The sequence below is a fragment of the Artemia sp. Qi Xiang Cuo genome, chromosome 3 (genome assembly GCF_049724085.1).
Source record: "Artemia sp. Qi Xiang Cuo chromosome 3, ASM4972408v1, whole genome shotgun sequence".
In the NCBI taxonomy this organism is placed as follows: domain Eukaryota; kingdom Metazoa; phylum Arthropoda; class Branchiopoda; order Anostraca; family Artemiidae; genus Artemia; species Artemia sp. Qi Xiang Cuo.
The window spans coordinates 47,926,323-48,214,680 of record NC_142796.1 but is presented as its reverse complement, the minus strand read 5'-3'; the positions used below and the strand labels follow the sequence as shown (position 1 = coordinate 48,214,680).

At 35.6% G+C, this 288,358-nt stretch overlaps 3 protein-coding genes and 1 non-coding gene across 6 annotated transcripts in view; 2 read left to right on the top strand and 2 right to left on the bottom strand.

Annotated features, from left to right (window-relative positions):
* Nucleotides 1–20,666, top strand: part of LOC148954204 (serine/threonine-protein phosphatase 2A regulatory subunit B'' subunit gamma-like) — a 251,242-nt gene extending 230,576 nt beyond the window's left edge. For all 3 annotated transcript variants that reach the window (XM_089086036.1, XM_089086038.1, XM_089086037.1), the window contains exons 7-8: nucleotides 12,043–12,170; nucleotides 19,437–20,666. In XM_089086036.1, coding sequence (XP_088942162.1) covers nucleotides 12,043–12,170; nucleotides 19,437–19,545 — 237 coding nt within the window. In that variant the 3' untranslated portion in view covers nucleotides 19,546–20,666. The remainder of the gene's footprint in view (nucleotides 1–12,042; nucleotides 12,171–19,436) is intronic.
* Nucleotides 6,460–6,533, bottom strand: TRNAI-AAU (transfer RNA isoleucine (anticodon AAU)). The gene has a single exon. It is a non-coding gene; the product is annotated as a tRNA-Ile (tRNA).
* A 4,538-nt stretch (nucleotides 20,667–25,204) lies between the features above and the next one.
* On the bottom strand, nucleotides 25,205–57,981 carry ND-42 (NADH dehydrogenase (ubiquinone) subunit ND-42). The gene is made up of 7 exons (XM_089086027.1): nucleotides 57,929–57,981; nucleotides 44,903–45,474; nucleotides 41,211–41,297; nucleotides 38,997–39,198; nucleotides 34,619–34,789; nucleotides 30,349–30,463; nucleotides 25,205–25,370 (listed from the first exon to the last, which is right to left on the bottom strand). The coding sequence occupies exons 2-7, from the start codon at nucleotides 45,423–45,425 to the stop codon at nucleotides 25,305–25,307; spliced, it is 1,164 nt and encodes a 387-aa protein (XP_088942153.1). The 5' UTR covers nucleotides 45,426–45,474; nucleotides 57,929–57,981; the 3' UTR covers nucleotides 25,205–25,304.
* An 11,732-nt stretch (nucleotides 57,982–69,713) lies between these two features.
* On the top strand, nucleotides 69,714–267,098 carry gukh (NHS actin remodeling regulator GUK-holder). Its single transcript, XM_089086026.1, has 8 exons — nucleotides 69,714–69,988; nucleotides 116,309–116,589; nucleotides 126,763–126,887; nucleotides 186,373–186,654; nucleotides 205,009–205,427; nucleotides 230,566–232,446; nucleotides 240,207–240,449; nucleotides 265,939–267,098. The coding sequence occupies exons 1-8, from the start codon at nucleotides 69,721–69,723 to the stop codon at nucleotides 266,925–266,927; spliced, it is 4,488 nt and encodes a 1,495-aa protein (XP_088942152.1). The 5' UTR covers nucleotides 69,714–69,720; the 3' UTR covers nucleotides 266,928–267,098.
* The last annotated feature ends 21,260 nt before the right edge of the window (nucleotides 267,099–288,358 follow it).

Genomic DNA, 288,358 nt, shown 5'->3' with positions numbered 1-288,358 from the left:
CTGGAGCATATAGAAAATAAAGATGTATTTGTAGAAATATTGCAAGCAGACTTAGTAAAGACTTTCGACGAATCAAGCCATCCAGATATTCTTCAGTCAATGACAGATTTTAGAGCTTTTTTAGTTCAGATAGTTTATAGTTTTTTACACGGACGGCAACAGTGTGATATTGCTGATGGGGTATAGTCGGATTTTCTTGAGCTTTACTGTGGAATACCCCAAGGTACGAAAATGGGACCTGTTTTATTTTTAATACTGTGTAACAAAATTGTGACTTGGCATGAAAAACAGAGCGAAGTTTGCAGATGATTTATCATTGCTGACACTTCATAAGCTAGGATCCATGATTATTACGGATGGCATAATTCGGCGTTTGGAGGCTGACTGTGAAGAAAAACGGCTTTCAATTAATAGGAAAAAGTCAGCACTTATGAGAGTCTCGTTTAAAAAAAAAAAAAGTTCCTAGTCAAAGTTATATAAATGTGCCAATTGAAAATAATATGACAATTTTAGGTTTGACTTTTAACGCAAAAATGTCATGGATGGATCATGTAAATGATTGTACTAAGAAGGCGAATATAGCGTTGCGTAATCTAGTTACAATTCGGCGATTCGTTTTTAGTCGTTTTTCACTGTTAAATCTCTGTAAACTTTACAGTCAGAGTATTTTAGGGTATGCTTTTGCTGTGTGGCAATCAGGGCTAAATAAAAAGCAAAGAAACCACCATGAAAATGTGCATGAACGAGCTACCCGTGTGATATTAGGTCCGGAATCCACGAATTATGATGATAGCCTTAATATCCTAGGCCTAGATGGACTTGATGCCAGGCGACACCAGCTTACAATGACCTTTGAACAAAAGCCTTTGGAAGCAAGAAGGCATCGAGATTTTTTCCCTGAACCGAGAAGAACAGGCTGTCATGGAAAGCACCAAAGTAAACTCGAGTCTTGTAAGCCCATGGCTACCAATCGATACAGATTGTCTTGTCGACAGTATTTTGTGTCTTATTTTAATAAGTAAGTGACAAGGAAGAGTGATTATTTGAGATGAGATATGAGATGAGATATACATTTATTAAAAAAGAAAACAAACACTATTCGCCTTTCGCCTGCCAAGAAAGGCAATAAGCTTGAAAGGGCAAGCGAGGTTATCACTCTCAGCTAATTAAAATAACATTCATACCTTGCTACTCAACACACAAGAAAATTATCTGATGAAGGAATAAAGGAAAAAAGAGAGAAAGAGGAAAAGACAAGAAGTAGATAGAAAAAAAAAAGAAAAAAGAAAAAAAGCAAACTAAATCGGGGAAATACCTTAAATAGAATGACAACCTGGAGTGGGCATAACACCAAATTCACTCACGAGATAAAAGAAACTTCTTTGCCCGTGACTTGAAAGTCGGAAGACTAGGTGCATTTTTCACACACTCGGGCAATATATTCCAAACATGGGGACCATAATGGCGAATCACAAAAGATGCCCGAGTGGTGCTCCTAAACTCATGAGTTAAGTTATCAGCTTTTCTTGTATTATGATCATGACGGTCTCTATTAAAAGTAAAAAGATTTTCAAAAGTAGGGGTGAGCAGCTGATTCAAATATTTATACGAGAAAATTGCGACTTGGTAATCTTGAATTTGGGATATATCCATTAACTTGTTCTTTTTAAAATGCTCATAAGCAGGAACCTCATCAGAATCATCAAATTCAGATAATAATTTTACAGCTCTATTCTGAAGTTTTTGTACTCTTTTAAAACATGTAACAAAATTACTTGCCCATATAGAGCATCCGTAGCTAATATATGGGTAAAATATAGAAAAATAAATCATTTTCAGGATTTTTTTGGGGACTAGATTTTTAATTCTTCGCATCACCCCAAGGCCTATGCTTAATTTTTCAGCTATTGCACTTGAATGGTTTTTCCACGACAGGTTTTCATCAATTAAAAATCCCAAATACTTCGTTGTTGCTACTCTCTTTATCACATTTTCTTGAACCGTGATATGGTCATTTCCAGCACTAGAAGAAATTATATTGTGTCTCATTTAATTCTTGTTATTTGACAAAATAAATTCGCATCGTATCCTATCGTAAAACTTACATTTTGGGGGACTTGGGGTACAAAAGACATTCCGAGGGGTGCTTAGGGACGAGTAGAGACTTAGCAATTGGATTGAGATTTCCGACTTATGTTCTAATGTATTCTGTCACCCGCCACCTGTTTTTCACTGAGCGTACGCTAATTGTCTCAGACAGATGACAGATACAGAGGGATGAAAAACCGGTTCTAGGTTTGTTCTCGAGTTTTACACAGCGTAATTCTTGAGTAGGGTCGCTATAACAGAAAAGTACTACTTATTTTTTGAGGAGCTTTTATTTGTGGGTTAATGATGACTAAAGTTTACTAGCTACAAGCTTGAATGTCCATGGGTCTTGCTGTTTGGTTCTACTGTTTGTATTAGGTATTTGCAGGGCCGGATTGACTAGGTGCGGGACCCGACTGCAATTTTTTTGTGGAGCCCCAATATATATATATATATTAAATTTTTAAGTAAAATTCAAATCTAGCATTAAATGTATATATATATATATATATATATATATATATATATATATATATATATATATATATATATATATATATATATATATATATATATATATGTATATATATATACATATATATATATATATATATATATATATATATATATATATATATATATATATATATATATATATATATATATATATATATATATATATATATATATATATATATATATTTATATATACATCAAGGCGTGAAAGGTATTCTTTAACATCTCCATTGGGGTATAAAAAGCATATTTGGCCATATGAAACCACCTATGGTTCAAAATCACCTTCATTAGGTCTGTGATTTGTCAAGCTATTTTGAAGCTGAAAATTTTACGATGATTTATGGTTCGATAACCGCTTACGTTGAATGAAGCTAAACGAAAACATATGCTCCAGTTTCGTTTTTGTTTGTGGACCTCCTTAGAGAGCAAGTGATGACCTATAACAGGCCAAACAAATTAATTTGGAAATTGTTGATGTAGGAATGCAATTCGACCAAGCAGGCAACAGTCCCCAATTAAATCATCTTTGTTGGCTACTTTTCCTGTGGGATAATGGACGACTCTACAGTGAATCATAGGCAATGCGATAACGCTGCCTAAGTAAAGAACGATGTACGCACATTGTTTTTTTTTTTTCAGCCGAGCACTTCTTATCGAAGGAGTGGTCGTAGAAACATCGAAAAGGGCTCATTCGATTGAAAATTGGAGTGGCTAGTGCCCTTTTTAATAGTCAAAAGTGATTGGAGGGCAATTACCCAACGCCAATCATTCCCCCAAACACATCCAATCAAAATTTTCAGATAGCCATTTTGTTCAGCGTAGTTGATTTTCAGATAGAAAATATGTTTTTGAGGAGGACACGCCCCCACAACCCACAGTGCTAGAGTTGTAAATTATGTCCTGGGGGTATATAAAATGTTGAGTGGAAGTTTTGTCATAAAAACTACAAGAGATTTTCATTCGAAAGGAAATTCAAAGGGCTAGTGTTCTTTTTAATAGGTAAACTTGTTTGGTGTGCAGATAGCCCCCCCCCCCACGTCCCTCATTCTTCCAATTACATCTAATCAACATTCTTAGATAGCCATTCTGTTCAGTGTTGTTAATTACAACATGATAAAAATGTTTTTAAGGGAGAAGCTCCCTCACATAAGTTAGGCCCTGGGGGCATATAAGGTAGAAAGTTGTTGTATAAATCATAGGCAGCACGATCGCGCTGCCTAAGTACAGAACGGGGACACTTGAGAACGAGACAAGAAACGGGGACTAAGTAAAGAGGAGGACACTCCCCCACAACCCTCAGGGCAAGAGTTTTAAGTTATGCCCTTGGGGCTTATAAGAACGATTTTGGCACAATGTATTATTTATTTTTTTTTTCCTTTATATCAGGGCACGTCGTATCAAAGAAGTGGTCGTAGAAGATTCAAACAGCGCTAATTCAACTGGAAATTGGAGTGGTTTGTCCCCTTTTTAATAGTCTAAAGTGATTGGAAGGCAACTAACACCCCTTTCACGCCCCAAATTCCTGATTTCCCCAAACACATCCAATCAAAATTTTGAGATAGCCTGTTTAACGTAGTTGGAAGTACTGGAAATTCGGTCTTAGACGATGACAACCACCCTAACAGACCTTAGAGTAAGGGTTGTAATTTATACCCTGGGGGCATATAAGGTGTTTATAGAAAGCGCTGTCGTTTCCAAAAGGGCTTATTCGATAGGAAATCGAAAGGCCTAGTGCCCTTTCTAATTGTCGAAAGTGATTGGAAGGCTTGATATTTTTGTAGTAAAGATCGAAGTGGGTATAGTGTATTATTTTTTGTTGTTGTTGTTGTTTAGACTAGGGCATTTTGTATCGAAGGAGTTGTCATGGGAACTTCGAAAAGGGCACATAAAATTGAGAATGGAAAGGGCTGATGCCCTTTTTAATAGTCGAAAGTGATTTCAGGGCAACTAACCCCCCCCCCCTCCACTCCCACCCTCCCACGCCAACCCTCCCATTTCTGCTCTTAAAATTTAACCAAATCAAAATAGCGTAAGTGCATCCAAGCCATCAAAGAAAGCAAACAGATTTTTTTGCGAATGGTATCAAATTTTCCATTTCAGGTCAACTAAAGGAGGTATGAAACTAAACTAAACAGTACTATTTGTGTCCAGATTTTTAAAAGGGTGTATTTTGTTAAAAATTGCTGAAAATTTTTCTTCAGCATACAAATAGCAGGCCAAACTATAAAGTCTTAAAAAACGATATTATTTAAAGTGTTATTTTCTTTTTCCTGAAAAGACTAAGTCAATATAAAACGAACATAAATTAATTTAAAAAACTTTTTCCGCAAAATAAGTTTTTCAAAGAAAAGTAAAGAACTCCATTAAACAAAAAATGAGCAAAAATAAAATAAAATAATCTACCAAGCGTGAAACTAACATAAATCAGCATCGATAAATAAATGAAACCCAAAACGAACAGAAATTACTATAATTAACCGAGTCAAACTCAAAACGAGCAGAAATTAACATAAGTTGGGTGCAAAACCCCTATGCCTTCCCAAGGCCAGAACAAAATTTGCACTATTGAAAAAATACAAATGAATGTGCATTGTCAGTTTAATATGCATATACGATATTTAGTAATCAAAATGTTAATATTATTTGATTTATTAAGGTTATAAAGTTAAAACATTTATATTTTTTTCAGTAAAGTGCAAATTTTGTTCTGGCCTTGGGAAGGCATAGGGGTTTTGAGCCCAACTTATGTTAATTTCTGCTCGTTTTGAGTTTGACTCGGTTAATTATAGTAATTTCTGTTCGTTTTGGGTTTCATTTATTTATCGATGCTGATTTGTGGTAGTTTCACGCTTGGTAGATTATTTGATTTTATTTTTGCTCATTTTTTGTTTAATGTAGTTCTTTACTCTTCTTTGAAAAACTTATTTTGTGGAAATTTTTTTTTAAAATTAATACATACAGAGTTGAGGGGTCCCAATGACTTGTAAATAGCACTTGCGTAGTTTACGTCATCTTTGTAGGTTTTTACTGGGTTTTACGCCACAGTCTGTTGGCATCGCAGATTGCGATGGTGTTTTTTTTCTTTTAACATGATATTTATTTTCTTCTGCACTTTCATTTTGACTCGTTCTGATTCTCCCTGTCTTTGAACAGCACAGTTCGTTGATTGATGTGTGGGTAAGGTCAAAACCTCGTTTAAGTGCTTATTTATTCAAATTACTAAAAGTAGAAAAACAGTTTTTTTTTATCTTTTCTTTCCCACCGAATCGTTGCCGATCATTACTTTTAATTAAAAAAAAAAAAAAAAAAATGAAAACTAGTAAGAACAGCAAAAAACCCGAATCCTTATTTTATATACTTATTGATTATAGCAGAGCTAAAGTTAAAGTTACCGGGATTTACTCTAAATCTGCAATTTTTTAATATGAAAGATGTTCGATTAGTGTTCCAAGAAAGCAATATCATGGATTTATTCTTTGTCAACCTGGCTTAAAAATATGGGAAGGCGTCATAACATCAACCGTCAGAACATCCACAAAATCCGTCATAAAATTTACAAAAAATCCGTCAGAACCAGCAACCGTCACAACATCCAAAATTTTAAAACTTTAGTTTTTGGGGTTTAGGGGGGGAAAGGTACATAGGTTAGGTTACGTATTTAATATATGCTATGCTTTACCCCCACCCCCCTGATGTGCAATTATTTAGCCAAAATTTGTTTCTAAACTATTATATACTTATTACCATTATTTAAACTTAATAATTTGTTTGTCGATATCCTGACATTTGGATATGCTGACGATTGGATGTTTTTGCTTGTGACGGTTTACGAAATGGTAGCACACAAAAATATGGCTCGTGTGGGGATCGAACCCACGACCTTCGCGTTATTAGCACGACGCTCTAACCAACTGAGCTAACAAGCCTTAATATTACAAATTATTGCCACACTTTGTCATGAATATCTTTTGCTATTCTTCGCAGCGCCGTGCTCAACACAAATAGGATAGGCTATTTAAAGAACAGAGACAGACAGAGAAATGGGATTGTGAAAAAACAGTTTGGAAGAAGAGGAGAATTTTTGGTAAATTTTTACTAAATCATATTATTGAATTACGAATAAAGTGAATACACCACTCGATGCCTTTTTTTTATGCTCTTTCCAAATATAATAATCATTTTTGCCGGAAATGAATTTTACCCCACCCCTACATATACCAATTCAGGGTATATATTTGCACATTAGGGGGGGGATGGGGGTAAATTTTATTTCTGATGCAAATGGGAGGTAAGTTTAAACTTTACTCCCACCCCCCTAATGTGCAAATATAAACCCTGAATTGGTATTTAGGGGTGGGGGTAAAATTTTCGACAAAAATGATTATTATATTTGGAAAGAGCATAAAAAAAGGCATCAAGTGGTATATTCACTTTATTCGTAAGTCAATAATATGATTTGGTAAAAATTTACCGAATTTTTTGGTACTTATGTATTATCCAGAATGCACTCGAGAAGTTTGATCTTCATTTGTTTGATCAGAGTAAACCAGTTTTCTCTCGCATTCGGTTATAATCAGCGGCACTTGTGTATTATACGCCACTTTCTCAAGTTTGCGCTATGTAAAACTCGAGAACAAACTGGTTTGTTCGTTAGTTTCTTTTAGCTTAGCGTGAGACAAGGCAAAGACAAGTGACAGGTGAAAGAATAGGTGAAAAATATATAATTTGCCTATATATTTGCACATTAAGGAGGGGGGGTAAAGTATTTGGACAGTTTGAAGTTAGAAAACAATTCTTACTTCGTAATATGCAGAATAACTGTACCTAAAACATTTGCATGCAGATCCGCTATACTTTACCACCCCTCCCCCTAATGTGCAGAAATATAGCCCAAATTTGTCTCTAAAGTAACGAAGAAACCGGTTTTTTCTCGAGTTCTGAACAGCATAAACTTGAGTGAGTGGCGCATAATAGACAAGTACCTAATTAGCTTATTCTTTCGTGAAATAAACTACGATACAGGTATATTTTAATTGAATATTTAATATATAGAGGTGGTTAGGTTAGCTTAGATTGGGTATTTAATATAATGGGTTCTGGGCGGCCCGCTTTCCAGAATTATTTGCTGTAGTTCGAATAATTTTGTTACTAATATATTATATTTTTATCACATTTTGGTATATTTCATTAGGATAAACCTAACTTCACTTCTAGATTTTATTCTGGATAATACATAAGTACCTTTTAATTATCTCATTTGTAAGAAAATTTTCCATCTTACGACATGATAAGGTAAATAATTAGTTCTTCAACTTTACATAAGCAGAGGGAGAAACTATAAAATTCTGGAAACTACTCCAAAACATTCCCAAATACTCACTTATATCCTTCCCAAAAGCGGATTGCTTTACTTTACCCCCCCCCCCCTCTCCACCCTCCTAATGGACAAATTTACAACCTAAGTTAAATATACTCTTTCTATTTTCAATAGCACGATTATTTTCTTCTCGCCGCTTATTTCCTGTTGTCTGTTGAATTAATAAGAACAGAAGAGTCGGTCTAGTGAAAATTCGTTGAGCAGATATAATCCTGGCTGTATCCAGGTACTTGCCTAATTTCGTCAAATCCTGGGAGGTAAAGTTGGAGCCAATTTTCCCAAGTCAAGTAAAAATGACTGTGAAAAATGAGCCATGCCATAAGACCATAAAGGCAAAGATATACTTAAGAAAACTGGCCCGTTTCTGAGGATGCTTGAATTATGCAGACCTATCTTAGTTTTGACATGATTTTTGAAGAAACTAAATTTCAGCTCGGGTGAGGGGAAAACTGGGTACAGTTGCCCTCCTGCCCCGTAGCAAATTATGGTCCTGTATCCAGGTATTGGAGTGAGCAGGATGGGGTTACTCGGATGCAATTAAACAAAAAGTGATTTTGAGGTTTCAGTAAAATTGCGTACTATATATATATATATATATATATATATATATATATATATAAAAATATATATATATATATATATATATATATATATATATATATATATATATATATATATATATATATATATATATATATATATATATATATATATATATATATATATATATATATATATATATATATATATATATATATATATATATATATATATATATATATATATATATATATATATATATATATATATATATATATATATATATATATATATATATATATATATATATATATATATATATATATATATATATATATATATAAGGCTTTCCAAATTATACTTTATAATACTTTATATACTTTATAAAATATATATAAATAAGGCTTTCCAAATTTGAGTTTTATTTTTTTAATTTCTGTAGGGGGACGGAATTTCGGTACTTATGTATTATGCGCCACTCACTCAAGTTTTCTCTGTGTAAAATTCGAGAACACATCGGTTTTTTCGTTAGTTTCTTCGTTACTTTAGAAATAAATTTGGGCTATAGATTTGCACTTTAGGGAGGGGGGGGAAGCATAGCGGGTCTGCATGCAAAATGTGTTTGGTACAATTATTCTGCATATTAGATAGATAGACAGATAAGTATATACACGGCCAAATACACGGCCATGAACACAGTAAAATAAAATAAATGAAAGGCATAAATAACATAAACTTTGATCAGCGATCAAACAGTTGGTTGTAACGAACTGTAAGTAAGGAGCGACTCGGCTCAATAGGAGCCGAAACTCTAAAAAACGAAATTTTTATACCAGTATATAAATACATGGAGTTGGGTTCGTGTATAGCCTTCGAACATATGAGTTTCATCAAGCATAGTTGAACCCTTCAAAATCTAAATGCCTGAAAAAATTTGCCGCGTAATTGAAAAAAGAAAAAGTTACCCCTAAAAGTGACGAGATCTTAACGTAAGATAAACCATAACATTAAGTTACGAGCCTGAAAAAATTTGCCTTATTTTAGAAAAAAGGGAGAAACATCTCCCTAAAAGCGATAGAATCTTAATGAAAATCAAACCACAAGATTAAGTTACGAGCCTGAACAAATTTCCCTCACTTTTGAAAAAAGGGAGAAACACCCCCTAAAAGTGATAGAATATTAATGAAAATCAAACCACAAGATTAAGTTACGAGCCTGAAAAAATTTGCCTTATTTTAGAAAAAAGGGAGAAACTCTCCCTAAAAGCGATAGAATCTTAATGAAAATCAAACCACAAGATTCAGCGTAACAGAAAACCCTACTGTAGTAGTTTCAAGCTCCTATCTGCGAAAATGTGGAATTTTGTATTTTTTGCCAGAAGAAAGATCACGGATGCTTGTTTATTTATTTTTTTTTTTTTTTTTTTTTATTTATTTTTTTTTTTTTTTCTGGGGTGATCGTATCGATCCAGTAGTCCTAGAATATCGTGAGAGGGCTCATTCGAACGGAAATTAAAAGTTCCAGTGCCCTTTCTAAGGGACCAAAAAAATTGGGGGGCAACTTGGCCCCCTCCTACGATAATATTTTCCCGAAGTCACCCAGTCAAAATTTTGAGATTGCCATTTTGTTCAGCTTAGTCGAAGATCTAATAAACATGTCTTTGAGGATGACTTAATCCCCCACAAGTCCTGGGGGAAGGGCTGCAAGTTATGAACTTTGCCCATTGTTTAAATATAGTATTGATTATTGCGAAGTATACGGACGTTTTCAGGAGGGATTTTTTCTGGTGGGGGGGGGGGTTCGGAGGAGGGGTTTAAGTGGTAGGATATTTCCATGGATGATCTTGGGGGAAGGGACATTTCTATGAAGGGGCGCCGGATTTCTCAGCATTATTTAAAAACGATCAGAAATTAAATAAAAAACAAGTTTTTTCAACTGAAAGTAAGGAGCTACATTAAAGCTTAAAACGAATAGAAATTATTACGTATATGAGGGGGTTTGCCCCCAAGTCAATACCTCGCTCTTTACGCTTAAGTTTTTCTTAGTACTTTCAAAGAGCTATCTAGTCTAATTAAACAGCCTTTGTGATTCAGAGATTTGTGATTCGAACAAAATTTGAACTTTAGCGTAAAAAGCGAGGTATTGACTAGGGAGCGAACCCCTTCATATACATAACAACTGAGGGGCCGGGGGGCCATGCCCCCCCCCCCCCTGGAAATTTGTGACTATAAAGTAATTATAAGGAAACCAGCGGGAAAAAAAATAAAACAGAATAGGGAAAAAACACGAAAAAAATGTGTTTTAGCCCATTTTCATAAACAATTGAGTCTAAAGGCATTAAATATTTATGTGTTTGATAACAAAGTTCAAAACTGTTGATACTGTTAAAAAGTATCCGTCCAACACTTCGGCATTGCCCAGCAGAACGGGTTTTACGGAGTTTATATCTTAGTTCTTTTAAGTAGGTTATTGTTTTCCGTATATTTTTGCAATTAATTACTTTTTTTCATTTTTGTATACTTTTGTTTTAGCTGGCATATTGTCTCCATTACCTTTAAAAAAATGTTTGTCTCTAAGCTTCATTAAAAAAAAAGTTTTTTCAAATAAAAGTAAGGAGCAACATTATACACGATTGAGAAGGCAACCAGCTAAATTAATTGGAAGGCAACCAGCTCTAAGGTGAATTTAGAACATGAAATATCTAGCTTGCACTATAACAATAATAATAATCTATTATTAATAGATTATTATAATAATTATTATTGATTCTGTAAAAGCCCTAATTGGGTTGTAATAATAATTGTTATTGCTTCAAAAGCCTCAGGGCCTACCTTCCACCTGCATCCTGCGTTAGAACCCGCCATACAACCTGCCTTTACCTCCCCCATCTTCTCCCTATACCTTTCATTACTATTATACTTATTATTATGCATCTGGTGTTTGGCGGCATAAGGCAAAATCTGTGCAGTTAATATAATTGGCCAAATTAGTGTAGTAAGAATTGTCTTATCTCATCTTTCTAAAGAAACACGATTACAAAGTTTGGAGAAAATACCAAGGAGTGCGAAACGCTAGATGACGTTGGCGACTTTTTTTGCTGCCACCTTCTAATCTTATAAGTTACCCATACGTTGCCTGCGTTTTTGTCGTACTGGCTGGACAAACGACAGCAAAAGCAGTGATAGACTTGCTATTCAGGTGACACTCATGGAAATTTACATCATCCCTTCCCTGCCCCATCCTTAAATCCTTCAATTCTATATAATAGCACATCAAGTGCCCTAAATCCTCATTATTTACCTAATTTTCTTGTTGTTTGGTCTTTTTAAACCTTTTTAGAGGTGAAAGGGAAATTTCCTTGGTTGTTTACACGGATTTATTTGCTCTTTCTCCTTCATATGCTCCCTCCCTCCGTGCCCAGGCATTTGGAAAGGATATGGTTTGTGTTTTTTTTTTTTTTTTTTTTAATAAATGAAATTGACAAAAAATACTATTAACTTGTTTTTGCAATTTTTTAGGGCATACGGAACCAAATGATTGAGCACAACCAAGAGCCGGTTAATTTTGATGACGTGTGTGACGAAACATTTGATATGGTTCATCCTAAAGACCCTACTCGAATTACTTATGATGATCTCTTGAAGTGGTAAGTGGAGCTTTGTTAAAAAAAAATCATTAAAAATATAGCAATTGCAAGAAAGCAATATTTATAATTTTAAAAAAACATTGTTTTTGTTATTAATTGAATATGATTTATTAATGTTGTCACCGCTCCAGACGCTCAGTTTCGATCTTTATTAGGATAACACACAGGAAAAAGGGTCTTTTTCTTAGCCGAGTCTAACAAAACAAAGAACAAATCCAGTGGAATCAGGCAACGGAGTCCCTCAAATATAACATCATATCCAACATGATATTATCTTGTATATGAAGATGCAGTTTTTGTCGAACATTATATCTTAATATTTTGTTTTTAATACTTACAAAAAGCAATTGATCTAGGGTAATTTCTTAAACCACATTGGCCTACCCTTATATAAAGAAAGAAAAACGAGCAAAAATGGGGTTTTTAAAGGCCAAATGAAAATACTGACAAAACAAAACAAAGCGAATATTTCGAGCGGACAAACGCCTCTCTTCTTCAGCGCGAAAAACGTCAACAACCCCTTAAGTCTCAAAGAGTGACTGCAAGGAATGCAATTATTAAAATCAGGAATCAGATGACATAGCTCTCCAACTCATTCAATTGCTGGTTTGTTTTGAGTGAATGAATGTTTTTCTTTTATTTCTCAGTTATTCGCTAATCCGTCGATGGCGGTTCAAATTTTTTGATTTTTTGTAAATCGTGGATATTGGTGAATGACTCACTTTCACGGTTGTTAGGTATTTGGTTTTAATTCTTATAATTTTTGGCTTTTATTGAATTATTCATCTCTCATTTTTTTGGTTTTTCATTATTGTTTTTTTCGCATTCACATTGACTTTCGGCATTTTATTTTGTTGGTTTTTTCTTCGGCACTCTCATTGATTGTATTTTTTCTGCTCGCGCTGAAGATAAGAGGCGTTTGTCCCCTCGAAATATTCGCTTTGTTGTGTTTTGTCAGTATTTTCATTTGGCCTTTAAAAACCCTATTTTTGCTCGTTTTTCTTTCTGTATGCAATTGATCTAACAGTTTAATTTTAAATGATCCCTTAAACAGCTCTCTATGATGTTACAGTGCCCTACTAGAAGTGAAGAAAACACAAACCAAAAATGAAGAAAGAGGACAGATCAATGCTACCTATGCAAAAAGTCATTCTCCTTTTAAATTATCCCTTAAACAGCTCTCTATGATGTTACAGTGCCCTACTAGAAGTGAAGAAAACACAAACCAAAAATGAAGAAAGAGGACAGATCAATGCTACCTATGCAAAAAGTCATTCTCCTTTTAAATGATCCCTTAAAAAGCTCTCTATGATGTTACAGTGCCCTACTAGAAGTGAAGAAAACACAAACCAAAAATGAAGAAAGAGGACAGATCAATGCTACCTATGCAAAAAAGTCATTCTCCTTTTAAATGATCCCTTAAACAGCTCTCTATGATGTTACAGTGCCCTACTAGAAGTGAATAAAACACAAACCAAAAATGAAGAAAGAGGACAGATAAATGCTACCTATGCAAAAAGTCATTCTCCTTTTAAATGATCCCTTAAACAGCACTCTATTATGTTACAGTGCCCTACTAGAAGTGAAGAAAACACAAACCAAAAATGAAGAAAGAGGACAGATCAATGCTACCTATGCAAAAAGTCATTCTCCTTTTTGTTTAAAATGGATGGCTGTAACTAGCTTCTATGGAGCTTTCGACAATAGAGGTTCCATCCAATCGCTTTTAAGGAATCCGATCCCATACCGTTTTAAGGGTTTTCCGGCTATCTTTCTAAATTCCCATCAAGCTGTTTTGGTGTTTGGCTGTTTTGGGGTGGGATTCGTTCTTTACTGGGTTCCACCTATCGCTGGGCTCTCTTGTTACAAGAAAATTTTGTTGGTAACTTCTGTGTTGGTGAAAACAAAAGCCTTTTTATTATTACCGACAATTGTTCTAGTAAGCCCAGCACCATTTGCTGCAACTCCTGCGTAAAATATTTTGGCATTGGCTATTAAACAGTTTGATTTCAAATAAAGTACATTATAGTGTTATCTCATATTTACGCTAGAACAGAAAAATTACAAAAAAAAAATTTGTTTATCAATTTATTATACTATAATGAATATCACTAACTTTCTTTTATTATAAAGGGTATAAATTTATGGAATAATTTGGATAATGATATGAAGAAGATACAATTTTTAGTGATTTTAAAGGAAAATTGAAAGAAAAATTATTAAGTAAGTGTAAATTCTAGTTTTGTTGGCTTTGGAGGAGACTTGATTTAATTTAAATTAAGTTGTAATTGTTTGTTGGTTTGTGAGTGTGACCCCATGGTTTGTGAGTGTGACCCCACAGCATGAATATGGTATTTAGTTGCTGTCCCTGTAGTATTATTATTATTTTTTATTTATTTTTTTTCTTTCTTTTCTTTTCCCTCTTTTTTCTTTCTTTCTTATTATAGTGAATTTAAAAGACGTTCTATGTATGTATTTTTTTTGCCTGTTTCACCCCACGTCAACCGTTTGGTTTTGGGTGAATCATATCGATTTTTGTATGTAATTTCTTTTTAAAGTTAATTAAATATATCAATATCAAATATATCAATATAAACTGCAAAGTGTTTGCAAAAGCATGACCGGCCAACTGTGGCTACTCTGTGGTATTTTTATTTGGCTATCCAATCATATTTGGAGAGGCTCTCTGAACTTGCAATTTTGAGGTTTGACCCGTTTCATCGTCTTTCACCAAGTTTTCAGTTAGTTTACTAATTTTTTTTTTTTGTCTTTTATAGATCTGTGCTCCACTTTTACTTCTATATCACAGAGGGCTTTAAATAAATCCGTCCTAACCGAGTGGTTAGCACGTTAGACTTGAAATCTTGTGTCCATGAGGACAGGGATTCAAGGTGTCGCTGGTTGTTTGGTTTGGGACGGGGTCAGTGACAAGACTCTGTGGGTTCAGCCAGAGTTGACCCAGCTCTAAATGGGTACTCGGAGAAATATGGGGAAGGTAAACAGGAAGGGTGTGTAAAAGTACAGCATAGCTAGCCCCCAAACCCCCATTTTCCTGGCTGAAAGGCCATGAAAAGGAGATCAGCACCGCCGGTAGGGACTGTAAAGTCCAATGCCGTATCCTTACTTTTCTTTAATAAATGTACCATTAAAAAACTCGTAAAACGGGGTTTTTTTTAAGCAAAGAGTCCGCAAAGTAATAATATTGTAATCATTAAGATGGGTATAAACCTTAAGCTCGACCTCAAGACCTTAGTGAGTGCAACTTTTGAAAGCTTTGGATCAGAGGCAACCAGGGTCGTTACTAGCAAAAATGTTTGGGGGGGAGCAAAATTTTTCAAACTGACTGGTCATTTTACCGACTGTTTTTTTATCAATAATTAGCACAACGCCCGTTATGAATACAATACGTAAAATCACTACAAGAGTAGGTAACACCGCTGCATTTACCGACCGAAATTGAGATTTTGGTATGTTTCATGTTACTATTTTCATGCTCTTTATTTAACCAAATGGAAAATTGTGGTGCCATGTGTAAAACCGCAGTAGGAGTCGGTGAAACTTCTGCCTTTACCGACCCAGTTCGAGATTTCTGTAGATGACATGTCTGTATTTTCGTGGTTTTTATTTAACCGAACAAAAATTTTTGGCGGAGTCGGAAAAATCGTGGGGCTTTGCGTCACGATTTTGCCGACTCATTTTCTTTACCGAGTGCCCCAAGAAATTGGGATAGGGGCCCTCCATACGTGGCCTCCCTGGAGGTAACAACAAAAAGCTGCTTTTGGGAAAGACGACCCATCAGCCACCTCCGTTAAGTGCATCTATGGTCATTATTATTTTATTTCGTCTTTTTACACAATGATTAGATGAACAACGACGCTGATCGGAGTTATATCCAGGGGGAGGAGGTACGGAGTTTGACCCCCCCCCAAAAAAAAATCGTCCGACTCTTAAAGAAGTAACAAAAATGCATATAAACAACTTTTTGATCCGTTATTTGAAGTTTTTTGTACCCCCCCAAAAAATGCCCTCCCCCTCCGAAAAAAAATCCTGGATGCGCTCTTTGTCCTGACAGATGACAAATTAGTTTGAATTTCTTTCTAGATTGCCTCACTAGTCACTACCCCCCTCACAAATTGAATGTTGTCTGTAAAAAATTTTGAATTTTACAGTAAATAATGACAAAAATCCTTAAAAATATAAAATTACTATTGGTTACATATTATTTAACCATTTAATAAAGTAAAAGTGCAAAATAAGCACTATTAGTATCTAAAATTATATTAAATAAGGATCATTTTCTGGAGTTTTACTAGTAAAGTCTAATAAAATCTAAAAATTAAAATAAAAATTCTTTTAAAAGTTATTTAACCAGTAATTACTGTAATGAAAAGGGAGGACAAAGGGGGTGCCATAACTGGTACAAACATTAAATAATTATTTATTGAATATTTTTAGATTGCTATTGATTACTGGATTAAAAATTTCAGATAATTATTGTTGAAATGTTTAAAACTATTAAAAATTATCAGTTTCCAGAATTTCAAAAGTTAAAGGAATGTTTAGTTTTATGCACCAATTACTACTACTACTACTAACTCATAATAACAAGTCCCTGCAGTATCAAACCGCCTGAGGCCAGCACAGCTACGCATGCTCTTCCTCAATCCCAATCTATCCAGAGCCTCTCTCTTTTACCCTCTCAAGAAGCTTCCATTTCTCTTAAATCTTTCCTTGGGACATTCTCCCACCTCATTGGGGGGCGACCAGCTTTTCGTTTGGCCCTAGACGGTTGCCCAACAAGAACGATCTTGGGTCGTCCTTGCTTCATCCATCCTGCTTCGTCCGCTGAGCGTGTCCTAGTCATGTAGTTTAGGTCAAATTTATTTGTGCTATATATTGTCCAAACGTATTAGGCTAATATTTCTCAAATAATACTAAAAACACAAACAAAAAAAAACAACAAGAAGAACAATAGGGAATTCTTTTCGCAAGAGAGTGAAGATAATTTGAATGAATATTTCGGTCCTATGTCCAAGGGCCGTCCTCAGCAAGACAGCTAACCTCAAAGGTCTTTTTATGACCGGTTCTGTGTTAATGTCTATTGGTTTTTTAAAATATTTTGTAAGATCATTTTTAATTAAATTTGTGTATAGAGCATTTAGTGTATATTCCCCCAAAGTCCCTATTTAGGGAAATATTATTATTATTAATCTTATTAATCTCAAGATATTCTTCCAAAAAGGCTGGATTAGCAATAAGAACGTGTTTTTGAATCAATTTTTTTTCATCTCAATGAATCGCCTTGTTTTACCTTACTTTTTATTAGTTCTGGTTGAACTTCGCTGAAGTAAGTATGCTAGGACTGTTTTGAAAAATCATGCTTATTAAGCTTAGTTCTGACTGAGCGCGAAAAAAAAATTCGCTCTGCGATATTTCGCATCGCGCCGCTTTGCGGAATTCGCCATGTAGTTCTCACAGTCCGCGAATTTCGTTACTATTGAGAAAATCCAGTTCAAAAGTAAAAGAAAAAAGAGACTCATCAGTGCTGTTGCAGCTTGCTTGCTCGCCCAGTCAGTTTTGAACTTGAGAAAAAAGCCAAAAAAAGTGTGGGTGAGGCCTATTTACAGAATTTCTGGAGCGATAGCGATGCGAATTTTTTCAACTTGAGCTTGAAGCGTTGCGAAGCGAAGATTTCGATGAACGAAGCGTATTTTTTCCGCGGGGCGACGCGAAATTCGCTAGGCGGTACGAAATTCGCGCTCTGTCAGAACTAAGCTTTAGTTTTATTGGTCGCATATTGTTGTTCTTTTATATATTTTCTTTTCTATGTTTTTTTTTCTTTTATATATTTTTGTCTCACTGAGGACAACCCTTGGACATAGGGCCGAAATATTAATTCAAATCATTTTAACTGTCGCATGAATGGAAATCGCTGTTGTTTTTGTCGCATATGATGTTTGTGATGGAAAGGCATTGTGGTCTTCGTCGCTATTTTTATTAAAAACACGTAAGAAAATATTGAAAACAGCAAACGGTTCTATGTCCAATATTAAGAAGAAGGAGAATAATTCCGTGAATATTTCACCCCTATCAAACAATGTGTCCTCAGCGTGGAGAAGAAGAGAACTAAGAAAAAAACTACGTAGTTTAAGGAGTAAAATCTTGAATCAAAGAAGAATTAAAGGAAAGCAATTATAGAGAAGTGACAGTGTAAATCAATCACCCTCTCCTCTGAACAACAAACAACGGAGAAATCTTCTTTTTTTGCAATCTGGGGATGTAATGTTGCATACGGGTGAAATATTCGTGTAATTATTCTCTTTTTTCTTCCTATTGACCATAGAGCCATTTGTTGTTTTCAAGATTTTCTTCTTTGTTTTGTCATGCTAAGCTGGTTTGGCTTTAGGTCTGTTTCTAAATATTCTTAAAACATTATTAAAATGATCAAAACTGATTAATTTCTGAAGTTTTACAAGTAAAATGTATGACTGGCTAATGAACTAAAAATACAAGTTATTTCGCCCCAGTAAAGATACCAATGAAAAGGTAAGACAGTAGGGGAAGCCAACAATGGGAAAAACATTAAATCATCATTTATTAAATATTTTTAAATTACTGATTATTATTATTTATTTGAAATTTTAAACAATTATTGCTGGAATGCTAAAAATGTTATATACGTCGGTTTCAAAATTTTTACAATTGAAATTTGTGTTGAGTTATATGCACCAATAAACGCACTTGTGTCACAAGTTACATAGTGATTACCTAAAGGGGGGCCACTTTTCCCTAAAATATTAAATAGTTAGGTATAAAATTTCTTTAAAATATTAATTTATTATTGTTAAGAAATTAAAAATGATTGTTCTTTAATGTTTTATAAGTACATAAGAGCTATTTCAACAGTGTTGATGGTGATGTATAATGACGTCGATGGCTTAAACGGAGGGGGGAAGGAGCCAGTTATGGTAAAAATATTAAATCGTTATTTATGTAGTTACTATTAAAACATTAAATTGCTATAGTTAAAATATAAAATGATCAGTTTCTGAAGCATTACCTGTAAATTGTATGCTTGGTTTATGGACTTAGAATAAAAGATGTCACGAATGATGATTGTGATGAAAAAGGCCGATAAGAAGTAATCCGCATGGTTGCACTGAACTGGAATATGTTGGTTGTTCAAGGACTTTTAATGAAGCATCGTTTCGTCTTCTTAAAATATTATGTTATTGTTTTGTATACATATTCATTATTATTTTGCAGTGGCCATGGAGAAACAGTGGTGAGCATTTTAATTGACCTGAATGGCTTTTGGACATATGAGAACCGAGAAGCACTTGTTGTGGCATCAGAAAAACAGCCATCGGTTTAACGTCACTCTAGTGAGCAGTCCTGTGAAGCGTTTTTTTTTTATAATTGAAGTCGAGTTTTGCCTCTGGCATTGGGATTTTGCAACTTTTAGTGAAAAAAAATGTCATGGATTGGCTTCTGTTTCATACCATATTAAAAAAAAAAAAACACACACACACACAAAAAGCTCAAGTCTCTGGCCATCATAATCTGGTTTAAAATCACAACTTCATACAATTAGCTTCCTGCTCATACATTATTAGAAATACACAACTGATGGTTGTTTTAAATAGATATAAAATCTAAGACTAAGCAGTTTTTTCATAAATAAATTAGGAATCATACATATATATTTCAAACAGTTTTCGTAATCTCTGCTAAAAATCAAGAACTGGCGCTTGGTTTTATACTTCCAGTCCGAGGGCATTTTATTAAAGGGACTAGTAAAAATAGCACAAATAAATTGTTAAACAGGTTAGTTCTGCAAGGTAATATTTTTTTCTTCTTCCTGGTGTCAACTATTAAGTTGGTTGTAGAAGATGTCAGTACCTGGGGCTAGCAAGGGGAAATTGTCCAAAACGAACTATAGCATTGCCATCTAATTGCCTTTTTGAGAGTCATAACATCCATAGTGATTAGATAGATGGCGCTTCTATCCGTCGAAAACAAACTAAGAACACTAGCACTAACATGCGAAACTTGTCCTGTGTTGGGACAGTGGGTTAGACCTCAGCTTGGTATTACGGGACCCAGATCGGCTGGAATAATGTACAGACACCTTTAGCTCGTTTTTGTTTGACAGAATTTACCGTCTTCCGACAGAACTTGTACCAAAACAGAAACTAAGCAAATATTTATCCATGACTTCTTTTGTCGGTCAGCGATAAAATTCGCTGCAGAGGCGAAATTTGACTCCCATTGAATTCTACGTCGAAGTTCGACACCCGAGTGATTGTATTTTTAAGTAATAACAGCAACACTAACCGAAACCAAACGATGTTTGTTCGGTTTTTATTTATTTCAGATTCGCATATTTTGAATCATTTTAATATTAAACATTTTTTCATACAAGTCTACTTGCTTTAATTCTATTGTTGCCTTTGGTGTTATGGTTTATTGCTAAGGATCAGAAGCCCTAATCTACGAGAATGTAGTTGCGGAGGGGGTGTGGGTGTGGCAAGGATCTTTTTTATTTTAGAAAAATCAGGATACATAAGATATTATTTAAAATCTACGGGGGGGGGGGGCACTTGGTAATTTTCTGATTTTTCAAAACAAATACCGAAAGAAAGTAATTTACAAATCTAGGAGACAACCCCTTCGTCCTCCCCTGCACTTAACACCCCTTGCTAAGCAAAAAAAAAAAAAAAAAAGGCTAATACACACTGGCTAATAGAAGACAAAAGACGAATATTTTGTCACTCTTGACCTCAGTAATATTATCTTAATAAAAGAAATTGAGGACCTGATTGGGATCATGCTAGAATACTTAATGCTTTCTAGTCCTGGTACGAACAAGGTCTTATTTGCCAAGGCATGCAAGTAGAAATTATTCCGATGAGTGAAATCCGAAATAAATAGGAATTATATTTCCATTATCACCAGGCTACGTTTTACGGATGAAGTACGTCATATTACAGATGAAAAACATCATGTTACAGATGAAGAACGTCATATTACTAAAGATTGGGCTTTTTGCCCATTCTTCTCCACAACAACCTTAAAGTTTCAGCTTCGCTCATTAATTCCGTAAGAAAAACTTTATAACAATTCTTACTAAAACCACAACACAATAAAGCGTTTCAGAAATGCGCCGCACCAAAAGTGGTAGTGACAGCAGTAGTGTGTAAAAGTGGCAGTAATAAACAACAGTGACAGTAGCTTTTAATTCCTGTTAAATCAAACTAAAGCGTATTACTGATGCATCGGTCTAATTGTAGCAGTAACGGTATTACTATGTAGAAGAGAAAGTAGTAAACTACAGTTACAAAAGCTTTTAAAATCAAACTATAGGATTTCATTAATGCGCTTTAGTAACGGTTGCAGACACCGTTGAGCTATGTGGAAGGGACAGTAGCAAACTATAATTACAGAAGGTTTTTAAGTCCAAACTAAAGCACTTCACTAATGTGCTCCACTAAAAGTGGCCATCACTCCTGTATAATTTATTAGTGACAATAGTAAACTATAGTTACAGAAACTTTTAAGACCAAACTATAGCGCTTTACTAATACGCTATATTAACAGTGGCAGTCACTATTGTACTATGTAGTTGTAACAGTAGTAAACTGAGGTTCCATAATCTTCTAATCAGGGGCAGCGCAATAGCGCTGCCTAAATAAAAAACGATGTTGGCACAATATATTATTTTTGGTTCTTTAGACCAGGGCACTTCGTATCGAAGGAGTTGTCGTACAAACTTCGAAAAGGGTTCATTCGATTGGAAATTGGAAGGGTTTGTGTCCTCTTTAATAATTGAAAGTGACTGGAGGGCAGCTAACACCCCTCCCACGCCCATCATTTCCCCAAATATTTCCGATCAATATTTTGATATAGCCGTTTTTTTTCAACGTAGTTGAAAGGTCTGGAAATTATGCCTTTGAGGATGACAACCAAAAAATTTTTTTAAATGTTTTCACTTTTATAACTTTAAGATATCAAAAATTAATTAAAATTTTAAGGAATAAATATCAGCATATGTATATTCAACTGACAATACAAAATCATATGAATTTTTTCAACAAAGTACAAATTATATTCTTGCACTTAGAAAGCATAGGTGTGTTGAACCTTACTCATTTTAGTTCCTGCTCATTCCGAGTTTGGCTCTGTTATTTATTTTAATGCGTGTTCGTTTTGGGTTTCATTTATTTATTGATACTGATTTGTGGTAGTTACATGCTTGGTAGATTATTTGATTCTATTTTTGTTCATTTTTGGTGTAATGGAGTTCTTTACTTTTTTTTTGAAAAACTTATTTTGTGGAAAAATTTTTTTTTTAATTGATACCATACTAAAACGTTTCACTAACGCACCGCACTAACAGTGGCAGTGACAGCAGTACAATGAAGAAGCGGCAGCAATAAACTACAATGACAGTAGTCGTAAATTCATGTTAAACCAATTCACTAAAACGTTTTGCTGGTCGATCAGTTTCCCATACTCATTACGTTGGCAATCAGTTCTATATCATAACTAATTACTACTCTCATGCTTGAAGCATCTGCTGCAACCTAGTAAAAAATGAACTACAGCCCATAGTAACCGGAAATTTCAAATACGTTTAAAAAAAAGGTCGGGAGAATCGCCATTTGATGTCAATTCAGGATTGGTAACTATAAATTTGATCAAACTTGACGGTAAAACTTTATTGCGAAAAAAAAATTATGAGAGTCTCGAAAAATAGCATGAGACCCCATAAAATGGTGTAGAATCGAAATGAAAGATGCACCATTCGAATCACCATAAATGAAAAACCCTGTCTAGGAGAATTTAAGTTCCCCATCTTGGGCAATAACTAAAATCATTTTTTCGCATGGGAAGAAGTGATTGCCATCTTTTTTTCATCACCAGTGAAACCTCATAGAGAGATAGCTAAAGGCTAATTGGAAAGGAAACGGCTGGCGCCTTTTGCAATTAACAAAAGATATTTCTAAAAGGATTATCTCCTATAGTGTCAATTGGTTGTTTTGTGCATTTTTCTTTTGTTGTTTAATCTTTCTTTATTTATATTACAAAACTAGTAACGGATTTTTTTTTAGAGGGAAATAAAATTCATTCGTTCATTCAACTTTAGAAAAACAAACATTTTATTGTTAAACTAGTATATACCTGCGCATCAGTAGGATGAGGGGGTGTTATAATCACGCCAACTGGAAATGGCAGCCCCTTTGAATGAAATACGATCTAAGATTGTCCTTTTCAATCCTTTTTAACGCCCTCCCTGGAAAAATCCCAACCTCTACACTTACCCTAAGCGCTGTGTGGCCCATATGAAACCAATTGAAAATTAAAAAAATCAACTTTCAGTTGTATTATGCGTTATGATAGTCCAGTGATCTGTTGACATATTTATAAGTAAAAAAATTAATTTTTTATAGTCAAACGTCTTTATAGATAGAGTTTCACGATAATAAAGTGAAATATTAAAAAAAAAAAAAAAAAAAAAAAGTAACCCTCAATTTACAATATTACACCCTCAAAGAATTTAGACAAAAAAAAATCTATGGTTTCAATAAGGCGTTATTTATCCACCTTTTGACTAAATTCCAGATAAAACGCACTTGTCCTGAAGTGGAATATTTTTACATTCAGATACTTGAAATCTATTTCGTGCCAAGATCTTTCACATTGGGACGTTTTTATGACTTATCCCTCAATTTACAATATTACTCAAAATTCATGTATTGTTTTGTATTTTCAAATTTGGCTTCCCTGAAGAAATAGGCTCATGCGTTGTGCGACCGTGCCAATAGTCAAAATGGTAAAATCTGACTGAGATTAAAATTAAATTTCAATGGCACCAAGTACATTCATTGTTTAAAACTTTTTAATTTTAGAATTTATTTTCGGCAATTGCCAAGATCTTTTATATGTGAAATCTTTTCCACGATTTCGTTTTCGTGAAATCCTCCTGTTTTCACATCTTTTCAAATTTGGATCCCTACCGAAATATATCTAAGCATTACATGACCCTGTCTACAGCTGAAATGGTAACAAATCCATGCAAATGAAAATAAAACTTTAATAATACAAAGGATATTCATTGTTTCCGACATTTTATTTCAGGATTCAATTTGAGTAATTCCCAAGTTTTGTATATGGGAACATCTGTGCGATCCCACAATTTCCTATATTTTCCTGATTTTTCACCTGTTTTGCGTCACCACTGCCAAAAAAGTTCCTGCAAACGCCACCTTACCAACCGTCGAAATGGTAACAAATTTATGTTAACTAAAAATATAACTTAAAACAAAGGATATTAATTGTTTCAAACTTTTTTTCCACGATTTATTTTGGATAATTACCAGGATCCTTCATAAGAGAAAATCTGTACAAACCCAAGTTTCTCGATATTGTTCACGTTTTTCACCTGTTTCTGCGTCTTTTCAAATTTGGCTCCCTGCCAAAATAAGTTCCTGCGAATGCACCTATACCAACCGACGAAATGCTAACAAATCTGTGTAAACTAAAGGTAGAGCTTTGAAACAAAGGACAGTTATTGTCATCTTTTTTTCACGATTTAATAATCCCTAAGAACTTTCATCTATTGAAATCTCCACGACCGGACAAATGTTTCAAATGTTTTCTACATATTTCAGCCTTTTCTGCGTCTTTTCAAATTTAGCTCCCCTGCCAAAATAAGCTCATGGGCATGCAACAGTATCAACTGTCTTAATGGTAACAAATCTATGTAAACTAAGATATAACTTTAAGCAAGACTTTTTCTTATTGTTGCAGACTAATTCACGATTTATTTTGGCTAATTTCCAAGATCTTTCATATAGGAAAATCTGTACGAACCAAAAATTTCTAATACATTTTTCGCGGAATTTGACCGTTTTCTGCGTCTTTTTACATTTGACTCCCCGGCCAAAATAAGTTCATGTGTACATGACCGTACCTACAGCTGAAATAGTAAAAAATATGTGCAAACTAAAGACGAAACTTTAATAATACCGTTGATATTCATATTTTATTAAACTCTTCATTTCAGGATTTATTTTGGATCACTGCCAGGATCTATAACACCAAATTGTGATAAAACATAGGAATTACACTCTAAATTTTAAATAATACGCTATCGCCTGCTTTTGGATTGAAGCCTGTAGCATATATGCCTTGAATCTGAAAAATAAATACACAAGATTAAAGACTTTCCGAAAAACGTATAGCACTTCACCAGTACAACATACTACCAAAGGGAAATGCAAAAACATGTTTCTTAATTGGGAAGCTTTTTAACAACCTTTTAATTAACTTTTAAGAAAAATCTTTTTAAAAATGACGTGAAAGGAGAAAAAAACAACAATTTTTAAAAATTAAAACTTAAAAAATTCAAAACTAGGCTCGCACAGAAATGGGGAGAGGAGGCTTTAATTAAACAGGTTATTCAAATAAAGGCCCGTTAGTTTCGTCTTAAGGAAAGAATGAAATATATTCATGTTAAAACACTTATGTTCCTCATTCATGTACAGCGTATAGGCACGTACGAAAATGAAATTTCAGTTCATTTGTGAGGCATGATGATGAGTTTCTGATTACAGTCGATTGGGTGTTATGAGACTAATTGACGCCTGAAGGAATTCATTTGGGTTTAGTGACTACTGCAGTATAACAAGCATTGGTATAACCATGGCCATATCCTAGGGAGGGGGGGGGGGTACCAAGTTGTCCCCCCCTCCATGAAATGTTTGTCCGACTCGTACAAAAGTAACAAAATACATGTAAACAAATTTTTCATACAGAACCTTGATAATCAATTATCCCTTTTTGTAAACCACCCTCTGATTTTTTTTAGTTTTTTGTACAACACCCCCCGAACAAAATCCTGGACATGACCTGGGTATAAAATAGGTAAATACCTTGTGTAGTAGGTATAAGAGTTAAATTGTTTCATGATGTCACTATATTATCTTCTTTGATTATTTTATAACCTTTGGATATAGGGTAGTATTAGGGTACATACACATGTTACATTTTCACCTTCTTGGTGGTACGGGGTGCTTCTTGATTTGAATTAATTATATTTTTGCGAAGACCGATTTTTGGATACATCGTCGTGACTTGAATATAGACACATAATGAATATAAAATATAGACACGGAAAACATCGTTTGGAATGCGGTGTTAAATTTTTCTTCGAGAGCAATGCTAGCCGGAATAAAACATCAATTGATTATTAATCGCGCTGTGGAGTTTTTCTCCAGAGATAATATACTGAGTGCGAAAGAATTGATCCTACAGAAATCTGGCCTACCGGACCCCTTCCGTAAATCAGTTAAGGATGAAGAAAATGCCTTGGATATTGTAAAATCCTTTGACAAATATGCTAAAGAAAAGTGTCAACTACCTAAATTTGTCATTTTGAGTCTACCGAGGTCCCTGCATGCAGAGAAGAGATAAGTGCATGCGTAATAACTAAAGTAAAAATGATGTGTCGTCGTTTGAATGCTTCATGGAACGACTGAATAAAGGTGACTTATATTTTTTTTTTACTCAAACCAGTTTCCCTACGCAACCAAACGCCCCCACAAAGCTGTCTTACTCTGTAGTTGTTACAAACCCCCCGACACTGAAAACCCCATCGGAGCAGAAAGCGTTTATAGAATCTGCGTTTGATGAAGCCCTTGATACTTCTAAGGTTGAGCGCAGACTAGGAAAGAATGGATGGCAGCTAGCCGTTGCGCAAAAGGCTACTGCGGAGAAACTGGCACTTGCGATTAACAATCAAAAGCTGGGTTCCGATGCAAAAATAAAAACTCCCTCACATATCTGTATAGTTAGAGAGATTCCCGAGTCTCTTGGTGCAGAGGATATGCAAAGTTTAATAGCCGGTTGTGAGAAAGCTGAAAAATGTGGGAAATCACCCGCCATCAAGCTCTATTTTCCAAGCAAAGATACCCTTGTTACTGCCACGAAAATGTCTATTAAAATTGACTTTGAAATCTCCAGGACCCCATAATTTATTTACCCCCTGAAAAGTTGCTTCATTTGTCAAGAAATCGGCCATATATCAACACAGTGTAAAAATGCCAAGAAATGTGGCCACTGCACTCAAAATTACCACGGTGTGACCAAAGAAAGTCAGTATCAGAACCCGATCGACTGTTTGAGCTGTCAAAGCACAGAACACACGTGCTACCATGCTAACTGCCCGTCGAACAAGACTTTGAAGCCAAAAAGCTAATCCATTCGAAATGATTGAGCCCTATACTAAAAGGCGCGTCGTGTCATGGAACCTAAATGGTAATCTCAGTGCAAAAATCGCCGTGGTAGAACAACTTCGCCTTACTAAAGAAATCATATGCATACAGGAACATTTTCTCTCTGCTTACAATATGAAACTACTCAATATAGTGCCATCACATGTGCTCCACTTAGTATCCGCGAAGAGGCCCGCAAAACAAGGGCGCCCCTCTGGTGGACTTGCTACAATAATACATAGACATACTAACTCTGAAATGTTTTCAAAATTTGACCATTTTTTTTCAATGAAAGTGGTTGATACTGTCATTGTGAATGCATACCTGCCGATAGACTATAGAGACGAAAATTCTGAAAGAAGTTTGCTCTAGCATGAAGAAAATTGGGAAAATGTTTGAGTAAAATTAGAGCCTTGCACCTCCATTGGGTCCTGTTGGGGGACTTTAATTGTGACTTGGTGAAAAGAGATAATCTAAGTACGGCTCTGCTTCTTAGCCTGATTCCAAATGAAAGTGCTCTTCTACCCAAATCTGCTGATTTCACATATATACATTCCTCAAGATCAGTGTCCAAACTTGATCACGTGCTTGTTTTTTAGTATTGTGGCTCCATTTAATCGTGCAAGAGTAATCCAAGAATCTAAGTGGCATACTGTAGTAGAATGGAATAAGGTTGATATACTCCAGTACCAGTATTACATTGATAATCTTCTCGCAAAGATAGTGAAAAATACCATTGAGCTTCTCCAGAATTCAGCTCCGTCTTGAACTAAATGAAACTCGTCTCAAATTAAATATATATGCGTCACTTATTTCACATGCCTTACTGCAAGCAGAAAAGCAGTTTGTCCCTCGCAATGAAGTACGAGTTGGATTCCGAGCGAAGGGCTGGTCCCAGAATCCTTTACTTGTTGAAGCTTGAAATAAGGCCAAATGTTGGCTAAGTATCTAGATAGATTGCGGCCGCCCCAGAACTGGTGTTGTAAATCAGATCCGTTTATCCACCAAACGCCGTTTTTCAAAAGAGCTGGAGAAGCATAGAGCTACTATTCGTTCCATTTTTTCTGAAAATATTACTAATAGCACAGGACTTGGGTGTAAAAATGTAACACATAAACAAAAACAAAAGCCCAGCCAATTATCTAATATCCCTCCCAAACTATGGGAACAACATTTCTCGATATTGAACTCGATGATCGATATTATAAGTGGACCTAAAAGGAAAAGCTATTTTAGTTGATAATTCCTATTGAGAGCCTTTACACCTTAAAGGCTCTTCGCATTTTTAGTGTGTATATAATATGGGAAGAGTAAGCAGTGAATGCTGTTTTCTGTTACTCATAACTTTTTGTTCAATGAGGTAAGTTGATGCGTAATATGAGGCGGTAGGTAAGCTGCAGGAGCCAGTAGCATTAATTCATGAAAATGTAGGAAGGGGCATGAATTTAATTTTCAATTTTTATAGTAAAGTAGCATAAAATGAGTATATACAAATAGTAGCCTATATAGTGAGAAATAGTATATAGTAGAAAGATACTTACTTTATACTATACTGTTATATTCACTTAAAGCAAACTGGGGACATTTTCAGAAACCAAATTTATAAGGCGATGTTGAACGAAAAGCTATTTGAGTTGATAATTCCTATTGAAAAATAATTAAAATTATAACCTAAGCATTGAGTGAGCAGGACTACAACTGAATTACTTTGCGATGATCCCGAGGTAAAAAGGGCAATTAAAAACCATTGTTTTACGTTTATGATGTGTTTTCGTAACATTTTCTCATGCAGATACCAATCCTCCACGTAGTTGTTAATGTTTCATCGGTATATTAGTGCAGGAACTGATCTCCTGATTCTCTGCCTCTGCCCCGGAATGCCATACGCAGATAGGGGCAAATCATCTGACGCTCCCGGTGTTTTTCCTCCAGATTTTTCCAGGCTCACATTTGGAGCTGGATCGACTCTGGCTTAGCTTACAGTCACATGGCTGACCCCCGTTTTAAATAAAATAGTTAGCATTACCAGGGCTCGAACCCCTGCCCTTACGGACATAGAATTGCAATTCCAACGCCCTAACCGATTATAGTAGGGATCAAACAAAGTTTTCGTATCCCTTAATGGTAAGGCAGAAAAGGAATCGAATAACCCTGCCCTTTTAAAACATGATTGGTCCTCCTATATGAAAATTTAAGTCAGGTAGAAGAACGAAAAGCTTTTGAGTCGCGAGATAATTTAAAAGCAATCTCTCTATTTCTCTGTGGCTAGAATATCATATTATGATCTCCATATTATAATTTTGAAGCCTAAAGCGGCTTTTACACTACGTACGGGATTTTCTATGCTATGTGGTTGTATACGGCAAATATAACCCTTCACAGTTAAAAAATTCATGTCAAACTAGGCTGATGTAAAAATCCATAAATCCATCATAATCATCGTCTTAAATCATCACAATCATCATGAGCAAACTATACAAAATTTATAACGCAGAATGAAGTTCCGAGATATTATCAAGCGCAAAACACTTTGTAGGAATCTATTAATTGTTATTTTTGAATAATCTGTTAACCTTTATTTTTTCATTTTACTTAATCTGTTAATTTTAGTTTAAAAGAATCTGTTGATTCCTGATTTTTGTTGTACTGGCTATGTTACGAACAAAATTTGCTCCATAAAATACATAATAAAACTGTAAAGTTGTAAGTTATGTTAGTGTGAACTGTTCTACGGTTTAATGCGAATGAGCCATAATAAACACTTTATATTAATTTTTTTGGCACATAGGTTTTGACTATACTTAATCCTGTACCCCCCTATCGTCGTGAGGGACGGAATCCTCTATTTTTGCCCTGGCGTGCTGGCGTTTTCAAAAATTAGTTAATTGAATAGAAATTACCTTGTCTTGAACAAGGTATAAGGCTTCTGCTTCGTCTCCTGGCACAAATAGTTCTGGCACCCGATGGGTAGGTATCTTAAATAGAGTTTCAAGTCTGTTCTTGCATGTTCCTAATCTGAAATCAAAATTAATCAATTAATTAAAAATTCAAAAAGTAATTCATGAAAAAACTGATATAATTCTATTTTTCAGTAGTAACAGAGATGTAAAAAAAAGAAGAAAAACCATTTAAAAAAAATCTGTCAGTGATTTTAGCCCACTTAAAAATCCATAAGTTAAAAAGGAACTCGAGATAAAATAAAAAGAAAAGGGCAAATAAAATAAATAAACTAATAATTAAGTCCGTTTTTAAGGAGCAGTGCTGACATCCTTCTCGCAGTGCCTCTGAGAGGAGTAGGCACAAAATGACACATACTGCTGCTAATTGCCTAGTGTCTGATCATTAGCCAGGGAAATTGTAGAGTGCGCTGCTGAAATTGGATGGAATGAAGCCAGCAATGCCTGCCAAAATCGTGCCACGGAAAGGGGGTCAATCTCCCTGATCATAAAAAGATCCCTTGCCCAAGAAAAGATCTTTTGAGGAGAAGTCTGAGGCGGAAGAAAAGTTTTTCTTACTAGTGCCAGCGTCATGTTAGAAACAGTGGGATGTTCCTAATCTGAAATAAAAATCAATCATTTAATTATAAAATACAAAAAGCAATTCAGGAAAATATTGATATAATTCTATTTTTCAGAGATGGTAGAAATGTATAAAACAAGAAAAAAAAAGAAAAAAAAGAAAAAATCTTTCAATGTAAAAAGCAAAAAGTTAAAAAGGAACTCGAGATATAATTAGAAGAAATAGAGATAAATACAAAAAATTAACTGGTAATGTAAGTCACTTTTTAAAATTAGCTCCGTCATTTTTTTGCTTGAGAACACAAGATGACCTTTTTTCATGTTGAATTTGTCTGAATCCATTCAAAAATTTGAATGGATTAATTTTTTTTTTACGTTTTTTCAAAATTTGAAAGTTTTTTTTCATCTCAAATTTGTCTGAATCCATTCAAAATCAATTCGAAAATTTGAAGTTCTACGGTTCAATTCACTCAAGCGGGAAACGATTATAAAATAGCGACGAAGACCACACTGCCTTTCCATAACAAACAATAAAAGCACGAAAAACAATAGGGAAATCTTTTTGCAAGACAGTGGAGATAATTTTAATGGATGTTTTTTTTTTTTATCAGTCCTGGTTGAACTTCGCTGAAGTAAGGATGCTAGGACTGCTTTGAAAACATTTTAATTTTTGGTTTTATTGATCGCATGTTGTTGTGAGTCTTTTTTCTTTTATATATTTTTGTCTTGCTGAGGACGGCCCTTGGACATAGGGTCGAAATATTCATTCAAATTATCTCCACTGTCTTGTAAAAAGATTTCCCTATTGTTCTTCGTACTTTTGTTGTTTGAAACGATTATCCCAGATGTGCCGCACCCTGCTGTCTTCTCTACAACAATACTAAGCGTAAGATTTACAAGGTTATTTAAGCTGCATGTTGATAGTATTATACGCAAAGGTCACTACTCGCCAAGGACAAAAGTACGCTTGGGATATTCCCGTATAAAACCTATTTCAGGCTTTTTCAGCAGTCCTAAGCAATTTGTCTTAATGTATTCAAGATCGTTCCAAAATAGCCTATCCTTGTGATGTCCGCTATACTGGACGTTGAGAAAATCAATTTTTGATAAATAATTGTTTAAACAAATGAATATTAAGTAGTAAATAACATATAATTAATCATAACATTGTAAATACTAGATACAATAAATAAATAATAAATAACAATAAATAATTTATTCTTAAAATTACAGGTCGGTCGGTTAGAGCATAGGGTGCAGTTGATATTACCCATCAAACAACCTGCAAATCTTAATTTTCTGATTGTATACGCCTCGAGTATTGCTGCCGCGTTTGGGGCAACCAAGCTCAGAACTCTGCTTATCTGTCAGCAGAATCAGAAGATGTTCAAGAAGATGCTACTAAGATAATGCTGAGACCCCGCTACAGCAGCTACGAAAGTGCCGATTAGTTCTTTTGTCCACTTTGTTCGATCAAAGACATGATCTAATAATGAAATTTGAAGTGATATTAGCAGACGAGAAGCGGCAGCCTATTCTTCCACATGGATCAGCAGACATACCAGGCATCACAACGCACAAAAATCCGTCAAGTACCGGACGACCAGATTTGCAAACGAATTCGTCCCCTATTTCATTGGTGCATTTACAAATGGACCCTTGGTTTATTTAATTTATTTCTACTTAATTATTTTTTTACTATTAATTTATATTATTATTTATTTATTTAACTGTTTTCTATTAATTTATTTATGAATTATTTCTTTTCGCTTTTCTATATATTTTATCAATTTTCTGAGACACTGCTCGTTGCTCATACTTTCTTGCTCATAAATCTTCTCAGAAAAAGTGTAAGTATAAAACTCAACGATTGCAAACTTCTTTTGCGTCTTCAAAGAGGATATAAAAATATGAAACAGCTGATGATACCACATCACGTATCATTAACTTGAATTTTTCGTGATTTTGAAAAACGCAAATATAACAAACAAACAAGCGATTATTAAGAAAAGTATGAGATTTTCTTGGGAACATACCATAATCTAAGATAAAAAAGAAACAAGAAGAAAAGTACTCAAACGCTGAATTACCTTAGGACAGGACGGTACACATTTTTTTTTATCGGGGGGGGGGGATTAATTTTTTTGATAAGTTGAATAAGAAGTGCATAGAAATTCAATGAAATTTAGGATTTCAGGGAGGAGCGGGCCCTGAGACCCTTTCTTTTTTAATGACCTTGAAATTAGTTCTAATACTTATTTCGGTACTATTTATAATAAAATTTTGAGCTACCAAGGGCACCAAAGCAGAAACTCCCCCCCCCCACACCTGGACCCCATCCTATTGTCGATTCATGCACGAAAATCCCAACTTCTTTCCTATTTAAGTCCCTGCCTTAGGAAAACACACGGTGATGATCCTTATGTAACATGTACACCTATATTCAAGGATTTGTTATTGATTTACGGGATTTATAATATTATTTTCTTTATAATATTATTAGATTTATAATATTATTATATAATATAAATAATAAATAAGTTGATAGCTATTTGATAAAGCATCTTAGAGGAAAAAAGCTTTTGAACTATATGGACTCTTAAAAGCTGTAGAATAAAAATAAAGAAAACATGTGAAATCACAGAATTACGGGAAAGTCGTAAATTTTTGGAGAGGACATGATCCGAGCCCTTCCCAAGCGTAAATGCCTTTTTGGGTGTCTTTCCTAACTAGTAATTATATCAATTTATTTATTATTTTATTTATTTATTTTATGATTAAGTCATTTACTTACTGATTTATTCATAGTTTTCAATTATATTAATTTAAAGACTTGCATTGAATTTCAACTGATCTGTACTTGGTAAAGCATCTTTAGGAAAAAATCTTTTAATTTATATGGACCTGTTATATGGGACAAATGGAAAATTTTTTTTAAAATGGGCAAATTAATAAAAACAACAGAATGACATTAAATGTCATGAATTTTTGGAGAGGAGACATGATCCAAAGCCTTTTCCATTCGTATGTGCCTTATTTAATGTGTTTTCTAAATAGCGATTCTATCAATTTCTTTATTATTTCATTTACTCATTTTACCATTTAGTTATTAATTAATTTATTATTTTCAATCATTTTATATTATATTTAATGATATTTAGGGAGAAAAGCTTTTAAATTATATTGACTCATACAAATGAAAAAAATCACGACAATGAATGGATGAACGAAAACAACCGAATGAAAAGCATAAGTTGAATTTGAGGAGGAGGAAGTCCAAAGCCCCTCCCATACGTACACACATTTTCTAATGTCATTCTGAAATATTAACTACATTAGTTTATTTATTATTTCATTTAGCTATCAACTTATTTATTATTTACGATTGTTTTATATTCATCTAAGGATTTGAAAATCCAAATTGAATTGAATTTGAAGGGATCTGTACTTGATTAAGCCTCTTTAACGAGAAAAGCTTTTGAATGATACGAGCTCAAACGAATGAAAAAATCACAAAAGTAGGCAGATCAATAAAAACAGGAAAATTAAGGGGTAGATCATGAATTTGGGTTATATCATTTTTATGAAGAAAGGACTCATGGACATGCTTCATGGTCCATATACACGGACATAGACATGCTTATGGACTCACCTGTAACGTATATCATTCCATTGATGTCTGAATTCAAGTTTACGCCAGTCTTTAAATAATTGATTGTCTGGATCCAGTTGGCGATCAAAGTTGATTCGTTCAATATCTTCCACTACAACTTCTTCGTCTCCCATTTCCGTCCAATCATATACAAGCATCTCACTGTGCTGGCTAAATTGAAGAATATTTTAAGTCATTTGGCAAAAAAAAAGAAGAAAAAAAGAAGAAAAGAAACTGCCTTCCTTTCTCTTTGAGGTAGAAGCTGACCAGGACATGCCTGCCAATGAGGGGCTACTTTGGGGGTCGTGAAAATGATATAATGCCTATACCTAGGACTTGGAAGAGAAGAGGAGGCGGTGCAAGTTGAATATAGAGATTTCTAGCTAGAAAATAGCTAGAATATAGAGAATATAGCTAGAAATCTCTGCAACTTATACCAGTACTTGGCAACGGAGAAGAACAAGACTGTACCACGAGTGAATATTAGCATTGTATAGAGTTTATTTGTTAAATAGAGTAGTTTTAGCAACATCTTCAGTAGATACAAATTCTGCCTACCACGCTACCCAAGGTCTTATCCTCGTGGAGACTTGAACACCCCCTACTAAAACCGATAAGAAAGTATAAAGTGTGGTGTATTTCTATCAGGAATGACCGTCTTATCAGTCCCCTGTGGGTGGTGATCAAGCCTTTACGAGGACAACACATTGGTTAGCGTGGTAGGGTGTTCATATCTACTGAAGATGTAGCTAAAACTACTTTAATTAACAAATAAACTACTTTATTTAACAAATACAATACTAATATTCACTCATGGTACAGTCTTGTTTTTCTCCGTTGTCAAGTACTGGTATAAGTTCCAGAGAGTTCGAGCTATACTCAACTTGCACCAGGCTGGCACAGTTGATTTGAAGGTGGCTGCTACACTCTCTAAGCTCACCGTCTATGGTTGGCTAGCGGAGGTTACTAGAGCTCTCTAACGGCAGTTGATGTGGAGGTTATTGCTAAAGACTCCCAGCTCACCGTTTATGATTGGATAGTGGAGGGTGCTAGAACTCTCCGACGGCGATCCTCTAACAACTTGTTGTCACTGCTGGTTCTAAAGCTGAACTATCCACAAGTTGAATGTTTTGCCTCCTCTTCTCTTCCAAGTCCTAGGTATAGGCATTATACCGGTTCCACGACCCCCAAAGTAGCCCCTCATTGGCAGGCAGGTTGCGACACGGTCATTTTCTACCTGGAAGAGAAAGGAAGGCCGAAAAACCCAAAATACAACCTTAAAGTACTAAAACACTACATATCAAGAATACACTGATATCTAACTTGTCTAGGCCAAGCAACAGTCTTTACATCTGGGAGAATTTTCGATTCATTTCTGTTTTGTATTAAACAGAGGACGATAAAATTTTTGAACAGTAACACTCAATTGACAAGTATATCTTCTTCTTCTTCTTGTTTGAATTGTTATGGAAACGCTTTTGCATAATCTCATAATTAGAATCAAATTCCGGGCCTTTCAGTGGGTTAATGCATCTGAGTTCGAACTCTGGTTCCCGTATTACCAAGGCATCGGTATGTGGAATCCGGATGGCATGCCTCATTGACAGCAGAAATCTTTGAATTCTTCCAAGAGATGTTTCATTTTCAAACAAGTACGAATTTTATTTTGAACAAATATCTAAAATCAAGCATCGATAACAATTTTTATTGGCACATAAATAGGAAGTCTTTACTTATTATAAAGGTAATTTTTCCAGTATGAGAAACTAATTTTTTAACTTTGATTCGAAACAAAAGCAAACCGAATATTCGTAAGCAAAAAGACATTTTTTTACCGGGCTGTGTGAAACGCGAATTCTCCGATTGGCGAAATTCGATTCGAAATAAATAAAACTTTGATTTGATTTTGATATAACAGCCATAATTCAAATAGTGGCGTTACTTGCTCGTTTCGCTGGAAAGAAACTACCATCTTTCGTCAGAAGTAGGCTTTAAACCTAACTGTCAGACTCGTTCAAAATTGCAGGAAAACTTAGAAGGAAAGAAGAAAAATATCTCTCTCATAAAACTAATGATCATCCATATATCTTTGTGCATTTTAAAAGTTAACAGTCTTCGACAAACTTCTTCCCATTCTAGGATAAACAATTTTCAGAGACAACTTGAAACCAGTTTAATGGTCTATTACAAAAACAAAAAATAGTTGCGTAAAGGTGTTTCTAAATTATTGGCCAGTAAAACGGGCAACGTGAAAATGATCAAAACAAAAAGGTTAAAAACAGGAAATGAAAAACTCTCTAATTGTTAAGTCTATCTTAGTGTAACAAGATAAGAAGATAACGTTATCAATGTATTAGTGTGGGCATTAATGAGTAATATTGGAGAAAGGGAACATAATATAGACAGAAGAATTTTGGAGAAAAAAAAATGTCTTTTTGCTGGATCTTTGTAATTTTGGTGCCACTGAGGAAGGTATGGAAAAGAAGGTAGACAAGCCCCCTGTAAAACGACTAAGCAGGTACAGTTTGGTTTCAGAACCAGAATTAAATCTATTACAGTTTTAAGGGCAGGGAGAATGACCTGGTTGTTTGAACGGGTTAAGTGTAAACTTACAGAGACATATATATATCTTAAAAAAAATAGGGAAAAAGTGGAATTCAATTTTCAACTGAAAGATTTTCATATGCAGTTTTTGTAGTGTTTGGCACCAAATAAAAAAAAACGTAGTTGAAAAGTCAGCCAGAAATAAACAAAAAAAAAAAAAAAAAACAAACGGCACCAAACTAGTTGAGAAAATGTACCCCCCCCCCCCTTTGAAAGTGTAGTTGTTTTTGGGAACCAATAGATTATTAATATTTAGATTTTTTATTTAGAAAAATTATCTGGTTATGATAAATTACCGCTCTGTCAATTAAAAACTGGCATCTGATTACTCGTTGAAAATCTGAAAATGATTATTACCTCAAATCAACAAGTGGTAAAGATTTTAAGAAAACCAAATATTTAATATCTCAAAATCTTCTATTAATAAAGCTTAACTTAAGACGTAATTAAGATTATTTTATTAATGTGCAATAATACAAATTAATACAGTTTTGGATTCTTTGATTTTTTTTTTAGATTTAGAAAAAAACGTAGGTGAAAAGTCAGCCAGAAATAAACAAAAAATTCAAGCGGCGCCAAACTACTTGAGAAAATACAGCCCCCTTTGATAGTGTAGTTATTTTTGGGAATCATATATTATGAATATTTAGATTTTTTGGATAAAAAGTAAAATACAATCTAACTATTAGTTTTGCAATACTGCAAATGTGATTCTGCCCTAAAAACGACATAATTTTGAAACAACTAAATACATTTTTTTAAGAAAATCAGTATTTTTTAGGTGTGATTAGAGCTAGATAGGTCCAGGGACCAAAATATTTTTATTCTTATGTTTTTGGTACTCAAAGTGTTAACTAGGGAAATTTAATCTTTTTATTAATAAAGTGTATTTTTTTTTGTTTGCAAGTGTAGGTGGTAGATGAATGAAGTTATTAGTTTTAGAAAGCAAAGATGTTAGTACCATTGAGAAGAGACGGGATTTGAAGACATAAAAAGAGGTCTTGTATAATTATGATACTATGAGAGAAACTAAAACCCCAATTAAAAAACCCAAAGATATTGAACTTGAGGTTACAGATTGGACACATGTTATAAAATGAAGTTTATTGGTAACAGATTTTAAGATATTAAATACTAGTTTTCTAAATGTTTATAACACTTTTTCATCTAAAGTAAGGAACATTTCAAATTTTACCAGAGGCTGTTACCACATTAATAAAATGGCCTTAATTACGTCTTAAGTTAAGGTTTATTAATAGAGGATTTTGAGATATTAAATATTTGGTTTTCTTAAAATCTTTACCACTTGTTGGTTTCAGGTAATAATCATTTTCAGATTTTTAACGAGTAATCAGATGCCCGTTTTTTATTGACACAGCGGTAATTTATCATTGCCAGATATGTACGGGGAAGTGGGAGCTTCCCATTTTTAGATTTTTAACCAGTAACCAGACGGCAGTTTTTGATTGACAGTGGTAATTTATCATAACCAGATACGTACGGGGAAGTGGGAGCTTGGGGTCTGGGCTTCCACAAAATATCAAAACTTGTACGATTTTTCAAGTAATTTATCTGTTTTGCATTTTACTGTGAATTTATCACCACCTGGAATGAACCATCGTCTGCATGATTTATGGCCAAATTTAATTTAAATAATTTTCAAAAATTATTTTAAAAAATAAAACAATTTCTTCTGGAATTTTTAGATCTTTAGATTCAGAATGCAAAAAAAGGTAGCGTTACAACAAAAGGCTCAGATTTATAAAAAACCCACCTGATCTCTGGCAGATAGCCATACTTGTATCTATTGTTCAAGGTTTCCAAAAATTTAGTATCCAGAGCGGGTGGTATTTGACCATATTTTTTCTTTACTCGCTTCTCTGTTTCGTTGACTGGTAAATCCAAATAAACAATCAAATGAGGGTGGAGAATTTCACAGTGAGTGCTCAAAATCATAATCTTATACCATTCCTCGACTGTAAAAGACAACTAAAAATGAAATTTATTCATGCGATTGGAGCCCAGATCATAACATTGAACTGAAAAACTTGGTTGATTGGATGGAGTACTGTCAAACCAGCTGTGACAGTCATTTGGATGATGTTGAGATTCATTCTTTAATAAAAATATTCAATCTCTCTAATAAACCCATAATCTTGAAAAATATTTATTAGTTTTTTTACAGCAGAATCAAATTAAAAAATTTAAATGGCGGTCCATCCATTTTACGAACCTTTAACTGAAAACCTGAATTAAAAATAAAATTTTATTTATTCTTGGGCCATTCGCAGTGGAGCAGTTTTGTTACATTCGCCCTCCAATTCATGAATTTTGCTAAAAAGCTTAACTCTATTCGATTCCTCGACTGAAAAAGAGAATTAAAGATGAAATATTTTTTATTCTTTGGCCACTTGTACATGATTGCCTACTTTATGATTGCCCTTCACTTTATAGCCCTTTAAATCATGGGCTATAAATCAATTTATAGCCCTCAAAAACTTAATTTCATATTGGGCCATTCGTACAAGATCATTAACTTTAAGGTTGCCCTCTGAGCTTGCTGATGTAACCACGAGCGCATTTCGGGAGTCGTGGAGCTAGAGCCCGATCACAGACTCCACACAAATTCAGGCAGAATATACATCTATTTATTTTCCCCAACATACAGGGGTATAAAAGATATGAAAATGGAGCAAAAATACTCCAACAAATCAAACATAGCAACAATTTACAGGAGGGAAAAATAGATACAAATAACATAGTCTTCAATAATAACTAGTTTCGCCTGTTACTTGTTTGTTTTGTTTGCTCTTATAATTTTTTTATATAATTTTATTATATAAAATTTTATTATACATAATTACATAATTTTTGTTATATTTTGTTGGTTTTATCATTTGTTAGTTTTACTTAGATTGGTTTATTTCATTTATCCGATGCTTTGAGTTTTGACCATCTTGATAAGTTCGAACCTCACTGCATTTTTAGAACATGCAGCCACAGGGAAACAGGTAATAATTGCTAAATATCTTGCGGTTCAAAATTGTCATTATTTTCACTGATTTGTTTTAAAACCAGTCAGATTTTAGAAAGGCATTCTGATTTTTCCCTCTAGAAATACGGAATAATATCACTGGCTAACAAAAACAAGATGCAGATGCAAACTAATGAAATTAGAACACTATTTTATCGAGAAGGCGCCCACTTTTAAAGCTGATCCACATGGTTAGGTTAAAGCGGATCCGTCCCTTCCAAAAACTTTGGTCAGCTGGTAAAGTCAAAAACTGTTTGTGAAATTACGGCACTAAACTTCACATTTTTTTCGATTCTACCAAAATCCACGATCTTGGGCGGCAAAAAGACCTGAGAGTCATTAAAATCTACCCCTGTTTCATAGAATTTTCGACAGCATTACCCCATTCCTCACTTACAATTATACAAGCAACATCAATGAATCATTTTTTGTTAGATCCTTTACTTTGGTACAAAAATTCTAAGAACGATCAATCATCATTATTGACATACATTCGAGACAACACCCTAAATGTTGCCCTCATTATAAATATATATATATATATATATATATATATATATATATATATATATATATATATATATATATATATATATATATATATATATATATATATATATATATATATATATATATATATATATATATATATATATATATATATATATATATATATATATGTGTGTGTGTGTCATAGAGGAATTTATAGACAATTGAATTCCAGTGTGCAAAAAAGATCCAGGATTCAAAAAAACATTCTGAAAGACAAAATAAATAAGAAATGCGAAAAATGGAAAGAAACATAATACATGAAAGGTAATTAAACAAACAAAGTCATTATGCATTTTCTATATAGTATGATGAATAGAAAAACCCGATCTTGCAGTAGATTTATTCTATACAGGGGCATCAATTGGAGGAAGGGGAGATTTGCCTCTTATAACCTTTACTCACCTTGTTTGCTGATATACCCACATTCAATCATAGCTTCTGCAAATGCCACATCACTGTAAGGATTCTGTTCCAATATCACTCCTTGACCTGAAATTTCACAGACATAAAATTCAAAATAGAATAAATAGACAAAAATAGTAAACAAAAGTAAGCTATACAATAGATTTAAAAGGATAACAGACACGAGCAATTTCACAGAAAAGCAAAAATGAAAACTATTCAAAAAATCTTTTGCCCCTGACCCCCGACTCAAAATTTAACGCCATCCTTACTCCGCCATCCACAAAAAAACTTTTCCTGAAAAGGTCAATATCTTCCAGCCAAAAACGTTCAATCATTTTCGTGCAAATTTTTAACTTTTTTTGTCAAATCTCTTTAGATTTCGCAATCACTTTTTATTTACAATCAACGTTGGCAGCGTTAATTCAAAAGACTTTAAGCAACAAAATATCGATTTTGGACGAAAAAAACAAAAAACTGAATTTTTTTCTTTTGAGACTAAAAGGGGAATAAAAACTAAAATTTAACGAAAAAAAAATTTATGACGATCCTCTAGGGACATCTTTATTTAGAAAAAAAAGAAGAGAAATCGCTGACCCTTCCCATATTTTCGTGATTGGTACCACTGCAACCAGCTCTAGCTCAGAGACAATGAAGACATTTCCGCCGATGTTGCCAGCTAGTAGGTATCGCATGTAGAATCCAATGTTACACAGGAGCTGGAAAGACTTTTCTTTAAGAAAATTTTGAACTTCAGTCCCAGTGCCATTTGACCCAAAAGAGTCTTAGCCTTCTTTTTCAAGTCTTTCAATATTTCATCTCAGTCTCAATATTATATTAAAAAAAACTAGCTTTTTGGATTAAACTATATCGAAACGTAGAAGAGATTTTTCTCTATTATTTCTGTCTTGCTATGATTTGATTCAAAAAGTTAGTTTTTTTGTTTCATATTTGATTTTCTTTTCCCTTTCCTATCTTTTTTTTTTTTTTGAGCACTGAGGACGGCTTGATGGAGATCTTTGCCGTCTGGCTTTGCCTTTTCGTTTGTTTTTTTCCGCTGGCTGGAAATCACACTTGTTCTTGGTTTCTTATTTAACTATACATTGTTTCGTTTTTTTTTGTCAAACGTAATATATTGTGACATGCAGGCATATATTCGTTTTAGAAAGCATACTGACAAAAGGTGATTGACATAAGATGGCATTTTCACTGAAAGACTCTTTATAGAGTGACCATTACTTCCCCCTGAAATATTATATGACTTATACAAAAATTGACCATTTCCAAAGCAGATAATCGAGCCCTAGAGCCTCGCCATGGATTCTCAAACTATGAAGTACATCAACTCTGACATAATGATAACTTAATAACGTTAACATGTCCACCTCTCTGTTTTAAGTATATTAGCAAATGTTGAGTGTGAGCGTGATGGACCAATCCTTGAGTGATCCTTTTATGATCCTGAATCAAGATAGGCGAGACACTTCCTCATGCATAAGGCCATGTCGCATCCTACAACGCCAAATCGGGTCGAAAAACACACATTTTCAAAACAGATAATTTATGGCACTTCTTCCCACGTTACCTTCTTTTATTTAACTTCAGGCAAACTTCGATTAGGGAACTTTTAGTAAATAAAACAAGCACAACATTCAAAAGCTATAGTGGCCTTAAACAATTAAATTGATGGCCCGGTAATGGGTATTTGTGATAATCTTCTTTCATTTCATTCTTTTTTTAACAGCAAAATAGATCTTTCATTTCATTCTTTTTTCATTTGGGCGAGCATTCTCTTCCCATGCGCAGCGCAGTTTTAAGATGCACCAAATAGATTAATATTCAAAATTAAATTGACAGAGCCAATATAAATTAGCAGCGCCAAATTCAACAATAGACCTATACTATGATAATATTAAAGCAGCAAAAATGTGAATAATTTAAAATTATAAGCAGTTTCAAGCAGTTTATAATTTTGTTGATATTTTAAATCACCCTGGATTAAACTTCTGACCCCCCCCCCCGAAAAAAAAAATAGACAATTTTTTTTAATTTACTTAGCTGACCTATTCATCAATATACCTCTTCAAATTATATCTTTACATTTAAAGTATTCAGCTAAACTACCTATACTTTTCTTTAAAAGCAAAAATCAGTCAAAACTATTATTCAGATACTTTGATATATCTGAGGAAAAATAGGAAGCATCATTCCATTTACTCACATCCTTATACATTTATCCCTATACAGGTAAATTAACGATGGAAAATGAAAAACTGTGATCCCACCTTCTTATTCAATCCAATAAACTATGCCCCCTTATCTTCTTGACCTTGTCATGCCAGAGAGGGCCACATATGATATAAGCCCTGTAATAAAGTACAATGTACTAATATAATATATTTCATGGATTAACCATTTACTTTTCTTTTCCATCCCCCCCCCCCCCAGAAAAACCCTATGATCTCTCCTAAAACATGGAAAACTTCTTTTAGGTAATTTTTTTCTGAATTCTTGGAAGGTGCACCTGGACCTATTTTGACCCCCGCCCCTTCTTGTATTCAAGTATCCCTCTAAAGAATGCATCTAATGTTTGATACTGGCCTGTTTTTAATAGATAAGTTACAGCACTAGCCCAGAGTACAAAGCATGGCTTAACAATGTACTTTTCTTTCCCTTTTTAACCCCACAGGAAAAAAAAACCCTCTGACCCCCCCCCCCTAAGAAAAAACATGGAAAACTCGTTTTTTTTAACAATTGCCAGAGAGGGTTTAATGAAATACAATACACGTATATGTTGCATGGCTTGACAGTGTCAATTTCTTTTCAATTGACCCCCCAAAAAACCCTCTGATCCCAAAAAAATTGAAAACTTCTTTTAAGTAAATATTTTACCTGTGCTGTGCTTAATAGATGAGTTACAGCATTGCATACAGCATAAACCATATGTACTAATATATTGCAGGGCTTAACAATGTACTTTTCTTTTCGATTTCCCCTACACCCCTCCCCCCCACACACACACAGAAAAAACTCTTCTATCCCAAAAATCACGGAACAGTTCTTTTAGGTAAAATTTTTCTGAATTCTTTGGAGGAATATCAAAACTATCTTGTAGGCATGCCCCCCCCCCACACACACACATAATCCCCCTGCATCCAAGTATCCCTCTAGCCATTTACTTTTATCCCACTATCCTGCATCCCAGTAGCACAAACCATGGCTTACCAATGCATTTTTCTTTCATTTTAGCCCCCCCCTCAATTCGGAAAAAAACTTTGATTTCATCAAAAAGACATGGGAGACTTCTTTTTAGGCCAATTTGTTCACATTCCTGGGACGAACATCAGGACCTACCTTATGGTCACCCCCACCTCATTTATCCATGTATTACTTTAAAAGATTTCATCAATCATTTGATACTGGTATGTGCTTAGTTTTCCTTTTATTACTTTATTACAATACCGCATAATCCATGGCTTAACAATATAATTTTATAACTTTATTATTTTTACTATAGCTTTGTTATTTACTTATTTTTATATTTTTTTTTTTATTTTAACCCTCCACTACTCCCTACCACTTTTTCCCAGGCAGTTCGCACCAATTCCTGAGAGGAACATCAGGACCTATCTTATGCCCCCCCTTATTATCCAAGTACCCTTTAAAAAAAACCTTAATTGTTTAATATTTACCTGTGCTTAACAGATGAGTCACAGCATTTGCATACTGCATAAACCGCAGCTTATAAATTTCAACTTGCAACCTTCCATTATGTTTATTCTTTGGGTCCTTCAGAAAATCGTTTACATCCCAAGGGTAGACATTTCCAGGCAAAACGTCCCTATAATTTCGAATGTCATCTCCATTGGGCTGCTTATAGATTTCATCCATTGACACTGCAGGGTAATACTTCATATCAAGTTCCTCAGCAAGGCCAGCAGCCAGTTTAGATTTACCAGCATGGGGCATCCCTTCAATGCAAATAATAGCTGAATTTTCATCAAATCTGTCACGGCAGTCATCATAAAGACCATGGATGTAGGGGTAGAAATTTTTCTTTTCGTAAGGAAAGGGTGCTGGTTTGTCAACTTTTTCTCTTAGGGTTTTCCCACATATTCCTCTGCTGGAAATGTAAATTCCAATAGTGTGGCAATTAGCGTCAATTGCAAGCTCAGGAAGGCGGAGGAGTCCTAAAGCTCTTCTAAAGACATTCATTTTAGCAATTTAGAAGAAACTAACAGGCTTCTATTTCTAAGCCTCAGCCCTGTAAAAAAAGAAGCTGAAATATTATTGAGACAATTAAATCAAACTGAAACTCAATTTGATGGGACGAAGGAAAGGAAAACAAGGAGAGGTAGAAAGGAGATTAAAAAGAATAAAATAATATGCAAATTGATTCTCTGAAAGAAAAAAAATTCACCAGAACTACCAGTGTTGATTTTAATTTTTTTAATAGCAAACAAATTTTTAAATAATAAAACGTTTTATAGACTTATTTTACGGCTAATCTGTACCTAAAATAAACTTGAAGAAGTCACCACACAGAAAATTCAACTAGGTAAGTCTCAATGAACACATATCCAGCCCAATCCCTAAAAACTTGATCCAAAAAATTCAACCCTTGAAAACTCGGTTCTATACGTTTACCCCCCCCCCCCCGTGGAAAATAAGGCGTTCTCAAATTGTGAGTGTTTTTTGAGTGTTTTTTCCTTAGGGGGAAGGAATTTTGGTACTTGTGTATTATGCGCCACTCACTCAAGTTTACGCTGCGTAAAATTCGAGAACTCACCGAATTTTTCGTTTGTTTCTTTGTTACTTTATGAATAAATTTGGGCTATAGATTTGCACATTAGGGGGGGGGTTAAGTATAGCGGGTCTGCGTGCAAAATGTGTTTGGTACAATTATTCTGCATATTAGGTAGATAGATATACCTAATATATCTTATGCATTTATATCTTATGTATTTTAAAGCCAAATATACGGCCATGGTTTTTCCTAACGCCGCCTTGGTTTTTGCTATAACTAATCCAAACAATTATATAGAATAAAAAACTGGAGCCTTTTATACGCTACTTCCGTCTCGACCCCTTCTCAAAAATATTCTTTGCTCTTTTCTGCCAAAAGGATTAGGTCTATGTTCATCCATGAACAAAGATATAATCAATCCACTCAAAATTCAACTAGGCATAACTATGTTAGGCTCAACAAAAGCAAAATACTTAAACGAAACTCAGCCCAGCAAAAACCTATGTACAAAAATTTGCCCAAACAAAACTCAACTTTTAAGCATTAAAATTGACCTTGTTTCCTGGAGGTATAATTCTTGGGTTCAAATTTAATTAAGGTTTCATTTTTTATTCTCACGAGTTGCATTTAACTGGGACTCAACGTTGATGACGATAATATTTGGTGATGATGATGACTTAGTCCAAACTTCCTTGGACTGAACTTGAGCCAACACAGGCTGAGTCCATTCTTTCATCTACTAGGTTCAGCAAGTATAAGCTGGGTATTCAATCAGCCATTAGAGCATTCAAAGTCAAAGAAGGGGTTCTAAGACATTTCAATTTTGTTGATAAAATTAATGTCAAGTTCAAATCCTTTCTTCCACAGCATAGATCCCCTTACTGAAACTATAAAAACAACCAAGTGTTTCCGAGGGAAGGTAAAGAGCAACATCAAAACTTAAAACAAACAAAAATATGCTGCATATGAGGATGGATGCCCCTCCTCAATCCCCCACTCTTTATGCTATAGTTTCCAAGTCCTTTAAAAATGCTTCCCATTTTAATCCAACAGCTTTTACGTTTAAGCAGTTGTTTTTAAGGAATAAAATAACCAAAGTTGGCAAAAAGTCTAACTTCATCATAAAGAACAGGGAGTTGAGGAGGGGGCAGCCATCCTCACATACATAATAATTTTTGTTTGCTTTAAGTTTTAGTGTTGCTCTTTACTTTCATTTGGAAAAAACCTTGTTTTTTTTTATTCACTTTCCATTTGTTTTAATATCATACCAAGGATTGCTTTTAATGCAAGGAGAGCTACTAGTCTCTCAAACACAACTATTTAAATCAAACAGCAAGTTCTGCACAGCAATGCTTTGAGAAAATAGCTCATTAGGCTCATTTACTTCATTCAATTTTTGAAACAAAGTGCTATTAAACAAAATAAACTACCATATATATATATATATATATATATATATATATATATATATATATATATATATATATATATATATATATATATATATATATATATATATATATATATATATATATATATATATATATATATATATATATATATATATATATATATATATATATATATATATATATATATATATATATATATATATTTGCTGAACATCCATTTTTATAGGATCTGATTTCTCCTGGGACCCATTGTGATTATCACTGTTGTTCTCTTTTTTTTTTACCACAGATTGTTTTTACAATTTGTTGTGATCATCCCTGTTGCATTCCTTCTAACCACAGATTTCTTTGTGCATTATATTCATTAGAAAATTGCAATTTTACTTTGACTTCTAACAGAAGATTTCTTTGTGCAATATATTTATTTACTATTCAATGTGATTTTTACTGTTTCTTGTTCCCTGCCTTGATTTTACTTTGTCTCATCTAACATCAGATTTCCTTGTGCAATGTTTTCCTTAGCAGTTCAATGTGATTTTTGCTGTCTCTTGTTCCATGTCTTTTTCTTTAACTGTTCAGTCATTTGTCATCTTGTGTAATTTTGCTTGCCCCATAGTCTATGGTTTTTGTGTCATAGTCAGGTCATAGATACTAAGAACAATATAATGACTCTGGGGGGGGGGGGGGAATTGATGTAACTTAAGCTTCTGAAATGTATGTAAATATGACATTATTTGCATGATTTTTCTTTTCATTACTAAGGCCCTAACAAATTTTCTCAAACTAATAACCTATCTAGATCAATTTTTAAGACCAGAAAATCCCAGGGTGCCAATTTTCCAAAAAAAATATGGAGCCAATTTCAAGAAAAAAAAACATAAATAAATATATAAATACATACACAGTTGCTTGTCTAAAGAGAGTAGATATACAGAACCGTTCATAGGAGGAGGGACAGGGGTACCATAGCTGGGGGTTTATATATTTGTTAGTACATATATTATAATCATAACTTTGTTTTGGAGTTTGGGTTCCTATTGATAAGGGTTGTTCTTTACTTATGGCTTGTTAAAATGAAGTGTTTTATTAAGGGCTCTTCTAAATGTAAAGGAGGCTATTACTGCCTCCTTCAACTCCCCTACCCCCTGAAAAATTTTCTGACAGTGCTTCTAATACCCCTACCCTACTTCTTGTCTTGGTAATCATCCAGAGACTATCTTATATGTTCCACAGAAAAAAATTGTCTAGAATAAGAGGAGTGCTATCACATTGCAGCACCCTTACTACAAGCATAGTCTGAAAATCCTGTGAATCAAGGGAGATTATTAATTGATCTTTATCCCCCCCCCCAAAAAAAACTCCTTTTATATTCGTATGAAGGCTCACAGAGAGGTAGGAATTTTGGGCATAAAAATACTCTTGTTGAGTTTCAAGCACAATCCTCCCACCAATGCAATGACACACCAGCCCTCTTTTATAAGGACTGATGTGTAATTATAAACTACAATACATAGGTTTACTAAATCTCATATGAATCAATTTAATCAAATGAAGCTTTAAAATAAATGTATGTATAAACCATTGATTTTATGTAAACTTTGCATATCATTAGGGATGAATGCACCCCCATGCAGCATTACTGACTCTGAAAGCTCAATATATAGTTTGTTTTGTTGATAATTTTAAATGTGTTGGTTATATTAATATTATCACTTGATGGCTTTTTGGAACTCTTTAGGCCAAAATTGTTGTTTGGACTCACAAAATGGTGCAAAAAAACAATTTGCTGTGGGATGTTTTTTTTGCTACTTAGAGCAATAGATCTTTTAATTTGTTTTTGAATAAGCCTTTCCCCAATTTTCTAGAATCATTGGTTTACCATGGTCACCCCTGGAAAAAAAAAAAAATAAATAAAGAAACATCTATGATCTTTCTTCTTAGAAAAAATCCAAATTCCACATTTTTTTTTATAGGTGCTTGAAAACTATGCAATAGGGTTCTCTGATATGCTGAATTTAATGGTGCAATCTCCATTAAGATCACTTTGACTTTTGCAAGTGTTTTCCCCTTATTCAAAAATAGAGCATTTTTTTTAGATTTGAGTAACTTTCTACATATTTGATTGACAGCGATTTTAGAGCAACAACTCAGAAATGGAGCAAATTTTGGTAGCTAACTGAATGCGCCAATGATTTTAGGATATTCCGAATCAGGATAGTCTGATTCTTTTGACATATATATTGTTATCAAAATTCTGTCATTTAGTATTTGATTATTATTAGCCTGTGTTGCTTCTTACTTACAGTTTGATACCATGAACTGTTTGATAAAATCACTTAAAAATGTGTGAATACAAAGCATTCATAAACAATTGTTTAAAAACTGTATTCCTTAATTGGAATCTTTGCTAAAACAAATATTTTTTCCCAGTATCTTTTTCCCAGTTTCATTTGCTTTAAGTTTCAAAATCTTTTTGTTTTTCATTTCGATAGTAACACAGGGCCCAGTTGGTCTAGTCACCCTTTATCTGACTCTGAATAGGGGGGGGGGGATTAAATTTGCAAGTGAATTGATTATTACATTGAAAAGAACACAACAATGGAATCAAGTAGTGTGTTCACCCTGTCTCTATGTCAGATATGGAATTTTGCATATGTAAACCAAATTTATGGTTCTTTTTCTTGCTATTTGTTGCTGTTGTCATTACTTGTTTGCCATTAAATTAATATAGAGAAAAAAATCTACCAACAAAAAAATCATTGAGTGTATAAAATTTGGAATATGTACAAACAAGTCCATCAGGAGGTAGGGGGAGTAAATTTTATTTGTATGCATTAAGAAATAATTTCACATTATTTCCTTCTGGAGGGTGGGAATACTAAACTTATACGCTACCTGCATCTTCTTTGAAATGATTCAACAAAGTGAATAACAATGGAAAGAAACAGGATAATCTGATTAATAGCCACATCCACATTGGCCTATTATTAGGGAATAATTTCATTGTTTTAGTGTTTTCTTTTAAGTTTCTAAGATATTCCTAGGGCTACATATGGGACCATTAAGGGTGTATGTGCATTATCAGAAAGTGACCATGATATTTGGGAGTAGCATAAAACAAGGAATCTAACATTAACTATTTTTATCTGTTTAGTATGTTGGTAAATATGCAGTTTCCAACGTAATTTAGCTAGGATAAAACTGAATATATCACTTAATGTCCTTTTTTATGCTCTTTCATAATTCAATAGTTGCTTCTGAGGAAAATTACACTTTGAAGCCTTAGAGGACTAAAAGGACTGAAAACAACCCATAGTAACCAAAAGTTTAAAACATGTTTCTAAAAAAAAACTGTCTAGTGAGAAAAAATTGTCATTTGTAGCTGATTCAGGAATAGTAATTATTTTTTTCCTAGTCTTAATAGTAAAATGTTGTTTTGAAAAAAATTTTTTAAAAAGAACTAGATACCCCTAAAAAATAATCTCAGTTTTGCTGTTTTTATGAGTTCAGTTAAATGCTTTTAATTTGTATAAAGTACAAAAACACCAGTACAAAATACTCCACTCAAATTGTTCCTTTTGCCAAAATATGACAAAATTAAGGATGACATTTTCGTTTATCCTGCTCTGTATCAGCTCAACCTCTGGCTGCCTTCTTTTTCGCGCATCTTCCAGCTCAAAGCCTCAATCATACTTTGTGCAAGACTTATTTCTACAAAGTCTATGGCATCTATGGCTTTTTTCAGCTTCTCATTAGTTTCTTGAAGAAGCCTTTCTGATACTTGTCTCTTCTCTGTTTCAACTGACTTCTTCTCAATCAAATCTTTTTTCAGGTGTTCAATTGTCTTCTTCTCAGATAACATCCTTGTTTTCCTCTTCTTCTTCTTTTCTTTTGGACTTCTCTTCAGCCTGTCTAGATTGCTTAGCTTCCAGGTACAGTTTATAGCTCTAGCATGCATTTTGCTCCAAATTCAACAGCTCTCTGGTAATAGGGACTAACTTGGGCCTGTTCTCAAACTTCTTCAGAGCATCAGACACTATCAGTCTAGCATTGAGCATTTTCAATTTCATCAATGATTTTTCCTCAGTCATGATCTGTCCTCACTGGGAAAAATAATATTCAACATCAGCATTCCCATGTGACATCCAGAGAGCTGCTTTTACTATTTTTGAAACAAAGGGATATTTTGTCTGTCATGCTGGTTTTTCAGACTACAAACCAAGTTCCATAGAACATCAATCCTCCATGAAGCCATGTTCTTAGGCAAACTCGGTTCCAGCAGGAGTAAGTTCCATTTGCCACTGACAGCTTCAGAATTCACACAGAAAGGCATAAATCCAACAATCTTCAGAAAGTTGCTTGTTCTTGTCTCAGGATTTGAATCATCCAGCTGCAGGCACCAGAAATGCTGAAGGGCACTTTGACCTAGTGATTTTTCTTCAATATTGTGGCAAGCAGCCAGGTAAACAGTTTTGGCACTACTCCTGAAGTTCAGAGCATCAACTTTTTGTGCCTTCAACAGGCATTCTTCTACACCATCACCACATGCAACTTTATTGGATGGAAGAAAATCCCTGCTTTAATGGGAGAGCTCAGAAAAAGGTTTTTCTTTCCCCTTCTGAATTGACAAAACAGCTGTTTTGTCTGCTTGACAAAACAGCTGGCAGTCATCATTACTAGTCAACACATTTTGTCATACAGAATGTGACTTCCTAAAGGGCTCATTTGATTAGAATTGAAAGTTTTAATTCACTTTTTAAGAGTCAAAAGTGATTAGAGGGCACCTTGCATCCCCCCACACTCCATTTATTTTTTCCCAGAGGTACTTCATATAGAAGGGCTTGTTGTATAAACTTCAAAGGGGGCTCATTTGATTGAAAATTGAGAGTTCTAGTGCACTTTTTAAGAGTTGAAAGTGGTCAGGGAGCAACTGCCCCCCCCAAGCCCTTTTCCTCCAAATACATCTAATAACAAATTTGAGGTAGCCATTTTGTTAAAAATAGTTCAAAGGTCAGATAATAAAAACTCCTGTGTCGACTCAACCCCCCTCCCCCCAGGGCCCAGGGCAGGCGTTGTAAGTATTGCTTTGGGGGCATATATGGTTCTTATGGAAGGTATGCTTGTATAAACTTTGGAGGGCTGATATGATTGGAAATTGAAAGTTCTCATTCAATTTTTAAGAGTCCAAAGAGATCAGAGGGCAACTAGCCCCCTCTCCATGCCCTATTTTCCTCTAACCCATCTGATAAGAACTTTGAGAGAGCCATTTTTTCAAAATATTTCAAAGGTCAGATAACAAAAACTCTGGGGACAACACAACCCCCCATGACCCAGGGGCAGGTATTGCAAGCTACTGGGGCCGTATATGGTTTTTATGATAGAGATGGTCATATAAACTCCAGAGAGGGTTCATTTGATTGGAAATCAAAAGTTGTAGTTCATTTTCTCAGAGTGAAAAAAGATTGGTACAAGTGAGTTTAGTACAAGTAGTAGCCTAGTAGTAGCAGTATTCTAAACTGAAGACTGGCAGGATAATACAAGATACTAGGGCATGATACTCTTGGGGTAGTTATGATACTCTAGGGTAGATACTCTTGTAGGATCAATACAAGATACTAAGGCCTCTATCTAAAATTGTTCCTTTTTTCAAATTGGCTCTATTTGTTGCTATGAGCCCACTGATGATGAGAAGCAACCACATAAGATAATGGAAAGCCTACAAAATCAGCATAAGTTTGTATATAGATTAGGGCTATATCTGATCCTATTAGGAGGGGGCTAGGATCTAACTGTAGTAGCAGTGATTATTATAGGCTAGGCTATTGATAAATATTTACCAAATCATATTATTGACTTACAAATAAAGTGAATGTAAATATTTACCAAATCATATTATTGAGTTACAACTAGAGTGAATATACCACTTGATGCCCTTTTTTATGCTCTTTCCAAATATAATAATCATTTTTGTCGGAAATGAATTTTACCCCCACCCCTATATATATCAATTCAGGGTATATATTTGCACATTAGGGGGGGGGTGGCAAATTTTATTTATGATGTAAATAGGAGATAAGTTTAAACTTTACCCGCACCCCCCGTATGTGCAAATATATACCCTGAATTGGTAGGCTATATAGCCTAAGGGTGGGGGTAAAATTCATTTCTGACAAAAATGATTATTATATTTGTAAAGAGCATAAAAAAGGCATCAAGTGGTATCTTCACTTTAGTTGTAACTCAATAATATGATTTGGTAAATATTTACCAAAGTGAATATACCACTCAATGCCTTTTTTTATGATCTTTCCAAATATAATAATCATTTTTGTTGGAAATGAAGGTAAAATTCTACTTTAGCTACTTTTGACTATCTTGGAAAGGGGTTAGGTTAACAAAATGAAACTTTCAGGGATGGGTCTACAGGCTAAAGTATGTCCTGGGAAGCTATTTTGAAGTACCCACCTCCACTCCTTCTCCCTCTAGAGGGCCCTGACCTTTGATGACCTTTAAAAATATGTGTGTTATAAAAGTTAAACCTTGAAAAATAGATCTTCTGCTTAAATGAAGTACAACAAAATTGTTTTCAGCTTCAAAACTTTGCTCAATACCAATTTATAAGGTTTTAAAGATATGCAAATACATTTCCTAAATTTTGAAAATAAGACATTGATATGGCTTAAAATTCTACTCAAATAACTAAAATTTTATTTTCAAAACTAAAGCCAGAGAAAAAGAATCTGATAACTGAAAATTAAGGTAAAATGTTGTTTTGTCAAAATTTCAATGGGTAATGGGTATTTCAAAAACATCTTCCAATGACATAAAAAACATCTTCCCATAACATAAATTGTCCTCTAAAGTTGATTCTGATGTTTGTAGCGCTCTATGTCTTAGCGCTTTAGAAATATTTAAAAAGCTCCTAAGGTAGAATTTTAGAAAATTTTGAGTTTGGGGGAAGGGGGATTTTAAAATCCTCTTCCCGTGATATAACGTGTCCTCTGAAGTCGATTGTGATGTTTTTAGCACTGTATCTCTTAGTACTTTAGAAATATTTAAAAAGCTTCTAAATTATAATTTTTTAAAATTTTGAGTTTGGGTGGAGGGGGGATTTTAAAAACCTCTTCCCGTGATATATCGTGTCCTCTGAATTCGATTCTTATGTTTTTAGCCCTCTATCTATTAGTGCTTTAGAAATATTTTAAAAGCTTCTAAAGTAGATTTTTGGAAAATTTTGAGTTTGGGGGGAAGGGGGATTTTAAAAACATCTTCCCGTGAAATAAGGTGTCCTCTGTAGTATATTCTGATGTTTTTAGCACTCTATCTATTATAGCTAGAGAAATATTTAGAAAGCTACTAAAGTAGAATTTTTTAAAGTTTTGAGTTAGGGAGGCCGGGGGATTCAAAAAACCTCTTGCTCTAACATAATTTGTCCTCTTAAGTTGAGTCTGAGTTTTTTAGAACTCTATGTCTGAGTGGTTTAGAAATATTTAAAAATCTACTAAAGAAGAATTTTAGAAAATTTTTAGATTGGGGGGAAGGGGGATTTTAAAAACCACTTCCCGTGATATAACTTGTCCTCTGAAGTTGATTCTGATGTTTTTAGCACTCTATGTCTTAGAGATTTAGAAATATTTAAAAATCTACTAAAGTATAATATTTAAAAATTTTGAGTTTGGGAGGAAGGGGGATTTTCAAAACAACTTCCCGTTATATAAAGTGTCCTCTGAAGTCGATTTTGATGTTTTTAGCACTCTATGTCTTAGCGCTTTAGAACTATTGAAAAAAGCTTCGAAAGTAAATTTTTTGAAAATTTTGAGTTTGGGGGAAGGGGGATTTCAAAAACATCGTCACGTGATATAAGGTGTCCTCTGAAGTTGAGTCTGATGTTTTTAGCACTCTATCTATTAAAGCTTTAGAAATATTTATAAAGCTTCTAAAGTAGAATTTTGGAAAATTTTGAGTTAGGGGGGAAGGGAGATTACAAAAACATCTTCCCGTAAAATAATTTGTCCTCTGAAGTCAATTCTGATCTTTGTAGTGCTCTATCTCTTAGTGCTTTAGAAATATTTAAAAAAGCTTCTAAAGTAAAATTTTGGAAATTTTTGAGTTTGGGGGGAAGGGGGATTCTAAAAACATCTTCCCGTGATATAACGTGTCCTCTGAAGTCGAGTCTCATGTTTTTAGCACTCAATGTCTTAGAGCTTTAGAAATATTTAAAAATCTACTAAAGCATAATTTTTGAAAATTTTGAGTTTGGGGGAAAGGGGGATTTTAAAAACATCTTCCCGTGATATAACGTTTCCTCTGAAGTCGATTCTGATGTTTGTAGCACTTTGTGTCTTAGCGCTTTAGAACTATTTAAAAAAGCTTTTAAAGTAAATTTTTGGAAAATTTTGAGTTTGGGGGAAGGGGGATTTCAAAAACATCTTCCCATAACATAATTTTTCCTCTGAAGTCGATTCCGATATTTCTAGCGCTCTATGTCTTAGCGCTTAAGAAATATTTAAAACACCTTCTAAAGTAGAATTTTGGAAAATTTTGAGTTTGGGGGGAAGGAGGATTTTCAAAACCTCTTCCCGTAGAGTGCTTTGAAAATCCTCCTTTAAGGAGGATTTTCAAAACCTCTTCCCATACCACTATATGTTTTAGCGCTGCAGAAATATTTAAAAAGCTCCTACAGTAGAATTTTAGAAAATTTTGAGTTTTGGGCGAAGGGGGATTTTAAAAACCTCTTCCCGTGATATAACGTGTCCTCTGAAGTTGATTCTGATGGTTTTAGTACTCTATGTCTTAGCGCTTTAGAAATATTTAAAAAAGCTTGTACAGTATAATTTTTGAAAATTTTGAGTTTGGGTTGAAGGGGGTTTTTAAAAACCTCTTCCCGTGATATAACGTGTCCTCTGAAGTCGATTCTGAAACTTGTAGCGCTCTATCTATTAGTGCTTTAGAAATATATAAAAAAGCTTCTAAAGTAGAATTTTGGAAAATTTTGAGTTTGGGGGGAAGGGGGATTTCAAAAACCTCTTCCTGTGATATAACGTGTCCTCTGAAGTTGATTCTGATGTTTTTAGCACTCTATGTTTTAGCGCTTTAGAAATATTTAAAAAGCTTCTAAAGTAGAATTTTGGAAAATTTTGAGTTTGGGTGGAAGGGGGATTTTCAAAACCACTTCCCGTGATATAATGTGTCCTTTGAAGTCGATTCTGATGTTTTTAGCACTCTATCTATTAGTGCTTTAGAAATATTTAAAAAGCTTTTAAAATAAAATTTTGGAAAATTTTGAGTTAGGGGGGAAGGGGGATTTTAAAACCCTCTTCCCGTGATATAACGTGTCCTCTGAAGTCAATTCTGAAACTTGTAGCGCTCTATCTATTAGTGCTTTATAAATATTTAAAAGCTTCTAAAGTAAAATTTTGTAAATTTTGAGTTTGGGGGGAAGGGGGATTTTAAAAACCTCTTTCCGTGATATAACGTGTCCTCTGAAGTCGATTCTGATGTTTTTAGCACTTTATCTATTAATGCTTCCTAAACATCTTCCTATGACATAATTTGTCCTCTAAAAAGGATTAGGTTATTTTTACTGATCTCTCTTGTGAAATCCTTTCCCTAATTAATACAGTTTAAATGGTCTTATCAACAGAGTTGTTTGGCATGTGCCTGCTACCCTTAAGGGTAAGGGTGTCTGATAAGGCAAGTATGACATCACAACTAACAGTCAGCATGGGTTGAAAATTAAATGGCTTAGGATTTAAATAGGATTTTGGAATATATTTTAATGAACAAGGTTAAAAGCAGAAGTTGTGTAAGGTAAGCAGTGATTTATATTTATGATAGTAATATAGGATGAAATATGAGTTAAAAACAACTAGTAATGTGCAGTAATTTACCATTATATAGAGGGGGGATGAGTGGAGGGAGGTACTTCAAAGTACCTGCCCGGGACAAACCTTAGCATGTACATCCATCCCTGAAAGTTTCATTTTCCTAACCTAACCCCTTTCTAAGATAGCCAAAAGTAACTAAAGTAGAATTTTACCGGCTATTATATTTGGACAGAGCATAAAAAAAGGCATTGAGTGGTATATTCACTTTATTTGTAAGTCAATAATATGATTTGGTAAACATTTACTGCATTTCTGTACTAGGTGACCCCGCATACCTCAGCACCTCTAAAGGGGAAATGTTGTACTACTTAATTGCTCCAAGCCAATAAATTAAATTTAATACAGCTTTTATGGAACAAGTATAATCACCTATGGAACTTGAAAAATTTAGGTGCCAGGTTTGCATAGGTATGGAATCATCTCCAGAGACGCGGACAAAGGGTCACTTTTTTTGTGTGGAGAGGATAGGTTTTGTCAGTACTTTTTGTATGTGTTTATACTTTGATGAATACATATGCTAGCCTACTCATTGGGCCTATGAGAACCAGTGAGTTAAAAGCCTTATTGAAAATTTATCTAACCATGATAGGAAATAAAGTAGACCAAAATTTTGAATAGTTTTTAATAAAACTTATCAGGAGCGAGTGCAGACTCTCGTCACTGAAAACATACCAGTATTAAAATATTTTTCATGAAAATAAGTGCATCTGCTATTTCTTCTCTAAAAATGTCAGTATATAAATTTGATATTCAAATTCAATTAGCAAAATAATTTTCGTACTACTCGGGTTCGAGTTTGACCAATAAAAAGTAAAATTGCGCTTATTTTTCTTGCGCAAAACAGTAACGCACAAAGAATACACAAAAATACAACATCTTTTATATTCAATTGGTCAATTCCTTTTGGTAAAATCTAAGCCATAAAACTAAAAACATGAAGTCGGGTAGAAAGTTTAGTTTTTATAGATATATTTCTGAATTTCATCAGCTCTGCAGAAATACGTTCATATCAACGCAATCATAGAACTGTCATGACAAAGGAACTTCCAGCACAAAGAAGTTGAGGTTTCACAAGTAGTGCAGAAATGACCAATCGTGTACATCACACAAACAAACTAATGAACACACAATAACACAAAATGATTGAGAGTGGGTCTCCAAAATTTTTCCCAGAGGCACTTCATATGGAAGAGGTGATCGGGAAAACTTCGGAGCGGGCGTATTCTATTGGAAATGGAAAGTTCTATTGCCCTTTTTAAGAGTAAAAAGTGATCAGGCAACGTCTCCTTTTCCCCAAATATATCCGATCAAAATTTGAGTTAGCCATTTTGTTTAAAATAGTCCAAAGATCAAATAACAAAGACTCCGGGGTTGACATAACCCCTAAAAGCTCAGAGACATGGGTCGTAATTTAATCCTCGGGGGCGTATAAGGTTTTATGGAAGTTCTAGTTCCCGTTTTAGCAGTCCAAAGTAATCGAAGGGCAACTACCCCCCCTCCAAGCCGAAGCCCTCTTTCCCCCAAATACATCCAATCGAAATGGGGATGGGTGATGGAGACAATCCTAAGCTTAGGGCCAGAAATGGCGGAGAGCAACGGAGCGAATCCTAAGCCTAGAGCCTGAAATGGCGGAGGGTGACAGAGAGGTGGAGGGTGGAGATATGAGTAGCGTGGGAGATAGTATGCGTTTTGAGTGAAAGTCTTGCCTCGCTCTTTACGCTAAAGTTTTCAGTACTTTTAAAATAACTTCTTATTGTTCTAATTAAAAGACCTTTGTGTTTCAGGAGTTGTTCTTAAGAATTGGGGCAAAACTCAAGCTTTAGTGTAAAGAACGGGGTGTTCAGGAGGGGGCCACCCCCTTCACATACGTAATAATTTTTGGTAGTTTTAAGTTTTAATGTTGCTCCTCACTTTCAGTTGAAAAAACTTGCTTTATTTTTTATTTAATCTCTGATCGTTTTTTTAAATAATGCCGGGAAATCTGGCTGTGCCTACAAAGTTAAATACACCCCCTTCGACGGAATTATCTTCTAGACAATTCAATCCCGGTGAAAATTTACTTCGCACAATTATCCTTAACATCTCCACGCATAAACGCAAGACGGAAAAGAAAAAGCAAGACATACAAACAATTTTGTGTAGGGTGGGGAGGCCGAACCCCATTATTGGTCCTCCCCCCTCCAACCACATACAGAGCATAGTTTTTGGGGTTTGGACAAGGCCACACCCGTATCCAGAATTTTTTTGAGGGAGTTTTACAAAAGGATATTTTTCGGAGGGGGGGGGGGGTTACACAAGAAAAACTCAACAAATGTATGGAAAAATTTTCTATGTTAATTTTTGTTATGTTTTTACGAGTCGGAAAACATGTTTTGGGGGGTCAGACCCCCCCCCCTCCTAGATACGGCCTTGCGTGTAGAGGCAATGGGTCTTGACGGCCTGAGCTTTGACCCCCTGATAGTGAGTCTATTCCTCCTAACAATAAAAATTACTATAATACCCCCCCCCCCGCCAAGTCTGGGGGTAAGAATTATAAATTGTGGCCCGGGATATATAAGGTTTTATGGAAAGGTTGGTCGCATAAAATTCGGAAGAAGCTGATTTGATTGAAAGATCATATAACAATGCCTCCGGGGTTGAAACAACCCCCCAAAGCCCGGGAGCTAGGGTTATAAATTATGCCACAGGGGCGTAAAAGGCTTTTGAGGAAGGCGTGGTCATACAAACTTTGGGAGGAAGCTGATTTGATTAGAAATTTCAAGCTCTACTTCCTTTTTTAAAAGTCAAAAGTAATCGGAGGGCAACTATACCCTCATGCCCTTTTTCCCCCAAATGCATACGAACGAAATTTTGAGATAATCATTTTGTTCAAAATAGTCCAAGTATCGTATAATATCCCATAGCCCGGGGGCAATGGTTGTAAGTTATTCATGTTGTCAATTGTTAACATATATTGTTTTTATGGAAGGGGTGGTCGTATAAACGTTGGAGAGGGCTAATCTGATTGGAAATGGAAATTCTTAGTTTTTTTTAAGATTTAAAAGCGATCGAAAGGCAAATCACCCCACCCCCTTACGCCCTTTTCCTCCAAACGGGTCCGATCAAAATCTTAAGATAACAATTTTATTCAAAATAGTCCAGAAGGCAAAATAGCTATTCCTCCGGGTTTGAACCCCTCCCCAGAGCCCCGAGGAAAAGACTATAGTGAGTGCTAGTTTTCCATTCATGACACATGAGATTCGTATGGAAAAAGTGTTCGTGTAAACTTTGGTGCCCCGAGATATATCAAGTTTTTATGGAAGGGGCGGTCTTATAGAATTTGGAGGAGGCTTATTTGGTTGGAAATTGAAATTTCTAGTTAGCTTTTTAAGAGTAAAAAATGATAGGAGGGCAACTAGCCCTCTGTCCATGCCCTTTTTTCCCCAAATGCATCCTATCGAAATTTTGAGGTAGCCATTTTGTCCAAAAATACTCCGAAGATCATATAACAGTACCTTCAGGGTTGACACAACTCCTTAGAGTACAGGGGCAACTGTTTTAAGCTATGCCCCGGGCATATCTATTGGGGAAGAAGCAAAAGTGATTGGCGGACAAACCACTCCCCCCCCCCCCTTGAAGCCTTTTCTCCCAAATGGATTCGATCAAAATTTGGGAATGCCATTATGTTCAAAATAGCATATAGTTAAAATAACTCTGCCTAAAGGATCGACAACCCCCCTAGCCCTTGGGACAAGGAATATATGTTATGCTAATTGTCTATTGTCAATACGTAAGGTTTTCTATGGAAATGATTGTTGCATAAGAATTGGAAGAGGGTCATCCGATTGGAAATTGAAAGCTCTAGCTCCCTTTTTAGAGGCAAAGCTAATCGGTGGGTAACCATCCTCCTCTCTCGCGTCTTCTTAGCTGAAATGCACTTGATCAGAACTTTAGATTGCTATTTTGTTCAAACATTTGTAATAAAATTCCTTTTCAGTAAAGCGCCAATGACGCAGTAGGCTTGAGACTTTTACAGTTAGGGAAGGGACAGTAGCCGAAAATTTGTTTGTGGGGATTTTTGTTCGTTTTAAGCTTGATTATCTTATTCAGTTTAGGTTTTACTCGTTATAAGATGTAGTCATTCATTTATATTAGTACCTCTTGTATGTTAGTTTGCAATGATTGTTTGTTTAATTTCTGTTCATTTTGGGTAACATTTATTCTTTAATAGTAATTTCTGGTCGTTTTGAGTTTAAATTATTGCAGGGTTTTTATTCTGCTGGTTTTAGTTTAATATGGCCTTTACTTTTTTTGAAAAACTTCTTTTCGAAAGATTTTTTAACTAATAATAATAGTAATCACACTTAAAACAAGCAGAAAGTACTGTGAATAAATAAATGAAATATAAAATAACAGGAATGCATATAAATAATCAATTGAAACTTTAAAAAACATTAAGTATTTGAAACAAGATTTGGCTACTGTACTTTTCAAACCCTAAGACGTAAGTATGACTATCAGCTAACATTTCAAAGTTTTCTTTTGGTCAAACTCATTTTTGCGTGGGCCGATTGAAAGTATTCCAAGCTGTATAGCTCTTTTTACTTTTGGCGAATTGGAAACATTCCAATTCTAGCAACTCTTTTTGGTCCGGGCAAATTGAAATATTCCTAGCCCAGTAACTCCTTCTTGTGCGGAATGATCGAAATATTTAAAGTTTGTACATTCTTTTTGCTCTGGGCTGATTAAAAATGCTCCAAGTTCCGAAATTCCTTTTGATCTGGGCTGTTATTCTCCTATTTTTAAGCTTCAAGCCAATTTAGCATACAAAATTTACTATCTATCTACGCTTTTTCGCCAATCTACTGCCCGAGGCCAATTTTCCTAATCAAGTAAATCTTTTGGGTGACAGGAAACCATTAGCTCCTACTTGTAGCCACCTACGTTAGGAATGCAAAGGAAGGTGTCGATACTACCAGATCAAAAACCCTTGTATGAAAATCACTCAAACAGGCTACAACACATCCGTTATTTTTGGTAACTCCTAACCATGGGCACCCATAGGCTGAATTTTAGGGGGGGGCTTACCTGGTCTAATCGGCACTTCTAGTGCTGTATAGTTGAAATCCTAAGACAAAAAATATCATAGGCAGTGCGATAGCGCTGCCTAAGTAAAGAGCGATGCGGGTACAATATATTGTTTTGTTTTAGACCAGGGCAATTCTTATAGAAAGAAATGTCATAGGAACTTCAAAAGAGCTCATGGAGGGCAACCAGCTCCCACTCCCCCACGTCAATCACTTCCCCAAACACATCCGATCAAAATTTTGAGAAAGCCATTTTGTTCAGTGTTGTTTTAAGGTCTAGAAATTATGATTTTGAGAATGACACCCCCCCCCCACAATCCTCAGAGCAAGGGTTGTAAGTAATGCCCTGCGGGGATATAAGGTTTTTGATAGAAAGGGTGGTTGTATAAGCCTCAGAAGGGGCTCATTTGATGTCAATCAAAAGTTCTACTGGCCTTTTTAACAATCAAATGGGATTGGGGGGTCCCCCCCCCCGTACACCGATCATTTACCCAAACACATTCAATCGTAAGTTTTGAGATAGCCATTTTGTTAAGTGTGGTTGAAAGGTCCATGAAAAATACCCCCCCCCCCATTTCCATATAGCCCTCAGGTCAAGGATTGTAAGTTACCCCTTGGGGGCATATCGAGGTTTTTATAGAAATGGTGGTCGTATAAACTTCAAAGAGGACTCATTGAGTTGGTAATAAGAAGTTATATTGCTTTTTTTAAGTGTCAAAGTGATCAGAAGGCAAATGGAGGGCAACCATTCCCCCACGCCCATCATTTTCCCAAACACTTCTAGTCAAAATTTCGAGTTATTTATTTTGTTTGACGTAGTTTAGAAGTCCAGAAATTTTGTCTTTGAGGATGAGAACCCCTATATAATCATCCAAGCGTAAAACTGCAATAAATCACTATGAATAAATAAATGAAATTCAAAATGAACAGAAAATATAATAAATAGCCGAGTCAGACTCGAAAACGAGCAACAATTAACATTAGTAGGGCTGATAACCCATATGCATTCTGAAGACCAGAACATAATTTGCGTTTACTGAAAACAAAATATGTTTAAATGTTTTGTTTTCTTTTAATTAAATAAGTAAAAAACTTTTTTTTCCTCACTTTTTTTACCCATTTTTTATTTCAAGGAAAAAATATGAGCATAGGTACATTAAACTGACAATCCACGGTAATTTTTTTTTTAAGTAATGCCTAAGTTATGTTCTGGTCTTGAGAAGGCATGGGGGTTGTCAGCAATAATAATGTTAATTTTTGCTCGTTTTGAGTTTGACTCGGCTATTTATTATAATTTATGTTTGTTTTGAATTTCATTTAATTGTTGATAGTGATTTGCGGTAGTTTCACGCTTAGAAGGTTATTTGAGTTTATTTCAGCCCATTTTTGGCTTAATAGAGGTCTTTACTTTTCTTTGAAAACTTATTCTGTGGAAAGTCTTTTAAACTAATACCAATATATGACACCGTCATTCAGCCTGGGGGAGGAGGGCTGGCACCCCCTTGCCCCCCTTATTGGCGACCATGCTCCTAACAACAAAAATTAGACCATTTCCTTAATTTAGGAGCCATTAGTTCCTCGGGCTGCATAAGGCATACTCATTGGACATTTAGACTATTCTAAGTAGAAAGTCTATTGTAGTATTTTGTAGTATTTGTAAAGCATTGCATGTATTAAATACGTAACCTAACCTAACCTAGGTACCTCCCCTCCCCCCGAAACCCCAAAAAACAACAGTTTAAATATCGTATGCGCAATGAAAACCACGTTATGCATTCCATTACTATATAGCGGTGTCTTGAATCAACCCGTCAAAAACGGGTTGTTCGTGACTGATTTCTTTGCCACTGCCCATATAATGCCAAAGTACCGTTTTAATTTCAAGCCAAGACCAAAACTGCTGACCTTTTAAGTTTGGAGCATATTCCTTCCTGAGCTGAGGAATAAGGCAAACTCGAAATTATGTTCGTACAACAGAGTTGATCTAAAATTACAAGAAAAAAAGACAAAATTTTAAGTCGTGGGGCATGGGACAAGATATTTTTAAAGGAAGAGTTTAAAAGTATTTCTTAGAAAAATGTGCATGTCAATCCTTTTAATTTTTAATTAATATATATTTTATTTGGTTCAGATGTGTGTCCCTTTTCTACGCACACTTTTTGACCATTGTGCCTGTCCTGGTTAAAAAAAATAAAATTTTTGCCGTTATAGGCAGAGCTTGTTTATTGATGCAAATCACAGTATAAAGGTATAATGGTATAATAAATAATTTATATACTGTGATGCAAATAGACTGTTTTAGTAAAACCCCGTTCTGTATATTAGAGACAAATCAATGAAAACAAAGCACACATTTTATTACAGAGCTACAAGAACATTATCTCACTTCTTCACTTTGGTTAACTGTAAAAAAAGAAAAACGGATAGAGGTGAGATTCTCACTAAATATCACCATTTATTTCGCCCTTCCATGCTGGATCCAATATAGCGTGATTTTATTTAAACGACGAAACATGAATGCGAATTTATTCAGAATAATGTGTTTATTTTTTGTTCTATCTCTCTGAATTGAACAAGGTAGGGTATGCAAAACTTAAAAGAGTGAAACCTGGCACTTGTTTTGGGAAAACTACCGGCAACATGCAGCGGTGGAGTAATCTTTTCCTCTTCAAATACGCTCCAAGCCACCACTTACTTGTCTTTTCAGCTACTTTAAAATTAGGAAAGGGTAAAGAAAGTAGAACCTGTTGTAGCTCAGTGGATTGATGCTCTGCTTGGCAATACGGAGCCCAGGGTTCGGGACCCACCAATAGACCTACCACCTTAAAGTCAACTTACCCACTTTTTTTTACCAAGATCTCCTGAAGTAACTTGGATCTAATTTGTACACACTGTATTTTAACTAAAATGATTTTTGGAAAACAAAAATATTGATAATAATTCCTTACAAAGAAGTTTCAGCTTTAATGGAACTAACTATAGATTAATTACGCCACCTCTTCAATGTCTTTAATCATTTTGTGTTATAATGGAGTCACAAGTTGCTAAACTGTCAAAGATATTAGCAGTCTTAATTTGTTTTTCCTTGTTAAATCACTTGAGATTTAACTTCTATAACTTTGTTGTTGTTTGGGGTTGGACGCGTTCGACCAATAGGTCATATGTGTTCGTATCACTCGATTTTTCTGTGTCTTCTGTAATTACGTGCTTGCTCGGATATCACTTCAGTCAATATTCACTAAATATGATCATGTATCACTTATCTTGCTATTGGTAGGGGGTTATTCACCTCCTATAAAATTGGTTCGAGTTTACCGTATTCAGGCTTTTTTAGATACGGTGCTGGTGTCATCTATTTTAAAACAAAATTAGGTAGCGCCTACCATACTGAGCTCTTATTCAAATTGTTGTACCTGGATTTTTATTTCATTTAGTCGGATTTCGAATTCCATGTAGTGAAGATGAGAAGTCATGCCGTTCTTTGTTCGAAATGTAGAACCGGTGAATATATGTAGGAATAAAGTTGAAAATCAAGATAATGTTCTAGAAAATGTGTCAAATAGTGCAATTTGTCAAGTTTTACGACAACTTGCTTCTCTTGTCTGCTTGGCTAACGATGTTTTTGGTGAAATTTATAAGGAGTTCCATGATGTAAATAAAAGGAGTGATCTCTTAAAGGAACGGATTACTAATTTGGATACTTTAGTAGGGAATTTTAATCCGAAGTTGGTGCAAGTTCGTAAGTATAATTCAGAGCAAAAATGTATATTAGGTGTATTCTAGGCTACTTGTAAGGCTTGAACTATCAGGGCTGCTCCTAGGGTTGGTGGCACACAGGAGTGGATGTCATATGTCAGGGGTCAAAGGTACACATGCCTCCTCAGAAAGTAAAAAGTCATTCCTCCGGAATGGCTAAAACTCCTTCGGGTTTTAGCCATGGTGCTCAGGGAAGCTTAACCCCCCCCCCCCTTTGAACAGCCCCAGAGGTAATAGTCTAGTTAAGGCCAAGGTTAATTGTAGAAAAAAAATCCAATAGGAAAAAAAATTATAATATGGTGCTTTCAAAGTACCGTATTATAATCACAGTTGTTACGTCCCAGCTCCCCCCAGGGGCGTCGTTTGGGGGTTGCAAGGGGGGGGAGGGGGCAGTTGCCCCCCAATAATGTGAAAAAAAATTACTATACATCCCATGCCCTTTCACTATCCAGATATGGGTAATTTCTACCAAATCATATTATTGAGTTAGGAATAAAGTGAATACACCATTCGATGCCTTTTTTATGCTGATTAGGAATATAATAATCATTTCTATCGGAAATGAATTTCAGCCCCTCCCCTCTCTATAGGCCTATAGGCCAATTCAGGGTTAGTTTTGGATTCACAACCATAGCCACCGAGCGGACATATATAGGGGGGGGGGCTGAAACACATTTCCAATAGAAAATGTTATTTTATTCGTAATCAGAATAAAAAAGGCACTAAGTAGCGTGTTCAATTTTTTCATATTTCAATAATATGATCTGGTAAATCTCTACCCATTTTTGTCGGAAATGAATTTTACCCCCACCCCTATATATACTAATTTATGGTATATATTTGCACATTGGGGGGGGGGGTTAAGTTTATTTCTGATGTAAATAGGAGCTAAGTTTAAACTTTGAAGATTAGAAGATTGCATACATGACAGGTCTATACTGATCTGAATTCTGACAAATAAACGTTATACCTGAGTTTCGAATTTTCAATCTATGTTTCATTGTCTAGTTTTTGAAAAGGCAATTCGTGTTATTTCAGTAGAACTGTTAGCCATATCAAGGCCGTATCCAGGGGGGGGTTACCCGGTTTGAACCCCCCCGGTTTTCAATAAATAGCCGAGTCAGACTCGAAAACGAGCAACAATTAACATTAGTAGGGCTGATAACCCATATGCATTCTGAAGACCAGAACATAATTTGCGTTTACTGAAAACAAAATATGTTTAAATGTTTTGTTTTCTTTTAATTAAATAAGTAAAAAACTTTTTTTTCCTCACTTTTTTTACCCATTTTTTATTTCAAGGAAAAAATATGAGCATAGGTACATTAAACTGACAATCCACGGTAATTTTTTTTTTCAGTAATGCCTAAGTTATGTTCTGGTCTTGAGAAGGCATGGGGGTTGTCAGCAATAATAATGTTAATTTTTGCTCGTTTTGAGTTTGACTCGGCTATTTATTATAATTTATGTTCGTTTTAAATTTCATTTAATTGTTGATAGTGATTTCTGGTAGTTTTACGCTTGGAAGATTATTTGAATTTATTTCAGACCATTTTTGGCTTAATAGAGGTCTTTACTTTTCTTTGAAAACTTATTCTGTGGAAAGTCTTTTAAACTAATACCAATATATGACACCGTCATTCAGCCAGGGGGAGGAGGGCTGGCACCCCCTTGCCCCCCTTATTGGCGACCATGCTCCTAACAACAAAAATTAGACCATTTCCTTAATTTAGGAGCCATTAGTTCCTCGGGCTGCATAAGGCATACTCATTGGACATTTAGACTATTCTAAGTAGAAAGTCTATTGTAGTATTTTGTAGTATTTGTAAAGCATTGCATGTATTAAATACGTAACCTAACCTAACCTAGGTACCTCCCCTCCCCCCGAAACCCCAAAAAACAACAGGTTAAATATCGTATGCGCAATGAAAACCACGTTATGCATTCCATTACTATATAGCGGTGTCTTGAATCAACCCGTCAAAAACGGGTTGTTCGTGACTGATTTCCTTGCCACTGCCCATATAATGCCAAAGTACCGTTTTAATTTCAAGCCAAGACCAAAACTGCTGACCTTTTAAGTTTGGAGCATATTCCTTCCTGAGCTGAGGAATAAGGCAAACTCGAAATTATGTTCGTACAACAGAGTTGATCTAAAATTACAAGAAAAAAAGACAAAATTTTAAGTCGTGGGGCATGGGACAAGATATTTTTAAAGGAAGAGTTTAAAAGTATTTCTTAGAAAAATGTGCATGTCAATCCTTTTAATTTTTAATTAATATATATTTTATTTGGTTCAGATGTGTGTCCCTTTTCTACGCACACTTTTTGACCATTGTGCCTGTCCTGGTTAAAAAAAATAAAATTTTTGCCGTTATAGGCAGAGCTTGTTTATTGATGCAAATCACAGTATAAAGGTATAATGGTATAATAAATAATTTATATACTGTGATGCAAATAGACTGTTTTAGTAAAACCCCGTTCTGTATATTAGAGACAAATCAATGAAAACAAAGCACACATTTTATTACAGAGCTACAAGAACATTATCTCACTTCTTCACTTTGGTTAACTGTAAAAAAAGAAAAACGGATAGAGGTGAGATTCTCACTAAATATCACCATTTATTTCGCCCTTCCATGCTGGATCCAATATAGCGTGATTTTATTTAAACGACGAAACATGAATGCGAATTTATTCAGAATAATGTGTTTATTTTTTGTTCTATCTCTCTGAATTGAACAAGGTAGGGTATGCAAAACTTAAAAGAGTGAAACCTGGCACTTGTTTTGGGAAAACTACCGGCAACATGCAGCGGTGGAGTAATCTTTTCCTCTTCAAATACGCTCCAAGCCACCACTTACTTGTCTTTTCAGCTACTTTAAAATTAGGAAAGGGTAAAGAAAGTAGAACCTGTTGTAGCTCAGTGGATTGATGCTCTGCTTGGCAATACGGAGCCCAGGGTTCGGGACCCACCAATAGACCTACCACCTTAAAGTCAACTTACCCACTTTTTTTTTACCAAGATCTCCTGAAGTAACTTGGATCTAATTTGTACACACTGTATTTTAACTAAAATGATTTTTGGAAAACAAAAATATTGATAATAATTCCTTACAAAGAAGTTTCAGCTTTAATGGAACTAACTATAGATTAATTACGCCACCTGTTCAATGTCTTTAATCATTTTGTGTTATAATGGAGTCACAAGTTGCTAAACTGTCAAAGATATTAGCAGTCTTAATTTGTTTTTCCTTGTTAAATCACTTGAGATTTAACTTCTATAACTTTGTTGTTGTTTGGGGTTGGACGCGTTCGACCAATAGGTCATATGTGTTCGTATCACTCGATTTTTCTGTGTCTTCTGTAATTACTTGCTTGCTCGGATATCACTTCAGTCAATATTCACTAAATATGATCATGTATCACTTATCTTGCTATTGGTAGGGGGTTATTCACCTCCTATAAAATTGGTTCGAGTTTACCGTATTCAGGCTTTTTTTAGATACGGTGCTAGTGTCATCTATTTTAAAACAAAATTAGGTAGCGCCTACCATACTGAGCTCTTATTCAAATTGTTGTACCTGGATTTTTATTTCATTTAGTCGGATTTCGAATTCCATGTAGTGAAGATGAGAAGTCATGCCGTTCTTTGTTCGAAATGTAGAACCGGTGAATATATGTAGGAATAAAGTTGAAAATCAAGATAATGTTCTAGAAAATGTGTCAAATAGTGCAATTTGTCAAGTTTTACGACAACTTGCTTCTCTTGTCTGCTTGGCTAACGATGTTTTTGGTGAAATTTATAAGGAGTTCCATGATGTAAATAAAAGGAGTGATCTCTTAAAGGAACGGATTACTAATTTGGATACTTTAGTAGGGAATTTTAATCCGAAGTTGGTGCAAGTTCGTAAGTATAATTCAGAGCAAAAATGTATATTAGGTGTATTCTAGGCTACTTGTAAGGCTTGAACTATCAGGGCTGCTCCTAGGGTTGGTGGCACACAGGAGTGGATGTCATATGTCAGGGGTCAAAGGTACACATGCCTCCTCAGAAAGTAAAAAGTCATTCCTCCGGAATGGCTAAAACTCCTTCGGGTTTTAGCCATGGTGCTCAGGGAAGCTTAACCCCCCCCCCTTTGAACAGCCCCAGAGGTAATAGTCTAGTTAAGGCCAAGGTTAATTGTAGAAAAAACATCCAATAGGAAAAAAAATTATAATATGGTGCTTTCAAAGTACCGTATTATAATCACAGTTGTTACGTCCCAGCTCCCCCCAGGGGCGTCGTCTGGGGGTTGCAGGGGGGGGCCGTTGCCCCCCAATAATGTGAAAAAAAATTACTATACATCCCATGCCCTTTCACTATCCAGATATGGGTAAATTTATACCAAATCATATTATTGAGTTAGGAATAAAGTGAATACACCATTCGATGCCTTTTTTATGTTGATTACGAATATAATAATCATTTCTATCGGAAATGAATTTAAGCCCCCCCCCCCCTATATAGGCCTATGCCAATTCAGGGTTAGGTTAGGATGTAGAAATATATCCCCTTATTGGGAATATAAAGGGGGGGGGGCTGAAATTAATTTCCAATAGAAAATATTAACAAATTAGTAATAAGCATAAAAAAGGCATCAAGTGGTATATTCACTTTAAGTGTAATTCAATAATATGATTTGGTAGAAATTTACCCTCATTTTTGTCGGAAATGAATTTTACCCCCACCCCTATATATACCAATTCATGGTATATATTTGCACATTGGGGGGGGGGGGTTAATTTTATTTCTGATGTAAATAGGAGGTAAGTTTAAACTTAGAAGATTAGAAGATTGCATACATGACAGGTCTATACTGATCTGAATTCTGACAAATAAACGTTATACCTGAGTTTCGAATTTTCAATCTATGTTTCATTGTCTAGTTTTTGAAAAGGCAAGTCGTGTTATTTCAGTAGAACTGTTAGCCATATCAAGGCCGTATCCAGGGGGGGGGGGTTACCCGGTTTGAACCCCCCCCCCCGAAATTTTTGACCGACTCGAAAATAAGTCGAAAATTAGTAAAACCTAGGTAAAAATCAGTAAAATTAGTCGAAAACTGAGTCAAAAATTAGTAACCCCCCCCCCCAAAAAAAAGTCAAAAATTAGTAAAACCCCCCTGAACAAAAATCCTGGATACGGCCCTGAGCCATATAAAGTTTTTTTTTCTAAATTTAAGAAATAAAAATTACAGGTCTTCAAAACCTCTGAAATCTGGATTGAGCAAAGGTATGAGGCTAAATATGGATCTCTTGTTCCTCATTTCGACACTAGATCTGTTTTGAAAGTTTTCAATTTTATAACACTTAGATTTAATGTCATCTAAGGTCAGTGCCCTATGCAGTGGGGATGATTAGAGATAGATAAGTTCCCATTTCCCTTAAATCTTTCTTTAAAACACCCTCCCACTCCAACTGCGGACGACCTGCTTTCCGTTTAGCCCTAGATGGTTGGCCGAGTAGGACAATTTTCGGCTGTCTGTCACCCTTCTTCCGCAGGACGTGTCCTAGCCATCTCAACCTTTCTCTCCTTATAGCCCTAGAAAGCGACTGAATACATTCATATTTTTATTTGCCTAACTCAACTACTTTCCAATATAGCATAAGGCCCGTAAACTAGAATTCTACCGAAAAATGACCAATTTTCAGGTTGTGTTTTAACGGCAGAGAGGAAGGGGCTCTTTTATCTTAACGGGTTCTCTTGCCAATTATTTCTTTGAAATTGAATATTTTGCGAAATCTTAGAACTGTACTGTATTTGAAATTATCTTGTTATCAGAAGACATTATTGACATGCAAAACAAGTGCCAGACATTGCTATGGTTTATGAATATGAATTATGAATGTAAATGATTGACTCCAGGTTTGCATATTTTATCTCAACTAATTGAAAGCTTTTCTTCTGAAGCTTGACAAAGTTAGCATGATAAATTCATGTACTTTTCTCAGTTTATCTCATGGGGTTCAAAAATCGCACCCGGAAGTTTCTGCAGGGTCAAAATTTAACTTTTCCCTCATCTATTGAAATCTGATCTATTTGTTGGAACATAATAGTTCGCCCTTATTAGAGTAGTCTTTATCTCTTTTGCCAATCACTGGAAAAGTTGATACGTTTTCATAAATTTTGGAGGTGCTCTGACGCGACCTCCTTTATCTTGAAAAAAAAAAAATCAAAATCCCCGCCTAGATTTTGATTATGTTTTTATCTTCATCAGAGGCAACGCTGTAGCATAGCCTATAGTAAAGGCCATACGGCTCCAATGTTTTATTATTTATTTTTTTTTTTTTTTCCCAGAGGCACTTCATATGGAAGGGGTCGTCGAAAAATCTTCAAAGGGGGTTTATCGATTGCAAATCGAGAGTTCTAGTACCCTTTTTGGTAGTCAAAAATGATTGGAGGGCAACTAGCCCCCCTCCCACGCCCATCATTCCCCCAAACACGTCCAATCAAAACTTTGAGATAGGCATTTTGTTCAGCGCAGTTGATTTGCAGATAGAAAATATATTTTTGAGGGGGACACTCCCCCACAACCCTCAGGGCAAGGGTTTTAAGTTATGCCCTAGGGGCATATAAGGTTTTTATAGAAGGCGTTGTCGTAGAAACTTCAAAACAGGCTCATTCGATTGGAAATTAAAGAGCTAGTGCCCTTTAAATAGTCTAAAGGCATTAGAATCTAACTAGCCCCCCTCCCCCCCCCACGCCCATCATTCCCCCACACAAAATCGATCAAAATTTTCAGATAGCCAATTTGTTCAGCGGAGTTGATGTGCAGATATACACTATATTTTTGAGTAGGACACTCCCCCACTACCCTCAGTGCACGGGTTTTAAGTTATGCCCTGGGGGCATATAAGGTTTTTATAGAAGGCGTTGTCGTAGAAACTTAAAAACAGGCTCATTCGATTGGAAATTAAAGGGCTAGTGCCCTTTTTAATACTCGAAAGTATTTGGAGGGCAACTAGCCCCCCCCCCACGCCCATCATTTCCCCAAACACATCCACTCAAAATTTTGAGATAGCCATTTTGTTCGGCGTAGTTGCTTTCCAGATAGAAAATATGTTTTTGAGGAGGAGACTCCCCCAGAACCTTCAGGGCAAGGGTTTTAAGATATGCCCTAGGGGCATATAAGGTTTTTATAGAAGGCGTTGTCGTAGAAACTTCAAAAAAGGCTCATTCGATTGGAAATTCAAAGGGATAGTGCCCTTTTTAATAGTCGAAAGTGATTGGAGGGCAACTAGCCCCCACCACGCCCATCATTCCTCCAAACACATCCAATCAAAATTTTGAGATAGCCATTTTGTTCAGCGTAGTTGATTTTCAGATAGAAAACATGTTTTTGAGGAGGATAATCCCCAACAACCCTCAGGGCAAGGGTTTTAAGTTATGCCCTGGGGGTATGTAGGGTTTTTATGGAAGGAGTTGTCGAAGAAAGTTCAGAAAACGCTCATTCGATTGGGAATTCAATCGGATAGGGCCCTTTTTATTTGTTGAAAGTGATTGGAGGGCAACTAACCCCCCCACGCCCATCATTCCCCCAAACACATCCAATCAAAATTTTGAGATAGCCATTTTGGTTCAGCGTAGTTGATTTCAAGATTGAAAATATATTTTTGAGAAGGACACTCCCCCACAACCCTCAGGGCAAGGGTTTTAAGTTTTGCCCAGGGGGCATGTAAGGTTCTTATAGAAGGCGTTGTGGTAGAAACTTCAAAACAGGCTCATTCGATTGGGAAATTAAAGGGCTAGTGCCCTTTTTAATAGTCGAAAGTGATTGGAGGGCAACTCGCCCCCCCCCCCACGCCCATCATTTCCCCAAACACTTCCAATCAAACTTTTCAGATAGCCATTTTGTTCAGTGTAGTTGATTTCCAGATAGAAAATAAGTTTTGAGGTGAACCCTCAGGGCAAGATTTTTAAGTTATGCCCTGGGGGCATATAAGGTTTTTATAGAAGGCGTTGTCGTAGAAACTTTAAAACAGGCACATTCAATTGGAAATTCAAAGGGCTAGTGCCCTTTTAATAGTCGGAACTGATTGGAGGACAACTAGCCCCCCCCCCCCCAAGTCCATCATTCCCCCAAACACATCCAATCAAAATTTTCTGATAGCCATTTTGTTCAGCGTAGTTGATTTCCAGATAGAAAATATGTTTTTGAGGAGGACAATCCCCCACAACCCTCAGGGCAAGGCTTTAAAGTTACGCCCTGGGGGCAAATAAGGTTTTTATAGAAGGCGGTGTTGTAGAAACTTCAAAAAAGGCTTATTCGATTGGAAATTCCAAGGGCTAGTGCCCTTTCTAATAGTCGAAAGTGATTTGAGGGCAACTAACCCCCTCTCACGCCCACCTTTTCCCAAAACACATCCAATCAAAATTTTAAGAAAATCAATTTATTAAATGTAGTTTTAAGTTCTGGAAATTAGGTCTTTGAGGATTGAAACTCTACCAAAGCCCTCAGGGCAAGGATTGTATTATTCTCCAAATTCTTCGTATTATTTCATATAGAAGGATGCTCGTGTAAACTTTAGAGAGGAATCATTTGATTGGAAATTGAAAGTTCTTGTTCACTTTTTAAGAGTCAAAAGAGATTGAAGGGCAACTAGCCCCTCTCCCTCCTCCACGCCCTTAAATGCATCAGATAAAAATTTTGAGATAGACGTTTTGTTAAAATAGTTCAAAGTTCTGATAACAAAAACTCCGGTGTCGACACAGCCCACCAGGGCCCAGGGGTAGGCGTTGTAAGTTATGCCCTGGGGCATAACTTATTAAGGGGGGTTTATAACTTATGGGAAGGGGTCTTGTATGGGAAGAACACATAGGAAATCTATTATAATTATCCAATTATAAGGTTAAAATACATACTCTGTGATGGATGCAAAATTGCTTTGGCACACAAATTCCTATCAAGGTCAATTCCAAACAGTCGTGATCCCTTTGTGTCAGCAAGTGAAATGGTCTAAACCCCCTTATTTGAGCTATTTTTTCAATCCATTCATTTTTGTCCATCGCTGTCCACAAGTTATGCAAGCTGTCTATTGTTCATATATAAGGTTCTTATCAAAGAGGTACTCGAATGAGGCCTCATTCGAGTACCTCTTTGATAAGAACCTTATATAAGAACTTGTGAGACAGCTTGCATAACTTGTGGACAGCGATGGACAAAAATGAATGGATTGAAAAAATAGCTCAAATAAGGGGGTTTAGACTCATTTCACTGTTGCTGACACAAAGGATCACGACTGTTTGGAATTGACCTTGATAGGAACTTGTGTGCCAAAGCAATTTTGCATCCATCACAGAGTATGTATTTTTAACTCATAATTCGTATAATTATAATGGAATTTTCCTATGTGTTCTTCCCATACAAGACCCCTTCCCCATAAGTTATAAACCCCCTTACATAGGTTATGCCCCAGTGGCATAACACAAGCACTGCCTACCCCTGGTCCCTGGTGGGCTGTGTCGACACCGGAGTTTTTTGTTATCAGAACTTTGAACTATTTTAACAAAACGTCTATCTCAAAATTTTTATCTGATGCATTTGAAGGGCGTGGAGGAGGAGAGGAGGCTGGTTGCCCTTCAATCTCTTTTGACTCTTAAAAAGTGAACAAGAACTTTCAATTTCAATCAAATGAGTCCTCTCTAAAGTTTATACGAGCATCCCTTCCATAAGAAATAATATGAAGGGATTCGGAGAATCCTTAAATTACAATGCTGCCACTGAGGGCTTTGGGGGAGTTGTAATCCTCAAAGACCTAATTTCCAGAACTTAAAACTACGTTTAATAGAAATGGCTGTCTTAAAATTTTGATTGGATGTGTTTTGGGAAAAGGTGGGCGTGAGAGGGTTAGTTGCCCTCAAATCACTTTCGACTATTGGAAAGGGCACTAGCCCTCGGAATTTCAATCGAATAAGCCTTTTTGAAGTTTCTACAACACCGCCTTCCATAAAAACCTTATATGCCCCAGGGCATAGCTTTAAAGCCCTTGCCCTGAGGGTTGTGGGGATTGTCCTCCTCAAAAACATATTTTCTATCTGGAAATCAACTACGCTGGAACAGCTGCTAACTGTCAGAAAAATTTTGATTGGATGGTACAGGGGAAATTGATGGCGTGGAGGCTAGTTGCCCTCCAATGCCCTCTGACTACTAAAGGGCACTAGCCATTTGAATTTCCAAATTGAATGTGCCTGTTTTGGAAGTTTCTACCCGACAACGCCTTCTATAAAAACCTTATATGCCCCCCAGGGCCTTGCTTAAAAATCTTGCCCTGAGGGTTCACCTCAAAACTTTATTTTCTATTCTGAAATCAACTACACTGAACAAAATGGCCATCTGAAAAGCTTGATTGGATGTGTTTGGGGAAATGATGGGCGTGGGGGGGGGGGGGCTAGGCTGCCCTCCAATCACTTTCGACTACGGGAGAAAGGGCACTAGCCCTTTAATTTCCAATCGAGATGAGGGCTATTTTGAAGTTTCTACGTAACAACGCCTTCTCATAAAGACCTTATATTCCCCCAGGGGCATAACCCAAAACCCTTGCTCCTGAGGGTCAGTGGGGAGTGTCCTCTGGGGGCATATAAGGTTTTTATAGAAGGTGTTGTTGTAGAAACTTCAAAACCGGCACATTCGATTGGAAATTTGAATGGCTAGTGCCCTTTTCAATAATCGGAAGTGATTGGAGGGCAACTTGCCCCCCCCCCCCACGCCATCATTCCCCCAAGCACATCCAATCAAAATTTTCTGATAGCCATATTGTTCAGCGTAGTTGATTTCCAGATAGAAAATATGTTTTTGAGGAGGACAATCCCCCACAACCCTCAGGGCAAGGCTTTAAAGTTACGCCCTGGGGGCAAATAAGGTTTTTATAGAAGGCGGTGTTGTAGAAACTTCAAAAAAGGCTTATTCGATTGGAAATTCCAAGGGCTAGTGCCCTTTCCAATAGTCGAAAGCGATATGAAGGCAACGAACCCCCCTCTCACGCCCACCTTTTCCCAAAACACATCCAATCAAAATTTTAAGACAGCTATTTTATTAAACGTAGTTTTAAGTTCTGAAAATTAGGTCTTTGAGGATTACAACTCCACCAAAGCCCTCAGGGCAAGGTTTGTAATTTAAGGATTCTCCGAATCCTTTATATTATTTGTTATGGAAGGGATGCTCGTATAAAGTTTAGAGAGGAATCATTTGATTGGAAATTGAAAGTTCTTGTTCACTTTTTAAGAGTCAAAAGAGATTGAAGGGCAACTAGCCCCTCTCCCTCCTCCACGCCCTAAATGCATCAGATAAAAATTTTGAGATAGATATTTTGTTAAAATAGTGCAAAGTTCTGATAACAAAATACTCCGGTGTTGACTCAGCCCACCACGGCGCAGGGGTAGGCGTTGGAAGTTATGCCCTGGGGCATAACTTATTAAGGGGGGCTTATAACTTATGGGAAGGGGTTTTGTATGGGAAGAACACATAGGAAAACTATTATAATTATCCAATTATAAGGTTAAAATACATACTCTGTGATGGATGCAAAATTGCTTTGGCACACAAATTCCTATCAAGGTCAATTCCAAACAGTCGTGATCCCTTTGTGTCAGCAAGTGAAATGGTCTAAACCCCCTTATTTGAGCTATTTTTTCAATCCATTCATTTTTGTCCATCGCTGTCCACAAGTTATGCAAGCTGTCTATTGTTCATATATAAGGTTCTTATCAAAGAGGTAATTGTATAGACTTTGATAAAAGCCTCATTCGATTTAAATTGAAAGTTCTAGATCCGTTTTTTAAAGTCAAGAATAATCGGACAGTAAGCAACCTCCCCCCCCATGCCATAAAAATTTGGAACTCTTTGCAATCAAAAACCAACAAAATTTAATTTAAAAAAAGTTGCTGAAAAGAGATGTCTTTTAATAAAAATCAAGGCCGTATTAATGTTCTAATTTACATATACAGATACAATTTAAAGTTAACATTATAAACGACCGGAATAACATACTAAAGAATGCTTGAAATCTGCAACGAGCAAAAATCCAATAGAAAATCACAGAAAAAAACAAACCACAAACATAATTATAAATGATTAAATAGATCTTAAAGCGAGTAAGGCTTCGATTGAATATGAAAATCAAGCTTAAAACGAAAACAAATATATTGCTATTAAAGTATAAATGAAACTTAAAACGAACAAAATTAGATACACAATCAATGCGAAAAAACATACAATATATATTAATGTAAATGAATAAATAAATCTTAAAACGAGTGAAACTTAAACTGAATATTCAAATCAAGTTTGAATCGAATAAAAATAACTACAAACAAGAGTTTGGGTATCGGTTCACTGCAGGAGCCTAAAACCTACTGCATCATTGGCGCTTTACTGAAAACGAATTATATTACAAATGTTTTCTTTTGTACTTAATATTGAAAATAAAAATTTAAAATTACATTAAAATTTTGAACTGATGAGCTTTTAGCAATTAATATCATTATGCATCAAATATTCAGTTTAATTTATTAGTTCTTTTCAAGATTGGTCAAGACAAATATAGTTTCACTACAAGCAAAATTTGGATACTGCCCTCTTGTTTAACTGTAAAAACCTAAAGCCTTCTGCGTAATTGGTGCTTCACTGAAAACGAATTACTCGTATATTACAAATTTATTATTTTCCAGTTCTTACAGCATTGAAAATGAAAATAAAAATTACAGTGAAAAAAAAATCTTGAACTGATGGATCTTTCAAAAATTAATATCATTATATATCTACTATTCAATTTGATTTTGTTTATACTTTCCAAGACTGTTCAAGACTCATATAGTTTTGCCATTTTTTTTAACTCTGCCATTTTTTGTAGCTAATCGTGTTAGTTTGTTATGAAAACCTTCTATGGCTTCTAGGCATTCCTATTTGAGCGGAAAACTGCACCTCAAACTTTGTGGAACATGCATTTTCTTGCATGAAACACCAAAATATAATAAAATGTCAAGTTTCGGAGTGTTCCACCACTCGCAAGCAAGTGCCACTGGTATTTTTGAATCCGCATGGTCAATCTAGGGGGTGGAGGGTAGGCTAATTCTCGTAGCAGCCCCATTCCGTCGTGGTATGATTCATATGTTCAACATCTGGCGTCCGGACTATCATATAATCTACCAAGCAGACAATTACCCCAAATCAGTATTAATCAATAAATGAAACCCAAAACGAACAAGAATTAAAATAAGTATTAGAGTCAAACTCAAAACAAGCATAAATTAATATGAGTAGGGTTCAAAACCCCTATGCTTTCTAAAATACAGAATAGAATTTGTACTTTACTGAAAAAAAATTCAAATAAGTTTACTGAAAAAAAATGTGAATTTTCAATTTAATATAAATATTCTGATATTTATTAACTAAAATCTTAATTAATTTTTGATGTCTTAAAGTTACAAAAGTGAAAATATTTCAAAGAATGGTTTTCATTAAAGCGCCAATGACGCAGTAAGTTTTAGGCTTCTGCAGTGAGACGATACCCAAACTCTTGTTTGTAGCTATTTTTATTTCATTCAAACTTGATTTGCATATTCATTTTAAGTTTCACCTGTTTTAAAATTTATTCATTCATTTTCCTTAATATATATTGTGTGTTTGTTTGCATTGATTGTTTAACTAATTTCTGCTCCTTTTATGTTTCATTTATAATTTAATAGCAAAAAGTTTCTTTTCGTTTTAAGCTTGATTTTCATATTAAATCCAAGCATTACTCGCTTTAAGATCTATTTATTCATTTATATTATTACTTGTTGTATGTTTTTTGCTATGATTGTTTCTTTAATTTCTGTTTGTTTTGGGTTTCATTTATTCTTTAGTAGTAATTTCGGGTCGTTTTGAGTTTGAATTTAAACATGTATTTTTATCTCCTGAGCTTAAGTTTAAAATGGCCTTTACTTTTCTTTGAAAAACTTATTTTTCTGAAAGTTTTTTTTTAAATTAATTAAATAAAAGAAAGGTCATAACTCACACAGATGCTGGTAGGGTGTTGTCACTGCCACAAAAATTCCGAGTCATAGGGAGGGGGATATACGATGAATTAACGGGTGGGAGGTTCTAAAACGAAAAAGTAGCCTAATTTTAGGTTTTAGCTTTCAAAGCTTTGCCGAGCTCTTAGGAACAGTCTCAGGAGGAATCTTCCTCCTCAAGATTGGCTAGAATGGCCTCATTCCTTCTCTAAAAATATCAATCTGTAAATAAACTTTTCCCATCTCCCCCCCCCCTCCAAAGAGTCGGACATAGGTGAATTTACGGCTGCAGATATAGGTGCACAGAGGTGCGAACCGTAGAGAGGAGGGGTCCAGGAGCTTATATATATATATATATATATATATATATATATATATATATATATATATATATATATATGTGTGTGTGTGTGTGTGTGTGTGTGTGTGTGTGTGTGTGTGTGTGTGTGTGTGTGTGTGTGTGTGTGTGTGTGTGTGTGTGTGTGTGTGTGTGTGTGTGTGTGTGTGTGTGTGTGTGTGTGTGTGTGTGTGTGTGTGTGTGTGTGTGTGATGATGATGATGATGTGTGTGTGTGTGTGATGTGTGTGTGTGTGTGTGTGTGTGTGTGTGTGTATATATATATATATATATATATATATATATATATATATATATATGCTCACCTTATGAGAATTGCCACTGAGTGGGGGATCAAGGAAAAGGTTGCTGCTGTAGTAACTGATAATTGAGCAAATGTAGTTCGGGCTGTAAAGGATGCTGCATTCCAAGTAGGTACAGGATGGACACATATTTCGTGCTTCACACATACTCTTAATTTGACGTGGGGGTGCTATTAATGAAACTGCTGAACTGTTGCCTCTTGTCCAAAAGGCTAGAAATATTTTCAGACTTTCCTGGCCTAGTGTCTTTGCCACCAACAAGCTGTGCCAGTTCCAAATGTATTGCAACGTTTGCTTCAAAAAATTGAAATCTCATGTGACCATTAAATGGAACTCCCTTCTCATTATGTTACGTAGTCCATAAGATTTGAAAGAGTCTGTAACAAGCTTGCTTGCGCTTTTCGGTAAAGTGGACTTCATACTCACTGATAGTGAATGGGGTGTAATTTCAAACGTGATTGCGGTGCTTACATCTTTTGGAGAGGTAACTATTGAGCTCTCTTCTGAAAGTTTTCACTCCATTTCGAAAGTCCTGCCTTTGTCTAAGATTTTGAGACGTTACCTTGTTCAGGTAGATTTTGGTGGATTCTCGAATGTGGCTGATGAGCTTCGAAAGGCTTTGCTGAATAAAATGCAGTGTAGGTTTATAAGAATTGGTCAATTCACACCCGTCACAATTGCCACATATCTTGACGTTTCAAGAAAATGTTTATTTCACCTGACAATCTTCTACAAGTTGAGAGCAAAATTGCAAACGAGATTTGGCCTTGCTGGCTGCTGAATATCGATCAGAAGATAAAAGTACCATCGCAGTCCTTTCAATGCAGTCATATCAGAATCAAGCCAGTTTGTGGGGTTCATACGATGAAGTCCTTATAGTCAATGCAGGACATTTTTCGACAGCAGCCAAACATATCATGGCTCTGCAAACTTTCAATAGGGAGCCAATAGTTTCAAGAGACACTTGTCCGCTCAAGTAGTGGAAGTCTCGTGCTATGGAGTCTCAAAAATACCTGTACGAAGTTGAAATGAAATTCATGTTTGTACCCGCTACCAGTGTCCCTTCTCATAGTGTTTTCCAAGGCCGGTCAGATAATCACTGAATGGCGGAACCAATTTTCAGGGAAAAATATTGAAATGCTGCTGTTTTTGAATAGCCAGCAGTTCATTGTTTTCTTTTCCTGGGCCTGAATAATTTCAAATCTGGGTTTTTATTTTATTCATTTATGTAATCGAAGTTTGTTTTTATTGTTTGTTTTTATATTATTTGGATTTTGAAAAAAAAGTTATACAAAATACCCTTTATTTGCCATTTGCGTTACTGAACTTCGGCAAATCCATGAGATTGCAAAAAAACTGATCCGAAATATCGATATATCGAATATCGAGAGTAAAAATATCGATATATCGATTAATCAAAATATCGCCTAACACTATGCGTGACAACACGAATTTCATACGTTGGACATTCGGGAAACATGAATGCAGAGGGAATTAACCCTCCTTCTCATGAGGATATATGGCTATGGACATGACCATTGATCTGAATGGGACATTGAAATATGGGGATCCGGTGTCCCCCCCCCCCCACACACACACAGAAAATTCCCCCACACGCAAAATTTAGCAGCCACAGAGAAAATACAGAATAGGTACCTCAAAATGTCAGATGTCCTAAGGGGTAAAAGGATCAGATTTCAAAAGCAGTTTTAGGACAGGGGCGGTTGATCTCCAATCACTTTGATTTATAAAAAAGGGGATACCACCAGACGGCTAATTTGACAGTGTATATATATACAAATCTTTAAATTACCCAACCAGTATTATATGTCTAGAAGCCCAGCTGAACATAAAGAAACATGCTTAGAATACTATTCTTACTTCATAACATGCAGAATAATCATAGTTAACACATTTTGCAGGGGGAGAACCTTTATCTTCACTTCTTTCCTTTGGTTTTGCAGTTTTTCTAAGAAACTCATGAATTCCTTAGAACCTATATATTTACAGGGTATATACCCCCCCCCCCCTAATGTGCAAATATATACCTAGAATTGCATTCTGAATCTAAATATAACATTCATTTGCATCACAAATAAAATTTACCCCCGCATTAGCCATATGGTTGATGTCCAAAAAAAAGACGAACTCTCAATTCTGATCGAATGAGCATCCTCCGAAGTTTCTACGACCGCAAGGGGGAGCTGAGGATGAGGATGGGGCAGTCCACTCCTATACGGAATAACTTCTGCTGTTTTTGGGGTTTAAGGTTACTCTTTACTTTCATAAGAACAGCCTAGACCCGAAATATGTATCATAAGAGACTTTTCGTTTTAAATGGCGTATTTTTAGAACAATGTAAAGTCAAATATAATTCTTTTGTCCAACAAAGCAGGGGAAGTAGTAGCTTATTAGACAACAAATGTTTGTCCTGTGTTATGCAATTGTAAGCGTCGTTTCCGTTGGAAGATCGTCTTTTGTCCAAGCGGCATACAAAAGAAATCCTTCTGGAACAGGATTTCAATACGACGATCTTGTAAATAACATGTGTCAAGTGAATTTCGGCTATCATAAATAGTGTATAGCAAAACTTGACAGTTAACCCGTAGCGGAAGCAGTGCTGCCTGGTATAAGATAATGCAGCCATAAAAGCGAAAATATGCTGGAGCAAAAAACTGCCAAAGTTACAGTTTGAAAAAAATGTGCTACTTTGAAGAATTCTCCGTGCAACTAACAAAAAAATCGCTCAAATGACGCAAATGGCTTTCTTCTGGCAACACTGAGTAAACGAGTTCGACTATGTAGTCTTTACAAGTTGAGCTTAGAACAGATCCTGAAAGGGCATGCTCGTTAGTTCCTTCTTAAAATTATAATGTATTATAATTTTACTTACTCCACCAAGAGTAGGCTGAAGAAGCTCCCTAAAAAAATTATCCAATACCCTCTTCCCATGAAAATAAAAACCCATTGGCTTATTATCATACTTACACCCACGGTATGTAGAGGCAAATTAATTGGTCAAGTGGGGGAGGGGGCATCGATACTGGAAAGATCTTTATCCTTGGACCTCAAATGGGCCCCTGGGAAGGGCTTACTTCTTTAAAAAGTTTCCAAATACCATTCCTTCGGCACTTGTCTTGAATCCGATAAACACGCGATAAACCGCATAGAGAATTTTAAAGATACCATTTGAAAAACAGGTTTCCGCTAGCGAGTGAGTTGTTGTTCATCATCTGACAAAGATTTAAACTTTAGTTTTTTGGGGTTGAAGGGGAATAAAAGGTACTTAGGTTATGTTACATATTTTATATATGCTATGCTTCCCCCCCCCCTAATGGGCAAATATATAGCCCAAATTTGTTTCTAAACTATTATATTTTAATCCTATTTTGTTATATTTCATTAACATTAACGAAACTTTCCTTATCGCGTGTTTATCGGATTCAAGACAAGTACCATTCCTTCCTCCAACTCGAACATCTTCAGAAATGCATGTCGTAGTAAGATTGTGAACTCAGTTATTTGATCAAATACTTACATTTGTATAACACACACACGGTTCACAACCTTTTGGAAAGTTGTTAACCTAGGTAAAGAATACTGTCAGGAAGGAATTTAGAGTATAAGCTAGGTTTAATCTAACCCATATAAAGAATAATCGGTACTTGTCAATTAGCTGGAACACACGCGAGAAGTCAAGTTTGGTTAATGCTCATGAAATAAAACAAAATGTGAAGAAAATATAATAGTTTAGAAACAAATTTGAGCTATATATTTGCACATTAGGGGTGGGTGGGGGGGGGTGGTAAAGCATAGAATATATTAAATACGTAACCTAGGTACCTTTCCCCCCCCCCCTTAACCTAAAAAAACTGAAGTTTAAATATTGTAAACACAATTACAAGCCATGGTTTGCAATTCAATTCTCTATTCAAAGAAACCCGTTTGACTAGTTTCTTCCCTATACTATGTATCGCGTGGGTTCCAGCTAATTGACAAGTACCAAATAATCTATTTTTTATTCTGGTTTTAAATGATGCAAATTCGTTAATTTTGAATCGACCCAACAAAAGTTATGTTTACATTTCTAAAGATCATTCTTGTTTGTTTTGGGCTCCATTAGAAATTATGATTGAAGTCTACTACTGTTAAAAACCGTTGCTGCACCAAGCCGCCTGAGATCAACTCAGCTGCGTAGGCGTCTGCTCTATTCCAATATGTTCAAAGCTTCACTCTTTACTCCTTCCTTGAAGTTCGTATTCCGTAGGTCCGAATTGAATAGCTTTTTGTCATCTTTATTGGGACCTTAGACCTTGGAACCACCTCTGCCTCCACACAGGGCTGGGGAGAGCCAAAATTGGGTTCTACTTTCTATTCTTCTTCTTTTACCAATGCAGTACTGCCTAAATACACATAGCTTGGGCGCCAGACCTCTATAATGTGACAACTAGGTGATCAAAAAGACACAGTCAGTTTGACAATAGTTTCCGACTATATCGACCACGCTGAATCTGAATGTGGGTGGTGGCAAAGCTGGAGGTGACGGCTTGACCTTCTAAAATCCAAAAAACACCCTTTTTTGGCCTATAAAATGTGTACATACTGTTTATTTTTTTTTAAGTTTGTACCACTCCAATTTAGTTGCATGACATCTCATATTATTCCTAATATGGTCGTCTCTTAGAAAATGTTTGTTTTTTTTCGATACCTTGTATAGTCCCGGAGCTATAGGCTAATATTTAATAATTTTCCCTGAAAATCTCAAAATTCAAATGTTTATTTCAAGGTAAAGCACGTATCTCGTAACTTAATATATTTTTAGGATTTTTCATCTTTTACCAGAATTTATCTTGAATATTGAGCTTCACATTGCCGAACATTTCCAAGCTCCAGCTGTTTGTTGAAGCTGCACAGAATTTTTTTTTAAGTATAAGCCAAAATTGTATGCGAAAATGTATCTTTGCCAAATAGTCATATGACACAATATTGTACGCTAGAATTTAGCGTAGATTCCAAATATCAACGTTAATTTTCAACCCAATATTAAGTTAGTTTGTTATAGGCTAATTACTTATTTGTAGGCCTTTTTTTTTTTAAATGGTACAGCGAGACATGTTTATATGCTAAATTTTGACGCCATGTTGACTTGGTCATCGTGTTTCAACTTTAGTTGCTATATACTATTTAATTTGCTATAAGCTCTGATTTTCTTGAAGTACTGTACATCTATATAAAAATACTTGTATTTTTATTAAAATACTTGTATAAAAATACTATTGGGTTGAAATTAATTGAGTAAAAATACAAGTAAAGCCTGTCAAAATACAGTTCCCGCGCATCCCAACGGTTTTCCCCCAACGTACGAAAAAAATCCCGCTAATCCTCGTCTGAATCGTCGCTGTCGGCACCACATCGCCCACCACACGCGCAAAGAATGTCGCATGGCTTTATCCCCAAACAAGGACACTTTTTACTGCATACAGTTTTACAGTAACAAAAGGTCGAAGCCTTGTTGACAGTTAGAGGCCAGGGGGTCAGCGCTGAAGTCACTGGACTGACTCCTAAAATGACGTGATGGGTCCAGCCAAACTCAAGTGGGTTGAAGACATAGGGCTTAGGAATCACAGCCTGAAGAATAATGCTCCACTGAAGTATAGCTCTCTTGACGTGATATACGAAAGAACCATCTGTTGGGGGCAAGCTGTTCAAGTTCTTTTTTCTGGGAAATAAATTAATTTGGAGGTCATTGAGAGAATCAAATTCGGACTGTTCTTTGCTATATACCGATACAGCCAATTTCGTACAGATACGCATGATTTCGGGCTCGTACATAATGATGTTTCGGATATCACTCCTCACTTTCAGTGTAAGGTCAGCAATTTCTTGAATGAGCTGTGATTTAACAGCAGATGTAGCAAATGTTTTTTTGCCCTTCGAGAAGAAAAAACTGACCGTATCACATCCACTAACGCAATGTAGCAGCCCTATTGACTCTAAAACAGCACACGATGTTCTGTTCACAATTGCATGGATCGGAAAGACTTTTTACACGGAACTGAACGTAGAGCTCGGGTTTATAGCCCGGGTCACACCTGCAGAGGAATATTTCGCGATAGTTCTGTAATAGAATGACCACAATGTCTGTATCATTCGCTTCAACAATTACTTGGGAGCATCCATTTCTGTAGCATTCGGCAACATGGAGAGCCACACGCGTGTCGGCTTCTTCATGTGTGCTGCACAAGGTAGCTTCGTAGTCCGGGTTTGGATCTAATGTCGTTTTGGATGGGACCATTTTTAGGACCTTCATTCTGTCACTGAATCCGCCAGAGAGGTAAATGGTAAATCTTAATTCAGAAAGACAGACATGGCTCCACAACTCAAAAATACATTCGATAAGTCTTGCCTTACTCTCTGACTGCATAAGCAAGATATCCCAGTTTTCTAGCACCATGCTCTTCGTAACGATAAAAATCTTCGTCACTGTATTTCCTCTCCGCTCATGACATCCACTACTGTCTTTTAGAACAATAGGATGCCCGGACAAGTTTGCAAGGCCAAACACTCCGTCATACCGATCAGCTACAATATGCAGCTCAGTTGTAAATTTTGGGAGTCGAGTTAATTGCCTTGCAAGGATTCGTTTCTAAAATGCCTTAACGGTTTCGGTTTTGTCTGGCACTTGCGACCGGTTTAACGGCATGAAATCTACCACCACACCAGTTCTCGTGACCGTGTTAATCGGTACTTCACTAGGCCAACTTTCTAAACTTGCAGAGGTACGAATGAACTCGAGAAAACTTGACTTCGTACCCGATCGAAGTTTAATACGTTCACCAGCTCCTGCTTCAAATATTGCTAGGGCGTAGGGCAAAAGTTCATGCGGCATGATCTTACTTAGCATGTCAAGCGTAGATTCTTGACTAGTGCCAACAGTAACCAAAATCCTTTTAACAGCTTCCAATTCAGCATGAACGCTGCTACCGGTCTTGGTTGTCGAGCGTTTGGCCTGTTTTGTTTCGCAATCCATAGTCTTTACTTTAACCTTGGAAAAGGGGTTGGGTTTTCCATCGAAGTATGCTTCCAATGCTTTTAAACCACTAGCACGTGCACCCAAGAGGCTCTTTGCCACTGCCTCATCAGCAACTTGATTTGAAATGATAGTCACCAATGATTCCTCATCACATGTAAACGGATCAATATGGTCTTCGACAACAGAGACCACACTACTGACAAGGTTTTCTTGGCGCTTCTCAAAGGCACCATTTTTTCTTCCTTCACCGTCAAATTCACTCATGCTCTCAATTCCGGCACGTCGACAAAGGGCAGAGGAAACCTCAGCACAGAATGGTATGGTGGTAGTCCACTTGGCAACTGCCATTGAGCTCAGTGTGATTCCCTTTATTCGTCCCTTTTGTTTTGATTCAAGGTTGAGTGTGGATTCCAGTGCATGATCTGGGGAAACACAATTCATCTTGCAATTTTTCCACTTAACGTTAAATAGTCCTTTGAAAAGATATCATGCAAGCTAGGTGGCAAGGTTTTCATGTCACTCAAATACTGGAGTAGGCATGCAGTGTACTTATAATGCCCTGCGGCTGTCACATACGGCAACATGAGGGTTGCACCCATCATATGACCTTCCCAGTCTACCCCACGCTCTGCCATCAGGAACTGGAGAAGAATCAGCACAAGATTCATATACTCCATCTACAACTTCGTTGTAAGGTTTTGGTCACGCGACTTGTTGAACTGGTTCATCAAAGGCTTCAGAGATTCCAAGTGTTTGTCTAGGTCGTCGAATGAGCCTCCGCAATTCATGAACGCAGACATCAAATCTGACAGCTCATCAAAAGTACTTGTTTCTTCGTCTGATTCAATGTAATACTGTTCAAGAGCATTCCAATATACTCTGTACAAGGCCTCTACTACGATGATGTGAGCCTGCATACACCTGTAATAGGGTTTTCCAGTCATAGCTTTTTTCGCAGTTCCAGGGAGTGAAATGCCAGCCTTACTAAAGATTTCCTCAAGCCCCGAGCCTTTCATGAGGTACCCAATCACATTCAGTTTCCCAATCACATGAGGTACCAATAATACTCAGTTTCTGTTTACTCATTTCCAGCAATCTGAAAGTTATTTGGCCTACCTGTCCATGACATTACACAGTTACATAAGGCAGGCATTAGGCGTCGTTCAGTTCCTATTCTTAGCTCTAACCACTAACAGTACAGCTTCTCAATCACACTACCAACCTCAAGTTTAATCAGCAACAGCGTTCACAAATTGTTTCTTTCACGAAAGCTATTTTTATCATTTTCGTCTTCTGCTTCCTACAAAATGCGTACCTGGGAAATTTGATCTCAAGGTGAAGTTGAAAAACAATTAGCCTATAACAACTGAAGTTGATATTTGGTTGAAAAGTAAAGTTCATATTCAGATTTGGTGTTAAATTCTAGCATAAAAGATGTGTCATATCATCATTTTGGAAAAATGTATTTTTGCATATACATTTTGACGTATACTTTTTCAAAAAATTCTAGACGGCTTCACCGAACAGTTGAAGCTTTGAACTTTACGGCAATGTTAAGCTAAATACTCAAAGTAAATTCTGGAAAAGAATGAAATATACAAAAATTATAGAAAGGTCCAAGATACGTGGTTTAGCGGAAATGAACCTTTGAATTTTGAGATTTTCGGGGAAAATAAATAAATATTAGCCTATAGCTCCTGGGCTATACGAGATATCGGAAAAAATCGAACATATTCTATGAGAAGACTATGTCAGGAACAAAATGAAATGTCACGCCCCTACATCGGAGTGGTACAACCTTAGAAAAAAAATAAACAGTCTGTACACGTTTTATAGGCCTAAAAAGAGCCTTTTTTTGATTTTACAAGGTCAAGCCGTGATCTCCAGCTTTGGCACCACCCATATTCAGATTCAGCGTGGTCGATATAGTCGGAAACTGTTGTCAAACTGACTGTGTTTTTCTGATCACCTCAACTCAGAAATAAGCGAGATACGCTTTAGTGGCGCCCGGACTAACATGGGAGACAGGCTAGAACAGTGATACTAGGTGTTGAAAGTGAAGAATTGCGAGCACTTTCCCTGACCTTTTCTGTAACGTCTTTTTTCAATATTTGCAATTTATTTTCTGCAAATATTTTGGGTCGTAGCCTATGCTAGTTTTTGAAATTAGCGTAGTTTCTAAAATTATTTGTTGACAGGCTGGTCTCTTTTATCTTTCCGTTCAGTAGAATTAGACATCATGAAATTACAGAGTTTTGAATACATTTAGAATGATCTGTATTATACGGCTTTAATTAAGAACAAAACAGTATTTTTATTTGGCCCTTTTGAGGCCCAGGACCAAGCATTTTGTATTTTATCAAAGGCTGGTTTATCATCAAACTACAAAAGGGTTTTTGAAAACTTCGGAATCCGTAAAAAATTAATCTTAATATCCTGCTGAGACCCTACCTGTAGATTATTTCCAGTTTGACTGGTCACTTTAGTGTACGTGGGGCGGGCTAGATGATTTCTTGAGGGGATACAATTGTTAAGTTGTGTTAGATGTATTCCAAAAGAAATGCCCAAGGATAGATTTAGGTATTTGTTTACTACTACTACTGACAACTGGCCACAGCACCAAGCCGCCTGTGGCCAACACAGCTACCCACGCTCCTTCTCCATCCTAATCTATTTAAAATCTCCCTCTTTAACCCCTCCCTGGAGGTTCTTATTTCCCTTAAATCTTTCTTTTTGACATCCTTGGCTGACCGTATATCAAATAAGAGGCAGTACGAAAATGTGGTTCGATCTCAACTTCTAGGGCTCTTTTGGTCATAGAAAGATTGGTTAAGAAATTGAAAGGGAATTCAAGCTTAAGAATTAGAAAATTTAAAGAAATGTTTCTCTATTGAAAAATTTCTTGAAACGCTTTTTGGCAATCCATCTGGGACCCAAACGGGGTGAAAAGAGATCATAAAAAGTATTAAAAGGTTAATTTGAAGTTTATGGGAAAGGGTAAAGAGCAAAGCTTTGTACAGACTGGGTTGGAGGACCTGTGTGCACAATATTGTTAACCTTAGGCGGCTTTTGTGATGCAGAAGGAAACTTGATGCTTGAAAACGAGCGCGTTTAAATGTCAAATGTTAGTTGTGTTTATTGTGTTTTCCTTAAATTTAACGAGTGTGCTCTAGGGACGATACTGATATATAATTCTTCTTCTCTATTAGCTATACGATATATCAATGCAACAATGCAACCACCCTTATTGTTAGTAATTGTTCCAAAGCATGGATATTAATAACAAGAGATGGAATTTTTGTAACGAAAGTATTATGTTTTGCTGGGCCTGAATCCAAATTATGCTTCGTTCTACTAAGAAAGCAACTCATGGTTTTACTGAAAGAAAATAATCTTCCGGAAAGTGTTATACAAGAAGTGCCATTAAGTAATGTTTACAGAGGCTCTTAAAAAGCGTATGGTTGATTTTAACATAAATATGCTAGTCGACTGTTTACTAGATATACACACGCAGGAATTTATGTTAGAACTGGTGTGGCCTTTCTAGGGCTGGAGTGGGGTAATATTGCTCGTCAAATTTTGGTAAGTAAATATTCAGATTACTAAATGTATTTCTCTGGAAACTATGCAAAAGAAAATAAATTGCCTTACATTTTTGTATATGATGATTTTTACTTCTTTTTGACATAGAAGTTTGTCGCAAGGCACAATCCAATTCATGAAAAAAACATCCCTTGTTTATTATTTTGATTTGAAGTATAAGCAATATCCTATGTTTTTTAGAGTATATAGTTGGAATTAGTTTAAATGCAGGCAAAGTGTTTAGATGACTCTATCTTTGGGTGGCAACTATTATGCCAGAAGGTTATCTCACAGCAGCGTTGGCACTCAACATCCTTTAGACTTCGATCTAAAAATGCAATTTTAAGGAGACTCGATACCTTAAAGGAATGCTATATCCCGTAAATTATAAACTTTTTTGGTTTGTATGGCCAAACTATTTAGAATTGATTGGGCGGTCTTGTCATAACTATTACTAATCATTTAACTTCTCCTGTTTTGCAACGGAGATAGAAATATTCATGTTTAATGAAACTTATATTATTAAAAAGTGTGAATTTTGTTTTTTCGATTGCACAGAGCATAATTTTCTTTTTAAAATTCAGGAAAGGGCAGTCCATAAAACATCCTAGCATACCTGCTTTAAAACATCAAAAATCAGCTCAAAGCAAGTAATGTTTGAGTGATTTGACAGCTTTGGGAGTTCCCTGTTGTGCCACCCGCCTTGTTTTAAAACCTTGCCGACACAGAATGCATATTATTTATGCTGAATATTCAATTTCAAATGGTATTTTTTGGAATTCTCTCCAAATATAGCAAAATGTTATGCTGGCTTTTCCCGTCGTCTGGTGGCAACCTTGATATCAGATGGTTCTTTTAACCACCAGCATCGCTCAATATCCTTCAGTTACGATCATATCATGAAAAATAAAAGCACCAATTCTATGTTCTAAGAAAATTCAGTTGGACATTTTCCTAAATATAGCCGAATTATTTTGTCGTATCTGTACATTATCTGGTGGCAACCTTGATGTCAAAAGGTTATGTCTCAGAGCTCAGGCATGGGTGCATCCAGGGTTTTGTTCGGGAAATTGTCTTTTTCGGGAGAGGCAGCTACAAAAAGACTTTACAAAACGCATCAAAATTTGTTTATATGCATTTCGTTGCTTTTTTATGAGTCGGACAAAAATTTAGGGGGGGGGGGGTCAAACCAGCCCCCCCCCCGAATATGACCTAGGTCTCCCCTATCGATCTACTTTTAGATCAATGTAGAAAGAAATTTCTTCGAAGTTCCTCAAGCTAATTAAAACTGAATTGCTACTAGAAAAGCCACTTGAAATTTAGAAGTTTCAAGTATCCTTTGTTAAGTTGATTGATTTATTATCCATCCTGACACACGTGATGTTTTTCTTCAAGCCTAGAACACATGAAATAGCTGACAACTTAACAACCAGAGACGATAGATAGAGTAAGAATATTCTAATCTTGATGGATTCTTTCAGTTTCAGTTCTATTTTAAAGGCTTTGTTTGTAGTACAGCCGTCGTTTTGTGTAATGATGGAACGACAACACAGTCTTTCTTGTTCAAAGTGCAATATCTTCATTGAATATCCGTATCTTATTGATATGGTCTGTACTACATCAAGATGTGTTGCCCCACTTTAATAGGGCTATTTGATGAAGAGGCTAAGCCCCGAACTGGTAAAGTATCCGATTTTCTGCTGAAAGTAGGCTAGTCACTACAAACTGCATAAAGAATTGCACCTTCAGTTGAGTCTCTAAGACTCTAACATCGCTGGAGTAACTTCCATCTCAGCATCCCAGGGAAGAAGAAAGGGGCAAATGAAAGATTTATCATTAATGAAGAAGAATTAAATTAAGTGCTAACTACGATGTCTAGGACATGGGAAGAAAATGAAACCTGATCATCAATCTGACATACTTCGTAAGGCTCCTGTAGAAGGCGCCATTGAATAAACTTGACCGCGTCGAAGACCAAGGACGAGATAAGCTTCCCAAGACTTTCCAACACCACTAGCGGTGTTTGATCCCACCATCTAGGCATAGTCAACGACATATTAAGACGACGGATTAAGACGGTATGCATTCTACAGATGTTAGATTTTCAGAAGCGTACAATTTGGAAATGCAGCTTGGGCCAAGTCAATAGCTGGACGTCCTCCAAGGGACAGAAAAAGTTTGTAGGAAAAGACTAGAAACGAAACGTACTTTTTCGTAAGAGGGAGTCAAACAGGAAGCTCTGTCCAAAGTGGGATGGAGGTGCCGGGTGTAACTCTGTTGGCCTAAGACAGCATGTTACTGTGATGAGTAGAAAGTTGTAGCAGCATTGTATGTCCATCTGTGCTATTACTTGCAAGGCCGTATCTAGGGGGTGACTCGTAAAAACGTAATTGAAATGCATATAAAAAAAAATTTGATGGGTTTTTTAAAGTTTTTGGTACACCCCCTCCCTCCCAAACAGAAATCCTGGATACGCCCTTGGCTACTTGATCCGTTAACGTATAGATTATGCAGAATAGCTTGTATTTTTGCAAACTGTTTGGTAGTTTGGAAAATTTAGAACACTTTTTTTAGTGTATAGGTTTACGGGAATTAACAGCAGAATTATTTAGAATAGACATAAGTGGAAGGGATTGGATAATAAAGGCCCTGGGGAGGAATTGCCACATCGACATCAGCAATTGTTAGTAGCCTAAGTTTATAAGGATTGGTATGTGTAATTGAGAGAACTTCTTCAGTACTGGGTAAAGGTATTTTGTGTTAAAATGCATAAATTTACAAAACTAAAAAACAACTCATTCAACAGATGTAGTTAAGAATTCTGATTTTTTTTTTCTGCTGGGGTTTATGAAAAACAAAACAAGGAAAATTACTCAGCACAATAATTTTTTTTTATATCGTGATTGAAAGGGGCGCTGGCAGAAACGATAAATATCCCAGAGTTTGCGTCACCCAAAGCAAAACATATGCTGTCAGGGGGTTGGGGCTGGACATCGGCGCACGGGCATCTTCCGAATTAATAAAGTTCCTTTTATTTCTAGGCAGTTCTTATTCAAATAATGAAATAAGGTTGTTTATCGCGCCCTCTCATTGGAAATATTCCTACATACGTGCCTGTCAAGGCTGTATCCAGGGGGGGTAGGAGATTTGAACCCCCTACCCCTCCCCCTCACGAAATTTTTATCTGATTCATGAAAACGTAACAAAAATGAATATAAAAAAATTTTTGATGCGCTTTTTAATATTTTTTGTACCCCCCCCCCATCCCAGAAATAATCCCCTGAAAAAAGAAGTTTTTTCGGTACTTTCGCATTATATGGACCTCTCTAAAGAAGTCCAACAAGAGATGCTACAGTCAAACGACAGAGACGCTTTGAAAAAACCCGTTTCTACAAGATGATTCAAGACACCGCCGAGAGAAATATTTTGTCTAGCGTGGTTTTAAGATATTTAGAGTGTTGTTTTTTGGAGTTTAGATGGGGAAAAGGTACCTAGGTTAGGTTACGTATTTAATATATGCAATGCTTTGCCCCCCCCCCCCTAATGTGTAAATACATAGCCAAAATGTGTTTCTAAACTATTATATAGTCATCCTATTTTATTTCATTAGCATTAACCAAACTTGACTTTTTAGAAAGGCCCATATAATGCGAAAGTGCCGTTTTTTCTTTTGATTTTTCCTTGAAAGTTCCATTAAGTTAAGCCAACGTATCATTAATTGCCTAATTAGTCTGGCTTTTCGTCACCTTAATAAATGCGCTGTCACATTCCCATTGCATTTGGCATATATTCAGTTCTCTTTTTTTTGCACGTCTGTTGCCGTAAAAACCATAATTTTCATTTTGCATATGTAATTGAATACTTTAGATGACTTTGGAACCAAAAAGCGGAAAAGGGAGCTTATGAACCGATGAGCAAATGTTGCATGTTGTACTCCTTAAAGTGGAAGCCTGCACAGACATGTATGTCTGAAAAATTTTGGAAAATCCGGAAATTCAATTTTTAAAGAAAAAGACCGTTGTGTGCCGTTCTGCAGTTTTCGGTACTTGCCGATGGTAATGTAAAGTATTTAACATCAATTCGAGAAGTTTTTCCGGGTGTCTCATTTCTTAGTTATTTGGGCATTTATGTGTCAACGAGAGCGGTCCAGGGGGGGGGGGGGCTCTTGGGCCTAAAGCGAGTCGTGGGAAAGGGCTCGTTCCCAGGCCTGGAACTTCCGTTCCAGGAAAGTTATATTCTTGGTTCATTTCTAAAGGCAGTCCATCTTTCGCCTTCGTCGTAGTTAGTTGTTCTTGTGCTACCTTATTTTCTCTGTGTATATTCGCACGTCATTTAATAAAGACCATGTACCAACGTTTATTGCCTATCTTTGGAATTTACGCAAACCATTACATCTGCCAATATAAAAGGCATACAAAACAAAGAACTGAAATAGGTTTGCAGTAAATTAAAAAAGATACAACTCAGGAACACCCCATTTCACTCAAGGGCGGAGTCAGCAAGAAATAAATAACGGCTTAAGAAGGTGTCAGCGTCCGGGCTTAAGAAGGGCATCGTCACCCTTCAATTGTCAAAGAAAAAGACTTTATGCAGTTATGCAGTTTTCGGTACTAGCGGGCGGAAAATTGAAAAATAAAAATATTCAGCAATACCCCATATCCCCAAGGGTAAAAATCAGCAACAAATAAGCAAAAACATATGGTACCGAACGGCTTAAGATGGTGTAGCCTTTTTTATGAAGGGATAGTTGTCGTTCGGATCAAAAAATTGTTAATGTTTGAAATTTTACGGAGGAAAAGTATTGTCAAATTGAAAAAAAAGCTAGTTTTGCTTATTTATTTTTACGATGCAACGTGAAAACACTGACGAAAATGTGATACTGCACTAAAATCTTCATAATTTCAAACAACAAAACATTTACAACTTAAAAAGGTTAGGAAATTCACTTAGGATAGGAATTTAACTGATTGATTAGTTAGGAATTTTAACTAATAAGCTTTCTTATTTATTTTCACGGTTCAACATAGTAACGCTGATCAAAATGTGGCATTCCGTAAAATACCACTTGCCTCTGAAAATGCCTCTGATTAGTTGAAAGTGAGTAGTATGTACATATTGAATTTGCTTCAAGCTATAGCAATTTCTATGTTATTTGCTTGAAGCTCTACACCTTTTCAAAGAAAGTGACTATCCCCATGCACATAGGTAATACTTCTACAAGACATTACACCTTTTCAAAGAGAGTGAGTATAACTTGATTGATGATTGGGATTTAAATAATAGGAATAGTTTTCTTTACAGCTCATAATAGTATGAGAATTAAATTCAAAGAGAATAATTTATTTTAGAAGATACTAGTTGAGAAAAATTAGTGGTGCATTTACATTATTGGAGATAAGTGATTGAGCTGACAATAGCAGCAATGATACATGACTACCTAATTTAATTGTGGAAAAAACCACTGGTTGTATACTATGTCTTGAATGAGACGCTATGTATGCTAGATACGTGATATCATTAAGCAAATTTAAGCAGGAGGAGAAGCTATGTTCTGCTGGAAAAGTGTATATTCTCCATATAAATAAACTTCGGTCAGCATTAGATGACCTATCGAAATATATTGATGAGAACAAAATGCATCAGTGATTATTATTCTAATTATGTTCAATAAAATTGTTTCTAAATCAAAGGTATTTTTTTTCTTTCTATAGTAGACTAGCGTATATTTTTTAGAGTAGAAAACAATTCTGGTTAGGCTGAAGTTGGTTGTGAGAGAGTTAGGACTCTAAAAAAAAATGGATAGATTCGAGAAAGATCGAATCATGGGGAATCTAGTTCTTATGGAAAAACGTTTGATTCTAGATGACGATTTTCTAGAGTTGTCTATTCAAAGGAAGATATTTTCTCGGAGAATGCTTGTTGATATAATGGAAACTGATTCTCTATCATTAGACTATTTTATGACGCATCTACGTCGTGGTCCCAATGCATATACTAAATTTATCGATCTATTGATCATAACACGGCAAAAGGATATTGTGGATATGCTTTCAAACATTAGTTTAGAAATTTAGGACTTTTTTTGCATGAGAAAGATGGTGCTCAAGGATGATTTAATCCTCTCTCTCTCTCTCTCAGACAATTTTTGTTGTTGCTAGCTCAGTTTCATTGTGGCAGTGAGAGTGTCAACACATGACAAAATGTTCCATACATGTCCGTTATGTATGTACACACTGGGCAGCTGGTCATCATGTGAGAATTACACAATGATTGATGAGTATGATGAGAAGTGCAGATTTTATGTAACCCGTATAAATTGCATAGAGGATATGCTGTACAAATTGAAGGTTGTAATTTCTATCTTAAAAAAATATGTGACTCTCACTCTATAGGATACTTATGCCCCAATTTTCACTATTGTAAATTTAATCAGTGGAAGAGTAAATATACAGGCATGATTGGAAAGAATCCTGGCCAAAATTTAAACGTACTACTACGAGATCGGTACTTTCGTGGTTTTAGATTGTTCTAAGAGGAGGCGCCGGGTCAGTGATTCAACTTCTGGAATAACAAAAGAATATGGATTCTACGTCATCTTTGTGAAGACAATGGGTGTTATGATTATAAGCCCACTGATTTTTATTTGGCTGTGACGGAATGTGATTCGACACTTGAGGACACTGTTTATGAAATTGTTTCAAATAAGCAAATTGAAACATGTGAATTCTATAGAATGAATGAGAATAGTATCATTGACTATACAAAGAGATACGACAAGAGTGAAGTCACGCTCTACTGTACAAAATGTGACCCTGACATTGCAGTACATGAGGATCAATACACTGTGAATTCAGATAATCTACCTGCACTAGTTCTTATCGGCAAATACCTAGTAGTTGATGAAATCTAAAGAGTAGAAAAGTCGTTTTATCATGTATATAATTTTTTTTTTATTAATAAACAATTTCCCATACATTTTTAGTACTTTTTATTTCTAGGACACTAAAATCAATACTAACTACGATTTTGGTGATTGTCTCCACTAGAAGGCCATTCAATTTAGGTAAGTAAACGTATAAGCCAAGGAAATGCTTGCAAGCGTAGACGCGGCATTTGGGCTTGAGATGCCATAGTGCATGCAGGCCCCATTTCATTGTCACACTTTCTTGCGCTCGTTGTTAATATTGTGTGCTAGTTTTCCCACAGCTTTCAATAAAGTGTGTTATGCATTGTGTATAGAATTTAACCAATAGGTCAAAAGGATCAAAAAATTCAATATTCTTCGCTGTTTGAAAGATGCATAGCCAATGACCGGTCTTCAAAGTCGATGGACTGCTATTAACAATGATCAGGGTATTGTTAACACTTGGAATGTTTTCAACGAAGTCCGAAGGTGTGCAATAGGACTTGTACTGGGAAATGTATGGATTCTTACTAAATACGATGATTATTCGGTTTGTGTTCATGGTGCTAGGTCTAGTAGAACACTGCCGTCGGGTGTGATTTCCCAATAGGTTTCAAATTGACTCAGTGATATTAGCGTGATACTCTCAGTCAGAGCATCGGCAAATGTACACTCTAAACGTACATTCCCTGTTCGTACTATACTCATATCCTGAGTCCCCGACAAGTCCAAAACAATAACCCCATGATTTTTTGAAAACATTGAATCGGTTATTCCATTTTCAAATAGTTGAGAGTCATGATCTAGGGATTGCATGGTCAACTCGTACAGAGTTCTATAGGATTTTTGTCAAATGATAGAGCGTACAATTCACTTTGCACGCAAGGCTAGATAGACCGAAAAAATGAAAATCATGGGGGGATTCAGTCTAGCATCCAATGGCACTGCCGCTCTCTGCAAAGGTCGAAACCAATTTTCATGGAATTTCTGTATTGATAAATGATGAATCGCTATAGCTACGAGAGCCGTTGGCAATGTGACGTTGATTGGTGATGGTCTGGGGGACAAGAAGTTTAATGTTGTTGCCATTGGCTCTTAGATTTTCCACTGCCAATGCAACAGAGCTCATAACCTTTTTTTTTCGGAAGTGGAGAATTGCCGATGTGATGATGACATTTGCATCAGGTGCTGCAGGAAGTGTTTTTCTCAAAATGAAATTCGATGGGGCCGTCTGTTACTTTATGTCAATCTTGACATTGGGGGGTAGCCATTGGAATATATTGAATATATCATGATTTAATTTTCCAGCCAGATGATACTCCTGGGTCACTGCAGTAGTCAACTCACCGTCAGTATCAACACCTGATCGAGATTAATAGCCTAATGATTGTCCTCTTAACTCCGTGTATGCCTTCGGCGTCATCATAATAAATTTTATATAGCTTGCACTTTTTGATAAATTATGGCTAATGCTCACCAAATTACCATTAATAAATACATTAATTTGCTTGAATAGGTTGTGTAGAAAACAGTTTTCATTGGAGAGACCATCGCCGGCAGTTGGAGTTGTATTATCTAACTTTTTCTTCACCACAACATTTAAATCAATAAATATTGATGACAAATCAATGAAATAGTCTTCATTGAAAAAGATTTGAAAACGCATTTTCTCCAAAAGGGGCGGCTTGGAGTAAAGTTATTCGTAGTAACTATATTTGACATTAATATCCATGTGTTCGGTATAGACTAGGTTCGGTGAATAACTAATCAACCAGCGTGCTTCCCTGTGATGGGATAAGTCGTTTAAAGAGAAAAACGCATTATTCAATCTCAAAATATTTTTCTTTTTCTTCTTCTGCTTATTGGCATTCGTTGTTTTATTCCTCAAAATCCTTGTTGATGTCCTTTGCTTCCCGCCTGGGTGAAGACTGATGAGTGAATGACGTGCAAGCATCCTTTTCAATCCCTCCCCATTTTGTCGAGATTTTAGTTGCTCACCAACGGCTCTTGCTGATGATCTAATATTTTCATTAACACTCTCCTTAAAATTCTTGCCCGACCCCCAGTCCTGTAGTGTGGAGGCAGCAAAATTTGATGCAGCAGGTACAAGATATTTTCTGGCAAGGGGTAGTGCAAAACGAAATAGCCTAGCAAACCAGCTACCAAGACCATAGCCAGACATTGTAGTACGCCACATGTAGTAGTCCAATCCATTGCCTATTTGACGTGGACTCAAAGCACCTACATAACAATCAATATCGGGGCAGACAAATGGAATTCTCCTATTGTTCATTTTAGGTGATTGTGCTGTCGTTGACAATGGGTCGAAAATGACCTGTAATCACTGCTAAGCCTTTTATTATTGCTAGAAGATCGCCCAATTTACTTCTTAGTGTTAACTGTCAGAGTTCCAAATACGAAGTTTTTAAACGAACATACTGAAGATGCTTTATATTATAGCGATGAACAAGTTCAAGAGTTGTTTTTCGTTCAAGAACACGTAGGAGGGGTACATTTTAATTACAGACTCTCGATGATTCCAAAAATGTAGCATAGATAAATGTTCAATAGTACGAGGCGAAAACAGGTGGATAATCAGCAAAAATAACTTGATCCATCCCGTAAACGGTGCCAGCATTTTTCCCATTGATCATATTCTGTTTAAAGCCAAGAACATCTCTCAGATTATCATTGAGAATAATTATTTCAGTGTCAACAGGTGAGCTAATGTAAATCCTATCATGTTCCAATGAATAATTGAAATGGAATGTACCATTCCTACGATATGAGATTTTTCTATTGATTGTACGACACCAATATCCCATATTATCATATTCAATGTATTTCAATTTGGCATGTGGATATTCACTATATTTAAGTGCTTCCACCCATTTATAGTCAACAGAGTCTAACCCATTCATAATCCCATCGAGTGGTATAAGTTTCATTTCATGAACTCGATCCTTTTTCAGGATGTCATAGGTATTTTTGGGAATAAAGTCAAAAGGAACCACTTCATACCAACCGTCAAATTTGATGGCGGGGGAGAGTTTTTTCTAAAAATCACTTGTCGTATTCAAGTCATTGTAGAGAAGATCAGAAAAAATGGAAATGAAAGTCACATGGAAATCATTGGGCATCGTCAATATTTTCAACACCGATCCAAGAATCAAAATCAGAGTTGTATCATAGCCACCGAACAAGTAACTGTTTCTTACCCCTGCGAGTATGTGTTTTTAATATCTTTTCACTTTTATAGATTTCACTAGGATTTTTAGCTTTTCGTAATTCATAGTCATAAAAGCCACCGAGAATCTCTTCATGTTTGTTATAAATCAGACGATAAGTAATGGGTTTAGTGTCTAGGATTTTTGCCACTTTAAAAAGTTCTGTGGACCACAAGTAGTTCCCCTCTTCAAAAACATTTGTTGTTCTATTTATTCGAACAGTATCACCAACATTGAATTTATTTTTCTTCTTGACAACTGATTCATTGGAATACTGTTTAAGAAAGGTGTCAATTGTATCATGATCAGACTTAAGATCTTCCTTTGGCGTAGAGTTTGACAATGATCGATGAGGTCATTGATTATAAATCAACATGATTTTACCTAGATCATAAATAAAAGCCGAAGTATTTTTTAATGTACAGCATCTTGAAATTAAAAGTTGAGTAGTACTTATCAATCGGCCGGCTAATGCAGCCTTTATAGAACTGTGACCATGATAGAGCAGTGTAATATATTTCTCTAGTACTTTTTCAATATGACGATTAAAAAAGTCACTACCATAATCCGTTTGAAATTGTTATATGAATCCTGTTCGAGAACAATTTCATAAGCCAGGGAAGCTTCAACATCTCTCTTTGATTACAATGGGAATACATATGCATAACGACTATAAACACTGATGGCAAGTAGAAAGTACTTGTACGGTGTATTGTGACGTATTTGAAGCTCATCTAGAGTCAGGAGATATGCTTGCATTATATGCAATGGGTAAAAGGCTTTAGTTTTTCTATATTGATTGGCATGAAGTCTATGATTTCTATGCAGAGTGTAATTTGGTTCATTTTGTAGATAGTCTTGTACACTTTTAGTGTGAACACCAGTGACTTTGGAAAGAGTGGTGGGGGAACTTAAACTCCCTGCTTTAACATTATTTTCATAAGCACCATTCAGAACATCAACCATTTTGAACATAAACACGCTGTGCAACGTCCGCTACCCTTTCGTGGACTGGCTGTTGGTGGTGGTGGTGGTGGTGGTAATGATGACGTTGACTTGATACGTCTTCGCTTCTGTCTAGCTATCAGTGGTGTGCTAGTATTTTCCAAAATTGATTTAAAATCTTCTTCTTCTTCAAGTTCATATTTTAATGGTGTCAATGTTGTTGATGTTGATGATGAGTATGCACGTTCATTTAATTTTTTTAGAATTTGTCTATTGCCAATAAGACTTTTGGGGAAGTGTAATATATTTAGAAAATTGTATAGATGAGCGTCAAATGATAATAGTCCTTTACGATTTGTAGCCATGTCATAGATTAAATCAAGTAGATTATAGCTCTTTCCCTGAATTTTAATCCCTTCCCCATTGCTCTCAACTTGAATATGATCTTGACCACTTTCCAAGAGATAGGTTAGGAGTCGTTTACTTTTTTCACCATATGATCGGGGCAATAGATTTCCAATTTTCAATACAAATGAATCCAAATACGCCTTCTTTAATTTTGTTCCAGCAGCAGCAGACTCTTGAGGAGATGATTCTTTTTTGTTATCAATACCAGCAGCAGCAGATCCTCGGGTGTATTTTGATTAAGATCCAATAGGATATAACCGTAGGGTTTATTAGTTGCATGATTGTATGCTGAGAGCAGAAATTTGCTGAGGGGCACCTGGATAGATTTGTTTATTGAGGGTTATTAGCGAGCTAGAATCACGAACAACTCTGTAGATGATATAGTAGGTGCAGTTCAATGCAAGTGTTCGCATACATTTGCTCTGATGAAAGAGATTGTGTAGAACCAGAGTAACGGAAATCTGTTCATGATGAGATCGAAAAGTGAACAATTGCAGCATATCCTGGGACCATTATTTAATAGATTCAGCCAGATCGTCAATGATCAGCCTAGAGTTTGGTTCAATAATGTTGAAAACATCAAGTCCCTGTATGAATTGTATCTGCACCAAACCGATAGTGGCTCCAATTGCTTGTACTTTATCGTATGACTCTCGCCAAATACTGTAACAATAGTTGATTTTTTTTTGTTTTTCCAAAGACATTTCATCGCAATTTTTAATTATTTTAGTTAAGAGTGTTGTTTTGCCCGACATTGAGGGCTCACACAGAAGCGATCTGAATGGTGTTTTTTATTTATAAATGTTCCTTTCAACAGTTCAACTAGACAATTAACTGTAGACTATAGCGATCTAATGATTAAATAATTTCCCTACTACTACTACTACTCTGTTCAAGAATAATAATAAGAAGAAGAAGACGAATAAAGAATCATATTTTCTTTTATTATATGCATAAAAAAAAGTAACAATACATTGAAAAAAGCACATTAAACATGAAAAAAATACACTTGTTTTTTAAATTTATTTATAATAAAAAATACAACATTTACATAGGCACAGAGAGAAAAAACACTTAAATACTTTTTTTTGTTTATTTATAGAAAAAAATACAACATTAGATTAAAGCACTTGAAAAAATATCACTTTTTTTTTGAATGAAACATTTACAAAAAAAAATCTGCTCTAAGTAAAAAAAAAAGATAACTTTGATAGTGGCGCACCGCCCCCCGCTGGCGGCCGCTCCCCCCCCCTTAAAGGTTTTAGGAAATAATTTACAGGACTTTATTCAAACCGAGACTCCCTATGGATAACACATTCGGCCCGGTCTGAAGTTAAATAGTGTCCAAGGGGGAGGGTGGTCACACCGTCTTGACAAACATAGACCTTGTCGGAGATGGTACTCATGGCAATTTTCTCTACATTTACAGTAAAGTTTTTGTTGTTGAGAGAACGAATTGCCACCAATTTGGCTCGTGGAAATGTATTTTGAACAATACAATTCTTATAAATGTCCATGTCGAAATTCTTATCCACATAGCGCGTGGGCACTCCTTTGCAACGTTTCTTGATTTCCTCGTCGTATGTCTGTATAAAGTACACCTTCGGACTTACAAACATACCACGGGAAATCATGTCGCTTCCCGTTTCTGATTTAAAAAATAAAAGCTGATTTGGTGCCCGACGTTTCACTAGCTCTGGGTAAAGACCACCCCAATTAGTATAATCCATCCGTGAGCTGATATTTTTACCGTGCTTCAAATCATCAATTAGATTTGTGATTTTTTCTTTTAACAGTAGAGAATCCATGTCCCCGTAGCAGACTTCTACTTGCCCCTTTTTCGACCATTGTACCCTAGCCACACTGTACTAGAATTCCAAAATGAGCTTTTTACAGATCTCCAAGATGGCACTGCCTACAACAATATTTTTACTTAAGAAAATGTGCCTTTTTTTCCTATGAAACAGTACCATATCGGGGCCAATGATTGTGGAATAAGTGTAATTTGGATCAGCAATAATTAGAGCACAATGTTTGGGGTCGTTCAAGACATCACAACGATTCCTATTGTGAATGCTCTCGCACATTCTGCCGAAGACCAAATTCAAAATGAGCTTATAAATTTCTTTTTTGGCTGTCGTCTGCGCTGCAGAACGTTTGTTGACAAAAGTGTCAACAAACGTTTTCAGATATGGTTTTTGACTAAACCGGAGTGCTCTGTGAACCTTGTGACGTTGAAACCGTTGTTGCACATCCATTTTAAAGCTACATGATGTACCAATAACTTTTCCATGCTACCCTCCTCATCCATAGCCAAAAAAAACTCTTCCAACTGCATTTTATTGTTGGAATCGCGACGGGCGTGCGCATAGGAACACGCAACCATTGTTTTTTCCTTGAATATATTTGGCCTTGATGGGTCTTATACCTTCACCAGACTTGATTCACAATCTAAAGACACTTTATCAACTTTTAGCAGGGAATTTTGGAAATTTTTAAATTGTAAAGTATCTTTACCTTCTGCCGGCATTTCAGTTCTTTGATTGCCATTAATTTTGTAATGTCTCATATGATCTGAGAATATTCGCTCAGATGTGAATGGGGAAAGGCACATGGGGCAATAGAGACATTCTCCTTTGTTCTTGCCTTGAGATAGGACTAGACTTACCGCAGTAACGGGGAAAAAATGACCATAAGAATTTACATCTTTGGGAGGCTCGTAAATAACCCAATCAAAATTTTTAACATTATCTACTGACGGTGTCCTCACAGAATACAAAACTTCTTTCTTATTTGTTTTTTTCTCCCATCTACAAATTCCGTGTCATACTTGAGAACAGCCACCCCCACCCCAAGGTTCGAGTGTGGATTGTCAAATATGCTTATCTCCTTCCAGGCCACCAGATATTTACGCTCTAAACAGTAAAACTTAAACTGAGAGAATTGGTCTACCACATTATGAGCATGTCTGTCGAGATTTTTTACTTATGACTCTTCTTACAATTTTTTATAGGATGCAGCACAATACAAGTATTTAAAACATTGTAGCCCTGTTTCGAAATTGAAACCCTGAACCCCTCCCGTAGCCGACAAATCTGGGTGGCATTTTATTTGTCGAGCAGCCGCTGCCCCCCTTAAAATAAAGTTTTTTTTTAAATCTACTGAGATTTAGATCCATACGTTCAATGTATTAAATGGTGGAACCACTACCCCTCTCGTTAAATGTGTCCAAAATTGATATTAATTTATTTACCCAGCTGAAAAAGTTCTTCTCAAATTCGTTTAGACCTGGGTAAAAAGTCTGGTTACCAGTTGAAAAATGAAAATGAAAAATATCCCCGGATGTTGCCTTTTTTAAATAAACTTGTTGATTCACAGATGCTTTAGCTCCCCCTGGACCCCCCCCCCCCATTTCTGAATCTGAATCTCAATTTGCGCTCGAATTCTGTCGATGTAGCTATGGAGAACATTCACAGGGTCAGTTAAAATAATACTCCCGTCAACCACGTTTTCCTCGGGAGGGTTAAAATCTACCCTATATGTTTGTATGTGACTTAGAGCAGACTCTAACAAATAAAATTCACGTAATTCCGAGGACATAGCACTATTTTCATTTCCTGCACCTATTTGTACAGGACTCAATTCACTAATAGTAAAGTTGTCATAAAAAATGTCCCCGGAAGAATTAGGTCCAACAATTTGCATTGTTGTTGCTGTATCATTAAGCGAAATGGTGGGGGGTGACATAGAATTGTCAATACCCCCGGTCTGTGCAACTGCAGTGGTTGGAGATGGCGTGAGGTCCCCTAGTACATATTCCAAGGTGTTTGGGGACAATTGATCAAGCCAGCCTGTATTGTCCTGCGACGTAATTTCTTTACGAGGACCCGGTTCACTTGCACTAGTAACATCGCCTAAATGTTCATGCATAAATCTATCTACCCAGTCTGAATCCTCTATCATATCAATATCACAAGTTAAATCGTCTAGGCTAGCTATATCCCCCAAAAAAACATCGTTAAGGAAACCCCCTTGCCATTCCATATTATCTACAACTAATGTAGGTTCGTCTCTGAATTCCATTAGCAGTGATAGTATTGTTCCTGTAAATTCCGATGTTTCATAATTCAATAGCGGCGCTATTTCAATAATCTGTAGAAAAAAAAGGTTTTATTTTTTATGTGAAATAACCATTATTTTTATAAAGTTAATAAACTATGTCAATTTTTCATAGTCATTGTCCCACCACCTGAACAATTTTTCATAGTCATTGTCCCACCACCTGAAAAATTAAAAGAAGAAAAAAAAAAGTTACATTGCCATATGTCTTTCATAATGACAACTGAACATGTTAAAAATATATATTGTTTTAGTCAGGAAAATGAAGTCTTATTCTTAGAGGATAAGTTAGAACAAGAGAATGATATATAAAACTAATGGTTTTATTCAAAAAAAAATTCAGAATAAAAATGCAAAATAGGGATCCAACTCTAGTGCTTGTCCCTCTTGATTGTAATTTTTAATAAATCTCGACCATCGTTCAACTATGGCAGTATATTCTATGAAACATTGATCTTCAGCCTTAGTTAATGGGCATGCACCCCAAATATTGGTTACTGGTGTTTGTGCAACTTTCTAAACAATCCATGGTTTCCACTGTCGTTTGGTGACGGATTTGATTAAAGTGCTGGACGTGGTTAACCTGTACTAAATAAATCATTCTAAGCGAAGAACTTTTTTTCTCCTTCCATATCATCAATTAGAGTACAATTAAAATGCTGGATGATCCTTTTTAGAACTCCGGGGAGGACTTTTTGGAATCTGGAGTTTCTTTTAGGGTTAGTGGATCGAAGCCCTTTCAACTTGGTGTCGAGGACTTCACAACACTGTTCAAATAGAACTTGTGTATTATAACGACCCTAGAGTTTCAGCCTCAAATTCTTTTCGAAAACATATTCTAAAATCATCTTTTAAAATGTCTCTAACTGTTTCGCCGAAATAATTGCCTAAAATGTCCAAAACGGTTTCGCCAAAATAATGTTTTTGATAAAACTACGTTGTCACATTTTAAATTATTAAAAATCCTTTTTTCCTGTGTTAATATCTCTCTCTTCATCTAAGATAAAAACATCCGGTTATTTGAAACCCACTTTGTAACGAGCGATTAACATTCATTTTATACCTGTCAGATTAAAATTCAAATTTTACGATGGGTTATTTTGATAAAGGATTAAATACGCACAAAAGCTAACTGCAAAACATATCTTAGTTTAAGAGAGTTTGTTCAATCGTCAACTGTGAAATAGTGATTTTTTTATATATAGAGTTTGTTTAATGAAATAATTGGATTTTTGCATTAGAAAACATCTTGCTTAAAAGAGAAATTAGAGGTAAGGTTTATAAATCTATAGAAAAATATGATAAGCTATTTGCTATTTCTGTGTTATAACCACTCTTTTATATACTGCTAATTTGGTTGATGGTAATGAAAGAAAAAGAAATAGGATTATTATAGAATAGTTTAGAAACAAATTTAAGTTTTACTCATCAAAAGCTACGCGCTTGAGAAAATGTGCCTTATTTTTGAAAATACGGAAAAAAAATATATATACAATTACAAAGTCTGACTGCACTTGTACATCTGAAGTCCCTGGCAAAGCATAAAGAGGAGTGTCCTCCCGATCTTGACTAGATGAGACTGATGCATTATGAGAATCTATCCATTCTCTCTTGAATTTTCTGCCAGGTTGCATAGAGGTTTGTGTAGAGCTGACACTGGCTTGAGAGGCTCCTGGCTGGTCCATCGAACTTGTATTGGAGCTAGCATATCTGATGACTGATGGTCTTGCAGCTTGCATCGATGTGATATCATCCCATCTTGGTCTCTTTTCGGAGGGAGGGTAATTGCATGAATCCACCTCAACATCCTTAAAAAAGAAGAAAAATTTAGTAAGGAAATAATAACTCCTCTTTTACAGATAAATTGCCCTCTAAAGTTTATTCTGATGTGTGTGTAGCTCTCTGTCTTAGCGCTTTCGAAGTATTTAAAAAGAAAAGCTTTTAAAGTAAATTTTGGAAAATTTTGAGTTTGGAGGGAAGGGGGGCTAAGTCCCCCTGAAATTTGAATTTACTAATAAAACGATTTTTTTTTTATATGTAAAGCTTTTAAAACTTATATACTAAAATTGCGAATATCACGGTACTAAACCTCCAAAATTTGAAAAAAAATGACACACAATATTAATGGAGGGCATTGGACCTTCAATTCCATAGTATCAAACACAAAAAGTTGACAATTATAGATTTTTTTTATATGCAAAGGTTTTAAAACTTATAAATTACGAAATACTTAAAATCACAGAAAAAGGAAGAAAAAGACTCCTGGACATAGCCTAAACTAAAATTTATTGAGTACATAAATGGTTCGTCCTCTAGCCTATATCTCACCCTATATGCTTAAGTTGTTTTTTTTTAGCATTTTTAAAAGAGATATCTATTCTACCCCTCTATTTTGAATATTTAATAAAATTGAAATACATGGACTGTTTAATATTTAAAAGAATGAAGCTTTTTAAAAGAGATAACAGCACGTTGAAAAAAAAGCGTAAGTAAGGAAATTCTTCCTTAACTTAATGACAAGACAAAAAAAAATAGATTTCTTTTTATTATAGTAATGAAAAAATTTTACTCACCAGAAGTTGCTTAGAATATTCCATATCTATGTAAATGATTGCAAAAATATTGATACTGCTAGAATGAATGAACTATTCAAACTGTAGAAAATCCTAATCTGAAACTTGAATATATACGAAAAAAAAAATAATAGAATATATTGGCAGCTAAACAAGACACTCCGGTTTTCTGACATGGATTTACCCTAAAAGATATGTATATCATGAAGTAGAAATATAGTCTAAGTAAATTATGTCATAAAAACTTGTCCTTCATTAAATATTATGCAAGGTCCTAACTAGCACAAGATGGAACATAGTATAATGCCATGTGAGGGAGCTCTGAATCTCTTTGAAAAGGTGTAGAGCTTCAAGCAAATAACATAGAAATTGCTATAGCTTCAAGCAAATTCAATATGTACATACTACTAAAGTGATGTCAGGCCATCACTTTCATCTAATATAAGGCCATTTTACGATCATTCTGGTTCGAATTTGACACTTATGGTACAGTTCCTAATGCATGCGCATGTGCATTGACAGTACACAAGCGCACTGGTCCAAAATAGTGACCCTTGTGTGCTCCATTTTTAAATGTAAAAACTAAAAAAAATCATCTTTTTTACTTGGTTAAAATTTTATGTACATAAAACAATTGATTTTTTTTTGTTCTTTTTACTGACACAAAATTTGACGTAAAAACAACAGGTAAATACAACAACGGGTTAAAAGGTGGGGTTATCTGGCTTGCCTTTCTAAGATAAGCTTAAGGAATAATGGGATTGGCTTGTAAAAATAACTCACAAAAATCAGCCAATGGAATAAAAACACACTTTAACACGGAGTTATAGGGCAGTAATATAAATAGCGACAAAGAACACACTGCCTTTCCATTATAAACACAAACAACAGGTAGAAAAATAGGGATTTTTTTTTCGAGACAGTGGAACTTAAGCCGCAAATGAACATTTTGACCCTATATCCAAGGGCCGTCCTCAGCAAAACACGAATAAATATATGTAAAAGAAACTTAAATTAAAATACGGCCTTTAAAGCTAAATTTTTTTCTAAAACAGTCCCAGAATCCTTACTCCAACGAAGTTCAACCATGACTCAGCTTCGAAGGTTCTGGTTGAACTTAGTTGAAGTGAGGATTCTGGGACTGTTCAAAAAAAAAACTATTAGTTTTAAAGGCTGTAATTTAATCTAAGTTTTTGTTTATGTATTCATTTGGGTTTTGCTGAGGACAGCCCTTGGAAACAGGGCCGAAATGTTCATATTGAAGCTTGAGTTCCACTGTCTTACAAAAACAAAATCTCATTTTTCTACCTGTTGTTTGTGTTTGTAGTACAGTAACATCTCTTTTCCTCTTCGGGCAAAAGCTGAAAACTTTTTGGATTTTTCTTCCGTGTTACCACATGTTCCTGTCATTTGGTTTCAGGGCTAGTAGTCTTCGACAAGGGGTTAAGACACCCCGTCGAGACTTGGTTTGTATTTGATGTTCTGACCCTGTAAAAGCAAATATTTGTAAAATAGTGGACTGACTCTTTCCACCGTTCATGTTTAATGGTGACAAACACTTCAATAGCAGATAAATTATGGAACATTTTTAGACTGAGTTTAGTGCAGCTACAGTGTTTGTTTAACATTACAAAGTATACATATATTAGGATGTTTAAATATATAGATCATCTATGCTGAAATACCCAAGTTTCAGCTTATTCCCTTTACAAAAGAAATTAAGAGGAGCTTTTAAAAAAGTCTACTTCCTCACTCTGCGTTTTCTGGTGGCAGGGTATAATAATTATAATTTATTTTTGACAAACTAATATTGTAATAAAGTGGAGCATCAAAAGAGAAACAAAGAAACCCCATACAAAAAAAGTATTAAATATGGAAAACAACACTGCAAATCAAAATAATCGCACAAGAGAATAGAAAGTACCTAACCGTAGGCAATCCTCTTCTTTTAGCCTGGCATTCAAATTATTATAAGATGTCAGTATATCAGTAGTACTAAACATTCGAATAATCTTTCAGTTCCTACACCAACGAGGGAGATAAAAAGGAACTTACAGTAACGGATTTACAACGCTCCAATGTCCTGCATATCACAAGTATTTCAAAATGGGAGCCGAACTGACAGAAAATGCGGGGAACTTCGATGAAAAATGTGATGGGGCAGAATCGGACGAGGTTGGTCATTGTGTTCCCTGCACGTCTGATTCTACACCGAATTGCTTTCGGATTACTTATCTTTAACAAGTACATCCGCAGGCCTTTTTTAAAGACGAGAGACAATTTAGGGGGAATGGGGCCTTTTAGCCTGGGGCCTTTTAGCCTGGCATTCAAATTATTATAAGATGTCAGTATATCAGTAGTACTAAACATTCGAATAATCTTTCAGTTCCTACACCAACGAGGGAGATAAAAAGGAACTTACAGTAACGGATTTACAACGCTCCAATGTCCTGCATATCACAAGTATTTCAAAATGGGAGCCGAACTGACAGAAAATGCGGGGAACTTCGATGAAAAATGTGATGGGGCAGAATCGGACGAGGTTGGTCATTGTGTTCCCTGCACGTCTGATTCTACACCGAATTGCTTTCGGATTACTTATCTTTAACAAGTACATCCGCAGGCCTTTTTTAAAGACGAGAGACAATTTAGGGGGAATGGGGTACAACATCGAGAAAATTGCCCAAATTAAGCAAATTGTTTGGATAAATAAGAGATATTAGAGAAAACCCTGATATTTCAGGTGGACTGAAGTGGAGCCAAAAGACCCCATTTTCTGAACATTGCCTTTACCACTACATCCACTACTACTACCAACAACTCACCGCAGCACGAAGCCAACTGCGGCCAAAACAGCTACGAATGCTCCTTCTCCATCTCAGCCTATTCAAAGCCTCCCTCTTTACACCCTTCCAGGGAGTTCCAATTTCCCTTAAATATTTCCTTGCGATATCCTTCCACCCCAACCGAGCACGACCTGATTTCCGTTTAGCACTTGACGATTGGCCAAAAATGACAATTTTTGGCAATCTGTTATCCTTCATCCGCAGAACGTGCCCTAGCCATCTCAACCTTTCTCTCATTATAGCCTTAGAAAGCAAGATTGAACCACACTTTTCGTACAGCCTACTGTTTGAAATACGGTCAGTCAGCAGGTTACCCAGAACAATCCATAGGTAATTTCTCTGGAAAACATTTAGCAAATCTTCCACAGTTTTTCAGAGTGCACATGCTTCAGAATTATACATGACATCTGTCATCATTGCAGCTTCCAGTACTTTAATTTTGGTTCGTAGACTTATCTTCCTATTTTTCCAAAAATTTTTGAACTGTGAAAAAATATACCCTGGACCTTGGTTGTTCTACTTTTAACATCTTCACTGCACCCATCGTCTTTACTAATAATACTACATAATCACTTATTCCTAGTTTTAGCGACTTTTTCTTCTCAATATTTATTTTCAAACCTATTCTAGCACTCTTGAACTCGCAAAACCTCTAAAAGTTCATTTATGTTGCTCACACTTTCATCTAGGATGCTTAAATCATCTGCATAATCTAAGCCCAGGACAGTTTTACTTCTCCATTTGATTCTGTGTCCTCCATTGCCTTTCCTGTAATTCTTAAGACAAAGTCCATCAAAATGATCCATATAATTGGGGATATCAAGGATCGGACCTTCACTAAATCCCTTCTATCAGCTGAATAAAACGCTTGCTCATAATCTATAATACTGAGGACTAAAGGTGTTTGATGACTTAGGCACATCTCAGCTATTAACCTAAGAGTGAAAATTCAGTCGATACATCCTCCTCCCCTCTTGAGACCGGGATGTTCTTCTTCTCTTAAAATTTTGTCTAAAGTATCTTTAAGTCTAAAAAGTATCATCATACTAAGTAATTTGCTACCTACAGAAACCAGGCTAATGCTTCTATAATGACCATGCTTCCTCTTATCACCTTTCTTATACAGGCGTTTAATTAGGGTTTTTCTAAGATCGCTAAATCTTATTCATAGTCTTCAGTAATTTATTTTTAACCTCATAACCACCATATTTAAGAAACCCATTTACCACACTATCAGCATCTAGGGCCTTGTTATTTTTTAATCCTTTTAGTGCTGTCACTAATTCTTCCTCACAAAATAAATGTTCCTTCCCATTCAAGGTGGTAGCGATGTTACCACTACATCCCTACCACTATAGTAGTCAACATTTGAAACCTCCAATGTGGCCGAAACATCTGAACATATTAGAGTTGAATGCAAACCAAATATCGAGTAGCCATCCTTTTTGTCACTTGTGTCAATTTTCGCAACATTAGCAACAGTACGATGCGGTTCCAATTATTTCCGGAATGCATGTAGTCCGAGATGCAAGTGTTCACCATTATGAAAAGAAGTGATTCGATCCAAGTTAGTGGTCCTAGTCTAGCATAATGGTTTGACGCGGTTAGCACTCTACGCCACCTGTTGTGCATCTCTGGATACCACTTATTCCTCGTTGTCTCTATAGTTGCCTAACTGTCCCTATACACACTATGTATGACACATTTCTACTACACATGGTGCGGGTCACTTAATATACACCCTATTGAAAACGGGTAGCACCTTGGTGGCAGCTTTGGTATCCCTTGAGGATAGAAAACAATGAACATAAAAAAAGGGGGGGAGGGGTAAGGACGTCTGGATTTCCAGGGTATCCCTCATGCCTATAGACATGGCTTTGGCTAGCTGATCTTTCAGAGTGTGGAACTATTCTGTAGAGCCAGCTTATCAGAAGTCCTGTATTTGCGCATACGATCACGTTATTATTCTTTTTTTTTGTATGAACAGAAAATTACTCTTTCGAAGATCAGTTGCTACTATCTTTAACAATATTCAAGTTTCAACCCTACATAACGTTAGCAGCTAGTTCAGACAGGATTACATTGTCATTGTTTTGTTTTTCTGCTTTTTGGTGTTGACTATGGAATGTCTTCCCTTAAGGCTTTCAGAAAAAAAAAATTAACTGACCTCTAGAAGATCTAGGATCATAAATCATAACTGTTCTTTTGTATTTTAGTGCAACAAGACACCTTTTAGATAGCTCCTATTATAGTTACTTTCGGAAAGACCAACCTTGAAAAGGGGAGTAAAGAACCTTTAGACATGAACATATACTAAATGTGTAGGCCTAACTGATGCAAATTCATTTTTCTAGGATGCAAATTCATCATTTTATAGGAGGAATAAGTTTGTCCAGTTTGTTAACTCTTGTTTTTAATGAATATTTAAAAAAAAAAAAAAATGGAAAACAAATCTCCATTCTGTCAGTGGAAAGAGTATCCTGTGCTTCAATATTATTTGGCCAAACTTTGAGAGAGGGGTTAAGGTCCTTGGGTTTGAACTCGAATTAAATGTGCTACTGATGCAAATCACATATTTTTTGGGTGTTACAAATCTCCACACTATGTTAATTTTTATATTTGATAGGACCCCCCCACAAAAAAAAATCCCCATCCCAATTAATGGAAAAAGTATCTAGCGTTTGAGATATTATTTGGTAAGACTTGCAGAGAAGTAAAAAAAATAGGCTTATGTATATACATTCAACGTATATGTACGTTCATATAAAATACGTTCAAGCCTACGTATTTCAAAGATACGTATTTTATATGAACGTACATATACGTTGAATGTATATACATCGATGATTCAAATTCCACATTTTTATAATGTTTTGCTGTGACAAACATTGTGCGTGTTTAATTTCGCTTGCACCCTCGCAGTCGATTCTAAAGTGGGTGCAAGTTCGTTTATTTAGAATCAAATCGGAGTTTATTATGAAAGATATTGAGAAACCACGCTCTTTGGGATATATATTCACTGATGACATTGCTAAGAATTAGATATTGTTTTCTCTATAGCATTTTGTAGAAACTGGCCATGATTTGAGCACATAATGTTTAGGTACTAATGCATCATGTAATATTGCATTGCTATATTAGTATTAAAATAAACTATAATATAATAATAAAACAAAATGATAATAAAAAAGTAGAATAATGATAGAATGATTAAATATTATAAGCATTAAAATTAGCATGTTTAAATACGAAAAACTGAAATTAAACAATGTAATAACATAGTAATGTAGTATGTTATATTAAAAATATAATAATTTTATGTACCAAATATAATGAAATGAGACATCATCCATCTAAACGCTTATATTTTAGTTTCTTCTCGTTGATGACATTTGTAAGAATCATTAGGCCTACCGTTTTCATGTTTTCGTTATTTATAAGGTAGGCCTACGAAATACATCGCAAAAATAAACCAATGGAAATAAAGCACACTTTTTAACAGGGGAGTAAAAGCCTATCCAGTTTGTTATTTTTCATTACAAATTTAGTAAAAGGAAGAAAACTAAAAAGGAAAAAAATTGCCGTCTCTTCACATCCTGCGTTTCAAATATTATTTCAGTCCGTTGATTTTTTTCTATTTTCATTTTTACGAATTTTAGTTGCGAAACATGTGAACGTGTTAAAAGAGTGTGGCCAACGACATAAAAGTATCACGGTTACTGCACAACAGTGCAAATATTGTATAAATAATGTGTTTAAATTACGCTTTTTAACACAGAATGGCTACATACTAATCTCTTTTTTTTCAGTTCCTCTATAATAAAAAGTTTTGTTTTGGGATATTTATGTTGTAGCTATGTATATTTTGTTTCATTTTTTGAAAGCTATATCTTTCTTTGCAGCTGAAGGAGATCTAGAGACTTTCAGTGAAAACCATAAAAAGTGTAATTTTTCGTCGAAACGCAATGTACCTGAAAATAGTGGCGGTGTCCTTAAGTTAGATTTATTTTCCAAAGAAACGCGTCCAGAAGCTTTACAGCTACTGTATGCGTCGTCATGTGCCCCTGTTGTCGTTCCAGAAGACTGGCAGCATTTTACTCAAGATGAAGAAGAAAATTTCTGCCTTAGCGCTGTTGCCAGACGTTTGAGAAGACGAAAAAATTTAGATATTGAAATAAGAAGGGTAAGCTATTTCGTTATGTTATTAAGGGATACAGCTACTAGGGATCTAATTATTTTAGGCGGTGTTGCCAACATCACCAACTTTTAGGCAATGTTGCCAGCATTACCAATTGAGTCCCAGCCAAACTAAATGAAAATTTTATAAATGCTGGAAAGTCCGAGCTTTAGGTGGGGGAGGAGTGAAAGTGTACACAGGGCTCGACCTCACTGGGTATCAGATGATTTATCCTGAAAAGGAGAGGGGCAAATAACAAATAAGTGCATTTTAGATGAGTATTTTAAACCTTCTTGGAGAAAAGCGGCCCTTATTAGCATCAGTATGCAAGTATGAGGAATATCATAAGATAATATGGGTGGGTGGAGAAGGAGGAATTACAGTAAAAACTAAGTATTAGGCTAAAATTGAAAGGAAACTATTCGTGGTTTGAGATGATTTAGTCGTGATTGTAGAGGACACAGGAGAGAGAGGGGTAGAAGGAGAGGAGGAGGTTTGGCGTATGAATAAAAGAAGAAGTTGCATGATCTGTCGGATTATTTTTAAACGAAAAATAGGAGATTGCATGCTCGTAGAGGGCAAAGGAGAAAATCAAACGTTGCATTTCGGCTATCTCGTTTTTCTCTCCTTATTTTTAAGGGCTTTAGCCTGATTTTAATGGTGTTTTTCCAGTAGTTTGCACTTGCGAGGCTTCCATTCTTTGAGATGCTGTTTTAAACGAAGCCTGTAAGTGTTAGTATTACTTTTTTTGATACAGTAAATTTTAATTACTGCATAAATAGGTTTAGTACATTAAGCCCCATTTAGCGTTCTATGACATTTTTTTTCTTTGTTGGAATTTGATCAAAATCAGAAACATACAGTAAAATAAGAGAATTTATTTTATCTGCCCACGTCCGGTCCAATTTTCCGGCCCAAAGTCAATTGTCTGGCCCTAATATTGAGCACATCCTAATAGTTTCTGGTGTTTCTTTTCAACAACAAGCTGCGTGGCTGAAAAAAAACTCTTACGATAGTTTCAACCCCTTTTGATTGAGATTCCAGAGAGATGAGCAAAATTTTATTCATGCCTTTCTTGCTTTTCCCTTTAGTGTAAGGTCCAAGTTCATTTAAGGGTCAAGGCCGTATCCACTGGGGGGGATAGTGAGGTTTGATCCCCCCTTGAAATTTTTATCCGACCAGTAAAAAAGTAACAAAATGTATATTTACAGATTATGCTTTTGTAAAGTTTTTTTTTTAAATATCCTTCCCCGAACAAAAAGCTAGATACGCCCGAACAAAAAGTGAGATTAGGTCATCTCCTTAGTTTTGACTTCCGCTTGGTTTCACCTCCCTATATTTGCCTTGCTCTTAATACTTACACACTTAGAGTAAGCTCTAATACCAAGAAAAATTTTGAAAAAAAATTATTCTGTTTTGCACAAGTCAGATGTTCCTAACAAATCTTAAAGTACCAAGGACAGCGAAAAAGAAAATGATTGTTTGAATTTTGAATCGAGAATTCAGTTTTTAACGAAGAATACCTCCATATGCAGTTGGCATTCCCAATTTTTGGTTGTAGCAGGTACCGAATTAAAAAAAAAGGATTTAAAAATCAGCAAAAAATAAGCTAAAAACAAATGGGTGCCTAACAGCAGGGGCGTAATTTCGTCAAATCTGGGAGGAGGGGCGAAGGTGGATCAAATTTTCCTAAATCAAGTGAAAATGGCAATAAAAAATGAGCCTTTTTGAAAGCTATTTTTTTCCACTTATTGAGATGCTCATAGTCGGTGGGAGACTTATAGCCACTTGTAAGATTGTTTCCAAAAGAGGTCCACGTTTGACCTCCCCCCCCCCCGAAATCTTTGTCTGACTCGTAAAAAAGGTAAAAAAAAAATGCAAGCAAACAAATTTTTCATGCGTTTTCGTAAACTTTTTTGTAAGCGATGCAGAAAATGTGATACAGCCCTAAAAATTTATGATTTTAAAGCAACCAAAAGAAAAATCTCGATTTTTAAGTATGAACAAACCTAAGATTAGACACGGGGGGGGGGACAAATATTGCTGTTTTAATATACTTGGTGCTTTAAAAATATAGTTGCGTATTAAGAATCACTATGTTTTATGAAGTATAATTAGTTTTTCAATGGTTTTAAACCGCCTATTCTATATTACTCGACTGTTTTATATTAACTTCAATATCTATTATTTTTTTTTAATCTGTTTCTTCTTATAGTGATAAATAAATTCAAGCTTATTTTACAAGTAACTGTTCATTACAACTAGTTACACGATAGTATGCTACTACTACTACTAATAACTCACCGCAGCACCAAGCCGCCTGAGGCCAACACAGCTACGCACGCTCCTCCACCCCAATCTATTGAAAGCCTCCCTCTTTACACCCTCCCAGGAAGTTTCCATGCAAGACAGTATCTTTAACCTATGTAGTATAGTATTTAACTTATAGAGCATAGTATGATTATAGTATAGTTATAGTAGTTTATAGTATACAAGTATACAACTTGTATAGAATGAAATTTAAATCTTCGCCAGTCTAACGCTGGAAAATAGGGATTAAAACTGCCAGTGCCACTAACAGTGCGGCGTTTGGCAACTTCATTAAATACTATGAAAATTTAAATTTATAATTGGTATAATTCCTGACCCATCATCACCTGCAGATGGAATATCTTCTTGAAACCAAAAGGGAGACCGAAGTGGACTCCGAAAGACTTGACATTTCAAGAAGAAGAAGCAGATAATTAATCTATAGTATCATATAATTAAGTTTGATTTTTCTGCAATTGATTATCAATCAACTTTTTTGTTTTGAAGAGTTATTTTAAGCCAGCATCTATTTTGCACGAAGTATGCATAGGTTAGCTTGGTAGGATCTTGGTAGGTTTAATAAATCAGTTGATTATTAGGTGGTAGGCCTACAGGGGTCATAATTCTACTTTCTGAATCCTCCCCTACTTTTTAAAATCCCTTAAAGAGACAAATATGCAGCGGTTGGAGTCAAACATAGTCGCCAAACGCTAGATGTCGTTGGTTATTTTCCTTTTTGATAACAGTGTCGTAATTACGTCAAAATTCTGGAGGGGCGCAAAATTGGAGCCAATTTTTCCAAACCAAGTGAAAATGACAGTAAAAACTAAAAAAAGCCATTTGGTACCATAAAGGTACTGTTTTGTACTATAAAAGTACTATAAAGGTAAACATGTACTAAAAAAACTGATTTGTATCTGTTGATAATTGAATTATGTAGGTTTATCTCAGTTTTGACAAGATTTTGGAAGAAGCCAAATTTCAACTGCGGGGAGGGGGGAGCGGGGCAAACTGAGGCCTGAGAGGGGCAGTTGTCCCCCCTGTCCCATAGCAAATTACGCCCCTGTTTGATAATATGGGTAGTTTTCAGTCTTATAAGTTGCCCAAATTCTTTTGTATGTACTCCTGATGATTTTGTTGATTTAACGAAAATTAAATAAATGATATTTCATAATATCGTATTATTCTCTATCTCTGCATTATTAACTTGGTTCAAATTACACCAATAAAGAAAGATATTGAAAAAATTGAAGACAAAAAGTAATCGATACTATTAGGGATTCCTTATCATTTTCCCTGGGGAAATATTAACTTATTAATAGCATGAAACTTGAATTACAGGTAACTGATACCTGGAATTTGATTCTAGGAATTAAATTTTTCTGGATGTTTAATGTTATGGAGCTTGTAATAAAAACAAGTTAATAATACCTGCAAAATGAGACATGCTTAATTTGGTGACAATGTGCAATCAGGCATGTACGCCAAGATCTAATGTTGGGGGGAGTGTCCTAAGATAAGAATAGACAAAAAACAAGGGAAATTGAATGAACATTATATGAAATTACAAGAAAAAGTTGTACATAATTTTTGTATTTTGGGGATCGAGGGCCCGGGGTTAAAAGCCCTCTGTGTTTAAGAATACATATGGCTGAGGTATTGCACACTCTCTGTTGTAAGCTACGATTTAATCATAATAAAATACACATACAATATTACACTTTATTATTCCCCCAAAGGCTCATTGGCCTGTAAAGAAGGGGGAAGACAAACGAGTCAAACAAGGGGCTGTGAAGACAAACAAAGGCATGTGCATTATGAAGCGCCATGCGGGGTGCACTTCTGTTACTCATGACACTTCTGCCACGTGTTGTGCATGCAGTCTGGTGTGCGCGATTTCCGAAAGTGAGTAACCCCTCGCATGATGGCAAGGTTATTTTACGCCTATTTGCAGCTTGTAAACTAAATACCAAAACTATGAGGTTTCGGATGACTTATTTATCTGAGAAACGATTTCAGTTCTTTTTTTACTTGAAGGTTGTTTGTAAGCATAATATAAGCATTTAAACTTAAAAAGTGAAACGCGGGAAATTTTAAATAGAATTGAATTTAATAGGATAAAACAATTAAATAATGATTTACTAGAACATTAAGAGATTAAGATATAATTTTGGCGGAACAAACTGAAAGAAGCCAGGACCGTTGAAAGGTGAGGAGCTGCCCCGGACACCGTGGCTGAGGGGGTACAACGGTTAAAGTTTTCCCAGGCCATTGCGTGAGAAATTTGCTAGTTCGTATAATTTATTTCGGGGGGGGGGGCTTGATTTTGCCTTAGGCACCACCAAACCCTAGGAACTTATAGCAGAGCCAGCGGAGAATTACGTTTTTCAATCACTAGAATTTAAAAGAAGGACCCTTTTCAAGGAAATTACAGGGCTGCACCCTGACAAAATGTATTGAAAAGCATTGGAAAAAACTATATTGAAAAGTGAAATATTGAAAAAAAGTTGAAAAAAAACAGAAAACTCTACATTAAAATGTTGAGAATGTTGAATACGTTGTTGAAAATGTTAAAAACGCTGAAAATTATATTGAAAAAATGTTAAGATTTATGTTCCCTGTGTAAATTTTTGGTATGATGTTTTTTTTCTGCAGCTCTATGGTTTTAATTTTTCAGTGACAGTTTTTCTATCATTCGATAGCTCAGGTTCAGGTGTATCCAACTACGGAGTTTAAGTTTTGAAATTTTTCCTTTTATTATTTCTTAGATTGAAGAATACTTCAGAAGTCTGAAAATATAAATTTTTTTATTACTTTTTAAGTAAGTTCGAATCAGTCTCTAAGAAAAAGTCTCAGTAATATAATACATCTTCCGCTGTGAATGGATAGTTCTGAAACTATCAACTATCAAGTCACCGAATAACTCATATTAGCGCTAGTTACATCTCGTTATTAGCAAAATCTCATTGCGAATGCGGCTTTAACTTAATATCATATAACCGGATACTGGATCAAATTTAGGGCTATCGTGCTCTGAACCCACAACCTCTGCGTCTTTGATGGGGGACGGGGGGGGGGTGGGGTGGCAGCAACAGGAATTGGTTTTGAAAGTTTCTGTAATCGGCGGGATTCGAACCCATTGCTTGCTGCACAACAAGCGGGGAATCAACCGGTGGGCTAAGAATTCCTTCTGTAGCAAAAATCACGTATTTTGAATATATTTCAAGGAGAAGCCGAAGGTCTGGTCTATGGATTAGCAGTGCTATTTGTGCGTCAGCTGGGATCGAACACCAGATCCGTATTGCCAAGCAATAAAACCATTGTGTCACTGCAAGCAGAGGCGGTTGGTTTGTGGATGCAAAAGAATTCGGATATTAAAACAATTATCGTACTGAGTATTATTATAAAAGGGGAGGGGTGAACATTTAAGGACATATCGGTTATAATTATGCATTGCTGTAAATACTTTTTAACTATTAACCTATTTAACTATTTTAACGATAATTATGTATTATAACGACCCCATTCAAGAATTTTGATCTGTAAGATCGGAGAAAACCGGTTTGTCTGTCTGCAATAGGTTATAATTAGCTTAGTCTCGTTGAGAAAAACTACTATGTAGGTATATTTTTATTGAATATTTAATATGTAGAGGTGGTTAGGTTAGGTGTTTAACATAATGCGTTCTGGGCAGGCTGCTTTCCATAATTTTCTTCTGTAGTTTCCATAATTTTGTTAATGGAGTATTGTATTTTCATTATATTTTGGTATATTTTATTAAGATTAACCTAACTTCACTTCTTGAGTGGGGTTGCTATAATGCATAAGTACCATTTTAACTATTCACCAACGTTTCTAAGAAGGGATTTTAAGGATTCGTAGGAGAGGGTAAAGAGGGGCGGAGATGGAACGTGCGTGGGTTTGTTGGCTCCAGGCAGTTTGGTGCTGCAGAAGAACCATTAATTAGTAGAGGTCGTAGTATTATAAAATTGTTTTATTTCTACTTTTTAGGAATGCAATATGGTTTATAACTGGCTAAGGTGGCCAAGACGACAGAATTTATTCTACTCAGAAACACATGATGGCATATAAATAGCTAAGATGACAAAATTTCTCACAGTTCAATTGCTCTTGTGACTAAGTTGCCCGAGCGGTTCCAGTTCCAGATTTAGGCCTTCTTTGCTTCATTCTTTTTTTTTCGGGAAAAATGTGCGTTTTAATACAGAAGCTAAGTATTGAAAAGTAAATTTACAAAGCCCAGGAGCACAAGATGGCATATAAATAGCGGAAACAAAAGATCGCCTGTAAATGATTGTTAATTCCATTGCGTGATATGCGGAGCGATAAATTAATTCATCTGTCTTAATTGAAGAATCAGAAAATATATAGTAATTGCCGCAGAATCTTGTTAGGCTTAGTTTCAATAATCACAAGTTTGCATGATTGCGTGACCAAAAGAATCAATACAAGCCTTGTAAGGAGTTTTAGTCTCGTGCGCTCGGATTTTCTTTCAGAAACTACTTTATCGGTTTTCCATAAAACTTAGCCTACTTGTGATACTGTATAATCAACCTGATCAAGGTGTGGGGAAAGGGTATTGGCAGTACTGGCCCTGGCCTCTCTTGCGCCTGGGACAAATCTTGATTAAAGCCCTCCTGTCTTCCGAAAATTTTCAGGCCAAATTTTTGACAAAATTTTCATTTATGAACAAAATTTTCCAATGATTTAAATCTGACTTTTCTTAGTTTAGCCTCTGCAAAATGTTGGTTATCTCGTCCCAATAGATCGCGTTTAATTCTTCGCGTTCTATGCCCATTGACGCTAAATTATTTAGTTGCTCCTGGGCCTGGCCCATAGTTGATCTGAGGTACATTAATATTAATATAGGTTTACTAAATGACCGCTCATTACTGGCCACCAACACTGCAATGGCTTATAATATATTTTTATAGGCAACTCTTTACTTTTGCGAAGACCCCTTCATTTTGTTTTCAAAGAATGGTGATGAAGATATGGGAGAAAATGAAAATTTCAGATTCAATTTGCTTATACTTAGCCTACTTCCAACTGCGTCCTCTACTTTAATTTGATAACAATAAAATGTAACAATGACTAACCATTAGATTATTTATTTGAAATTTTGCGCCCCTAAAATCTCTGTCCCTGGGGCAAGTGCCCCCTCCGCCCACCCTAAAACCACTTCTGAGTACTGGGTAAGCCCTTTAGGGTTCTGGAAATTTACTGATTTTCTATAATTTTTAAAAGCTTCGATTTTATGCTCCCTCCGAAATGTTGCCCTCCCTTGAAATACAGTAGTCCGTATTAACCTGATATGGGCCCAAGGGTTGAGGTCGTTCACGTGACCAACAGCAGATTCAGGGCTGAAGATATGAACGTGAAATTCAAGGCAGACCCAGAGACAAAATTGTGCAAACTGCGGAGGGGTCGCGTACTAAGACACTACATACATATCGGAATCATTGCTGTCTGACTGAAGGCATTGGCATAGAATGAAGTTATGGCTTAGTGCCAACCAGGAGATTAATTTCGTTTTGGGCGCCACCAACCTTAGTAACGGCCTGGATTACAACAGGGCCAGCCAATTACCTTTTATTACCTTTTAAATTACTAGAACTTACAAGACTGACCTTTTTTCAAGGAAAATACATATTGAAAGAAAAATTACTTTGAAGTTTATTTTACCTGTGCAAGTTTTTGGTATGTTGTTTTTTCTGCATACCTATAGTTTTAGTTTTTCAGCGTAAAAGAGTGGAATTTTTGAAACTTGCCGTGCAATTTTTAAATTAAAAAGCATTGTATTTTTTGTAAAATGTGTCAACAGCGTGCAACGATTGAAACATTTCTATTTTATAAGCCAGTTCAGATCGTTCTCAAAGAAAAGGTCCAACTAATATCATGATTCAGCCTTGGTGAATGGATAGTTCTGAAACTAATAAATCAGTGATATCTTGTTATCATTGTTATAATTCCAAGCATCAATGTAATACATCCGAGTATCTTGTCTTTTCGATTGAAGTTGCAACAGTAGCCTACGCTTGTTGCAAAATCACTTGTTTAAATACAACAGGAATCTTAATTTGCAGATCCATTGCCTCGGGAGTAACTTCCCCGTCTGAGTCCTTTTCTACAGAAGCCCTTTTTTATGTCTTCCATGCGCTCACTATCTTGCTTTGAATTTGTGCCCCCTCCGAAATGTTGTCCTCTCCCGAAATAAAGATGTCTCTGTGTGCCTGGTCTAGTCCCAAGGGTTAAGCTTGTTCACGCAACCAGCAGTAGATTTAGGGCTGAAGACATGAACGTGGAAAACCAGGCAGGCCCGTAGACACATTTGGGCACACCAAAGAGGGGCTGCGTTCATACACTTTGGATGCATTGCTGTGGCCCTGAAGTCATTGACATAGAACGAAGTACTGGCTTAATACCAATCGTAGTAGGGTTTGAGGCCCAACTGGAATTACGCGGTCATGGAAAGCTACTCCGTGTCCAAGCAGTGCACTAACCATTGGTACGAATTAAAAATGGATATTTTGGACGGTTCAGTATTAAAGTGAACTAAGTCTTAAAAAAAAATGATTTTTCGCATCATTCTGATCCATCTGACATAATCCCGAAGTTAATCAACATAATTCAATCGTTTAATTCTGTTTATTGTCTATAATATCGATGAAAAACTTAAAGCTGAGTTTGCTACGTTTTGATTTTTCCTTTGAAGTCGAGAGCAACAAGAATGTAACAGTTTTTATGAATAATATATATATATATATATATATATATATATATATATATATATATATATATATATATATATATATATATATATATATATATATATATATATATATATATATATATATATATATATAGTATATATATGATATATATAGTATATATATATATATATATATATATATATATATATATATATATATATATATATATATATATATATATATTGTAGTCTTTTAGTAACTGCAAAGCTATCTTGACCGAGAAGTTGTACATTAAAAAACAAAAAACCAGCGACCACCTTGTGGCGGTCGCCCCGCCTTGTGGAATTCTGCCAGGCGTTGCTTGAAGTGAGCCATGGGTGGTACGAAAGGGTATGATGTGGTGAAATTGGGCCATGCTTGATGGAACAAGCTTTGATGTAAGACGTGCACAAATAGAGGAGAATGGGCAAGCCCTTATTTTCAATCTAACTAAAGAGGTATACACAACTCAATCTGTTCTCTCTATTTTTTTGGCGGGGGGAGGGTGGAGTTATCTTTCCGGTGGAGGGGTGTCTAAAATTTCAATACAATACAATTTTGATCTACAGGTATCTTGTCTTTTCTATAGATTCCTTGAAAATAACTGAATTAAAATCAAGTTGCCATCAAGCCATTGGCCAATTGGAGACAAAGCCAAGACATATAGTCTGAGTGAGAGGCGGCAAAACTGGCATAAGCCTTTTTTCAGGATTGTATAAAAATGATGTCATTTTCACTCGTTAATAGATAGTCCATCATCCATCCATCCTAGGCAGAACTAAGGTAGAGCTAACTAAGAGGGCAGACCAGCACCTCACTTTCATGCTTGTCACATATGGAGGGGGGATGTCCCCAAAAGTGTCCGTCCAGTTGTAAAAAAAAATGATGGAGTAATATTGCCAAAGAGCCAATCATATCATCCTTTATACATAAAACGTGGTCCAACCATTTTGAGATTTTTCTCATTAGAACCCTATAAAGTGGTTTTAAGAAAGACCATATTTCATTGGATGAAATTTATCTTCGTTTAACTGTCCTCCGTTTTTTCGTACGTCCCTATTATTAATATTTTGGAAACAAACCTGTTTTTTTCTTTTAGCCTGCCAGTTTCCATCATTTACGACAATGGCAATCGGACGACGAAGTTCGATCAACTGTTACGCCCGATGGACAGCTCAACAGAAAAGTGGTTCCTACACAATCATGTGATAATCTCTTGCACAGGTAAGAGGGTTATAATAAGTAGCCTATGGTTTTAAATTTGTTGACAGCTACAACTTATCGACTATATCAATTAGCCTAATTGCAGAGAATTTTACTTCTAATTTCTTGAACACCGGAAGACCTAACACATACCTGGGTGGTTTTCCACTCTGTTACTTCAGGCTTCGAATTAAAAACTATTAAGTTAAAGGCTTTGTCTAGGACAGGGTTGATTGACTTCTTGGTAGCGTAGATTGTGTAATAGAATGTGAGCTCTTTCACATTTGCTGTTGTGTTGACTGTTCGATACGAACTCCTGATAAACTAGGTCAAAAACTCTAAAGTGGGACACGGTTCTAGTTTCCTTATTCATTTTAGTACTGAAGCAGCACCCTGTTAAAGGCCCAAAACGGCAATTTACTCGAAAGGAGAGTAGAGCGTGATCTCTTCTAACCCCCTTGGATCTGCTGATAAGCGATTTGCTAATTCCATAAAATTGGACTTCGTCCAATTTTTTTTTTGATAGATTGACTTTTTGGTAGCTTAAATTGCGGAATACACTACGACATCTTTCTTAGAGTAGCCTATGGTAGATTTATTCCAACAATTTAGTATGGTAAGTGCTTCAATATGTCTAGGCACTTTAAGACCGTATGTTTACTCTCCTTAAATCTTATTTATTTAGTACTTCAAGCTTCGTACTAAAAGCTATATAGCTAAAGGCATTTTGTCCAGTAGCGTCAATGTGGGGGAGAAAAGGGGACCTTCTCACCCAAGGGGGTTCCCCAAAGACTTTCAAAAATATTTTCTGGGTGTATTTTAATTGAAAAATGCCTTTTTTCATACTTTACTACTACGACTACTAACAACTCACCGCAGCACCAAGCCGCCTGAGGCAAACACAGCTACGTACGCTCCTCCTCCATCCCAATCTATTCAAAGCCTCCCTTTTCACCTTCCCTAAATATTACCTTCCCTAAATATTGAAAAATATGTTCCCCCATTTTGACGCCTTTCTTTGTGTTTAGGAAATGGTTGATAAATACAAACAACATAAACAGTTGGGATTTTTTCTTAAGACCGTGGAACCTTAACCCTAAATGAATATTTCGACCCTATATCAAAGGGCCGTCCTCAGCAAAACAAATGAAAATATAAAAAAAAACAACTCACATTTAGGCACGACCGTCAAAACTAAAATCTTTTAAAAACAGTCCTAGCATCCTTACTTCAGGGAAGTTCAACCAGGACTGTTTCTTGTATATTTTCCTTTGCTGTTCTGAGAACGGCAATAGGGTCGAAATATTCATTTAGTCTCAAGGTTCCACTGTCTTAAGCAAAAACCCCCTGTTGTTTTTACTTGTTTGTATTTATGATGGAAAGGCAGTCTGGTCTTCGTCGCTATCATGGTTGCAACAGCAGCTGCAACCTAGTAAAGAGCGAACCACAGCCCATAGTAACCAAAGGTGAAAAACGTGTTTAAAAAAAAACTGTCTTGTGAGAAAAAATTGCCATCTGACACTAAATCAGGAATGGTAACTATTGTTTCGGTTTATCTTAGAAGTAAAATGTTATTGCGGAAAGAAATTTATGGTGATTTCGAAAAAGAGCCTGAAAACCATTGAAAATGGCGTTAGATCGAAATAAAAAGTGCACCATTGGAATCAGCATGGTCCAAAACCCTTTTGCAGGATCATTACAGTCCCCCACCTTGAACACCAAGAATGACTTTTTTGCATGGGTAACACTGATCTGTCTCTTTTTTTCTAGCAGGGCTAGGGAGTGGCCAGAGCATCAGAGAGGTGTTTAATAGCTCTTTCGAAAGGGAGTGAAATTTGTAAGTGCCCTTTTTAAGTAACCAAAAAGATTGGAGGGCAAATAGCCCCCCTCCCTACAGGCCCCCTCCCTCCAAACTAGTCCTATGAAAATTTTGAGATGGTCATTTTGTTAAACATAGTTCAGAGGTCCAATATATATAGTTTTGATGATGATTTGGCCCTCCATGGTCCCTGGGGACGGGCTGTATGTGGTATGGGGGTATCGATATCGCGCATATCGGTATCGTGCATGTCCCGGCTAGGTATCATGGTTGCAGCGGCAGCTGCAACCTAGTAAAGAGCGAACCACAGCCCATAGTAACCAAAAGTTAAAAAACGTGTTTTAAAAAAAAAACTGCCTAGTGAAAAACAGTTCCCATCTGACACTGACTCAGGAACGTCAACTGGTATTTCGGTTCGTCTTAAAAGTGAAAGTTTATTGCGAAAAAAAATTTATGGTGATTTCGAAAAAAAGTCTCAAACCCCTTGAAAATGGCGTCAGATCAAAATGAAAAGTGTACCATTGGAATCAACATGGTCAAAACCTTGTACAGGGAAGTTACAGTTCTCCTCCCTGAACAACAAGGAAAATCAATTTTTTGCATCGTTAGCACTAATCTGTCTCCCGTTTTTTTTTCTTTTTTTTTTCAACAGGTCTAGCGGGCTACCAGAACATCATAGAGAGATTCTTAATGGCTCATTCAAAAGCTATTTCTCATATCTACGTGCTTCTTATAAATTCTGCCATTTGAAAGTGCCATATGTCACTAAAATGACACTTTTTTTGCTATTTCTCAAAGGGTGGCACTAGCAGGCTACCATAACATTGTTGACAGATATTTTATAGCTCATATAAAAGATATTGCACATATCTACGTCTTTCATATAAATTCCACCATCATCAAGTTCAAATGGCACTAAAAACGGCACTTTTGGTGTCGTGTCTCAAGTGGAAAAGCTGCACTGTAAAAAAAAAAAAAATGATTTCCAACAAAATGTTTTGCTCGAATTCAAAAAAGTAAAAAAATTCAACAGTAGTTTGAAGTTTCTTGAATATCATTTTAAATTTGACTATAGGACCATTGAAAGCAATATGTTCAGTATAAGTTCAATTCAAATATTTGAATTATAGCAGAAAAAGGGGAACGCTAATTGAATTTTGAGTATAAAAAGATAATTATAAAAATAAGGAAATATATTTTTACTTTGAAATATGTTGAACTTTCTTGTCTGCAAAATGAACACGCAGAAATTTATGTACAAAAATTATCTTTTAACTTTTACAATCGATTTTTTTAAATACATTTTTGGTGAGTTTCTGTAGGTAGAACATTTATTAAGATGCTACCCTAACCTTAACAGTACTAACAGTGAAAATTATTGCTTTCTGAATTCAATTTTTTCTAATTAATAACGAAAAACCATTTGTGGGAACAACTTATGTTTTTGCGATGAACGTCATTTTTGTAATGAGACCCAAAAAGCGTTTCAAAAAAAAAAATTCTTCCCTGGATTGCCAAAGTTGCTGCTTACGCTGAATAACCAAGTAAGCAAATATATCGAAGAAAAGAAGACGCCTGTAAGGGTATTTCAGTCCCTTACGTACACGTAAAGGAAGCAAAAGCTTTCCCCAAAAAAGAGAATTTTCTAAAATGGTGCACATTTCAACTGGACTCAGAAATCCTACACTTTAATAGCATGAATCGTGCTTCAAAAACTCCGGTTTGCTACAGGATTAATTAAAAAATAGGACGTTAGCCGAATAAGTTTTATCAAACAGTTCATAGTGTTAAACTGTAATTAAGGAGCGACTCAGCTCAATTGTAACCGAAAGTCAAAAATGGAATTTGATAACAATTGATACGAATTCGGCTTTTATACAGGTTGCAAATATATAAATGTCGTTACGTTTAATATCTACCCACCAAAGGCTCCAAGCCTCAGAAGCCTCAGATTCTGATGGATTAAGGGATTTTGAAAACAGGGAGCCTGATTTTTGAAACACCCCCCCCAAAAGTCAACAGATCTTACTGTAAATCAGACCTTCAGATTCGGCGCATCAGAAAGTGTTATTGTGGGGGTTATGATATCCTACCTGAACAGATATGGACTTGTATCTTTTTGCCAGAAGAACGATCACGGATGCATTTCTCTTTGTTTTTTTGTTTTTTTGTTCTAGTGTTTCCTTTTTAAGAGATCGTAATGATTGGAGGGAAACTAAACCTCCTCCCAAGACCTAATTTGTCTCTTATTTTGTTTTTGGATGTAATTATTTGAGATCAATTTGAAAAAAAAAATCCTCTCCTTCAACTACCTACAAACTCATAATAAAGAAGTAGATTTAATGTTAATACCTTCAAACGACGTAGAGACGATTTTGCTTAGGGGACATTCAGATCAGAGAGAGAAGACATTCTGATTCAGAGAGATCAGAGAGGACAGTCTGATTGTGATTGTAAGTATTCAGTTTAGTTTATTAATATTGAACTTGTGTCTTATGTTTCCCAAAATGTTTAAGATAGTATATTTTTATAAATAAAAAAAGTTTGCTAAAATTCTATGGTACTGTTCTATTAGCTGTAGACCATTCAAGAAGTAAAGTTTGGTTAATGCTAATGAAACAAAACAAAATAGGATAAAAATATAGTAGTTTAGAAACAAAGTTTCTAATATTAATATAGTTTCTAATATAAGTCTGATTGTGATGGTAAGTATTCAGTTTAGTTTATTAATATTGATAACTTGTGTCTTATGTTTCCCAAAATATTTAAGATAGTAGATTTTTATAAATAAAAAATGCTTGTTAAAATTCTACGGTACTGTTCTATTAGCTGTAAACCATGCAAGAAGTGAAGTTTGGTTAATGCTAATGAAATAAAGCAAAATAGGATAAAAATGTAATAGTTTTGAAACAAAATTCGGTTATATATTTGCACATTTGGGGGGTGGGAGGGTAAAGCATAGCATATATTAAATACGTAACCTAATCTAGGTACCTTTTCCCCCTAAACCCCAAAATAAACTAAGGTTTAAATATTGTAAACGCAGTTAGAAATCACTGTTTGCAATCCAATTCCCCGTTCAAAGAACCTGTTTGACTAGTTTCTTTTATCATCTATCTTGCGTGGCTTACAGCTAATAGAACAGTTCCAATTCTTTTTTAGCTACTTTTGGCTATCCTAGAAAGAGGGTAGGTTTGGGAAATAAAACATTCAGGGATAAGTCTAACATCCTAAAGTATAAGTACTTGTTTTCAATCTGGAACACGAACAAAAAGTAAAAATTAGCTACCGCTAGCAAAGTAAAACAAAATAGGATAAAAATATAATAGTTTAGAAACAAATTTCGGCTATATATTTGCATAAATAATTTCTAAGACCAAACTGGCTAATCATGATAAAACGAAACAATAGTAAAAAAAAAGAAGAGAAAAACGAGGATTATACAAGCCAGTTAAACATATGGACTAAAATGCAAATATTTCGGTCAATACCTCCGCTTTACCGTCCTCATTGCAATATAATAATATCAAAATTACTAATAAAAATCCATGGTTACTATAAAAAAAAAAAAAAAATTCCAAACCTTTAAAAGACTCGCAACTAAAATTTTAAGACCCTCTCCATGTAACGGTTAAAGGGTAACTTAATGAAAAAATACAGTAATGAATGGGAATTCAATTTTTTAATTTACACATTAGGGGAGGGGTGGGGGGTAAAGCATAGCGTATATTAAATACCTAACCAAACCTAGGTACCTTTTCCCCCCTAAACCCCAAAAAACAATAGTTTAAATATTGTAAACCCAATAACAAACTACGCTTTCTCTATTGAAAGAAACCCGTTTCGAAAGAAACCCGCATCTTCCCTATATAATATAGCGCGTGTGTTCTGGATAGTACATAAGTACCAAAGTATGTCCCGGGAAGGTATTTTGAAGTACTTACCTCCACTCCTTGTCCCTCTAGAGGGTTCTTAAATTTGCCTACACGACAGGTCTATACTTATTGAAATTTTGACAAAACAACATTTTACCTTAATTTTCATAAACATTTTGTTTAGTTCCAAAAATGCAATTCCTGTTATTTGAGTAGAATTTTAAGCCATATCAATGTTGTTTTTTTTCTTCAAAATTTTGGAAATATCTTTGCATATCTTTAAAACGCTATCAATTGGGATTGGGTTTAGTTTTGGAGCGGAAAACAATATCTCCATGCTTCATCTAAGCAGAAGATTTGGTACACAATTAATTAATTTTATAACTCGCACATCTTATGAGACAGTGAAGAAGAGATTCTATAAAATCTAATAAGCAGATAAAAGATATTAAGAAAAGACAGGATTCGTGGCATTATTATTGCAACCGTTAAGCTCTGGAGGTAGAAAAAAGAGGGGGGGGGTCTTTCTTTTATTGGTGCCTAGATTTGATTTCATCTTCATTTCAGGTCCGTGTGTCACTGTTTTCCTGACTGGAAGATGTTTCTTACTCAAGTGTCTTTTGCGGCCTGCTACTACGCCATTGATTTACTGATTTCCACCAGGAAAAAATGCAGGCGTTAAGAGGTGTCATATTATCTGGGAGAAATTTTTTGTTGTAATTTTCTGTTCTTGTAAAATAAATGAGATAATTTTTTGGTATTTATTGATGCTTCAGAAAGAAGAAGGGGAAACTGAATTCTGAGAACTAGTGTTGTTCAATTTCCTAGGTCTAGACTGTAGACCTAGGAAATAGAACAACGCTAGTGATGGAAATCCAATAAAAGAACGGGAAATCCAGCAAACAAGATGGAAATCCATAAGGATCTTAAAATCCAAAATGTTGTTTCGTCAACAAATTGAAAATTCAGTTTAGGTATGGGAATTCAACATTTTTGTTTCTCAACAAATTGGAAATTCCATAATAACCATGGAATTCCAAAATGGTCTCCAATATTCAATTTCAGCTGTTGAAATTCCAATTTTGTTGTTGTCTTAAACTCTACAAGCAATTTTTGTTGAATCTGAAACGATTTTTTTTACAGTGTGGGGCAATTGGGCTAGCAGAACTTATAAAAAAGATGTTTAGTGGCTCATTTTAAAGCTTTTGCTATTATATATATGTTTTCTTTTCAGTTTTACATTCGTAAGTGCGATATGGCACTGAAAACAAAACTTGTGGTGCCACTTCTTAAGTGGAAAATCTCTCAAGTACAAAACTGGTATCATTGTAATAGTTATGTTCCAGAACCCTTAACTGGAGGTTCACAAGAACCTCTCCCGTACATTCCTCCCAGCCCCCTTACTAATTTGCATAAATCGTCTGCTCATCAGTAAGTTAATGAAACACTAGCAGGCTACCCCACCGTCTTAGATAGATGTTTAATGGCTCGATTATAAGCTATTGCTAATATTTACTAGTTTTTTTTTTTAAATTCTACCATCTATTAGATTTCACAGATTTTAATGTTAACTAGTTTCTGAGGAGAATTTGCAATGAACTCTGTCATGGTTGAAGCATTAGCTGCAACCTAGTAAAGAGCGAACTACAGCGGATAGTAACTAAAAGTTAAAAAAAATGAAAACGGTCGTGTTTTGTTCTTTATTACAGGCCTAGCGGGCTACTATAACATCATATGGAGATGCTTAAGAGCTCATGCAAAAGCTCTTTCTCATATTTAAATGTTTTATATAGATTCAGTAGTCTGAAAGTGCCACATGGCACAAAAAAAGGCACTTTTATGCCGTTTCTCGAGGGGTGGGTCTAGCGGGGTACCAGAAGATCTTAGATAGATTTTTGATAGCTCATGTGAAAAATATTGCTCATATTTACGTTCTTCTATAAATTTCACCATCTACAAGTTTCAAATAGCACTAAACCGGCACTTTTGGTGCCATGTCTCAAGTGGAAAAGCTAGGGCAAGTGGGCTACTAGAACTTTATAGAGTGATGTTTAAGGGCTCATTTGAAAACTTTTGCTCATATCTACATGCTTCTTATCAATTCTACCATTCATAAGTGAGATATAGCGCTGAAAACAACATTTTTGGTGCCATTTCTTAAGTGTAAAATCTTGGAAGCATAAAACGGTATCATTGTAACAATTATGGTCCAAAACCCTTAACTGGAGGTTTGCAAGAACACCTCCTGCAACTTCCTCCTCCAGTCCCCCTTAATAAGCTACACAATTTAAGTCCTAAAAATATCAATATATTAAATTACATTATTAGAGGTGTGGTTCTGTCAGTAGGCTACAGCGCTAGACTTCAAATTAGATTATCATCCATTCGATTCCAGCTTGGATTTTTTTTCAATCATGGTTTGTCCCTTCTTATGATTACTTTTCAGATAATCCAGTAGTTTTGTAAGCGTGATACACTTATTTTGCTAAGCCATATCCCGGGAAGGCAGATTTTAAATTTATTACTCACATTTACATGCCTTTTATCAATGTTACCATCAAATTGTATAGCTCTAAAAACAACACTTTCGGCACCACTTCTTAAGTAGAAGAGTTTGGAACCATGAAACGTTGCCATTGCAATAATTATGGACTAAAGCCCTTAACTGGAGGCTTATAAGATCCCCTCCCGTATACTCCCCTCCAGACCCTCCTAGTAAGTTTCATAAATCAACTAGTCATGTTAAAAGTAAAACATTATTGCGAAAACAAATTAACTAAAACTAAAAACTTTTCAACCAAACATCTACCAAAAATTAAGCTTGATTGATCAACAGTTTTGAATGGAACCTTCAAACTTCACTCTGTGATGATGCCTGTGTGCTACTTCTAACGGCGGTAATTTAGGGGAAAGGATGTCATTGCCCCCTTATTTTTTGCTCTTGCCTAGGTTTTGAAATCACCTTTTTTTGGTCATTTCATTGGAAAAGGCACTTGTTTCATTTAAAAAAGTTGGGGAAACAACCAAAAGTGCACTTTGTGGGAAAAGTCAAATTTATAAAAAGCGAATAAGTACAAGCGATTAGGTAAAAAAGCGATTAAGTATAAATATAAGCTTTTAAATGAGCCCTTAAACAGCTTTCTTTTGTTACAGTAGCCTTCTAGTTTCTGCTAGTCATAAAACGAGTTTTAAGGCCCTATCTTCATAATGGCTTTTTGAAGCAAAGTCGGCTGAGTAAAACAGCTTTTTGCTCATCGAAAAACAAACGTTCCTAAAAAACATGTATTGTTTTCCGAAGTATGGACAATGAACTTTATGTTACAGACTAAAAGTTTTTCTTAGCTGTCAAGGTTGTTTGCAGTATTTTTTTAGAGTTGTCTTATCTCCCCTAGATCGGTGATAATTAGAAATTATATTAAAAATAATCTTTCAATTGAAACGAAGAAGCGATATTAAAACTTAAAATAGACAGTATTCGGTATAAATAAAAAATATCTTTGCATCGCTGTTTCTGCATTAAATTTTAATAAAAAACGAACAAAGATTAATTATAAAAAACAAAGTTTTTCCGAGGGAAGCTTAAAACGGACAAAAATTATTACTTCACAGCCTATTCAATATATATTAATATAACTAGTACAAATAAACAAATAATTACGTTTCCCCATGCTTTTATGATTATACAAAACTAGCGCTTTACTGAAAACACAAATAATATAGGAGTTTTGGTATAGTAAAAGCAAACCAATTAAGGACTTTTTTTTATAGAATCAAAATATTATCAATCCCTTTTAAGATAAAGCAACAATCCATTTTAGGATTTTCTTTTTTTTTACGTTTAATTTGGTATCACTTCTGCACAATGGCTCAGTCCAATGACTGGCTCTCGTTTTGGTTCTTAAAAGGACATTTCATGATTAGTTTGTACACAAGTTCAAATTAAGGCCATCTTGATAGTATTGGGAATATAGACTAGCTTTAGAATTTGTATCATAGCTTGAAATTCACTCTTGTATAGAGAGAAATAATCGAATTTCCAGATTTCATATTATGTCTTATTTGATATTCATTTCGATTGATACTAAAGCATATTTCTTACAATTTAAGACTGTATATTATCCACTATTGGTATTATAGCTGGTGAGAACGAAATGCTGCTTGATAAATAAATCCAATATTTCTGTATGCTGTTCAATTACTTTGCGGCTATTAAAAAATAGTTAGTTTTACGCTTATGTTTTTAAGATAATTTTAATTGTATACTGAAAGTTACTAATGTCACAACTGGTGTAAGACTATGAAAAGCTTTATAGATTTGTGTAGTGTTGTCAGGCTACATACTGACTTTTGACTCTTAAATCAATAATCCTGTTTTTATACTTGACTTTTGTTTTTTCAGTAAAGCGCTAGTTTTGTATAATCATAAAAGCATAGGGAAACGTAATTAGTTGTTTATTTGTACTAGTTATATTAATATATATTAAATAGGCCGTGAAGTAATAATTTTTTTCCGATTTATGTTTCAACTTCGCTCCTTACTTCCCTCGGAAAAACTTTGTTTTTTAAATTAATTTACAAAAGAGCTGATTGACTTCTTGGTAGCAGAAATTGTGTAGTGCAATGGGAGTTCTTTGACTTTGGTGTTGTTTTGCGGTTATGATTCGAACGGCTGATAAACGGATGGTCAATACCATGTCGATTCCATTAAACTAGGCTTTGTTCGAGTTTAATAACATCGAGTCGCAAGGCATTCATAGAGCCTCATCGCCATTGCTGTTTTGGCTTGTCTTAATTGGGAGATATCGATAATATGCAACCTACATTTTTGGAAACAACATAAACAATATTAATTCCGGCAATAACGTTAAGGCGAGTCATCGTTCTTTTTTTCTTGTTCATTTTTGTACTGAAGCAGTACCCTATTAGAGGCCCGAAATTTCTATTCGTTCGAAAGGAGAGTGAGGCGTAACCTCGTCTAATCTTATTTCTATTAACAAAGAAACTAATGAAGATCTCTTACTAATCGTCTTAGACAAGAATCCAGTCAAGGCGAAATCCTCCCTGCGCTCTATATAGCCTATTCCTATCGATGTTAACGTTAAACCATTTTCTTTTATATAGAATGGACTATATAGGATGTCAGTGACGGAAATCAGTTGCAATCTGCTACATTGAATCCTGGGCTCTTCCCCCAAAATTTCTGCACATGCAGCCTAAGGTGTGGATTCCATGTGACTCTTATTCAGCAATTAAGATGGGTCTTGATGCGGACATGCACCCTTCGAATTAAATTCCTACAATGGGTTTCTGTCTAAAACAGGGTTGATTGACTTTGTGGTGGCATGAATTGTGTAATGCATTGCGGCTTCTTCCAGGAGTGCTGTTTTTTGTTTTCTGATTTGAGCTGCTGATAAACGAATGATTACTTAAGTTTTATGTCATATGGATAAAGCATGGCTTTTAAAACAATTGCAAGGCTCAGACTATGTACAAATGATATCTTCAGGCTCTTTTGATTTGTTTTCTCCCTGTCGGCCAAAGAACAAGCAGAGTTGTAGCTTTTTGAGGCACAGAAGGAAAACTGCGTTCTATTAATTTTGGATCCAATTTTTACTGAGGGAAGGAGGTTTGCAGCTAACGGCCTATTATGCAGTTGATTTTAACTATTTAAAAATGGCTTATTCTGTGCAGTTGAGACCAAAAGCTGGGCATTCACACGTTGAACAGCAACCTCTAAGCAGGCGATTGTTTGGGATCAATCCAAACCAGGAACTGCATCCGGAAGTTACAAAACAGCAAAAGAGAACTCACCACTCACCATCACATTTACTAATCCCATCAGCTCTTTAATTCATGTATTCGTTGGGTTTTTACTAGCAAAGTTGGTCAAGTGACATCGAACAGGACAATAGATCAAGGCACACCTCCATTGGGTGGGGTTAAGTCCAGTCCTTCCAAGCGCCCATTAATTGCCTCTTGATGTCACTTGCTAAATGAAGACGCGGCTTTATTAATTAGCAGTTTGCCACCATTAAATATCGTAGATTCTGGCTGCCAGAATATGGTACATCTGGCAAGTAGATAATAAGTTTAGTTTGGTCATTAGTGTCCAAAAGATCAATATATATATGAACCTTTTAGAACATCCAGTACCTATGCAAACAAAGAAACATTGGTACTTGTGCATTATATGGGCCTTTCTAAATACTAATGAATGCTAATGTTAATCATAATGAATGCTAATGTTAATGCTAATGAAATAAAATAGGATAAATGTATAATAGTGTAGAAACAAATCTGGGCTATATATTTGCACATTAGGGGGGAGAGTGGGGGGTAAAGCATAGCATATAGTAAATTCGTAACCTAACCTAGGTACCTTTCCCCCCCCCTAAACCTAAAAAACAACAGTTTAAATATCGTAACGCAATGAAAACCACGGTATGCATTGAATTACTCTATAGCGGTATCTTGAATTAACCCGTCAAAAACGAGGTTTTCGTGACTGGTATCCTTGTAAGGGCCCATATAGTGCCCAAGTACTGAAACATCTAAATATTCTCACTTGTGTCTCCAAAACGGCTGGGTAACTAAGCAATGATCTAGGTTAGTAGTCCCTTGGGACTAGTTCAATACTGTTTCACGATTGAATCCGGACGGATGACTTCAGAATTTATTTCCAAATAAAATGGTAAGGTTATATACACCTGACCGAACCATTCATCCATGGTCGTACTCCTGTAAGTAACTGCAATTTACGACTTTGAAGGATGTATTTTGCAATCCAAAGAAATCAAATGTTTTGTGAGGTTTTCGACTTGGCTCCTCTCAACACTGGGGTCCACATATTCCTTTGTAAGTGCCTGTGTTAATCTTATAGACTAAACTTCAGGTCAAGATGTCTGTCATATGTCATTGCAGGGCCATATCCAGGGGCATTTCTCGGTTTTACCCTCCCGCTCCATCGAAATAGCTTTCCCACTCGTAAAAATACGAAGGTGTTCTCCTAAGAAACTAAAAGTATTTGTCTCACTCATAAATTAGTCCTTAAAGTGCAGGCAAAAAAAATATTTGAGACCGTTACACATAGGTCAACAGGAAATCGACCTCTTCTTTATTCTCTTGGTACCGTCCCACCCAGGGGCGTATGCAGCATGTTGTCTAGGGGAGCGGCCGATTCTGTGACGGAAGGTAAGGAGCTGAAGTTATATAGGCAGTTCACAAAACCTCACATCGCCAGCAAGTTCTATCTTAGCTTTTGAAATCTATATTCATCAATAATCACCAAAAATCAAAAACCTCTGGTTATTTCCAGCTTTTTCAACCATCCACCAGTGAACATCCAACCGAAAAATTCCAATATACAAAACGTTCTCGTTAATTTGAAGTTCTAGGGGGGCAGCTTTACCCCTGCCTCTCTCGTGCCCATAACCCCACCTCCTCTCCCCCGAACCAAATTCCTAGATACTGTCATGTGTCCTAGACATCCTCTTACCCATACGGTCAAAATTGATTACCTGAAAACCCTTGGGGTTTTGGTTGTGGTTTTTTCCTTTTCTTTTGTATTATCTAGATCGCTTAAGATCGCAAAAGTGGGGCATGGGGAACAGTGGTGGATCCAGGGGGCGAGGGGGACGCCCCCAAACGTAGTCTAAAGTAGTGTAATTTACTTAATTAACGCAAGTTTGCGTTAATTATACTTACTCCCAACGCAAGTTTATCGGATCAACCTATTTTGCACTCTCCCCCCCCAAAAAAAAATCCTGGATCCGCCCCTGATGCGGATGGGAAAAGATAAATTATTAGGAATTCCTTTGCAGAGAATACCTTTTTCAGAATGTGCTGTTACCATGATTTTCTCAAGACAGATTCTCAAAAATTTCGCTAGAATTCACGCCTCTTTTATTTAGAAGAATATCTGGATTAAAGTAAGCTTAAAATACTTGCAGGAAAAGTCTTATAAAGATTCAAAAGAAATCCCACTTCATGGCCATCTGTTGTGTAACAAGATCTATAGACTTTTGTCTATTCTGAGAGTTGAAACACTTTAAATCACTTCCTTTTGCGGTTTCTTGTGGGTCTCAAAGGATTTCGCTTGTCCGGATATCAGTCGCACTCATGTCAACATCATCTTCCGTTTCCGCCATCATTGTTCTGTATTGAGTGTCCTCGACTAATTAATCGGTTGGTACTTTATATGGTACCTTATGAGGTTGCCGCATTAATGTTTTCTACTTGTTTCTTTTTCAAATTAAATAAAAAAAACAAGTTTTTTTTTAACTGACAGTAAGGAACGGCATTAAAACTTAAACCGTAGAGAAATTATTCCGTATATGAAAAGTGTTGTCCGCTCTTCAACGCTTCGCTCTTTACGCTGAAGTTTTTTATTGTTTTAAAAAAATAAGAGTTGTGAGAAAGTCAAACTTTAGCGTAAAGAGCGAGGCGTTGAGGAGGGGAGAGCCCCTTGCATATACGGAATAATTTCTGTTCGTTTTAGGTTTTAATGTCCTTCCTTACTTTCAGTTAAGAAAAAACTTGTTTTTTTTATTTAATTTTTGAATATTTTTGAGTTATTTCAGGTTTTGATTTTGGCTCCACAGTCATGAATAATAAAAACAAAATTAGCACATTAATGTTACTTTTATTTGGTTAAATGGCTTTCTCGAAAGTTGTTTAATTTTATTTTATTTACGAACGTTTTTATTAGTAATAAATATACGTAACTTACGAATTAACTTACGTAACGAACTTCTATATTCATATATTTTTAATACGTATATTAGGGGGCTCGCCCCCTAGTCAATACCACGCTTTTTACGCTAAAGTTGGAATTTTTTTCCAAATATTTAAAAATTAACCCTTAATAACAAAGGCCGTTACTTAGAATAAATAGCTCTTATGAAAGTACTAAAAAATCTTTGGCTTAAAGAGCGAGGTATTGACTAGGGGGTGAACCCAATCATACACGTAATATTTTCTGTTCTTTTCAAGTCTTTATGTTACTCCTTATTTTCAGTTGGAAAACTTGTTTTTTTTATATTTAATTTCTGATCTTTTTTTTTTAAATAATGCTGGGAAATCCGGCGCCTCCTTCATAGCAATGTCCCTTCCCCATGAAAACTTCCTTCATGGAAAGATCCTCCCATATAGCCCCCGACCCCCCCCCTCCCATACTACCAGAAAAAAATCCCCCTTGAAAATGTATGTATACTTCAAAATAACCAATACTATATGTTAACATTGGGTAAAGTCCATATGTTTCATCCCTCCCCCCGGACACTTCGGGGAATTAAGTCATCCTAAAGGACATAGTTATCATTTTTTCAACCTTGCTGAACAAAATGGCTGTCTCAAAATTTTGGTCAGGTGACTTTGGGAAAAAAATGAGGTGGGAGGGGGCCTAGTTGCCCTGCATTTTTTGGTCACTTAAAAAGGGCACTAGAACTTTTAATTTCCGTTCCAATAAGTCATCCCACGATATTTTAGGACCACTGGGTCGATACGATCGCCCCTGGGGGAAAAAAAAAACACACGTCCGTGATCTTTCTTCTGGCAAAAAATGCAAAATTCCACATTTTTGCATATAGGACCTTGAAACCTCTGCAGTAGGGTTCTCTGATACGCTGAATATGATGGTGTGATTTTCATTAAGGTTCTATTACTTTTAGGGGGTCTTTCCCCCTTTTTTCGAAAATCATCCAAATTTTCTCAGGCGCGTAACTTTTGTTGGGAAGGACTAAACTTGATGAAACTTATATATTTGAAATCAGCATTAAAATTTGATTCTTTTGATGCATCTATTGGTATCAAAAACCCGTTTTCTAGAGTTTCTGTTACCATTGAGCCGGGTCACTCCTTACTTACAGTTCGTTACCACGAACTGTTTGATTTAGTTGTTTGGATATCAGTCGAGTTCATTCATGTTATCACCATCGTTGTTTCACATTGAGTATCTGGAACTAACTGACCCTGATAACGCTTTTATAGTGTTGTTCTGTGATGCCATATTCTTTTCAACTTGTTTCCGATGTTCAAGATGGCTTGATTTAGTTGTCCTAAGGTGGCATAGTCGACCGATCTTTGCCTGCTGATACTTAGCCCCTGGCCCAAGACTTGCTGCCACAAGGGATGACATCAGGAACTTTGTAGTCAAACACAGTTGCTAATCGGTCAATGTGAAGAGCCTGATTTAGTCACTATAATATGTTATAATCTGCTTAAATAAAAATTAAAAATCTGCTTAAAGAAAATTTGATACTCTGCTTAAAGAAAAATAAAAATGGATGGGATATAAGATGTTTGCTCCAAGGAAGATGAATCAAATGGGAAAAAATTATAGCCGAATCGTAGAAATTTCGATGTTTTTGCGGGGGGAGAGAGAAGACAAGGGCCCCAAGGTTCCCCCACCCCTATGTACGGGCTTTCTCTCCAAGTTTTCTGTAAAAGATTCAAAAAGAAGGTGGACACATTCACGTTTAGAGTTTATCGTTGTTTAATGTTTTTTTCTTGTGTCTTTTAGTAGTTGTATTTTTCAGCTGGTAAGGGTTTGAGGATGTGACTCTGAAATGCTCGGACTTCATTGTTTTGTTTGGTTTACTGTCTAAATTAAACGTTTTACTCGTTGTAATATATTTATAATTTGCATTTACTTCGGGATATTTTTTCCTTTTAAAAAATTGGCAGTCCTTATCCCCGGCAATGTTGTCAACACCACATTCCATTCCCTCCACCACTGCTTTAACTTGATTTCTGTCAATTGCTGTGATTACTGATGCTATTTCTTGTTTCTAACCTGCACAATAGCCCTGTAAAGCTGAAACTTATTTGAAAATTAATTTTAGTTCTGAATAACAGCTAGTCTAGATTTTATTTTATTTTTAGGGGGGGGGGGTATTGGAGGCTTAAGATTACAAATTACATTGTCAAATTCACAATTGCTAAAATTTAGATTCGGCAGCAATCAAATTTCATTTTAAACACCCGATAATAAGAGGTGTCATATTTTAGCCAGCCTTGGGACACGTCTCCCTAGTGACCACTCTGGTCTAGCTATCCTTGGTACACGGATATTACAGCGGGGCCCGAAACACTTCCTCTCACCATGAAATCCTAAATTGTCTTGAGTTTCTGTGCTTTTCTTCGTCAAATTGTCAAATAAAATTCGTTTTTTTTGTAATCGCCACCTCCCCCTAAATTTATTTATTATTGACCCTCCGACAAAAAAATTCATGTGCGCGTGCCTGACTTGGCACTTTTGTCAACGATCTTCCAATTCAGCCTCCATTCTATTTTGACCTCTGTCAGTTGATCTGATCAATGATGTTTTATCAGTATTCCTGTAAAATGCTGAAATTTTTTTTTATTGTTAAATTTAGTTTTGAACCATAGTTAACCTGACATTTTTTCAGGTCGTGGGGAGTGGCTCAGGTTACAAATTATGTCAGTAAATTCACAATTGCTCGATTTTACACTTGGGAGTTATCAATTTTTTGTTTTTAAGACCAGAAAACTTGGTAGTTTCTGTTTTAGCTGGTTTTGTGATACTTTTTAACTTCTTCACTCTGGTCCTAATTCGTGTGTGGTCCTGTCTGTCAATATTATTTTTATTTCTGCTGTCATTTTTCTGTATTTGCTTTGATCTGATTAGGCTACTATTGTTCTATCTATTGTCGAACATGAACATCATTGCTGTAGCACTTTAACTGCTTGGGACTTAATTTTAGTTTCGAAAAACAGTTAGAATTGATTCTTTTTTCTATTGGGTTTCGTGTAGTGCTCAAATCATAAATTATTTTATAAATTCATAATGGCTCAAATTTAGACTATTGAGAAATCAAGTTTGTTTTAAGCACCACAAAATTAGGGGATTCATACAGGCTACTGGCCAGCCCTGGGACTTTTTTTTCCCAGTTGCCAATCTGGTAGGGGTCCATATATTCCTCGCTCTCTAGTCAAGCTCTTCATCCATTTTAGCCACCGTGGATGTCCACAATCCTTGTCCAATAAAAATGTCCTTAGCCCATCGATCTGATGATGCTTTCATTAGGTTTTGAATAAGCACTTTGCATTGTGCAAGGTGAAACAAAAAATATGTTCCGTCGCTCATTGAATTGGAAAAACCAATAAAGGATCAATACTCATACAAATTCAACGAACGCCAGGTGTAAGCTAGTGTAGGGGTTTGGGGACAACTGTTTTGCAAGAGAATGTGGTGGGAAATGGGTACTCATTTTGGTTCAGGATGTGGTAGCCCGCGTTGCCCTACCTTAAAGATTAATTATACTCATAGACGAATACTGGCTGAATACCTTAAAGGGATATGAGAATATTTCTCCGGGACACGGGAGAGGAGGTAAAAAAAAGGAAAAAAAAAGTGCGTTTTTACCACTATTTTTTTTTTCTTTTTTTTTAATATTGGGTTCATTTGGACGAATATCAGACGATAAAACCCCATCCTATCCTGTGTGCTGGTATCATGCAGTAGCGAATCTAGGATTCTAGGAAAGAGAGGGAGAATTCTGATCGTCTTTTTTTTTATTCTCCTTTTTTTGGCTGACAGATTTGTATAAATGTAATTATGAATTATCAAAATTTAAACTGTACCCGACCCAAGGGGGTGCTGTCGGTCCCTGGATTGGCTACTATCGTTTTTAAAATATTTTTGAGACTGAATTAGCCAGACGTGATTAAGAAGCAATTAAAAGAATCTTATGTCTTAAACTCATGCACCCATGCGGGGGAGGGGGGGTTTAGGCCCGCCCCTCGAAACACTAAATTGCCATTAATTTCTTGGGTCTTAATATTTATCTCATCAAGTAAAATGTATATATTAGTAGTATCCTAGGTGCTGATTTGACGAGTACATTGACGAGCACAAGAATATACACTACAGTTTCAATTGCACAAGGAATTGCACAAGAATATACACTACAGTTTCAATTGCACAAGGAATTATACAAAACCTACCAGACAAGTTTCCGGGCCAACCAGACATGTTTCTGGGCTAAGCAGACAAGTTTCTGGGTCAACGATAAGTTTCTGGGCCTTTACGTTCCATGGCACCTTTCCAGAGCATGTACCTATGGATTTGGGGCCTTTACGTTCCTTCCTGCTATAGCAAGGCTGGTTTGGTGGGTATAATCTGGTTTGGAGGGTATAGTCTGGTTTGGTGGGTATAGGCTGGTTTAGTTTTTCAAAGAGAGTGAGTATTTGACATTTTTGCAAAAAGGGATAAGGAATTCGCAAATTGGACACTATGAACGATATTAATTAATGTTTTGAATAATAGGAGTGTGAATGATTCTAATTAGTGATTGTATGAAGGTGGGGAAAAAAAGAAGGATTAAACTGATTAACAGTTAATGTAACCCCGAAGGGGTTGTTAACTCAGGTAATTTGTTATAAATTTGAAACAACATCAGTCTATGAAAATGACTAACAACGATAGAATGACATTGTGAGTTGACCTAGCTTTACCTGTCCGATGTGTCAATTTTGGAGGGAAAATCAAAAATACTCAGAATCGAAAATAAATGGGATCTAACTCAAGGGCAAGGCTCAGAGGCCCTTCGTTCCCCCATTTCTGAGGGCAGGGGAGGGGGGGGAGGGGGAGGGTCAATTTTGGAGGTAAAACCAAAAATGCTCAGAATCGAAAATAAACGGGATCTGCCTCAAGGGCAAGGCTCAGAGGCCCCTCCTTCCCCCATTTCTGAGGGCAGGGGGGGGGGGGAGGGTCAATTTTGGAGAGAAAACCAAAAATGCTCAGAATCGAAAATAAATGGGATCTGCCTCAAGGCCAAGGCTCAGAGGCCCTTCGTTCCCCAATTTCTGAGGGCTGGAGAGGGGGGAGGGTCAATTTGGGAGCGAAAACCAAAAATGATCAGCATTGACAATAAAGGGACGGTGCCACACTCCCACGACTCTTCTGCCCCTCCTTCCTCCATTTAGTAGGACAGGGGGGGAGGGGGAGTCAAATTGGTTGGGACAACAACCAAAAAAACGACACGACAATATTCTGTATCCGCCTCACGGGCAAGGCTCAGAGGCCCCTCCTTCCTCCATTTCTGAGGGCAGGGAAGAGGGGGAGTCAATTTTGGAAGGGAAAACCAAAAATACTCAGAAAGTTCATTTTGAATTTCCTTCATTGAAATGCAAGAGTTGGAATATTTCAGTAGTGTTTTGTTATGCTTTACCTTGTCATAGTTACATTCTCTTAATTTTTCAAAGTTCATTTTGAATTTATTTCGTTGAAATGCAAGAGTTGGAATATTTCAGTAGTGACTTGTTGTGCTTTACCTTGTCAGATATACATTCTCATGATTTTTTCAAGTTCATTTTGAATTACTGTAGTGAAATGCAAGAGTTGGAATATTTCAGTAGTCAATTGTTGTGCTTTACCTTGTCACAGTTACATTCTCTTGATTTTTTGAAGTTCATTTTGAATTTGTGTCTTAAAATGCAAGAGTCGGAATATTTCAGTAGTGACTTGTTGTGCTTTACCTTGTCACAGTTACATTCTCTTGATTTTTCGAAGTTCATTTTGAATTTCTCTCGTAAAATGCAAGAGTTGGAATATTTCAGTAGTGTTTTGTTGTGCTTTACCTTGTCACAGTTACATTCTGTTGATTTTCATAGTTCATTTTGAATTTCTTTCATTGAAATGCAAGAGTTGGAATATTTCAGTAGTGTTTTGTTGTGCTTTACCTTGTCGCAGTTACATTCTCTTGATTTTTCGAAGTTCATTTTGAATTTCTTTCGCGAAGTGCCCGAGTTAGAATATTTCAGTAGTGAGTTGTCGTGGTTTACCTTGTCACAGCTACGTTCTCATGATTTTTCAAAGCTCATTTTGAATTTCTGTCGTGAAATGCAAGAGTTGGAATATTTCAGTGGTGACTTGTTGTGCTTTACCTTGTCACAGTTACATTCTCTTGATTTTTCGAAGTTCATTTTGAATTTCTGTCGTGAAATGCAAGAGTTGGAATATTTCAGTAGTGTTTTGTTGTGCTTTACCTTGTCACAGATACATTCTATTGATTTTAATAGTTAATTTTGAGTTTCTTTCATTGAAATGCTTGAGTTGGAATATTTCACTAGTGTTTTGTTGTGCTTTACCTTGTCACAGTTACTTCTCTTCATTTTTCAAAGTTCATTTTGAATTTCTTTCGTGAAATGCAAGAATTGGAATATTTCAGTAGTGTCTTGTCGTGGTTTACCTTGTTGCAGCTACATTCTCATGATTTTTCAAAGTTCATTTTGAATTTCTGTCGTGAAATGCAAGAGTTGGAATATTTCAGTAGTGACTTGTAGTGCTTTACCTTGTCACAGTTACATTCTCATGATTTTTCGAAGTTCATTTTGAATTTCTGTCATAAAATGCAAGAGTTAGAATATTTCAGTAGTGAATTGTTGTGCTTTACCTTGTCACAATTACATTCTCTTGATTTTTCAAAGTTCATTTTGAATTTCTCTCGTAAAATGCAAGAGTTGGAATATTTCAGTAGTGTTTTGTTGTGCTTTACCTTGTCACAGTTACATTCTGTTGATTTTCATAGTTTATTTTGAATTTCTTTCATTGAAATGCAAGAGTTGGAATATTTCAGTAGTGTTTTGTTGTGCTTTACCTTGTCACAGTTACATTCTCTTAATTTTTCAAAGTTCATTTTGAATTTCTTTCGCGAAGTGCAAGATTTGGAATATTTCAGTAGTGTATTGTCGTTGTTTAAATTTTCACAGCTACATTCTCATGATTTTTAAAAGTTCATTTTGGATTTCTTTCGTTGAAATGCAAGAGTTGGAATATTTCAGTAGTGACGTGTTGTGCTTTACCTTGTCACAGTTACATTCTCTTGATTTTTTGAAGTTCATTTTGAATTTCTGCCGTGAAATGCAAGAGTTGGAATATTTCAGTAGTGTTTTGTTGTGCATTACCTTGTCACAGTTACATTCTGTTGATTTTCATAGTTCATTTTGGATTTCTTTCTTTGAAATGCAAGAGTTGGAATATTTCAGTAGTGACGTGTTGTGCTTTACCTTGTCACAGTTACATTCTCATGATTTTTCGAAGTTCATTTTGAATTTCTGTCGTGAAATGCAAGAGTTGGAATATTTCAGTAGTGTTTTCGTTGTGCTTACCTTGTCACAGTTACATTTTGTTGATTTTCATAGTTCATTTTGAATTTCTTTCATTGAAATGCAAGAGTTGGAATATTTCAGTAGTGTTTTGTTGTGCTTTACCTTATCACAGTTACATTCTCTTAATTTTTCAAATTTCATTTTGAATTTCTGTCGTGAAATGCAAGAGTTGGAATATTTCAGTAGTGACTTGTTGTGCTTTACCTTGTCACAGTTGGCTTCTCTTGATTTTTCGAAGTTCATTTTGAATTTCTGTCATGAAATGCAAGAGTTGGATTCTGGTTCAAATCTGAAACTTTAGTCGTTTTTTGGATCGAAAAATAAAACTATTTCTATAAAATCTGAGCTAAAAAAGGGTTTTTGACCGTAAACTCTAGTTTTTTTTTGTAAAAAAATTATGGTAAATACAATTCGTTGGCTCAGAGGTGAAAATTAAGTCCAGTTATGGATCGAAAAATAAATAATCTCTATAAAATCTGAGCTAATAGGGGTTTTTTGCAGTAAACTCTAGTTTTTTGTACGAAAATTATGGAAAATACAATTCTCTGGTGCAAATCTGAAACTTTAGTCTATTTTTTGATATAAAAATAAACTATTTCTGTAAAATCTGAGCTAATATGGGTTTTTGACCGTAAACTCTAGTTTTTTTTTGTAAGAAAATTATGGAAAATACAATTCGTTGGCTCATAGGTGAAAATTAAGTCCAGTTATGGATCGAAAAATAAACTATTTCTGTAAAATCTGAGCTAATAAGGGTTTTTGCTTGTAAACTATAGTTTTTTGTGAGCAAATTATGGAAAATACAATTCTCTGGCTCAAATCTGAAACTTAATTCTATTTTTGGATCGAAAAATAAACTATTTCTGTAAAATCTGAGCTAATAATGGTTTTTGACCGTAAACTCTAGTTTTTGTAAGAAAATTATGGAAAATACAATTGTCTGGTTGAAATCTGAAACTAGTCTATTTTTGGATCGAAAAATAAAACTATTTATACAAAACCTGATCCAGAAATGTTTTTTTGAACTTAAACTCGAGTTTTTTGTAAGTAAGTTAATAAAAGAACACATCATTGGCTCAAATCTGAAACTTGATTATATTTTTGGATCGAAAAATTAAACTATTTTCGTATCATATGATATAAAAAGGGTTGGTGACATTAAAATCTAGTCATTTTTAAGAAAATTATGAAAAATACAATTCTCTGGTTCAATTCTGAAACCTAAGTCTATTTTTGGATCGAAAAATAAAACCATTTCTATAAAATCCAAGTTAAAAGGGTTTTAGACCGTAAACTCTAGTTTTTTGTAAGAAAATTATGGAAAATACAATTCATTGGCTCATAGGTGAAAATCAAGTCCAGTTATGGATCGAAAAATAAATCATTTCTTTAAATTCTGAGCTAACAAGGGTTTTTGTCCGTAAAACCTATTTTTTTATAAGAAAACTATGGAAAATATAATTCTTTGGTTCAAATGTGCAACTTAAGTCTATTTTTGGATTTAAGAATAAAAATCTTTCTGTAAAATCTGAGCTAATAAGGGTTTTTGACCGAAAAATCTAGTTTCTTGTAAGAAAATTATGGAAAATACAATTCTCTAGTTCAAATGTGAAACTTAAGTCCAGTTTTGGATACTCATAATGATGAGGACTGATGATTCCAATTCAATATTTTCTCCATAAAAACAGACTTTTTTTTTTAAACTTCGAAATTATTCAACTTTATTTATTTTTATCTTGTTTTTTTGTACGTATCTTAAAATGACAAAATATGCCTACGGCTCTAAAAATTGTACTCTATTATTGGTCAGAGATACGATGTGGCTTTCCCATTGGTATTCTATGATCCGGTTATTGACACTACCTAGTCTATTGCATGTATTAAATCAGTATTTTTTACGCAGTGGAACGATAAACACATAAGTCATCTTTAAAAAAAAGTGAAGATGGAGCATTTTAATAAAGTGTGTTCACATGACAATGTTATTGTGGTATTGAATGCCGACAAGGGAAAATTTTTAAACTTTCAAACAAGTACAAGTGGTAACACTCTTAGAAGGATTTGCATTCGTTGTAATAACAGTAAGGAATTAAATTTCTTCGGAAAAACGAAAAAATTCAACTCTTATGTTGGTGGTTATGCGAGATTGAGATCTACAGAGATGATTGCACTCAAAAATAATGCCAACATAAAAATAATCGTTGATAATAGAGGACAACTCTTTGATGCTCTTGCAGATAACAAACTACCAACTAATACATCGAATCGTCTGCTCTTGGGTAACAACATTCGACGGAATGTCAATAAAAGAAAGGCCTTCTCTCCTAGTAATATCGTAAACCATATCTTGTCTACGTGTCGAAACTGTTACCTATGTAAAAATAATGTGATAATAGACAGTGAAATTGCCAGAAAAATAAAAAGTGCAATGTCAGAAAATATCACTATGGAATATAAAGATGAATCGATGAAAAACAAAACACCAGCAAACGTTAATGCCATTGATCAAACAGTTAATGAACCAAATAATACCAAAGACGAAAAGCATATTGAGTCTGTTGATGAGACACCAGTAAAAATTGTGTATGACTAAATGGAATAGTGATTAATCTACTGATTATGAACTAAGAGAAGACAATAGCTACAATATCAAGAGAGAACATGGTGAACTATTTTATGGAACAGATTTAAAATGTCCAAAGTTAACCATTGATATTAATAATGTATCATAATATATTTTTGTATTAATATTCTACATAGCATTATTTCATTAAAAATATATTATGCATTACCTTGTTATGTGTTCATTATTTTAGAGTAAGCTAGCATATCAAACGTTTAGAATGTCTATTAAAACATCGGAGATGTAAGAAAGGGAATTTGCATACATTTAGGCGAGCTTACGTGCGCGCACGTAAGCTCGCCTAAATTAACCTTAAAAAATGAAATAAAGCTATTTCGACTTTGCATATTTTATTCAACATATCCAACAAAGGATGCTGAAAAAGCATTTATTCACTCTGATATTTAGATTTTGTTATTTATAATTGTTGTAACTGATAAAAGATGTTGATAAAAAATAAATTATTCACTCCGACACTTCGATTCTGTCAATTTTATTCGATGTATCTGACAAAAGATGTTGATAAATAAAATCTATTCACTCTAACACTTAGATTTTGTCAATTTCATCCCCATGTATCCGAGAAATGGATGTTGATATAGAATTTAATCAATCTGATGCTTAGATTTTGTGAAATTGGTGTATTGACTGTCTAGGAAGTGACTTCAATCGATAAAGAATGTTAATAAAAAATTTGTTCAATTTTTTTTTCATAATTTCCTGAATTAAATTTCTGTATTGGGTATCCAAGAGGTGAATTCAAGAAGAGTTTGTTACTTACTTACCTACTTAATTACTTACTTACCTACTTACTTAAAATTTTTTCATAATGACATAATGACATATCCAACAACAGATGTTGATAAAGAATTTATTCATTCTGATACCTAGATTTTGTCAATGTTATCCCATGTGTCTGACAATAGATGTATGCAAATTCCTTTTCTTACATCTCCAATGTTTTAATAGACATTCTAAACGTTTGATAAGCTAGCTTACTCTAAAATAATGAACACATAACAAGGTAATGCATAATATATTTTTAATGAGATAATGCTATGTAGAATATTAATACAAAAATATATTTAATACATTATTAATATCAATGATTAACTTTGGACATTTTGAATCTGTTCCATAAAATAGTTCACCATGTTCTCTCTTGATATTGTAGCTATTGTCTTCTCTTAGTTCGTAATCAGTAGAATAATCACTATTCCATTTAGTCATACACAATTTTTACTGGTGTCTCATCAACAGGCTCAATATGCTTTTCGTCTTTGGTATTATTTGGTTCATTAACTGTTTGATCAATGGCAGTAACGTTTGCTGGTGCTTTGTTTTTCATCGATTCATCTTTATATTCCATAGTGATATTTTCTGACAATGCCCTTTTTATTTTTCTGGCAATTTCACTGTCTATTATCACATTATTTTTACATAGGTAACAGTTTCGACACGTAGACAAGATATGGTTTTCGATATTACTAGAAGAGTAGGCCTTTCTTTTATTGACCTTCCGTTGAATGCTAATACCCGAAAGCTGACGATTGGATGTATCAGTAGGTAATGTGTTAACTGCAACAGTAGCAAGGAGTTGTCCTCTATGATCAACAATTATTTTTATATTGGCATTCTCTTTGAGTGCAATCATCTCTGGAGATCTCAATCTCGCATAACCACCAACATAAAAGTTGAATTTTTTCGCTTTTCCGAAGAAATTGAATTCCTTACTGTCATGACAACTCATGCATACATTTCCATTAGTGTTACTACTTTTAATCGTTTCATAGTTTAAATATGTTTCCTTGTCGGCATTCAATGCTACTATAACCTTGTCATGTGAAAATACTTTATAAAAATGTTTAATCTTCACTTTTTTTAAAGATATGACTTATGTGTTTATCGTTCCACTGCGTAAAAAATACTGATTTAATACATGCAATAGACTAGGTAGTATCAATAACCGGATCATAGAATACCAATGGGAAAGCCACATCGTATCTCTGACCAATAATAGAGTACAGTTGTTAGAGCCGTAGGCATATTTTGTCATTTTAAGATACGTACAAAAAAAAGATAAAAAATAAATAAATTTGAATAATTTCGAAGTTTTTAAAAAAAAATAGTCTGTTTTTATGGAAAAAATATTGAATTAGAATCATCAGTCCTCATCATTATGAGTATCCAAAACTGGACTTAAGTTTCACATTTGAACTAGAGAATTGTAGTTTCCATAATTTTCTTACAAGAAACTAGATTTTACGGTCAAAAACCCTTATTAGCTCAGATTTTGCAGAAATAGTTTTATTTTCCGATCCAAAAATAGACTTAAGTTTCATATTTGAACCAGGGAATTGTATTTTCCATAATTTTCTTATAAAACACTAGAGTTTACGGCCAAAAACCCTTATTAGCTCAGATTTTACAGAAATACTTTATTTTTCGATCCATAACTGGACTTGATTTTCACCTATGAGCCAATGAATTGTATTTTCCATAATTTTCTTACTAAAAACTAGAGTTTACGGTCTAAAACCCTTTTAAGTTAGATTTTATAGAAATGGTTTTATTTTTCGATCCAAAAATAGACTTAAGTTTCAGATTTGAACCAGAGAATTGTATTTTCCATAATTTTCTTACAAAAAACTAGAGTTTACGGTCAAAAAACCCTTTTTAGCTCGGATTTTATAGAAATAGTTTTATTTTTCGATCCAAAAATAGACTCAAGTTTCAGATTTGAACCAGAGATTTGTATTTTCCATAATTTTCTTACAAAAAACTAGAGTTTACGGTCAAAAAACATTTTTAGCTCAGATTTTATAGAAATAGTTTTATTTTTCGATCCAAAAATAGACTAGAGTTTCAGATTTGAACCAGACAAGTGTATTTTCCATAATTTTCTTACAAGAAACTAGAGTTTACGGTCAAAAACCCTTATTAACTCAGATTTTACAGAAATAGTTTATTTTTCGATCCAAAAATAGAATTAAGTTTCAGATTTGAGCCAGAGAATTGTATTTTCCATAATTTTCTCACAAAAAACTAGAGTTTACGGGCAAAAACCCTTATTAGCTCAGATTTTACAGAAATAGTTTATTTTTCGATCCATAACTAGACTTAATTTTCACCTATGAGCCAACGAATTGTAATTTCCATAATTTTCTTACAAAAAAAACTAGAGTTTACGGTCAAAAACCCCTATTAGCTCAGATTTTACAGAAATAGTTTATTTTTCGATCCAAAAATAGACTATAGTTTCAGATTTGCACCAGAGAATTGTATTTTCCATAATTTTCGTACAATAAACTAGAGTTTACTGCAAAAAACCCTATTAGCTCAGATTTTATAGAGATTATTTATTTTTCGATCCATAACTGGACTTAATTTTCACCTCTGAGCCAACGAATTGTATTTTCCATAATTTTCTTACAAAAAAAATAGAGTTTACGGTCAAAAACCCTTTTTTAGCTCAGATTTTATAGAAATAGTTTTATTTTTCGATCCAAAAAACGACTAAAGTTTCAGATTTGAACCAGAATCCAACTCTTGCATTTCATGACAGAAATTCAAAATGAACTTTGAAAAATCAAGAGAATGTAACTGTGACAAGGTAAAGCACAACAAGTCACTACTGAAATATTACAACTCTTGCATTTCACGACAGAAATTCAAAATGAAAATGGAAAAACTAAGAGAATGTAACTGTGATAAGGTAAAGCACAACAAAACACTACTGAAATATTCCAACTCTTTCATTTCAATGAAAGAAATTCAAAACGAACTATGAAAATCAACAAAATATAACTGTGACAAGGTAAAGCACAACAAAACACTACTGAAATATTCCAACTCTTGCATTTCACGACAGAAATTCAAAATGAACTTCGAAAAATCATGAGAATGTAACTGTGACAAGGTAAAGCACAACAAGTCACTGCTGAAATATTCCAAGTCTTGCATTTCAATGAAAGAAATCCAAAATGAACTATGTAAATCAACAGAATGTAACTGTGACAAGGTAAAGCACAACAAAAAACTACTGAAATAGTCCAATTCTTTAATTTAACGCAATAAATTCAAAATGAACCTATAAAAATAAAGATAATGTAACTCTGACCAGGTAAAGCACAACAAGTCATTAATGAAATATTCTAAATCTTGCATTTCAACGAAAGAAATCCAAAATTAACTTAGAAAAATCATGAGATTGTAGCTGTGACAAGGTAAACCACGACAAGACACTACTGAAATATTCCAATTCTTGCACTTCGCGAAAGAAATTCAAAATGAACTTTGAAAAATTAAGAGAATGTAACTGTGACAAGGTAAAGCACAACAAAACACTACTGAAATATTCCAACTCTTGCATTTCAATGAAAGAAATTCAAAATTAACTATGAAAATCAACAGAATGTAACTGTGACAAGGTAAAGCACAACAAAACACTACTGAAATATTCCAACTCTTGCATTTTACGAGAGAAATTCAAAATGAACTTCGAAAAATCAAGAGAATGTAACTGTGACAAGGTAAAGCACAACAAGTCACTACTGAAATATTCCAACTCTTGCATTTTATGACAGAAATTCAAAATGAACTTCGAAAAATCAAGAGAATGCAACTGTGACAAGGTAAAGCACAACAAATCACTACTGAAATATTCCAACTCTTGCATTTCACGACAGAAATTCGAAATGAACTTTGAAAAATCATGAAAATGTAGCTGTGACAAGGTAAACCACGACAAGACACTACTGAAATATTCCAATTTTTGCATTTCCCGACAGAAATTCAAAATGAACTTCGAAAAATCATGAGAATGTAGCTGTGACAAGGTAAACCACGACACGTCACTACTGAAATATTCCAACTCTTGCATTTCACGACAGAAATTCAAAATGAGCTTTGAAAAATCATGAGAACGTAGCTGTGACAAGGTAAACCACGACAAGACACTACAGAAATAGTCCAACTCTTGCACTTCGCGAAAGAAATTCAAAATGAACTTCGAAAAATCAAGAGAATGTAACTGCGATAAGGTAAAGCACAGCAAAACACTACTGAAATATTCCAACTCTTGCATTTCAATGAAAAAAATTCAAAATGAACTATGAAAATCAAAAGAATGTAACTGTGACAAGGTAAAGCAAAACAAAACACTACTGAAATATTCCAACTCTTGCATTTTACGAGAGAAATTCAAAATGAACTTCGAAAAATCAAGAGAATTTAACTGTGACAAGGTAAAGCACAACAAGTCACTACTGAAATATTCCAACTCTTGCATTTTACGACAGACATTCAAAATGAACTTAGAAAAATCAAGAGAATGTAACTGTGACAAGGTAAAGCACAACAAGTCACTACTGAAATATTCCAACTCTTGCATTTCACGACAGAAATTCAAAATGAACTTCGAAAAATCATGAGAATGTAGCTGTGACAAGGTAAAGCACAACAAGTCACTACTGAAATATTCCAACTCTTGCATTTCAACGAAAGAAATTCAAAATGAACTTTGAAAAATTAAGAGAATGTAACTATGACAAGGTAAAGCATAACAAAACACTACTGAAATATTCCAACTCTTGCATTTCAATGAAGGACATTCAAAATGAACTTTCTGAGTATTTTTGGTTTTTCCTTCCAAAATTGACCCTCCCCCTCCCCAGCCCACAGAAATGGGGGAACGACGGGCTTCTGAGCCTTCCCCGTGAGGTAGATCCCGTTTATTTTCGATTCTGAATATTTTTTGTTTTCCCTCCAAAATTGACTCCCCCTCTTCCCTGCCCTCAGAAATGGAGGAAGGAGGGGCCTCTGAGCCTTACCCTTGAGGCAGATCCCGTATATTTTCGATTCTGAGTATTTTTGATTTCCCCACCAAAATTGACCCCCCCTCTCCCCTGCCCTCAGAAATGGTGGAAGGAGGGGCCTCTGAGCCTTGCCCTTGAGGCACATCCCCTTTATTTTCGATTTTGTGCATTTTTGGTTTTCCCTCCAAAATTGACCCTCCCCCCTCCCCTGCCCTCAGAAATGTGGGAACGAAGGGCCTCTGAGCCTTGGCCTTGAGGCAGATCCCATTTATTTTCGATTCTGAGCATTTTTGGTTTCCTCTGCAAAATTGACCCTCCCCCCCTCCCCTGCCCTCAGAAATGGGGGAAGGAAGGGCCTCTGAGCCTTGCCCTTGAGGCAGATCCCGTTTATTTTCGATTCTGAGTATTTTTGGTTTTCCCTCCAAAATTGTCCCTCCCCCCCCCCTCCTCTGCCCTCAGAAATGGGGGATTGAAGGGCCTCTGAGCCTTCCCCTTGAGGTAGATCCCATTTATTTTCGATTCTAAGTATTTTTGATTTTCCCTCCAAAATTGACACATCGGAGAGGTAAAGCTAGGTCAACTCACAATGTCATTCTATCGTCGTTAGTCATTTTCATAGACTGATGTTGTTTCAAATTTATAACAAATTACCTGAGTTAACAACCCCTTCGGGGTTACCTTAACTGTTAATCAGTTTAATCCTTTTTTCCCCACCTTCATACAATCACTAATTAGAATCATTCACACTCCTATTATTCAAAACATTAATTAATATCGTTCATAGTGTCCAATTTGCGAATTCCTTATCCCTTTTTGCAAAAATGTCAAATACTCACTCTCATTGAAAAACTAAACCAGGCTATACCCACCAAACCAGACTATACCCACCAAACCAGATTATACCCACCAAACCAGCCTTGCTATAGCAGGAAGGAACGTAAAGGTTCCAAATCCATAGGTACATGCTCTGGGAAGCTGCCATGGACTGTAAAGGCCCAGAAACTTAGAGTTGACCCAGAAACTTCTCTGCTTGGCCCAGAAACATGTCTGGTTGGCCCGGAAACTTGTCTGGTAGGTTTTGTATAGTTCCTTGTGCAATTGAAACTGTAGTGTATATTCTTGTGCAATTCCTTGTGCAATTGAAACTGTAGTGTATATTCTTGTGCTCGTCAATGTACTCGTCAAATCAGCACCTAGGATACTACTTATATTTCTCTGTATATTTCTCGCACATGTCTGGTTAGTTTAAGATAGAAAAGGTTGAAATTAAAAACTGATATTCATTGTCCACGTTCAATCCCCAATTAAAATAGATAAAGTCTATACAAAAAAACAAGCAAAAAACAGCTGAATGAATTGTACACTTTGTAGTTTTGGAGGTTTGTTCTTATCACTTAAGCCTTCATAGTCTTCATTTTTTATTTTTTTTTTGTCTAATTTGATTCGTTTCTGCTCGTATTAATTAAAAAACATATTTTTAGTTTTCAAGAAAATTTGGGAAAACATTTCCTAAAAAAAAATGTTTCCCTACAGACAATTCTCCCATTGAAGAATCCCCCTGCAGAAAATCCCCCCTAAATAAACATATTTTCCAATGACAAATACTACACGCAAACAATGGTTAAATTTTATAACTTGAAGCCCGTTCCCCTTGGGGTGTGGAGGGTCACCTCACCCAAGAGGCATAGTTATCGGATCTTTCAACTATGCTGAACCAAATGGCTATCTCCAAATTTTGTCGGAAGTCTTTGGGGAAAAAAGGCGCATGGGGTGAGGGCTAGTTGTCTTTCTAGTTGAGTAGTTGCCAAAAAAGTATCAAATTTTGTATATGGCTTAAAGGCTTTGAAATGAAGCATTATTGATATTTTTATTCGCCAATGTATGTTCAAATTTTAGAATAAAATCATACCTGCGAAAACCTAGTTGTCTTTCTAGTTGAATAGTTCCCAAAATGCTCCTAATTTACTTTACTAAATTCGTTTACTCTTCCTCCTCTCTAAGATTGAACCAGTGTTGCCAACGCTTTGAAATAAACTGTACCGGTTTTTCAAATAAAATTGTACCGCAAGAGATTAATTTGTACCATCTGAAGAGTAGGCTAGACTTTTGCCGCAACAAGAAGAAAATTTTCGATAAACTAAAACTTGAACAAGTATCCGAGTTAAAAAGGATCAAGTAAATCCAACATGTAGTGGAAAATTTGCTTGTACCAAAAAATTTCCAAACGTACCGTATTGTATCAGGACCTCCAAATTGTACCAAAAACAGTACAATTGTACCGGGTTGGCAACACTGGATTGAACTCCTTCGATAACAAACTATTATTAATAAATAATAATATATTAATAAAATGAAAAAAACAAAGAAAACGTAATAATGAAAAAGACGAAAAAAAGAAAGTTTCAACCAGTAAATAAAATATAGAAACAAAGCAAATATTTCCGCAAAGATTTCCGATAGGTATCAGTATTCAAAAACAGATATACGGATATTATAAATAAAAACAATCTTTTGAAGTAACCTAAACAGAAAAAAGTTTAAAGTTATTTTTGCAGTTTATAGTTCTTCAGCAAAAACATCATTTTTCTTTTATAGTCTATCTATCTATCTATATATATATACATATATACATATATATATATATATATATATATATATATATATATATATATATATATATATATATATATATATATATATATATATATATATATATATATATATATATATATATATATACGAGGCATGTTTTTTAAGTAAGTACCGTTTTGCGATTCCGCCGCCGCAGCGCTACCGTTGGCGTTCTGTGCATGCGCGCTGGTTATCTATATCTCTTGTCTACGCACTGACGCCACGCCATTACAGTCTGATTCTTCATTGTATACGTTGTTTACTGAGTGTTTAAGATGCCTCCGACAATCGTGAGTCCCGCCGAATCTGAAGTACGGGCTGTTATTCGATTTCTTAGTGCTAAAGGCGCAAAAACCAATCGATATTCGTCGTGAGATCTGTCAAGTTTACGGACAAAACATTATGAGTGATGGAATGGTAAGACAATGGGTGAGAGCATTTAAAGATGGCCGCACAAATGTGCATGATGTAGAACGGAGTGGACGTCCCAAAAAAGTGAAGTTTAAGCAAATTCAGAAAAATTGAATCGGAAGATCTACGAGATATTGTGCGGCCATCTTTAAATGCTCTCACCCATTTCCTTACCATTCCATCACTTATAATGTTTTGTCCGTAAACTTGACAGATCTCACGACGAATATCGATCGGTTTACGCCTTTAGCACTAAGAAACCAAATAACAGCCCGTACTTTAGATTCGGCGGGAATCACGATTGTTGGAGGCATCTTAAACACTCAGTAAACAACGTATACAATGAAGAATCAGATTGTAATGGCGTCAGTGCATAGACAAGGGATGTAGATAACCAGCGCGCGTGCACAGAACGCCAACCGTAGCGCTGCGGCGGCGGAATCGCAAAAACGGTACTTACTTAAAAAACATGCCTCGTATATATATATGTATATATATATATTTATATGTGTGTGTTGTGTGTGTGTGTGTGTGTGTGTGTGTGTGTGTGTGTGTGTGTGTGTGTGTGTGTGTGTGTGTGTGTGTGTGTGTATATATATATATATATATATATATATATATATATATATATATATATATATATATATATATATATATATATATATATATATATATATATATATATATATATATATATATATATATATATATATATATATATATATATATATATATATATATATATATATATATATAAACTCTTGTTGTGTTTCCTATAAAATTCATATTATTTAGAATTAAAATGGAAAAAACTGGGTTTTATCAGGACGTTTTTATTTTGTAAAAATGTTCCTATATGGACATACAAGCGGAAATGTCAACGCATAAGGTCTTAAGTCTATGGGCCAAAGTTAAGTAGCTTTTAAGGCCTAATTTTGGACAAAACAACCCCCATTCCTTGCAGGAATACATTGCAGCCCCTTTCCCCTTTATGGTTTGTATATCCTTGTAGCCTTTTTGTTACTTAATAATTACTAATTATCCAGTAAGAAGTTTTACAGTTGTGTTAAAAAACACTATTTTGATTAACTAATTAGCACATTTAAAAAGATAACAAACTAATCAACAAAATTTGATCTTCATGCCAAGAAAGGATGTCCACATTTAAAAATCGTACATATACACAATTTTGTAAGCCCAACACATGGTGGAAGTGTGCCATACATGGTGGGACCCGAACACCAGGTGATGCGGATGCGTCGGACGTAGGCAAATATAAAGCGTGAAAACAACAACTAGGTTGCCGGGAGTTGAGGTTTCAGAGCTCTGTTAGTAATACTCTTGGTTAGGCTGAGCCCCCTCCCCTAAATTGGACCACGAAAGCCTTCAACTGAAACATGAATATTCAGTTAAGTAAAATTGGATTTGGCCAAGATAAAAATGGGCGAGCATTCCATAGAAAATGAAAAGTGAGTGTTACGATAAAACAATACAAGTGAAGGATCAGCCTAACAAGTCTGTCATTTGAATATGTTGATTCCATGACTTTTATTTCTTCTCTTGTACTTATCAAAGTTCTCTTGTACTTTCTGTACGTTTGTACTATTCAGGGGGGGGGGGGGCGCTGGGCGGCCGGGAAGACTAACTTATCGTGTTTTTGCCTTACCTAGTTAAATTGCCTAAGTTATTCTCAGCTCCTTAGCAATCACATTTTTCAGCCTCTGAAATGTGCTTGCTTATTACCGCGAATTTGCCACTAACCAGGTGAGAACTGGAGAAAACCTGCCCAAACCAGGCATTTGGTCCGGTATTTATTCTAGAATGGCCCAAATGTCGGAGATGAGACTCAAACTCATCAAAGAGCCAAAAAAACGAAAGGAAAAAACGCTCACAGAATTTTTTTCCCACGTAATACCTTAAATTAGGTTATCTTTTTCCAGACCACACTGCCTTTTTAGTGTGAATTTATCTCCATTTGAACGTTTATTTGTTCGTCACAGAAATATATGGAATTATTCATCAAATTGTGAGATTTCTGCGGAGGTGCCATAGACCCGCTGCGCCCGTAATTGGTTGAAATTCTACCCTCCAGGGAAATTGTAATAGAAGCATGGTAAAAAACATAGAAATTTGGCAAAATTTCCAACTCATAAATTTTTGGAGCTGGAATCCATAGTTTTATATTTTAATGGTGTTTATCATTATTGTTAATGACGCTTGTGTAAACCTCTCTTTAGTTCTTTATTTGTATGCCTTTTATATTGGCAGATGTAATGGTTTACGTAAATTCCAAAGATAGACGATAAACGTTGGTACATGGTCTTTATTGAATAACGTGAGAATACACATAGAGAAAATAAGGTAGCACAAGAACAACTAGCTACGACGAAGGAGAAAGATGGACTGCCTTTAGAAATAAACCAAGAATATAACTTTCCTGGAACGGAAGTTCCAGTTATTAGTTGTTCAACCATGCCTGGGAACGGGCCCTTTCCCACGACTAGCTTTAGTCCCAAGAGCCCCCCTGGAATGCTCTCGTTGACATAGAAATGCTCAAATAACTAAGAAATGAGATACCCGGAAAAGCTTCTCGAATTGATGTTAAATACTTTACAGATTCTCCCCCCGGTTTTTAGTTAAATTTCCCAAATTTTGCTTATCCCCTTCTCATTAAACCCCCAAACTTTAATTGAATTCAAAACATTCCCCTCCCAAATTATTCACTTCTCGCCTACTAACATTCTACAGCATGAACTAGTAAACAATTACATAATACAAACACTACACAATACTTGCATAAGTAAAAACTTACAAAGTATAAATGAACCCCACTAACAACATTAGTCGGAAACTGGATATTTTAACACTTCATTTTTCTTTCTATACTTTAAAATAGACTTGTTCCCCATCCCCTGAATTTGATGAGGACAAGGAAAGTTGGGGTTATGTATAAACTTTGAATTAGTGCAAAAGGATTGACCGGGAAAGGCTAATTAATCCTGAAAATACCAGCGACAAATAAATGAAATTGCAGAAACTTTAAAAATTATACCATGCTGCTGTAAACCTCTTTTTAAGTTCTTTCTATATGCCCTTTTATATTGGCAGATGTGATGGTTTACGTAAATTCCAAAGATAGACGATAAACGTTGGTACATGGTCTTTATTAAATAACGTGAGAATACACATAGAGAAAATAAGGTAGCACAAGAACAACTAGCTACGACGGAGGCGAGAGATGGACTCCCTTTAGAAATGAGCGAAGAATGTAACTTTCCTGGAACGGAAGTTCCAGCCCTGGGAACGACCCTTTCCCACGACTAGCTTTTAGTCCCAAGAGCTCCCCCTGGACCGCTATCGTTGACGCATAAATGCCCAACTAACTAAGAAAGGAGATACCCGGAAATGCTTCTCGAATTGATGTTAAATACTTTACAGATTCTCCCCCCTGTTTTAAGTTAAATTTCCCAAATTTGGCTTATCCCCTTCTCATTAAAGCCCCAAACTTTAATTGGATTCAAAACATTCCCTTCCCAAATCATTCACTTCTCGCCTACTAACATTCTACAGTATGAACTAGTAAACAATTACATAACACAAACACTACACAATACTTGCAAAATTAAAAACTTACATAGTATAAACGAACCATACTAACAACAGTAGTCGGAGACTGGATATTTTCACACTTCATTTTTCTTTCTATACTTTAAAATAGACTTGTTCACCATACCCCTGAATTTGATGAGGACAAGGAAAGTTGGGATTATGTATAAACTTTGAATTAGGGCAAAAGGAATGACCGGGAAAGGCTAATTAATCCTGAAAATACCAGCGACAAATAAATGAAATTGCAAACTCTAAACATCATACCATGCAGCAATGACGTTAAGATATTATTCCCAATAAAATCCTCGGGGTTTTATTGCTATGGAACGCCTCGGTTTTGACCTATTTGGTTTTGCTCTACTAACTTATGGTTCGACAAATGGCAGTACTACTGTTGATATCTCTACATAACTATTAGCGCTACGCATTAAAACCATCCCGTGAGGCATCAACCTCATACCGCGAGATGTTACAACCGGCCCCCTCTCCCTGGGTAGTCAAACGGCCCTGCGAGGAATCAGTACCATCTCGCAGTGCAACAAAAAAAAACCCACCCTTGAGCCATCAGGACCAACCCCCGGTACTAAAAAACCCGCTCCCTTTTTCCTGGGTCGCCAAACCGCCCTGCGAGGAATCAGTACCATCTCGCAGTGCAACAAAAAAACATCCCGTGAGGCATCAGTACCATCCCACGGGACCTTAAAACCAGCTCCCTTTTCATGGGTAGCCAAACCGCCCAGCAAGGAATCAGTACCATCTCGCAGTGCAACAAAAAAACCATCCCGTGAGGCATCAGTACCATCCCACGGGACCTCAAAACCAGCTCCCTTTTCCTGGGTAGCCAAACCACCCTGCGAGGAATCAGTACCATCTCGCAGTGCAACAAAAAAACCCATCCCGTGAGGCATCAGTACCATCCCACGGGACTTCAAAACCAGCTCCCTTTTCCTGGTAGCCAAACCGCCCTGCGAGGAATCAGTACCATCTCGCAGTGCCTTCTCATTATCATTGAGTCCAAATTTCACCCTCGTCAGCGCAGAAAGAAATTCATCGGAAAAAGAAGACGTGTCTCCTTTCCCCACTATCTGTTCTATCTGTTCATATTGTATTGCAACCTTATACGCATCACCTAAACAAAAAAAAATTCTGCACTATACTCTAACAAATACCGTTTGTGGGACGGTCTGATACACTCCTTGAATAAATTTAGAGCAAATCTTCCAAGAACTACACCATCATCCCTGGCTTCTAAGGACACCCTAAATGACCTTCCTAATTTTTGCATCCTTCTATAGAATAGATATACCCTTTTCCTTAAATTGAGCCACGCCTACAAACTCTGCAACCATGTTGCCTATTATTTTGCCTGGGGTATATACTACAAGTAATCCACCTTTTAAACTTGAAAAATTTATAATCGTGGGATCCAGATTCCCAAAAAAGGAGCGAAACAAACCATGGGCCAAAAATGACGCAAAGCTTTTGAATCAGACCAATTTAACAACAACTGAAATTTTTGTAACTTTGCCACAAACTCAATTTTTGTAACTTTGTAACAAATTTTGTAACAAACTTAATTATTTTTCCACTTTCTGACTTTGTGAGTGGCGTTATTACTAAAAAAAAGGTCAATTAGCGATCCTATTACTTGGGACTGTTGAGGCTGTTCTATTGGAGGATTAATTGAGGTGGTGCTCAGGGGAGTTGAAGGGTTTGTTGGGACCCATGTCTTGATCTTTTGAAGGTAATCATAAAGTTCATCTTGATTGAAATCAGGATCATTTGGGTCAAATAAAAGAGGTGGAAATATGCCATTTCCCCTCCACTGTTTTACAAAATCAAAAGCAACCTTTTTGTTATATCCAGTTTCCGCCGGATCGAGAATAGGAATAAAAACTGACATATTGAGATTAAAATTTGAAAAGCAGTTATTCTAAAAATTTAAATATTTGTTTTAAACACCATTCTTTAATTACGGACGCTAAATTTTGGGCAATAACTTCACTTCTAACAACAACGGTCTAATAAAATTTACTGGGTTGTTTAATCGTGGTAAATCACTTACGAAAGATAGTCCTTTCCAGATCCAATTGTAGTTGGTTTCGATTAAATCACTAGCGTCAAATGTAGTCACAATTGAGAATTAATTTTCGATTATTGAATTCAAAATGTTAAATTTTGGTTGGAAACTGTCAAATGTAGATCACACGTCAACTGTATAAAATCAGGTAAAAAAAAACACCAACCGTAAAATGGCTAAGTGAAGGTAGAAAACCACAGGAGACTCTCAGTTGTAGAAATTTGAATTAGTAGGTAGAAGCTATAGCGAGGAAATCCAGAATATGCATTGTTTAACAGCTGATTTCAAAATGTTAATTTAAAAGAAAGTGATTATCAAGAAGGCGCTTTGAATAGAAGAAAGGTCAATAAATCGTAACATTTCGACGTCTTTTTATCAGTCTTTTGTAATATTTGCTGCTCAATATCACAAGCATTTTTGGTAGCGGGCGAAATAGCTCTTCAATATGTTGCCAGTATTTAGCGTAAGATGTCCTAAATACTTATAACGGTCACTCAAATGTCACTTGGAGGTTTTCCACTAGTGATATATGCTCCACTAGTCTTAACCGCTTGCCACCACTCTGTAAAACTCTATTTAAGTCCTTTCTATATGCCCTTTTTATATTGGCAGATGTGATGGTTTACATAAATTCCAAAGATAGACGATAAACGTTGGTACATGGTCTTTATTAAATAACGTGAGAATACACATAGAGAAAATAAGGTAGCACAAGAACAACTAGCTACGACGGAGGCGAGAGATGGACTCCTTTAGAAATGAGCGAAGAATGTAACTTTCCTGGAACGGAAGTTCCAGCCCTGGGAACGACCCCTTTCCCACGACTAGCTTTTAGTCCCAAGAGCTCCCCCCTGGACCGCTATCGTTGACGCATAAATGCCCAACTAACTAAGAAAGGAGATACCCGGAAATGCTTCTCGAATTGATGTTAAATACTTTACACTGTAATGACGTTAAGATATTATTCCCAATAAAATCCTCGGGGTTTTATTGCTGCGGAACGCCTCGGTTTAGACCTATTTGGTTTTTCTCTACTAGCTTGTGGTTCAACAAATGGCAGTACTACTGGGGATCTCTCTACATTATTATTGGTGCTGCTCCCCTGGACAGTATTACTAGTAGGACTAGTATGTTTCAACAAAATAGTAGATACATTAGTCATGTCAAGGTGAGTATCCACTGTGTTTACATCCACAAATAATGGGTTAGTGGTATTGGACTCCTGGACTGTTAATTCCCCGTTTTGGCTTCTTGATTCTAAGTAGGCGGTGCTTGAGTTACCTTTATTTCTTAAACTTTGTTGCTGTGCTACTGGTACATCTATACATAAAGAAATTTCTTTTAAACGCTGACCTAAACGCCCAACATCATTTAATGTCTTTTCCGATTCTTTAGTGATTGGTTTATTACTTACATACTCAAAGTACTCTGGATTTTTCGTAAGAAATACGGAGGGGTCATTGACTGGTTTCATTAGTCTGATGTTTACTATTCTTCTGGTACCCTTTCCGTCTAGTTCCTGTAGTAGGAAAAATTGGTTTGGTTGTATTACTTTTATTATTATATATGGACCGCGAAATTTTAATTTTAACCCTTTGCATGTCATATCCTGAACATAGGTTATGTCTCCCTCTTTCAACCTTGGAATTTTTGTGTTGTTTTTACTATATTGTCCGGCCTGAACTTCTCTTGATTTTTCGATTTCCTTGCGACAAACACTATGGAGGTAGAAAAGCTGTTGGACTTGGCTAGCTGCAAACTCTTCGCAACTGCTGAAGTCGTCCCGTCGCGGTCGCAGTAAATTTAAATCAAGATAGGAAATCGGTTGTCCACCGAACATAAGTTGGAATGATTGAAATTTTGTGGTTGATGAAATAGTGCTATTGAGTACCAGTTGAATACTTGGAATATACTCCGACCAATTAGACTCGGATTCATAACAGTAGGCCTTGCATATGTTTTTGCACGCCTTTACTCGGTTTTCACATAACCCATTCGAAAATGGGTTATAGCCACTAGAAAATCGGTGATCAATCTTGTGCTTAGCACAGAAATCCTCCACCACTTTAGAACGGTAACTTGCATGTTTATCCGTGAGCAATATATCAAATAACCCAAAATAAGAAATAATTTTTTCATTTAAAAACTTCAAATCGACTTTGCGGAAATATTCTTTACACTCTAGAGAACAACAAATTTTGTGAAATGTTCTACAGCTACTATTACATGCTCAAACCCTTCATCCGTTTTCAGTAATGGTCCAGCAGTGTCCATACTCCACATGTGACCGACATGAGAAGGATCTTCACTCCGACCTAACGGTGGATGGGGGATTTCATGGAATTTATTTTTCCGGAGACACACATGACAATTTCTACAAACTATGTCTACTCTTTTTCCCATATTTTTGAAAATACAATAAGCCTGAAGATTTTTTAGCGTCTTTTGGCTACTTAAATGTGCCCGTTTGAGGGGATGTTCATGAGCTAATTTAATCGTAGTGTCAATCAGCATTTTGGGGGATTATCAGTTTTGGTGTTTATGCACATTCTAGTTCTTCATTCATACTGGATTTGTAGTACAATACACCATCATTCAAGAACAGTCCGTCGACAAGATGTTTCAACCATGGTATTTTCTCCAATTTTGTCCTTGTTTCTTCAACAAGAACTTCATCCCATGGGGCATCAACCTCATCCCACAGGACCTCAAAACCAGCCCCCTTTCCACCTTTTTTTTCTCATCCCACGGGACCTCAAAACCAGCTCTCTTTTCCTGGGTAGTAAAACCACCCTACAAGGAATCAATACCATCTCGCAGTGCAACAAAAAAAACCATCCCGTGAGGCATCATTAACAACCCACGGGACCGTAAAACCAACTCCCTTTCCATGGGTAGCCAAACCGCCCTGCGAGGCATCAGTAACATCTCTCAGTTTAACAAAAAAAAAACATCCCGTGAGGCATCAGAACCATCTCTAGTGACATAAAAACACGCTCCCTTTACCGGGGTAGCCAAACAGCCCTGCAAGGACTCAGTCCCAGCTCGCCGTGCCACAAAACAAACCCATCCCGTGAGGCATTAGTACCATCCCCCGGGACCTTAAAGCTAGCTCCCTTTCACGGGGTAGCCAAACTATCCTGCAAGGAATCAGTGCCATCTCGCAGTTCCTTCTCATTATCATTGAGTCCAAATTTTACCTTCGTCAGCGTGGAAAAAAATTCATTCGAAAAAGAAAACATGTCTCCTTTCCCCGCTATCTGTTCTATCTGCTCATATTGCTTTGCAACCTTGTACGCATCACCTAAACAAAAAAAAATTCTGCACTATTCTCTAACAATCACCGTTTGTAGGACGGTCTGATCCCCTCCTTGAATAAATTAAGAGCAAATCTTCCAAGGACTACACCATCATCCCTGGCTTCTAAGGACACCCTACATGACCTTCCTAATTTTTGCATCCTTCGTTAGAATAGATATGCCCTTTCATCCTTAAATTGAGCCACGCCTACAAACTCTGCAACCATTTTGCCTACTATTTTGCCTGGGGCATTTGCTACAAGTAAACCACGTTTTAAACTTGACAAATATATAATTGAGGAGAGTCATATAAAATAAATTTAAATATGCCATTTCCCCTCCACTGTTTTACAAAATTATAAGTAACCTTTTTTTTATATCCATTTTCCTCTGGATCAAATATAGAAAAAATAACTGACATACTGATATCAAAATTTGAAAAAGCAATTACTCTAAAAAATTTAAATATTGCTTTTAAACACCATTTTTTTTTTTTTTATTACGAACGCCAGATTTTGGGCCATAAACTTCACTACCAACAGCAAGGGTCTAATAAAATTTACTGGGTTGTTTAACCGTGGTAAATCACTTACGAAAGATAGTCTGTTCCAAATCCACTTTCAGTTGGTCTCAATTAAATCATTAGCGTCAAATAGAGTGACAATTGAGAATTAATTTTCGATTATCGAATTCAAAATGTTAAATTTTGGTTGAAAACTGTCAAATGTAGATCAAACGTCGACTGTGAAAAATCTGGTAAAAAAAAACACCAAGCGTAGAATGGCTAAGTGGAGGTAGAAATCAACCGGAGACTCTCAGTTGTAGAAATTTGAATTAGTAGGTAGAAGCTATCGCGAGGAAATCCATACTAGGCATTGTATAACAGCTTATTTCAAAATGTTCATTTAAAAGAAAGTGTTTTTCAAGAAGGCCCTTTGAAGAGACGAAAGTTCAATAGCTCGTAACGTTTTGATGTCTTATTAATCGGTCTTTTGCAGTATTTGCAGCTTAATATCACAAACAATTTCTGTAGCAGGCGAAATAGCTCTTCAATATGTTGTCTGTATTTAGCGTGAGATGTCGTAAGTACTTATAACGGTCACTCAAATGTCACTTGGAGGTTTTCCACTAGTGATATATGCTCCACTAGTTTTAACCGCTTGCCACCACTCTGTAAACCTCTGCTGTCACCACTCTGTAAACCACTGGTTAGTTCTTTCTATATGCCCTTTTTATTTTGGCAGATGTAATGGTTTACGTAAATTCTAAAGATAGACGATAAACGTTGGTACATGGTCTGTATTGAATAACGTGAGAATACACATAGAGAAAATAAGGTAGCACAAGAACAACTAGCTACGACGAAGGCGAAAGATGGACTTCCTTTAGAAATGAACCAAGAATATAACTTTCCTGGAACGGAAGTTCCAGTTATTAGTTGTTCAACCATGCCTGGGAACGGGCCCTTTCCCACGACTAGCTTTAGTCCCAAGAGCCCCCCTGGAATGCTCTCGTTGACACATAAATGCCCAAATAACTAAGAAATGAGATACCCGGAAAAGCTTCTCGAATTGATGTTAAATACTTTACACTTGAATAGCACCGCCACGCTGACAATGACAGGTCTTTGCAGGGATAAAAGCCATCTTGATTTTTTTCTGTTAATCTATCAATAGTTTCCAAAGTTACGGACTAACAATCCCCGTTTTGGCTCAAAAAAATTTCAGAGCTGAGAATTTTGGCTTCAAAAACGCTCTTATTTCAAGGTCCTGTGTTTTCTGATTCTAATTTCTCCTTGGGATTTTGTTTCCTCTGTGTATGATTTATGGTACCCTGGGAAGGACCACAAAGTTGATGTGGGGTCTGACGCAGGGTCCGAAGGTCAGTCGTTTATATGTACCTAATATAGTGCCTAGACCCTTGGTTGCAACATTATAGGTCACCAATCTTGGCTGTTGAATAATGACATGTTTGAGAGCAAGATGAATAGGGGAAGGGAAGCACTCATCCGTGAAAAAGACGTAATCTCGAGACCAAGATACTTGAAAATATTTACAAGTAAAATTTAATAACGAAAAATTTATTCCCGCAATGTTAGTGAAAATTGGAGTCTTCTCTTGATACTTATGTGTTATATAATACACACTCGAGAAATGAAGTTTGGTGAATACTAATGAAATAAATTAAATATGCTGAAAATACGATACTTTAGTAACAAAATTATGAAAACTTCAACACAGAATTATGGAAGGGGGGGGGGGGGCAGAGCGCATTATATTAAATATCTAACCTAGACTAACCTAACCAAAATACCAACTAAATATTTAATTAAAATATAGCTATAATGTAGTTTCCCACCGAGCCAAAGCTAATTGTCTGGTATAAACACCGTGAAAACCGGATATTGTCTCATGTACGCGATACAAGTTTTCTAGTGTGTATTATATAACACATAAGTATCCTTCTCTATTGTAAATTCCAACTTAAGGACTTCAAAAGTAATGAAAGAACCAAGGACATCAAAAAAAAAAAAAAAAAATTGCTCCCTGGATTTTTCTTTTGGTTATTTAAAGAATGTGGGTTCTTAGGGCACTACTACATTTTCGCCAGTGATTCCACGTTAGATCGTGATTAAATAAAAAAAAACAAGTTATTTTTAACTGAAAGTAAGGAGCGACATTAAAACTTAAAACGAACAGAAATTATTCCGTATATGAAAGGGGCTGTCCCCTCCTCAACGCCTCGCTCTTTACGCTAAGGTTTTGTATTGTTTTAAAAAATAAAGTTGTGGGACAGAGTCAAACTTTAGCGTAAAGAGCGAGGAGTTGAGGAGGGGGACAGCCCCTTTCTTATATGGAATAATTTCTGTTCGTTTTAAGTTTTAATGTCGCTCCTTACTTTCAGTTAAAAAAAAACTTCTTTTTTTATTTAATTTCTGAACGTTTTTGAATTAATACAGCTTGGATTTTGGCTCACCATACAGGAATAATTAAAACAAAATTTACATATTAATTTTCCTTTTTTTGGCTAAATGGCTTTCTCGAAATTTTGTTCTGACGTAACTTTCGAATTAACTTGCGTAACGAATTTCTATATTCGTATGTTTTTATTACGTATATTAGGGAGTTTGCCCCCTATTCAATACCTCGCTCTTTACGCTAAAGTTTAAATTTTGTTCTAATCACAAACTCCTGAATCACAAAGTCCGGTTAATTAGAATAGATAGCACTTTTGAAAGTACTAAAAAAAACATTAGCGTAAAGAGCGAGGTATTGACTATGGGGTGAACCCCCTCATATACCTAATCATTTCTGTTAGTTTTATGTTTTAATGCTGCTCCTTACTTTCAATTGAAAAAAAACTTGTTTTTTTATTTAATTTCTGATCGTTTTTTTAAATAATGCTGGGAAATCTCGCATAGAAATCTGTTCTTCATTGAAATGTCCCTTCCCCCAAGGAAACATCCTCCGTGGACAGATTCTTCCCCGTAACCCCTACTCCGACCCCCCCCCCCCACCAGACAAAAAATCCTCCTGAAAACGCCTTTATACTTCCCAATAACCAATACTATATGTAAACAATGGGCAAAGTTTATAACTTGCAGCCCTTCCCCTGGGAACTGTGGGGGATTAAGTTATCCTCAAAGACATATTAATTAGATTTTCGACTATGGTGAACAAAATGGTTATCTCAAAATTTTGATTGGCTGACTTCGGGAAAGAAATGAGCGTGGGAGGGGGTCCAGTTGCCCTCCAATTTTTTCGGTCACTTAAAAAGGGCACTAGAGCATTTATTTTCCGTTCGAATGAGCCTTCTCACGATATTCTAGGACTACTGGATCGATACGATCACCCATGGGAAAAAAACAAATAAACACGCATCCGTGATCTTTCTTCTGGCAAAAAATATAAAATTCTACATTTTTGCAGATAGGAGCTTGAAACTTCTATAGTTGGGTTCTCTGATACGCTGAATCTGATGGTGTGTTTTTAATTAAAGTTCCATGACTTTTAAGGGTTGTTTTCCCCTTTTTTCAAAAATAAGGCAAATTTTCTCAGGCGTGTAACTTTTGATGGGTGAGACTAAACTTGATTGAACTTATAAATTTAAAATCAGCATAAAAATCTGATTCTTTTGATGTATCTATTGGTATCAAAATTCCGTTTTTTAGAGTTTCGGTTATTATTGAGACGAGTCGCTCCCTACTTACAGTTCGTTCCCACGAACTGTTTGAAAATGAAACAACAAAGTTGATTGGGTCAATTTGGCACTGGTTATCGTCAGCATTTCAAAATTAATTAATTAAAAATTATCAATTAATTAAAATTAATTAATTAAAAGAGGTAATTCGACATAAACAATACGTTGATTCTCTTAGATGAAAGGTCCCTAAATGGATAAGGACCCTGAAATCCTGTCGGTAGCCCTTGATCAAGTGCTTGATATTCTTTTTATGAGAATGGTTGTAAAGAGGTAAAGTGGGAGAGCGAGGCAGATCGCTCAATTAAAAACAAAGAATATTATATTATTTTTATAACGAAATCGTTGTCGTTTTCATTGTTTGGAGCCCATACAGTCGATTAGTATGAAAGTGACGAATTAATTCGTTTGAAATGAATGGTAGAGTGGAAAGGATCGTAAAAAGAGGACAGAGGAAGAAAGATCAGTGCTCTCTTTCATTAAACGCCAAGATTTCTTCCTACATTTGATTAAAACCGTATCTCTTATTCCTATGGCCCACCTTCACGTTTACCTAACATGGGGGAATTAAACTATGACATGACAGCCCAGTTTCAAAGAATTTTTAACATTATAAATCAAAAAGGTAAAAAAATAGAAAGACGAAGTGAAGAATACAATAGAAGAAGAAAAAATCCCCACTACGATGGAAAGCCGCCAGCTAAGAGATACATATATTGGAACATCATATGTCAGCGTTGTGATTGAGAATTAAATAAAAAATAATTATAAAATTGTGTAAAAAGTTACAATTCTGATAGAATTTTTTAAAGATACAAAATAATGGTAGGTCTATACCACAGTTTATATAATTATCCAGTAAGTTTACCGCAGATGATTTCTGGCTCTTCATTCTTGGTGCGAACAAAAAGCTCCTCACACTTATTGTCCACTTATTGGTTGAGCCGGCCAAGTGGTTTTGTCAGTACTTGTTCCGTAGGTGATTATTCTTTGTCTACCCGTGAAAAGATCTAATACCGCTTATGTTTATATGTTCTCAGGAGCACTCGCACCTCGGTCCGGGTTTTTATAATGGGTGAGATAGGGAAAGATCATACTGCTAATTATATAAACTGTGGTCTATACAGTAGCCAACAGGAGTAGAATTTTCACCGAGTTAAATGTGCTCTATTAGTCTGTTTATGTGTGTGTTGTTCTGTTTCGTCTGATCAGGTGGAATTTTGTTACGCAATTAGATAGGATATGGGTATGTTGGTATATTCAATGAAAAATCTAGCTTCTTGCTATTGCTGGGTGGTTTGAAAAAATAGAAGATCGGAAGATAATTCTTTTTTGTAAAATAAATATAAATTTTTCAAAATTAGTTTTTGATTCCCCAACATAAGTAATATCAAGAATGATGCAGAATTATAGAGCATAAAGAACTTGCGCTAGAAAAAATGGAGGTAAAATAAAATATAAGAGACAATTTTCTCTCATAAATTATAAGAGACAACTGCCGATTTTTCGGAATAACACTCATTGGCTCTTTGCTCTGTTCAGGATGTCAGAATCTGGTTCTGGAAAATCTGTTCGTCACGCAGTCTTTTCTGCATCGTGATTTGAAAAAAAAAACGCAATTAGGCAATGCACATAAAATTCTCTACAACCTTGTTCGCAGCATGTATTGAAACAAGTCGGATGTTCCTACCATCAAATCAAATTTTTGCTTGTCCGAGCCATTTGTTCTTGACTAAATGGCCCTGATGCCAGGACTGAACCTGAATTGGCAGCAAACAAAAAGACTGAAAATCCCCTAGCCAGGAATGAATTGTCTGTTTTTTCCCTTTGTTATTTGCTGCTTGAAAGAATTTGTTTTCTTCCATCGTACAGTGTACCCGAGGTAGGTGTCGCAATGTCAGTAATGTTCGTTTTTTCACTTTTTAAATTAAATTAATTACTTAATAGATTAAGGTCATTCCCCTTCAAAGTAACAAGGACATTAAAATAAAAATTTTGCCTTCTGGACAAATCTGAAGTCTATTCACACCTGAAAACTACAATTTTCGAAAATGTTTCGTTTGATCGTTTCAAGATTTTGAAGATTTTATAGCAGCATAGCATTTTCGTCTGTGTTCCCAGGTTGAGCCATGGAAATAAATAACCAAAACTAATCAATCAAATTGGACAACATTTTTCATATGTGAAAATTGAAACATTTACAATCTCTTGGTTCCCAAAGACAACTAGACTTTCAAAGAAATTTAAATGTTCTTAACTTGTTTAGTACTATATGTTTTAGCCTATTTTGTGCTGATTTTCTCCCAGTTTCTTTTTTTAATTTGGCACCTGCTACTGCTAAAAACTGCACAAATGCATATGGGAGTGCTTTTCGTCGAAGTTTTAAATCGAACTAAAAATTGAAAAAAAAATCAAAAATTTTAAGATATACAAACTATTCTGTAAGTTTCATGTCTCTTGGATGATTTTTGGACGAGGAAGTCTTCTTGAAATGAGTTCATACTTTTCTGATGTAGCCACCTCTGCTACTCCTTCAAGAGTACTACTACTCCTGCAACCATCCTTAAAAGTTCGTCTAAGCTCAACCAAAGCCCCCCTCCCGCATCAAAAAGCAAGTAACATTTGCTCTTGAGAAGGGTGGTTGGCATTTTTTTTTTTTTTTTTTTTTTTTTTTTTTTTTTTATCACTTCAGCCTTATCTGAGGTCTTACATACTTCGTAGAAAAGTTAAGATTTTTGATTGAGGAAGAACTTTTCAAATGAATAGTAGTTTCGTAAGTATTTTCCAAGACCATACTGCCTTTCAATGACGTCTAAATAACAGTTAAATAGGGAAAAATCCTTTTGTTTGACAGTGAAACAACAACCAAAGCTCTGGATATTTCTGTCAAATATGCAGTGGCCGTCATCAGCAGATAAACCACTGTCTATGTGACTGAAATATTCAGAGACTTTGTTGTTGTTTCACTGTCAAATAAAAGGATTTGTCGCTATTTAGCTGTTATTAGTAAATAATAGTTTATTGATGGAACCATCTCTGTTACTCTTTAAAAGTTTTCAAGGGCCCGATAACCAATTTCATGGGAAGAGGACTGTCGGTTCCAAAAAACCCTAACTATTAAGTTATTTTGGTAAAACCACTCTGTCGAATAAAAGTTCTTCTGGCTCTTCCCCCCCCCCCCCCAAAAAAAAATCCTGTGTACGGCCCGGGCTGTCCAGCTCGTTAAGTTCTTAACTATAAATCATTTGCATCTGTATAAACATTCTAAAAGTCTCTTCCCTTTTCTGTTAATTATTTATGTCATATTTTCATAAGAATGGGGATTAATATACAACTCACCGAAAGATTTATTATGTGAGAAATTCCCACTGCTGATATTTTGGCTAAAAAAAGGAGGGAACTAGCTTTGAGGAAGGGTCTATCCATAGGAAGTATCTACAGGAAAGTGTTCATTAATTTAAATATCTGCGGGTGATAATTGGATTTCAACGTTTGCGTGACTGTATATTAATGAGACATTTATTTTGGTCTAGTAAACTTAGGATTTGCGCTTCTTTAGCCATGCGTGTCCAGACTTTCGACTCCAACTTTAAGTTAGTACATCTTGTGAATCGATTGTTTGTAAATTTTTTACAGGAGAAATGGTTTTGTATCTGCATTGGTTAAGCTTCGTCTTAATGGTTATGTAATATGGATTGTAAGCATGGGCGTACGTAGCTTCTTGTCCAGGGGGGCAGCCGATTTTTTGATGAAGGGCGGTGGGAGGAAGCTGAAGTTATATTGTTAGTTCACAAAACCTTACATTGCCAGCAAGTTCTATCATACCTATGAAATCTTTATTAATAAGTAATCACCAAAAATCATCAATAAACTTGAGCACTAATCAATCTTCTTAGATTAGAGCTAAATCTTTCCAAGACATTATGGATAATTGCTTCTTGTTTGACTTTTATTCGGCTGTTTATTTCCAACTTTTTCAACCTTCTGCTTTTTCAGCCACATCTAGTGTAAATTTGAAGTTCTAGGGGAAGGCAGCAGCCCCCCACACCCCTCCCTCCGTACGCCCATGATTGTAAGAATTCTAATTCTTTGGATTATAAGAATTTTTAAAATTCTTATCACACACCAACTGCAATTCGCAAAGCGATTTCGCTTAATTGATTTTGCTGGAGAGAATTTAATGTTTTCTGTTAGAACTTAGTTTTTATAGCGTGTGCCGAAAACGCAAGTATTTCCACTTTTAAATTACTATCGCATGTAAGGAAGAAGGGGGAGAATAGTTTAGTCAACAGTTTTTGTCCATTATGTGATACGTGTTTGAATGTCACATACGTTCTTAAGAAGTCATAGCAGCGTCATACCAGCCGTAATTTGCTTGGCGACATCGCTTGGTCCCTTGAAAAGTGACGAAAAAGGGAAAAATCAAATTTTAAAAATGTAATTCGGAAGATGAATAAAGCTGGATCTCAGCTATCGAATGATAACTGCGGGATTGCAGAAGAATAACTTACCAAAAATTTGCAGAGGGAGCATAAAGTGTGATGACCAAGACTGTATTGTTCTTCGTGTTAGACAAGCGTAAAAATACTATTTTTTTCAAAATATGTCTTTGAAAATAAGGATGAAGATTCACCAGAGCCATTGACGGCGCACAGGGCATCGAATTGACGTTTCAGTTGCTGGATCTTTTTACAGAAACATGCAGCATTCCTATCGCCCAATCTTATGGCAGCGGAGATCAAACCCTGGGCCTCGTATTTCCAAGCACAGCATCAAATGCTGCTCAAATAAGCATACCAGCACAATTTACTAGACGACGTCGTTTGATCGCTTAACATAATCCGATTTCAGCCTAAGGCTTATGAACGCCAGCGTTTTTCTAATTTATTTTTGCCAACACCCGTAATGAACAAGGGGTTATTGTTCTTCATAATCGTCAAACATAAAGAGCTCCAGGGTTCATCTAAGATACGACTGCGGTCCATGAAAATATTTTGAATTTCAACCGCAAGCACATTGGCAAAGAAAATATAATCATTAATTAGATTTGATATGGCGATTAGGATGGCAGACAACACTTACGGGCCTTAATAGTCATTCACAGGCCTCGTCAGAGTCTGTCCGAAGCGCGCTATTATTGAAAGATGATAAGTAACGTCTATAGATGGGAAGCTGATGGTATATAGTGTCGCAAGCTGTTAACGGCTTGTCTGATTAATATTTGGTTACTTCCAAGAACTTTATGACTTATTCTAAATGTGCATTCTTAATTATACCCTATAAATTATTTTAGCTCATTAAGATGGTAAGAATGGCACTTCTAACCCTTTACATGGAAATAAGGTGTAACCACTGCTGAAACCGAGTTTCAGCTAAGTTGTAAGTTACTAGGTGCTTTAAACGCTTCTTCAAAATTTATATTCAGTAAAATATTTAATATTGTGGATTTTTAATAGACTCTTGAAAATAAAGAAACTTATTTGTTAACCTATAGGCTACTCCTTAAATTTTAATTTCTCAAAAATATTATTACACCTTCCAGTCCTCGTACACGGGAGTTTTTCTGGGGGGGGGGGGTTAATAAAAACAAATTTGGTATAAGCCTAGAATTGGAGCTGTTGAGAAGGAAACATGTTAAGAAAACAAGTCTTACTTCATAATTAATTTAAAAAACAAAGTTTTTCCGAGGGAAGTAAAGAGCGAAGTTGAAACTTAAAACGGACAAAAATTATTACTTCACAGCACAGTTTATATAATATACCAGTAAGTTTACCGCATATGATTTCTGGCTCTTCATTCTCGGTGCGAACAAAAAGCTCCTCCCACTTATTTCTGCACTTATTGTCCACTTATTAGTTGAGCCGGCCAAGTGGTTTTGTCAGTACTTGTTCCGTAGGTGATTATTCTTTGTCTACCCGTGAAAAGATCTAATGCCGCTTATGTTTATATCTGCAAAAACGTTCTCTGGAGCACTCGCACATCGGTCCGGGTTTTTATAATGGGTGAGATAGGGAAAGATCATACTGGATAATTATATAAACTGTGCTTCACAGCCTATATTAATAGAACTAGTATAAATAAACCAACTAATTATGTTTCCCTATGCTTTTAGGCTTATACAAAACTAGCGCTTTACTGAAAACACAAAATAATATAGGACTATGGTACAGTAAAAGCGCACCAATCAAGAACACTTTTTATAGAATCAAAACATTGTCAATCCCTTTTGAGATAAAGCAAAAGTCCATTTTAGGATTTTCTTTATTATTTTACAGTTTATTTGGTGTCACTTCTACAAAATGGCTCAGTCCAATGACTGGCTCTTGTTTCGGTTCTTAAAAGGACATGTCATGATTAATTTGTACACAAGTTCGAAGTAAGGCCATACTGATAGTATTAGGACTATAGACTAGCTTTAGAATTTGCATCATAGCTTGAAATTCACTCTTGTATAGAGAGAAATAATAGGATTTCCAGAGTTCATATTATGTCTTATTTGATTTTCATTTCAAATGATACCAAAGCATATTTCTTACAATTTAATACTGTATATTACCCACTATTGGTATTATAGCTGGTGAGAGTAAAATGCTGCTTGATAAATCAATCCAATATTTCTGTATGCTGTTCAATTACTTTGCGGTGATTAAAAAAGTATTTAGTTTTACGCTTATGTTTTTAAGATAATTTTAATTGTATACTGAAAGTTAATAATGTCGAAACTCGTGTAAGACTATAGAAAGCCTTATAGATTCGTTTAGTGTTCTCAGGATAAATACTCATTTTTGACTCTTAAGTCAATAATCCTGTTTTTTATACTTGACTTTTGTGTTTTCAGTAAAGCGCTAGTTTTGTATAATCATAAAAGCATAGGGAAACACAATTAGTTGGTTTATTTGTACTAGTTTTATTAATATATTAGATAGGCTGTGAAGTAATAATTTTTGTCCGTTTTAAGTTTCAACTTCGCTCTTTACTTCCCTCGGAAAAAATTTGTTTTTAAATTAATCCTTGTTAGTTTTTGATTAAAATTTAATGCAGAACCAACGCTGCCATGATCTCTTTTATTTATAAGGAATAATCTATGTTTGTTTTAAGTTTTAATGTCACTCCTAAGTTTCAGTTGAAAATATTCATAAATATGACCTATGATTAAAGTGCACATACCACCCGATGCCTGTTTTTTAGGTTTCTTCCAAACATAATAATCTTTTTTGGCGCAAATTTTAGCTTAAACCATTATGAAGAGATACGGTAACCACTTTGCATCCTATGTACCATCCAACCTTTTTTATTGTTTTTTTTTTATATAAATAGTTTATATATTTTTCTCTACCAATTCAGCTGGTAAAAAACTTGAATTTTACCCTGAAATAAAAAAACAGTATATTTTGGCTATTCACCGAAACAATTGATAAATATCAGAAAACACTCCCTAGAGAATATGGAGAAAGTAGGTCACATTTAGACGTTTAGCAATTAGCACTGAAATACTTCCTAGAACACAATATTTCTTATGCCATATAAGAACACCAAATTTTCAACAATTCATCATTCGTATTTTGAACTAGCTCATATTCGCTAAGCACATAAATTGACGAAAAAATGAATTCCATGGATTCAACGAGTGATTTCCAACAAAAATAAATGGTAAGTCTATGTTATTATTTTCCGCAGGTTGTGAATGGAAAATATTTATATTGATAGCTTGTTCTATTCAAATATTTGATCATATTTACTAAGGCAGCCACTGATGCCATAAAGAATTGCCCCTTCTCTCTCTCTCTGAAGAAATAAAATTTCAAACAAAATATCATTCAAAACATTGAAAATAATAAGAAATCACGAATATTCTAATGGTGGGAGTGTGCAGGAGAAGCAGGTTTGCCATCCCTAGTAATTTATCACTATTTGTAGTGATTTCTTATATTGCCCATTGATTTTTTTCTAGCTAGTGATTTTCGTTCCGAAACTAGTGATTTTTACCTAAATCTAGTGATTTTTCATGAGATAGCGCGTAGATTCATGATTCAATTGAATAAATTATACAACAAGCTAACTATTAAAAAAAAACAAAATAGTGATTCACTACAGTTCCTAATATGTTCCAGATTAGCGTTTATGCAAATATACCGCCTTTGAAAGCATGTAGATGTGAGAAACAGCTTTCTAATGAGCCATTAAGCATCTCTCATAATGTTCTGGTATACCGCTAGCGCTGGAAAAAAAAGGAAAAAAAGGGAGACAGATCAGTGCTACCCCTGCAAAAAAGTCATTTTCGTTGGTGTTCAAGGTGGGGGACTGTAACTATCCTACAAAAGGTTTTCGACCATGCTGATTCCAATGGTGCACTTTTTATTTCGATTTGACGCCATTTTCAAGGGGTTTCAGGCTCTTTTTCGATATCACCATAAATTTCTTTTCGCAATAAGCTTTTAATTCTATGACAAACAGAAACAAAAGTTACCGTTCAAAGATCTCTACGGTGTCAACATGGATTCTCTGCCTATAAAAAGGGAAATTATAAAGGGGACTGTGAGGGGGATTACTTCGTTAGGGTTTACTTCGAATTTCCGGTTCAGAGTTATGTATCATCCTTCTCACAACGACAATTTGTTATGTGTTAAAGCTTTTAAGCTTTAGAAGGGTCAGAATAGGTGCCATTTTTTGTGCTATTTGACACTTACAGATGGCAGAACTGATTAAAAGCACGTAGATACGAGCAATAGCTTTCAAATCAACCATTAAACATCTCTCTAAGAAGTTCTGGCAGCCCACTAGCCCCTAGCTTTTCCACTTAAGATATGGCATCAATAGTGCCATTTATAGTGCCATTTGGCAGTTGCAGGTGGTGGAATTCATAAATAAAACGTAGATAACAGAAATAGCTTTAATGTGAGCTATTAAACATCTGTATACGATGTTTTTGTAACCCGCTACCCCCTCCCCCAAAAAAAAACACACAAGGCTAGTATATAGTGTGGGTCATATATCTGCATATTAGGGGGCAAGGTAAATTATAGTGGAACTGCAGTCAAAATATTTCAACTACGAGTATTTTTCATATTGTAAAGTAAGAATTGTTTTCTTGGTATGTTTCCTTCTCAACAGCCCCAATTCTAGGCTTATACTACAAATTTTAGTGTTGATTAGAATAAATACTGGCCAGCAATTCAGACAAATTAGTAATTTTTTTTATTTAGGGGAGGGGGGGCTCTAGAGGCCCCGGCACTCCCTCTGTGTATGTTATTGACCTGCTTTTTTCTTTCTCTGCTCTCGATTGATTTTTTCACAGGAATTTCTTTTCTCATATTCCATTTGCTTCTAAAATTTCATTTCTTTAATGAAATTTCTTCTCCGTAACGATGTCTCTAGATTTAATAGGAAAGAAGTTGTTTGTCTGAACTTAGATGTTTTACAACTTAATTGGAAAATTAAATTGAAATGAATAAAAACAACTTATTATTTACAAGATACCAAGAACTTTAAAACCTTTTCATTTATTTAAGTTTAACAGAATATTTAGGGTCTAGAGATTTTTCTGAGGGGTTACCTGCGTTCAAAAATCATGTATTCAGGGTGTTGCGTGTGTCACGCACGTAGTTGAAGTGTGCCACGCATGATGCAGGGTGGGCTAAGCATGGTAAAACACGTAGTGCTTTATAATGTGTACCTCTTGCAGAGAATGGGCATCCCCTTGGGGTTTTCGGTGTAAATTGTAAGTACCCCCCCTCCCCAACTCCTAGAAGTTGGAAGAGATATGCTCATCTATGACAATGTTGAATCTAATTTTTTTTTTACATTTTTTAGAACTCTATCGAATTGGCAACATGAGCAAACGCCAGTCTAATACAACAGAGAATTCTACAAATTTAACTCCATATACATTTAAAGCTAAACATACTTTTTAAAAGCTCCACATGGGACGACTTGATTCGTTAATCTGTAATTTTGTGCAACCCATTAATGCGGATTCCCTGTTTTCTAGACCATAAAATCAAATAATGGGCTATAAATTTTCCATAATCTGGGAAATTTCTTGTCGCTAATAAAAGATAACCAGGAATTTAGAATTCCATTGTACTCCTCAAAGTGGAGAAAATCGTTAACGATTACCCAAGTAATTCGTTTCGACGTATTCTGGATCTTAGTGACAACTGTTGATAAAAAAAAAGCCCATGGTCTATGAATAATGCGTTTTCTCTTGACTTGATCTTCAAGGTCAGCCCAAATTCCCAGGAACGCCTCTTTGGGGTTTCAAAAGGTGGTGTAATTGGCCCTCTCCATAGATTTTTGAAAAATACCTGTTCCGGACATTTCCATTGAAACATATCTTTTTTTGCTGTTTTCATTGAACAAATTAAAAAAAATTGCCCCCTAGTTTAAAAAAAACTTTGTACACCCTCCCCCTACGTTTTTGGGAATTGGCGCCACTTCTAATCCCTTTATTTTTGTTTCTAATGACATTTCCCAAAAATTGATATACAGTTACCTCGTACCTGTAGCCACAAACGCAGGTAAATTGTGTGTATATTTAGCTTAAAATAGAATATTGCTTCAAATGTTGATTATAACTTTCCTACACGCTCTATTTTATTTTTCAGCATATCGTCATGTTGTGCCTAAAACCGAAATATAGGGAAAATAAGGTTTATAAGCTTCTCGTTAGGGCAGAGGGGTTGCCCATTCTCATAAATCATGTGCACCAGGTGGCACGTGCCGGGCGTGGCAGTACTGTGCCAAGTGCTTTATGGATTATGCCAAGCGTTTTGGGAACCTTACCAAGCATGGCAGAACTGTGTGACACCCATGGCGTTCCGAGATGTATACCAGGTTTTGGGAAGTGGGAAACCCATCATTGGGGGCGGGATTGCGGCAATTTGGGTTTTTCAAGATCTTAGGATTTCGATCCTAATGTTGGGATCCTGGGCAGAGTATATAATATAAAATACATCATCGTCAAGAAGTGAATTAAGTAGAAGCGTTATTATTATTTGATATCTTGGGATTTTTTTTTTCTTTAGGATTTGTTGGAGATGAATCTTGGGAAATTGTTTCATTTTTTGTGGCAGCCTTGCGCTGGAACACTAAATTGTTCTAGGATTTGTATCAGAGAAAGAAAAATTACTATTTTCCGCTGAGTTGCTTAATTTGTCATAGTGTCTAATTGTGAATTTGTCAAAGCTTAATTTGTGAAAAATAAAACTCCTGTGACAATAAGTGAGAAGTGATTCCGTATCTTAAGGTCAAACGGGTTCTGGCCATTTTTACTCTCCGATCTTGACGCAGATTTGCTTTCCAAATTTTTCAGTTTTTTTTTGTGAAGTGCCAGAATTGGTGATAAGGTCTTTCTCTGAGCCCTAAACACGATATTTTAGGTCAAATTCTGACGCTCATGCCATGTCTTGGGCGCAAGAAAATTGCAAGTACGATGATCCATGGAAGAGAAATTAATGTCTTCAAATTAAACTGGCCTTAGCACACGCTTTTGCTGCAGATGCGAACCTGCTTTCCCTGCTTGGTGAATTTGAACCAAAAGCTGGTCTTACAACTTTTTGCCGAGTACAAGTAATCGGTAGCCTTTAATACTTCTCAAACTGCCCCTCTGTAAAACGAGGATGTCTTGCTAAACTGTCTGAATCGCCTCTTTTAAATATTGGACTTGTCTAATGCTTTTGGCTTCTTTCGGTTTTATTTCAAATCAAGTTTTTTACTTTTTAAATTAAAGCAATTACATAAGGACGTAAAGGCAATTTTTCCTTAACAGTTGCTGTTCGAGGGGTTCTAAGGAAAAACGTAAAAAAGTGTTTGAACTCCAGCAAATCAGGAGACGTCTGCCTAAAATCTGATCTTTACATCGAGAAAGTATAATCTCTATTTCCCTGAAAATCTGGTCTGCTATTTGTGGAAAATGTGCGCTGCTATTTTCTGTATGGTTTGGGATGAATCAGTAGGTGACCTTTCTTGAAGGATTAAGGTATATGTTCTCTCTGAGATCAGCGATTTTGTGACCAGCCAGCAGCTATAACTTTCACTAAAAAGGACACGATTCTTATATCATTGGATTTATTAGTCTCAGATCTATTCATTCACCGAACCAGAATTATGATATTACCTAGATTTTTTCTTGGAGAAGAATCTAAAGTTCAAAAAAAAAGAAAAAAGAAGGAATTTGTCCTTTTTTCAACGATTTGCAACCAGTTTTCAACGTCTTTACAATCTAAGAAACCATGTGTACCAAATTTCAAAAATATACTTATGTATGTAGATAGAACTGAATCTGACCTATGGAGTGGCATCAAAATTATCGTCTTACAGTGAAACATAAAAACCATAGAAGAGCATAATAAAATTATGATATTACCTAGATTTTTTCTTGGAGAAGAATCTAAAGTTCAAAACAAAAGAAAAAAGAAGGAATTTGTCCTTTTTTCAACGATTTTCAACCAATTTTCAACGTCTTTAAAATCTAAGAAACCATGTGTACCATATTTAAAAAATAGACTTATGTAGGTATATAGAACTGAATCTGACCTATGGAGTGGCATAAAAATTATCGTCTTAAATTGAAACATAAAAACCATAGAATAGCATAAGAATAAACATACTAAAAATTGAATAGGCTACATAAACCTTAAGCTGCACTAAACTTTCAGCTTAGGTTTTCCAGCGTATTAATAGAATCGCCGCTGTTCCGTCGTGAGACGAACTTAAGACTACGCCTGAATTTCTGGGATGCAGAATTTCTGTAAAGAGGATTTAGTAGACGCTTCTGTAAAAATCAGAGCTTTCTAAGTTTTTCCGTTATATTGTATGGTTGAAGAAAGGTTGGGGCCTCACGAAAACCATGATTCTCATTTAGAATATTATTCTCTGAAAGCCCTTCATGAAAACCGAGTCTAGACGAATTTGAGTGTTCAAATTTATAATTAGGTAGGGGATCATGGTCCCACCTGCTCCCCTAAAGTAACATCTCGGCTTCTAGCTCATTTGATGTTTAATTCATTTGCAGGTTGCCGTCTCCTGAAGAACGGGCTCAGGCTGCTGCACGTATCTTTATTGATGAAACTGTGAAGCTGGATATCACTGGACGTAACTTTGACCGTATGACAGCTAATAGACGATCTCTTACCCGTATTGAATATGACGAAGAGGCGGAATCAGCAACCAGACGAAGAAGGCGAAGAAAAGAAAAGTCTAGAAGGAACACAATTGCTGGAGATGGCACGGGAGAGATTAGAGATGTAATTGAAAATAAAGTTACCGATGTTGTTGAGAAGCCTGCAATGCTCAGGTTAGTTTTTCATTTTCTTTTGTTTTCTGTTCGAAGAAGAAAGCCTTGCTTGTAGGAAGCCTTGCTTGTGAAAGTCTTGCTTGTAGGAATGGTTAAAATTTTCATTCATATTTACACAAAATAAGAAATTGGAGATGTACTGCTGCTACTACTATTACTGTTCCTGTAATTCGTCGCAGAAGTATGTCACCTGAGGCCAAGAAAGATGCAGACGCTCCTTCTTTACACTACTCTCTCAGAGCTTAATTACTCAAATTAATTATGTAATTACAGTTAATTACTTGAACTACTTACTAAATTAATCAATCAAAAAATCTTTAAAGTTAATAGTACATTTACAAAAAAAATTGAAATGAAGGATATACTTCATAGCAAAGATAATGGTGTTGTTCAGAAGTCGATATTAATTAGTTTAGCTTTTATATATTATTTAACTTGTATTTGATAAAAAAAACAAGTCAGAATCGCCATTAAAATTAGAATTGTCGAATCATTCAAACTAAATCAAATAAATCAATCAACATTGTCTATCAATCAATCATAAAAAAACATTCCCTTCAAAATCAGTCCGAGGGGTTTCATATCCGAAGAGCACCAAACAGAGAGTTGAAATATTCGCTAGGCCTCTCCCAAAAATTGAGAGAAAGATGAAAGAAATAAAAAAAGTAAAGGAATAGAAACGTATATCAGGAACGGAATAATCTGCAATTGAAAAAAGAAGTTTTTGAAATTATTTCTTTAAAATTTCTTGTCCACTCGATCCTCTGTGTTGCTCAGCTTAGCCTTACAGCTGACCTCGCATAGTTTATTTTATACCAAAATTTCTGAGAGAAAATGTTAAAATGGAAAACGGCTTTAGCCAACATTGTATGCACGATTGCCAAATTTTCTTGGATTATTCTAGCTAAAACCGCGTAAATCTTTTTCCCAATAATTCGCCCAAAGAGTGTGGGGTGTACGGCTAGTCAGGTCTCCCTCCAACCTCTCAGCGAAAGGTTTGATGTAGCATCGATGACTGGTTTGTACAAGTACATGAATTCACTTACTTTTGACGAACTTCCTCCCTCGTTCTACCGCCTTAATCCTCCCTCATTCTACACGCACGGTTGTCAGATTTATCTTGGATTATTCTAGCTAAAACTGCGTAAATCTTTTCCCCAAATAATTGGTCCAAAGAGTTTGGTTTGCACGGCTACTCAGGTCTCGCTCCAACCTCATAGCGAAAGATTTGATGTAGTATCGATGACTGGTTTGTACAAGTACATGAACTCACCTACTTTTGACGAATTTCCTCCCTCCTTCTACCGCCGTAATCCTCCCTCATTCTACACGCACGGTTGTCAGATTTCTCTTGGATTATTCTAGCTAAAACTGCGTAAATCTTTTCCCCAAATAATTGGTCCAAAGGGTGTGGGTTGCACGGCTATCCAGGTCTCGCTCCAACCTCTTAGCGAAAGGTTTGATGCAGTATCGATGACTGGTTTGTACAAGTACATGAACTCACCTACTTTTGACAACTCACAACTTTCTCCCTCGTTCTACGGCCAAAAAGACAAAAAGGGACAGTGATGCATTCGAAACGAGGAACAGCTTCATTTGGCGCTGCATCTCTGTTTGGAATGATATTCCTGGGGATATTTTCCCGAGAAGCGTCATTCTTCATTCCCTCAAAAGAAGGTGCAATGGACTCCACGAAGTAGAACGTGATTAGGGATTAGTGCTATATCACTAAGAAGTTTCTGGCCCCGTGCATCTCATTATAAAATAAATGTTGCAAATTTCTTAGATTTTGTAGCCGGTGTCAATTCTTATTTGCTCATTTGTCTAAAACTGTCCCAACCTGGCAGCACTGATTGCACAAGAGATCCAATGAGCTCTTGCAGTGCTAGAGCGGCAGAATATACATGGTTTTTGACTTCATTTTTGACTGAAATGGGTGTTTATGGCAGAACACTTCAAGACAGATTTTGGTTAGGCTCATGGATGAGTCAGACATTATTTTTGAGCTGAACAAGCAGGCAAATATATGGGACATAAATACTGTATGTCGAGAGCTACAATGTGGACTATTAAAGGAATATGGATTTATTAGATTAAAGGTTTACTGAAGGCATTTTGGGTCTCTATATATTGGGAAACTATAAGTAGTGAAAGTCCTATTCCGATGCATAACCTGGTGTGTCATCATTTGTGGGGAGGGAAGAGAGGGGCACTATGCCCCCTAGATTCTTCATTAGATTTTGAAAATATCTTTGTGTGGGATATCCTCGCCTTCGATGTCAAAAAACAAATTTCGCCTGTCGAAAAAGGAATTTTGCTTCTTCCTTTACGCACTGAAATGACCCCACTCATTGCATAGCTGCAGTTTTTGCTTGATAATCCCTTAGAGAGTTCCTCTAGAATATTTTATGTGGAGTCACTAGCGGCGTATTAATTGTACCGTGGTTTTGTATACTATGTACCACGTGGATGTACTTACTCGAACTGGCATATTGGAGCATTCTTTTTTTGGGGGGGGGATTATATTCAGATTTAATAATCATAATTTGAGTCAGTCCATTAAATTTGAAATATTATATTTTACAACCTGAAATTGTTTATAGTTTTAAATCATCCATATTATTGCTGGATTGGCATTATGGTACGGTATCTTATCGGTGCTTATGGTCATTTCTAACGGTTACGCCCATGGAGAGAAACTTATCGCCTGGAAGCTTTATTTTTTTTTGATGTGCCAAAAGTTAAATGTACCAAGAACAGTGAAAATCAAATCTGACTGTTTGAATTGGTTAAGTGAAAACTTAAACAACCATATATGCCTTGAAAGACCAGGAATTTTTTTTTGTGAATTCAATTTTCAACTAAGAAGACCTCCATATGCAGTTGTTTAGTTTTAGACAGTATAATGAGATCTATTTTTGTGCGCTATGGGTTAGAAAAATGTCAACGGGGGCATATAAAATGCTTTTTCTTAAAATCTACATGGCGACCTAAGTATAAGCACATAATGACAAGTACTGACAAAACTGTTCAAAAGTGACTCCGCGAACCTCAGTGCCTCTAGAGGGTAAATGCTGTACTACTTAATCGCTCCGAGCCAATAAATTAAATTTAATACAGCTTTTACGGAACAAGTATAATCACCGACGGAACTTGAAAAATTTAGGCGCCAGGTTCGCATAGGTATGGAATCGTCTCGGAGACGCGGACAAAGGGTCACTTTTTTGTGTGGAGAGCAAGGACAGATCCAGGATTTTTTTTTTCGGGGGGGGGGGCCTTACTAATTTTGACTTTTTAGGGGGGGGGGGGTTTACTAATTTTTGACTCAGTTTTCGACTAATTTTACTGATTTTTATCTAGGTTTTATCCCCCCCCCTGGATACGGCCTTGGTGGAGAGGATAGGTTTTGTCAGTACTTGTTGTATGTGTTTATACTTTGATGGCGACTTTTTTAATTTTTAATGTGTCGATAAACGCTCCTGTAAAATTTACCGCTGCGAAAATACCTTTACTGGCGGGAAATCAAACGGTCATCCAGATTATAAAATCCAGTGAGTTGGCCATAGTATTACCGATCGCCCGAAGCTCCCAATGTATCATACTAGCAGATTGTAGACCACCTTTGATAGGTAAATATTCAGTGATACATAATGACGGTGCGTTCAAAGATTTTCTTTTCAAACAATCTGCAAAACCTCGGCAATTTTTGGTATAAAATCGATTGATGAAAAGGAAATATGTTTGAAAAGAATCGGGTAGAAGGATCCGGTAGAATTAAATTCGTAGAACAGATCTACCGGAACCAGAGGTGATTCTCGAAAGAAAAGAGGGATTACGGCGATCAATTATTTTCAAAGTTGACTAAAACTGGCATTATACTGTCACAAATGACCTCAAAGTAACATTTCTCGAGGATTCAGTATTCTGTAGATTTTTGGTTGTTTCGGCATTTTTTGTTTGTTCGGAGATCGATTGGGAATTCAGTAGATCTCCCAAAGATCGTTAAAAATGGAAACACTGGGTACGTTACATCAAATAATTCAACTTGAAGTGATATGGTTTTGTTGTTATTTGGTTGGTACGTAGGTATTATTCTGTTGATATTAGGCTATTCGGTTGGTATTATTTCATTGTGATTGGTATATTGGCGTTTAGTGTCGCTTGAAGCAGAACAAAGAACATGCCTTGAGGAACGGAAGACAGCATTTTACACAGACGAGGGAGTGAGATGTACAACGTGCAAATCGTCGCTTCGTGCCTAAACTTCGTATGACATTTTCTTATTTCCCAGGTAATTCCACAGAAAGTGTTTTCTACGCTGTTGCAAAACAAGTATATGCAAAGTGAGAATCATCGGGGGATTTTATTTGAGTCATGCTTTTATCCCCCTGGTTCAAATTGCCCTAGTGACGGCCCCCTCTCTTTGAGGACATTATATGTGGATCAGTGGTGGTTCTGGCCTCTCTGGTGCCCGGGGCTAAATCTTGACTAGGCCCCCCTGTATCCCACAGAATTTTCAGGCGAAATTTAACAAAATTTTCATTTATTAACATTTTTTTTTTTTTTTGGTACTGGTACAGACGAAAGAAGTCAAGTTTGGTTGACGTTAGTAAAAAAAAAAAAAAAAAAAAAAAAAAAAAAAAAAAATAGGATGAATATGTAATAGTTTAGAATCAAATTTGGGCTATATATTTGCGCATTAGGGGGGTGGGGGATAAAGCATAGCCTTTATTAAATACATAACCTAACCTTACCTAGGTACCTTCCCCCCCCCTAAACCCCAAAAAATAACAGTTTAAATATTGTAAATTCAATGAGAAACCACGCTCTTCGATCAATTTAGATAGCAATTACCCGCTTTACGGGTCTCCATCACTGCATTCATTCGACAATCCATAGCGCTGTGTACCATTAAGCCCAACTGTACCATTTTTTTCAGTTTATCAATTAACAATTTGCTTTTTAATATTTTTTTATTTATCATTTAAATTATTTAACTATTATTAATCATTTTAATTGAATTATTTTGATTATTATGATTTAACTATTTTTTGTTTGATTTTATTAACTCGTTAATAATTTGTTAATTATTTTTTTTATTAACTGTGCCCTCTGCTTTTTTTTAATAAAAATACAATTCCAAAAATTTCAAAATGATTATAACCGTTAGATTCTTTATTTGAAATTTTTTGCCCCTAAATTTTTTCTGCTCCCAGGGCAAGTGCCCCCTCTGTTCTTCCCTAAAATCACTTCCGATTTGGAAATATTCAATCTGGATTTTATTTCTGGAAATCTAGAAGAGATATTGAAATTTGACTTCAGGTCTCGTCTTGAATAGACAATGTAGTGTTGGATAAGTCCAACATGGCATTATCTGTGAGAAGTTTCAAAAGCTATGATTATGATAAAACAGACTAGGAGTTAAGGGTTTCGACGGTCAACATTTTCATCCCTTATCCCTTGAGAATAATTTTCAAACTGCCGAGTAAAAAAAAAGATGAATGCAGTGAAAGTGGGTGGCTGCATTGCTTCCATCGGTGTTAAATAATCCGATCGTTTATTTTACCGTCCAATATATGCATTGTAATATCATCCTATTCGCCCCCACTGGTACGGCGGCGGTCGTAAAATATCTGATTGGTAAAAAACGCCAAGGGTATTCCTGGCCTTAGCCATGACACATAACGCTACATGAAACATAACGCCGCATAACTTTGATAAATAAACCGGGACACATTACGCTATGTAATGTTGATACTTAAACCGTGATACAAAACGCCACATAAAATTGATCCCTATGCATAAATACAGCGCTACGTGACATAACTTTGATACACAACGCTAAATGGTACATAACACCCCCTAACATTGATACATAAACCTTGATAAATAACGCCACTTAACATTGCTGCACAAGCCGTGATAAATAGCACTACATGGCAACGTTGGCACACGCCGCTATATGATGCATCAAGCAAACGTTGATCCAGAATCCGTGATAATTAAGGTTGCATGATGCATAGTGCTGATGCATAAGCTGTGGTACGTAACGTTGCACAATGTTAATATATGAGCCTTGATAATAGAAAGCTACATGGTTCACAGGGGAGTAGCTCGAGCATTTTAAGGAGGGAGGGGGGGCAAGAGGGGTCCAAATCTGGATAGTCAAGGGGCATTGGCTATATAACAGTTTTTTCTCTATTTTTGGGGGGAGGGGCAATTGCCCCCCTTTCCCCCCTGAAACGACGCCCCTGATGGTCCATAATACTGCGTAACATTGATAATTATGCCATGTTGTTCACAACCTCATAACGAAAGTAACCTGCGTATTGTGCAAGGGATTTCTTTTAAGGGTTACTCAAGGCTAAAGAGTTTAATAGCCACTATTATCCCTTAAATTATGCTTCGGCTGAAGTTCAAAATATTTTATTAAGAGAATTTAACCCCTTAAGGGAAAAGGACGCAATTCGTAAACTTGGTACTGGTGCATAATACGGATACTTCTAAAAAGAAGTTGGATTAATGCTAATGTAATAAAATAAATAGGATGAATATATAATAGTGTAGAAACAAATTTGGGCTATATATTTGCACATTACGGTGGTGGGGGTTGGGGGTTAAAGCATAGCATATATTAAATACGTAACCTAACCTAACCTAGGTACATTTTCCCCCTTAAACGCCAAAAAACAATCGTTTAAATATTGTAACTCATTGAGAAACCACGGCTTTGCAGTCATTTAGGTGTAGCGGTCTATTGAGAATAGCTTGTCTGACAGGCTTTTCGTGACTGGTTTCCTTGTAGAATATATAAAAGTGTCCGTATTACCCACCAGTACCGTAAACTCTAGTAAAGCCAGAAACTTGTAGAAACTAGAAAAACAAAAAACTAGTCAAAAATAAAAACTAGTAGAAACTCTAGAAACTAGTAAGCTCAGCTAACATCATTCCACCAGTGTTAGTAAAGTCAGCATCGAACCTGCATGTAAATACGGTGATTCATTTCTCTATTTTATCCTTTCATTTGTTACGTAGACCGTGAAAGTAAGCGACATCCCCGTGTAATGTTTTAAAAAATTGTCTCATGAAAATCGTAGGATTCGACTCAGCGATTGAGTTCGACCACGTCCTAAGACTGCCATTTTACTGCCTGATCTTCCACCAGTTGACATTCTTTCATGTGCATATCTTACCTTTTTTTTTTGCCCTGTGGAGATCTCCCTGGGCCACATAGTATCTAGTCAGTTTTTATTTTTGTCCATATGAATGTTTTTATTGGTATCAGAGACAATGCTCTAGTGTTGCCTGTTTTTTTTTTTTTTTGGCCTGTCTGAATTTTTTTTCCAAAGGTCCACCTCTTATGGAAGGGGTGCTATCAGTCTCTTTTGACAAATTGGGTTTGTTTTTCACCAAAGTTGGTATTTGAGAGTTATTGAAGCCACATATCATAATTTGAGGCTGAAAACGCAATTTGGTCACTTAAACACAACAAGATCTATAGAGAGAACTTCAGCTGTGCTTCCCTGATTGAATGGCGTGTATTTGGATCATAGAATTTTTTTTTTTTTGTATCTTCTATATTTTCGCTGCAAAAAGGTTGAGTTCACAGTGAAGGACTTTCACGTTTCACGACTTAGGGAGAATTCAGTTACGGCCTTAAACTTCGGAGAAACATTTTTCAAATGAAGGGCGTCACAAATACTTAGAATAGTTACAATTTTTTTTGCTGAAGATGAGTGTCTGTGCTGAACACTCATTATAATTTAGTTTGATTGTCAATGGTAAAGAATGGTATAAAATTGTCGGTATAAATATGCAAAAAAGTTTACCAAATAAAATAAAATGAAATTAAAGTCGTTATGCGAAAAGATAAAAAAAACTGTCTTCCTTTTCACAGAGCGAAGCACGCTCTCTTTGTATTTTAACTATTGCTATAGAATAATTTATAGCATTTACTTTAACTATCGTGACAGAAAAGCCGCTTACGGAATTTTTTTAATTATGGTGAATGAATAGTTATTTACGGGATTTATCTTAACTATGGCCATATAATAGCTATTTATGGCGTTTATATTAACTATCAAACCACCTTCGAAATCCAATTTAAACATTTAACATCTCTAACTTCGGGGTTTCTCACGGGTAGGCCACACACATAGCTTATGATAATTAGAAATATGTCCATCCTCGAATTATACCTATCTTAGTGAGTATTTTTCATCCTGTATATGCAAAAACAGTATTTAAGAAGATAAAGGATCATTTTCATTCAATCCGAGACTAGAACTATGGTAGTATATACTTTCGTCCATTTCTTGTTCCTCCAATAAATATAGTCGTTTGCCTGATGAAAGGAGAAGTCTCCATATTCCCAGTTTTTCTCTATTTTTTTTTTGGTTTTTCCAATTTCATAATCCTAATTAGAGATATCAGATGATGCAGCAATCTCGATGCTCTCCTGGTGAAAGACGCTAGTCTTTGAATGTATCAGATCAAAAATAATTTGCTACTTATACAAAAAAAACAACAACACATTTTATACAGGACTGGTTTACGTTCAAAATATGGAAGCATTATGATTCAATACATTTTACGCCTCTCTGTGAGAAGTATTGTTTCTAATATATTGAGGGTACTTACGTGTTATATCGATTACACTCAAGAAGTAAAGTTAGGTTAATCATAATGAAATATATAAAAATATGATGAAAATATAATGCTTCTGCATAAAAAAATGCTTTAGCATAAAATTATGGAAACTACAGTAGAGAATTATGAAAAGCAGGCCGCCAAGAACTTATTATATTACATACCTAACCACCTCTATGCATTAAACATTTAATTAAAATAGACATGCATAGCACTTTTTGCTCAAGCTAAGCTGATTATCTCCGAGTGGACACAGAAAACCGGTTTTATTACAGATCATGAACAAAGTGTGGTTGCTATAACACGTAAGTACTATATTGAGTATTAGAAAAAAATAATAATAAATAGCGAATCACTGGTGTTACCTGTATTCCCTTATTTGATCGACTTTCAGTTATCATCATAATATTTACAGCTCTACAAATAAAGAAGCAAACTGAAGTACATACTAGTAAATTGATTAGGCTTATCTCTTACGACACCTGTTTATCTAGGGGCCATTTTCATGGGGACGGCAGTTTAACTTCCCTTCACCTCTCCTACTTTTTAAAATAAACATTCGTTCTACAAAAGATGCACAAACGTTCCGCAATAAGGTGAAATTCTATACGAAACATATGTGTACATACACTAAAAACATACCCATCTCAACGAATCTCTCAAAACAGATAGAACATTAAATGTAAATTTCATCCTGGATGTTATTAGTTTACTTTACATTGATTTTTTTTTTTTTTCGAAAATATTCTATTTCAATATATCTGTCGTTGTTTTATTGTATCGAAGTCAGGCACTTAAAAAGGATTTTTTTTTTATTGGAGGGTGGGGGAAATATGAAATACTTTAAATAAGAAGTTCACGGATATTTGAGATGATTTAGAATTTCGGAAGAGCCCGGGTCTCGAGCCCCATCCCTACGTAACTGCCCTTGGTGTATACAAGCAAACAAAAAGAAGAAGAAAAAAGACTCAGGCTTTTAATGCATGTCCAACAACTAAATGCTTTGTTACATACCCTATTTACGGAAGAAAAACTACCATTTTTACATTTTAGAAATTTCGGATAGGTTTCAGACATTTTTTTTTTTTTCAAATTTTACCAATAACACCCAAAGTTCTTTACAAGTTGAGTTTTAGCCTGGTCTCAAGGGAAGGCTGAGCGAGAGGTTTTCGTTCAATTAAAGAAGAGATGAGTGAGAGGAGGAGAAAAGGGAAACATAAAGCGAATAGGCTAGTTGATTTGAGGCTGACAGGCTACTGAATAAAAAATTCGTATTGCCCTCTCTGTATTTCAAAGTACCGTAAAAATGGGTTTGCATTAGTTTAGATTAATCTTCCTTCTCGGCCATCCATCTACGGCAGTGTTTCCCAACCTATTTCGGGCCATTCCCTAACTAGGCATTTCTAAAATCCTGATGCCTTCCTCGTAATATTTAAATTTTGTTGTTCAATATTTTACATGTATTCACATGAAGGAAGTTTAAAGCCGCCATCAACTTGGGGTTTTTTGGTCGTCCTCTAGGCACATTTTATGCTAATGAAAAATATTGTCTGTATAAAACACCTTTATACAATGAATGACATTATTGCAATACTACCTTGTACCTTTTTTGCTCTTTAAATGCATATAAATATGACGTGACTCGCCTGAAAAATGTTTTTTTTTCAAATTAAGGCTGTGAAGTATAGTCAGCCAAAGGGTGCACGTCCTGCCCCTAACCCAAGAAAATATTGCCATGTCCCACGTGGTGGAGCCTGCACCACATGCTGGGAATCAGGGATCTAGGGCCAAACAAAAGCAGGTTGCCCCCCCCCAATGGGATTGGAAGAGGTCGTAAGAAAAGTTTTGAAGGAAAATGGAACTTTTTGGGATGGTGTAAAGAGGAAAATTTTAAATAGATTAGGATGGAGGAGGAGCCTGCGTAGTTGTGTTTGCCTCTGGTGGCTTGGTGCTGCAGGGTTTAGTAAAAAAGGAAAAAAGAAATGTCAAACACTAGATGGCAATAATAATTTTTGTTTTGGACACAAGTAGCGCTCGATTGCCCTAACTTTCCTCTGCTCTTCGAATGAAGGTGCACTCAAAGAATATGGGAAGCTTATAAGATCGGAAATCGACACTAGTGTCGATATTACAGTGAATATCCGAAATTGGTGAATGTCGGAATTTACCGGTGAATGTCCGAAATAGCTTTTTTTTTCTCTTTGGATTTAGTCAGCGTTGCCAGTCAATTTTTTCAGTTTTATGCAAGGTTTGATGGTAACAGGTTAGGTTGGGTTAGGGTTTAAACCCATTTCTGAGATTTATAACCTAAATTAACCTAACATAACCTAACTTTAACTTTTACCATCAAATCTTCCATAAGACTGAAAAAAAACTGATTCGCAGAAAAAGGAATTTCGGACATTTGTCGGTAAATGTCGACATTAGCCAGATTTTGGACATTCGCAGTAACGACGAAAAGAAATATCACCAGCACCATCTAGCGTTTGACAATTTTGCTTGACCCTAGCCTGTTTCATACCTGTCCTTTTAGGTGTTTTGAGTACTGTTCTAAAATCTGGGAAACACGCCATAAGTGAAGTTTGGTTAATGCTAATAAAATAAAACAAAGTACGATAAAAATATAATAGTTTATGAACAAATCTGGGCTATAGATTTGCACATTAGGAGGGGAGGGATAAAGCATAGCATATATAAAATGCGTGACCTAACCTAGTCTCCCCCCTAAATCCCAAAAAACTAAAGCTTAAATATAGTTCCCAGAGTGAGAAATCCCTGAATGCTTGTTTATACAGCATGAGATAGCGTCATATCTTTGCTTTTGTCGAGTGAATGCCTCGCATGTCTCCCGTCGTTTAGAACAGTACCGTATTTTGAAATGTTGGGGAGGGATAAGAAGCAGAATTATACAGCCATTACGCCTACCAGCTTAAAGTCAACTAGCCTATTTAATCTACCAAAAATTTTTCCAAGTTAACCCAAGCCTAATTTGTTTTGGCTAGAATTAGGCTTAAGACAACTCTTAAAATGAAAATATTCGGAGTAATCATCACTTAAATTAAAATATCAGCTTAACTTCTATACTAATCGTTATATCAGTTATTGAAATTCTTTTGAAAGTTCAAATTTTTTAATCTAGTCCCCCTACGCTAATCCCCATCTTCTCATTTAAAGAATATTTGGTACTAGTGCATTGGATGGTCACTTTTATATATGCAAGGAAACCAGTCATGCAATGACTGACGAAACCCGCCAGAGACTGATTATTTTCAAAGAGTATCTATTAAAAAATTGAATGCAGAGTAGTTTTCATTGCGTTTAGGATATTTAAACTGTTGTGTTTTGGGGTTTGGGGGGGGGGGGCAGGGTACCTAGGTTAGGTTAGGTTACCTATTTAATATATGCTATGCTTTACCCCCACCCCTCTAATGTGCAAATATATAGCCTAAATGTGTTTCTAAACTATTATATATCCATGCTATTTCATTTTATTTCATTAGCATTAACCAAAGTTTACTTTTTAGAAGTGACCATCTAATGCACCAGTACCCAATGTTTTGCAAAGGTCTAACTCTTATATGTTTCTCATTCTCTTTGGACACACTAATGGCACTATTAGAGCCGCCAGACTGCAATCCGCTGACATAGTTACACTATTTTGTTTTTAATCTAAGATCAAGGTTTAAAATATATCTAGCTTAGCTTTAAAAAATATGCAAATAACAGCCTTTGGAACCTAAGTAGCAAATAAAAAGGCCATTTGCCGAGTCATAGTGATTGTTTATGGCTTGCTTAAGCCAGATGGTAGGCTATCATTAAGCTATTCTTATTCCTTCGCATTCCTCATTTTAATATACTTAAAATATTTCGTCTGGCTTTCCGTCAAAAATACGGCAAGGTTGAGGTAACCGTAGTGCTTACAACCGTTTTGAGCATTTGAGAAATTATCGAAAAGAATGTAGCGATGAAAATTCTTTTGACATTCTCACAGTGCCCTTAATGAAATTGTCCTAAAAAGGCGATAAATCGTGACTGAGAAAAAATGAGGTAAATCAAAGCCAGTAAAAAAAAAGAATAAAAGGGAGATATTTAAGCTCGACACATCTGCTCAGCCATCCTCGGTGTTGAATTTAGAGTAAAAAAGGTATAAGCCTAGAACAGGGCTGTTGAAAAGGAAACATGATAAGAAAACAATTCTTACTTAATAATCTGTGGAACAATTTTAGTTCACACATTTCCACTGCCATTCCACTATACTATTTCCCCTCCTCGGTGCTTACTTGTAATAGCGACCACACTGTTGTTCTTGATCCTAGTGAAACCGGTTTCCCTGTCTGCATTCGGAGATAATTAGCTTAATCTCAGTGAGGTAAATTACAAAGCAGGTATATTTTAATGAAATATTTAATGTATAGATTTGGCCCGAATGCAGACAAGAGTGACGCATTTTGCCATGTGTCGTCACTCTTGTTTCAACACCTGTACCTGTAAGTTCAGTCAATGCTGAATAAAGAAACGCAAAAACAAATGGGAAATATATAATTTGGGCTATATATTTGAACATTAGGGTGGGGGGTTAAAGCATAGTAGAGGTGCATTCAATATTTGTTAAGTACAATTATTCTGCGGGATATTATGAAGTGGGAATTGTTTTCTTAACCCTTCTAAAAGCCATTCTAGGCTTCTATCGTAAAAAATACAAATGAACAGATATTTCTTTTAATTCATTTCTTTATTCTGTATTTTATTATGTTTTTTATTATGTTTTTTTATTATCTTTTTTATTCTTTGCTCTGCACTGAGATCGGTTGAGCGAAGGTCTCGGCCGAAATATTTTTATTCATACTGTCTTTTCTCAGTGCCTGTGAGCATCCTTGTTATTGTCCACTTTAAATTTTTCGCTTTTTCTTGCTTAGGCAGTGTGGTCACTACCTCTGACACCTCATACGGTGAAAACCCAGTGCCCTAGTCATGGTTTCAGAAATGTTCCGTTATTTTAACTTCTTATCCTCTATTTCGGTATGAATAATAATATTACCTACTTTATTTAGAAACCCGTCGAATAGAACACGACAGAGTAAAATCAAACAGTTTGTGGCAACGAACTGTAAGAAAGGAGCGACACGGCTCAATAGTTACCGGAACTACAAAAAGAAAGAATTTTGATGTCTATAAATATATCAAAAGAATTGGCTTATCACCCAGATTCCAAATATATAAGATTCATAAAGCTTAGTGTTACTTTTATAAGGCTACGAGCCTGAGAAAATTCGCCTGATTTTGGAAAAAGGAGGAAACACTCCTTAAATGTCAAAGAATCTTAATGAAAATCACACCATCAGATTCAGCTTATCAGACAACCCTACTGCAGAGGTTTCAAGCTCCTATTTGCAAAAATGTGGAATTTTATTTTTTTTTCAGGAGAAAGATCAAGGATGCATGTTTATTTGTTGTTGTTTTTTTTTCTCAGAGGTGATTGTATCGAACAAATGGTCCTAGAACATCGGAAGAGGGCTCATTTGAACGGAAATTAAAAGTTGTAGCATCCGTTTTGAGTGATCAAAAAGATTGGAGGTCAAATAGCCCCCCTCCCACGCCCCTTTCCCCCAAAACTTTTGATCAAAATTTTGAGATAATAATTTTGTTCAGCATAGTCGAAAAGTCCCAAAACTATGCCTAAGGAGATAACACGACCCTCCTCCCCTGGGGACAGGTCTTTAAGTTTAAAATTTGCCCATTATTTACGCATAGTATTTGTTATTGGGAAGTATACAGACATTTTTCGGGAGAGGGATGTGTGTGTTGTGCTCGGGGTGGATTTCCATGGGGGATATTTTTCTGTGTAGAGGAAATTTTCGGGTGGTGATCTTTTCAGGGAAATTTTACACTGGGGAAATTTGACAGATCTCCCATACGAAATTCTTTTTATTCGTCTTACTTTCTCTTTGCCTACTCAATTTCGTATGTGGAGATGTTCCGGGAGAATTATTCGGGGAGAATTTTCAACGTCATTGGATTTCCGGGAAATAATTGCCACGGAAGGGGAGATTTTCGGAGTGAAGGAAAAAATGATTAGAACTAAATGGCTTTTGCAAATGAAAGTATACTAAGGAAAATTTTTCGGGCTGAATCTTTTGCATAAAATTTTACGGAGGGGGGATTTTTAGTGAGGATTGGAATTGTCAGGAAGAAATTTTATGAGGGGGTGTGTTTTAAGGGGGAGGAAATTCCCACGGAGGAGTTTCCCGTAAGGAGAGGGAATTTTTCATGGATGATGAACCAGATTTACCGGCATTATTTGAAAAACGATCAGAAATTAAATAAAAAAAAGAAGTCTTTCAACTGGAAGTAAGGAGCAACATTAAAACTAAAAACGAACATATATTATTCCGTATATGAAGGAGTTTCCCCCTCCTCAATACCTTGTCGTTAGGCTAAAGTTTAACTGTTTGTCCCAATTTTTAAGAACGACCCCTGAAACACAAGGGCCGTTTAATTAGAATAGGAAGCTTTTTTAAAAATTCTAAAAACTTTAGTTTGAAGAGCAAGGTATTGAGGAGGACGGCAACCTTTTCATATACGGTAAATTTCTTTCTGTCTTGAGTTTTAATCTTGCTCCTTAGCCTACTTTCAGTTGAAAAAAAAACTTCTTTTTTCCTTTCATAAAAGAAAGAAAAAGGAACCAAAACAGAAGGCGCTCTGAAGAAAACGGAAGAAAAGACCAGAAAAAAAGCAGCAGCAATAAAAGTACAAACTTCCAAAAAAAACGAGCAGAAAACTTTATTTTGACTGATGAATGTCCCAAATTCCCCTATTTCTCTGCTTGGATTCAATTAGCTCTGCGAATCAGCTTTTTCAGTCTTATTCAAGCTTTGATAGTATAAGTTAAAGTTAGGTTCGGTTGGCTTAGGTTAAATCAGGTTATAAATCTTAGAAATTGGCTAAAACCTAACCTGTCACCATCAAACCTTGCGTAAAACTGAAAAAGTTGATTGGCAACGCTGACTAAATCCAAGAAAAAAAAGTATTTCGGACATTCACCAAGTTCGGACATACACGGTAACATATATTCGTACATTCGGTTTTAACTGTTTGATTTTATATATTCGATTTCACGGTATATAATGTGGGACGAAAAAGTTTTTGCCTGGAATCCAGTCTTGACTTTCGATCGCCACGCACCTCAATTTCCCTTCTTAATCTTTTGCCTTCCCTCTAGATTTTGAAAAATACCCTTTTTCTTCTCATTGAGAAAAGTCTTTGGTAGTTTCATTGTACAGAAATATAAACAAAAAACAAATTGCCCCCTAGATGTTAGTTAATACGTCCCTCCTACAATTTCACAAATTGACGCCCCTATCAATGGTCCTTTTTTTACACCATGCTTTTTTTTAAAGCCATTTCATTAATTGTCGATTTTGATTACTTCAATTAACTTCCAGTTAAAACTATATTTGACTGCAATTAGTAATTGATTTATTTTAGACCCACTAACATTATAATAAAGGGGGGTAACAAAAGAAAATAAAAATAAAAACACATACACAAGGAACACATAAAACAATTTTGTTTTGAGATATTCGATTTCGCTACTTTTTGAATGCAGATTTAACAACCTACGTTACAAGTCTACGTTTCGCTTTAACACCAACCCTCCCTTCCCTACAGACAGATCCTGGGTAGGTATAAACCTGAATCTAAGTTATGGTTTTCCGTGTCCTCCCTTCTGGCTCAGTCAGGATCTCCGATTTACACGGTCTAACTTAATGCACAAACCCCTCGAAATTGGCTCCCATTCCTTTTCTCCAACAAAACGAGAACCTTTAAAATTCTTCTGGTCATCCCAACAACACCATAGTTGATTAATGGTCGGGCTGAAATTACTGCCAAAGTATATAACTGAAGGTGACACCCTTTCTGCGTTCTACTTTCAATTTGTCGTGAATATTGTCAGCATTAATAACCCCCAATGAATTCCCTTGCAAGGGATTGAGCAATGTGATCGTGTAAAGCTGCAGATGTTCTTTGTCGGTTGAAAGGTTTCAGTATTCGGAAGCGATGCTTGTGGATACAGTGCGTGAAGAAAGCTTTTTCCCCAAAAAATTCCGACTTCCTGAACAAGGAGTGAAAAAACTAGGGGCTTTATCCAAGCATAGGTGGGGAATAAGTTTGCTACTCCAACATCAGGCACGTACACAGAGGGGAGCCTTGGACCGCAGCCCCCTACGAAATCTTAATATTTACAAATTTCTATTTAGAATTTTCAAGATTTTCTTTATTATTAGCCCCCCCCCCACCCCGGGAAAACCTTTGTGTGCTTGCCTGCCCAACATGACTTAAAAAGTAGAACCGTCAATTTCATGGCAAATATTCGAATTTATGAAGCACGGACGCTAAAAATAGTTTAATTCTGCAAAGAACATTTCATGTGACGTTTAAAAAACCCTACATTTTTTTTGTCTATAGTGCAGTACGATTATGCTAAGTAAAATTATATAATTTTACTGGTTACCAGTCTATTCTCGACTCAAAGAATTTCAATGAAGATGTGTGACCAATCTGAATGCATACTTAAAATTGAGCGCACATTCTGTTATTTTTTTTACATTTTATTTTATTTTCTTATAGCTGGAATATTATGGCAGAAGTGCTTTTCGTAAAAGAACTCCATTTCGAATAGTACCGTTATTGATTTGTTTCTCTTTCCACTCCCCCTCTCATTCTCTCTTTCTCCCCACTCTCTCACACTCTCTCTCCTGCCTCCTCATACTGAGCATCGCTCTATAAATCATAGATAAACTTCATACACGTCCAATCCTTGAAAGGGAGGGGGAAGGCACCCCGAATGTCTAAGGTCATTTTTTATAATTCTCCCCCAGATGTTTGTATGACCACCTGGTATTTGGTGTTTTTCCAGCCCCCCCCCCCCACCCCAACTAAAACTTCTCCTAGAATAAATTGCTACGCAGGCCTCGGGGTTAAGGTCAAACTCTCCCAAAACAATACACTTCCCTATATGTAGGTATGCTACTGCTACATTCTCTTTCTTTGTCCTTTTTACTTAGCATAGGATCCTTGCCCTCTGATATGAAACTTACTTAAATTTATCATTGTCGTTATATGGATCAAAACCAGTTCGGATACCCCTTCCAATGGTTACAGCAGTAGCTCTAACTAGTAAAGAGCGAATCACAGCCCATAGTAGCCGAAAACAAATTCGTTGTGAAAAATTACTGTCTAGTTTGAATCACCTTCATCTAAAGGTGATTCAAGACGGATAACTATTTTCTATGTTAAAAATAAGAGTTAAGAGTTCTATGTTAAAGTAAAGTTAAAACAGTGACGAAAATATTTATGATAAGTCTGTAAGAGAGTGCCAAAACCCTTCAAAAGGGTGGAGAATCGAAATAAAATAGAATACCAGTGAAATCAACATGGTGATTCCAGCTGTTTTTGAATATCGGAAACCTTGGATTATTAGGCCAACTTTCCCGAAGCTATTAGGATTTACTTAGGCTGTTCAAATTAATGTAGATAGTTTTTCCTGCAATTCTTCTTAAAACACAGTTTTTAAATTTATTTTAATGGTAAAAGAGAAATTTTGCCGAAAATGAGCTTCAGCGTCGCTGCTATTTAACGACAAAATGGCGCCATTTTCACCAGACGGTAGATAAGTGCCTTGATAACGAAAGGTTTTTCTTTTAGGGGAACCCACACAAGACTCTCAATCACAAATCGAATCAAAGAACGATTTGGTTTACGAAGAAGCACCCGTTCCCAACAGAAAACAAAACCCTTGTCCATGTCGCATAATTATCTGGCTGATACATCATTAACTGATGAAACTGATACAACTGTCAACACCGACCGATTATCCCATGCCAGTGAATCTGACATCAATCTGGAGTCACATTTTAGAAGAGCTATGAGTGCCGATGGACGGTTAGACTCCGCAAGAAGACGACATGGAAAGCTGCAGACGTTTGGTATTGCTGACCTAGAAAAAACTGAGGACGGACCATCAAGGGACAGTCTGTATGAAGTGTTGGGAGAAAGGGAATTTGGAACTCTGGGTGCTTCTCTGAGGAGAATACCCAAAAGACCTAAAGTTGCCCACATTCCAGGTAAAAATGCCCTAATTTCTGACATAGGTGTACTTTAACTTCTGAAAATAGTTTACATGACTCACTGAAAATATTGAACCTGGCCTAATGCCGATTCCCTAAAAACCCATGCCACACCTGAAAACAACGTGACTTAAGTCAGGTTGAAACTAGTGTTTTAAATATCATCCGGTTGCCTGTCTCGGGCACATACCCAGAAATTTATACCGAGAGGGAGAAGGGTAAAAAATAATAAAGATTTGTGGTCCCAATAATCAAGAAATAAATTTCATTTGATAGTTTGAATAAGAAGTGCCCATAAATTCATGAAAAGTTAGGATTTTTCTGGGGGGACCAAGGACCCTCCCCCTCCCCCACACACACACTTCCTGAGAACATCTCTGGTCTTTTTATTCGATAGATAAGTTGTTCGATTTTATGGAACGTTCCGATTGTTATTTTGATAATTTTTTTCACAAATATATTTGAGGTTTTCGACATGACCTCCTGAACCACTGTGTACAACTGCCTTACTACTTCAAAATAGATATTTAAAATCAAAATTGTCTTTTCATAAGTTCTAGATAATAGTTTGTTGAATTTTCCGCTTACACTAACATATCTTCAAATCTGATCACAATCTTGGTCTTTTATAAACTAGATATTTAGTCTGATCGGTTTACCTGGACCTGTGAAACGGGCATTTATATCCAATTTATGCCCAACCTGAATGCACTGAAAAACCACATCTCGCTGCAGTTTTATAATTCAACCATGCATTACGTCTTTAAACTCCTTCCTAATTTTCAGACCCTCTCCTTCCTAATTTTTTTTCCCTTCTATTTTTGAGAACGTTTCAGACAACTACGATCTAATTAAAAATGAGTCCATGACCTAATGAAAATTCGTAATAGGACATGTGTCACTTCTGCTGATGACGTGACACAGGTCTTGTTGAAATTAATGCTTGAAAATCCATTTTATAGTCAAGAAATCTGTAGACAAGGTAAAAAGAAAAAACACAAAACAGAAACAAAATAAATTTTCTTAAAACAAAAGAAAAAAATGCCATTATGTTGATTAGAAGGGGTTGTCTAAGACATCATACATTCTTGGCCGTCAAAATAGTAGGAAAATTAACTCTTTTCTAGGTTCCAAGGGGACCAGAGTAAAACAATGGTTGCTAGTAAGTGGTGTTGAGTGAGGTTTGAGCATTCCTGTTTAGGACTTATAATTTTTATTTAAAAGACCCAGCTTGACTGTTTATTCTTCATAAAGTAAAATTAAATTGTAAGTCAGAAATGAATTTGATTCCTAAAATTCTTTATTTAACTTTGCCTCATCTGGAGGAAATTTTAATCTTGTAATCAGTTTTTCACCCACTTTTTATGGTCTGATTGACCTGCAGTTTTGCACACGTATAGATTTCCCATGGAAGCAGTTGATAGTGGGCCCATAATCCCTCCAATACCTATTGACACTCGCTAGCACCTACTTTTGTCAGAAATGTAGGCATTGCAAACCTCGTTTAAACTTGAATTATTCAAGTATTTTTAATCTGCATTTTTGGAGACCAAATTGAGCCCATGGTCCCTCTAACCCTCCAAATTTTTAGCAGAAAGGAAGGTAGATAGTATTTTTCTTAAACCGCAAGCATGCAAGGATCTTCAGTCACTAGAATCAGAGGAAAAGAGTGGCCCGTGGTAAAAAAAAAGACACCAAGCCAACTGCCAGGTTCTTAGGACTTAGGTAGGCACATTGCACCTTTTAGACCCAAAATCATGCAAGGAATGTAATCATTTAGGTTTGAAGATAAAATGTGCCTGTGGCATCTCAGCGCTTCCAACCTAGCCACCCTCATCACCAACTTTTTGAAGATAGACAAGTAGGAACGTTGCATCTTGTAACAGGGATCATGAAATGTTTTTCAATATTTATGATTGTAAGACGAAAGTGGACACATGGCTGCTAATTGGGCTCAGATGGACCAATGGACCACAGTCGGGCACGTACGCAGGACTTTTTTTTCGGGGGAGGGGGAAAGCCAAACTTAACTTGACATTTTGAGTAAAAAGTCCCCAGAAATTCGAAAAAAATCATTATTTCTGAGGGGGGGGAAGTGTCTCGAAGCCTCCATTTGCATGTCCGTGATCAAAGTGAACTCGTGAAAATTCTTAAAAATACAAAAAAAGCGATGTATTGTATAAGTAGGAGGTGTCCTAGGAATCTCCCTCGGGGCAGGCCTGAAGGTCTCTTCCTCCTGCGTACCAGATCTGCTGACTGATAAGGGACAAACTGTCATGGCAAGGGGCAGCATGTTAGGACGCTTCATCTACACCTAAGGCTGGAAGATAAAACTAGATGTGCAGTAAGTCGTGGTGGCGTCAGCCCATCACTACGAATTTACTATTTTTCTTGCATTTCCTCTATCATTTTTGACAATTTTAAAATCTGATTTTCCCCGTCTGAATTTGTGATTGAAGGGCCTTTTTAATAAATATGCTCCCAAACAAATGGTTTGATAACATTTCTACACCCTCTCTCGGAAACGAACGAAGGCCTCCATCCGGTGAAAGGGGTTCTCTTCATTAGGGATTTCTAAACAAATCTATATTGAAGATGAACATATTAGCCGGAAGTAAAAATGGAAAGTCAAATTAAATAATCAATGTGGGAGCCATCAGAAGAATTTCTGATGTGTTTTCTCGTCAAAATAGGCATATTCCAGCCCGATAAGAGATACCACTAAAGCGTCAGCGTTCTCTGACGCTGAAGAACCTTCTGAGAATGTGTAAAGAAAACGAAAGATGTCTATAAAGTGCGTATTTTTTTTTCTTGTACCCTACTTATAAAATTTGTATAACTCGCCCCTCTATCTAATAAAAGTCGTGTTATTTTAATAACCCAGTACCAGCTGATTTTTCACCAAGAGATGAAAAGAAATAACAAGTGTGTTACAAAAGAATGTTACTAAGTTAATTTTGCTTTAAGAAAAGTTCAATTTCTTTGACTAAATGGTTTATACTGAAATTTTCAATAACCCACAAAGAATATGATTGACTTACCCAATGAACATGAGGACGTACCTAGGGGGGCCTCGGGGTGGAGGGCGCTCCGACTCCTATATTTTCTTGAATTTGTTGAGACTTGTTCTAATTATTTAATAAATTGTTTTATTATTGCCACTCCCCCAGATTTTATTATTGTGCCCTCGAATTTTTTTTCAGGAAGAATATCCGGGTTCGTGCCTAGGTAGCACCCCTCACATAGGATCATTCCAGCCCGTTTTAAGCTTTAACGTTGCTTTTACCTATTGTTAAAAGAAAACTTAGTTCGTTTATTTATTTTCTATCCACATTATCATACTTGGGAGTATCATAAACACAAGGGGGCTACTGCCGTTCCCCCTCAAGGCTCCGTTCTTTGCGCTAAGATTTAAATGTTGCATTGCAATGCTTCAAGAAAATCAAGAAACCGTCATATTCTTGCAGCATATTAGATACAACGCTCAGAGACGTAGCCTACGCAAGGAGGGAAGGAGTCTTCAGATTCCTCCAAGTACTTTTTTTAAGAATGTATTTAATTACTATTCAGAAATTATCGAATGATTTTTTTAATATTGCCAAACATCCCTGATTGTTTATTGTTAAGCCCCCGAATTTTTTTTGTAACCCCCCTGGAAAAATCTTTATCCCTGGGCAGCCCCATTCATATATACGATAATTTCTGTCTGTTTTAAGCTTTACCGTTAGTCGCTACTATTTTTTGAAAAAAAAACTTGTTTCATTTATTTGTTTTCCTTTCATATTTGGTATCATAATCAGGATTATGAAATTGATTAATGCTGAAGCTTATTGATGATTTTTGGTGATTACTTATTAATGAAGATTTCAGAGGTATAATAGAACTTGCTGGCAATGTAAGGTTTTGTGAACTGACAATATAACTTCAACCCCCACCCTTCATCACAGAATCGGTTCCCCCCCCCACCTCAGAGAAGAAGCTACGTACGCCCATGCTTGTGGCTCTCGAGCGTCTGACCCAAAGAGCATGGAGAAGGGATGTAAGGGTCAGATCTTGGGCGATTGAACATGAAAAATAAATATCAGCGCCTCTTTTGCTGTAGCACTTCTGACTTCATTAAAAACGTAGAACAATTAAAAAAAAAAATATGCATAATTGAGATTATCCATTTTCATCCTCAAAATTGCATAATTGAGATTATCCATTTTTATTCGTTTCTTATCAAGAATGATTCTCACTCAAAATCCAGTCCGTACAAAGTAGTCATTGGTGAGCTTAGAAAATCTTGATAAGTTAACTTAAGTTGGCTAGTTTCCAAGCTGACTTTAACCTCATTCTGGTAACAGAATTTAGGGTTCTTTACACTCTCCTACATTTTTAAAGTGCCTGAGGGCCAAGTCTGCAGTAGTTCAGGGTGCCAAAGTACACAACAGTAATGGACTAGAAAATTAATTGGGCCGTCTGTACTACAGCGTCCGCATTAAGAAGGTTTAGCATTTTAAAGAGAATTTGATAACATGAACTTGCGTTCTTATTGGATTAAAGCTGAATGTTTTCTCTTGAAATAATGATTAACCAGAATTCTTTGGTTTTCAAGATTCCATTTTTTTTTACTTCAAGAAGTAGGCATAGGTTAACGTGGAAGATTATTGACTGGTCTGTAATAGTTGACTTTAAGCTGGACGTAGGCTACTGGCGAAAGTGGTTTCAATTCGCGAAAATGTGGGGGGAGGAATGTTTTTTTTGAAATTTAGGGGAGGAGGCAATATTGTTGTTTTTTTCTATGAAAATATCAAAAATAGTTTTTCAATGAAAATACAAAAACTATTTAAAAATCAGGGCGGGGGGGGGGAGAAAATTTTAAGGGGAAAATACCCCTCTCCCGTATTGACAACAATGACTTGAGACAGAAGTAATTATTCGGTCTCCTGTTCCTTACGTTAAAGTGCCTGAGAAGACAAGTTTGCTGCAATTTAGGGTAATCAAACTTTTAAAAGACCTTATATGCCTAGAAGCTCTGGAACATGCTCCAAAATCGTATTTCACTTAAATTCCAGAACAGAAGCTTTTGGCTTATTTTTTCAATGAGTATCTACTCTTAGTTTACGAAAATAAAGGCAAAAGCGCCAAACGCTAGATGGCGCTAGTGTTTTTCACATTAGCACCAGTTTTACCTACAACCACTTTTCTGTGCTTTTTGGTCTCAACCGCATCCTATGTGGCCACCGCAAGTCCGACCACCCCTGTTTTTTGTCATTGTCTGGATCTCTCTTTACATACCTCGCTACCAATTTACGACTCGGTCAATCGGATCTTGCAAGTTCTGCTTCATGCAGCCTCCAAATAGGTCATAAATCTCTCATTCTAGACGCGCTCCTCTGCGAAGTTTCAGATTTCATCTTGAATTTAATGTAAGCGTGAAATATAAAATTAACATTTTTTGGAGGTTCTGTCTCCTTTATGAGGAGTAAATATGCTGTTGTGACATTTCTGACGAATAGTGGGAATAATACCGGTTGTATTATGTTTCTGTGGCGTATGTTTTGACATTTATGTGAAACAAAAGTAATGGTAAGTGAGAGCGGGCTCTTGAGAAATATATCAGTTTGTCCTAAATCAAGGAAACTTCCACAAAAAAATAAATGGCCCAGTTGAGACCCCGGAAAGGGTTTTTAATCTCCTGCCTCCACTTCTTCCGCCTTAGCACATTAACAACTTGGCAAGTTGTAAATTCTATGTCAATGAAATTTCCCGAAAATAAGTTATTATGTCTTCGCGGCGTGTGTTTTGACATTTATATTGAAAACATAATAGAAAGGGGAAGCGGTTTCCCTAGAAATTGTAACCAATTTATTCTAAATAAATGAGACTTCCGGCTAAAAATTATTTGCACAATCTATCCCCCGGGAATGTTTTCTAAGCACCTACCTCTACTTTCCCTCCTGTGAATCCTAGGAAAGTTAATATACCATGTAAGTGGAACTTCTGGGAATAAATCAACAGCCCAATTTAAGACATAGGATGAAAGGGACATTAACTCATGAAAATTTAGGGGGGGGGGGCAAACTATTTTTTTTTTTAATCTTACAAGGTAGGCAATTTTTTATTTTTTCGTTTTTTTTTAAATTAGAATACCAAAAAGATCATTTTTCAATGAAAATACCAAGAACAAGGTATTTCCAAAATCCAAGGGGAGGAATAGCCCCCTCCTATAATTGATGTAGCTAATAGGAAGGAATTTATATGATCACCCCTCCATCAATTAGGGTTTTAGTTTATTAATAATGACTAAGTGATGTCATCCGCTCAAGTCTGTCAAATCCATTTTTATTTTTGGCCCTTTTTCAGCATTTCAGCCCTTTTTATTTAGATATATCTCGTAATTACTAAATAATATTTATTACATTTCTTTTTCCTATCGCTACCAGCTTTGTTATCATTTAATTATTTTAATTATTCGTATTTTGGCTATTTCGATTTTCCCTGACACATTTTGCTCCGCACGAAGAAACTGCTTTTCTAAAAAATAATCGCTCCTGCCCAGAAAAATTTACTTTTTTTAAGACTAATAAAAGTGTAAAATGGTCCCGACATATTACTTATTTATCCGTACTACGAATACGAATAGTATTTATTTATCCGTGTTAAACTGAAAAATAAAAAGTAATGACGAGAACAAATTTATGGGAATATTTGAAAGGAACTTCAAAACCTTGGATAACGTTGGTGGATAAAAAAGAAAGTATACTACTAGAATCACATTGGTCGAAAACCCTCAACTGAAGGTCTTCATCCCTCAATCTTAAGTTTTCAGAGCTAAAGTAACTGATCAAACTAGTGTAGTGACGGATTTGAACTCACAAGAGAGGTCAGTTATATAGATGTATGTTGCTTGAAATTTCATTGCTTGCTGTGAATTTGAAACCTTTTTGGGGATGTACGAAGAAATGCAATAAAAATCGGCGGCTGCTGTGTCTTCTATGTCTTATGTCTTTCCCTGAGGAACGTGCTGTATTCACTTGGTTTTTAGTAGTGTTTGTCTGTCTCACAGTTTACATAATTAGTAAAAACTAATTATATAAACTGTGGTCTGTCTTGAGACCCCCCTTCTTTCAGTACCATTCAAGAGACCAGGGTCATGTCCACGGGATGGGTTAACCAGGGCTAGGGCGGTAGCCCTTTACTGAATAACTATTCAAGGACGACTTTTATCCTGACTATTGAGAAGCAAATCTCAAACTGAAAAAGAACATCAAATTAAAATATGCATTAAATGAAAATATGTTCGTACCTAAAAAGTGAATTAGAATAAAAAATAGAAAATATTATGACAGACAAAACCATTAATTAAAACGATGGAAAATGAAAAAAGTAAGTATGTACTAACATAATTCCGAGTGTTTGAGCTTCACATCCGGAAGGAATAAACACAAACAGGAGAAAAAAATAGATTAAAATAACATAAGAAGATGGAAAAATGTTATAGGCTGCAATCTTTTATACCTTGTTTTATCCTTCCTTTTTTATTTTCCATCGTTTTTCCCTCTTTTCGTGCTATTTTCTAGCGAGTATTAATTGTTTAATTTATTTTATTGTCTCTTTTGTTTCTTTTTTTTTTCCATTGATAAAGACTTCTGAAAGTAAAGTCCAAATATTCGGACATTTATAAGCATAGGCCTACACATATAATTTGTTTTCCAAATTTTCATTGTTTGAATTAAAAGTCACTGGTTAATGTATTTTCATTTCATTACAAGCAGAAAGGCAATGTAATCTAAGGAATTATTCATATAATCCTTTCACCCGTTCTGAACCAAAACCTCTTCATCATTTCCCCTTTTTCCTGCAAGTTCTCATGGTCATTAAATGTCTCATTGAGGCATATTCTGCAAGATTAAGGTTCTGACCCCTTTTTAGAAGCGTGGAAAATGCGGGTATTATTTTCCGAGAGGCGCCCTGTTTAATTATGCATGCGGAATTAATGATTAAAGGGTTGCCATTACTGGATTGATCATTTGGCGGCATGTTTTCAATTGTAATAGGTCAAAAGCTACAATTTAGAAAAATTTGATAGAAAATACTGGCTGCGAAGCTTTTCTCCAAGGGGATCCTTTTTCTGCATGAGTGGCACTGACAGGGAGCTATTCTACGAAAATTTATGTAGGGGCCAGGATTTTTCTTTAATTTTTGAAAATGATACAAAAAAATAATTTTTAATATATAGGGAGGAGGGTAGTTTTTTCCTTTCTTTTTTAAAAATGAAGACATCAAAATTAGATGTTTTCTTATTAATTACTGGGTTAATTTCCCCCTCCCAAATCGTGGGCCTTTTCTGGCCCAGTAGGAGGACAACAAGACGAATATGCACATTTTCCTATTTAGAGGATGAGAATAGAGTCACAGGAAATGATTTTGAATTAGTAGGATATCAGTCTAAATTCGGTGAAGACTGAAATCTTAAATTTCCGTCAGCAACTGAATGCCTCTCCTAAGTAATTGGTTAAATTTTCGGTACTTGTCTGTTAAACGAAACACATCTAAGAAGTGAAGTTAGGTTAATCCTAATGAAATATACCAAAACATGATGATAATATAATACTGTAGAAACACAATTATGGAAACTACGGAATAGAACTATGGAAAGTAGGCCGCGCAGAACGCATTATATTAAATATCTAGCCTAACCCCTAACCACCTGTGTATGTTAAATAATTCATTAAAATAGATTTAGATCGTTGTTTTTCTCACTAAAAATAAGCAAATCATAACCGATTTCAGGGAGGTGAACCAGTTATTGTCAGATCTAACACAGCCTACTTCTTGAATGTATTTTAGATATTTATATGTGTTTAAACACAATTTGGTACACGTACTTCAGACGTATAGCAAATTTACCGACACTTTGCGGCCGTAAAAAAAGTCATAAATTAAAAATTTTTTAACCCCAAAACACTTAAACCTTCAAAGGAATGCTATGCCCTTTTAAGCTGTGTGGTGACATCTGGTTTTGGTTAATTTTTGGCTGAATTTTCACCCATGTCCATTTTTTTTTAATTTTGCACCCGCTACTTCCAAATACTGCATATGAAGGTTTTTGTCACCAAAAATCGAATTCCCGATTTTTTCCAATTTTTAAGATATAATTGTTTTGTAAGTTTTTAAGATATAATTGTTTTGTAAGTTTCAACTTAAAAAGTTCAAACAATCATATTTAATTTCACTGTCCTTGGTATTTTGAGATCATTTGATATATGATTAACTGATTGAGTTTTTATGCTAGATGATACAAAAGTACTTAGATAAAAAAAACAAAAAACTATTTACTTAGTGTGTGCTTTTATTGCCGTGTGTTTACTTTCCCATAAGCGAAGATTTATCTTTCTGTTCATTTACAAACTCCGTGTTCTCTACCAATAAAGACAGTCACTTAGTCAATCAAATACAGAATTATTTTTTTTTGGGGGGGGGGGTTATTTTAAATCTATACAATGCAAAATAGGTTAATATTGCTAAAAATAGGAAATTCTGAGGAAAAGCTTGGAAGTCTTGAAATTTTAGGGAGAACGGACCCATGGCTTCCCATTATTTGGTTTACGTCCCTGAGTGGATCACTTTGTTTTGAATTAGTGGTGTTCTAGTTTAAATTCGGTATGAACATAGCAGGTGCGCACACAGGAATTTCTTTCGGGGGAGTCCAATTCTACAATAAAAATTTTTTCATAATTTTAATAAGAAGTAGCCTACCCAAGACATTTGGTAAATTTATGATTTTGGTAGGGGTATGGACCACGGTCCCACCCCCCCTCCCCCTCCCTACTCGTACGTTCGTCCTTGAAGCAAAAAAAAAAAAAATAATCCGTTGCGACTGGATGCCACAATAAATGTTTGCGTCAATGTGTCATATGGGGAAAATAAGCAAGAAAAGGACATAAACACCAAATGACAGTATGAATAAGCTAGACTTGTGGGAATCACAGGCGATCACTGCCATGTAAGTGCCAAGGCTAAACAGGGATATACTTAATGAAAAGGCCGAAATCCCTAACTGGAAGAACTGGTGCTAAGATTAAAAAAAATCACTGAAGAGGAAAAAAACTATTCACTAAGGAACTACTTTTATTACTGCTTATTTTCCTGTAAGTGAAGATAGGAAGAAAATTTGTTATCGGCTTCGTGACTTAAACTGGCTTTTAAGAATGTTTTCCTGATTTGCCAAGTAACTATGCAGCTTCCAGTAACTACGTATATCAATAAACTAAGAAAAAGAAATTAGTTGTCATCTGCTGTATCGATGCATAGTGAAGCTCTATTGGGGAGTTCTTTATGTTTGTTAGAAATACGCGCCTTACACACGGTAGGTTCATTTCATTTATTTTACATTTCTAACAAACATGATGAGTGACTAATCAGAGTTTGTCTATTTATTGATAGCTTGTGTAAACCTCTCTTTAGTTCTTTGTTTATGCCCTTCTATGTTGGCAGATGTAATGGTTTACGTAAATTCCAAAGATAGACGATAAACGTTGGTACATGGTCTTTATTAAATAACGTGAGAATACACATAGAGAAAATAAGGTAGCACAAGAACAACTAACTACGACGAAGGCGAGAGATGGACTCCTTTAGAAATGAGCGAAGAATGTAACTTTCCTGGAACGGAAGTTCCAGCCCTGGGAACGACCCCTTTCCCACGACTAGCTTTTAGTCCCAAGAGCTCCCCCTGGACCGCTATCGTTGACGCATAAATGCACAACTAACTAAGAAAGGAGATACCCGGAAATGCTTCTCGAATTGATGTTAAATACTTTACAGATTCTCCCCCCTGTTTTAAGTTAAATTTTCCAAATTTGGCTTATCCCCTTCTCATTAAACCCCCAAACTTTAATTGAATTAAAAACATTCCCTTACCAAATTATTCACTTCTCGCCTAATAACATTCTACAGCATGAACTAGTAAACAATTACATAATACAAACACTACACAATACTTGCATAAGTAAAAACTTACATAGTATAAACGGACCACACTAACAACAGTAGTCAGAGACTGGATATTTTAACACTTCATTTTTCTTTGTATACTTTAAAATAGACTTGTTCCCCATACCCCTGAATTTGATGAGGACAAGGAAAGTTGGGATTATGTATAAACTTTGAATTAGGGCAAAAGGAATGACCGGGAAAGGCTAATTAATCCTGAAGATACCAGCGACAAATAAATGAAGTTGCAGAAACTCTAAAAATCATACCATGCTGCAATGACGTTAAGATATTATTCCCAATAAAATCCTCGGGGTTTTATTGCTGCGGAACGTCTCGGTTTAGACCTATTTGGTTTTTCTCTACTAACTTGTGGTTCGACAAATGGCAGTACTACTGTTGATATCTGTACATAACTATTAGCGCTACGCATTAAAACCATCCCGTGAGGCATCAACCTCATCTCGCGAGATATTACAACCAGCTCCCTCTCCCTGGGTAGCCAAACCGCCCTGCGAGGCATCAGTAACATCTCGCAGTGCAACAAAAAAAAACATCCCGTGAGGCATCAGTACCATCCCACGGGACCTCAAAACTAGCTCCCTTTTCCTGGGTAGCCAAACCGCCCTGCGAGGAATCAGTACGATCACGCAGTGCAACAAAAAAACCATCCCGAGAGGCATCAGTACCATCCCACGGGACCTTAAAACCAGCTCCCTTTTCCTGGGTAGCCAAACCGCCCTGCGAGGAATCAGTACCATCTCGCAGTGCAACAAAAAACACATACAGTGAGGCATAAGTACCATCCCACGGGACCTTAAAACTAGCTCTCTTTTCCTGGGTAGCCAAACCGCCCTGCGAGGAATCAGTACCATCTCACAGTGCAACAAAAAAAACCTTCCCGTGAGTCATCAGAACCATCCCACGGGACTTCAAAACCAGCTCCCTTTTCCTGGGTAGCCAAACCACCCTGCGAGGAATCAGTACCATCTCGCAGTGCCTTCTCATTATCATTGAGTCCAAATTTCACCCTCGTCAGCGCAGAAAGAAATTCTTAAATTCCAAAGATAGACGATAAACGTTGGTACATGGTCTTTATTAAATAACGTGAGAATACACATAGAGAAAATAAGGTAGCACAAGAACAACTAACTAGGACGAAGGCGAAAGATGGACTCCCTTTAGAAATGAGCGAAGCATGTAACTGTCCTGGAACGGAAGCTCTAGCCCTGGGAACGACCCCTTTCCCACGACTAGCTTTTAGTCCCAAGAGCTCCCCCCCTGGACCGCTATCGTTGACGCATAAATGCCCAACTAACTAAGAAAGGAGATACCCGGAAATGCTTCTCGAATTGATGTTAAATACTTTACACTTGCAGTGAATGAGAGTTAAATTCTTGTTCATTTATTGATGCATTTACAGTCATTAGAAGCTTCATAGATACTTGGCAAATCAAGAAAAAGACCTAAGCTGTAACCCAGTGTAAAGCTATACTACAACTATTACTACTGCTACTACAACTGCTAACACTTTAAGTGCTTTCTCACCATCTCTTCCCGTTCCATTCGGGGACGATCTACTTTTCGTTTTGCCCTCGATAGATGATCGAAAAGGACAGTCTTTGGCAATATGTCATCTTTCATCCACAAAATGCTCCCTAGCCATCTCAACCTTTCTCTTCTTATATTCTTAGAAAGCGGAATGGAACCACATTTTCCACTTACTGTTCGAAATGCGGCCAGTCAAACGGGTACCTGTTCCCGAAAAAAAAGAAAGAATATTTTTCGTCTTGCGATGATTCGTCACCCAAATATATTAATAATGCTATTGCAAATCGTTTCTTTTTCACCAGTGCACGACACACCGCTCGAGTTATGATCGACTACGATTACAAACGGTCGTATCGCACTATAAGAAAACCTCAGGATGTGCACCGGAAGGACGATCGTTATTGACAACGGTCATATGACGACCGCTGGACAACGGCACCGTTTTCCTATAAGGGAATCATAGCTGAAGTCCTCGTGCAAGTCGCGAAACCAATACCGAATTTTCACCACACTAATATATTCTCTTTTTTATTAATTTTGTATTTCCAATTAATAAAGAAAGTCACGTGCGGACATATTTTGTGGAAAATGAATAAAAAAAATGGCTTATATTGATAGATACATAAAAAAAGATAAACCAACATTATTCAAACCTTTTCAAATCCACAGAGTGAATTCAAAAAAGCATAATATTTATAACACTTCGAAACTTTGTATTTGAAGTACCATGACATCTTAGACGTTGCAAATAGTTCTTTTAATGTTTCCTTTCATTGTTTTAAAGTGGCCCCTACTTTCCCCATTAAACCATTATTCATTCACAAGTTAAAAAATTTAATGCCCTGTCATTACTCCTACAGTTGAACCCTTTGATCATAAAGATAGCCCGCCAAGCAAACCTGAATCCCTTATGATCCGAGGGGTTTAAATTTAATTTTTGGTGTTAAGGAATTTGAAATTTGTTTCCTTAAGGTAAATAGAAGGACAAAGAAATGGTAGTTGATCGGGTAGATAGATAAAACTGTTCAATGGCAAACATAACTTAGATAGACAACTGAAAAATTCACTATTTTTACATAAGGGTAACGTACTTGTTACCGACCTGCTATATTTTACTGGTAATAACGAGGGGTTGCTGTCTCTCAGAAATGATGTACACCAGGTTGAACGTGCCAAGTGTGACAGAACTGCGCCAAGCGTTTTGGGGACTACGACAAGGGTTTTGCAGTTTGTGCCAAGCGTGGTAGAACTGTGACAAGCATGATGGAACTCTGGTCCACACATTACGTTCTAAGATGTACATCTTGTGGCGGGAAGGCATTGCCGTCTAATGAACAAACTTACCGTTGCTGTTGTCCCTAAAGTTTGAATCGGACACTTTCAAGCTTTTGAATAGTCGCCAAAAACCGTTTGCTGAACTGTATTTCAAAGGACGATAAACAGGGTAATGTATCTTCAAGAACACTTTGATTCTCCTGATTTAAATTACTCTGTTGTTTTTCCCTTTGAGAATAGCTTGGCTAACGACTTTTAGCGAGTACCTCAAAAGTGTGAAAATGTCAGTTTCAACTGTTAGGATGTTCAGGTTCATACATTTTTATTAACAAAAAAAAAACTCAATGTGACAACAAGTCGCACTAAAGCAATAATATGCTTGAAAAAGCGACCGGTTGGATATCATGCATGCCAAATCATCAAACCAATTAAAATGAAAAAAGGGGAAAACAATAATAATAACAGAAAATAATGATAAATATATAATGGCACAAAATATAAAAAAATAAATAAAAATAAAATATCTACAAAAAAAAAAAAAAAAGCCATCTCTCGAACCATTAACACTACCAAATTCCGGAAAAGAAATGATTTTTAATACGGGTTTTAAGTTGCGGCACACTTTCAGCTTGACGAACAGAATCTGGGAACGAATTCCAAACTGACGGGCCCATGTGTCTGGTCACTTGACTCGCTTTCGTTGTGTTCCGTGGCTCAGATGCAAGACTATCCGCACTCCTAGTCGAATAATCGTGATAAAACGAATTAGGCCTAAAAATATTCATAAAAAAATCCGGTGCAAAACCATTCAGACACTGAAATACAAAAACTCCAATTTGATAATCCCTTATTTCACCAACCTTTAAAATTTTAAACTTTCTAAAAAGTGATTCAGTGCTATCAACACCACGATCATACCTTCCAATCAACCTTATAGCCTTATTCTGCAGAACTTGAACTCTTCTAAAATTGCAACTAAAATTACTCACCCAAATCAAACACCCATAATTTATATAAGGCGCTATTATGGAAAAATACAATAAAAGCAGAATTCTCAAAGGTAAAACATTTTGAAAACGGTTCAGAACTCCAAGGCCTCGCGCCAGCTTGCATGCTATGATGTCGCAGTGTTTTCTCCAAGTCAAGTTTCGATCCAGGATGAATCCCAGATATCGGATCACTTCAACTTGTGATAGCGGTAGGCCATTGTAAATGATGACACCAGGGAGAGTGGGAGCAGAACCAGTCCTCGTAAACATCACAAAATTAGTTTTTGATGCATTGACGCTAAGTAGGCTAGCACAAACAAATTCATGTAGGCCATCCAGCGCCTTATTAGCCTTGAACAAGAGCTCTTGCAGCGACTTTGCTGCAATCACTAAAGCCGTGTCGTCAGCAAAAGAAGTTACTGAAGCTCCGGGAATGTAGAATCTCATTGTGTCTACCAATGTCAGGTACAAGAGAGGACCAAGAACTGAGCCCTGTGGAACACCACACTTTATGGGAAACGGCTGAGAAGATTTGTTTCTGAAAGTCACTCGTAGCTTCCTTTCAATTAAATACGATTCAAACCAATTTAAAACACTACCCTTTATGCCTAAATAACACAGCCTTTCCAATAAAATCTTAAAATCAACAGTGTCGAAAGCCTTTCTAAAATCAATTAAATCGCCCATGCACTGCTCGCCATTCTCAAGTGCTGAGCTAATATTTTCCAGAAGATGCTGGACTGCCTGCGTCGTCGAATGTCCTTTCCGGAAGCCAAATTGACCATCGTGTAAAACACCAATTTTCATCGGATACTCGTAAAGCCGGTGATGAACAATCTTTTCATAAATTTTTGAATAAATCGGGAAAATTGATATTGGTATCCAAATAGATATGTCAGTTTTGACTCCACCTTTGTGCAACGGTACAACTTTAGCTATTTTAAGCGCATTCGGAAACATCCCCTTTTCCATAGAAATATTGATAAGGTATACGAGGACAGGAAGCAAATAAACCACAACCGACTTGCGCGTTCTAAGGCTCATTCCATCAACTCCTGCACTGTTTGACTTAATCGTGCTAACTATTCTGCGTACCTCCTCTTCAGTACAAGGCTGGAAATGCATTTCGAAACCTCTTCCTCGCTCATCCACAAAACTGCTTGATTCGAAAACATGGGAGCTCCGTGCTTCTTCTTGAATCTTGCGGCCAATTTCAGAGAAATATTGTCCAAATGCGTTGCAGATTTCCTCAGTTTCTTCCAAGGTCCTATTATTTAGCACAATTTTTGGCTCCGATGGCTTCATAGGACCTTTTAGAAGATCATTCACAACTTGCCATGTTGCTTTGGGGTTACCTTTACTTTCTTCAAATACATTTGTAAAATATGCCTTCTTTTTTTTCTTCTTAGGGCATTTGCCCTATTCCTTAGGTCTTTATACATCACATGGAGCTCATTATTCTGCGGATGATTCAGATGCTCCTCACACGCCTGATTTCTCATATTAAACATATTAAGCAGCTCATTATCACACCATGGTTTTCTCTGTTTATTCTTTCTGGGGTTTGTTTCTTTAAGCGGACACGTCCTATCATAAACATTCGACACTATTTGGTTAAAATTTTCAAATGCTTCCAACGGATGATCTTCATTCAGTACTGTTTCCCAGTTAATAACACTAATTTGTGCTTCAAATTTTTTCAGATTAACTGGCTTCAGTTTACGCATTGGTATTTTATTCTTTCTGTTATGTTTCTTCACTTCAAAATTCAAATGCAATACAACCGGAAGATGGTCGGAGGCTGGGCTTATAACAACAGATCAGTAAGCTTTACTTAGTATTGCTGAAGACACAAACACATTATCGATGAGCGTTTCCGAATGATCCGTGATTCTCGTTGGAATGCTCACAGTCGGGTATAAATCATTTGACATCATCAGGCTAAAAAAATCCAAATTTGGTCCACGTATATTTAACAAATCAAAATTAAAGTCTCCCATACATATAAACTCTTGACTAGATCTATTCACCTTTGCAGCAAGACATTCAAATCCTTCAGCAAACTCTTCAAATGATGCACTTGGTGGCTTATATACAACAGTAAAAATACAAGCTCGATTTTGAAACTGAATTTCTATACTAAGGGTTTCTATCTTACCCTCCTTCCAAATGTCCAAATCCTTTCTAATTTTCCAATTCAAATCCTGTCGGACAATGAAAGCCAGGCCTCCACGTCCCATTGACGTTCGACTTCGAGCAATCAGTTCATAACCTGGAAAATTAAAGGACGAAAGAACAGTATCATGACCCAAAAATGTTTCACATAATGCCATTATATGTAAATTATTAGATCGGGAAATAAAATCAAAAATCTCATGGTAAGAAGACGTTAAATGACAATTCCATGTACATGCACGAAATCCAGACCGGCCTAACTCCTCCAAAGTTGATAACTGACGATATTTACTATCAAGAGATGGACGAAAACTAATTTGCGACCCATCATTTCCAATATCCGTCAACAAATAATCATCAACATTAAACGGATTATTTTGCAAATCACTCAATCTTCCACTTAAACTACTACTCATATCAACTTACGCAAAACAGAATCCTATAATTCATCCCTTTTCCGCGCTCAAACGGGGCGATATTTATCCTCATAAGAAATAAAAAAATAAACAACAAAATAAAAATATAAATAAAGAGTAATATAGAACATCATGACGAGATAAACACTACCAAACTACTCATAAACAACAAACTAAACGCAATCTGAAAGCGAGTTAATTCGACGAGCAGCTCGCTCACCCGGAAGCATTGCGAGAACCTGGCCACGATCTGACCATACATTTTTCACGCCAAACTTGTCTCTCGCGGAACTCAGGATATCGCAACGGCGCTTGGTTAGAGACTGAGACAAAAATATTTTCGAACCAGCCAATTTTGATTTACTCGAAAACACTCTACGGGCCGTCTCACAGGTAGAAAATCTCACGAACACTGGTGCAACTTAATCGTTTGCCGACCCTGGATTATTCAATTTCGACCTGTAAACCATAGCAAAATCACAATCAGAGATACCGGGAAGCCCCAGCTTTTGCGAGGCTATATTCAGAATGGTCGACTTCAAGTCAACACCCGGCTGCTGCTTAATACCATGAAAAACTAGAGTTCCAAGCTGTTTTTCTTGCTCATAATCATCAATTTTCACTTCTAATTTTGCAATTCGGTTCTCTAAATTTTCAATCAGTCCTTTGATATTCTTTACTGATACCAACAATTGCTCTAGTTTTGGATTAAACTCAAGTGACACTGACGAGTATATTTCACTCACGATAGTCTTAACAGAAGTTTTCAGAGTTTGGTTGTTTCCGTATTTATTTTGAACGTGCCTAGTAATCGCGCTCATCAGTGGTTCTTTTGTCTTAGCAATTTCGTAATCAGTTGCTACTATTTTAGCGAGCACATAGGCGGGAGATGGTTCACAAGAAACTTTTCTCATCGTAGAAAAAGTTTTTTAAGCCATCTTATAAATGTCCGGGTTTTGATTAACCTCTTTAAACGCACTTCCAAGATTTTTATCAGTTTTTGTAGATGCTTCGCGGTAATTGTCCTCAAACAAGATGAGACTATTCTCCGTTAGGCGCGACTCTGTGTGATCTCCATACGCAAAAACTAAGTAGTTGAAGATTCCTTTTTTATCCTTTGAAACTTGGATAATTCTTACGGGCCACAGCGGGAATCTTTTGAAATTCGCTAACGCAAGCTGGAACTGTTGAAATTTTGACAATTCTTCGCTACTACGAGAAAAACCAAAAAAGAGAAAAAAAAATCAACTTAACTTTCAGTGGGAAGGCCCACGGCAGCAGAGGCAATCAGCAATTGACGACTGGCCCGGTGGTCTTCGGACCCTTCTTTGTTATTCACCACTGAACTCTGGCATCCTTCATCAGCTAATCCCAAGTAATTCGAACGCCACACAAATAATAGGATGATCTGTTGATTGCTACCGTAATATAAGTCCTTTTTCTTTTCACAAAACGTGAATTAATTCACTTATTGCGAAAACTGTCCACTGTAATTAAATCTAAATTTAATCCGGCTTAAAAATAAAACTGATGTTTACAGGTCAGATGCCAAACGAGAACTCTTGCGACGTTATCAACATACTACCTACCGCCAGGACGTCAAGTTTTTTTTTGTAAAACTCTAAGTTTAGAACAGTTGGGGAGGGGGGCTAAGTGGCTCACTGAGGATAATTACTTCGGGGGAATGAAAAATTATAATATTGTTATATTACTTATATACCGGGTAAGTTTCTGTAGCTGCTAACCCATCACCAACTAGAAAACAATCACGTGATACTATATAATGGGTGCCAAGAGGTGAGGAAATATATACTGGGGCAATCACAAATTATCATATTAGTATCTGACGTGTATTCCTCTTGAGTACTTTTACAATAAGAGTCAATTGGCTTTCAATCCTAGCAAGAGAATATGCGTTTTTATGCCTGAAGGCAAGCAATTATTTCTTATTATATAGGTTGCATGTATTCATAAGTTTTATTAAAAGTTGACAGATTTTAGACGTAGTTTGGCTACCCTGTTTTGTGTCATGACTAGGGTTGAGATGGTGCTTTTAGGAAAACCTTTGTGGAGAGGGGGTAAAGGGACTTGTTTTTTTCTTTTTTATACCTATCATCTGAGAGGCTCATTGGCTTACTTGAAAGAAAAAATAATAAAAAATCAGGAACTAGGAAACAAAATAAAGTTTTGCTTAAAGATAAAAATTATAAGCCCAAAGGTTGCACCTCGAGTGAAAAACCACCCTAAATAACATTAGAGCAATCATCCTGAGATACTCCTTAAGTCCCTTAACTTACGACTTTTGAGATTCATTGTTGTCAAAGCTACATCCAGTTGGGCTTTCAATTCGAATTCTCCCGTAGCTGATAAAAACCGAAAAGAGATTTAACCATAGCTGTCAAGGTACATATGCAGGGGTTTGGCTCTCCCAAAGGTTTTCTTATTTAATGAGTGATTAACATTAAGGTCCACCATCCCTCGAAAGTATCACGGTTGACATCCGGAATAAATTCTTCCACCTGGAGGTACCCTCTCCCAAAGTTTTCCCTCCTTAATGAAAACCATAAGTAATGCCATCTAGCTTTGTCTTCAAACTGCTGCTATAATCAGTGAGAGCTTATCACAGCAGCAAGCCACCTTAAACCAACGCAGCTTCACACACTCCTCCTCCAGCCAATCTTGTTCAGAACTTCACTATTTACTTCTTTCCATGAAGCTCCTATTTATTTGATTTTTTTGTAACTTCTTCATACTTCTTACCCATTCGAGGACATCCAGCCTTTCCCTAAACCCCAGCTGGAATTTAGTTGACACGCCGGCACCGTTTGCTTGCAATATGTTAACCCTCATCCGTAAATCGTGACCTAACCACCTTGACTTTTATTTCATTACACCCTCAAATATCGGCTCGTTTTCTTTTGTACAACTCATTAATTCCAGTTAATTAGACTACTTCCTAAGACTTCCTACACTTCTTCGCAAATTTCATCCTAAACAACTTCATAAAACTAAAAATCAGATAGGTTCTCTGAAAAACGTCTAGAGCGTAGGCATCTTCATATTTTCTTCAACTTCAAACCTTTGCCAGTATATATTGAAAGGCCTTGCCCAAGTCCGTATCAAATATTCCTTCTGATGCATAGCCACATGGAACAAGGGGATAATTCCTTTTCATTCATAAGACTGGATCAAAGTGTTTACGAGCAGAACCAGTACATTCAAAAGTGTGTTTCTTGCCTGTAAGATTGAAATCTGTTGGTGTTTTTGCGCATTTCCCTCAAACCTTCTTAGTAGCAGTCTTCTGACCCATCCCAGAGAAGGAGTCTCCTCCCCGCCCTGTTACAGTCTCATCTCATTCCTTAGTACAGTGGTTCTCAAACTTATTTAGACACTGTAGTCCTTTTTACCCACAAAACATTTTAGGTACCCCTTCTCAGTTACCGGTACTAAGTAAACCTTGGCTAAGATATAACTAAATTTACCCATTATAGAGTTAAAGGGTTGTTTTATTTTTTTGTTGGCCGACCACTTAACCCCAAAAGTCGTAGTATACGCCCAAGGGTTACGCGTTTCACAGCTTGAGAACCACTGCCCTAGTGTATTCTGTATCTAAAGTAGACCCCGGCGCCGCGCCGGTGGATCGACCGAACGCCGCCGACGAGAGGCCCGGTCGAACGCCGCCGAAGTGTCGCAACGCCGCCGGCGCGCCAAGGGCGCGCCGCCACTGGCAGAGGCGGTGGCGTTCGGTCGACTTTAAATTAATTTTGCGGCAATTCTTTATGCGTCAACCGCAAAGTCGGAGCTTTTACTTCTCGTGTGGTTTAGTATTTCGATTCTCCTGATTAGAAATAAAGCAGGGCTTGCACTTTCTTAAATTTGGTAATTTTTGCGAGCATTTGGAAATCAAAGCTTAAACTCAATAGCTGATACTAAGTGTCCTAACATTTTGCTTGGATTAAAAGTGACGAACTAGGATGAAAATCACAGCATCTTCCTGGAGCTACTTCAGTCTGCATATTATTTTATTTAATTACATTTAAAACGGATGAGCTTTTCATTTTTTACCAGAAAATAGCTGGCATTAAATTTTTCTTCATACCGAATAAACCATTAAGTGCTTTTTGTTTCATTGTAATTGAAGTGTTCTCATGTGAAGTGTTCATGATGTATTTTTCAATTTGATATATTTACTTCTTTAAGATGCAGTTTATAATTTGACTGATATTAGGTATTTATCAATTTATAATTTGGAATGAATCCCCGAAAGAAAAAAAACGAATAATATCCAAAAGAGCAACCAAAAGCAATAAAAAGCAGCAGTTCAGCCTTAGCCTACATGACATATATTATATAAAGAAGCCAAAAAAATCTTCACAAGGCATTTTTTTAATTTTTAATTAAAAACCAGTTTTTAATAAAAGAAGTCGTCTTTTTAGGAATCCAAAAGAGCAAAAAAAAAACAACAAACAGTTAGCGTCGTAGTCGCCCATTTAAATTGTTTTAATTGTAGAAAAATAAACATTGATAATGAATAATATGAAAAAACTAAGCTTCCATATTATAGGTTATGTTAGCACTTTTTAGCCTGATAACTGACGATTTGGTTAGCGTGTTAGTAGAAGTTTTGTATGAAGTAATGCTCAATGAAAAAAAAACTACTAATTTTGATAATTATTTATGTTAAGAATACATAACTAATAGATACTTCAACTACTCGTATTATGCAAGGGTTCTGAAACGACACAGCCATTTCGTTTCTGCCACATTTCTACTTCTCTTGATGAATAACGAAGAAGACCAGTTTCCAGCCAGCGATTTGTGAATTTTTGAACTCATGAATAGGCTCGAATCTGTTGTAAATTTAAGCTGTGATTTGAGAAAGACTGATGATAACATTAAAGTTTGCGGTCAACATTGATCACGCCGGCGGCGCGCCGCCAACATCTTACCGGCGGCGCGCCGCCGACTTCTTACCGGTGGCGCGGCGCAGCGTGCTGTTTTTGGCCCCGCCGCCGCCGGTCTTCCGGCCTCGGCGCGGCGCCGGGGTCTAATCTAAAGAATGCTTTGTTAATTTTTACTACCACCCTGTGCACATGATATGTACCGTTTCTGCGTCTATCATTGCGTCAACCATTAAGTCTTGCGTGGCGGTTTTTGTCACCTAATTTACATTTTCAGATGGAAAGATTTATGATAATGGTTAAGAACAACGTAATCAAACAGCTAGTGTAATATGCAAATCTGAGGGGTGACACACTACATATTGCATGTGCCCCAGATACTTTGCCTTTGATTTTTCCTCTGATCTCGTCATTACGTCATCAACCCTGCATACTGCACCAGGTTTAATTTTACATCCATACTTCCCTTTGTGCATCAGATTTTTCATACCTCTGGTATGCATGAAACGGGCTAATGCGTAGCCCCTTGTATAAACCTTATTTCATTGCTACTGTACATCAACACTGGTGACTCGAAATTTTAATTCCTTATACCATAAAAGGAACCGACAGATATCTCACGATAGTGAAATAAAATAATAAAGTTGGGTTTGTCTAGTTCGAGATGACCGTTTTTTTTCGTCTTTTTGTAATTTGAGTAAACTGGCATTAACCGACAATTGTTGGTATATAACGTGATGTTTATCTTGACTCTGACTTGGTATTTGTGTGAGCATGCAAAAACTTAGACTAAACAAAGACAATTGCCTGTCTATCAGCAATTGGAAACTATCAGCACTGTTGCAAAAAAACCCTCATATTCTAAGTATCATTGATACTGTACCCCTTCCAATAAAAATAGTTAAAAGGTGTCCAGAAGTCTCAATTTGACTCAACAAAGAGAATTGCCTGTCTACAGGAAACTATCCGCACGGTTTCTAAAAACCCTCATATTCTAATTATCATTGATACTGTACCCTCTCCAAAAATAAAAGTTGAAGGGTGTCCAAGAAATGGCAATTTGAAAGGTAAAACTTTCGTGAAGTCGAAAGACAGAGAGAGAGAGAGAGAGAGAGAGAGAGAGAGAGAGAGAGAGAGAGAGAGAGAGAGAGAGAGAGAGAGAGAGAGAGAGAGAGAGAGAGAGAGAGAGAGAGAGAGCAGAGAGAGACGAGAGAGAGAGAGAGAGAGAGAGAGAGAGAGAGAGAGAGAGAGAGAGAGAGAGAGAGAGAGAGAGAGAGAGAGAGAGAGAGAGAGAGAGAGAGAGAGAGAGAGAGAGAGAGAGAGAGAGAGAGAGAGAGAGAGAGAGAGAGAGAGAGAGAGAGAGAGAGAGAGAGAGAGAGAGAGAGAGAGAGAGAGAGAGAGAGAGAGATGTAAGGTTTATTTAAATATTATTCTGCATCTACACCATGGATCCGAAGTTTTAATTCTCTTTTACCATTTATGGAACCGACAAGTATCTGGTACAGTGAAGTAAAGATGGCTTGTCTAGTTTAAGATAATGGTTATTATTTCTTCTGTAACTTGAGTAAACTGACATTAACTGACTGTTATTGTTTGTATGAGTATGAACGGATATATAATTCCCAATCTAGACTATATCCTACCTGGCATCAGTTGCCTATAGGAGGCATTCAATCCGCTCAAGTGTGATTTATAATTTGAGGAAAAGGCTAGTGAGTAAGGCAGAGGGCAAAAAGGTTTGCAATGAGTGAACAAGGGGAAAAGGGAGGAAGTAACATGCCCTCTATGGAAGACCCCTCCCCCCTCCCCATAGAGACGAAAAGTGGTATAATTCACCATGCAATAAAATAATATAATTTTATAAAATGAAGTTCTTTAGGACTTATTCAACATGGAATGGTGACGGTTTCCAAGAGATGGCTAAACCCGGCAGGAGAAGCTGTTTGAATTTACCAAGGAATTCCCTCCATCCCTTGGAATTCTCCCTTGGTTCTTGCGAAATCTTTTTTTTTTTAGAAAATACTTTCAGAAAATTTAATCTGACTTATTTTAATGAGTTTAAATTTTGAAATAAAGAAAAATTGAAAGAATTAAGTATGTCTAGCTGAAATTAAATAAAAAAGCAAAAATAAAAGAAGTTGAAGCTTTTTAGTTTTTAAAAAGTCAAAGTTTCCATCTCTAACAAACACGAAGCAAAAGCACAGTTCCCAAAATTTTACTTACGGTCTTGCGGTATTTGAATATTAAAATTAAATATTAAACTAAAAAAATAATTTTTTTTAAATATTACATAGAATTAAATCATCATAGTTAAGTTTAATAATTATTTAGTTTCATATTATAATAATTAATATATATATATATATATATATATATATATATATATATATATATATATATATATATATATATATATATATATATATATATATATATATATATATATATATATATATATATATATATATATATATATATATATATATATATATATATATATATATATATATATATATATATATATATATATATATATATATATATATATATATATATATATATATTATATATATATATATATATATATATATATATATATATATATATATATATATATATATATATATATATATATATATATATATATATATATATATATTTAATAATTAAATTAAATTGAATCATTTAACTAAATTTAATGATTAAATATTAATTTGAAATGTGTGTTTTAAGTCAGAGTAAGTTTACATTAATATCTCAAACACAAAGCTCAGTATATTTATGGATTTGCTTTAAGTAATGTGTAAGTTAACTCAAATTGTAAACAGGATCTTATTAAATCTTTCAGGGGTCCGACTGAGAAATCTTTCAAAAGAAGAAGGTTGTCGTTCTTCATCAGGAAATTGGAGTGGAAGTACAAGCACCAGGGCTTCCGATTCTGCCAGTGTATCTCCTGCCCCAGTTCGAACAAAGCGCAGCACATCATCTACTTCTCTTGACTGTGACTCCCTACTTAGCTCAAGCAGCCGATCTACGTGCCCTAATACATCTGCAGGGAAGCTGGAATCCCGACTTGTCCAAGCTGTGCCGCCTCACCTTCGCTCTGAAAGATTAAATATGGACACTTCAGCATCTTCTCATGCAAGTGAAGGCACAATTACGCCCGATGTCCGTGATGATACAAGTTCTGTATATAGCTGTGACGCAGAAGGCTATTACACCTCCTTTCAATTTGATAGTGGCCTTAAAGGAACTGCTGCTGAAACCGAGTATGATCTTTTTGGTCACGGCAGCACTAGTACAACAACCAGTTCTGCAGGAACAGTGATCGTCCGTGACTTCGCAAAGGATGCACCACCACCTCCCCCAAGAAACTCAACTCTGCAGAATAGAGACAGTATTATAACAGTCATTGATATGTCTCTTCAGGAGAATGTTGAAGCAATTGTTCATAAAGAAAACAAGAGCCCTTCTCCAGAGCCCGACCTTTCTTCTGAATCAGACTCAGAAAAACTGAGGGAAAAAACGTGCATGCGTAGTAATAGAATTCCTAGTATGTGTGCTATCACACCGCCTGGTAGCGATGATGAAAGTGATATAAGCGAAAAACAGGAGGAGTCTGTAATTGAAAATGGTTTAAAACGACAAGAGGAGTTACAATCCCAGATTCAAGCTTTGTTCATGCAGCATATTGAAACACAGGAATCACCTCCAGGTGTAGTAAAATTACCAATAATCAAAGATCTCAATTCTTCAATTATTTCATCTCAATCTATAGTTCAATCTATTTCTGAAACTGTTATTTTACAAAGTTTGGAGAAAAAAGTAAATGTTGACCTTCTTTCTATACCAGACTTACCCACTGTAATCCCAGCTACACCCTTCACTGCCGAAGATAGTTCCTCTTCCCGCTCTAGTTCATTAGAACGGAAACGAGGTGCTCGTGTTACACTTGACTCAGATGGTCGCGTTGTATATAGTTCAGATAGTTTGAAAAGGAGGAAGGGAGCAAATACAACATTTGAAACTGGGTGTTCTATTAAGGAAAAAGTACCTACTAAAGCAAGAACCATTGCTGTTGTCCACATGATGGATAGTGTGAATCAAACTTCTGCTGATCAACTGCCAGTAAATGCTGACCAGCTGAGAAGGTCAATGTCTCCCGGGAAAGTATCAATTATAGAAGAACAAAACGTTGGAAATATTTCCAAGAGAACAGTATTACCATCTAATTGTGCAACTGATGAAAATTGTATTGCCGCACATAGGGCGGGAAACGTTGCTGCAGTTTGTCAATCATCCAATAAACAGACATATTCCAATGATATTAGGGATGTACATACCTTAAGTGCCGTTAATACGAAACCTGTCTTGAACACAGATATGGGCAGATATCAGGACTTAAAAAGTACTTCACTAGTGCAGACTATCCTAAGAAAAGATCCTCACCTAAGCTCAAGTGAATCCTGTAAAGAAAACGAAAATTTTCGATCAAGAACTGAAAGTTATCTGCATGCAACCAATGGAGTCCGATTATCTGCAGCCCTACAACGAGCGGATAGCTACAAGCAAGCCAATCGAAGTTTATCTGTTGCCCAAGACTTCTCAGCAGAGCCATCTAAAATTTCCCAAACAGTTATTGGAAGCGGTAGGACGCCACTCTCTGCAAGACCGATGGGTAACAATACGCTGAAACGTTTGGAGAGACTTAATTCAAATTCTGGCAAAGGTTATTATTTTTTTTATTTTTTTTTATAGTGCTTAAACCCAGTTTTTTTTTTTGGGGGGGGGGGATGTCTAAACCTCACCATTGACTAAACATAATATTAGAATTTTTCTAATTCAGTTTTTGTAAATGCAAGATCTATGCGTATTACATTGGAATGATGTTTTTATGCTAGTATTTTAAAAACAATGAACAAGGACAGTTATTTTCGAGAACCTTTACCCCTTAGATTTTGGTTTACATAAACAGGTGTTGACGATATTTCCTGAATAATTTTATTTAAAGTAATTATTCAATACCTTATTTAATTATTAATCTTGAATAGTAATCGAACCTGTCTGGGGCTATTGAATAAATACAATGACTCTTTGTATCCAGGTCACCATCTAATGGAGGATCAGTGCAGCGTTACCCCCCCCCCCCCCTGATGAAAGTAAAAAATAAATAAAATCTGTAAGAAGGAAGACATCATGGAATAATCGGTTTTTCTGTTGCATACACCCAATTCTCTGTCCATCACCAAAAATCCTTGTCTCGTTTCCTTAATCCAAATAATGAGTTGACTGATGATTTTTTTTTTTTTTTACATCTAAAACGTTAATTTCAATTAAGGGTAAGTAAGGAACGATCTTTGACAATAGAAGTCACAACTCTAAAAACGGGAGGTTGTAAGCAACATGCACATCAACAGAGTAAAATGCTTATTCTAGATATGTAATATTTATCAAGTTTAAAGCTAACAATCGTAACGTATCAGACAAATAACATTTCATAATTTTAGAAAAAAAAAAACAAGTTAAAAAGTGAAAACACTATCAGAGGTTTCAAGCGCCATAATCCAAAAATATCAAATTTTGGAATTTTTACCATGGAGAATAGTCATGGATGCATGTTTTTTGCTTATTTGCCGTTTTTTTCCACCATAGTTGATCACGTCAACCCAGTGATCGTTAAGTATTCGAATAGGCATCTTTCGAATGTAAATTTTACCAACGTGCCAACACTGGTACCCCTGGACGCATCTTGGTCTATTCATCCCTGACAACCGCAATTTTCTAAGATTTTTTTTTCGATTGTTTCAAAAATGGAAGTTTTTGGGGCAGTATCACATTTTCGTCAGTGTTGTCACGATGAACCATGAAAAAACAAGTAAAACTAATTGGTTGAAATTGATTATGGTTTTTGCTCGTAAACACTTAAACATTAACAATCTGTTGATTCCCAAACAAAGCTATACCTTCAAAAGAAAGCTATACTTTCTTAGGCTGTTACGTGCCATTTGTTTATAGATTTTTTTTGCCGATCTTCCACCCACATTTCCTTTTTTTAAGTTTGGTGCCCGTTACTACCGAAAAATGCCTAAGTGAATATGAAGTTTTATTTTCATTAAAAATTGAAGTTCAAATTCCTCATAATTTTAAAAGATTCGTATGGCTGTGTAATATTCTGCTTAAGCAATTCAAACAATCAGATTTCATTTTCACTTTATTTGGTACGAATTCAATTGAAAATCAAATATTTTGTAGTAAGGCATCAAGACATGGCTAATTGTAGAAAGAAAAAGTCAAGACAGATAGTCCAAGTAATTGAGAGGCAAATGTTTTAATGGCTGCACGGCTAAATGGCGGGAGTAGGTATGACTCTCTTATTGGACAAATACTTGTTTGTTAGTTGTTGGAAAGGCACGACAGCCTGCCTAGAGTCTCAGGCAGGTTGACCAAAGTTGACCAAGGTTCACTCTTTGGTAAGTTTCTGCACTCTTAAAAAAAGGAGATTGCCCACATGAAATTTCTTATTTCGGCCATTTTGTGGCGCTAAATAGGATTTCGACTGGGTCCAAGACATTTTTGAGTGGAAATTTCAAGCCAGCTACTGGGCTTAGAGCTGTAAAATAATCGGCAAGACTACTAATCGGCTTAAAAAGAAAAACGATTTCATATTAAATGAGCGATTGTTAATAGACCATTGATTTTTTAATACTAATGGTTTAGTACGATTTCATAGCTGTATGTCAAATACTATGGGAGGTAGTCTGTGGGTAATCTTTTTTTTTGGGGGGGGGGGGGGGGTTACCTGAAGTGTCAAAGCATTTTTGCCCCAAAATTTTCAAAATTTTTATGAGAAGTTATTTAGACTAACATGAAAATTAAATACAGGCTAAACTTCAGCATAAAGAGTGCAGCACCATCATCCAGGGGGGGGGGGGTACGCACTATTGATTTTATGGGTCTCTCCCAAATTTTGAAAAATGTCCTTTATATTTTATACTTCAACTAAAAAATTAAAAAAAACGAATAATTTCTTCCCCCCCCCTTCCTCTGAATTTCAAAATATGCCCCCTTCCCCAAATTTAACCGAGAATTGACGCCAATGAAGGAGCGCTGGGCTTCCCCACACTGGATAATTTTCATTCGTTTCAATTTCTAACGTCGTTCTTTGGTTTCATTTGAAGAAAAAATATATTTTCTATATTTTAATTTGAAATAAGGTAGTTGATTTGTCTTTGACCCATACACGTTGGGTGGTGTTTGACCTTCTCTGCCAAATCTTCCAATTTGCATAGAAATGATTTTCTATGCTATTTGTTTTAATATTCGTATAAATTGTCTGTATTTCGGTATTTAGCCAAATTTCCCTTTCCTTTTTAATTATACACTTGCCTGAAATTTCATACAGGTTATGTATTAGCGTCTCTTACTAATCAGAAAGAAGGAGAAGAATTGTACCCACTCTTTGAGAAGTAAACTCCTATGCACGCACCTGATGTGTATGTAATCCACTTTGATGGATTAGCTTTCTGGAATGGAACCATTTGGTAAATCTATGGGAGTAACAAAGTGAAGAAGCTATCTTTAAGATTTGAGTCAACACTCCTTCAAAACATAATTAGCCTGTGAATTGATCAGTTCGAAAGGTGAAAGGCTTAGAACGCCAAATACTGGTTACAATGCCAAGCCCACTATCATCAATATAAGTGATTAGCTATACTGATGCCGCCTAAATAAAAGGTTATGATCATGGATTTATTTTGACAAAATTATTGTCTTATAAGGGGGAGGGGTAAATTTTTTATTTTGGAGGTTTAAATGTTAAGTTGCTAATTATATACTACTACTACTACTAACAACTCACCGCAGCACCAAGTCGCCTGAGGGCAACTTAGCTACACACGCTCCGCCTCCATCCAAATCTATTCGAAGCCCCCGTCTTTAAAACCTCCCAGGAAGTCCCCGTTTCGCTTAAATCATTCTTTACGACACCCTCCCACCCCAACCGCGGACGGCCTGCTTTCCGTTTCGTCCTAGACGGTTGTTAGAATTAGAAGCTACAGTTGTAACAGTGATAAAGTATGGTTCTGAAATGCGGTGCTTCGGAAGACGGAAGAGGGTTCGTTCGATGTTTTTCAGAAGAATTTTTTAAGCAGAGTTTCAGGTAACTGTTGGAACCTATACCGAACAACAAGTTTTGCGGAAAATGTAGTTCTATCTCACTTTCTAGGGCTGTTATAAGAGAAAGCTTGATGTGGCTAGGATGAAGGATGGCAGACTAATTTAGTTCGTTCATCCTCTTGGGCCAAACGAAAAGCAAATTGTTCCTAAATGGGGAGGGAAGAGGCGGTTTAAAGGAATCTGGAGCTTCTTGGGAGGGGGTATAAAGGGGAGGTTTGAAAAGTTCGGGATGGAAAGGGAGCGTGCGTAGCTATGTTAACCTAAGGTGGCTTAGTGCTGCAGTGAGTTGTTAGTTGTAGTAGTAGTGTGCGCAAAAATTTGCAGGGATGATGTTTGACATAAATGTAAAAATATCAACTGGGAGAAGGGGTCGAAAGCAGAAAATCTGTCGTAAGGACATTAGTAAACTGTTTCACTTAGCAATATTGTGATGGATATGTATGTCATGCATTCATTGTTGTTTAAATTATCAGAATATAAGACATTCCCCTTTCAAAACAGACATTAGAGACGAATGTAAACATGTTTGAATCCTGCTCAACTCTAGTGTAAACTATTGGCGTGAAAACCATAGGCCTAAAGTGAATGGACATATTATTATTATTATTATTATTATTATTCATTTCTGACCCACACTATACAAAGGTATAATACGTGGAGTAACACGAAGAAAAAGCATACAAATACAATGCAAATCAAAATAGAAATTCCATAGAAACCAGTTACAAAGTAGAACATCAAAAATACAAGACACTTAAACAAAAGAGAAAAAATATTAAAGGAGAGAAAAAAACAAAAAAACAAAAAATAACAAAACAAAACTTACAAAATCTAATAAAGCAGCAAAGTAGAAATACACAAGGTGTCTTTATTGTTATTATTATTTAAATTTTACCCTCTATTTACTATAGTAAAAAGCGTGGAGTAACAAAATAAAAACTAAGTTACGACTGAAAAAAAATCTAATATGGCGGTGGTGCGGAGAAATACGGATACAAGCGGTATTTGAAAGCTTTCTGTTTAGTACTTCCAATTTTACTAGTAATATCAGGAACGAAATTTTTTTAATGAATCCCTGTTTTTTGTCCTTGGAGGAAGAAACAACAAAAATATACAAACTCTAAAATAATTTATCCGGATTTAAAAAAAAAAAAATTTTCTTAAGAAGGGGACAAATTCCAGAAGCAAAAAAAATTGAATGGGCACAAAAAGTTGAGTAGAGCTTGACCAACGCAAGTTTGTTATATTTACCTCTAGTGGCAACAATCTTAGATAAAAAATTGGATATGCAATTTTTTTTATAGCCTTAAAGAAAAGCAAAAATGAAATCTTGAAGTACGCATAAAAGGCTTCTGTTTAGGGTTTAAATATTTGAAGTAAATAAAAACTATAGGAAAAACTACGACTCCAATATTCTATGTTGTAGGCTATATAAAGTTGTCAGGTAGTCAAGGGACGCCGATTTACGAAAATGCTGGGAGAGGCAGGGTAAATATGTGTTTTTTATTTTTAATAAAGATGCATAAAAGACGTTTTTCAAAATCTAGAGGGGACAGGGCAAAGCCGTATCTAGGGGAGCTATGGGATTTGAACCCCCCCCCCCAAATGTTAGTCCGACTCGTAAAAACGAAACAAAAATACATATAACCAAGTTTTTTATGCATTTTTGAAAATACCCCCCCTCCCGGAAAAAAATCCTGGAAACGGTCCTGGGGCAGGGGTCATTTCTTTTTCAATGAAAAAAAGGATGCTTTGCCAAGTCTAAGAAGGAGGAAGGGACTCTCCGACTGTTCCGCATATATTCTTAGTGTTTTTTTTTTTTTTTTTTTTTAATCTTAGATAGTAAAGGAAAAGGAATTAGGTTTTATTTTATAAATTTTTCTAATTTGCAAACATTGCCGCAATTGCATATCGCTTAAGAAATAATGCAAATGCAAGAAAAAACAAATTGAAAAACACTCTCATCTCGATAAAGAAATAATAATAAAATTCGGTTGGAAAAAATAAATTCAATGCAATTAAAACTACGAAAAATACAATCTTCGTAATATAAAGGCGCCAAATTACTTTGGTACACATATTTACTACGATAATGACTATATTAATTTTTTGGTAATATTTGAGGAAAATTTGAAATCGAACACAAACAACTGTGCTATGGGTGGAGCCTGGTGTTTCAGCTGTTCTGATATATTCTTCGGGGTTTATTTTTCCAAGAAAATAAGTCAATAATAAAAAAGGATAAAGTTTTATTTTATAAATGATTCTCACAAGCAAACATTGGTGATGTCGTATTTCTCTTTCACTCTAAAAAAAAGTGCATTAAAGAATAAAAATTAGAAAATACAGAAATATCGACAAAAGAGCAATAATAGAAGACGCATAGAAAAAAAATCAATACAAATAAAACTGCGAAGTATATACAACCTAATTGAACTTAATTGGTAAGTAAGTCAAAAATTTAAAAGCAAAATTCTTAAAATCAGGAAGTCTCGCTAATCACAAAAAGATCGCTAAAAAGTGAATATCAAGCTTTTTAACATGCACTTCTTCAGCCTAGCCTGGCTGTTGGACGTAATTAGAAGAGGTTTGTTAAACTAACCTACGGTGAAGAATTCTCAGGCATCAATTGCTCAGTTACGCAATATTTCAACTTAGTTTAAGTTTAAATCCTTTGCCAAAACAGGAACAACAATTATTACTAAGCCTTGGTTACAATCACTGACAACACTGACTACAGGTCGAATTGGTGGACCGGTGGAAGTATTGCTTAATTAAACAGTTGCTGCATGAAAAACTAACCTGAAGGTGAGCTTAAACAACTTCTAATCATACTAGATAATTAACTAATTAAAATAAATAATTAAAAATAAGAAAATTCGTTGGTCAAATAAATTAGAAAGTAACAAGCAAGCATTCAAAATCAGTCAAGTGAAAAATGAGCAAATCATCTCTGTAGGTTCGTCAAAGCTTTTGTGTATTAGGGATGTATTTGGTCAATAATGCTGTCTCATTTTTTTCTTTTTTTTTCTTGCAGTTATTAGCAACAGTTGTTCCTATTGTTTGTCTCCTAGTATTAGCCTGCCTTCTTTACCTTTTTATAAAGGAATCTTCCTCTAAAGATGCACGCTGTGGCGAATTGTCTGTAAACACATAGCCCATTTTTGAGAAAGTGTAATTCCATAACCCTTTGGAATTGAAAAACATGATCTATTTTCATATAGAATATTTCTACTACTATTCAGATTAATATGATCAAGTTTAAGATTAAATATAAAAAAATGGCTTTAGAACCTGACTAAACCATAATACGTGTCTAGATAATGTCTAGATTGTCCAAAAACGTATTCTTTCTTTTCTTTCTACATTTCTGTTTTATTATTTTTCTTCCTTGTTATTATTTCATATTTCTTATATTTTTTCTATCCCTTTCTCGTACATATTTTCTGAAAACGATGATAAAACGATAAAGGACCATTCAAAACACTGCTTGATTGAACAGTTGATGGCTGAAATTTCCTGAGCTACAAATGGGTTTAAACGCCGTTTTTTTTTATTACTATAACTAAATAACTAATTAAAATAACTAATAAAAAGGATAAAATTTGTTAGTCAAATGTACTTAATTAATGATAAAAAATCCTACTGTTTTTTTTTTAGCAATTATAAGCAAAAATCATTCCAATTTTTTTTTTTTCAAGTCTTGGCCTGCCTTCTCCACTTTTTGTGAGCTAATGTGCCTCCACAATTCCAACTTGTCTCTAACTGTCCATTTTTAAAATAGGTGTAAGCCAAACCCTTTAATTTTGAGTAAAACGATTTATTGGGGTATTGAATGTTTTTATTCTTGTTCTTCTGGTTAATATTTCAGTGAATGTAACCTGAGAAATGTAACCAATTTGTTGGACAATTATGTTTTTTAAAGAATATTTGAGGACCTAACCTATTACAACTTTAGTCGTTAAATTTGAAAACGCATTGTAATATTAGAATGTAGACCCCAGAGAAGTTGTATTTAAAATGTCAAAGACGAACATTGTGTCGATGAACGTCGTATTATCAAGCCCTTACCCATACCCTCGAAAATACCCCAATACGTTCCTTGATGATGAACGACACTTAAGTAGGTAAGGAAGTAAAGTAGTTCAATCACTAACGTAGCTTCCCTACCAAAGAAGTCATCAACCTTTCAAATAGGTCGTTAGCCACAAAAATCTCCACACCAAATATAACTCCCAACCTCTCTGAAATAAAATTGAATTCCCCTCCTGATATCTTAGATTCATACTATTTTTAAAGATTTTCCTTTTACAGAAACGGCCACCACAAATGGAGTCAATGAAGTGACTTCAGCCAATGGGCCCAAACCAACTATTACCAATCCCAATTTGCTAGGACGAAGGTCGTATGGACCTCAAGTATTGGTGAACAAGCGACAAGTGCAAACAGTTCAAGCATGCCCTGTGATAGCTACCTCTTCGCCACTCAATAATAATCTTTTCCGTCCGATTCAGTATGCAATTAATTCAAGCGAAAAACCGTCATTTTTAAGCTCAGGTAATACGGAAATTTGGTGAATTTTGCATGTTTTGTGGTCTTATGTTGTCTGCTTGAGTTTTGAACCTGTTTTGGGAAATATTTGCTTAGAATTTGGCTCGAAAATTCTTTCGCGAAGGCGGTTTGTGCCTCTAAAATGAATTCCTCTTCCAGTTTTATTTTAGAGTATGAATAAGAGACAATCCCGCTCCATGGCCTCATCTTAGGACTATTGATACTTGAAAACCAGGATTTTCTAAGATATTCCATTCAAGGCAGTTTCATATTTTGTCAGTATTGAAACATTGAACTGAGAACATAAATAGCAAAATCTATTCCTTAAATTTGACAGCGCTTTTAAATTTTTATCTTTTTTGCATTCTGATCCATGATTTGCTTAGAGAAGGTACCGATTTCCTTGCTCTCTGCCTTCGGCCGGCAGTCCAGTGCGTGGTTGAGGACAAATCACCCGACGTTTCCCGTGTTTTTCCTCCAGATTTTTCCAGGTACCCATTTAGATCTGAGTCGACTCTGGCAAAGCTTTTATAGTTACTTAATTTAATTACTTAATTAGGGTGATTATTAATGAATTAGTTAAACATTACCTTTGGGTTGATATTTAATATTAAACTATACAAAATTAAACCTCCGGTTTTATATTAAACCTGTAAGGAGGTTTAATATTAAACCTCCTTACAAAACCAAATAACCAGTGACACAAGGACTCGAACCCCTGCCCGTCAGTATTACATATCTAGCGTGCTAACCTTTCAGCTAGGATGGCTCCAGACACTTTTCCTCCATAAAAAATCAAACTTGAATAGCCTATGTGTTTTTAGCTTTTTTTGCTGTTTTTTTCACTTACTTTCCATTTTCTTAAATTTGACGCCTGTTAGGACCAAAAACTCTTTAATTAAGCGTGGAGGTCTTTTTAATTAAAATATGAAGTTCCAATTTTGCGTTATCTTGCATAGACATATGGTCATATCAGGGCCGTGTCCAGGAGAATATTACTTGTCTTGAACCTCCCCCTAACTTTGTACCCCCCCCCTCTAAACAAGAATCTTGGATACGGCCTTGGGTCATGTCGTTTTCACGTAACCAATTCAAAGAATATGATTTGACTTCCATTGTCCTCAGCACTTTAATAAGGCATAAAAGAAGTATCTTATTTAATTTCGGTATCTAGAACCGTTTTTAACAAAAATACTAGATTCCAAAAATTGTCTTCAAAAATACCACCCTTCCTTCAGTTTAAAAAAAATTCTAATCTTTTCGGCATATTTTTCAGCTGACGTCTTTGTTCAATTTTAACAGACGATAGTTTAATATTAAATATCAACCCAAAGGTAATGTTTAACTAATTCATTAATAATCACCCTAATTAAGTAATTAAATTATTATTGAAATCAATACTAAACTTGTTTTTATTGTTAAATAAGAGCTTATTATTTTAAGATATTATTTCTAATTTAGCACAAGAAAGTAAAACATTAACATTCAATTTTCAGATTGTTTGTCTTTTCATTAGTTTTGTAAATACTTAAAAAAAAAAAAAAAATTGTGAGCTATCTTTGAGAGCAGATAAAAGGTCTGGTGTTCAAGGATGTAAATACCTAAAAATAACAATAAAATTACTGACGTAACTGTTGAATGTCTGGAATTAAAACTTATTTGAAGACCAAACTCTTTTAGATCCGCATGTATAATTATTAGTCATTGCCAAAAGGATTCGTCAAATGAACTTATTTTGAAAGTCAATTTTTTTTTTAATTTACTGATATCGTATTCAGAACATTTATTTCAATGTTTATATAATTGATATTTTCCACTGATCAACTCCATTCTAAAAATTGCAGTTTCGGGGGATTTTGTCTCCCGAGTGCTTTCCTCTCCTTAATAAGACTTGGCCTTAGCTCTGTTTAAGCTGACAAGGATAATAACTGATTATTCTAAGCTTAGATAACACTTTTAATTATATTCAAAGGATTGAAAGAAAAACTTTAAAGAGAAATCTGTCCTTCATCCAAATCCAATGCGAGGCTCAACATTTTCGTTAGCAATATTTGTGTGAAATTCTGAAGAAGGATCAGTAGAAGCACCAGAGATTTATTTCGACTTCTTCTTCTTGTTTAGATTATGATGGAGGGTTTTTCGCATAATGTCATCATCTGAATCAAATTCTGAGCCCTGCAGCGTGTTGCTGCTGCTAAGTTTAAATTTTGGCTCCCGTATTATCAAGCTGAGATCAAATTCAATGCATCACTATAAAACTGCTGGAATTGCTCTCTATTCCCAAGTTGTCTGTATAGTTTCAATTTTGTATATTCAAAGTTATTAGATAGCGCATTGGTCGTCTTTAGTTTCTTTGCAGTAAAAACTGAGAAAAAAAAAAATATATATATATATATATATATATATATATATATATATATATATATATATATATATATATATATATATATATATATATATATATATATATATATATATATATATATATATATATATATATATATATATATATATATATATATATATATATATATATATATATATATATATATATATATATATATATATATATATATATATATATATATATATATATGTGTATATATATATATATATATATATATATATATATATATATATACACACACACACACATATATATATATATATATATATATATATATATATATATATATATATATATATATATATATATATATATATATATATATATATATATATATATATATATATATATATATATATATATATATATATATATATATATATATATGCTGTGCAATGCGCATATAATACATGTTTACATAATAATACATAATAAATAATACATAAAAATACAAAAAGCAAAAAAAAAATATTTACTTACATAACTTCAGTATTAATTTCTGAGTCTTTTTTTTTGGAATTACCTTAATTGAATTATTCTAAAGCGTTATTTCAAACCGAATTAATTTAAGTCAAGCAACTACACAAAACAACTTAAGAAGGCTTATTCCTTATAGCTCATTCCTATGGGGTTTCGAGTCTTGGTGTCACTGTTTATTTGGTTTGGAACGGAGGTCATTGGTGTAACTTTGTAAGTTCAGCCAGAGTCGACCTAGCTCTCTTTTTTTTTAGAGAGAAATATTTTATTAACCAAAATAACGCTTACATAATCTTTTCAACAATCATCGGGGAAAACCACTGGCTTGTATATGATGGAAAATGGGTACTCTAAATGGGTACTTGGACAAATCCGGGGAAAAAACACGGGAAGTATCGGATGATTTTGCCCCCAACCAAGTATTGCACTCCCAGTTGAAGGCAGTGAATTAGGAGATTGGTACCTTCGTTGCGCAGACCATTCGCCAGCATGCCAAAAGTAGAAGTTATTTTTTTTCATTCCTTTGAAGGTGTTGTTTCTTAAGGTTTCGATTGGGAGTAAAAAGATCGTTGATGTTTGAATTTTTACGGAAGATCTTTTTCCAAGGTGGCGACACGGGTGAAAATGTGATATAGTTCTAATAACTTCCTAGTTTTGGCATAAATGTAAAAAGATAAATGTAAAAGAAGCTGTTTTATTTTTCAAAGAGGCTGTCTTTCACATGCTCTGTGGTAGGTTAAGTAACCTAGCTTGCACTTGGGGCAGAAAAAACTATTGCGGCTTTCAGATTGAAAAAAAGTCAACATTTCATCTTGAATCTTGAATTGGATTTACAGTTTTGAACGTTTTAAGGCCCATTTCATGCTAGATGATACTAATAGTTTTTTCAGGCCTGATATTGTTTAGGCTTTTCCTTAGAGAATTATCTAAAATATCTTAAAAATAGGAAATTAATCAATTTTGAATATTTTCTGCGTATTATTCAATTAAAGAAAAAAGAAAAAAACAAAGTCAGTTTCAAAATGCGGCTGTATAGACGGATAAAGTAGTAAAAATCACAACAGGAAAAATATAGAAAATGTTCATGTAAAAACATAATTTTGAATCATCAGATGTAGCTCAAATGAACTATGATTGTTTGAATTGAAAAAGAAATTGTTGCAGCTTTTACATTAAAAAAAAAGAAGTGTCGTTGTCATCTTGAATCCGGAGTTTGGCTTACAGTTTTGATTGTTTTGATGCCCATTTTATTATAGTTAAAATATTAATATTTTTTTAGAGAACTCTGATACTATTTAGCCTTTTTGTTAGAAGACGATCGAAACTTCCTTAAAAAGTAGAAAAATTACTTAGTTTTGAATTTTTTTTTACGTATTTATTATGTGTAATAAAAAGAAAAAAATAAAGTTCACAAACGCAATTATGTTGACGGATAAAACAGTAAAAGTGCCGAAATAATACACAAAACTTGCATGTAAAAACATAAATCTTAAATTACCAAAAGTAGAATAAATGAAATAAGTTATTTAAATGAGGAAAAAACGTTTGCAGCTTTCACATTAAAAACGAGGATCGGAATGTAGTCTTGAAGTTGGGGTTTGGTTAACAATTCTGAACGGTTTGATGTCCAAAAAGCTAAAAATGATAGGGAAAATATTTTTTCACTATTCCCCTCTGTCCTCTCTGTTCTCACTTTCACTTTTCTGGAGCTTTTTAAATTGAAATCATATTCCACGCTGCACTCACGCTCCATTACCGCCGCTCCTATTATACTTTCTTGCCAAATTTCAATTGCTTCAATATAACATTTTAATTAAATAATGTAGTGAATTTTTATGTCCGAAAAAGCTATCTTAAGCTCCGAGACAGTGGGATAGATGCTATTTTGCACTTGAGAATAAAAAGAAACTGCTGAAGACAAAAAAGAGGGTTGTAGCCTACTTCAAAGAGTATCGTTAACTTATAAGAGTTAAAACTGGCTGGTGTCAATAAAAAAAAACATCATTGCCATCTAGCGTTTGGTGTCTTTTGACATTTTTCTATTTTTGTAATTGTTTGTTTTTGTCAAAACACTGAAATTAAACAATTATTGCTACATTCATTCTATCGATTGCAATAATTACATTAATTCTTCTTATTATTACATGCAACGAAATGCAAAGAACGCCATACGCTAGATGGCATTGATATCGTGTCTCGACACTAGCACGACTTTCCCCTCCTATAAATTAGCCATACTCTTTGGCTTACTCTTAGATAAATAGAATCGAACGGGGGGGAAGAAGTTCTGATGATTCTTGTCTTAAAGCTGGATGTAACTAAAAGTTTTTATATCATGTTTGTTGCTTCTGTAATTATTTTGTTTGTGTTTTTGATTGTAAATTTGTGTTTGAAATATTTTGGAGTTGGTTTTCTCAAGCTGAGTCACATATTCTTCTTGTCCACGCACGCCACTACTTTTAATTGTTTTCTTTCTTGCTTATATGCTTATTACGGATCCACCTATGCACGTTTTGTATTTTTGCCCTTCGCCCTTATTGATGTGGAGATGTAGTACGGTCTAGTAATATTGATAACAGGTGAATACATGTTTAGTTTATAAACATTTAAAATGGCACCAGTGAAAAAAAAATTAAAACAAAAGCATGCAGCGGTATCCAGTAAAGCCTTAATAGGTTCAATTTAAAAGAAAATACACTGCTATTACAAGGAGAATCAGCATAAACTTTTTTTAATTAATTTCTTGTGATACAGCAATAAAACAGGCTCAATCAATATAATGTAGACATGGTCAGTGGCGGTTCTGGCCCCTCTTGCGCCCAGGGTAAAATTCTCCTCCCCTGTCTCCCACAAAATTTTCAGTCCAAATTTTAACAATATTTTCATTTTTAACAAATTATTTTTGATTTAATAACTTATTAAATTGTTTTTTAAATTATTTTTAAAAATTTATTGTGTAAATTATCTAATTATTGTTTATTATTTTAATTTAATCATTTTTAAATTTATTTTTATTATTTCAATTAATTAATAATTTTGTATTTATTTTCATTTATTAAAACTGTGTGCTCTAATTTATTTTAATAAAAATAAAATTTCTAAAATAACAAAATGATAATAACCGCTAGACTATTTATTTTAAATTTCTGCGCCCCTGAAATTTCTGCGCCCAGGGCAAGTTCTCCCTTTGTCTCTCCCCCTAAACCGCCTCTGGACACAGTCTGATGTTCCAGTTTAAGATGGTGTAAGCTTTTACACCACCAACCAAAGTATCTTGAAACCTGGTCGAATGAAAAAAAAAAAAAAAAATAGCTACTTTAACAATATTCAACAAAGTATTGCTACATTAAATTTTACAAATTAAAAGACAGGTACATCAAGCAATATCAGCATATTTTTTTTTAAGTTTATTTCTTGTGAGACACTAATAAAATACGGTCACTCCATACGATATACAATATATTTAAGGTCTAATACGCCAGAATAAAGTTTATTCCATAAAGAAGTATCAGAGGCTGAAAAGAATCTAAACTCTAGTTTTAAACTGGAATTTAAACTTTAATCTAAACTGAAAAAGAAGGAAATAAAAAGACTTAATCAAAAATTGGAAAAGAAAAAAGGCAGTGACGCAAAAATGATTAGTAACAGGGAAATGCGCAGGAAAGCGGTGGGCTTAGGGCTCGGATTTCAAATTTTTTGCGTTTTTCATGGGGGTGTTATTGCAAAGGAAGTTTATAAAATTTTAAGCCAATTATGTTGTGCGGAACTGAAATATTATTCATTCTTAAATTATTAATTTTTTTTTGCATATTTTTGACCGTTTTAATCCTCAGCGATACGATCCATTCCCTTAATTGTTTTCAAAGTTTTATAAAAGTATCGTATTTTAAAGGTGAAGATGCCGAATTAACCGAAATAGCAAACGCTAACGCAACATTCACAAAAAACATTACACACACCATATTATAAACTACATTAAACATATAAAACTTCCTTGAGCTTTATCATTAAAGGGGTTGATTAAAACAACAGGCAAATGATTTACGATATATTTCAGTACTAGAACCTGGATAAATAATTAATTGTGGAAAATTTCTTAAGCATTTGTTGGAGCTTGGTGTTGAATTTTTTAAAAAGTGTTAAGATTGTTAAAATCTAGTCTTAGTTTTCAATAATATATTGACAACATGAAATCTTTTCACAGCAATCCCCATCCCTACCCTAGGAAACGAAATCCTGGTCATGTCCTTATTGAAAAAGGTTGAACCAACGTAATCCTTTAGTGACATTTTTTTCATTAATGACGTAGGCCTAAACTGTAAAATCTGTTTTTCCCGTTAAGGGATTGTTTTCCTATCTACGAATTATGAAAATATGCCTTAAGTCTTAAGAATATGTTCCCACTTCCTTGGTTCCGAGGTCTTTATGATATTTAAGGATGCTCTGCTTTTGAAACTGGGTAAATTAAGATATTTAATAGACACGAATAATACCTAGGTGAGTTCGAATGGGCGTCGGCCTTTTCCATATAAGTCTCACACTTAAATTGAGTTCTACTGGTTATCCTATGAATAGAATAAAAAGTTCAGACCCCGAACTTTCACTCAAAATCTAGATGAAATACTTCAAAAATTGAATTTGAAGTAGATATCTCGAAGTTTCTTTTTTTTATTGTATTATATCTATAGTACAATCAGAATTCTCGGATATAGGGAGTGGAAATTTTGGGATTTTAAATATTTTGCCACGGATGGGAGGGTTGATGGATGCTAGAAACTATATTTTGGTCTACAATTTTCCAAAATTTCAATTCGACCAATTACGCAGGAAAGGATGACCAATCTCTACAAAAAGGGGGTAAAATGTAAAATGAATTTCGCTTGTGCAAAGGTTAAGCCAAAATTGAATTTAGTCAACAAATAAAAGATACTGAATGCTATATACTCTTTAAAGAGATATTTGACTAGAACGTATCATCTTTCTGCGCGTGCGCACATTGTCTTTTTGTTTTTTTTTCTCTAAGACTTGGGAAAACCAACTCAGATTTTTCTTTTCATTTTATCTCTCTGTTTAGATTTGCTTTTAAATAAATTTGTACTTTTACTTAAGTTTTTGGTTTTCCCTAGTCTTTTAGTTACGCTATAATAGGTTATCCCCAGTCAAAACCTAAATAGGTAACTGAGAGGTATAGCCAAGGATATAAACTAAGCCTGAGGGGCCATATGCCCTCCACCCTAAGTCCTCCATAGTCCTCCTCCGATTTTTTAAGGTTGCAAACATCTAACGCGTTTAAACGTCGACATTGTACGCTTTACGTACGACGCGCAACGTTAACTCTAAAGGTAAGAATTTGAGACTAAGCTGACTCTCAACTCAGCCATCCACGACATTCATGACCTGGTGAAAAGTTTTTTGCCATGATATTTCAATACAATTGTTAAATAAAAATACTATTTGGAATGCTTTAAAAATGAGCTGTGGGTAAAACTAGAGGGGAACATAAGAATCACTGAAACGTCACTGACAGTCAAGGAAAATATTAAACATCACTCAATCATCTGAATCATTTCAACTCAATTGTCCGATTTACTACTACTCCCGCCAACAACTCACCGCAGCACCAAGCCACCTAAGGCTTACAAATTTACGTTCGTTCCTCCTCCATCCCAATCTATTCAAAGCCTCCCTCTTTACATCCTTCCAGGAAGTTTTCATTTCCCTTAAATCGTTCCTTACGACATCCTCCCTTCCCAGCCGAGGACGACATGCTTTTCGTTTAGCCCTAGACAGTTGGCCGAAAAGGACACTCTTTGGCAATATGTGATCCTTCATCCACAGAACGTGCTCTAGCGATCTAAAATTTTCTCTCATTTTCGCCCTAGAAAGCAGGATTGAATCCACACTTTTCGTACAGCTTACTGTTTGAGATAGTCAGCCGGGTACCCAAAACAATCCATAGACAATTTCTCTGGAAAACATCTAGCAAATCTTCCTCCGTTTTTTGGAAAGCCTATGCTTCAGAACCATACTTGACTACTGTGATCACTGTAGCTTCCAGTATTCTAATCCTGGTTCGCAGACTTATCTTCCTATTCTTCCAAACTTTTTTCATCTGTAAAAAAACACCACAATTCCCAAATTATGTAAAAATAATGTGTACCTAAAGGGGGAAATTGGTTTACTAACTCATTGTGTTTGAACTAAAAAATTTGTTTTACTTACATAAAATATACTTTTTTCTCTTGTATTATGTCTACAGAGAAAGGGTCAATCCAATTTTATAGGAATACCCATCTTCAGACCCACACAATGTGAGTTGACCCATAACGAGTTTGAAAGCTACTTATAGAGAAGTTTGGATAAGTCCCGCATTTTAGTATCGTCGTAAGTAGTACCTAGCAAGGGAAAGAACTTAGCAATTTTAGGGGAACTTTAATTAAACCCCTCGATAAGAAAGGTGCTAAGCATGAGTGTTATAATCATAGTGGGAAGTATGTGGTAACTATCACCTCCCTGTGTCGTTTTCTTTCTCACCAGATAAAACCTCTCACGTACCGATTAGTCACCCAAAAACACCAAATCCATCGTATATACGTAATTGGGCATTAATCAGCACTGAACTTCATTGGGATAGTGTTTCTACAATCTTTTCCAAGATTAAGGTACCGTTTGTCCTGCTAATCAAGCACTCACCGCTTCCCACAGAAGAAAAACGTATTATCCTTGATATTTTTTTTTTGTGCAGAGATAGGCCACGCTTTACAATATGCAGAATCTTGTGCAGTTCCTTTGAAGCGTCGCCATCTAGGAACTGTTCCTACATGGCATGAAAACCAAAGTCTCTCCCAATCACGTGATTCAGCAAAGTTTTGGCTACATCCATGGATTGAATACGACCGACCCCGGTCCGTTCCTGTTAATTCCATCCGCATCGCAATAAAGAAAGTGTTTGCCAAGGAACTTCAGAACCACCGCAAGCAAATCACAGAATAAAGAGCACAAAGAATAAACAGTAACCCTCATTTTCTTTTGCCGACGCTCCGTCCAAGCATTCCCAAAACTTCCCTTTCCGCTGCCGAGGTTCCTTCTTCTGATTAGTATTCTTTCTATGAGGCCAAATTATCTCATCAAAACCCCCAACTTGAACACAAATACGTTGAAGAGCTTGACCAATTTTTGCCTGCATTCCCTGGCTCTGGTTGTACAGTGTGTGGGAGATTTCTCCTATTCCAAAATGAACGAAAAACCTCCCATCAATACACACCTTTCGGAGCTATAACTGTATCAACCAGTTTATGCAAGCTTTATGAACTACTGTTCATAAAAGAGCTTGAAGAAAAATATTACACGCCTCCTCATCAATTTGGTTTTCAACATGGCATTGAATGTCCAGACGATCTTACGATTGTGGCTAATACTCTGCTTGATGCTTCTTCTACAGGTAGTTCACGCGCCTTGGCGAGTCATGATGTTTGCCGCGCCTTATGCTGATGACACTTAATGCTGATGAAATTTTTGACATTAGCCAAAATTTGGAAAAAATTCCTGAAACTTTCCAAAAGGTGCAAACAGAATACTTAAAATCTGGTCTTAATTTTAATGCTGAAAAGTCCAACGTAATATGTTTTAACTGGAACAGTCTACTTCTTGATAAAATTATACCTGGAAATTCAATACCTGGAAATTCCGTTCGTCTGACCAAATTGTTTATCTTGGTATTCCTATTGAAAATATGATTTCTCACTCTCGTCACCTCCTAACAGAAGGCATCAAACGCCGCATATCAGCTTCATATGCTTTCATTGTCTCTGCTAAGCTTCGTTTCAGTTGCCGTTATCTGGTAACAGCACTGTTGCTCTCTCCCACATCCTCTACATAGCACCTTTCTGGAAGATTCCTACAAATGCTGATAAATTGAAAATCCACTCCACTTTCTTCCGTTTCACAAAACACCTACTGAGATGTCCAATTTGGACACGCAGTTCAAAGCCCTACAATAGTCTTCATATAGCAGATTTTACTATAGCTGGTGCTAAACTTATGGAGCAACACAACCGAAAGATTTCATGTTTGGAACCAACTTCTTCTACACTAGTTACATTGTAATAGTTGTAGAGTGCTCTTTTGCTTTTTTTGTAGTGATCCGTCATTTGATTTTCGTATGAAGACCGGTTTTCAATAAGTAATAATAATAATAAAGATATTGGCCTGGTTTCTGTAGGAAGTAAATTACTTAGTATGATGATGCTTTTAGACTTACTTACTGTAGGTAAAGTTTTAAGAGAAGATCAGTATGAATAGGTTTGAAATTAATATCAAGAAGACGCAAGTCGCTAAAACTAGGAATAAGTTAAGGTGAAGAGGTGATTTTGGGTAATGAAAACATCGATCAAGTGGTCAGCTCCCCTTACGTAGGTACTATTATTTGTGAAGACGGTGGGTGCTGTGAGATGTTTAAAGTAGGATAGTCAAGGTCTAGGGTGTGTTTCACAGTTAAAGAAAGTTTGAAAGAATATGATAAGTCTGTGAACCAAGATTAGAACCAAGATTAGAGAGGCTTCAGTGTTGACTGTGGTCAATCATGGGTCTCAAGCGTGGGCCCTCTGAAAAATGGAAGAGGAGTTGCTAGACTTTTTCCACAGAAATTGCCTATGGATTGTTTTTGGTACCAGACTGAATGACCGTATCTCAAATAGTAGACTAAGCTATACGAAGAATGTTGTTCAATCTCGATTTCTATGGTTATTATGAGAGAAAGAATGAGATGGCTAGGACATGTTCTGCGAATGAAGGAGGACAGATTGCCAAAGACTGTCCTTGTTGGCAAACCGTCTAGGGCCAAATAAAAAACGGGTCGTTCCCAAATGGGGTGGAAGGATGTCAATCACGTAAATTTGACTCGTCTCTTCTCTAATACAATATTAGCAGCAACAAGAGCAAACATTGCAATAGACAATTTTTAATCAACTCAGGCAGCATGAATGAATTACTTTTTTTTGTCCGTCTTGGCTCAACCTAATGTGAGATGAGGAAGCTGAGATTCTTTTAAAATTTATTTTATGGTTTTAGTTCTAAAATCTATTTTATCGATGAGATTTTTTGAGTAAGCTTTTTTGTTTTTATTTGTTTCATATTGTATTTCGCGTATGACGGCTGTTACCACAAATTTGTTCACTGTCTTCACAAATTTGCTCGTGATCTTCTCCTATTTTGTTTGAATCACGCAAATAAAGGGGGTGAGGCCGGATGGCCTTCAAAGAATTAATCTGAATGGGGTACCAAATTGTAGTATGACCAATTTGTAATTTAAGGCTACATGTTCCCTTATTACGTAGGTGCACATACCTCTTCCAGGAAGAGAGAGGCTTCCAATATAGAACATGTGCAAGATATAAAGCAGAGAAAGAAAAAGAAAGCTTTATTTCTTTTTTTGTTTAATAAATTAGATATTGCAAGAATTTATTTATTATACAACAGCGGAAAAAGCTTTCCTTGTCGCGTAAAATGTTCCGAAGTTTTGTCATTAAATGTAAAAAAAAATGAAAAAGAAGTTTTGAGTTTTTGCAACCTTTTTTCCTTTTTTCTGTAATGGTAAATACATATTTAAGTAAATGCTGCAAAAAATTGAACAACATTCAAGTACAAGGGGAGTGATTTCAGTTTTCCCGAATTATTTTCTTAAATTATTTTTCTATTATTATAGACCCAATATTGGAGCGCTTTCTTATGGGTATGAAGGTACTGCCATCTACTATTACAAGCCATTTCTGTCCGTGATTTTGGCTGAGTTTGTTATTTCGTTCTCAGTGTTTGGAACTGAGGCAGAAAAGTGGTATTATATGATCTCCTTAAGCTTTAGTGGGTATTATATGTGCCCCCAGAGGAATTGCCTACGGATAGTTTTGGGTACCCGGCTGACTGACGGTATCTCAAACAGCAGCCTACACGAAAAGTATGGTTCAATCCTGCTTTCTAGGACTATAATGAAAGAAAGGTTGATGACTAGGACTCGTTCTGCCGATAAAGGATAACAGACTGCCAAAAAATTGTCCTTTTCTGCCAACCGTTTAGGGCTTAGCGAAAAGCGGGTAGTCCCCGGTTGGGGTGGGAGATTTCGCAAGGAAAGATTTAAGGAAATGAGACCTTCCTGGGTAGGTGTAAAGAGGGATACTTTGAATAGATTGGGATAGAGGAGAAGCGTGCGTAGCTGTGTTGGCCTCAGGCGGATTGGTCCTCCAGTGAGTTGTTGTTAGTAGTAGTAGTATTATATGTGTCCCCTAAAGTTTTTTCACTGTTGTGGAAATCGGAGAATACTCTTTGTCCCTTTCTTGGTAGTGATGTAAGATAGTTTGCCCGTGGAAAAAAAAAAAAAAAATCAACTTCTGAGTTAACCCTGAGTTTAATTTCATCACTGAAGGCATATGAAAACCATTGTCTTTTGAAGAGAATGGTTTTCTCTGGGCGATAGTGGTGAAAATCAATTGCACCCGAATACAGTAAGCTATATTGAACGCTTGGGGAGGGAGAAAAGTTTTTTTTTCCAACGATAACCCTTGAAGCGTAGAAAAGTTTCGTTTAATCAATTTTTTTTTACAACTATTCGTTCATAAGTTATACCATTTTGAAATTTTTAAGAGCTGAGAACTTCATGAGGTATACGCCTAGATTAGGGGCTATTGAGAAGGATCTATGTTAAGAAAACATTTCTTACTTCATAATATGCCGAATAATTGTACCTAACACATTTTGTATACAGCCCGCTATACTTTAATCCCCTTCCCACTAATGTGCAAATATATAGCCAAAATCAAATGCATCTCTCTTGCTTCAACCCGTGTACCCGTAAATTGAATCAAATGTGACGAAACAGGAACCGGAAAAAAAAGAAGTGACTGATGGCAGAATGCATTGGAAATATACAATTTGGGCTATTTGCACATTAAAGGGGCTGGGGATGAAGTATTGCGGGGCTGCATGGAAAATGTGTTAGCTACAATTATTTTGCATATTATGAAGCAAGAATTGTTTTCTTAACATGTTGCCTTCTCAACAGTCCCTAATATAGACCTATACCCTTCATTATCATAGGCAGCTTAATTGCGCTGCCTATGTAAAGAACGATGTTGGCACAATGTATTGTTTTTTTTTTTTTTTTTTTTTTTAATACCTGGGCACTTCGTATCGAAGGAGTTTTCGTAGAAACTTCGAAAAGGGCTCATTCGATTGGAAAATAGAGTGGTTATTGCCCTTTTTAATAGTCGAAAGTGATTGGAGGGCAAGTAGCCCCCCCCCCACGCCCATCATTCCCCCAAACACGTCCAATTAAAATTTTGAGATAGCCATTTTGTTCATCGTAATTGATTTCCAGATAGAAAATATGTTTTTGAGGAGGATACTCCCCCACAACCCTCAGCGCACGGGTCTTAAGTTATGCCCTGAGGGTATATAAGAACGATGTTGGCACAGTGTATTATTTATTATTTTTTTCCTTCAGACCAGGGCACTTCGTATAGACAAAGATATCGTAGAAATTTCAAAAGGGGCTCATTCAATTGGAAATTGGACTGGTTTTTGTCCTTATTCGTAGAATGAATTGAATTGAATGAGACTAAGACTCGTTCCACGCCCACATTTTCAAAAAATAAATCCACTACAAAGTTTTTGATAACCTTTTTTTTTGCGAAGTTGATTTCCGGATAGAAATTATGTTTTTGAGGAGGACACTCCCCCACAGCCTTCAGGGCAAGGGTTGTAAGTTATGCCCTGGGGTTATGTAAGGTTTTTATAGAAGTTGTTGTCGTAGAAACTTCGAAAAATGCTCCTTCGATTTAAAATTCAAAGGGCTAGTGCCCTTTTTAATAGTCGAAAGTGATTTGGAGGGCAACTAACACCCCTCTCATGCCCACCTTTTCCCCAAACACATCCAATCAAAATTTTGAGATAGTCATTTTATTCAACGTAGTTTTAAGTTTTTAAAATTAGGTCTTTGAGGATGACAACCCCCTCCCCCCCCACAGCCCTCGGGCAAGGGTTGTAAGTTATGCCCTGGGGGAATATAAGATTTTTATCGAACGTGTTGTCGTAGGAACTTCAAAAAGGGCTCATTCGCTTGGAAATTGAAATGGCTAGTACCCTTTTTAATAGTCGAAAGTTATTAGAAGGCAACTAACACCCCTTCTACGCCCACCATTTCCCCAAACACATCCAATAAAAATTTTGAGATAGCCATTTTGTTCCACGCAGTTTAAAGTTCAGGAAATAACACCTTTGAGCAGGACACTCCCCCCACAGTCTTCAGGGCAAGGATTATAAGTTATGCCCTGGGGGCATATACGTTTTTATTGAAATCTTTGTCGTCGAAGCCTGAAAAAGGATTCATTCGATTAGAAATTCAAAGGGCTAGTGCCCTACTTAATAGTCTAAACTGATTTGAGGGCAACTAACCCCCCTCTCACGCCCACCTTTTCCCCAAACACATCCAGTCAAAATTTTTAGATAGCCATTTTATTCAGCGTAGTTGATTCCCACATAAAAATTATGTTTTTGAGGGGGACACTCTCCCACAGCCCTCAGGGCAAGGGTAGTAAGTTATGCCCTGGGGTCATAGAAACTTCGAAAAGGGCTCATTCAATTGGAAATTAGAGTGGCTTGTGCCCTTTTTAATAGTCGAAAGTGATTGGAAGGCAACTAACACCCCTTCCACGCCCACCATTTCTCCAATCAAAATTTAAAGATAGCCATTTTGTTCAGCGTAGTTGATATCCACATAGAGATTATGCTTCTGGGGAGGACACTCCCCCACAGCCTTCAGGGCAAGGGTTGTAAGTTTTGCCCTGGGGGTATATAAGGTTTTTTATAGAAGGCGTTGTCGTAAAAACTTCAAAAAAGGCACATTTGATTGGAAATTCAAAGGTCTAGTGCCCTTTTTTATAGTCGAAAGTGATAGGAGGGTAACTAACCCCCCTCCAACGCCCTACCTTTTCCCAAGCATTTTCATTGGCAATTATTAGATTACAATTTTATTCAACTTAATCGTATGTTCTGGGCATAAGGTTTTTGAGGATGACAACCCCCCCACAGCCCTCAGGGGAAGGGTTGTAAGTTATGCCGTGGGTGCATATATGGTTTTTATAGAACGCGTTGTCGTAAAAATTTCAAAAAGAGCTCATTTGATTGGAAATTGGAATAGCTAGTGCCCTTTTTAATGATCGAAAGTGATTGGATGGTAACTAACGTCTCTTCCGTACCCAACATTTCCCCAAAAATATGCAATCAAAATTTTGAGGTATCCATTTAGTTCCTCGCAGTTAAAAGTTCAGGTAATTATACCTTTGAGCAGGACACTCCTCCCAAAGTCTTTAGGGATAGGGTTATAATTTATGCCCTGGGGGCATATAAGGTTTTTATTGAAATCTTTGTCGTAGAAACTTGAAAAAGGGCTCATTCGATTGGAAATTCATAGGGCTAGTGTGAGATATTCATTTTGTTCAACGTTGTCGAAAGTTCTGGAAATTACATCTTTTAGGATAATAACCGCATCAGAGCCCTCAGTGCAAGAGTTGTAAGTTATACCCTGGGGGCATATAAGGTTTATATAGAAAGTTGTTGCAGAAATTAAAAAAAAGGCTCATTTGATTGGAAATTGAAATTGCCCTTTAAATTTAATAGTCGAAAGTGAGTGGAGAGTAATTAACCCCCCTCTCACACCCACCATTTCCCCAAGAACATTCAATTAGAGTTTATAGATAGCCATTTTGTTCAACGTAGTTGTAAGTTCTGGAAATTATGTATTTAAGGATGACAAACCCCCCAGAGCCCCCAGGGTAAAGGTGGTAAGTTATGCCCTGGGGGCATATATGGTTTTGATAGAGTTGTCGTAAAAACTTCAAAAGGGGCTCATTCAATTGGAAATTGAGAGGGCTAGTGCAATTTTTAATAGTCGAAAGTGATTGGAGGGTAACTAGCACCCCTCTCAAGCCCACCATTCCCCCAAACACATCCAATCAAAATTTTCAGATAGCCATTTTGTTTAACATAGTGGAAAGTTCTGGAAATTTGGTCTTTGAGGATGACACCCCCCCCCCCCAGCCCTAAGGGAAAGGGTTGTAGGTTATGCCCTGGGGGCATATAAGGTTTTTATTGAAAGCGATGTCGTAGAAACTTCGAAAAGGGGCTCATTTTATTGGAAATTGGAAGGACTAGTACCTTTTTAATAGTTGAAAGTGATTGGAGAGCAACTAACGCCCCTCTCACGCCCACCATTTCCCCTAATACACCCAATCAAAATTTTGAGATAGCCATTTTGTTTAACGTAGTTGAAAGTTCTGGAAATTTTCCCATTATGTTTAAAAACTAAATGTTGCCTTAAGATTAAATCAAAATACACTATGTTAATGCTAATTCCCAATAAGGCATCTCAGCAGTATCCCAAGGACGACTGAGGGTATTATGTTTAAATTTTTGGGGCTACTTCTGCTCTTAAAATTTAACCAAATCAAAATAGCATAAGTGTATCCAAGCTATCAAAGAAAGTAAAGAGATTTTTTTTTTGCGAATGGTATCAAGTTGTACATTTCAGGTCATCTAGAGGAGGTATGAAACTAAGTTAAACACTACTATTTGTGTCCAGATTTTTAAAAGGGTTTATGTTGTGAAAAATTGTATCAAAAGTTTTCTCCAGCATACAAATAGCAGGCCAAACTATAAAGTCTTGAAAAAACAAAAAGATTTTATTATTTTCTTTTTCCCTGAAAAGACTATGTCAATATAAAACAAACACAAACTAATTAAAAATTTTTTTCCACAAAATAAGTTTTTCAAAGAAAAGTAAAGAACTCCATTAAACAAAAAATGAGCAAAAATAAAATCAAATAATCTACCAAGCGTGAAAGTACCATAAATCATCATCGATAAATAAATGAAACCCACAACGAACAGAAATTACAATAAATAACCGAGTCAAACTCAAAACGAGCAGAAATTAACATGAATAGGGCTCAAAACCCCTATGCATTCCCAAGGCCAGAACATAATGTGCACTTTACTGAAAAAATATAAATGTTTTTACTTTTATAATGTTTTAAATAAATGTTATATCAGTATATTTATATTAAACTGACGATGCAAAATCTTTTGTATTTTTTCAGTAAAGTGCAAATTTTGTTCTCATTTTTTTGAGAACGCAAATTTTGTTTCCATTCTCATCCATTATTGGCTAGTTGTCAACCTGTTGAAAGTATTCTTTCCTGAATGAGTGCTGTTGAAAGTATGGTTCTCCAGATCAAGATCAATAATTATGATTTTCATAGATTATATAAAATAGTTGTTAAAATCAAACAAAGAGCTGGCAGTTTTAAAGTTGTCAAGTTAGTAATCTATCAAGTTTTTGAAGCAATAGACTTTAAAAACAACCTAAAAACGCACTGGAAATGGTAGCAGCTTGTCTCATGACCGATTGGACCTGGTGAGTTTAATAATGTAATGTAAATAATGTAGGTGAGTCGAATCTAAATTTCAAAAGGAGATAGCAGAATCTTTATGATTGCAATTTAAGACGAATTTAACTCCATATTTGTTTATGTGGTTCAACATCACTAACATAACTAAAATAGCTATGCTAGTTTTTTTTACTGAAAAAAAAAATCAAATGAATTTACTGAAAAAATGTCCATTGTCAGTTTAATTTACATATGCTGATATTTATTCCTTAAAATCTTAATTAATTTTCGATTTCTTAAAGTCTTAAAAATGAAAAATTTTAAAGAAATTTTCAGTAAAGTGCAAACTATATTCTGGCTTATAGAAAGCATGGGTTTTAGAACCCTACTCATATTAATTTCTGCTCGTTTTGAGTTTGACTCTCTTATTTATTTTAATTTCTGTTTGTTTTGTGTTTCATTTGTTTATTAATACTGATTTGTGGTAGCTGTATGCTTGGTAGATTATTTAGTTCTATTTTTGTTCATTTTTGGTTTAATGGAGTCCTTTACTTTTTTTTGAAAATTTATTTTGTGGAATTTTTTTTTAATTAATTTCTGTTCGTTTTCTATTGACATAGTCTTTTTCGGGGAAAAAGACTGAGCCTCTTTTTTTGGGTCGGTTTTGGCTATTAATAAAGAAGCTAGCACTCTCAAGTCCCAATTGAATGAGCCCTTTTTGAAGTTTCTACGACAGTGCTTTATATAAAATCCTCATATGTCCCCAGGGCATAACCTAAACCTTTGCATTGGGTGCTGTGAAGGGTTTGTCATCCTCAAAGACATAATTTTTTGGACCTTTCAACTATGTTGAACAAAATGTCTATCTCAAATTTTTGATTGAATGTTTTCGGGGAAATGGTGGGCGTGAGAGGGGGGTTAGTTGCCCTCCAATCACTTTCGACTGTTAAAAAGAGTACTATCCCTTCTAATTTCCAATCGAATGAGCCCCTTTTGAAGTTTCTACGACAACACTTTCTATAAAAACCTTATATGCCCCAGGGCATAACTTGCAACCCTTGTCCCGAGGGTTGTAGGGGGATTATCATCCTCAAAGACCTAATTTCCAGAGCTTTAATGTACGTTGAACAAAATGACTGTCTAAAAATTTTGATTGGATGTGCTTTGGGAAATGGTGGGCGTGAGAGGGGGGTTAGTTGCCCTTGAGTCACTTTCGACTATTAAAAAGGCATTAGCCCTTTCTATTTCCAATCAAATGAGCACTTTTTGAAATTTCTACGACAACACTCTATAAAAACCTTATATGCCTCCCAGGCATAGCTTACAACCCTTACTCTGAGGGCTGTGGGAGGGGGGTTGTCATCCTCAAAGACATAATTTCCAGACCGTTCAACTACGTTGAAAAAATGGCCATCTCAAAATTTTGATTGGATGTGTTTGGGGAAATGGTGTGCGTGAGAGGGGGGTCACTTGCCCTCCAATCACTTTCGACTTTTAAAAAGGGAACTAGCCCTTTCAATTTCCATTCAAATGAGCCCTTTTTGAAGTTTTTACGACAGCACTTTCGATAAAACCTTATATGCCCCCAGGGCATAACTTACAACCCTTGTCCTGAGGGTTGTGGGGGGTTGTCTTCCTCAAAGACTTAATTTCCAGAACTTTAAACTACGTTGAACAAAATGGCTATTTCATAACTTTGATTGCATGTGTTTTGGGAATGATGGGCATTAGAGGGGGGTTATCTGCCCTTAAATTAATCTCTGCCATTAAAGAGAATACTAACCCTTTCAGTCTCTAATCGAATGAGCCCTTTTTGAAGTTTCTACAACAACACTTTCTATAAAAACCTTATATGACCTGAGGGCATAACTTACAACCCTTACCCTGAGGGCTGTGGGGGGTATTCATCCTCAAATATATAGTTTCCAGAACTTTCATCTACGTTGAACAAAATGGCCATCTCAAAATTTTAATTACATGTGTTTGGGGAAGTAGCGGGCGTGGAAAGGGTATTAGTTGCCTTCCAATCACTTTCGGCTATTAAAAAGGGCACAAACCCTTCCAATTTCCAATTAAACGAGCCCTTTTCGAAGTTTTTATGACAACTCTTTCGATACGAAGTGCACTAGTCTAAAAAAAAAAAAAAAAAAAAAAAAATACATTGTGTCAACATCGTTCTTTAGTTAGGCAGCGCTATTGCGCTGCCTGTGATTCTAAAACGTTGGAGGGACATTTTCTTGGAGGTCAGTGATCGTGATCAGTCAAACATGTACCTGCAGCGATCCTTAGACAACTTGTTTGGAAAACGTTTAGCACATCTTCCTCAGCCTTTCGAAGCACCCAGGTTTATGGTTCACGACAAACTTCATCAAATCATTCAGTATCAGAACCAAAGAGTTTTGGAGACTAATGAGCGTCGGAAATGGTCGACAAAAGTTCCGACGTGGGAACTAGTGTCGACAAAAGAAAGCTATCAACGCCATTTAGCATTAAGGGAGACTTAACTAATGTAATTGGTAAAATTAGGGTAGGATTAAATGTCTGATCTCAGTTCTTGACACAAAAGTGAATATTGAAGTTGAAAAAATGTCAAGTGTCGCCAAACGCTAGGTGACGTTGGCAGTTTTTTGTCGATATGAGTGCCAATTCCCACTCTCAGAAATTACCCATGGCATACTCTTTAATCAGAATGATTATCGGCGAACCGTTCATCTGCAAATAAGAAATATGGTTTTAGTTAGATTTAATTTATGTTTAATATTATATATTATTATTATAGTTTTTATTATTGTACAAGTATAGATTTATATTGTTTAAGTTATTGGAGGACATTTTTGAATGAAAATAGAATAAACACTTTATCAGTGTGTAATTAGGCACCATAGTCATTAAAATCGTTGTGGCCAAGGCTAGCGTAGCCTAAAACTGTAACTGTCTAGTTAGTATCAAAGTATGCTATATAAGTTTGTTTTAAAAATTTCTAGTGTAGAGGAGTAGGAAAAGGACCTACAACCTCAACAAAGGCGAAAAATAGCAATAAGTATACGAGTGTGCAAATAACCTAGAATAATTTAAAAATTTCAGGGTTGACAAGGACAATCCACTTCGTCTTCAAACCTTCAGATCCACATCATCTTCAAAATAACCAATATTAAAAATAAACCAGAACAGAAGCCTAGATTAAAGGGCTTAGAATATATTAAATCTTCTTCTAAGGTTTAAGCTTCTTCGGCATAAAGGGATGAAGTCAAATAAAAGCGTTTGAAGATCAAATGATCTGAACGAAATCCTAATGACAAAGTTATCCTATTTTTTTTTCTGTTATTCTCCCTTAATATTGTTTGGCTCAAATTAATTGTGGATGAATTCTTTATGTCTGGTTTCAAGAATAAAATTAGATTTTTTTTTCTATCTTCCAGTTTCTGTATTTTCCATTTAGTGTTCTTCAAGCTTTTGGGACAGCCTATCCCCCCTTGTGGGGAGGCAGAATTTTACTTATTAAAAAGTGAATTTGTTTAAATACTTCAGTTCCTTTTCAAAAAGCTTTCAGTCAAAGAGTCTCTTGTAAGTCACTTAATTACGTATTTATTAAGTAAAATAATATTTATTGACTTGATATCTATTAAGTCATTTAAGCTGTATCGCACTCCTCATTATTAAATTGTAATGGCGATTATAATTTATAGGATGTCGCCACCGTCTTACCTGGTGGCTAAGATATCACCTGGTGCTGTGTCGGCGTCATAAAATGGAACCTATGGCCAATAGGAAAATCATAATTTTTCCATTCTAGACAAAAGTATTGGCGCTTCCAAGAGTAGGAACTAGCGCTAGGGTCAAAGAAATTTTTTTTTAGCAGGGTCATCTAGCGTTTAGTGTTTCTTTCTCTAAACGCAGTATAATAGTAAAAAAAAAATCATTATACTTGGTAATTTTAGTGCAGTAATATTTTCTGATCTCAGTTTCAGAAAGTGAAACGACTACGAAGCGTGAAAAATGCCAAGAGAGGCAAAACGGTTAATGGCGTTCGTGTTTTTTTCTTGTCGCCTCTAGCGTAATGTTTCCACTAACGTTCCCTAACGTTTCAACCCTTGTAAGTTCTTTGTTCTGGACCCCAACACTTTATTTAGCTGCGGTACATACACATGGCATCAGGCTACATGACACAATTTGTACAAGAGAGTAAAAAAATGTGTATCGGGTGTTTTGCATGAGCCGAAAAAAATACGTTTGTTCTGCACGTTTTATTTCTTTGTTGTTCTTTTTACGCAAGGTAGCACTTTTACAACTCAACTTCATTGAAAAACCGCTTATATGCGTCATGTATTCTAGTTCTGAGCACCTTATCTTGGCTGACCTCCCACAAAAGGTGTCACGTTACAAGACATACCTTTTACACAAGAGGAAAAAACATCATTATTATAAGTCTTTTTGTTGTTATTTCATTTTCGCCATTGAGAAAGCGGTTTCGCAATTCACCTTCATTAGAAATAGGTTTAAGGGCGTGTTTTTATTTTATTTCCAACAAGATCTTAAATGGGATAATACTAAAGGCGCCGTGTTACAAGACATACCTTTTACACAAGAGCTGAAAAAATGTATTATGCAATGCTAGAAAAAAAAACAACATTTTGCAATGCTAGTTTTATTTGCTTTTTTTTCTAGCGTAAGATAGTGTTTTTATAACTCTCCTTCGTCGAAAAAACGCTTGTACGTGTGTTTTTATTCCAGTCTTGAATCCTTCAACTTGGATATGTAAACGCAAAAGACGTTATGTTACAAGAGAATCCTCGTTCATTATAGTGGAAAGAGACTTGTTTTGGGTGCTTGTTTTTATTTTTCGGCTGTATTTATGCTCAGCTTTGTTCAAAGAGGGTGGTTTGAGAATCAGAGAGGTGGTGAAATTGTGAGAGTAAAGGATCTATTCTTTAATTGCTTATGTGAGTGAAAAAAGTGGGCATACGGCAGTTGGGCCCCCCTCTCCCTAATAAACTTCTAAATCTCTCAAAGTAATGAAACACTTTCTTTTTTGTCTGTCTAAGATATGCGAAAAGGAATAGAAGGAATGAATAGAGCATGCTAAGTTTGAGAAAGTTGTTGTTGAGATTGATCCGCAATTAAAAACCCATCTCAGTCGATAAAATAGGTCATATCTATTTTATTATATTAACTTTGAAATGAAAATGAACATCTTAGCCCAGCTCGCTCTTTCGCTACTTCTAGAGAAACATGGTTCACAACCATGCTTTCAAGTTAAGAATAGTAGAGCTGTGACTGGAGTCGGCGTCCCCCCGGAAAATTCCCCTCATGGAAAATTTTCAGCACGCGCAAAATTCAGCAGCCACAGAGAAAGTACAAAATAAGTGACTTAAAATGTCAATCAGATGTCCTTAGTGGTAACAAAAGGACCAGGTATTAAAAACAGTTTTAGAAAAGGGGCTGGTAGGTCTCCCATCACAATTGACTTTTAAAAAAGGACTAGAACTCCCAATTTTCAATCGAATCGATATCGTCCGAAGTTTTTACGACCATGAGGGGGATGAGGAAAGGGCAGCCCCTCCTCCTATACAGAATAAATTCTGCTAATTTTTGGGCTTAATGTTACTCTTTACTTTTATAATAGCAGCGTAGACCAGAAATATTCCCAGAAATAAAGAGGGATTAAATATCAGTTCCTAGCTCCACCCCTCCCGCCCCTTTCTCAGAAGTAATTATGTATATACCTGATAGCTCAATGAGAGTTAGGATGTTTCGGCACTAAAATGCGCACTTTGAGTTATCTACCCCCCTCTCCAAAGTTTATACGACCACCCTTCCCATAAAAACCTTACACCATAACAATGGGAGACTTTCATAGCTTTCATCCCTTGTCCTGGGGGCTGGAAGGGGGGTCGCCCAATCCGGAGGCATGGTTATTTGACCTTTGGACTATTTGGAACAAAGTGGTTATCTAAAAATTTTGATAGGACATGTTTGCCGAAAATAGGGGAATAATCTGGGGGATTTTCTGCATGGGGGGGGGGGGTTCACAGGGGGCAATTTTTTTGAGGAGGGGGAACGCCAAGACCCGCTGTGACAGTAACAATAACATATGTATTAATAATGACGTTACTGATAAATTAATAATGACGTTACTGATACTAAGCATGACAAGATGAGAAAAAAAACTCGAGAAGAAGACAAAACTGGAATATTTATAGGCTGGGAAAATGAAAAAGCAATGCAAATATTTCGGCCGAGACCTCTGATCGACCGTCCTCAGTTAAAAAAAAGTACCTAAAAAAAGGCACTAAAATAAAAGTTTTTTTTTTTTTTTTTTTTTTTTTTTTTTTTTGGATTGTTTTTATGTTCTTTGGTGTTTTTGTACTGAGGACGGTCGAGCGGAGATCTCGGCTGAAGTATTTGTATTGCATTTTCATTTTCACTGGCTGTCAATATGCTCGTGTTTTCTTCTTCTGTATTTTTTTTATCTGGATATTACTGATTTATTCTAAAAGACGGTTTTTCACAAAAAGCATGGAATACGGATAAAGGGGAAAACCTCAAATTTGTTTTCAAGCAAAAAAAAAAAAAAAAAAAAAAAAAAACTACCCACGCTGCATTTTCATTTACAATTGAACCGAAAATCTATTAATAATGGGTGAAATATTTTAAGATAGTGAAAAAAATATAGCTTTTCAATACCATGATGATCATAAAAGTCCGAATATTTTGGCTCCGGATCTGGAGGTCTTTATCAAAGGGGAAAAAATGCAAACAAACGAAAAAGAACTAGCCTAGACATTCATGAAGAAACAATGAAAATATACAAACGCTACACATAATTAAAGAAAAACAAAAAGAATATATTTGTGTAGCGTTTGTGAGTTGTCTTTGTCTTGTGAATTCACGTTTTGTTTCAGCTATTTCTGTGTTCATAAGGAATTCTGGATGTTTTTCACAAGTAGTTCCTCTGTTGTCATTCAAGGTCCTAAGCTTCCGTTTTACCACAAGAGAGAGGGAGGGGTCAAACTTCCACTCCCCTGTATCCCCCATATATCTTCCTGTTACAACTTGACATTGGTTTTCGAAAAAATACTTTCTATAGTACAGAGTATAGTACTTTCTATAGTAGGCAGAGTATAGTACAGACAAGGCAGAAAAGACTTGTAACTTTATGCTTTTTAACTTTCAGATGATTCTGCCGTTGGAGATTTTTCGCGCCATGACGTCAACTACCATTCACTACCTACTCGTATTCACAGAGAAGTGAAAACTTCAACTCCAATACTCAGCCTTACTCAATCACCACGTCGTGTCCGATTTGCCGAAGAAAATAAAAAGCGAACAGCGTCCACTCCTCCCGACAAACGGATTTTACCACCTTATACTCCTCCTCCAGAATACACTAGCAGAAATAAAACTCTTTTTAGTAAACATCTTTCACCAGTATCTTCGAGAAGATCTGTGGTTTCACCTTCCCCTTCCGTAGCCTCTTCTTGCTCTCTTGATATGTCCTTTGCTTCAAGCGATGGATTTGAGAGGTCAGACCTAAATCAACTTGGAAACGAAAATGGTCTCAAGTTTGAAGATGATGAGGGTAGCCAGTCGAGACGGAGCTGGTCTCCAACAAGCTCGTTTTCATCGATGATTGGAAGCAGGTCAACTACTCCCGACGGGAGGAGCAACCCCGCAAGCCCATCCTTGCAAACCCCTCTTGATGAATTTAAGAGATTGATCTCAGAACAGAATAAAGCAAAACCTAAGTTATCTGCTGCTGAATTGCTTGGAGTTAAAAAACCTCCTACAGCAGCGATTGTTACCCCAAAACATATAATAGAGACTAAGAAACAGTACGTCAAGCTAAGTCCTTGGCGGAGTAGGAGAGGTATTTGTAAAGGTGACTTGAGCATCCCTACAATTCCTGAAGGAAATTCTGAAGAAGAATCAGAAAACTCGGATCCCAAAAGCAGCTCCGCTGACCATCCCCTGTCGACGAATCAAGAACTGCAAAAACAAGGACTGACTAAAGAGAGTAAGAATCACCAAGTGCAATCCACTTCTCAAAGTCTTAATTTTACCAGTGTATTTTCTCTGCAGCAGAACATCGCAGATCACTATCGAACACAACAGAACATTAATCAAACACCGTCAAAGCGACCACCAATAGAGACGTCACTTTGATATTTTGGTATATTGCCAAATATTTGTGCCTATAGTTTTTAAAGTATATTCTTTGCACCTTTTTTTTTATTTTTCTGTAACTGTTTTGATTTGGGTATGAATTTTAATTGATTCCTTTTTGTCGTTCTCCACCTTTGCTAGTCGTTTTTATGATTTTCCATTTCTTATTGACCAATAAAATACCATTTTGATTACCATAGGCATCCAGAGTTCAAACTCAGCTGCAACAACACACTGCATGACTCGGAATTTGACTCTGGTGATTTGTTTATGCGAAAGTGTCTCTATACTAAGCCAGAAAAAAAGAGGAAGAGGTATTTTAGGTTTCAAAATTGAACTTTCTTACCCAAACTAAATAAAAATTGCAGGCGAGCAAGGGCGCAAGCACATTTTAGCTGAAACGATAGCTGCTTCAAGAGATCCGTACCCCAGCCAAAATTATTGTTAATACGCTATCCTTCTTCCTAATAGTTCAGCCGGTAAAACATAGGACACTTGAAGCATTCAAAAATAAATGACCTTGTAGTCTATTTAACATATTTAAAACATGAATCAAATTTAAACATAAAAATATAATGAAACCTAAACGTCCTGTGGTGGTGCTGTAGGTTTGATATCAGCTTGGTAATACTGGACCCAGAGTTCAAACTCTGCTTGTTGCAACAGACTGCAGGACCAACACAAGGATATTAGGACTCAAAAAGCCTCTCTCTTTTCGACAAAAGTGGAACTGCTTGATTAGACTTGTTACTGGATTATTGATAAATGTCATCTGGATCAGTTGGTAATTTTGTAGGAAACAGTAGCGTTACTAGTACTATCAGACGAAATACTTCAGTACTGCTACAGTCCTTCAGTACTACTACGGTCAGACGAAATACTAGCTTGTTAATTTGCAAGATAATTAAAACTGTTTAAAATTGTGAAAAAGTACTAAAAGTAAGTTACTCTTTTTTTACTTTGATAAACTAAGCTATGAGTTTTAGCTTTATATTTTCTATGCTTAATCTGTTAGTTATTTTCATTTATTAACTGCGCCCTCTACTTTATTTTGATAAAAATAAAATTTAGAAAATTACTAAATTATTATAACCGTTAAATTGTTTATTTGAATTTTTGCGCCCCTAAAATTTCTACGCCCAGGGCAAGTGCCCCCTCTGTCTCTTCCCTAAAGCCCCCTCCGATTCTATCAGGCCTTCTTTTGTCTCTTCTTTGGATGGAAATAGTTAGTAATCAATGGGATAGAAAAGGATAATGAACCTAGATAATGGGGGGGAAAAATGGAAAACGAAATCGATATCTAGGACCGATATCTTGGACCGATATCTAGATTTAGAATCTTCGAAAAAGCACAATACAATTTTAACATATTCTTCGTTCAGATCAAGCAAAACCATGTATCTAGTACAGGCAAACTAGCCAGAAATATGGGCCAACCCCAAACAAATTGCAACAGAAATGATTTTTATACCTTGTTGTAGAGAAAAAAAAGCCCAACAACATATCCAAAGTTGCACATTCTAGGTCGACGCAAAACTATTTTTTTTTTTTTTTTTGGCTTTTCTTGTGAGTTTTTTCTATAAAAAAAAAATGAACTGTTGGTAAATGTTCGTTTTTCTGTATATGAGGTAAAGTGCAGATGTAAAATGAAGAGCTGAGCCCGAAAATGAAAGCAAATTTGGTGTAAAGTGTACAAGAAAAATGTTTTATAATCATCAATATGTGATTTTATCCTTCTCATCGGCGTGACCTCTTTCACCATACTATCAGAAGACAATTATTCTGACATAAAATGATGAGCTAAGCTCAAAAATCAAATTAACCTGATATAGTGCCTACTAGAAAACCAGTTTCATACTCATCAATATGCATTTTTTTATTTTCATTTGACATGTTTCTTTTAGCACTTATTGTCCACTAATTCGGAGATTGTTGGTAAAAAAAAAAGGGCTGATAGATGATAGTTGGACCGTTTACAAGACCAGTTAACGCACAGAAGGCAGCTACACCACTTTCATTACCTTGGTATGCAATAAATTATGTCAAAGTTTCGTCCCACGCTTGGTCCAAGTGATTTCTTGGATAAAACCGTAAGCTAAAAAGTCACAATTGAAATTTACCCCGAGTAATCAGTTATTAAGGTACGTTGATGCCCGGGTTTGATATCTTGCCATCTATAGATACAAAAAAGTCATTCGATATATCCGTCACCTAACAAGCTAAAAATGTTTCACTGCGAATGTGTATCAAGTTTCACTTCATCGTTTATCAACCTTTTAGAATAGGATGAATGGGATCGGACGTACTGATAGATTCTGGACTGGACTCTTCACAAATCTTGCCATTAAGCAAGAGCTCATACGTTGTCTTAAAACTACTGGTGGTCTTACCCATGAAAGTGGTAGGACAGTTTCAAAGGTCTTTATGGGTTTTATCTCGACCAGTCTGCTCTGCACTAAACTTCTGATGGACTAAATCTTCTGATGTCACAGGTTTTCTATGGAACTAGTGAATAGCATAAGGAAACGTCCGAGCCGAGGCAGCTAAGAGACTGTAAAGACACCCAGATCGTTATAGATTTCTTAGAAAAAGAATTGCCATTTAATGGGGATCTTCAACTAAGAAACACCACCAACGGTTTGACAGCTTACGAATCGGCTGACGTCGATTCTGCTAGAGATTAAGGCATAAAAATTATTGACTTCATGTCTGGAAAGCTGGTTGCTGATTTTGTGTTTCGACGAAAACAACAAGCAGTTCAAATTACTATAAATCAGAATCCAGATGGAGATTGCAAAAGACTGGACCCCACTCTCCTTTTTTCAGAGGTTCATCACGCTAGAAAAGAGGATCAATCTCACGGAATCTGAGTACTTTCAACACGAACTATGTTTGTACCCGGCATCACTTTTTGACGTTTTTTGCATGCTCCGGTCTCCGAACAAGCCAAAGTTTGTCAAGGCTATAGCAAAGGCTTGGAATCTTGAAGAGCGCTCTACTCTCCTTCCAAAAGGCATTCGATATATCATCGAAGTGGAGCTCTGCTGCACAGAATTTCATGGGCATAAAACGAACGATACTCCGAAATCCTAGACCATTATGCTACTTACGTGAACAAAAGTATCCACCTGTCACTATTGTGTTCGACGGCTACGATGGCGCAGCTACCATAAAGGATATTGCCCAACGAAAGAGAAGTCGTATAATCGGCTGTGAGATCTTCACAGCAAATGTGCAGCTGAAGGTAAGGATGAGTTCTTTTCCTGCAAGAAAAACAAGGCCAGTTTTATATGCGCGTTGGCTGTTTATTTCCGATTAAAGGGCTTCGTTGTAGTCCAGACATCAGGTGATGCAGATGTCCCAATTGTGCCAGCTGCTGTTGATTCTCCCCGGTATTACGACACTGCCGTCGTTGGAGATGATACTAATCATTTGGTTCTATTGTGTTATCATGGTGACCTATCAAGCAAGAAACTAATCTTTGCACCTGAGCCAAAGTCGAACAAAGCTCCCCGAATATGGGATATTCAAAAATTGAAAGAGAAGCTGAGCCAAGAGACATGCTAGCTGATTCTTTTTGCTCACGCCATCTTAGGCCGTGACTAATTCACATGTGGGAAAAGGCCTTGCTCTGAAGAAGTTAATGGCAGATGGCGATTTTCGTACATCAGCTGCAGTTTTCTTGCTGAAGACAGCTTCGAAGGAGGAAGTAAGGGTTGCTGGAGAAGACGCTCCCAATCGAATAAGCCGTTTTTGAAGTTTCTATAACAACGCTTTCTATAAAAAACCTTATATGCCCCCAGGACATAACTTACAACCCTTGCACTGAGGGATGTGGGGGGAGGGTTGTCACCCTTAAAGACCTAATTTTCAAAACTTTAAACTACGTTGAACAAAATGGCTATCTCAAAAATTTTGATTGGATGTGTTTGCGGAAAAGGTGGGCTTGAGAAGGGGGTAGTTGCCCTCCAATCACTTTCGACTATTAAAAAGAGCACTAGCCCTTTGAATTCACAATCGAATGAGCCCTTTTTGACGTTTCTACTACAAAGCTTTCAACAAAAGCCTTATATGCCCCCAGGGCATAACTTATAACCCTTGCCCTGAAGACTGTGGGGGAGTTTCCTGCTCAAAGACCTAATTTCCAAAACTTTCAACTACATTGAACTAATGTCTATCCTCAAAATTTTGATTGGACGTGTTTGGGGAAATGGTGGAAGGGGAAGGGGTGTTAGTTGCCTTCCAATCACTTTCGACTATTAAAAGGGGCACTAGCCATTTCAATTTCCAATCAAATGAGCCCATTTTAAGTTTCTACGACAACGCTTTCTATGAAAACCTTATATGCCCCCAGGGCATAACTTATAACCCTTGCCGTGAGGGCTGTGGGGGCGTAGTCTTCCTCAAAGACCTAATTTTCAGAACTTTCAACTACGTTGAACAAAATGTCTATCTCAAAATGTTGATTGGATGTGTTGGGGGAAAAGGTGGTGGTGAGAGGGGGGTTATTTGCCCTCCAATCACTTTTAACTATTAAAAAGGACACTAGCCCTTTGAATTTCCAATCGAATGAGAGTAGTAAGCATGTACGCAACGCCTACAAGCCTGAGGCATGGATATGTGTCCAGTTTCAACGTTACATGGCTTACCACGGTCATTCATCTATTGATACATTCGGTACATGCCTTACCAGACTGGTTTCTGAGGCAAAACCTATTTTCTGGGCCAATCAGAGATTTTTTTACTAACGGTACTCCATAAGACAATAATAGATACGAAACTAACATGCATAATTTTTACTATAAAATGATGTTTCCACTAGCGATACAGGTAAGTCAGACATCTTTCTGAGTCAAAGAGATTGATAACCTCCAGCTTAAAGGCATCTCATCGGGTTTGGTTAAGAATGTATCATGGGTAGTTACAGAACAATGGTATGATAAAGTCGTTATTGTTTCAACTTGAAAGTTAAAGCATTTTACGTAAAAGCTAACTAAATTCGCGAAAAAGGTATTCCATTGGTTAAGAATGCATCATGGGTAATTACAGAATGATGGTATGATAGAGTCATAATTGTTTCAACTTGAAAGTTATATCATTTTGCGTTAAAGCTAACTCAATTCGCGAAACAGGTATGGTATAGTCATAATTGTTTCAACTTGAAAGTTGTACCATTTTGCATAAAAGCTAACTCAATTTGCGAAAAAAGGTATAGCACTTGCATAACTGCAATGAATGATCTTAATTGATGATTGAATAATAGGGGTGAAACAGAGCTCGACAAAATTTTTAAAGGGATTGTATGAAGGTGGTAAAAAAGGGTTAAACTGCATACCAGTCAATATGCATACCAGCTTTCAACAAAAGCCTTATATGCTCCCAGGGCATAACTCATAACCCTTGCCCTGAAGACTGTGGGGGAGTTTCCTGCTCAAAGACATAATTTCCAAAACTTTCAACTACATTGAACTAAATGTCTATCTCAAAACTATTAAAAAGAGCACTAGCCCTTTGAATTCACAATCGAATGAGCCCTTTTTGACGTTTCTACTACAAAGCTTTCAACAAAAGCCTTATATGCCCCCAGGGCATAACTTATAACCCTTGCCCTGAAGACTGTGGGGGAGTTTCCTGCTCAAAGACCTAATTTCCAAAACTTTCAACTACATTGAACTAATGTCTATCCTCAAAATTTTGATTGGACGTGTTTGGGGAAATGGTGGAAGGGGAAGGGGTGTTAGTTGCCTTCCAATCACTTTCGACTATTAAAAGGGGCACTAGCCATTTCAATTTCCAATCAAATGAGCCATTTTAAAGTTTCTACGACAACTCTTTCTATGAAAACCTTATATGCCCCCAGGGCATAACTTATAACCCTTGCCGTGAGGGCTGTGGGGGCGTAGTCTTCCTCAAAGACCTAATTTTCAGAACTTTCAACTACGTTGAACAAAATGTCTATCTCAAAATTTTGATTGGATGTGTTTGGGAAAAAGGTGGGCAGTGAGAGGGAGGTTAGTTGCCCTCCAATCACTTTTGACTATTAAAAAGGGCACTAGCCCTTTGAATTTCCAATCGAATGAGAGTAGTAAGCATGTACGCAACGCAATGCCTACAAGCCTGAGGCATGGATATGTGTCCAGTTTCAACGATGCATGGCTTACCACGGTCATTCATCTATTGATACAGACGGTACATGCCTTACCAGACGGGTTTCTGAGGCAACACCTATTTTCTGGGCTTTCAAAGCTAACTCAATTTGCGAAAAAAGGTATAGCATTTGCATAACTGCAATGAATGATCTTAATTGATGATTGAATAATAGGGGTGAAATAGAGCTCGACAAAATTTTTAAAGGGATTGTATGAAGGTGGTAAAAAAGTGTTAAACTGCATTCCAGTCAAGGTAAGCCCGAAGGGGTTGCTAACTCAGAATAACATCGTTGGCATCAATCTATGGAAACGATTAACGATGACAAGATGACCTTGTGACATGACCTAGCTGTACTTCTCGGATGTGTTCTGTATCGATAAAATAAAAGTTCAAAATAGGGATAAAATCCTTTTTAAAAGACAGTGTATACAAAATTCACAAAAAATACCAGATATTTCGGTCACATATATAGTGACCGTCATCAGTAGTAAAAATAAACTAAAACAATTTAAAACAAAAGTTTATATAGGAAATCAAATAAAATCACATATTGTTTAAATCTCTAATTCTTTTCAAAGCAAAGGCGGAAGCTAGCCTCTTTGACCTTCTTGGATTCGGTTCATTAGCGTTCAATGATATAACATTTGGACAAAAGTTAACTACACTGGGTGAATTGAACTTAACTCTGTCAGATGTTAATAAATTATCATAGATAGAGTTCAGCCCAAATTCACCTGTATCCCGATTCAAAGCAATATTCTTGAATAAGATTTTCTTTATTTCAAGAGTTTCAGCAAAATTTTGCTTTAAACCCCGATCCCTAGAAATCAAAGAGACATTCTCGAACTAAATAAAATGGTCTGGAAAATTGAAAATATGTTCTGAAAGGGCTGAAGTAAAATCTTCAGACTTAGAATCTTGCTTTAAAGCCGAAGAAATAGAATCTTTATGTTGTAATAATCTCATTTCCAAACTCTGGTTAGTACGTCCCGCATATGAGCTTCCGCATGTACATGGGATCTTCTCTTTGAAAAAGTTTGGTTAATTAACCACTCTGGATACATGTTGCTTATTAGTACTTTCCTTAGAAAAGACAACTCCTCAAAAAATTTTGTGAGAGCAACTACTAAAGATCCGATCAGTTAAAGAGATGATCAAACCAATTTTTACTTGGCGAGCGTGAGCGGAACTATAAGACAAAAATCTATTGTTATTTGTCGGTTTTCTGTAAATTTTAAAATCCAGACTATTTTGATTTTTCAAAAGAAGAACATCAAGAAAAGGAAGTATACCATTCTCTTCCAATTCAACAGTAAACTTTAAATCCCCCCCCCCCAAACAATTAAGATGTTGCAAAAATCCTTTTAATTCCTCCTCCCCATAATCCCATACTGAAATAATGTTATCCATATACCGGCCCTAGAAAATATGTTTTAAAAAATAGGAATCTAACGCAATTGTTTCAATATTCTCCACAAAAATATTAGCTAACAAAGGGGATAAAGGGGCCCCCATTGGTAAACCAGTTTATTTGTTCAAAATACTCCCCTCTGAATTAAAAAAAATAAGAGAACTTATTGCACAACCTTACTAAATACATAATTACAGACACTTCCAAATCTGTTTTGACACTAATCAAATCCAAATTTCTTGACAGCCTTCTTTCTAGAATAGTTTCGGCTGCTTCTACATCAATATTCGTATACATTGATACAATGTCGAAGCTTGAAAACAAAGAACTCGAAGAAATTTCAGTTTTTCAACCAAATTCGAAGAATTCTTAATATACGAAATTTGGGTAGACAAAAGTGGTTTACAGGTTGACACTAACCACTTGCTCAAAACACTTGTTGGTGACCTTGTACTTGACAAAATTGGTCCTATTGGTAGGTTAGGCTTATGAATTCTGGGAAGTCCATATAATTTAGGGCACAAGGAACTGCGTGGCAGGCATTTGTAATAAAGTTGAGGTTTAATTTCCCTTCATCCTTTAAACACTTTAATTCGTTCTTAAACTTATTTGTAAAAGAGTCTGTTGGATTATACGATAGCTTTTTGTATGTTTTTTCATCATTTAGTGAACTTCTTAATTTTGATTCGTAGTCCTCAGTATTCATGACAACTAAAGTGTTACTCTTATCTTCTTTTGTAATAATTGAACCATCCCTTTTCAAGTTTTTTAGAATTCTTACGTCTTTGATGGTCGTACTAGGAACTTCCGGTTTCAATACAAAATTAGACAGGGTTTTTACGGTAGAAGCTCTTACTAAGCTAATATCTTTTATTAGATTTGCGTCTTTATGCAAAGATGTTTCTTTTGAAGAGATAATGTCTTCCACGGGGACTTTATCCTGTTTAAAGAAAAATTTAGGACCCTTTTCAAGCACTGTTTGTTCTTGTATCGTTAAAGTTCTTGATGAAAAATTAACCACACCTGGTCCAAGAATTGACGAAGATATTACCGCATTATTTGTTGATAATTTCGAAAACGTTTTTAGCAATCTTTCTCTGGAAAGGCGAAAAGCATGATTGAAGTGATTTTTTCCTGTTTGTTGAATAAAACAAAAGTCACTTACACTAACCTTTTTTTATATAAGATTTTCCAGGGAAAGTTTATCTATCACTACTAAAGTTCTTTTTTGACTTTTATCCTTAATAAAATGATTTTAAGTCTTGAAATGTAAGCTTTGTTCAAACTTTTCTTTCTTAAAAGGGCCCAAACGTACGTTGAAGTTTAGTAATGGTGGCACAATTCTAATCTTCTTACATCGTAGAAGAAAATCCTGTTGGTTGATAACATTTGCCTGATTTTTCTGAGTGTATATATTTATACACATTTTTGGTCAAATCATCCCCATAAATATGACGTAGATGATTTTGGAGACCACACTGCCTTTCCATGACGATAAAATAAAAGTTCAAAATAGGGATAATATCCTTTTTAATAGACAGTTTTTAACCAGACTTTTTCAAAGAGAAGAAAAAGGTTTTCTAGAGGTTTCTAAGGAAGTCTTAGAGACAACTCGGGAGAAGGATGTTTTTTGTTCCTTACCATATGTACCCGGGCTAAGTGAAAAACTTAAAAGAATTTTACAAAGCAATGGTTTAAGGGAAGTTTTAAAGAGTAATAATACTTTGGGTAGTTTTCTAAATTCTGGGACGGATCTAATTTTATTGGGGAAACAAAGTGGGGTTTATCAGATCCCATGTACTTGTGGAAGCTCATATGGGGGATGTACTAACCAGAATTTGGAAATGAGATTATTACAGCATAAAGATTCTTTTTTTTTGGCTTTAAAGCAAGATTCTAAGTCTGGAGATTTTACTCCAGCCCTTTCAGAACATATTTTCAATTTTCCAGACCATTTTATTTTGTTCAATAATGTCTCTTTGATTTCAAAGAATCGGGATTTAAAGCAAAATTTTCGTGAAACTCATGAAATAAAGAAAATCTTATTCAAGAATATTACTTTGAATCGGGATACAGGTGAATTTGGCCTGAACTCCATCTATAATAATTTATTAAAATCTGACAGAGTAAAGTTCAATTCACCCAATTTAGTTGACCTTTGTCCAAATGTTATATCATTGAACGCTAATGAACCAAATCCAAGAAGGTCAAAGAGGCTAGCTTCTGCCTTTGCTTTGAACAGAATTAGAAATTTAAACAATATGTAGTTTTATTTGATTTAGTATATAAACTTTTCTTTTAATTGTTTTAGTTTAGTTTTCCTACTGATGACGGTCACTGCATATGTGACCGAAATATCTGGTATTTTTTGTGAAATTTCTATACAATGTCTATTAAAAAGGATTTTATCCCTATTTTGAACTTTTATTTTATCGTCCTGGAAAGGCAGTGTGGTCTCCGAAATTATCTACGTCGTGTTTTGTATAATACACAATTACCATTTGAACAGTGTTGTCAATATAAAATATGCTCTAACATTGTATTATACTAAAAAGTTGATACTAATAGAAATATAGATGCCATGAAAAGAATTTTAATAAAGAAATTCAGAACAATCTTCAGAAATCCTTAGAAATCAAGTAGTGTGATGATTATAGGTTTGAAGCATCAAGGATGGCAAGCATCAATGACCATAACCATCAAGGACCTCAACCTCCAAAGGTTTCCTACACCCAACCTCCAAGGGGCCTCCTCCCTCCAACTTTTTGGGCCTCCCCCCATTTTTTTTATACTTTTTTTAAAGTTTTTTTAACTTTTTTTTCATTATTATTTTTTTAACATGGTGTTTTTCAACTTTTAATTACATGTCTTAGAGTGACATGAAACATACTTAAAACATAAGAAATCACATTCATTATTTTACAAATTCAAAATGAGAATGATATAGAAACGTTAGTCGTGACTTTTACTATTAGAAAAATAATGTTTGTAGTAGCACTTTTTTTTGACTTAATTTTTTTGGACTGAAATTATTCAACTTTCTTTTGTACGTATCTTAAAATGACATGAAATATGCTTGCGGCTCTACCAATCGTACTCAATGCTTGCTCATCGACATGACGCGACTTCCCCACTGGTACTCTGTGACGGGTTATCGACACTATCTAGTTTATTGCATGTAGTAAATAAGTATTTTTTACGTAGTGGAAGGTTAATCACATAACTCATATCTTTAAAAAAGTGAAGATGAAGCATTTTAGGATGTTGTGTTCACATGATACTGTTATTGTAGCATTGACTGCTGACAAGGAGAAGTATTTGAACTATGAAACAAGTACAAGTGGTAGCACTATCGGAAACGTATGCGTGCATTGTCATGACAGTAAGGAATTAAATTTCTTTGGAGTACCAAAAAAAACTTAACTCTTATGATGGTGGATATGTGAGATTGAGATCTCCGGAGATGATTGCACTCAAAGAGAATGCCAACATAAGAATAATAGTTGATGAAGAGGGCCATCTTCTTGCTAGTGCTTGTGGTAACATGTTACCCATTGTTAAACCATATCGTCAGCTTTCGGGTATTTGCATTCAAATGAAAGCAAAGAGGAAAAGAAAGGCATACTCTTCTACTAATATCATAAAGCATATCTTGTCTACGTGCCAAAACTGTTGCCTGTGTAAAAATAATGTTCTAATAGACAGTGAAATTGCGGGAAAAATAAAAGCGGCATTGGTAGAAAATATCACTAAGGAATATAAAGATGAATCGATGAAAAACAAAGCACAAGTGAACATTATTACTAGCATTGATCAAACACTCAATGAACCAAATAATACCAAAGACGAAACACATATTGAACCTGTCGGTGACACACCAGTAAAAATTGTGTATGACTCAAAATGGGATAATGATTATTATACTGATTACGAACTAAGAGAATACAATAGCTACAGTACCAAGAGAGAACATGGTGAACTAATTTATGGAATAAATTCAAAATCTCCAAACTTGTTCATTGATATTAATAATGTATAATAATATATTTTTTGTACTGATATCCTACATGAAATTATTTCATTAAAAATATATTATGCATTACATTGTTATGTGTTCATTATTTTTAGAGTATGCTACCTTGTCAAACGTTTAGAATGTCTATTGAAATATCGGAGATGTAAGAAAAGGAATTTGCATACATAAAATGTTGGGTAGACAGGTTAACATGGAGAAAACGTAAGTACCAGAATTGATAAATTCTTTATCAACACCTCTTGTCGGTTAGGTCAGGATAAAATTGATAAAAGTCTAAGTATCAGAGCGAATAGATTCTTTATCAGCATCCATTGCCGGATATCTTGGTTAACATTTTCAAAACCTTAGTGTCAGAGCGAAGAGATTCAATATCAACATCTATTGTCAGATACATGGGATTGCATTGACAAAATCTAAGTATCAGGTTGAATATATATCGTCGATCAGAATCTATCCCGCATAAATTGGATTAAATTGACAAATACTCAATATCATAGTGATTAAAATCTTTATAAAAATCCTTTGTCAAACACGTTCGATATCATTGTCAAAATCTATGTATTAGAGTGGATAAATTCCTTATCAACTTCTCTTTGTCTGAAATACGTTGGATAACATTGTCAAAATCTATGCATTAGAGTGAATAAATTCATTATCAACTTCCTTTTGTCTGATACATCAGATAACATTCAGAAAATTATGAATAAATTGTAAGTAAGTAACAATCTCTTTCTTGAATTCACCTCTTGGATACACAATACGGAAATTTCATTCAAGAAATCATGAAAAATTGTAAGTAAATAACAAACTCTTTATTGAATTCGCCTCTTGGATACACAATACGAAAATTTCATCCAAAAAATTATGAAAAATTATAAGTAAGTAACAAAATCTTTCTTGAATTCACCTCTTGGATACACAATGCAGAAATTTCATTCAAGAAATCATGAAAAATTGTAAGTAAGTAACTATCTCTTTTTAGAATTCACCTCTTGGATACACAATACGGAGATTTCATTCGAGAAATTATGAAAAAATTGTAAGTAAGTAACAAACTGTTTCTTGAATTCACGTCTTTAATACACAATACAGAAATTTCATTCAAGAAATTATGAAAAAATTTTAATTAAGTGACAAACTCTTTCTAGAATTTACTTGCTGGATACACAATTCGTACATTTCAGTCTATAATCTGCAAAAACATTGTAGGTAAGTAACAAACACTTTCTTGACTTCGCTTCTTGAATACACAATACAGACATTTCATTTGAGAAATTATGAAAAAATTGTAAGTAAGTAACAAACTCTTTCTTTTTTTTTACCAACATCCTTTGTCAGATACATCGGATAAAATTGACAAAATCTAAGTATCAGAGTGAATAAATTCGTTATTAACGTCTTTATTGGATACATCTGATAACATTCATAAAATCTAAGTTCTATTAACTTCGAATTTATGCATCGTTGTGTTGAATATAGGTTAGACTGGTGTCAGCACACCCGCTCAGACACACATTCATAGTGAGAGAGACATGCAAAAAGTTAGGTTAATTTAGGTTCACTTAGAATTGCGCCCTCAGACACACAGTCATAGCGAGAGAGACATGCAAAAAGTTAGGTTAATTTAGGTTCACTTAGAGTGGCGCACCAAGAGGTGAATTCAAAAAGAGGTTGTTACTTACTTACAATTTTTTCATAATTTCATGAATGAAGTTTCTGTATTGTGTATCCAAGAGGTGAATTCGAGAAAGAGGTTGTTACTTACTTACAATTTTTTCATAATTTCATGATTGAAGTTTCTGTATTGTGCATCCAAGACGTGAAGTCAAGAAAGAGTTTGTTACCTACTTACAATTTTTTCATAATTTCTTGAATGAGATGTATGTATTGTGTATCCAAGAGGTGAATTCAAGAAAGAGTTTGTTACTTACAATGTTTTCATAATTTATTGAATGAAATCTCCGTATTGTGTATCCAAGAGGTGAAATCAATAAAGAGTTTGTTGCTTACTTACAATTTTTCATAATTTCTTGAATGAAATTTCCGTATTGTGTATCCAAGAGGTGAATTCAAGAAAGAGATTGTTACTTACTTACAATTTTTCATAATTTCTTGAATGAAATTTCTGCATCGTGTATGCAAGAGTTGACTTCAAGAAAGAGTTTGTTACTTACTTATAATTTTTTCATAATTTCTTGAATGAAATTTGCGTATTGTGTATCCAAGAGGTGAATTCAATAAAGAGTTTGTTACTTACTTACAATTTTTCATGATTTCTTGAATGAAATTTCCGTATTGTGTATCCAAGAGGTGAAACCTAACTTTTTGCATGTCTCTCTCGCTATGAATGTGTGTCTGAGCAGGTGTGCTGCCATCTATAACCAGTCTAACCTAAATTCAACGCAACGATACATAAAGTCAAAATTAATAGAACTTAGATTTTATGAATGTTATCTGATGTATCCGATAAAGACGTTGATAATGAAGTTATTCACTCTGATACTTAGATTTTGTCAATTTTATCCGATGTATCTGACAAAAGATGTTTATAAAAAAGAAAGAGTTTGTTAGTTACTTACAATGTTTTCATAATTTATTGAATGAAATTTCTCCAAGAGGTGAAATCAATAAAAAGTTTGTTACTTACTTACATTTTTTTCATAATTTCTCGAATGAAATTTCCGTATTGTGTATCCAAGAGGTGAATTCAAGAAAGAGGTTGTTACTTACTTACAATTTGTTACTAATTTCTTGAATGAAATTTCTGCATCAGATAACCAAGATGTGACTTCAAGAAAGAGTTTGTTACTTACTATTAATTTTTTCTTAATTTTGGAATGAAATTTTCGTATTGTGTATCCAAAAGGTTAATTCAATAAAGAGTTTGTTACTTACTTACAATTTTTTCATGATTTTTTGAATGAAATTTCCGCATTGTGTATCCAAGAGGTGTAATCAAGAAAGACATTGTTACTTACTTACAATTTCTGCATAATTTAATGAATGAATAGAACTATTCTTAAGAATAAAGACGGGTTAAGCTTAAAGATATTTATTGCTTAAACATATTAAAAGATTTAAAAAAAAAACACATATTTACAAAAAAATATTACTTGAAGTTCACTGTTAAACATCCAGAAACGAGGATCCCATGATATAGAATAGGTTTACCGTGTTATACCTTTGCTCAAGGTTAAATGGACTTATTACTAGGGGGATGAGTCCTAAAACCATCTGAATTCATTGAGGGGAGGAGTCATAAAACCCGTTGAATTCATTGTGGGGAGGAGTCATAAAACTCTCTGTATCTATTGCATGCAAATGAAGCGTGGAAATTACAACTATTTCATAATTTCTTGAATGAAATTTCTGCTTTGTGTATCCAAGAGGTGAATTCAAGAATGAGTTTGTTACTTACTTACAATTTTTTCATGATGACATATCCCACAACGGATGATGATAAAGAATTTATTCATTCTAATAGATAGATTTTGTCAATGTTATCCGACGTATCTGACAAATGATATCGATAAAGAATGTTAGAATGTTAATAAAGAATTTGTTCAATTTGATACTTAAATTTTGTCAGTGTTATCAAACGTATCTGTCAAAAGACATTGATAAAGAATTTATTCACTCTGATACTTAGATTTTCTCAATTTCATCAAGTATATCTGACAAAGGATGTTTATAAAGAACTTATTCATTCTGATACTTAGATTTTGTGAATGTTATTTGATGTATCCAACAAAAGAAGTTGATAAAGAATTTATTCACTATGATACTTAGATTTGGTCAGTGTTATCAAACGTTTCTGGCAAAATTTATAAAAATTTATTCACTCTGATGCTTAGATTTTCTAAATTGTATCAATCATATCTGAAAAAAGACGAGGATATAGAGTTTACTCACTCTGATACTATGAAACACATCCGGCAAATGATACTGATAAAGAATTTATTTATTCTGATGCTTAGATTTTCTCAATTTTATCTGTTGTATCCGATAAGGATGCTGGAAGAACATATTTATTCACGCTGATACTTAAATTTTGTCAATGCTACCACATTTATCTGACGATAAATGTTGATACATAATTTATTCAATCTGGTACCTAGGTTTTGATAGTTTTAACAGAAATTTACGGCAAAATATGTCGATAAAGAATCTATTCACTCTGATACTTAGAGTTCATCAATTTTATCCCGAGCTATCCGTCAAAGGATGTTGATACAGAATTTATTCATTCTAATACATAGATTTTGTCAATGTTATCTGACGTATCCGACAAATGATATTGATAAAGAATGTTAGTAAAGAATTTGTTCACTTCTGATACTTAGATTTTATCAATTTTATCCCGAGCTATCCGACAAAAGTTGTTGATAAAGAATTTGTTCATTCTAATACATAGATTTTACCAATTTTATCCGACGTATCCGATAAATGATATCGATAAAGAATGTTAATAAAGAATTTGTTTCACCGATACTTAAATTTTATCAGTATTATCAAAAGTATCTGTCAAAAGACATTGATAAAGAATGTATTCACTCTGATACTTAGATTTTCTCAATTTTATCAGGCATATCTTACAAAGGACGATGATAAAGAATTTATTCACTGTGGTACTTATGTTTTGTGAATTTTACCTGAAGTATCCGACAAAAAAAGTTGATATAGAATTTATTCACTATGGTACATAAATTTTGTTAGTGTTATCCAAAATATCTGTCAAAAGACATTTACAAAGAATTTATTCACTCTGATACTTAGATTTTCTCAATTTTATCAGGCATATCTGACAAAGGACGATGATAAGGAATTTACTCACTCTGATACTTAGATTTTGTGAATGTTATCTAACGTCTCAGACAAAAGAAAGTTGATAAAGAATTTATCCACTCTAATACATTGATTTTGACAGTTTTGTCCGACGTATCCGACGAAAAAGATTTTTAAAGAATTAATTTAATCCCAAACATAGATTTAATCAGTCTTACCCGATATATTCGACAAGGATGTTAATAGAAAAAACTTATTCACTCATACACTTATATTTTCTTAATTTTACCCCACGTAGCTGGCATTAGATACTGATACAGAGTCTATTCACCCTGACACTAAGGTTTTAATAATGTTAACCAAGATATCCGGTAAAGGATGCTGATAAAGAATCTATTCGCTCTGATACTTAGACTTTTATAAATTTTATCCTGACCTAACCGACAAGAGATGTTGATAAAGAATTTATTCATTCTGATACTTAAATTTTCTCTATGTTAACCTATCTATCCGAGTTATGATGTATGTAAATTCCTTTTCTTACATCTCCAATGTTTTAATAGACATTCTAAAAGTTTGATATGCTACTATATTCTAAAAATAATGAACACACAACAATGTATTGCATAATATATTTTTATCGAAAAAATGTCATGGAGAATATTAATACAAAAATATATTATCATACATTATTAATATCAATGAACAACTTTAGACATTTTGAATCTGTTCCATAAAATAGTTCACCACGTTCTCTCTTGATATTGTACCTATTGTCTTTTCTTAGTTTGTTATCAGTAGAACACTCATTATTCCATTTTGAGTGGCGTGTCACTGACAGGTTCAATATGTGTTTCGTCTTTGGTATTATTTGGTTCATTGAGTGTTTGATCAATGCTAGTAATAATGTTCACTTGTGCTTTGTTTTTCATCGATTCATCTTTATATTCCTTAGTGAAAGATTCTACCAATGCCCTTTTTATTTTTCCGGCAATTTCACTGTCTATTAGAATATTATTTTTACACAGGTAACAGTTTCGGCACGTAGACAAGATATGCTTTATGATATAAGTAGAAGAGTAAGCCTCTCTTCTCCTCTTTTCTTTCATTTGAATGCTAATACCCGAAAGCTGACGATATGGTTTAACACTGGGTAACATGTTACCATAAGCACTAGCAAGAAGATGCCCCTCTTTATCAACTATTATTTTTATGTTGGCATTCTCTTTGAGTGCAATCATCTCCGGAGATCTCAATCTCGCATATCCACCATCATAAGAGTTGAATTTTTTTGGTACTCCAAAGAAATGAAATTTTTTACTGTCATGACAATGCAGGCACACGTTTCTGATAGTGCTACCACTTGTACTTGTTTCATAGTTCAAATACTTCTCCTTATCAGCATTCAGTGCTACAATAACAATATCATGTGAACATACTTTCCTAAAATGCTTCATCTTCACTTTTTAAAAGATATGAATTAGGTGTTTATCCTTCCTCTGCGTAAAAAATACTGATTTAATATATGCAATAAACTAGATAGTGTTGATAGCCCGTCATAGAGTACCAGTGGGAAAGTCGCGTTGTGTCTATGAGCAATTATAGAGTACGATTGGTAGAGCCGCAAGCATACTTCATGTCATTTTAAGATACGTACAAAAAGGTTGAATAATTTTCAGTCCAAAAAATTCAGTCCAAAAATAAAGTGCTGCTACAAACATTATTTTTCTAATAGTAAAAGTCACGACTAACATATCTACATCATTCTCATTTTGTGTTTCGAAAATATTAAATGTGATTTTTTATGTTTTAAGTATGTTTCATGTCACTCTAAGACATGTACAAAAAAGTTCAAAATACCATGTTAAAAAAACATTGATAAAAAAAGTTAAAAAAAACTTCAAAAAAAGTATAAAAAAATGGGAGGATGGGCCCGAAAAGTTGGAGGGAGAGGGCCCCTTGGAGGTTGGGGGTAGGGGACCTTTGGAGGTTGAGGTCCTTCATGGTTAGGGTCATTGATGCTTACGATCCTTGATGCTTCAAACCTACAATCATCACACTACTTGATTTCTAAGGATTTCTAAAGATTGTTCTGAATTTTTTCATTAAAATTCTTTTCTTGGCATCTACATTTCTGTTAGTATCAACTTTTTAGTATACTCCAATGTTAGAGCATATTTTATATTGACAAAATTGTTCAAATGGTACTTGTGCATTATACAGAAAACATCGGAGAAGTAAAGCTAGGTCATGTCACAAGGTCATCTTGTCAATGTTAATAGTTTCCGTAGATTGATGCCAACGATATTATTCTGAATTAGCAACCCATTCGGGCTTACCTTGACTGGTATGCAGTTTAACCCTTTTTTACCACCTTCATACAATCCATTTCAAAATGCTGTCGAGCTCTGTTTTACCCCTATTATTCAATCATCAATTAAGATCATTCATTGCAGTTGTGCAAATGCTATACCTTTTTTCGCAAATTGAGTTATCTTTTACCCAAAATGGTACAACTTTCAAGTTTAAACAATTATGACTATACCATACCTGTTTCGCGAATTGAGTTAGCTTTTACGCAATATGATATAACTTTCAAGTTGAAACAATTATGACTCTATCATACCATCATTCTGTATTACCCATGATGTATTCTTAATCAATGGAATACCTTTATCGCGAATTTAGTTAGCTTTTACGTAAAATGCTATAACTTTCAAGTTGAAACAATTATGACTGTATCATACCATCGTTCTGTAATTACCCATGATGCATTCTTAACCAAACCCGATGAGATGCCCTTAAGCTAGAGGTTATCAATCTCTTTGACAGGTTTTAACTCAGAAAGATGTCCGACTTGCCTCTATCGCTAGTGGAAACAATATTTTATAGTAAAACTTACGCATGCTAGTTTCGTATCTATTATTGCCTTATGGAGTACCGTTAATCAGAAACATCTCTGATTAGCCCAGAAAATAGGTTGTGCCTCAGAAACCCGTCTGGAAAGGCATGTACCGTCTGTATTAATAGATGAATGACCGTGGTAAGCCATGTATTGTTGAAACTGGACACATATCCATGCCTATGGCTTGTAGGCGTCTTGTTGCGTACATGCTTACTACTAATGAGCTCTTCTTTAAGTTTCTGCGACAACGCTTTCGATACATATCTTATGTGCCCACAGGGCATAATTTACGACCCTTGCCCTGAGGGATGGGGGGGAATGTCCTCCTCAAAAACATATTTTCTATCTGGAAATCAACTACGCTGAACAAAATGGCTATCTCAAAATGTTGATTAAATGTGTTTGGGGAAAGGGTGGGCAAGGAAGGGGTGTTAGTTGCCTTCCAATCATTTTTGACTGTTAAAAAGGCCAGAAGCCACTCCAATTTCCAATCGAATGAGCCCTTTTCGAAGTTTCTAAGACAACTCCTTCGAAACGAAGTGCACTGGTCTAAAGGAAAAAAAAATAATACATTGTGTCAACATCGTTCTTTACTTAGGCAGCGCGATTGCGCTCCCTATGATTTTTCATGTTTTACTAAGCATCAGGTGATGGACCCAGCGACGATCAGATTCAGGCTAATTAATTATTAGATCTCAAAACCAACAATTTAGCCAGCAAGTTCAGGGGACTTGTTGGTCATGCGTCATCCTATGACACATTATTCTATTTTTAGACTACAAGTGGCCAAGCCTATTAGGCTAAGGTTTCACTTGTTCGCCGCGTGTGTTTCAAAGCACATTCAGTCCCAAATTTTGCATACAAGTCCAGCGGACATTGTCCGTCACGCGTCAACACAAAATCAATCTAATCTTGTATCCCTTAATATTATGACTATCTACATTAGTTCTGCCCTAGGCATGACTTATGGATGGATGATAGACTTATCTATCAAAAAATGAAATGAAATCATATTTATACAATCCTAAAAAGGGCTTATCCCAGAGTTGCCTCCAATCACTCGGACTATCTGTCTTGGCTTTTTCTGCAATTAAATAAAAAAAAAACAAGTTTTTTAAACTGAAAGTAAGGAGCGGTAATAAAACTTAAACGAACAAAGATTATTCCGTATATGACAGGGGCTGTCCCCTCTTCAACGCCTCGCTCTTTAAATTAAAGTTTTTTATTGTTTATAAAAATAAAGAATTGAGACGGAATTAAACTTTAGCGTAAAGAGTGAGGCGTTGAGGAGGGGACTGCCCTTTCATATAGGGAATAATTTCTGTTCGTTTTAAGTTTTAATGTCGCTCCTTACTTTCAGTTTAAAAAACTTGTTTTTTTTTTATTTAATTTCTTATCGTTTTTTAGTTAATTCAGCTTTTATTTTCGTAAAAATTTTACTTTTATTTTTATAAATGGATGTATTTAAAAATTAACTTACGTAACTAACTTCTATATTCGTATATTTTTCTTCTGGCAAAAAATACAAAGTTGCAGATTTTTGCAGATATGAGCTTGAAACCTATGTAATAGTGTTTTCTGATACGATGAATCTGACGGTGTGATTTTCATTAAAATTCTTTCACTTGTAGGGGCCCCTCTTTAAAAAATCGAGTAAATTTTCTCAGGCTCGTAGCCTTTGCTGAGTAATACTAAACTTAATAAAATTTATATATTTAGAATCAGCATTATAAACACATTCTTTTGATACATTTATTGACATCAAAATTCCGTTTTTAAAAGTTTCGATTACTATTGATCCGTATCGCTTGTTTTTTTATTGTTTTTTTTTATTACATATATGTTATTACGTATATGAGGGGGTTCTCCCCTTAGTCAATACCACGCTCTTTACGTTAAAAGTTAAAAAAATTTTTATTCACAAACCCCTGAATCACAAAGGCCGTTTAATTATAATAGATATCTCTTTTGAAAGCACTAAAAAAAAACTGTATAGTAAAGATCGAGGTATTGACTTGGGGGAGAACCCCCTCACATACGTTATAATTTCTGTTCGTTTTAAGTTATAATATTCCTTCTTACATTTCAGTTGAAAAAACTTGTTTTTTTATTTAATTTCTGATCGTTTTTTAAATAATGCTTGG

Excerpts from the sequence above, each read along its gene's own strand:
- ND-42 (XM_089086027.1), bottom strand. The coding sequence starts at position 45,425 with ATGAATGTCTTTAGAAGAGCTTTAGGACTCCTCCGCCTTCCTGAGCTT. Across the intron at positions 39,199-41,210 it reads TGGGTATATCAGCAAACAAG|TCGAGGAATGGTATAAGATT; the intron begins GTGAGTAAAGGT and ends TGTCTTTTACAG. Across the intron at positions 34,790-38,996 it reads GGCTATCTGCCAGAGATCAG|CCAGCACAGTGAGATGCTTG; the intron begins GTGGGTTTTTTA and ends TCTTCAATTTAG.
- gukh (XM_089086026.1), top strand. The coding sequence starts at position 69,721 with ATGCCGTTCTTTGTTCGAAATGTAGAACCGGTGAATATATGTAGGAAT. Across the intron at positions 186,655-205,008 it reads GAGAAGCCTGCAATGCTCAG|GGGAACCCACACAAGACTCT; the intron begins GTTAGTTTTTCA and ends TTTTTCTTTTAG. Across the intron at positions 232,447-240,206 it reads TAATTCAAATTCTGGCAAAG|AAACGGCCACCACAAATGGA; the intron begins GTTATTATTTTT and ends TTCCTTTTACAG.